Source organism: Rhipicephalus microplus, chromosome 7 (genome assembly GCF_043290135.1).
Source record: "Rhipicephalus microplus isolate Deutch F79 chromosome 7, USDA_Rmic, whole genome shotgun sequence".
Lineage (NCBI taxonomy): Eukaryota > Metazoa > Arthropoda > Arachnida > Ixodida > Ixodidae > Rhipicephalus > Rhipicephalus microplus.
The window spans coordinates 98437315-98725672 of NC_134706.1; the positions used below are offsets into that span (position 1 = coordinate 98437315).

The following is a 288358-nucleotide window of genomic DNA, read 5'->3' on the forward strand; positions in this document are numbered from 1 at the left end:
CTATCACGCGAGCGGCCCCTGTCGAAACGAGTGCTCGTCCATTGGTTTCTGGCCGAAGTAGTTTGTCTCGACGCGTGCGTGAATGAAGTGTAGATTGAGGGCAATCGGTATTTTCACAGCCCAGTTTAAGGAATGCCGAAAGCCCTTCGTGCTTTCCAGCTACCTTGGACGCAGAGTTCCCGTTCTCGGCAAGTAGGGCATTGCGCACCCGCCGCAAGGCAGTCAGCGCATCGAATTCGCTAAGCAGCGTGTTGGCAGTAGCAGCACCTTCTGGTCTATGTTCACTCTTAAAGAATCCGCTCGTCATATGTGATGCTCTGACGAAATCCACGGCAGCGGCTATTTCACAACCACTGTCGCTGCGGGGTTCGGAGTGACTGGGAAGCTCATTCAAGCGCTGGATAAAGTTCAAATCAAAATACCTTATGCACCGATATCGGTCTCAGAAGCTAAGCGAAAAAAAAATCCCCATTTCCTGCGATGCATCAACACAAGTCGCAACTGTGGCATACCTGAAGGTCACCGACAAGACATGAAGGCACCACGTTAGATTCCTAATGGGTAAGGTAAAGTTTGCTCCTCTAGCTGAACTTACCATTCCGATATTGGAACTCTGTGAAGCACTTTTCTCAGTCGAATTGGCCAAACTAATTCTGCGGGAATTCGATTCTGCGGGAACGCTTCGACACACACGTCTTTTATTCGAAACTCACCTAATGATGAGTACTTTATTTATAACAAAACAAAATTGTTAGCTATTGCTCAGTCACACAAACTGAATTTGCATTAGCAGTAGTATGTGTGAATCTATCAAAGGAACTAAGTCGTAAACAAAGCCCACTCGGCGGTGCATAAACACTTCAACGGCGCGCAGTCCGCTGTGCTGAGGAAAACCCAGGACACACCCGGTACCGCATTTGACCACTAAACCTCATTCTCGAATACGGCACGGCTATACAATGAATGGTAGGTGGCGATGAAAAAATGCATCCTGAAGTTTTCGTCGTCATTTTTCACACCCGAAGAAATCGGTGTCCGCTATTCCCACAGTTTAAGCAACGGAGTCATCGACACAAACAAACTACATGGTTCGCAATCGCGGTTTCTATTGCTCGCAATGCATGGGCATGCCGTACGCCTTTTCTGCGTGCCTCTGCCTTATTCGACGCTAACCTTCGCGTCAGTCGCTTGACAGCTGCGGTCGAATGGCAAAAAAAGACAATTTAAACTGTCATTTCTACAAGCTGTCTTTATTTTCAGTAAAACTTTTTGTTTGCTTCGCCGGTGGCTCGTAGAGCTCGGCATGGCGGCCGGTGCGGCAATGTGTGCTCGTGACGACGTCGGGTTGATACCAACGACATAGCGAAGCCTTTTACCGTCTAGAAGTAGCTGTTGGTTAAATAGCAGTGACACTCCAAGAAACGACCGTTTCCGGCGGTCGGGCGAACGCTTCGCCGGCAGCAGGGACAAGCGCTTCGCTGCCGCTGGGACCGTCCCAGGTTGCCCGGCCACGCTGCCGCAGAGGAGACACCGCCGCCGCTAAGCGACTGATGATGGGAGGGGGTGCCCGCAGTAGCTTGTAAGCTCCCAAGGTCGTGCGAAGCCTAATGCAGATCGCTTTGAAGTTTTAGACGGTGAAACTCTAGAAGCAGCCGCTGAAGATCGCAACAGCGGCGGTCGGGGCGTGCGTGTCACTGGCAGTCGGAGCATGTGCGTCGTTGCACATGGGGCAAGCGTGTCACGGGCACATCTCCCACATGGTCACACCAGCCGCCAGCCAGCTTGCAAGCTCCCGAGATCACGCGAAGCCTACTTCGGATAACTTCTAAAATTTTGGTGGTGAAACTACAGAAGCAGCTGCTTAGAATCAGAAGAGCTTACTTTTGTTACCATTGAAACTATTTCTCGCAATGCTTCGTAACTCGGAACTTTGAAGCGAACACTTCACGACGTTTAGTTGAGGAGTCGGGCCGGTCTCCAGCGTGGTCCAACGGTGCGAAATACCTTGAAACATTCACACTAAACACCAATCGGCCGTTGTGAATCGAAGAAAGCTTTGTAAAACAACAACGCCTGAAACTCCGTGGGGAGTTTAACAAGGTCATGTCGTTCAGAAACTCTGTCATTAAGCAAGAGAAGTCTTACAATGACATGTGCCGAGTTCACTCCGATACCACGGAGAAAGCAATTGGGGCAGGGGATATAAGTTGGCTGATATTTGTTTAGAGTGTATTACACTCTAAGTGACAAGAAGAGAGCAGAGTGGATTAGGGAAAAAACCGGGGTAAAAGATTTCATAGTGGAAATCAAGAAGAGGAAACGCACATGAGTCCGGCATGTAGCACGTAGACAGGATAACCGCTGGTCCTTAAGGGTAACCTAATGGATACCTAGAGAAGGCAAGTGGGTAGGAGAGGGACAGATGGTTAGGTGGGCCGATGTGATGGAGAATATTGCCGGTGAAAATTAGCAGCAACAAGCACAGGGCCGAGTTGACTAGTGGAATATGAGAAAGGCCTCTGTCCTGCAGTGGACGTATTCAGGCTGATGATGATGATGGTGATGATGATGTTTACTATTGGAATTACAACGGTTTCAGTTTACTCACAGAATTGTACCGTGCAAGTTTTGCCTGCCTCTGGAAACAAAGTAGCCCATTATATAGAATTCCACTTTCGGGTGCGGAAGACTTTAGATGGATCTGTTTTTAATAAACAGTCACTTATAATAGCCAGAAAAAGAACTAACCGTGCAAACCACAGAGTGGTTTTGCGAATTCTGAGAAGTGGGTGTACTCGGGTCTTATGAACAGACTTCTTCTCAACAGTCGTCAGCTTCCCTTGTAAAAATTGCTATTGATTCTCTATTGTCAGACTGTGATCGAATTATTGACTCCATTGATCATCAATGGTTCCGCAATGCTCATTGACGTGCTTCAATTCTTTGTCGACTATATTTCTGTTGAGCATTTGGAAAAAATATTTTATTGACTCATTTTCATTTAAATACTATTGAGGAAGTATTTCGTAAACAATGTTTTGAACGAGCACTTTGCAATAAAATGTTCATTGACTCATTTCTATAAAAAAACCTTGGACGAAATGTTTCGTAAACAATACTTCTGTTGAGCACGTTGCAATAAAATTTTAGGGGTGAAGCTCTTTTAAGCGGCATCCGTACATACCTCGTAGTCATAGTCGTAGGGTAAAACAAGTGTTACATTTTGACTTCCAAGGTGGTGCCGGTGAGAGATATCTTCTGTGCGTTGTTGAACAATAAAAAATTCGCAGCTTGCGCGTTAACTAAAAGCCGAATTCTCCTGCCTCTCATTCCTTATAAGCAGTCATTGGCATGCACATTCAGCACTATCTGACAAGAAAGGATTGCTACGTTATACTCGGTGGGCGTAACCTCCTTGGTTTTAGAAAGGTTTAGCGACCGTTGGGTCGCAGTGCCATGAATAGAGTGAACTAGTATATACCACGAACTCCAGGCGGTGAAATGTGGAAGTAGACAAGAAGCGCAAGCCGTACGAAAGTGTGGGTGTGCCATCTCTAGTTTAGTCCTTGGAATGTCTGCTGGATTTCGGTGCTTCTATATGAGGAATAATTGATGAAAAGATGGGAGATGGTGGTACTTGGAGTGTTGAATAGGTGGACGAACGGACACACAGACAGATGCATGGACGGACGCACGGATGACTTCACGGACGAATGGACGCATGGACGGACGCAGGAGCGGATACATGGACGAAAGCAGGGACGGACGTGCAGATGAACGTGCGGACGCACGATTAGACGCACGCATGGACGGGCGGTTGGACGCACGGGTGGCCACACAGACGCACGCATAGACGGACGGAAGCAAGAACGGATGGGCGGACGAATGCTTCGCCCCACTCTCCATCAATCACTCCGTGCATATGCTGCCAATTTTTTATTGTCTCAATTTCATAAAAACTCATGGACGAAATATTTGACGGTGCTAAGTTGAGCACCGTCAACTTTTACTTGGATAATGTGGCGAAGCTGTGATACACAAAGCACGCATACGAGTTCGCAAACTGGACCACTTTCAAGCAGGCAATATCCTCGGTTTTCGGTCGCCCGGCCATGCGGAAGTTTTGTGCCGAACAACGCCTGCATACACGGGCACAAGAGCCTGGCGAAACGTTTACCACCTATATCGAAGACATACTCGATATCTGCAGGCGCGTCGATACCGCAATAAGCGAAAGTGCCAAGATCCAGCACAGTATCAAAGGTGTCGAAAACGACGTATTTCAAATGCTCCTTGCGAAGTCTCCTGGTACGGTGTCTGATGTTGTAGCTCTGTGCCAGAGCTACAATGAATTGTGACGGTAACGAGCTCTCACCCGTCGTCCATTTCAGCCTAACCAATTTCTCACTGCACTGGGCGCCGTGCCTGACCAAGCCCACCTTCTAGCACAAATGAAAGGCTTTGTGCGTGAGGAGGTTGCACGTCGGCTTTCCCTCCTGCCATTTTGTCAGCGCCAAGAGCTCCGCAGCCCCAGCAAGAGCAACCACCGACCCCGTTAGCTCCCATGCTCCGACATGTGCTTCAGGACCAGATTGCCGAGGCTATGCCATTACCCTTTCAGCAGCAAGTTGACGCCCCACCTCTTATGCTGACGCAATAAAGAGGCAGCAGCCACACCAGCCCTCCCCGTTCAATGGACTGCCGCATGTCACCGCTCCTACTCAGTCTTCCGTCGCATGGGCTCCTCCCCTCGCTACCACAGCCTCGACTCAGCGGTGTGTCACGTGCGCGACGCCCCTCGCTGCGAATGCCTTGCGAACGCGTGATAACCGGCCGATCTGTTTTGCATGCGGCGGCGCTGGCCATATTTCTTGGTACAGCCATCGTCGCGTGCCCGGCTACACAGACGCCCGATCACGGAGCAACTACATGGACCGACCTTCTTTTGGTTATAAAAGTTAGGATCATCAGTCAAGCATGTCTTCCCGTGACTATCCGGCAACTTCTTCTCGTCGTTCACCTTCACCCAGTCGTCGCTCCTTGTCACTAATGCGTCCACGACCACCCACTCAAAGTCAGGGAAACTAGCCGTCGCAGTTCAGAAGGCAATAGCTGCGCTATCGAAACGTTCAAGTCCTCGCACTCAGCCGTCAAATATTGTCGAAGGTTTTGTAGACGGTGCCCATGCATACGCTCTAGTAATTACCGGTGCGGCTGTGTCTGTTATAGACGCCAAATTTTCCCGCAAGCTCCGAAGGTTGACCACACCGCTTGATATGATGTCCCTACGTGCAGCAAATGGCGAACCTGTTCAACCTGTAGCAGCCTGCACTGCCCGACTCACAATTGCGGAGGACCACTACATTGTTGAGTTTATCGTCCTTTCCTCCTGCTCCCAAGATATAATATTTGGCTGGGATTTCCTATCGCATAATGCAGCCGTTATAGATTGTGCCCGTTCCGAACTTGAACTGATTTTGTTCTTCGACCAGCCCTACGACCACACGAATTGAGCCACGCACAAGCTTGTTGTCAAAGAAGATACTGACATTCCACCGACAACAGCTGTTTTGCTCCCTGTGGTCTCCGACGGCATGCGTGATGAAGCAGCATTTTTTGAGCCATCAAGCCTCTTTCTAAGACGGAAACCACTTATGCTCCCTTATTCAGCCCTCTCAATTCATAACCAAGCCAGTGCTATCTGCCTTACCAATCCCTTTCCGCATACCATCGAAATGTTTAGAGGCGAATCACTTGGATGTATACAGCCCATTGATAATGGAGAAATTTTTACCGTGCTGCACGAATCATCGCCGCAAAGTAACCTCGCCGCCGTTAGTGCTGTTAACCACTCTGACCTACAGTCTTTGAAAATGTTCAATTCGGCGATTGCAGACGGACTGTCACCATCTGAACGATCTGAACTCCTCCAACTGCTGTACCAGTAACTCGAATCTTTCGATGTTGTTCAACCTTCACTTGGCCGCCCTTCTACCTCTCTACATTACATCGATACCGGCTTCCATGCGCCAATACGGCAACGACCATACCGTGTATGTCACAGAACGAGCGCTCAAAAAAGCGCGCCGCCAACTCCTCGCGACGAAACGCCGGAGTGACGCCGCGAGGTCAACGATAAAAGAAAAAGAGAAAAGAAAACAAGCTCCCCGGGCACGCTCCCTCTCCCCGCGGAAGCGTGGTTTCGTCGACGAACTTCCACACCCCACAACGGTGGCCGAGCAAGCACTGGAAATTTCTAGATGGAAAGGGGCGTGTTATGCCGGGTTGTGTCATCTGTCGGGGACGGCGCTCGTACAGTCTCGCACCTTCCCCCAGCCTTCGCTGCGTATCGCGCAGACGAAATGACGAGAACCTTCTGGAATCTCGTGCGGAAGGTATTTAATCGAGCAGCCGAGATCAGAGAGCAGGAGAAGACGGAAGTTAGCGCCAGAGCGCGTAGGGATTCCGCCGTGTAGTCGGCGAAGGTTTTGTCCATAGAGACAAAGCAGGAGAAGAAGATGATTTCCACCTGAGGGGTGACGACTCGAGCTACAGGCAAGAGTGTGTGTTTACCGCTATCGAGCGAAGCTGCGTGTGTGAAGCTGACGTGTTTCCGGCGAAGAAGTTTGAAGTTTGAAGAGTGGCCAATTGAAGACGCGAGTATTCCTGGAAGAGAAACTTCGGTGAGGTTTCCTGGAAGAGAAACTTCGAGGGCTGCGGAACGACAACAACGCTGGACTTTGAGTGAGTGATCCTCGGAAAAGTATCATCCAGACTTTTGTTCCAAGAACTTTGGACTGGATAGGTTTTCTATCTCTTTAGTCTTTAAGTGTCTTGGTTGTTCAATGCATGCGACTGCATTGTAGTGCGTATTGTTGTCTGCGTCCGTTGTTTTGAGTGTGGCTGATTGTACTGTGTAGTACGTTGTTTGGTTGGTGACATATTGTATGGAACTATCATGGAGAGTGCGTACTTGTGTGTTGTTTTGATCTGCAATTATTGAGAATATAATTTCGTTTGTTTATCGACTCTCGGCTCTGACTTGTTCTTTGGGCCACAGCCGGCGTCCACTGGCGCACCAAAAGGAACAACTTCTAAAATGTCCACGCTTTCGTGGTGCGATTCGGAGGGCTGATACCTCGACCCTTGGAATAGCCCGGCGATCGCCTCCCTAGTTAACGGGACCTGTGTGTGACAATTATTCGGCGTCCGCGACAGGACCTTTTGGTGTACAGTGTGTCCAAAGTAGTGAGAAAGAGCCTCGAGTGTTGATAGTGCAGTCGGAACGATTTTCTGTGTTGTTCAGTGTTCTCGTTACCGAGTGCAGGAGAGTGTTCCGATATACCAATTTAGGCAGATATTTTTTGCACGCGGCAAGGTTTTATTTGCGAGTTACGAGACACAATGGATCTCGAAAAGTTAGTAGCTCTTGGTGAGAAGATGGTTCTTTCTGGCGCCGAACTACGGAAGTGGGTCACCCAGAAGGAAAAAGAAGAAAAAGAGGGAGCCAAGGAAGAAAAAGCAGCTGAGTTGGAACAAGAGAGGTTGGCAGCTGAGAGAGCCAAGGAAGAAAAAGCAGCTGAGTTGGAGAGAGAGAGGTTGGAAGCTTAAAGGGCGACAGAAGAAAGAGAAGCGAGGGAGCGACAGCTGAAGGAAGAAAGAGAAGCGGAGATGGCTGAAAGGGAACGGCAGCGGCAGCACGAGATGCAACTCGAGTGGCTCCGTTTGCAACAGCGAAGTGAAACTCCCGTCCAAGTTAGAGTTGAAAGCAGCGAACGGGAAGATCATGGCTTCCACTTGAACCCGAGCAAGCTGCTCGTAGCGTTTTATGAAAGGAAGGACGACCTTGACGCGTACCTTCACCGATTTGAGACGATTGCAAGGAGCCAGAATTGGCCGGAACATCAATGGGCAACTGCTTTGAGTAGTTGCTTGAGTGGTGAAGCACTCAGTGTGCACGGTAGGCTGACGCCGACCGATGCAGCCAACTATGCCAAGGTGAAACTGCTTTGCTGAAGCGATTTAGATTTACGGTGGAAGGATTCCGGGACAGATTTCGGACAGGAAAGCCAGCTGATGGTGAGACGGCTACGCAGTATGCCGCCCGACTTTGTCAATATTCCGACAGATGGATTGAACTTTCAGGGACAGCGCAGTAGTACGATGAGCTTAGAGAGCTCCTAATTAGAGAACAATTTCTTACTAGTTGCCACCCAAGTCTGTCACTGTACTTGAAAGAGAGGAAGGGAGAGTCACTTGAAGGAATGCTTGAATAGGCTAATCAATTCCTGGAAGCGCAAGGTGGCACTAATTTGGCCAAGGTCAAGAAGGAGTGTCCCGAAGACTCGAAAAATTCGGCACCCGAACAAAAGAAGCGTGCACCGGAGAGCATTCCGCGATGTTTTCTGTGTAACCGAGTGGGTCACCATGCTAAAAACTGCCGAACTAACTTCACGAGCCCTACGGTTGTAAAATGTTTAAAGTGTGGTCAGACTGGGCACAAAGCAGACGCATGTCAAAACGGAGCGTGTCAAACTCACCAGGTATTTTGTGTGCAAGCTGCACCGAAATCCGGTAATAATGCCGTCACAAATGGATTCGTAGAGTTGAAAAATGGGGAGAAAATTCCTATAGTGGGTGCTCTAATGGCAAAACAGCCAACCGGTGTTACGAAGGGAATGCCTAAGCTGCCTGGAAAAGTTGCAGACAAAAAGATTACGGTGTTAAGTGATACCGGCAGCTCCACTGTTATCGTGTGGAGAAATCTGGTACGGGAAAGTGAGTTAACAGGCAAAATGAAACCAGTTTGCCTAATTGACCGTACAGTTCGGATGCTTCCCGAAGCAGAAATTGAGGTTAAAACCCCGTACTTCAGCGGAAAGGCTACTGCTTTATGCATGACGACCCCCCTGTACGACCTTGTCATCGGAAACATCGACGGGGCGCGAGGACCGAATGATCCGGAATGCTTGGGAGAAGACCCTAAGATAGAGCCCTCGCCAACCCAGCGACCGCGAGATACAGTGGAGGAGCAGCCCGTGACAGATCTCACTAGAGCCCAAAGTGAAGCCGCGGCGCAAGAGACAGTGAATGAGAAGATGATCGTGTTGAATGAGTTCACGGGCCGAGCAACTGGTCTTACGTCGGCACGACCTCAAACGACCGACAGTGTAAAGGAGATGGAGTTGGCCAGCCGGGCAAAATGTAGAGACATGATCAAGCTGGTAAATAAACAGACAGGACCCGTCGAATGTTATGACCCGTTAACGGTGTCGGAAGTGACAACGACGGCTGAGACGCCGCCTCAGACACCGTCGTTGGAAGGGGCTCGCCGGAACAAAACGAGCAAAAACATTAAGAAGAGATCGAGCGAGCACCGCAAGAAAGGGCGCAAGCGCCGTTCGAAATGCACAGAATAGGTGTCGAAGTCGATTCGGAATGTGTTTGACAGTGCTATATGTTAAGTTAATGTGATTGTTTTCCTGTGCCACAACTGCATGTCGAGTGAGTCAAAATGTTTGTTACGGTGATGTGAGGTATAGTAATGACGTGAGTATAGTAATTGTTGTAATGAGAGAACTTTGTACATTTGTATTGTTTGGAATGTGTGATGAAGTGTTGTAGTCATGTACCTGTGGCTATATTTCATCTGTTGTGGAATTGAATTACAATGTACAGTTATTTTGAGTGTTCTATTGTGAATGTGAAGTGTCATGAGCGACGGATTGTGTTACAGTCTGTGAGAGTGTGTGGTGACTGTTCGCGCTCGTTTGTGTGGTTTTGAATATTATGAGATAATATTCTTAAAGTGGGGGGCAGTGTCACAGAACGAGCGCTCAAAAAGAGCGCGCCGCAAACTCCTCGCGACGAAACGCCGGAGTGACGTAGCGAGGTCAAGGATAAAAGAAAAAGAAAAAAAAGAAAACAAGCTCCCCGGGCACGCTCCCTCTCCCCGTGGAAGCGTGGCTTCGCCGACAAACCTCCTCACCCCACAACGGCGGCCGAGCAAGCAGAGAGCAGAAGACGGAAGTTAGCGCCAGAGCGCGTAGGGATTCCGCCGTGTAGTCCGCGAAGGTTTTGTTCATAGAGACAAAGCAGGAGAAGAAGATGATTTCCACCTGAGGGGTGACGACTCGAGGTACAGGCAAGAGTGTGTGTTTACCGCTATCGAGCCAAGACGCGTGGCAACAGCTGCGTGTGTAAAGCTGACGTGTTTCCGGCGAAGAAGTTTGAAGCTTCAAGAGTGGCCAATTGAAGACGCGAGGATTCCTGGAAGAGAAACTTTGGCGAGGTTTGCTGGAAGAGAAACTTCGAGGGCTGCGGAACGACAACAACGCTGGACTTTGAGTGAGTGATCCTCGGAAGAGTATCATCCAGACTTTTGTTCCAAGAACTTTGGACTGGATAGGTTTTCTATCTCTTTAGTCTTTGAGTGTCTTGGTTGTTCAATGCATGCGACTGCATTGTAGTGCGTATTGTTGTCTGTGCCCGTTGTTTTGAGTGTGGCTGATTGTACTGTGTAGTACGTTGTTTGGTTGGTGACATATTGTATGGAACTATCATGGAGAGTGCGTACTTGTGTGTTGTTTTAATCTGCAATTATTGAGAATATAATTTCGTTTGTTTATCAACTCTCGGCTCTGACTTGTTCTTTGGGCCACAGCCGGCGTCCGCTGGCGCGCCAAAAGGGACCACTTCTAAATTGTCCACGCTTTCATGGTGCGATTTGGAGGGCCGATACCTCGACCCTTGGAATAGCCCGGCGATCGCCTCCTTAATTAACGGGACCTGTGTGTGACAGCGTATCTGCGGCGGAACGCCAAGTTATTACCGAACATGTGGACGATATGCTGCAACGCGGCGTCATTGAACCTTCACAAAGTCCAGGGGCCTCACCTGTAGTGCTCGTTAAAAAAGAATGGTTCTGTTCGCTTCTGCGTGGATTACCGGCGCCTAAATAAGATCACTCGAAAAGACGTGTATCCTTTACCCAGGATTGACGATGCCTTTGATACTTTACAAGGTGCCGAGTTTTTTTTCATCTTAAAATTTGTGCTCAGGGTACAAGCAGGTCCCTTTCCCAGACGCCAATCGACCAAAAACAGCCTTCGTGACATTCAATGGTCTATATGAGTTTAATGTCATGCCCTTCGGTCTCTGCAATGCGCCTGCAACTTTCGAGCGCATGATGGACTCAATTTTGTGGGGTTTGAAGTGGCAAATATGTCACTCCTATCTCGACTATATTGTCGTCTTTGAGCTAGACTTTGCAACATATCTCGAGCGTCTGAAACACGTCCTCACGTGCCTGAAAAACTGTCAGCTCCAACTTTACCTCAAAAAGTGCCACTTTGCTGCTCGGGAACTTACGATTCTCGGGCACGTCGTATCAAAGGATGGTATACTTCCAGACCCAGCTAAATACGTGCCGTCGCCGACTTCCCCAAACCAACGACCATGAAGCAGTTACGAAGCTTCGTGGGTTTATGCTCATACTTTCGCCGCTTCATGCACAACGTCGCCTCTAGCATTGCGAACTTCTTGGCAGGGCCACTGATCTTTCATCATGGTCTTCTGTGTGTGAGCAATCCTTCTGTACCCTTCGTCGTCTCCTCACTTCACGAACAATACTGCGTCACTACGATCCTACGGCGGCAACTGATGTCCACACTGACGTCAGTGGTGTCGGCCTCGGTGCGGTTCTCGCAAAACGCAAGCCTGGATTCGCTTAGTATGTCGTCACTTACACCAGCAGAACTCTCACGAAGGCTGAATCGAACTACAGCGTCACCGAGAAGGAATGCCTGGCAATCGTTTGGGCACTTGTCAAGTTCCGCCCCTACCTTTATGGCCATACTTTTGATGTAGTAGCGGACCACCACGCAATATGCTGGTTGTCTTCGCTCAAGGATCCATCGGGTCATCTTGCCCATTGGGCTCTTCGGCTTCAAGATTATGACATCTGCGTTGTATATCGTTCCGACCACAAGCATACCGATGTTGATACGATCTCGCGATCTCCCCTATCCCCGGACATTGCAAATGTTTCCTCTGACAACACGTTGTCAGCTCTTGGTGAGAACACCATCTCTTCTGCGCAACGCAATGACCCGTGGATCGCTTGGCTTCTCAACGCGTTATCCGAGGCACCGACACTTCCAACCACTCGAACCCTACGCCGCCAGCCTCCGCACTTCGGTATTCGGGATGGCCTTTCGTACCAGCGCAACTATTCAGCAGACGGTAGGAAATGGCTACTTGTCATTCCCCGAACGCTGCGCTCTACTATCAGCGTGTCATTTTATTTCGACCCGCAATGTGCTCACGCCGGAGTTTTCAAGACCTACGAGCGCCTACGAAAAAGGTATTACTGGCGTAGAATGTTTACCTTCATCCGCCAGTTCATTCATGGCTGCCACGAATGTCAGTGGCAGAAAAACCCGTCACATCCTCAAACAGGTTCATTGCAGCCCCTTCCATGCCCAGACTGCCCACTCGACCGTGTAGGAATTGACCTCTACGGATCACTACCATTGGCAACAGCAGGCAACCGATGGGCTATCGTGGCTGTGGATCATCTTACACGGTACGCGAAAACTGCTGCTCTCCCCACAGCTGCAGCACAAGACGTCGCAACTTTCATACTCAATCGTTTTGTGCTTCGTCATGTTCCTTCTCGCGAACTCCTCAATGACCGATGGCATGTTTTCCTCTCTGATGTAGTCTAAGCACTTCTTCAACAGTGCCATATTGTACACCGGACGAGTTCAGCCCACCACCCACAAACGAACGGTTTGACTGAGCGGTTTATTCGTACTCTGGGGGACATGCTCGCGACGCATGTCACTTCTGATCAAACAAACTGGGACCGTGTTCTTCCATTTGTGACATACGCGTATAACTCCACTACGCAAGTCATTACCGGGTTTTTCCCATTTTTTCTCCTGTACGGTCACCAACCATCACACACTTTCGACACTTTACTGCCATACTCGCCAGATCCCTCTGAATGCACGCCTGTCTCGGAAGCCACTCGTTACGCAGAAGACGGCCGCAAGCTAGCCAAGCGGCTTACTACAACCGACCAAAAGCGCCATAAGGAGACCCGTGACGATGACCATCGTTCTGCCCGAACTTTTGTTCCTGGAGCACTTGTATGCCTGCATGTACCGCCCTGCGCCCCTGGTGCATAACCCAAGCTACTCTATAATTACCACGGTCCCTACCGCGTACCTTTCCCGTGAACTACGCCATTGAACCCCTCAAGCCACTGAGCGACCGTCGTCGGCATGGACGTGATATCGTTCACGTAAACCGTCTCACCCTACTTCGATCCGCTTGTCCCCAGGTGTTAGATTGCCAGGATATCTTCAAATTTTTCGCCGGGGGTAATTATAGTGAATAAGACATTGATACCATCAGCTCAACTATCATCAACACAAGAAAAAGGCACGAGATCGGCGATCAACCTCTGTCATCTGGGTCCGCCTGCGTTCCTTTCGAGCCACCACCCACTTGCTCAGTTCCTTCAATAAACCCCCTTTACAGATGTAGCATAATCAATTTATGCGCCCAATTTATCATCGCAAGAACGATCGTGGTGCTTTGAACTCGCGATACCATGAAAAGTCCAGCTGTTCTTTAAGACAAGTTTGCGTGAAAAAATCGGTGACCCGGTCACCGCGTCAAGTGGTCAAATAATGCAAAATAGACACACACAACTTGTTCTGTCTATGTGTAAGCTTTTATCTTCATCCACTGTATGGTGTTAGGGCTGCATGATACTGCCTCAACGACGCTGTAACGTGTGGGAATGGGAATGGTCTATTAAACACAGCCTGAAGCAAGGACCATACGTTCGACCAGATATCTGTCTTGCACAACGTGGTGAATGAATTTCATGCCTTTTGCTTTGAACCATATGCACACAATAAGTAAGTATGTGTAGCTATGCGTGCTTTCATTACACAAGTGGAACGAAGCGCACAAGTAAATCAAAATCTCTTTGTTCACCTCTTGTTATTTCTTCGCGCTAGTCGAATACCATATTATACTGGTACAATATTGTTAGAAATGTATACACATTTATTATATGAAACAAGAAACATGGAACAAAATGTGCATAACGCACACTGCTGAGACTTTCAATAAGAATCCTAATAAATAATTTTCATAGATATTTCAGAGTGGCACGACGTTTGAAAACATTTATAGAAAAAAATTGTATGGTATACCGCTTCTGAACAAATGTTACTTGTACCCTGTATGTCTGCTCAACTATTTCCAACTCTTCATGCAAAGAATGATAGATTTTTTTGAGCAGAGCATGCACCAACAAAATCTAAGTTGTTTCTATACTTCAAATGCTTTATTCTCGATTTCACGTTTGAGCAACACCGTTTTATTTACTGGCTCAGGCCTCAGAATGGCTTGATTCGAACGGGTAGCAGAATTTTTTTTAATTCAGGATTGGCCCTGGTTTTCACTTTTTTCACCTAGCCAGGTTCAAAGGTGTGAACATTTATATTTCGCTGGGCTGGTTCTGTACTGAGACTCATGCTCTGTGAAGTAGTGTAGAGTTTAGACTCAATCTATATAGTAGCGTCTTATGAAATGCACTGCAAAGAAAATTTTTTCTGCTTGCAAGGAATGCCAAGAAATTTTAAAAGAGAACCGACTTCAAACATATATATTTGAAGCCTAGAAATGAATGAGGCTTCTTTTTCATTACTGAAAAGTAGTATATATTAGTGAAAAATTCAAATTATAGTAGCAACAGGTCTTACTTAGAGATATGTGTGGCAAATACGATGACTTCAACAACTCTTAGGCATCCATTGCGGAGATATCAAACACAGTGGTGTGCGGCATTCACTCTCTTACATCGGGATTCTTTTTAACCAAACGATAGCATCAAAGATCTGGGCATTCGGGTAGAACTATATCTGCACAGTATATCTCCTTCTGGTTATTGTATGAAAGAAAATTTCAGTTTGCTAAAACCACCCTTTGAGTACTGTACATGATTCTGCTGTTATATGCAACCTATTTATATCATCGCATGGGTTTGAAAATTTTCGTATGTTTTTATGTTCGCAGTTTCAAGTTTGAATTTTAACGAATCGTCTGAAGCAATTAGAGCTAAATTTCAGAAATAATCAAGAATTGCGCCAGTTTGTATTCCTTTCTTTGTCCTTGTTCGCCTGCGCATACATTTTCAGGATGGATAGATTCCAACTAGGCCGAATCGCAGTTTTGCTTAAGAAAAAGAGAGCACACGTGGTTTTGAAAAAGCAGGTGAAGCACTGTACACGCCCCGCCCGTGGTGGTCTAGTGGCTAAGGTACGCGGCTGCTGACCGGCAGGTTGCGATATGGAATCCCGGCTGCGGCGGCTGCATTTCCGATGGCGGCGGAAAAGTTGTAAGCCCGTCTGCGCAGATTTGGGTGCAAGTTACAGAACCCCAGGTGATGGAAAGTTCCGCAGCCCTCCACTACAGCGTCTCTCATAATCATATGGTGGTTTTGGAACGTTACACCCCAAATATCAATCAATGCTATAGTGTACACTCCTGTTGAACGGAACTTGACAGGACTCGAAAAGTGTGTTCCACTTGACTGACATCTATTTGCAGAGTTAAAAATGTGATTAAAGTTCAAATACGAAATCAATCATTATAGGCAGTTAAGCAATAGTTCCATTTATTGATATACCTTTGTGTTGAAATAATATTTTAAATTGGACTCAATAACAACATGCATGCTTTATTAGCAAGGACAGCCTTGTATTACATCGGCCCATATATACATGGCTGCCATTACATTAACCGAAATTCATAATTTAGTAACACACAGCCCAACATTTTACCGGAATTCATGGATCTTTCGTCCATTATGGTAGGGTTGTGAGACGCCTCTGACCTTTAAACTGGCTCAGCAGTACATTTCAAAGTATTGAATAACTTCATCAGAAAAGTTTGCTGTCTCAAAAACTGACTGGCACAAAAATGATCATAAAAGTATCAGTACGACTGGAGTTACAAAGATTTGTCGATGCTGAAATTTTTTTCGCTCATCTTCAGTGTGCTGGAAGCTAAGAAGAAAGGAAAGCCAGGCGGAAAGGGCATTTGCTGGGCAAACACAATAACGGTTTGCTTCAGTTGTACATACGATGGTTATGGTGCTTGAGTACTCACCTGAGATGAAATTCTGGTCACAGTGGGCACATTTCTAGAGGCTAGTTAGATTAAATTTAAATGCGCATTTATTTAACCCACGAAATTTTCAGAGCCCTCAACTGTGGCGTTTCTCCTAATCATATAGTAGTTTTTTGGAATAAAACCTTGACAATTATGATATATTATTTGTAATATACATGAAAGCAACATTGGATACAAAGAATGGGCAAGTAGTGTGAGGCGCTTGCAGCTGTAATATTTTAATGACTATATATAACAACAGGAGTAATGTCAAAAGGTAGCGTCACATTCATGATGATCATGTTTCAAATTTTATTGCTATGAAATTCCCCACCAGGTTGAAAAAACGCGGGGCCTGAGCGAAACGCACATCACTGTTAGAGCGAAAGCTAGAAGAGTGGCCTTTGAGAGCCTTTTCTTAACACTCTTTGAGTAAGTTCTACAAGTAATCTTGCTGAGTGCCCACTACGCCATAAATCATAACATTGGTGTAGTAGGCTGGCATTCACTTTGTTGTTGTTGATCATTATTCGGAGAAGGGTGGTACCCGCTACCCACTTGCTAGGAATATTGTGCAATACTTTTATGCAGTGGCTGACGACGATCAACAAATATGCCCTAAAGGGCCAGTAAACCACTTTCAATAATTTTTTCAAACAATTCAAGTAAACATGCGCAACATGTGCAGAGTGCCGTTGCGATCATAAATTCTACGCGTGTCAGCGCTACAAGTCGCCAACAAGCCACAAATTCCAAAAGAATTCATCCTTCTTTCTTGGCCTTCGCGTAACACGCGGTTCCATAACTTTGACGCGCGGAGCCAAATATGCTGTGACTGGTGGAGCGAAAGCCTACTACATCCGGTCAGTAGCAAGCAGCGGACCGCACTGTTTGTTGTTGTTTGTTGTGTTGCCTGCGTGCGTACACCTCATATCCTGCTGAGGTTGTCTGGAACGGTGTGTTCCTGTAAGGATTCATCGCATTGGTGATCCTTCGAAGACATGCGCGCAAGGCAGGGTCCAAACCGGCTCCATTACGGCAGCCACAGTTCGTCAACAAACACGCAGCAACAACGCAACTGCCTGATTCAACGATTAAAGTCGTGCCAACCGGAAGTAGACAGTGTTTCAAGCGGAGCGTCAGCGATGACGTATGCCATGCGAGCTAGGAGGTGCATGGGAGGGGAGCTCGGCGAGAGTGCAAAGCGGCTTGGGAGACCACACCAGCTGAAGGAAGCAAAGGACAGCAAAAGGAGGTATATGGTATACCGCTTCTGAACAAACGGTAATTGTGTCCTTTTTGTCTGCTCAATTATTTTCAACTTTTCAGGCAAAGGATGATAGCTTTTTTTGAAGTAGAGCATGATTAGTCACGGCTTCGATAATCAAAGGCGTCTAATTCCGCTATTACTGCACCGTTTGGAACAATGCTCACGGCTCCGTGTTTGTCGTACACTGGTACACAACTTTCCTACCACAACGGAATTGCGACCTGCATGGGTGGGCTACGGGGCCTTTTTAGATGGGTGTGCGCCACAGATATTGAGGAAGTAAGTACAAGCTTTTTTCTAATAGGTTGTATCATAGGGTTACCCACTCTTTATGCAATTTGCTTTTTGTGACTCCTGCTGGTCCTTTTGATGTTCTAAAACGCTTAATAATCATAATAATGAGATTCCTACTTCGACATAGCCTGATTAAGGCTACTTTTCAAATGCGTTTAAATTGCCATTGTGGCTGAGTGGTAGAATACTAGGCTCACGCACAGTGGACCGGATTTCAAATCCCATCGTGTCCTTTGTGTTATTTATTTACATATTTTTTTCTTATCTTGCGATATTGGTTACGGACACTAGCAGCGGGTTGACAACTACGGCGCTGAACGTGACCTGTGTTCTGATCTCATGACAGCTTTCGCTGTAAAAATTTCCGTGCTTTGATGGATCTGCATAAAGAGCCCTGCAATGTGGCCTCACACTGGTAACCTGACAATGTGTGTGTTTTACGTGGTTGTTACTTCAGAGTTTACCACTTTCAAGTGCAGAAGGTTTCAATCAAGGAAAAAAAGACGTGGGCGCTCGCGTGCACTAAGCAGTGCGACTGTCAAAGCAACTCCAATGTGAAACATGAGGGTAGTACATGCGTCGGTATGGTCTTTCAATCTTTGACCAGGAAGGAGTCAGCTTTCTTGAAGGAGCACTTAATATAGGCCATTCGCTGTGGGTCGGGACCAACTCTACATTCTTCAAATAATTCGTTCGATGCTCTACCATACAGTAGCCATGACGTCAAGTGTTCAACACTTGATGCCATGTCTTCTGTAGTGTACGGTCACGGCACGAGTCTGGACTGAGTAAACTCAACTGATAGCCGGGCTAATTGTTCTTGAGTCATCCCAAATTGACTTGTATCTCAAGTCAAACACAGCTAAGACGACAAATAAGCACACGCATGCAGCATTATTTTTCTCTCTCAGCAAAAGTCAGTTCAAAAAGTTATACGAAAGCAGAATTACCCCAACGTTGTTATGCTAACACTGAATACACTTATCATACTTATATGAATCCATCTCACCAGCTGCTACAAGTAGTCAAGGCCAATGTGGTTGGTTGGTAGGCTTTATGAATTGCATTCAGAATGAGACACTGTCCAGCTGCTCTAAAATTGCTTAGATAATGTTCAGCATAGTAATGCACGGCTTAGTCAGCTTAAGATCATTTTAACATCGAGGGATTTGACAGGTTTGTGACGGCACGTAACAAGTGTGTGATTTTAAACGCATTGAAAATTTTTATGAATGGTGAAGAACCAGTGACCAAAACTGAATTCTATCGAAAATAATGCTTGTTATTTTTTTATGTATTAGTGCATGAGTACTCAATAAAAATGTGTCATTTCTTGCATCGAGTTATGAATAGGTGCTGTGTGTAGGAGCCAGAAAATTCGGAACAATCATAAACAGTTTGCGACCAATGCAGAAAGAAACGATGCAGGCTAATGTACAATTAGAATAATCCACAGTCTTTTTAAGTAGTGCTTACACTATAGGCAATGTTAATTGGAAGGGCCAGAGGGTCTTCCTAGCAAAAGAGAAACAGTTTAATACAATGAAGACAGCAAAGACCGAATAGCACCAGCTGGTAAAAAAAGCTTCAGTCACTGTTACCTACATTGTAACGTGCGATTAATAATGAGTAGCTTCTAGAAGTTCACGAAATCTCATTGAATGACTCAAATCCATACTATTGGGAAGGCCTCCATTGACATAAGTGTATTGTTGGAGAAAGCCATGCGCGTGCTCCATAAAATTAGGGATGGTAAAATTGATAAATGAATAATTGATTGATGGTACATCCTAATTCATATACAATTTTCACATTTCGATTAGTTGAGTTAGTCAATTAAAACTTTTCGTTTGATTAATAACGGCAATCGCCACCCTAACCCCCAACACCAAAACCTCTGGACCGGTGCGCATGTGCGCGAGGCGAGCGTTGCCGATATGCAGAAGTTGAGCTAATCTAATATGTTTCACTACAGCGCATAATAGTACGCTTAGAACGACCCCAAAGCTGTCTGCGGCCCTACCTCATGGAGGCAAAAATGAACGCACCTTTGTCTGCGTCCTCTATGGCATCCATTTCCAAGCCACCCCTATAATTTCTAGAGCGTGTAGGAGTATGCGCGGGCATCACTTTATTGGAAGAAAGCAGCAATACAATGCTTCAAAGTTCGACAGAGATATTTGTTGTTTTCTGTACATTTCAGACGTACAAGTGTATCGTTTAGTTGCTTATATTGTCTGCTTTCATTTTCGCCTCCGCACTGTTTCATCGAATTTCATTGCGCAAACTTAGCTCACCCTGCCTTTGATAACAAGCAATCTTCTTTGCTTGATGTGTCTATGGCATCTTTTTAGGTATTTTATTTAAATCTCAGGCCGGCAATTGCGCTGAGCTGCTAACACGGAGGTCGCGGGAAAAGGGGTTTCAACCATATGTATAATGTATGCTCGTGCATACCCAAAATATCTTCATTGAATTTATGTGCAGTGGAACCAATGATTTAAAACCACTCATATATGCTTAAATTAGGGCTGTGCATACCAATAGCAAATCCGCCAAAAATATTTGCGGAGCGTATTGCTCCTGCTATAGTTTACGCCGAGCTAAAATGATTGCTGAATATTCTCTTTGAAAGGTTGGCACGAACTTCGGAAGGCGGCCAGAAAACGACCATTCTGAAGCAGGAGGAAAAATTCTAATTCCAAGTCTTTCTTCGCTTTGTGAAACATCCATTGCTGACTGTCTTTATTGGTATGTGTTGCTGGTAATCGTTAATATAGCATTTATTAAGCAAAGCAACATTAGTTTTGCAATATTTAAATAGAACATCATCAAACATTCTTTTCATAACGTTGTTGCCTTGCTAGCTAAGATTCTAGCGTTAAACGCTGTCAAATTCAGGTAGCAATGCTGCCTGTCCGGAACCAGAGATTCATTGTACCCTCTGCTGCAATGCAGATCTGAATGCTGCCATGGTCAGCTGCTTCGCAGCCGCTGAAGACTGAAGGCCGTGTCTTAACTCTTTCGTTACCACGCCTAATGAAATCGATCATCGGTGATCTACACTTTTGCATCACCGATTTTGGCATGTTGAATTTTATTCTCGTGAATTCAGCACTTTCTAGTAGTTATCCCAGTTATTCAGCTTTCAGAATCAATTTGAATTTGCCCGCTCTGGCAACACGGTGATTTTCGACAGACCTTTGCGCTAACCATTGTGCGCTGAAAGGTTAAGAACTGCTTGTTTACTGCCTACGAGAATGTGTAGTTGGGCTAGCTGGTTCATTCTGAAGAACGGTTGCCGCCAATCATGAAGATAAAGAAAGTAGGAGAATGAATAGAGCGTTATCCTGTTTCATTCTTTCTGCCATGTGGGTTGTGTCCTCAAGCTTTTTTCAAGCATGTCTACGGCAGCAGCTGGGATCTGGGATATTTCAGCCACAGCGTGGCATGAATGATCCCTGTTTTTGGCTTTCTTTCAATCAAAATATACCTTGCCTTGACATAATTTCTATTAGGAGGGAATCGTCACATACTAATCCCAGGTGCAAAAAAAGGAACAAATTTTCAAGGGTTATCAATAAAGTTCTTTCAACAAACAACTAGGCCTGCGCGCAACATGCAATACAGTCACAGCGAAAGCTGTAAACGTGGCCTTTCAGAGCCTTTTCTAAACACTCTTTGGGAAACTGCAGCAGGCACACTTTCTGGGTACCCACTACGCCATAAATAATCATAGTTTATGTGTAGTAGACCAGCTTTCACATCGCTATCCTACTTCTTTTTCTGAGAAGCGTAGTGTCCTGTACACAAATGCAGGAACTTTTGTGCAAATGTTTTATGCTGTGGCTGACGACGATGAATCAGGCTTGAAGTAGGTATGCGCCACAAATATTGACCAAGCTTTTATAATGCGTTGGAGCATTGGACGATTCACTCAATACATGATTCGCATTCTGTGACACCTAGTTGTTACTTTGCGTTTATGAAATGCTTTATGGCCCATAATACTGGGATTCTTTTCCCGACACCATGCCTACCCAAGGCAAATTTGCAAACAAGTTTCAAGAACCAGCATATCTCATTGGTAGTGTACTGTGCTGGCACGCAGGAGAACCGGGTTTTATCCCGGCTGTGTGCTTGATTTTTTTATTTTGCTCAACATTTTTTCTTACTTCGTGGGATAGTGGTTATGGACACCGATAGCGTTGAACAACTACAACGTCACACACGACCTGTGTTATGATCTCATGACAGCTTTCGCTGTAAAAAGCCACCCACATCTTCCCACGGGGGGAACTCAAGTAAAGGCGCTGCCGAGTGGTTAGGGTATCACGTGAATGGTGCTCAACTTGGTATGGTTTGGAATGCCTCATAGTTGTTTCGTCTTTATTATTCTTATTTATTCAATGAAAGAAAGTGTTGCCTTCAACGATAGGCGGGACGCTCATGTTGGGTTGTGGCCCACTAGTGGTAGGAGGTACTGTTGCTTTGGCATCTCCTCGAGTCAAGTGGAAGCCAAGTAAGGACGCCCTAGACTTAATTCCGAACATGCAATCGAGTGTCTACATATAAGGGGTGGCTGGTGAGTGGTTGTGCAGCATGAGCAATTGTGTTTTACAAGAAGACGCTCCCTGCGTCGGCCTTGCGAGGCGAGAGGGGAGAGGAAACGATAGTAGTGACGAGATGCGAGCATGAAACACGATACGCGAAATGTGCCGGAGGGGGGGTGGTGACGCCAATGCGAGATTTTCAAGTAGCTGCAACTATAAAATGCTCCGCATTTCAAACTTTGTCAGCACTTGTGGAAATGCCCGTATGTTGCAAAATACTATTTCCAGGAAGTCTGCTTTTTGGTAACATTTTACTTCTAAAAGTATGACCCCCCCTAGAGAAAATGAGGGCAAAGGTACACCACACCTTCCCCCTATTTGTATATTCATTGCACTGGCAATGGCAGTAAACACAACTGATCTGCTCGAGAGGCACTACATGAAAAAGTTAAGAAGTTGCTTCTTTCGTGTATATTCCAGCATACTTCAGCTATTCGCAAAACAGCTCCTGTGCTTAAATCGTGACAACATCGCAGCCTTAAGGAACATTGATTCTGATGAAATCAGTAGGCTGCACATGTGGGCACTACCCATTCAACAAACAATATAGCCATGAAACTGCTCACAGACTTCAATGGCAAGATCTGGCATACATGTGCTTCTTGTAGGTTTTTGTTCCAGACACTTTAAAGACTTTATTTTACCTCTCAAAAAGTTGCTTTGTCTTGTGATATGCAGTGCTTGTGGTGCTCTACAGTGCATCGACGAACACAACAAAACATAGGAAATGTGGTATCAAGTTGACATGAAAAAAAGAGAGGATAAAAAAATAAGACATTGTAAGCTACGAGAGACGAATTGAAGGAGGCGGTTCCAAGTCGCAGAGCTCCTTTTCCCTACAATAATGTCTACTGGGCGCTGTAGCTATCTCAATAAATAAATCCTGAAGCCCAGCTGCTACCTAGTTAATCAACTTGCCGGGCTCTCTTTCACTTGGCACTTTTATTGTCAGGTCTAATTAACTGTACCTAGATATGGGACAAACGCCAGACCTGTGCTGTCTGGCACTTGTTTGTGTCACAACTTTCCCGACAGTCCATGCCAAGTTTATCACGAGGAGCAATTCACTGACTCCTTGACACCACATCGCAAGCGTAATGTTAGTAGTCATAAACACGTCAGGGGGTAAGGGTTTCAGCTTGTAGGTAAGGCTTCATCAGTGTGGAATAGCGCAGAAAAAAAGGACACAGAAATAAACAGACAGGACCAAGTGCTTGGTCTAGTCTGTTTCTTTTTATGTTCTCGTTTTCTTTCTCTTTTGCACTGTTTCACGCCGATGAATGGAAACTATATGCCTTTCAGTTGTGGCCTATATAATTAGGTTGATTTAATGGATAACGTGTGCCTCACGTAATTCTTGCAGTACCATCTTCAGAAAAAAAACTGCGAAATCGGCAGCGCGTGGCACAGCGGCAGGAAACTGCATTCCTGTGCCCCCTAGTGTACTGCAGAGTGGTGTCGAAGCTATCGTACTTAGCCTCGATGATTAGCAACGGCGAACGCGCCGCTGCTGGATCTAATCTTGGAAGCCGCGGCTGATAAACTCAACACCATGCTGCACGTCACGGTAGATAGCGCAGCAATGCAGTTTGCCGTGAAGTCCTTGGTGTTTAGTTTGCCGCCGCTCCGCTATGCGCTGCAGGTCCTACAAACTTTCACTGTTAATAGTACATAACTGGTGGTCACTCGCATGCCACGGTTCTTTTTAAAATAGTTCTTTCAGATGCAAATGATGCAGTTCGTGTGATTTTGCGAAACTTCCCACACTCCCCGATAGCATCAAGAAGACGACCAAGCACTGCGGCCTGTATATGACAAAAACGGCATCTCAAACTGTTTAGCTGAATACTACCTAGCATTGTACAAACATTGCAGTGTGAATATAGTCAACTACCTGACTTGTGAACAAAGGTGAATAAAGTCAATGTATTGAAGGCAGGTGAACCAAATGAAGCCATAATTTGGGGAGCCCATCTTTCTTAAGCAACACAAAGGGCATGCCATAAACTAGTATAACCAATTTTTCGTAATGAAGGTGCTTACATCCTGCTTACTTCTATAAAAGGCAATTGTTGAATAGCTCTCCTGGGGGTCTGCAAGAATAAAGAACCACAATTCAAGAAGTGAGTCAACTATCTTTCATGGTAAAACAACTCCCTTCAATTGCAGTGGATGAGCTCACTACTTATGAACATCATAATCGCGCTACATTAGTATACCTAAGTGAACACCAGGTCATTCTTTTTCCTTGGGCAGCTCCCGGACCCACACGGAGGCTTCAATACCTTGGTGCTCACATACTGACCAGGGTTGGCTAGAATTTTATCTGCCAACAATAAACTTCGCAGAACGCCATATGAAAATAAGGGACCATCTGAAATTCCTACAAAATGACCGAAGAGAGCCTCCTATAGTGCCTGATGCTTTTTCTTGAAGAGAAACCGTGCTCGTGAAGCAAGCACAAACACATTCCCTGTCTCAATTACTTTATAATACAAGCCCCAAAATGCATCACATTGTGAAGCGCGCAGTTCCATACCGACTCTTTGACACACATACTGGCCCTGCCCCAGGGCCAATATGCTACAACGTCAATCGCTTCGCTCTAACATACTTATATGGGTTGCCTGGGTTGCAAACCTGAGAAAATTATCTCCTCGTGAACAATTCTCCTTAACTATGTACTGGCGATTTTAGGTGAGGTGAGTAAAGCCTCAACCTAGAGCTGAAACTCAGACTTAGGTTTCAAAAATAAATTTTTTTCTCTCTCTCTTCAATGTAATCTCAATGATGCTGACAGTTGACATAGAACCGCCAGGTGTTGCCTATTTTTTCATAGAAGTATCACACAGGTGGCCCAAGAAACCAAAATGGTTCAATGATGTCCTGACCAACATTTTATAAAGTACTACCCTATGCTGCGCTCTTTGGGATCCACACAAGCTGTGTGACATGGAGGCTCTCTGTTTTTTTTTAAACATCAACACTCCCCTATAGTGCAAATGGTTCAGCAGTCTTTGTGTATAAGTACAATACAGGGATCCCAGGCAAAGTCCTTTAGCTTGGTCAGCTTCAAAAATTTTTTTTCCACTTAAGAATACAAAGCAAATATGCAGTCCTAAATGGTGGTGAATTTATCCTTGTGAGTGTAGAACCACACACAGTTCAATAAATTACGCAGTACGTGATGTTAGCCAATATATAGGTTTTGTGACACATGTTAGTTTTCCTACCTTTGGCCACTTAACAATACAAAGCTAATATGCAGTCCTAAATGATGTTTACTTCGTCCTCATGAGCTTTAAACTACACACAGGTCATTACACTCACGTAGTGGGTCATGTTAGCTAATATATAGGTTTGGTGACACCTGTCAGTTTTGCTGCCTTGCTTCTACTCTGCCAGCTGGTCTTTGACAAAATACACATTATCGGTACTGCAGAAAGTGCCAGGATCTCTGAGATTCAAAAGAACAGTCTGGCTTTAATACTCCAAGACAAGCTAGTTGGCATAAATTCCTACTAACTTCAGCTGGTGTCGTTCCCTCTCTTTAGCAAGAAAAAGTTATTAAGGTGTCTGGCTGGGTTGAGCTGTGGCAGCGATGTAAAGCAGGCTTTTCAGCTGACATAATAGAACCACTAACCGACACATGTCAGCCATAAAGTTTTATTATTTGCTGTCGACATACGGAGGTCGTCCATTAAGGCTGTCTCAGGAGAATTCCAGAAAGTAGGTACATTAAGACGGTTTACACAATGACGATGAACTAAGTCACAATAAAATGACAATCCATACAACAGCTCGTCGTAGTCTGCGCAGTGGTGGATGGGGAAACTGAAGGTGAAGGGAAAAAATTGGTGCGATTGTGAGACCAATCACCGGGAAACGTTTGCTGAATGTGGAGTGGTTGCAGTGTATCTCCTCCTCTTGTCTTGTGGCAAGTGCTATATTGGGCAAACTGGACCATACTGAAAAATTCCGTATGAAAACTTACGGAAAACATCTGAACTGCGTACAATTTCTTTGTGAGTTATACAAAAAAATATGGATTTTTACAGAAGCATACGGAATTTGTGAAGCCTATACGAAAAACTTCTTAGGGTAAGTTGATTGATTGATATGTGGGGTTTAACGTCCCAAAACCACTATATGATTATGAGAGACGTCGTAGTGGAGGGCTCCGGAAATTTAGACCTCCTGGTTCTTAGGGTAAGATTGAAGGCTGCGGAAAACATGTAGGACATACGGTATGACAGATATGAAAGGATGCGGTAGTCTGCTTGGTTATTAGCTTTTATGAAAGTTATCAAGTAAACAAATTTAAAATACAGATGCATTAAGCAAAGTTGCCTCTCTGCTCTACTTTACGGTAGGCAGTGAGTCTTCATGCACATGAATTTTGTCTCTGTGAAATACAGAGGAATATGAAATGGTACAGAAAAGGAGAAGAAAAAGACAAAATAAAAGCAGGGAAGCCACCCACGTTAATGATTTGCTGCGCTACAGTGTAGTGGTAGAAGGGAATGGTCAGAAAAAGAATTATGCATGAGAGCACAACTGATATGTATGGATACATGGATACATATTGGTGCTTATTATTGATGCATGGATGGTCGTGTATAGAGCTGTGTTGTTTTGAGATTTTTAGAAGCATTGTTTTAGCCCAACGTGCGGATTACGCTTCAACTGTAGTGCTATATAAAACACAACCTAAATGTTTGTTATAATCATTAGGTAGATTATAGGTGAAACAAATGATTTAAAATATATCATGGCTGCATGGACATACACAAGCAATGTAAAGCACAATAAAGTGAGGACGCATGAGTTTCTCTTGGCCCTCTAGTTCTCAGTGGATGCTTCAACCATGCTGCTAAGAACTTCAACAGGTGTGCGTGCTTGGAATAGTGGCCATTTCAAACTGTCTATATGAATACCTAGAATGCCTATTGCGAGTGAAGTTACGTAGCGCGGCATAACTCTTTCTTCGACTATGGGTTTTTCTTCAAACAATGAACATATTTCACTTTCTGTCTCTTGACTTCGTGACCCCAATCATTGGTTTGACTCAATCACAACTGCACAGCTTTTATTTGGAAGAAATGAAAAAAAGTTCAACCAAAATTGATTTTAGAACCATCTCACGGTGACGTTAGCTTTCCTTAACTGCCGGAGCTTGCGATGAGTCTTGGCAAGTCTCGCGCATACGTCGCGCCTACCCTAGAAAAAAAGATGATCAGGCTTCTAAATGCTCAGTTTTTTTTCTAATAAAGTTTTGTTCAGAGTTTTCTAACTTCTTCAGTTTCATCACAATCAAGCAGACCCAAGGTTCACCTTAGTACTTACAATTGTTATATTTTCAAGTCAATAAACACGTAACAAATAAAATAAAAATAACTGTTGTGCAAGGAACAGATTTCCACATATGTACTCGAACTTAGTATTGCTTTTGTTTTGTTTTTGCATCTCACTCATAATAAAAATACCAGTATATCTACCAAAATAAAAAAAACGAATAAAAGTGTCCCAGCGGGATTTGAGCCTGTGCCACCGAGCCGTCCATGCGTTCATGAACATGCTGCGTTAGCTTGCTAAGCTATGTATTTTTTCTTGGTATTTGATAAAGTATTCGTGTAATAAAGACAAAAGCAAGAAGACAAAAGAACAGTCAAATGGCGACAATAAGCCCAAGCGTTACTCATAAACACTCAATAGCTAACACAGCGTAAGTTCTTCACATCGTGTTGTGCAAACAAGAAAGGGGTGAAGTCAAACAGCTCTCTAAAATGAAGTACCTACTGTCTTAAATCCAGCTCGTCGTAAATAGTTTTGAGGTAAATAGCCATTTGAATGAATTGTGTGCTTGAAGAGATGGTGGGCTCCACATTGCGGTCTTGCATTCGTGTCTTCCCCAAGCTGTTTATACCAAGAAGGAATAGCATATAATATGGCACTTCATCAATCGCTGCTAGTAGATGATAATGTATTGTGTGAGAATTAAGGATGAAACGTTTTTCTAGTGCTTGCAGAAAGACGTCCAAAAACAGCATGACATTTTCGCAGCTAACAAAGCAACGTTCAAAAATCTCCGGCACATCAAACAGACGGCAGTTAACAGAGAGAATAAAAATGTTTTTTTTTTCTTTTCAACCATGTGTTTGCCACCAATGTTGTAGAGTGGACATTAAAGAAGAATGTTTTTTATTTCGTGGAATGTACATTTTGCGCACTCACTTATACACATAATGGTCAGGAAGATAGGAGTACAGTGAGCTGAACAACGAAGGTGGGAAAAGTGTACTCAGTAGATCCTTATACAGCACCTTGCGCGATACTGTGTACAGCTATTCTACAGAAAAGCGAGCTTCAAGGAACTGAACTGTGAGGTAAACTTCCTGCAAGAATCACCACAAGCATGGGCGTTCGGAGAGTTTGATGAAACAAATGAATTTGGTAAGCAATCAACAAGTGTAACCTGTAAGATGGAATGAACTACTGGATTAGAGTTTCCTCAAAAAACGAAAAATCGTGAGATTATTTGCCATAGATAAAGGTGTATTGACCCTAACCCACCCCCGACTGATTGGATTGAATAAATTATCACGACGCATGGGCTAAAAAGACGAAGACCAGAGAAAGTAGCAAAAATACGATGAAAGCGTTGTATATAAAAACTTGCACAATGAATCAGTTGCAATACAAAGTAGAGTTATGTTGCTAACAAAGTATTGCAAGCTTCAGCTCTGCAAAGTTTGAAAGTCGGTAGAAAACAAATGTCTGGGCCTGTCGTTGAAGCTTAGGCACGCATTCCATCCAGTTTTGCGCACTGAATCTATATGCATGCAATGGTACACCGAGGTATGTTGGAGAAATTCTTGTCAAATTAATCCCTAAAAAGTGGTTTGGTGTGCTACCCAACAAGCCAAACCACAGACCTGAACCCTTATAGCCACATAAATGGAGTTTTGGTGCTACGCGAAACTTTTAAATAGCATATACCACATTTTCGACAGTTGGCTTGTCTGTGCAAAACAATGCGACATCGTCTGCATTAGCTAATACATGAACTTCACTGAATACTGAAGCCACAAATGCAACTCGACTGTATTATGCCTAAGCACACTGGTTATAGGTTAAGTGGAAATAAAAGAGGTGACGTCGGGCATCGCTGTTTTACAGAAGAGCGAATAGAAACAGGCTTGAAGAGTTGATCATCAACTATCAGGCGAGTTGAGCATTCACTATTACGTAGTTTGACGCCTTTAAGAACAACTTTGCCAAAATTGGCTTCTTAGAGAAGAGAAAAAAGGGTGGAATGATAAATGCGATCAAAAGCTTTTGCAAGGTCCACCTGTAGCATCGCGAGATATTTTTGGAATTCATGACAGTATTGAAGCACTGTACGAGCGACATGTATATTGGTTTGTATGAATCGACCCCCCATTCCACAGGTCAGATGAGACCCATTGATGATCAACATATCATATTGCAGTCTATTTCATAATACTTTTGCGAAAAGTTTGTAGTCCCCTTATTGGAAAAACCACCGCCACTGGGTACCAGCGTCCAGCGCCATGCCTGATTATGAGCCCAGTATGGCGCTGGTACCAGCGCCTCCCAGCGCAGGTACTGGAACGCTGGAGCGGCAGCGTTCAAGTACTCTGACAAAATGGCTTCCCAGAGATAAAACGGGGGCGCCTATTTGCCATAAATAATTAAATATGTTGGTAAAATAACGCGCATCCACAATAAAAACTTTGAAAAATAAAAAAATGAAAAAAATAATAACTGCTTGCCGGGTTTGAATTCACTACCTTATGAATGCTAACTAAGTGCGCTACCCACTACGCCACGCCAAAACGTGCTTATGGGGTCCTAAAACGACTACTTACCCGAAGAACGCGCCATTCAACTTCATGTTTACAAGTCGCAAAATCAAGACTGACACAACATTCCTTTCAAAGTAACAATTGTGTCTTCATTCTACAGCAACGAATGGCTTCCGGGCAACGAACGACATGCAGATATTAGCAAGAGTGAAAAGTTTCTTGAAGCATCTACATCTTACCTCGGAAAAATCTCGAATTGACCGGAGGAGCAGCCACAGATTGTCAGGTGTTGCTGCCGATAGTCTTTTTTCCTTTGATATTCGTTTCTAGCACTTGCTACTCGTCAACAAGTGCAGATGATTTACATGTCTTGTTTGGTAGATATCCAGGCACACGAGTGAATATTGAGTATTTTTCTTTCGCGTAAGCGACGATGTAGTAGTACACATCTGGCGTGCCAGATTAGATATTTTCAATTATATCGATACCTGCAACTAAATCAACGTCGAAGAAGTGACTGATGCAATCCGCTGAAAACGTATTCCAGAATGTTAATTCACTAGCGCGTACCAAATCGCCAAATCAAAATTGCTTGTTTTTACGTACGAGTCAGAGAAGTAACGGCTCCTGCACTCAGAAGGAAGCTTTCGGTGACAGCATACGTTGCTGAAAGCACGACACATCGAACGTCTCTGATCCTTGTGCGGGCACCGCACACGCGGATAAATGGTTGATTTAGTCATAGGGATGTTTAAACTCTACATTACAGCCATTCTTACACTTTAGAATTGTGCTTACTTAAATAAAGAAGTGCTGGCAGCAGGTACACCGACACGGGCGGCACGAAACACCTCGCTGAGACGGGGTACTGGGTAAGGCTGCTTCCGAAGCAGCTGAGTTTCGATGCTTGAAGTTTCTGCATTTGAGCTTCGCAACGTTTCTAACTGTTACCTAAACTGTACCTGAATTAAGTGGATGGTCAATCATTGCCAGATATGCACTTACGTAGCTGCGATGGCGAGCGGCTGCCGTTTTTCTGGCCTCCGCTGGCAGTAAACAGCGGGCTTGCCAGTGTACCGATATATGCAGTTATATCGATACTGACAATAAAAAAAAAACACCCATCGAAATACCATTGCAATCCGCTGAAAACGTATGCTAGGGAGTCAGTTCACGAAGGCGTACTAAACTACCAACTAAAAATTGCGTGTTCATATAGGTCGGAGAAGTACCGGCTAAGTGCGGCCGGCAGATCGATTGTCAGCACTTCTTCTGCGTACATCGACACAAGACAAAAGAGTTGATTTATTTTTTTGAATGTCTAAAAATACTTTACAGTTATTTTGGCACTTCAAAGTTGTGTGTACACGAAGAAAGAAGCGCCACTAACATATATACCAACACTGCTGGCATGACTGGTTTAATGCTCGCTGGGCCGGGAACTGGGTAAGACCACTTACCTATGCTTGGTATCTGTTAGGGTAGCATCTTTCCCCGCCGTGGAATCAAGCGTTTCATATTGAACGACACCGAAACAAACCACGGCACATGCTACAATAACATGCACGCTGTAGCTGCGCTGGTAGAAACAGTGCGTGCTCCAGTATTCACCAGCGCTTGTCAGTGAAAAATCCAGCGCTTCCAGCGCTTCGCAGTGCGCCTCAGCCTCACAGTGGTTGAGCCAGCACCCCACCAGTGCGACACTGCTTTTTCCCAGTGCGCCCAGCGAAGACCCAGTGATTACAAGCGTGTACCAGCGTCTCCAGCGTACACCAGTGCCAAAAAACGTACTAGTATCACGAAATATGGCCAAGTTTTTGCAATATGGCCACGTTTGACAGCGATATTGGTCTGTAGCCCTCGGTGGAGCGAAGCTTTTCCTTGTCAGTTGTTTTCGGTATTATTACACTCAAGCAGGCTGTGTTTTATTTACATATAAATGTGCTTATACGCTATGTGCTCACATAGTTGTGTATGATATGCGATCGTATTGATTATTGCGCACATATGTTTTGTGATTGTATCTACGCCACCCGCTTTTCGCATATCTTTTAACTATATATTGCCACTCGCTCGTGGATGAAACCAAGCATTTTAACGCTTACAAACGAGCTTGAGCAGTTGAACCTTCTTTCCCAGTACTACCTTGAGATCGTGTCGGCCAGCACACGAAATTAAAGTGATACACCAATATTCCTTCCATATAGCTGTGTTCCGCTTAGTAGCTCTCTCGCTCGATCACAACTCGAGCGTGGTACGCAAAGCTAATGCGCACGATAGTGCCTCGCGTAGCTACGACTTCAGCTGATTGCGCTAGCCACCTTGATTCGATTCGCTTCAGACAAAGAAATAGCATGCCTTGAAAGATCACGTCATGCAATATGTAAAGATGTTACTCTTTTGTAGTCATCCTATGATTCATTGACAACTCGGACATAGTTATTGTAGAGCTTTGGGTCGGCGACACGCACTGAAGTGAAACGCCACTACGTATGTCGTAGAAGCAGTAGAAGGCTGTCGTCTGCCAGAACAAAAACAAAAAAAAATGATGTGCGGAAAAATTTGAACTTTGTTATTTGTTTCTTCGAATAAGCGTTTGTGATTTCTTTTATTTTTTGCCAAATAACGTACACTTTTTCATGCAGTTCATTGCAGCAGCAGATTTTTTTTCCGCAAACAGCTATTCAAGTTAATCACTCCACTGCATCAGCACCATGTTGCTTAACTTATTTGTTCCCGGGGGCATGCTCTTTCCATGCGTCTCTCAAGTGTTCGCGCTGCTGCGTCCGCAAAAAGATTGAAGCCAATAGCATTATATTTACGCAAGAAAGCCCTGTTCCTCGTTCGTGGAATGTGCAAACATTGCGCGCTATTTCCACTGTTTTTCGTGTGCGGATCAAGTGTGAGTCGTCCAAGGAAACGGCGGATTGTGTGGGTGCTCAGGGACCCCGAAGTGACGGCTGACGTCTGCGGTCGCTTCCCTCAGGACAGTGGCGAAGAAAATCAAGGGAAGAGGGACACGTTATCAGGTAGACTATAAGCATGCCACTGAGTGCAAGTGTGTGTTGCCGCCCTCGAGCGAGGCGTCGTGAAACTGCAGCCTCACGTCTTTTTGCGAGTGCGGTTACCAATTCGCTTTGACAGCGCTGACACCAGCAGAACTATGGCGCATTCGCGCGGCCTCACTGGAGCTACTTCGTGACAACTGCGGCAACATGCATGTGTGTGGCGATCGATTTTTACCTATGTGCAAGGTAGTGAGGAGGACGCACACACCGTTTGCTAAGTTTTTGAGTAAACGAAGCCTTCAGCGCCCTTTGATGCAAGGCAGCATTTTTTTTTCACATTCACGGGTGATACAATTTGTAACTTGACTCGATTCACCTAGCAAACCGCGTAATTGAATATGATAGGCAAACGTTCACGGTGTAACGTTAGTATGCCCTTGAACAGTGGCTAGTGCTTGTTAAACATTATAATGTGTGTGACTTGTGTAGAGAGGGAGGTGTTTGTGCTTTCTGTATGTGTGTTTGCAGGACACGTTTGCTTGTAACTAATAATATACCAGACAGCACCTACACTCTACATCTGACCTCGAAGAAAACATACATAGATAGATGAATACTTTATTGGGGCCCGGAAGAATCTTCAGCCCGTTTTTATAGGGTCAAGAGTGCGGGTAGCTTCCACGTTGGGACAGGGAGGCCAAGCCTCACCACCATATCGTGGGCCTTCTGGACAGCCCACAGTTGGTCAAACCAGTCGTGGCTCGTGATGAAAGCAGAGTAGGCTTCCTCCGTCAAGCCGTGGATTGTGTGGTGCTGCAAAAAAGAAGCACGCCAAGAGCCTGTGATTAAAGTCGCTAACTGTCCCATTGCCGGTACACAGATGGGAGACCTCTTTGTATCCACTGAAGATGGAGAGTGTTACGACTTTGCCTGCAGAAGCCTGAGAGCCACGGCCTGGGGCCTCGTGAGATTTTGTTGTGGCAAGGGGAAAGCCCTGCGGCTCATCTTGTAGTGGCTAGTGATCTCGTTAAAGGTGGAGAGAATGTCCCTGAAGCGGAGTACGTCAGCTTCCGAAAGGATCGGACCAAGCCCGTCACCGGTGCACCCCGGCACACCGGCTTCCCAGTGCCCGGCGCTGCCGGCAAGACCTCACGCCTAGGCGTGGGCCAACTCATTGACGTTGGCCAACACCCCTACCTCGGCGCCTTCGTGCGCCGGGAACCATGTAATGACGTGATGAGTCAGCACCTTACTCTCAAGTGCCCTAGCAACTCCTTATAAACAGCCCCAGTTGAGAAAGCTCGAAGGGCTGATCTCCAATCCGTAAATATCTCTTCTCTGTCCGACTTGAGGATTACCAGTGCAAAGGCCAGTTGCTCTGCCTTACAAGCCGACTACGTGCTGATTGACGCGGCTGATAATACGTGTTCCTTTGGTTCACAACGTTCGCAACAAAGCGATTGGAGTAACCATCGTACTGGGCAGTGTCTACAAAATACGACTCTGCCTCATGCGCATGCGCGTACCGCAGAAGCGTTGAGGCGCGAGCCGTCCTCCTGCCAATGTTGAAAGTTGGATGCACGTTCCTTGAAGTAGGGCAGACTGTAATAGCCTGTCACATACTATCCGAAAGCTGAATGGTCCTATCCTTTAAAGTCGTCAGACTGAGCCCGATCTTAGTCAGGATTCCCCTTCCAGCCATCGTAGACGAGAGTTCGGAAATATGTGCAGTCTGCTGAGCTTCAATTACTTTTTCCAATGCGTTGTGTATGCCACGTCTTGCTAGGTTTTCTGTGCGTATGTGGATTGGGAGTCCGAGAACTCTCTCAATACACTTCCGGATTAGAAAATTGAAATTGCTCCAGCCACAGTTCAAATAGAGTCCGACGTTTCGAGACGGACTCGGTCCCTTCCTCAGGGGGTGACTGTCTTGGTCATGGAAGTGTCGTCGCGTCGTGTTCTCTCACCACGGCTCCGGCTTTCCCTTTCCACCACGTTTCGGAGACCGTGAACGTACACCGAAGGCATTGTTCCCAGCGAGCGGTTCACGTTGGCAGGCGTATGCTGAATGTGCCAAGACTCGAGCAAGAGCCTCTTTCCCAAATTCCGTTCTGTTTCAATAACAGAAGCGCCGTCTAAGTCAATTTTATGGTCGTGCTTCTCGCAGTGCTCCGCCAGAGCGCTACGTTGCACTTCCATCTTCCTGACGTCGTTCTTGTGTTGGCGCATTCTTTCCGGAAAACACTTGCTCTCGCCTATGTAGCAGGCTGGACGCCCAGAACACGACACTTTGTAGACAACGCCCGGGTGTAGCTCCTTCGGAGGTCGGTCTTTCGGCCCCGGTAGCAAGCGAGCGAGCGTCAAAACAGGTTTATAGATTACCGTGACCCCGGCTTTTCCTAGGACTCTCGAGAGCTGTTCACTTATGCCCGGCACATATGGAATGGCGACGCGGTTGTTTGGCGCCTTCGTTTTTCTCGTGTGTGGTGGTGTGGCCAGGGCGGAAAGGGGGTCGGGCGGTGTGTCGCTTGCAGGTGTCTTTCCGCGGTGCGGTGGTTGTCGTCTCGACAAACGGCGTGACGCCCGGCGGATGAACGCTTCTGTGTAGCCATTCCTTCGTAGCTCGGCGACAATCCTCTTTTCTTCTTTCTTCCTCTCACCCTCCGACGTGCAGATTACTCGTGCACGTGAAAGGAGTGCCGAAACCACTGAAGCTTTGTGGGCAGTTGGATGACAGGAAGCAAAATGCAAATACCTGCCGGTGTGAGTTGGCTTTCTATACACCGAAAAGCTCATGCGCTCGCCTTGCCGTCTGACTAAAACATCGAGAAACGGAAGCGCCCCGTCTCGCTCTCGTTCCACCGTTAACTGTATTGCTTGGTCGATGGAGTTTAGATGTTCGAGGAAGCTGTCTACTGCTGCCTTCTTTATTATGCAAAAACAGTCATCCACGTACCTCACAAATACTTTCGGCCTGTCAATAAAGGAGCCCATTGCCGTCTCTTCTATGTGTTCCATTGTGAGGTTCGCAGCCGTAACGAAGATCGCCGCTCCCATCGCGGTCCCGCTGGCTTGTCTGTAGAAGCACCCGTTGACGCTGAAATACGTCCCTTTGAGGCAGTATTCCAGTAGGCGACACAGTTCGTCGACGCCCAGGCAGATTCTTTCATCCAAGAGCTCGTCTTGGTTCAACGCTGCTCGTGCGCTAGATACCGCTAGTGCTACGGGCACACTGGTGAACAGGGACACGACGTCGAACGAGACGAAGCACTCATCGCTGCTCACGGTCACATCTCTCATGCGCTCTAAGAAGTGACTGGCGTCGCGTATGTGGGTCGGTGTTTGCCCCACGAGCGGCGCGAGAGTCCGGTGGAGATACTTGGACAGCGCCCGGAGTGGAGATGTTGTAAAATCTACGATAGGACGGAGCGGAACTGTGGGCTTGTGGGTCTTGGGAAGCCCGTAAAATCCTGGTGCAGAGCCGTTCCGGCAGATGAGCTGGAGGTATGTGTTTCTCGCCTTCGGGTGCGCTTTAAAGATATCCGCCAGGAGCTTGTTCATTTCCCTTTGGACACTTGGTGTGGGGTCCTTCGTCAGCTTTTCGTAGGCCGGACTGTCCAGCAGGTCTGAAGAAGTCCTACTGCGAACTGAAGAAGTCCTAGATAGGGATCTTGCCATGGAGGCTGATCGCCCTCTGGATTGTGATCGGTTGCCCTTGGATTGGGAGCGACCGCGCTGTGTGGCAATAGCACCCCCTGGCGTGTCTGTGTGCAGTGTTGGGAAGTCTTCTTCCGCGGCGTAGCCTCGCTGAAATCCCAGGTTGGAGTGTTGCCTCTGTCTTTCCTTTCTCCTATGACGCACAGCATAAGGGATCTGGAAGCACTGCTTGCATTTTCTGTCTGCTGTTACGTGTGCGCCTCCGCAAAGTTTGCACATCGGCTTGCACTTGTATTCCTCCGATGAGGATTTCTCGCCGAATCCCCTGCATATGACTTCATCTGACATAGGACATACGTCAGTGCAATTTTTGACCTTGCCACAGGCGTAGCAAACATCGGTGTACCTTCTGAACAATGTGCAGCAATTATGCTCGCACTGCAAATAACATGATTGGGAACTTTGAGTCCGTCGAACAGAATCACCACCGATTTTGAGTTTTAGATTCGCTTTGCTTCAAGAGCCCTTGGGTTCCTGTTATGAACAATCAGCGCCTGAAGTTTCACCAGGCCGATGTCGAGTTCAACCCCCCGTATGACCTATTTCCAAGTGCCGTCCGGGGCAGCCATATATGCATTGACTTCGTACTCCACACTGCCCAACGCAACACTGGATATGCTGGCATACGCCCTGGCGTTCTTCTTGGTAGGGACAAACTACGTCCTCGGCAATTTCTTCCTCACCCAGATTGGCCACCTTAGAGAGGGCGAATGCAAACTTGATTTGGCTAACATGTCTGATGTCGAGGCCATTGCGTGGATGGACAATGACCCTCGAATGACATTTCGGAAGCTGTGGCGTTTTTGATGCGTCTATGACTTGCTTCTTGACGTTCGTGGGTAACGAACAAGGCTGCGACACCGTCGCCACGCCAGTATTCGCTCTCGGCGCCTCGCCCGTAGCGTCAGGTACGGTTTTGACTTTCCGTCGAATAAAAGCCGTGGTCCAACCAGGATCTTGAAGTTCCTCGGAAAAAACATCCTATCTCTCTACCGCTACTTGCATAGACATGGCGCAAGCGATTACACGACGGCGAATTGTGGGATCGCTACGTGCGTTCCGCAGCTGTCGCGAACGCCTACGCTCAGTTGACGCACACGCCCAGGCTTAGCTCGGTGCCTGCTCGACACTGGCTGACGAATCGTCCCAAAATGATGAAAAAGGGCGCCCACCTCAAAACCCAGGTGTCCACGGGTTCTCGGTGCTCAGGCCGATACGGTGATGATAAAAGGGCAATGGCTGGTGTCTAAAAACGCTGCAGAACATAAAAAACGACGGAGCCAATAGGAGCGCGTCCGCACACCTCGGCGATCGCAGCGCCTTTCAAAACTTATAAGCACAAAAAATTTTGCATTCTGCCAGAGCTAGTTTTTATAAAATAATGAACTGCCAGAATGTTCAAAATATGTTTCGCTGCTGTGAGCAGAGGCTTGATGATCACATTGTTCTGTAGTTGCTGATGCAAACATTTATAGTTTCGATGCATTGATATTTCTCATCTCACTCATCAGGTGTTGGCTAACTCAGCGCATGCAAGGCAACGAGAAATTGAAGACGTGTAATCAGAGGATCAGTGCGAACTTTTGTTTGCAGTAGAGTACCTATGTTGGTATATTTACTATGACAGCCTTCCTGTTGTGATTTTTTGCCCAAATTATGCTACGACATAGTTGTCAGCAGTATGCGAGAGAACAGTGAAATCAGCTTTTGAAGATCATAGTGACTAAATGCCTAGTAATGCAAAGCACAAAGTGAGAACAAGCGACGTCAGTATGACCGATGTGGGACAACTACAGTCTGCCATTCGAAAAATGTAATATGCAAAATGCTGCCTGAGTAAGACAGCTTTGCATGACGTCCCTGCAAAGTGACGTCCCTGTTTGCAAACAGTGTGACGTCACTTCAAGCACCGCGCCCACAATTTCCTCCCTTGGTGCAGCAGCTGTTTGGCAAGAAAGTTCTGCTGGCGGGATCTTTCTGCATAGCAAGGCTGCATGTACCTGCATTTCTCACACAGAAAATTTGGCTAATAGTTGCTTTTCTAAAGACACTAACGGAAAAGGTCCCTGCCTCTAATGCACGATTCATTTAGCTTAAGATTAGGTGATTTGCTCGTTGTAGGTGGCAGTCATTGCAAAAAAAGTTTCCTCTTCGAAAGCGAACGATCTGTATGTTGACAGTGACAGATGTTTTGAGAAATATTGGCATGGCAGCAAGGTTTTAAGCTACTGTACGATAGGTTACGCACAATATTTTCACTCACGTCACAAAATTCTAGTCGAAATAAATGAAAAAAGAAAAAAAACAGGAAAACACTTATGGACGTGTTTTAGGCTGAGGTTAACAAATCTTTATCAAAATCAAAGCAAAATTTTCGTAGACGTTCCTCATAGTCCACTGAAATCTATGCGATTTAAACTCTATAGCTTAATTCTATACATATTATTTTGCGCAGTTTCATCACTGCATCGGACACCTACAACGTGTTCGCATACTAATTGCTCCCTCAAGACCTAACACACAAACTTGTATCGTGCATCGTCACTTCATAAATATTAAGCAGTAATGTTATCAAGTGTATATGAAACAAGAATCGACGCTTATTACACGAAGACAAATTAGGCCTCCGATAAAAAGGATTATATCTTTGTTGGTTTGCGAACTCGTCGGGGTGAGGCATACATGCAGATTCAGCAATGGTGTGTTTCAGCCTGGTCATCATGCAATTTGTTCTGCATGCAGCGCAAACCTTGAGAAGAACCCACTTGCAGATGATCGTGTCAAGTACATATTTACCTTGTCTATAATCCCGAATGAAATTTTTTCGTCAACTGGTCACTTCCACGAGTGCTAACGTCTTCGCAAACAAGACGCACCGTTATTCACACTGCACACACCACGCACAATATTCTCAGTTGATGAACCAATATTCGCGATGCCTTTCAATGGACAATGCATGCCACAATCAACAGTGCACATTTTTTAATGCCATGCCACTGCTCCTCGCACATGCCGCCACGTGTGGTCACCTGTTTAAGGTTAACAGCCAGCTTGGCTAACATTTTATCTCAAAGTTTACCACACAGCTAAATGTTTGCTGGCACATACTACAGCTAATGTCGTCATTGTAACGTGAAGTTTAAGCTTTGAAAAAAAAAAACTCGATCAAACACTGCACGACTACACAACACTCAGCCACAAGCGGGAGTGTTTTGCCAGCCACACCTTTCAGGTGCGCAAATGACATCATGCTGTGACGTACTCAGGTAGAGGGCTATGGATGCATACTTCATGTGAATCAGGGTCAAGTTATAAAAATCAGACGTTGTTGAGTTTGTAACTTGTTCATCTTCAACTGGATCTTCATTTGCACGAGTAGTCTGACTGATATTATTCAGGCAAACTCTTGTGAAATGAATTTCACAGTTGGCAGTCTGTGCTAATCCCATATTGTTCTTAGTGGTGTCTCTAGTTCATACTTTGCACTCTTCAATACTGCTCATTCATAGAAACTAGCCCACCTTGCTGATGATTAAAAAAAATGTAGCTGGCAAGTGCAGTAGTAGTCATAACACTAAATACTCAAGCGAAAAACTAACTTTTCATATTCTGTTACTTGCATTCATATTAGTACATTACAGGTAATCAATAATTAAACATGCTCTGCCACGGTGTTCTAGTGAATAAGGTACTCGACTGTTCACCCACAGGTCGCGGGATCAAATTCCGCATGCAGCGGCTGCATTTCCGATGAAGGCGGAAATGTTGTAGGCCTGTGTGTTCAGATATGGGTGCACGTTAAAGAACCATAGGTGGTCTAAATTTTCCGAGCCCTCCACTACAGCGTCTCTCATAATCATATGGTGGTTTTGGGACGCTAAAACTTACATATGAATCAATCAATGATTAAACCTGAATCTGTCTGCTTTCTGAATGTGCTCACAACTGTAAAAAACAAAATATATGTGTGTATAAAAAACGCGGGTTTTAGAATGACTTCATGCTGTTGTCCTGACCAGTTCACAAAAGGGTAATACATGATTCTTTGCCACTCATCGGAATGTGTTTAAAATACATTCCAACTCCTCTCCGCACTGCCAGTAACACTTCACATTGGGGGCAACATCAACCATGGCTTCATTATCTTTCAGAATGGAGAGAAAAAAGTGGCAGGCGCGGAGGCTTACTTGATATAAGCATCCATTTTGGTAACCATCACAATATGTTGCAAGATCCCTATAGAGTGGTTATGCGTCTTGGACGTACTTGTGTAAACCAAGAACGTTTGGTAGAACGATAATTGTTTTACAAATCGGTTGCAGCACCGTGGAGGCTGCAGGGCTGCTTAGCCAATATGAATGGTGGAATCCCTGTAAATGTGTTCATACTTGCTGCATCAGCTGCTTGGTGTTTTGATGGCATTTTCGCAAATGCGTTGGGGGAGTGAATGAAGCAGGTTGCAACAAAGGGAAAACAATAGTATTGCAGCACCTTCTGGGCGTTCCTTATATGCCAAGTATATCAAATATTTATATTGCACTGTGTGGCCTGTAAGTTTTATGGTGACAATGTTTTTTGCTATATATACGGGTCTTGATGCTTTGACAACAATGTATGTGTGTTTGACAGCAAGTGTTCTTAAAGAAATAACTGATCTCAATAATGAGAAAACAGCCTTCATACTTTGTCCTTAGCATAACCTGGCACATATCAATAGTTGATTCAACCATTGATTTGTGGCTGTAATGGTAATGGCAAGTAGCAAATGCAAGTTCACATTGGAAGGGTCAGTGACGTCGGTTTAAGGTGTGCCATGTTGCTTTGCAACGAGGGTTACTTGTGGCCACATATAAAATAAATCCAGATGACGTGCATTCTAAACGGCATTACTATATCACATATCACTGCGTGTTATGTGATAGCCAAGGGAAAAAAACTTCTCATATGAGCTACACAAGAACTTCGCAAAAGAAACTATGTTTCTGCCCACGAAAACTGATCATCTAGAGCACAAGTTCACCAAAGGTGACGCTTTCGAAGGCACGGATACGGAGCAATTGTCGAAAGCACCACTGGAAAACCAGGCGCAAGAGAAAACTCGGATTGTTCTACATGGGTTTACTTTACTTCAAACTTGCAGTCACGAACTTTGTGTGTTTAGTGTCTACAGCAATTGTGATATGGTCCATTATGAGGGCTCACTGTGGCGGCGTGGATGATTTTGCGACTTGTGGAGAAATTAGGAGTGGAAATCATTATTAGAATTGGAGCAGTGTATCCGGAATAAAAAGGAGGTCAATGGTGGGCTTTTTTATGAGGACAGTGGCTCGTCCCTTTCTCTAGATTTCGTGCAGAGAAAGAATGTAGCGCAATAAATACCCCAGCCCTAGACCAAGCACCCCGTGTTTATTTTAATGCTCGTGTCTAACTTCCTCATATTCTTCTACAACGCTGTGCTTCTTGTTGCCGCCTATCCACAATCATCAGCGAAATGTTCCCCAGGAGCCAACGAAATTGATACTCACTGACTCCCATCAAGAATCCTTCTGAACAGATCGTTTGATTTCCTGTCCAAAGGCCTGTCGCACAGTACAGATGTACGCACTAACACTCTTCGCTGGTGCACTGACATGCTACTGTTCAGCTATCGTGTCACTCCACATGCCCTGTAGTCGCATGCAAGCGCGTAGCCTGTTCACGTACAGGCAGAATCACCGGCACGCAGCCGAGGCATTTCGCGAACAAGCCAATCGCACACGATTTGCTGTAATGGGAGGTAGGACCACTTTTCCCGGACCCGTCGTTTCGCTTGGAGGCGCTCATCATAGCGCGTTGGGTAGGGACAGTTCATTCTTGTAAATGCGTTGCAGTCTCAAAAGATAGTTCATTGCGTGTGTTCCGAACTGGCATTGTAGTAGTTGGAGCGCTTACAAATTTTGAAGACAACTGTCCAGGTACACAAGAGTCCGCTGTTGACGCTCGTGTGAAATCCACAGATCGTAGTGACCAGGCCCTCTGCGTTGAGGCTGTTGCTCCCGAACGAACATCTGAGTGCATCTTTTGTAGATTGGATGACGCTCTAACCAGCCTCCCTCCAAGGAATTTTGGCGCAGACGAACGCCCAGCCGACGCTTGGCTGACATAGAAAGACTGTGAGAATATACGAAACGTTATCGTCGAGCTTTGAGCTCTTCAGCAGGAGATCCTTCTCACAGAGTTCACACAGCGCTCATGGTGAAGTGTGAAACACAGCATATTGCTTGTTAGGCCAGCTCGGTGATTGACTGCTTGAGAAGACACAGGAGATATATCCTCCCTTGGCAATGCTTATTCCTTAACTCAATCTGCATGCTTTTTGCTGACTCGCGCAATCAGTAACGAATCATTCTGCTTAAGTATGTCGGCTTTTTTGGGAAATTTGATTCGAGCTTGCGCATAGCTCTCGGCTGATCTTTGATTGGCGCTTCCTGAAGGTATCTCTGCAACTCGCTAATTCAGCGGCGAGTAGGCCGCCTCACAAAAGTTTATTCTGCTCTCATGGAATGCCTCATGTTCTGGAAAAGCCTTGTACTTTCGCTCGACGGGTGGTTTGACTCTGAAGATGTCACGACACCTAGTCGCAGAAGCATCAAAGACAGGAAGTGAAGTCAGGTTGCCATTCCCGCAAGTGCCATCAATTGTCGGTGCCATTTGTGAACCTCTCAGTGGGGCTGGCCTGAGTTCGACGCTTTTTTTAGGTGGAAATTTGAGAAACCCGATACAGTTTTCCCTGACCTGGCTTCTTCCCTGATCCCAATTTTTATGAGCAAAAAACTAAGCATTTTTGCTGCCTCGCAAGCTCTCTTTTCAGGGGACCCGATGACGGACCTACATGGCGGTGCTTCATTTGCCTTCTGGCGATAGAGTATAGCGAGTTCTTCAGGCAGCCACTTCATTAGCAAATGGTTGAGGAGAGCGTCGTCTGGTCAGGCAATATGCCCAAACCAGTCTATTCAGAACCTCGAAACTGGACCTGGTCGAAGAGCAATTGAAAGTTCTCAACAACGGCTGAAGACGTGACCGGCGCTAAGGCGAGGAGATGGTCAACGTGCTCGTTATTGAGCAAGTCGCGCCAACCAAATCTCTCCATCATGGCCTGAATTGTAGTGCTGTAGTTCTCTATTGCAAGTTGAATGCCTTCTATAGCTATCTTGGCCGCACCGCTCAAAAACAAGTGGAAGTATATGAGCTTCTCAATCTGCGAAAGATCTTCTTTGAGGTGTATTGTAGCAATGAAGTGATCCCAGGAGGACTGCCACTCATGAAGTGCGTCTAAAAACGTAGGAATCAGTAATTCCGGCAGGGCCACTGAGCGATGACGTGGCACGGTTCTTTGACTAGACGTCACATTAGTTACTCGAGATGAAGAGCCACTGACCTCGTTGTGGGCAGAGGTGCTGGCCCTACCAGGGTAGGCATTTGGTGATCTGGCCTCCGACCTTGCATTCCCCGGGGCTGCTGCCTCACTTGCAACCTCTCAGAGAAAGAACCGAACATGGGGCACGGCACAAAAGACCTTTTGGTCGTACTTTTCCGTGTCTTCGAGCTTTTCCTCGTAGAAATCGTCGTCAGTCGCATCTAAGATTGCTTTGTTTAATTTGATAAGTTCGATGTTTTTTGTGTGAGGTTGATAACGTGGGAGTCGACCTGACTGGTGTCAGGAATGATAGTCTGCAGTTCTTCCGTCAGTAGCGTGATACTTTATATGTGGCAGGCCCTGAAAACGTCACGTTTCTTGTGCAGCCACTTCAACGATGCCATCGAACTAGAATTATTAGAAGACGTGATCGAGAGATTCCGGCCCCTGAAATAATGTCGCGTAATGAAACCCGAGCCCTAGCCCACCCACCCTATGCCTATTCGACTGCTCGTGCTTAACTTCATCCTTGTCTCCTACAACGGTCAGCTTGTTGTTGCTGACTATCCGAAATTTTCGGCAACAATGCTCAAGATTTGTTATGTAAATAAAATTAGTTCAATCCAGCACTTGCGTCACCTCTGTTAGCAAAAAATAAGTGGTAATATTTAAGATAACGAAGGTGCAAGCAGACAAACGTGGTCAAATAGTTCGCCGTTGTGCAGCGCGCTTCGCAGAACATGGTCACACCATTTATTAGGGTTTATAATGTGTCACGTCTCTACTGTCGAGTCAACGCACTTGTGAGTACCTTTCTTATCGTCGTGACTCTAGAAAGGTCATGGCCAAGTCCCGAGAAACAGTGAGTTAATTGTGTATAGTGTAAAGTGCCGACAAAAAAACTTTTGTGATCCTCTTTCTTGGCCCCGCCGCGGTGGTCTAGTGGCTAAAGTACTCGGCTGCTGACCCGCGGGGTGCGGGGTTTGAATCCCGGCTGTGGCGGCTGCATTTCCGATGGAGGCGGAAATGTTGTAGGCCCGTGTGCTTATACTTGGGTGCACGTTAAAGAACCCCAGGTGGTCTAAATTTCCGAAGCCCTCCACTACGGCGTCTATCATAATCATATAGTGGTTTTGGGACGTTAAACCCCACATATCAATAAATCGATCCTCTTTCTTGGAGTCGGTATAACACAAAAGTCATATTTGTCTAAATGACAAAATAGCAAAAATACTATCAATACATATAGGCTACAAGTTTATTAATTATGGGTACGCATTCCGCGTAATGAACGTGGCCTAATTTCGCGCAATGAATTCACTATTGTGTAGGAATCTGAACTCAGAAAATGTATATACAACAATTTATTTTTTCAGGATTGTAAAAGCGTTCGACTTAGTCTCATCAAATAGAACAGCGGGTAGCATGATAATTAAATAAGGGACAAACAAGGACCACAATATATTGGAAAGCATGTAACCAGAGTCAATTAAAGTTCGTTCAATTCAATTACACCTCTTCTTTTATATAGCAGTCTAATGAAGATTACACTTTTATCACTGAGATTCCGCAACATATAGTCAAGCGTTGCTCGACTCCGGAAGGGTACGCTAATAAATTTTGTACGTATGATAGTTATCTAATTCGCACCGTAAAGAGAACATAGATTCGATAAGAACAACGTTAGCACTGACTTTGATTTGAGCTCCATCACACCATAGTCACCCGATATTCGCATGTGTAGCGAACGCTCCTGGTAATTATGAATCACGTGGAACCGACTTCCTCAAGGCGAAATATTGGCTAATTTTTATAGCAAACGCATATTGCCATAATTACAACGAGTTAAGTATTATACTACAATAATGACGACGAACGAAAACAATATTTCTTCATTGTATAACACAATAGAGTAAGTTCTGCGGGGATAAAATTCGCAGAAACAGCGGTCGCATGTGCCTGCTGCAGATTTGTGCAGTCGCTACCATGGAATCTATAGGCAGCGTGAGCGTGCTGCATCACTGAATTCCCTTTTCTTTTCAATGTATAGTAAAACTGTTTTGTTGGTCTAAGACTTTCACTTAGGTATACTTTGCGCAGTCATGCATTTTAGTGTGTCATCGGTGAAGTTGTGTACATAGGAGAATAAACTCGCAATGCCGCGGTGGTCTAGTGGCTAAGGTACTCGGTGGCTGACCCGCAGGTTGCGGCATCGAATCTCGGCTGCAGCGGCTGCATTTCCGATGGAGGCGGAAATGTTGTAGGCCCGTGTGCTCAAATTTCGGTGGACGTTAAAGAACCCCAGGTGGACAAAATTTCCGGAGCCCTCCACTATGGCGTCTCTTATAATCATAAGGTGGTTTTGGGACATTAAATCCCACATATCAATTAGCCGAATAAACGTATGTCGAACTGTCATTACTGCATAAAGTAGTGTTCCTACCTGAGAAAAGGCGTATTTCATCAGTATAATCCTACAGCAATAAGCTACACACTAACTTTAATTGACTCTGGTTGCATGCTCTCCAACATATTGTGGTCCTTGTTTGTTTTTAATTTGCCCCGCCGCGGTGGTCTAGTGGCTAAGGTACTCGGCTGCTGACCCGCAGGCCGCGGGTTCAAATCAAGGCGGCGGCGGCTGCATTTCCGATGGAGGCGGAAATGTTGTAGGCCCGTGTGCTCAGATTTGGGTGCACGTTAAACAACCCCAGGTGGTCAGAATTTCCGGAGCCCTCCACTACGGCATCTCTCATAATCATATGGTGGTTTTGGGACGTTAAACCCCACATATCTATCTGTTTGTCCTTAATTTAATTGTCATGGCACCCACTGTTCTATTTGATGAGATCAAGCCGAACACATTTACGATCCTGGAAAAGTTAAAGTGTGATGGATATATTTTCAGAGTTCGAATTCCTACACGATAGTGAATTCACTGCGCGAAATTAGGTCACGGTCATTACGTGGCATGCCTACCCATAAATAATGAGCTTGCAGCTTATATGTAATAATAATACTTTTTCCTCTATTTTACTCCCTATTATAACATGGCCTAAATCCTGATCGATACAATAGCCATGCATATTTCAACATACAATACGCTGCTGATCGTCAGTACGTATTGTAACGGAACCATTCTTTACTTGTTCATGCATGCTTTGCGATTGCGTCAAAGTAACTTGCTGAATCAACTTGATTTTGCTGTAAACATTATTGCACATCAGTGAATTTAGGTTTAGCTCAAAATAATACTTACTCATTTTGATTCATTTTTAGGCGTTATAGGTTTTTATTTTTTTCGTTTTCCTCAGCATTGTGCTCATACAGGTTCAAGGTAAGACCTGCAGAAGCTTGAGCACAAAATATCTTGTGCAAATGCCGAGTTCAGACATTTTCCATGAAAATACAGAATATCTAAAGGTGAAACATCTTTGAAAGTGATCTGTCTGGCTGAGTAAAATATTGGCACGGGGTCCCCAAACTGCAGACTAAAGTGACTGGACAGTTTGTGTCATTTGTGCAGAGACGGATTGTCCTCTGACTGCTCTAGGGACCTAGTGCCATGGGAACGTTTATGTGAGCCGTAGCTTTTCTAAGAAAGAGTATCTGTCTGCGGGTCCGGGGGAGCGCGAAAGGTGACGCATCTTTTGATATGGAGTGGCTAGTCACGCATATTAGTGCCTTTCCTTCCTGAAACTACACATACGAACCAGAAGAAGAACTGTGTTCGCTGGTCACGTACATAGTGCCACAATGGCGCCTGTCAGGATCTTGCGCACTTCGTTGTCGCTTCAGTTTGCGGGACGGCCAGCGCCAAGAAACAACGTGTCGGTCTTGTAAGCGTAGAGACATTGTGATTAGCGTCAACATCTGCTTGAGCAAGCTTACCAAAGAAGACGCTGTTCAACCTAAGTATTTTCGCGCTCTCTGTCACTTAACCTAGTAAGTGTTAGAATATTGAGGCATCAATTACCGCTTTCAAATTAAAACCAAACGCTTTCTCTGTCACAAAAAAAGCCATCTTCCAACCACTCATGATTTCAGTTTTGTTCAGAGACAGCTGTAACATTCACTAGATTTTTGTCTGAAGGGAACATTGATAGTGCCTGAGAATATCGAATCGGGGCACAAGGCTGAACAGCTGCACGGCCAGTCTGTGGCGAAGGTGGTGTCGTACTCATACGAGATAAGGGCGGCTATAGACTGGTAGCTCTTGTCAAGCGCTTTGTAACTTTGTATTGCGCTTTCTTCAAACTTAGCACAGCGCTTGCATAAAATAACTCGAGACTTCACAATTTAAACAAATCACGTACATTTAAGGCCGCACCACGCTGAAGGCATGCCTGTCGTTGCGGCACGCCTTTGTTCGGTGCCGTGAAACGTAGGCTGCGTGAAAGGCGTCCAAAATGCACGGCAATAAAGCTTCGCTGGGGCGGCAGTTACATGGCACGCTGCAGCGTGAAACGCACACACTCGCCATCATAACTTCTATGCGCGCGATGCGAAATTGCCACAACATTAACACCTCACGACACTGTGAACTTGAGCTCAAAGAAAAAAAAAACATCACAACAAAACGAAAACTTTGAGAAGCAGACGACACGGAGGCGGTGCACTACTGAAACGTTCCGTAAGATGCGGAGACCTCAAGTACGGAATTATTGGAATATGGAAGACGTATGATGCGGACTCCGCATAACCCGTATGATGCGGACTCCGCATAAGACATATGATGCGGACTCCGCATCCTATGGAAAGACGTATCATGCGGAAATTACTGAAATGTGTGCATGCTACGTCTGAATCTAGTGCAAAGCAATATAATGTGTAAATTGAATAAACGTCCACATCTTGAGTACATGCAATACTGTGTACAAATCACAATATTTCTTAAATGTGCATGATGAGGGATTGAATCATCGGCATCTTTCTAATTGTCGTGATGCGGAAGCAAAATTACCTTTTAAATAAAATACATTACAAAACTACTAAATTAACATGCTAGCGATCATAAATGGTGGTTACATTGCAACACATTAATGGAGTATTCTATGCAAGACTTAAAGAACTTATAAAGTGATTATTATCAATAGAGAAGCATTAATATACACATCAGCCCTTCCACAATCAATATATTTTTTTATTTGTCTCTATGCTCCAGCTGTGTATAGTGACATTGCAGTGTTGATCGTACACAAATGAGGTGACTGCATCGTAATTTTACAAGCTCCACCTAAGCCATAGGATGCTGGCACAAAACACAATGTAACAGCAATTTTAGAACGAAAAGTTTAAACATAATTAATAATCATAGCACTGTGAAAGTGTGGCGCTGTGTTTATCTCATGAATGCCTTGTGGAGATCGGCGAAATGCTGCTTGAGGCTCCGGCACCACTGTAAATTTCGAAGGTCACTGCCATAGAACTTATGTGTCCTTCATAGGCACCTGGAAATGAAAATAATTGGCACAAATATTGTCAGAGACATATGTTAGCACAATAGTTCACATGCACAAGAAATATAACACACAGAATGAAACTGAAAATGTAAGGCACACAATCCTTCATGTTATGCATATGTGAATAATAGAAGAAATGAGTGTATAAATTAGTTCTGCCACATAAAAAAACAGCATGCTTATCACATTGAAAATAACTAGGTTGTCACGATTTTCATTGGTAGAGATAATCAATTAATATGTCCCTATGAAATTATGATTTAAATGCTTCCTGCACAGTAAAACTTTAGAAACTGCAAGTGAAAGCTCTAAATGTACATTTAATAGTGTGTGCATGTACATCTGCTGCCTTTATACTATACAGTTTGTGCACAAAATTGACATCTTGAACAATTTTGAGAGTTAAACCTATGCAACCTATGAAGGTTAAAATCACCATGAAAGCAAGCAGGACCAGGCAGGTGCCATTAAAAATCTGTGCAAGCCAGATAACTATAACCGAACTGCACACATATAGGGGAGCAAGAGTAACAGAAATTTGGCTGCTGACCCGCAGGTCGCGGTATCAAACCCCGGCTCCATTTCCGATGGAGGCAGAAATGCTGTAGGCACGTGTGCTCAGATTTGAGTGTACGTTAAAGAACCCCAAGTGGTCGAAGTTTCCAGTGCTCTTCACTACGGTATCTCTCATAATCTTATTGAGGTTTAAATATGTGAAACCCCACTTATAAATCAAGAATAACAGAAATAAACTGCAAACAGAAAAGTTGGGTGCATGTGCTATCTGTAAGTGCTTACACCTTACTACATACAGCATGCTCATTCCATTTTAAATACCGATATTGAAAATAACTGCTCTATTAGGAATGTAAAAGTATGGTAGAACTGAATGACTCTACAAAAAGTGACCCTATTATGACATCACGTTTTCTTATAACAAAATTGACTAAGACTCTCAAATATTATTATGCAAGAAAAAATCTTCAAAAGAACAATCGAGTTTGAAGTCATATATTTTTAATATGGCTACTATGACTATAACCAAGAAATCGACCTCAACATGGCTAATGTTAGTTTTCAAGGCCTATGTTCACTAGACAATGAACTATACCACAAAAAGCACAGCGTTCAGGCAAAGCACCACACAAAAAAGCAGTCTTTTTTGTTAATACCTACAATGCCTTTAAAATGGTATTTTTACCTGTACTTTCCGCTTTTTATCTAAGTAACTGGCGTGAAACAAGTTAGCTGAAAATGCACTGTGCCTCCAAAACTTGTTGGTTGAATCAAAATTTTTAAAAAATGGTGAAGCTTGCACTAAATTAGGCTTCAGAAGCCTTGGAACAGCGAGACGACATGACTCTTAGGACTACTTTGGTTACTTGTGTTTTGTTTCTGGGCCTAAGCATAAAGACAAGGGCTTAACTGAATTGCTGCTAACAAACAAATGCTTTCGAAATTGCCCGAGCGTCAAAGGATGCTCAGCTTTTGGTTGTTTTTCGCACTGGGCTATTCTACACCAAACATACAAACCATACTGCCTGGCGAACATCACAGCTGTATAGTTTAAAAAATGATGGTAATTTACTCTTCTGAAAATAGTTATTTGCAGAAATGTTTTGAAGAGAAAAAAGTAGTGGTCACGTGGGTACCTTCAGAATTTCGCAGAATGTCGTGCGGGTGTTATTTGTGAGAAAAATTTCAAAGTACCGCTTTTTCTTGCCATATCAAATTTTATCTACATATTAAGTACAAGTGCTCCTTAAAATATTTGAAGCCGAGTAACATTAGTGCAATATTTCCGCTACATAGGCTTTGAAGAATTCAGCCAAACTGTTTATCGTTTGCATTCCTCGTATGGCAATTATGCATTTTGTATGAATATTTGAGCCACAAATACTCACTACACAGAAGTTATATTTCACGAAAAAAAAATAATGTTAGGTCCAGATTACAAATATCACAATATAATTCTTTTTGTTCACATTGAGATGCGATTTGAGCTGTGTGTTTGTCTAATTGAAAATTACTTTTCTGTGTAAGTTGAAAGCAAATAAACAGTTCTTGTTACATGGCAAGTGTTATCATTACAATTTTTGTTTAAATGAGGAAAATGATTTTTGAAGTCTTCTATTGAGGGTTATGGGGAACTTCGGAACGGAAGCTATCGTATATCAAATGCAGAAAACAGCCATCATAAGAAAACTTCAAAAATTCATTTCTACTTTAAGACAAAGTGTAATCATATAACTAGCCATATAAAGAGAACTGCTTCCTTGTTTTTGATGTGGCAAAAAAATTGCACTAATATTACTGAGCTTCATGCACTGCACACAATTACCTTTACTTAATACCTAGACCGAATTTGGTGTAGAAGAGGCAGTATTTTTGAAACACTTTTTACTTTTTACAAACAACAGCCAGACGACTTCCTGGGAAGTACAGAAGGCACCAACGTGGCCTAATATTTTGTTCTCTGCGATATACTTTAGCATTTTGCTGTTTTCAAAAAAATACAGTAAACGAGCACAATATTTTTTTTCAAAACACATTTAGGATGGTTGGCAAAATGGCTGGGATGTTTGATGCGTAATTGCCTCACTGCCAGCATTTATTCTTCCGAAGCTCAAGCTATCACCTCTCTGTTACTGCCTCCCTCACATACAATGCCTGCATATAGGAAAAAAAAAGAAAAGCAGGTCCGACAAAGTTCACAAGGCAAGATATTTTCATTTTGGATAAATTCATTACCATAAACAGCAGCAAAATAACATTCATTTTGAGTAGTCCAAGACACAAGCTATATACCAGCATACTAAGAGCCAAGGACACACTTTTTTTTGAACATGTGTGGTGATAGACAGGAAGCACTTATTGCAAGACTGATCAGTCTGTAATTAACTGAATGAAGTACAATGCACTGTTCATTCCATTACCACATAGGCATCTTTACTATAGCGAAAACATGTGTCATTGATTCATGCACTAGATGGGACAATGCAAATGTAACAAAAAAGGCGAAAAAAGAAAACAAGGGAAAAAAATAAGAAAAGGGGGGATGCAAAGTAGGAGCAGTGTAGAACTACTTTAACCTTGAATTCCCCTTTTCTTTCTTCTTTTCTATCATTTATCTTTTTTTTGCTTCCCTTACCCCCAACCTCCGACAGGAGAATACTTTGTATCAGCGCAATCTAACGTGAAAAGAAGCAAGGGCTGCACTCTTCTGCGTTATAGGTTTTTTTTTCAGACAAACATTTCCAACAGGCACACACGCCTACACCAAAAGATGATGTCATTACTGACCCCATCTAAACTAACACGCCAAGGATGACAAGGTGACTTCTAAAAAATAGGTCCTCCTATCGCAGCATCGACCAGCCTGTCTGAAGCACTTCTACTGTTCACCCTGATTACCCCACTAGATGTTTCCATCTGTCGACTCACATCTTCATCTTGGATAACACTAAGACGAGCTTACACTGATAAATACGCACGAAAGTTTGGTGATGTATCATGTATCAGATTAAGCAACTCTGTTAAAAAATTATTGATATCTTGCTTCCAGGCTTTTCATACTGTAGCCTAAAACTTCGTAATGTCTTCTATGCACCTGAACCAGATTGACAACGTAATGCACATCATGCTTAAGAATACTGCGAGGAACAAGATAACGACAAAACGACCAGCCACCCAAATTTTTCGCTGTACATGTTTATAAAATGTTCATGTACCCCAAACGAGGTGCTTATATTACAAGCCAAAAAAACCTACAAGTAGGGTCTTGGAGTCTTCTGGAAGTAGACGTGTTGCATTTTTTCTGTAGAGGGCTTTACACCCATAAGTGAGGAACAAAACTCCTGTATAATGAAGAATGTTGGCAGCTATCAGTTATAGAAAAACCTAATGCAGCTAATCTTCCCCGACACATCTGTACAGTTAGAGAGGTGACGTAGCTTCTGTGATTGTGGCAGTAACTCCAACAGGACCAGTGCGAAAATTGGCACTACTTGGCTAGGCAAATGTCCAAACATGCCTGCCCGACTCCCTCTAGCCATCCTGGCTGAATCTGACACATGATTTCTTAATTGCTGGCTGGAGAAAAACAAAACGACTGAAGCACTCACAATACACAGCGTGAAGTTCCTCTTGAGTGGTCAACTTCGTCTTCTGCGATGAAAGAGCAGCAAAGTGTACTGATAAGGCACTCCTTGCAATGGTTTTCAATGCCACACAGTGACCTTGCTGTTCCTGTCGAAGAGAGCTTCGGGAGCTTGGAGGGTGCTTGCTATTTTCTGGGGGCTGCTGCAGCTCCTCGTTTTCTGCTCAAGGTCAACCTGCACAAAGTTGTAGATGAGGCTTTAAGAGTTGTATATAATGATATACAAATTTTCGCTGAACACACATTTCCTCGTGGCACACTGAGGAATGTCTTATAAAACTTAAGGCCTCGCATATGCAAACATTTACAATCGATCCGAAGATGCACTCGACTCTAAAGAAGCAAGTTTGTTATGTAGTATATATAAAGAAAGGTCATTCAGCACAACCACAACTACAGTTGCACACAAAAACGACATTTTACACGATTCTGTTTATTTACATGGTTCATTTTATTTTATTTACAAAGTCCGTTTTACACGGTCCTGTTTTACACGATCTGGTCTGCTTGAACTCTTGAACCGGGCACCATATAGGTTGAAAGACACACACAGAGTTTGAGACAAACCTAAATTCCCGTGGAGCATCCTCTTGCACTATAACAACACATCTCAATCTAGTTAGTTGGTCAGAACGAGGTGAAAACAGCTCGCACTTGAAAAGCACGGGCAGAAGGAATGACGCCTGCACCCTGTGCTCCCTGTACATTCTCGTTGAGGGTGCAGTTTTCACCTTATCCTTATGCAATTTTGCATTTATAACATTGTTCACTGCATAATCTTTGTGGCCTTAAAGTGTGTGATACCGTCATGTGTATCCCATGTAATTTATAAAAATAGAATACAAGATAGCTTGATTCAAAAATAACAAAGTGCATCCAGCGCCATGTCCTGTAGCCATTCCTTAGGCAAGTGGCAGAATGATTTATTCTTCAAAACATATCTTACTTGTAACCACTACAAGAGCTAACTCGTACACTGGTACATTCTGTTTGCCTCTCCAGATTATAAGGTACCTTTTTTACACCAGAAAATCTTCAAGAAAAATTGAAGTGTTTTAATTGTGAAAAATGAAAAGTAGAAGAAAAAAAAGATAACCTGCCCTGTACAGGGACCGAGCCTGCGAACTTCGAATAACATGTGCGATGCTCTATCAACTGAGCTACCATGGCGGCTATCCTTCTTCCATTTTGTACGGTATATATGTGCATTTATACATGGAAGAGTCAGTCAGCGCTGCCTGTTACCATTATGGCGAGTGTGGGACACGTTTTTTTGCCTACTGGCAATTACATTACGATTGCAATTACGTCACGATTACTTCCAATATCCCTATACTTCTTTGGCAGCAATATGCATCTGTCAGTTCTCAGAAAATCTGCTAGTCACAGGAGGAGGCAATAGTTCGCCCTCCCACCTAAATGCTTGTACTTGAACACATGCACAAGTGATAAAAAAAACAAGTCACACACCACTAATATTACTGAAATTCAATGTTTCAGATTCATGAGAAAAGGAAAGAACTATAAATTGAAGGGTTTGTTGTTTTGTTGAACACATTATAATGAGAATCAGCAGAAAATGATGCCAAACAAACTATAGGGAATGTTATCAAAAGTAACTTTAACAAAATTGTGAAAAGAAAAGTGAACAAAAACATAACTTGGCAACGTTTTTTGACAATTGAATTGACATTACTTTTTATAACATCCCTATATTTTACTGGGTAATGTTGTCGGGTAGTTCTCATTATTAGAGTGGTGAGTAGGCTGACAAAGAAAGTATATGGCATTGATACTTCTTTTAAACACCTAATAGTTTGAGGACCTTAAAAGAGCGGAAGGTACTTTGAGTAGACCAGAATACTTAGTTGGAGCGGAAAAAAACGTACACACATTTTTACCAGGCTTTTTAACACATTTTGAGACATAAAAGTGTATGCTGCCAGTAATGTTACGTACCATCACTTTTGTCACACTATGCACTGTAGCAGGTGTAGTTAGAGTGGTGATAGTGAAGGATTAATCAAGCACGCCACCAACTGCGTTCACATCAATGGTCGCGTATTTTAAAAATAAACGTGCTGTATAATAAAAACTTTTTAGAGCATTTATGATTTTATCCAAATCAAGTTGAACCGACTGGGTAAGCAAACCATTTGCATAAAATCAAAAGGCATAAAGTGATTCATGTATTATATCTATGTGAACAGTTTGAGCAACGCAGGGCAAAGTGACAACAGTTCTATTAAAAACCTCTCTCATTATACCATGCATGAAAAACACCACACCAGAATAATTTAGAGTGTATGTAATATCAAGACTACTAGACTGTCTATTGACCTTTTAGAAGAAGGGTATCTCCTTCACGTTCAAGGGGCAACCACTTAGCCTTTTCCAGAGCTTTTTTGTGAATATTTCTTGAATTTCAGATATCATTAGGATTGATTTATAGTGACCGGATTTTGCTTACGCATTGAAACCTAGTTCTGTATGTAACTGAAATTATGGGTGCCAAACCACCGTTAATTAGTTTTTAACATTTAACTTATTTTTTAACTGCAGCAGCACAACTAGCTATGGGTGCCCAAAAAGTAGCTAGAAACAATGCCTTTACCTCTTTGAGCCTTTTGGATGTGTTCAGCTTCTAAGTGCTCACCTTACAACATTTTTTTAAATACGTGTTTGTGTGCCCACTGCTCTTGCTCCTTGTACAGTGAGGAGGAGCACATGGCAAGAAGAGACAAGAAAGAAGCATAGCGAAAAAAAGCGAAATAAGCGAGGACTTCTTTTGTATCGTACAATGTGTGTAACATTACTTTTGCGACAACGTATAGACAAATTATCTCGGCTATGCATCCATTGTAGAGTCATACAGAGCTGCAACACCATGACTAAATTTCAACCTTGTGTTGATTTAGGATACCTTTATACTGGCAAGCTAATGATATCTGCATTTGTTTAGCACATATTAAGGTGCAGTGAAATGTGATATGGTAATCTCATTTAGAATAAACATCATGTGGCTTCATTGTATATGTGGCCACAAGTAACTCTGGTTGCAAAGCAATATGGCAGAGCCTAAACAGACGTCACCGACCACTCCAATCTGAACTTGCCTTTGCTACTTGTCCATTATCATCCCAGCAAAAAATGAATAATTGAATCTGCTACAGATGTGTGCTAGCTTATGCTAAGGACGAAGTATGAAGGGTGTTTTGTCATTATTGAGATCAGTTATTTGTTCAAGAACACTTGCTGTCAAACACAAATACATTGCTGTCGAAGCATCAAGACTCAAATATAAAGCAAAAAGAAGTGTCTCTTTAAAAATTACAAGCCACAAGGTGCAAGATAAATATTTGATATACTTGGGATATAAGGCACGCACAAGAGGTGCTGCCATATTATACTTTTCCTTGTGTTGAAACCTGCTTGCTTTACTCACCCAACACACCTGTAAAGATGCCGTGAAAACGCCAAGGAGCTGATGCAGCAAGGTTGAACACATGTCCAGGGATTCCACCATTCCTAAGCAGACCTACAGCCTCCACAGTCCTGCAACCATTTGTAAGACAAATATAGTTCTACCCAAAGTTCTTGGTTTACAGACACACATGCAAGACGCATAACCACTCTATAGGAAGTTTTCATGATAATGCGCTGGGTAGCAAAACAGATGCCAATATCAAGTATCCCGGCCTGCCGCTTCTTTCTTTCCGTTCTTAATTAATCAATCCATGGTTAATAAATGTTCACCCAATGTGAAGTGTACTGGCAGTCCGGTGAAGAATCGCAATGTATTTCAAAAACAGTCAAATTCATGGCAAGTATGCATGCAATAGCGTTTTGTCAGCTGTTCGAGAAAAGAGCATGAAGTTGAGCTAAAACCCATGTTTTTTATAAACACCATTCCAATTGATATAAAAGTTGTGAGCATTATGTGAAGGAACACGGATTCATGTTTAATCAATGATTTCTTATATTGTACTGATATGAATGCAACTAACTGAATATGAAACGATAATTTTTGCTTAAGAATTTAGAGTTATGAACACTATCGCACTTGCCAGCTGCATCTTGTCCAAAACAGCGGCAAGTTAGGCTAGTTTCCGTAGGTGAGCAGTAATGAGCAGTGCAAAGTAACAACAAGAAACCCCAGTAACAACAATATTGGGCAAGCACAGACTGCCAACTGTATATTTATTGCACAAAAGTTCGCCTGAATATCAGTCAGACAACTCGTGCAAATGAAGGTCCAGTTGGGAATGAACAAGTTACAAAATCAACAATGCCTGCTTTCACTAACAGGACCCTCATTCGCATAAAGTATGCAGCGATAGGCCCCTACCGAGGTACGTCACCGAGGTTCGAGCAGCGATGGCGTAGTGGTTAGAGCATCCGCCTCGCATGCAAGAGGTCCGTGGTTCAAATCCCAGTACCGCGCAGTTCCCTACCGGATTAAAACAAAAACAAAAAAGTCAGCGTGTTGATGGAACTGCATTAGGAGGCCTGGGGTGCGGCCTCACCGGCAAACACCGCCGAGAACGCACTCCCTCACCAGAGAAGGATTGGCCACCCTTGTACAGTATCTGGCCACTACCTCCCACATGCTTACGTCAAATAACTCACGGCCCTCAGTCCCCAGCAGCTGCGAAGCAACTGAATACGGCGGCGGTCAGATCTGCAACGCAGCAGAAGGTGCTAAGAATCTCGGAAATACAGGCCGCCATTGGAGCCTGAACTTCGCAACGTTTAACGCTAGAACCTTATCTAGTGAGGGAAGTCTAGCTGTACTATTCGAGGAGCTAGAGGGTGTTAAATGGGATATAATAGGGCTCAGTGAGGTTAGGAGGACAGATGAGGCCTATACGGTGCTACAGAATGGGCATGTCCTCTGCTATCGGGGCTAGGCAGACAGAAGAGAACTGGGAGTGGGGTTCCTAATTCACAGAAACATAGCTGGCAACATAGAGGAATACTATAGCATTAATGAAAGGGTGGCAGGTATCGTAATTAAACTGGATAAAAGATACAAAATAAAGGTAGTACAGGCTTACGCGCCTACATTTAGCCATGATGACGCTTCAGTTGAAAGCTTCTATGAAGACGTGGAATCGGCAATGAGTAAGGTAAAAACACAGTATACTATAGTGATGGGCGACATTAATGCAAAGGTAGGGAAGAAGCAGGCTGGAGACCAGGCATTAGGAGATTATGGCATCGGTACTAGAAACGCCAGAGGAGAGCTACTAGTAGAATTCGCAGAACGCAATAATTTACGGATTTTGAATACCTTCTACCGAAAACGAGAAAACCGCAAGTGGACATGGAGGAGCCCTAATGGCGAAATTAAGAACGAAATAGACTTTATAATGAGTGCACACCCTGGAATCGTTAAGGATGTGGAAGTGATTGGCAAGGTACGATGCGGTGACCATAGAATGGTACGGTCTCGAATTCGCCTAGACTTGAAGGAACGACAGAAACTGATACGCAAGAACCAATCAATGATCTAGCACTGAGAGGGAAAGTACAAGAATTCAGAGTGTCGATGCAGAACAGGTACTCGGCTCTTAGTGAGGAAACCAACCTTCGCGTAGATACAATGAATGGTAATCTGACGAGTATCATTACGGAGTGTGCAGTGGAAGTTGGAGGCAGGGTAGTTAGACAGGACACTGGCAAGCTTTGCCAGGAAACAAAGAACCTAATTAAGAAGCGTCAAATAATGAAAGTCTCAAGTACAACAGACAAAATAGAAATGGCAGAGCTTTCGAAGTTGATTAATAGGCGTAAGGTATGCGATGTAAGAAGGTATAAGATGGAGAGAATTGAACACGCTCTGAAAAACGGAGGAAGCGTCAAAGCAGTGAAGAGGAAACTTGGGATAGGCAAAAGTCGGATGTATGCACTAAGAGACAAAAAAGGCAAAATAACTACCAATATGAATAGGATAGTTAAAATAGCGGAGGAGTTTACAGAGATCTGTACAGTAGCCGAGACAACCTTGACCTTAATACTATAAGAACTAGCAGTAACCCAGATGACACCCCACCAGTAATGATAGAAGAGGTCAGAAAAGCTTTGGAGAGCATGCAAAGAGGCAAAGCTGCTGGTGGGGATCAGGTAACATCAGACCTGCTGAAAGATGGAGGACAGATTGTGTATAAAAACTAGCCACCCTGTTTACGAGGTGTCTTTTGACGGGAAGGGTACCAGAGTCTTGGAAGAACGCTAAATCATCTTAAAACATAAGAAAGGAGATGACAAGGACTTGAAGAATTACAGGCTGATCAGCTTGCTCTCTGTACTATACAAGCTATTTACAAAGGTAATTGCTAACGGAGTAAAGAAAACATTAGAATTCAATCAACCAAAGAACAAGCAGGATTTAGAACAGGCTACTCAACAATTGACCACATTAATACTATCAATCAGGTAATATAGAAATGCTCAGAGTATAACCAACCACTATACATAGCCTTCATAGATTCATAGAAACATCTGTCGCTGCTATAAACTGAAAAAAATGTATGTTATCTGGCAAAATAACTTTAAAAGTGATAAACGGTTATTCAAAAAACAAGTTACAACTTATGAATATTTTCCAGGTCTTTGTTTTGTTTTTGTTCTAGCAGACGACAGCCTCCTACTGCTTCTACGACAGACGTAGTGCGGTTTCACGTTCGGTGCGTGTCGCCGACCCAAAGCTTTACAGTAGTGATATCAGAGTTATCAATTCTCAATGATTCATAGGATGGCTACAAAGCAGTAACATTTTGACATAGTGCAGTACGCAATCTTTCAAGGTATGGCATTTTTTTGCTCTGAAGCAAATCGACGCAAGCCAGCCGGCGCAATCAGCTGATGTCGCCACTACGCGAGGCATGGTCGTGCGCAATAGCGTCGCGCCCCGCGCTGGATTTGTCATCAAGCGATAGAGCTACTAAGTGGAATACAGCTAGATGCAGGGATTAATGGCGTATCACTCTAATTCCCTGTGGTGGCCGACTCAATCGCAAGAGAGCCCTGGGAAACAACCTTCAACTGCTCAAGCTTGTGTGTGGGTGTAAAAATACTTATTTTCATCCGCGGCGGCGCAGCAATCTATAGTTGAAAGACATGCGAAAAGCATGTGACGTATATACAATCCAAAAACATATGCACACAACAATAGATACGATCGCATATCGTACATAAATATGCCAACACATAGCATGTAAAAAGCAATTTTATATAGATAACTTAAACTCACGCCACTGTTCAGCGCGAGTAGCTTAGCAAGCTAACGCACTCAGTTCACGTACGCGAGCACAACTGAGTGGCGCAGGTTCGAGTCCCGCCAAGTCTAATTTTTTTGTTTTTTTTTTCAAAGTTTTTATTGTACTGCTATCTTTTCTAATGCGTTAGGTTCTAAAACAAAGTAAAGCAATATTGCGTTCAAGTACGTATGTGGGACTGTGTTTTTTGCGCAACAGTTATTAGTATTTTTATTTTCATTATTAATTTTTTATTTATTTCTTATTATAACAAAATTAAGGACTAAGGGGAACATTGGGTCTGCTTGATTGTGAAGGGACTCGAGAAGTGAGAAAACTCAAACCAAAAAATTTATATGAGAAAAAACTGAGCATTTCACAGCCGGACCAGTTTCTTCAAGGGTAGGCCCTAGGTATGCGCGAGACTTGCTATATGACTCATCTCAAGCTGTGGCAGCTGAGGGAAGGCAATATCACCGAGAAGCAGTTACAAAATATATTTTGGTGGATGTTTTTTTATTCCTCCAAAATAAGTGCTGCACAATTGTGATCGAGCCAAACCAAGAATTGCGGGCACGAAGTGAGACAGAAAATCAATATTGTTGATTGTTTGAAAAATTGCCCTTAATAAAAGGAAGAGTTATGGAGTGCTACGTAGCTTAACTCGCAGTAGGAATTTTATATATACATATAGATAGTTAAAAATGGACAATGTTGCACACACGGACATTGGTTAAATTTCTTTGCAGCACAGTTGAAGCATCTATGTAGAACTGAAGCATCAAGAGAAGCTCATGCGTCCTCACTTTATTGCGCTTTACATAGCTTGTATGCGTCCATGCAGCCATGATATGATATATTTTAAAGCATTTGTTTAACCTATAATCTTCTTATTCATTAAAGCTGGCCCGTAAGTTGTGTCTTATGTAGCACCACAATTGAAGCGTAATCTGCATGGTGGTCTGAAACAATGCTTTTGAAAATCTCAAAACGGCCCAGCTCTATACACGACCATCCATGCATCAATGATAACCACCATTATGTGTTTGTACATATCAGTTGTGCTCTCATACTTAATTATTTTTCTGACCACTCCCTCTGCCCCTACCTCGTTTCTGTCGTGAAGCTGTGGCAAGTTGTGTATAGCTGTATAAATATTGTAGAAGTACATACTATCAATAAAAATTATTTTTAGGCTACATGCAATAAGTTTTCATAGATTTTCATTTCTTTTGTCGGTGCTCAGGAGAGCTAAGCTCATGGTCGATATTTTAAAATGACATTTCTCTGTGCCAATGGTAATGAGAACAATTTCATTATTATTGACAAGTTCATTCACATTGAATTTATTTCTCATTATTATTGTTTCTACCAAAAAAACGAGCCCTTGAAGTTATGCATTTTTGCTTGATTTGTTCTCGTGTGACAGCATGCAAGTAAAATGACAGTTATTGTCATTCCTTGTGAATGACACATTTTCCGTGTGACAGACTTTAGCACCTGGTCATCTGCACAAGTTGTATTCATTCTGGAAAAGGGCGAACAGCAGTGACTGACAACACATACTAGCCTGCGTTATTCTTTTGTACTACATATGTCTCTGTGCATTCATTTATAACTTTATAGAGCTCGGATTTCCTGCTGAAAATGTGACAACAACTGTAGAGTTTCCACATTTTTGCAACAATCCACATGCCTTTCATACACTATAGCACATTTTCGTAAGCACCTTACAAAATCTGTATATTTCCGTAAGACCTTACATTCTGCATTTTCCTTATGAAAGCTTCTGTACACTCCATACACTTTCCTTATCCTTCCATATCTTCCATCATGAACTCTCCGTATGCTCCATAAGTTTCCTTATCTTTCCTTATCCTTCCATATACTCCATAAAAAGCTTTTCATATATGCCATACATTTTTCTTATCCTTCCGTATACTATATAAAAAGCATTCCGTATACGAAATAAAATTTCCTTATCCTTCCTTATACCCGTGACACACGGGCAAAAGTAAAGTACTTTGAAGCAAACCCCTTTTGTCGCCTAAGGGGACCATTTGCAGAAAGGAGTGGAACTGATGACACACGGCACCGGACTACTGCTTTAGGCGGTGCCTCAGAAGAACGCTGCAGAAAAAATGGCGCTGTTTGTGGAAGCAGCAAGATTGAAAATATTAAAAAAATCTGCGCATGTACATCCCATTCAGCGACGCCGGAGCATAAAACCGTTTTTTTTTTATTGTCTGGTGGCTTATAATGCGCATACCTGTAATTTTTTTTCGCTTTTTTGCGTTTTTAGCAGCAACTTAAGTTCGTCTGGCAACTATGAGCAGTCGGTGTTTTGCTGTTTTTGTTTTTTGTAGTGCTTTTTACATGGCTGCGTCCAGTGGGGTCAGTGACGGCGTGCCGCGTTTCATTGTGGTCCTGCGATGTCTCAGCGCAGAGACAGAGATAAAGCAATAGTTGAGGTGAGCCTGACTCTTGTTGCCCTCGGCTCCATCGAAGATGAGCTAAACGCTGCGAAGGCAAGAGTGATGAGCCTCAAACAAAGACTCGTCATGAACAGCTTCATTTTGACTGCTTCCGCACTGTCACCCCGAGCCATCAACCGCGAAAGTTGGGCCTATGTGCGCAACGAACGCTGGTTCGAGGACACATTGCCGTTATTAGGCGACGGCCACTTTAAGCAGTGTTTTCGAGTGAGCCCGACACAGCAACTGCCGCTGCCAACCCTAACATAATCGCGCTAGTGACGTAATGCAGGCGTTTGAGAGTATGGACAGACTATAGGCCTTCACTTTTGAACAAATCGCACTGCTGCTGAAAATGAAAACATTTTCTCAGCGCAAAAAAATACTGACAGGGCACCGCAGTGTTGCGACACGTTTTCTTCTATTGATAAATTATGCACACTGTATGCGAGAGTACTCCCTTCCTGCCAAAAAAGTAGATGCGGGATCTGCTTTTGCGAAAAGGATCTTTGCCAGAAAGATGTTACTCCTTCGTCGTGTGTCACTGTGCCCGAACGCCTTTCCGAAAGATGTCCCCTTGTCTAAAGGACTTCAGAATGCCCGTGTGTCAGGGGCATTATACTCCATAGGAAGCTTTCCGTAAATGCCATACAACTTCCGTATATTTCCATAGAACTCCATATTTTTTCCGTATGTAGCATAAGGAAATGTTACGGAGTCCCTATATTTTCCGTAAGATTTCATACGGAACGTTTTAGTAGGGTGGGGACCGCTAATGTAGTCATGACAACCACCACTCTTCCGTCACTGTGTGCGTCTGCGGGATAACGTCACGAGTTGTACGGAGAGACCATAGTGAACGAAGAATTATCTTTCTGACGCCATGGAAAGGACGTACACGCTTCGCAACGTGTTGCTCGAACACAGAAAAAGATGCCCCCAAAGAACATACAAGTATGCGCAAGACGAGCACTCGTCCTACGTAAACACGCGTGTTCTTTTGTGCGTCTTTGTGTTCGATGAGCATGTTGAAAGTGTCGACTACATGCACAACTAACGAGCCCTTAATCCGGCCCTTCTATAGCTATCAATGTAAAATGGTGCGAGGACAACCGCCGTGCCGATAGCGTGGCTGAGTATACGTGAACTTTTCTGGCGAAATTTCACTGCAGCGTAACGAATCGTAAAGGGTTGTTTGATTGCGCTTTTCATATTAGGAAACAAATTTATTATTGTAGTATGGTGTAGTCAGAACGCAGTCAAATTCTCGAGAAAAGAATATTGATGCCTGTGATTAGTCAGACCAATGTTCAAGTAAAGTAGTTGCATTCTTGCAGCAAATTTAACCTAAAGCACAGTGCATACAACTTTTACAACTTTTTTGTATTATCACTGAGTGGCGATCAATTTGTGAAGCACTCTAATGTGTATGTAAGACGGGCATTTATAATAGGAATGTTTGACTCTGGTCATGTAAACGAATGCAAAAGAGCGTCAGATGTCACATTCTCTGTCAGAGCTTCAGGACACCAACTGCCTTTTACAGCAACAGGCAAGATACAATCCAATCTCGTCACTATGCTTCTATAATATTAGAAATATTCAATACCTGTGCAAAAAAATGTGAAAAATTATGCACCTGATGTTTTACTTTAGTGAACAAGCAAACATACCCTGTCAATGCTCGACAGAAACATGAATCAAAGCCAGAGACGAGGCTTATAAGCAGTACCTATCGGATGGATCAATCTTGGTATGTAGACCTAAGGTACAAGCTTGTATATTCATCTTGATGTGCCACTTTAGAAAAAAAGATCAGTTTGAAAAAGATTGATGCTTTAACCAGAGATTAATTCAGACATATACACCAGGTACGAAGTAGTAGTGTGTCAGAGGGTGTTTACAAAGAAACTTCACAAATGTTTCAAAGCGGGACACAGAGTGCCTCACATAATTCATAAAGTACGAAGCCCTGGTAGTTGCCTCTTGGAGGCAGCAGCTCTCTCTCCACACTTACTACTTGTGTCCAGTGGCCTGGCGAAAATATGGCAAAAACAAAACAGTATGCTTTTAGGCACAACACAATAAATCAAGATATTTTTTTCTGAGTTTGTTCTTCCTTGGCGGTGAGCTTCTCAGGCATTTACTAGCGAAGTTCTTCTGTAATGTTCTATTGTTCCACACATAAACCTGCACTACTGAATATTTCGCCCTCGCCTCTATCCTCTATATACGAATGCCATTGCCGTGATTCGAATCTGTATGCAGGTTACAAACGCCACCGTAGTGGTCATGCCGTGCCTGCTTGTAGTTACAGTCTCCTGCTATTGAAAATAAACATTGCACTATCCATTGATATGTGGGCTTCAACGTCCCAAAACCACCAAAATATTACGCTGAAGTGGCAACGTGTGAAGGAAGGAAGAAGAGAACGAAGTGGTCTGTTTTAAAGTAGCTGGGTGTTGACGTGGCTATTCTTCGACATTCGTTCTCGAATAAACACGCGTCATCGTAATAGTTTAATGGTGAAAGGTGCTGGCCAGGATAACGGCTTCCCCGACGCACATGACTCATCGACCGCTGAACGTAATACGTGGAGCTTCACCGAAGTCGACGACTTGCTGGTCTACCACCTGTGATAGCGGCTTACGACGACAATGACAACAAGTATCATCTTCCCGCATTCTGTGGCAGGCCTACATCCAGCAGCCATCTTTCACAGGAGAAGCTGGAGAAGATGTCCACACATGAGCTCCTACCAATGGGCGAGTCGGTTTAATGGCTATGATGCCACCGGCCAGCTCAACAATGTGGGGCTCTTTCTCAAAAGAACCGCATTTGTATGGTTTTGAAACAATTTAAAAAAGCCTGACGACGTGGCAAAAGTTCGTTGATGAAATCAAAATGTGCTTCGGGAATCAGGCAGCGAAGAAAAAGCGTGCCGAGCAAAGTCCTATGCAATGAGCGCAAGTCCGCGGGGAAACCTGAACGACGTATATCGAGGAGGTGCTCAAGTTGTGCAAGGCACTGGACCCCTGGATGACAGAAGAGGACAAGATTGGTCTTCATCTAAAAAGGATTGTGAAGGAAGTTTACCAGTTCCTCATAGCAAAAGGAAGTTTGCAGCGTGTTGTTGACGTCATCAAGCATTGCCGTACGTTTCAAGCACTGTAAGCGAGGTGAATTACACCAAAGTTCGGCCGCCTGCAGAACGTCACTAATGTCATTAGCTTCAAGGTGCACCCAGCCCCATCAGATCTTGCGTCCATGATTCGCCAAGTAGTGTGAGAAGAGCTCTACCTACGTGAGGCGGCTTCTCGGCCGGCACCTAATGTCCGAGAGACCTTTTGTCCGTGCGACTTCAGCTCGACGACTTTCAACGCCACCTCCCTAGATACCTACAACTATACGCCTCCTCCTCAGGGGCCAAGCTAAACAACGTGTCCGCACTACCCATTATGTGACAACTAAGCACGCAGACCACCTTCCGCTTATCAGGCATGGAACGGCCGGCCATTCATCCTTCTACTAACATCAGCGCACCTCTGGAACGTCTCATTTGCTTTCACTGTGGAATCCGCGGTCATGTCGCCCGATTCTGCCCCGTTCGCAATCGCACGGCAGACCCATGCACTTCGCAACCACGGCAGAACCACGCACTTTTCACGGGCGCAGAAATCAGCACATTTACGAGACAACCTAGCCTTTAAACTTTGACAGCATGTAAAACCATTGGGCGAATCGTCGAGGTGACTCACCAGCATCTGTGCAGAGCTTGACGCCACCACCTTCACGCTACCGAAGATCCCCATCTCCTTGACGGCGTCACATTTCACCACCACCGGGAAACTAGGCGGCGCGACTGATGGAGGTGAGGTCGCCAGTCATCCTCAGCTGCACGCTGCTACGCCTCAACCAGTTACCTTGTGTCATAATAAGTTTTTTTGTTTCTGTGGACAGTGTTACAACAACACCTAAGTGGACACGGGAGCAAATGTCTCCGTTATCAGCATGGAATTCAAAACCCAATTAGGCCGTAACGTGATCTTCAAGTGGGATAATGAGGGCACACTTCGTGCTGTGAGTTGGAAAGTGCGACGAACTTTTGGTGTGTGTACCACAAACGTCTATTTCTCTAATAATGTCTATCAAGCCGAATTCGCCGTGCAAGCTCAATCAACGCATATTGCGATTCTTGGTCCAGAGTTCCTGCAACAGTGCGGTTCCACTCTTGATTGCTGTATCAGCAAGCTTTTTGTCTCTCCTTTCGTTGCCGACCAACCTACTACTTGTTCGCACACCCTCGCGGTCGGTGAAGATTCTGTCGTACCGCCCCGTTCGTTATCCAGCGTTCAGGTCACTGTTGCTAGTGCCGACAACGATGTATTCGATGCTATTGTTGAGCCGATGCCTCCAATCGTTGCGAAGAGTACGCTCGTGCCTCGCTCTATTGTCTCTCTGGTCAGTGGCACAAGTACAAATTGGGTGTCAAATTTATCTAATCTGTCTGTTTTGCTTTCAAGCGGTATGCGAGTTGCCTCGTTTTAAGTGGATACAAGCCCTTATTTCGACGCCTTAAGCAACGACGCCTCGAACGAATCCCGTGGGCATGAGACTAGCCCTCATGTCTCTGAATACTCTCTGTTGTTTTTGAACAGGAATAACAAGGCACTACCCTCCGAGAAGCGTAAAGGCCTGGGCAGTGTCCTTAGCAGGCAAGCTTCCGAGTTTGATTTCAACCAGGACGCTAACAAAGTTCGTGTTCCCGATTCACGGGCTCGCCACAAAACTGACGCGGGGTCCATGCATCCCATAACACATAAACTATATCGTGTGTCTGCATCGGAGCACAAGGTGATCGTCGAACAGGGGGAAGACATGTTGGCTAAGCGTGTCATCCAAGAGTCTTCATGCCTCTGGCCTGCGTCGGTCAATCTATTGAAGAAAATGCACGAGTCCTGGAGGTTTTGCGTCAACTACTGGCGTCTGAATTTGGTGACAAAGTAATGTGTATCCGCTTCTCCATTTAGACGACGTTATCGATTGTCGTCTTTGGCATCTTACTTGTCATGTGTTGACTTCCGATCGGGCTATAGGAAGGTACCTATGCATTTTTGCGACAAAGATAAAACTGCTTTTCTCACACCAGATGGCTTGTTTGACCTCAATGTCATGCCATTTGGTTTGTGCGACGCCCCTGTGGCATTTCTATGGTGTATGTACACGGTACTGCGTGGCCTCAAACGGGAGAATCGTTTATGTTACCTCGATAACATTGCCAATTTTGGCCACACTTTTGCTGAACACAACCATTGACTTAGCATTGTTTCAGCATGCCTTGAAGAAGCTTCCCATACACTGAACTCTAAGAAATCTCACTTCGGTCTGCTAGAAGCACTTGTGCTTGTTCATCTTGATTGATTTGATATGTGGGGTTTATACTTGGTCATCTTGTAGACAAACATGTTGTGCGCCCAGATCCTCAGAAAGTTGCTACAGTTAGCTGTTTCAAACAACCGCAGTCACAACGCTAACTAAGGAGTTTTCTATGTCTCTGTTCAAACTTCAGCTGATTAGTGCCCAAGTTTTCTTATACTGCCTACCCATTGACTTCGCTGCTGTGCAAAGATAAGAATTTTATCGGTACCGTGGAGTGCGATTTCTCGTTTCCCAAACCTAAATTCCTTCTCCCGTCTGGACTAATGCTGCACCTTTTCGACTCATCTACCGTGGCAGAAGTAAGCACCAACGCGAGTGGATTCGTTTTAGGCAGCGTGCTCATACAGCGCTTCTATGACGCCAAGCATGTCATCGCCTACGCCAGTCGTTCATTGAGAAAGGCCGAAAAAAAACTGCACCCTTACTGCACAAGAGTACCTCGCTGTGGTTTTCTCTGTGCATACGTTCTGTCCATATCTCTACGGGCGGCACTTCATGATCGTGACTGAACACCATTCATTATGTTAATTGGCTGGTCTCCGTGACCCTTCTGGTTGGTTCGCGTGATGGACGTTACGTTTGCAGGAATTTAACTTTACAAGATGTTACAAGAGTGCCCACCATCATGCAGGCACAAACTGCCTCTTGAAGCTTCCCCTACCAACCCCTATATGTGAAACCGTCAGTTTTGACGATTTTCTAGCATTCATCGACAATATTGCTTTTCCTTAACTCACCGGCGTCAGAAAAGAACAGCGCAACGACCGTAGCTTGGATGATCTCTTCCACTCAGCCGCTCAACCAATAGGTAGCCATGGCTTTATTGCTCGAGGTGCTTTGCTTTACAAAAAAATTATGGGGCTGAAGGTGCCCGAATTTTTTAGTGGCCTTCAAGATTTTGAGAGCGCATGCACTTTACGCTAGGCACGACGACGCATCAGCAGGTTACCTGATTTTGCGAAAACGTACCACCGCTTGTTAGCTCGATTCTACTTGCCTACCATGCGACGCAATAGAGAAAAGTTTGTGGCCAGTTGCGATAAATGCCAGCCAAGTGACCAGGTTGGTCTCCTTCATCCCTTGACGACACCCTCAATCTCCTTTTGAAATGGTTAGAGCGGGTTTTATTTCTTCCTTTCCGCACTCAATGAACAACAAACATTGAAATATAGTCTGCGTCAACCACATGACACGTTATGTTAAAACAAAAGCGCTACCAACAGCCACGGCCAACGATGCATTGTGGTTCCTCCACTCCTATGTGATATTGCGCCGTGGACATCCTCGAATTTTTCTGAGTTATCGCGGTCGACAATTTGTTGCCGATTTTAAAGAAGAACTCTTGCGTCTCTGTGCTTTCCAGTTTCGCCACTCGACACCATATCAGCCGCAGACAAATGGTCTCATCGAGCGCACCCACAAAACATTTACCAACATGCTTTCGATATCCGTTGACCCCAGGCACAAGAACTTGGATGACATAATGCCATTTATCACTTGCACCTACAACACGGCAAAGCATGAAACCTCTGGCTACAGTCCATTTTGTCTTCTTTATGTCAGATGATTCCGCCAATTTCTTGCCTCTATTCTGCCTTTTCATGCTCGTGAACACTCTTCCGTTGCGCACACTCTCTGCCGAGCAGAGGAAGCACATTGTCTAGCTCAGCTCCATACGTTGGCGTCCCAAGACCGCTGTTAGTTGACCTATGATTCACGGCACAAGAACTGGTCGTACGAAAAAGGAGAAAAAGTATGGCTGTGGACACCCTTTCGCAAGCGTGGCCTGTACCAGAAGTTTCTGGCTCGTTACACCAGTCCTTCTTTCATCGTCGATCGCCTAAGTTAGGTGACATATTCAATCACTCGTCTCGTATCTGGCGGCTACCGTTCCAGGCAGACGCGGCTTGTTCAAGTCACCCGTCTAAAGGGCTTTCATCCTCGTGACTGATGCTCACCTACGGGGCTTCATCTGGGACAGGGGGGAATGTTACGCTGAAGGGGCAGCGTGTGACGGAAGAAAAAAGAGAACGAAGTGGTCTGTTGGGAAGCAGCTCGGTGTCGGCACGGCTACCCTTCGTCATTCGTTCTTGAATAAACACACCCCATCGTAAGAATATATTTATGAGGGACGTGTAGTGGAGGGTTACGGTAATCTCGGCCACTTGGGGTTCTTTGAAGGGTACCCGAATTTCGCGACTGCAGCATTTTGCCTGTATCAAAAGTGCAGCTGTAGCAGCCGGGACTCAATCCCGCGAACTGCGGGTCAGCAGCAGAGAACTTTTGCTACTATATCACTGTGGCGGGACAAAATTATTCTATCTACTGAAGCAGACTTATGATAGGTTTTTTCAACATTATCTGTTGGCAATAGCTAATACTTTTTCATCAAAATCAAACCAAGGCAGAATACGTTTAATGATTTCGTGCAGTGCGGGTAACACAGACTTGCACTGACTGCTTCAATGACATACAAAAGAGGAGGATTGTGTATGGTGAATGCCAGTCTTTTTGCAGTTGAATTGGGGCATTTCAATCTGTGTCAGTACGGAGAGAGTAGCTAGATTTTCAGGAAAAAAAACTTTCAATAAGACTTTGAGCACGTGGAAGCCACCATAGAGGCAAAGGAGGGTGCTGCAGCATACGTCTCTGATAGAATAGGAAGTAAAAGAACGTGGCACTTGGTGTTAAAATACCTGCGATAACTGAAAAGGAGGAAACTCTTTTGAAAATATGTCTTGCATTTACATAAAGTGCAATGGAAGGAAAACAAACGTGACATAGCAGTGCCTTGTGCCTCCCGTCAGGTTTGCTTGAAAGGAGTGAACCATTTTGAAGGATACGTCTTGCACTCACAAAAAGTTAGCACAAGCACACAGGGACACATAATAGACACACAAACAGGTCTGTCTTGTGTTTATTTTATGTGCGTCTCTGCGTACCTGGGGAAATATTTCAGGATTAATGTGTTCCGACTAGGATGATTCAAAGTTTTCCACGGTAAGTTTGCAGCTAGAAAATGCAACTTGACATAGCACTGCTCTCAGTCTTCCGTCATTTTCATATTCCTTTTGACTGCATAATGTATCGAGAATTTAGCCTACCATCTGAAATATCCCTGCCTTGATACATGAGAAATATTTATGCCAATCATGTGAACTCACGTTCACTCGCTCATAAGCAAGATATTCTAGCAATGTTTCTTGCCGAGTTTACTTATTCATTTGATGTTATGTTCTCTGAAACACGGTATCAAGAACACAGTGAAATGCTTACCATTAGTGGGTATAGCCACTTCTTTGTTCATCGTGCAGGAAAGCGTGGTGGTGGCATTGCACTGCATGTTAAGCGCGGCATACATTGCGATGTGCTTGAGGAATTCACCTGCACCACGCTCCATTAAGCTGTGCTCAGCGTTAAATCGGACAACATTCTATTTGTCGTGATTCACCGACCACCTACTGGCAACATGTCTAATTTCTTATAACTCCCTGAAAAACTTTTAGAGCAGGCTTCTTTTCACAAGTACAAAGTTCTTCTTGGTGCGACTTCAACATTAACATGCTCGATGATGGCACTTCTACCCGTGAAACTGTTAACTTTATGGATTCACTCGGTTTCGGTAGCGTTATCACAGTGCCTACTCGTGTGATGGCATCTTGTCAATCGGCTCTCGATAATTTCATAGTTAACGCTGGTACACACATTTATACAGCTGGGACCATCAGCTATGATATCAGCGACCACTGCCCAATATGCGTAGTATGCTCATTTTAAGTTATTGAAAAATACCTGCCTGATAGCACGTTCAGTTATAGATGTATATCTAAGGAAAAATGCAACAATTTCGCGCACTTGCACTGCGCGCAGACTGGTCCTCTTTATATAACAAAAAAGATGCTAGTGAGGCATACGGCGATTTCCTGTCAATTTTAACTCATCTTTACAATTTATCTTTTCCACTCGAATAAGGCAAAGCAAAAAAAAACGTGGTAGAAAGCCTTGGGTGTAGCCTCAACACGTTAAGATGATAAGTAAGAAAAAAAGGTTATTCAATAGATTTTTACGAACGCGTGATGAAAGCGATATTATTGGATTAAGGAAGTTACGAAATGCCATAAAGAAAGAACTGCGAAAGGCTAAAGACCACTATTATGAAATCCTTTTTGATTCGGTACAGAGGAAAAATCCAGAAAAAAACGTGGCAAATTGTCAACAGTGCCATAAGAAAAAAATGTGAAACAGCCTTTCCATGAAGTCACCCTGAACAATGAAAAGGTGACAGGCGTCGCTTTAACTGAACGCTTCAATAATGACTTCGTGAACATGATGACGTCATCAGATAGCGCGGTCACTGGCTCAGCTGTTAACAGATGTGTGCATAGGAGTTTTTTCGAGTGAACTGAGGACACATAGATTTCTCGTACTTTTTTGGGCCTGAAAACAGCAATGCTGTTGATGCAAACGGCATTCAAATCACGCCAATAAAACTTGTAATTTACGTCATTGCAATCCACCTTGCATTTGTATTTATTCTTGTTCTAGAAACTGGCCATTTTTCAAGTGCTATGAAGAAAGCCAGGGTTTCAGTGATTTTTAAAGCGGTAATCGAAATGACCTAAAAAATTATAGGCCTATTTCTATTCTGTCCACCTTCTCCAAGTGTTTAGAGAATGTGATCTCAGCTAGAATTATAGACTTTTTTAAAGAATTACATTGTCTGACTGCAAGCCCGGATTCCGCCCAGGCAGGTCGACAGAGACGGCATTGTTATGTGTAAAGGAGCTAATAATTGATAACATTGATGCTGGAAAACTAACTATAGGTATATTTATTGATTATACCAAGGCATTCGATCGCCTAAATGATAAGATTGTAATTGGAAGGGTAGACAGCTACGGTATTCGGGGTGTGGCAAACTTGTTGTTTTGATCATATCTCTCCGGGCGGACTAGTGCGTTGCTACTGAAAATTACTGCTCTTCGTATCGCAAGATTAAATCGTAAGTGCCGCAGGGTAGCGTATTGGGACCGACCTTATTTATTGTCTGTGTAAATGACATTGCTCAAGTTGTTACTGATGCATCCATTGTGCTGTACGCTGATGATACAAGTTTGTTTTGTCTCTGGCTATGAACTTGATAAACTGTCGCAGAAGTCTCGCAATATGTTTTCTGATCTATCAGCGTGGTCTCGTAATAATGCTCCTACAATTAACAGCTCAAATTCAAAGGCCATATTATTCGAGGCGAGAAGCAGCTAATCTTGTTTCAATCAGGAATTATTCTTGGACGGTGCTCCTATTGAAGTTTTGACGAAATACAAAGTATTAGGCGTTCAGTTATCAAAACACATGAATTGGACCGATCACGTTGAACTAATCCCTAAATCGTTGTCATCTGCCGCTGATGTGCTGTCTCACTGTCGGCATATTTTTCCTTAGATGGTAACGTTGCAAATATACTAGGCCTTGTTTGAATCGCATCTTCACTATTTTGCGCTTGTATAGGCCACCACCACGAAAGGTAATATTCGTACACTTCTTCAAATTCAAAAAGGCGCGCTTTGACAAATAGCCAATCTACCCTATTTTCATCCCAGCGCACAACTTTTTCAAAAACATACTATATTACGTGCAACAAGTTTTTACAAATACCCACTTTATATTTATTTTGTGACAGCTCCAACAATGTCAAATTTTTCTTAAAGCATACTTCGCGACTCGAATACAAAAAAAAGTGACTAGCGCACTCGTAGCCAAGACAGGTGGTTAGTACCATTCAGACGCACAAATTATCTTATGCAGTCTTTACGACATAGCTTACCTTCGTTAGTAAATAAAGTGAAAGGGGAAAGATTTAATCCAAATACTTTGACTCGCAAACAAATTAGAGAACACTTTTGTAAATCAGAATGAACATATAAAGACATCGTTATTACATATTCGTATCTTCTGTTGTATTATCTACTTCGCGCTCAGTGTTTCAATATATAAAGTATCATCATATTGTGCATCATAGTCATATTTATAGCAGTGCTTTTCTTAGTGTTGTACCTACTAATGTTTCTGATGTATCACAATATATTTTCCCATTTCTTCTCACATATGTATTACAATTATATGTTATTTTTAAGTACCATGTGTTCGTAGGAAATCACCAGTGTTATTCAACATGTTGCAAATTTTTAGTTTCAATCAAAATGGTGTAGTATATTTCGATATAGGCTAAACATCTGTATGTATGCTGTTTTTAGTGTTACCGCTGCCATGTGAGGGCCTTCAGGCACATTTAAGCTGTACTGTGCAGCTTTTTGCCAGAAGGACCCCCAACAATGTTTTGAAAAATAAAAGCATTTCTGATTTGGATTCATGCTTGAAACGGGTAAAATAATAAAATCTGGCCAAGCGTGAGACTATAATACTAGAAAAACAAACGAAAATTTCAGTACCTTTAAGTTTTCATTGCTGATCACTATCTAAACCAACACTTCAAAAACAATTTAAACCACTTTTTTGGAAAAAAACTTTATAGAAGGTTATAACTATTCACAAAAGTGAAGTGGAAGCGATTATAAATGACTAATCTTCATGAGTACAAGTGTAAGCGAAAAATAGTCAACCAATTCTCACTTAAAATTAACACTGAAAACAAACATGTCAACTGTAACAAGCTTGTATGGAGCAGTACTTTTATGACAGTGAAAGAATATTAAGAAAGACGGTATTTTATATAAACAGATAAGCTCCTATTCAAGTATGCCCAGAAATGGAATGGACTGACACTGCTTAGTCGTCTTTTTGTCCCTGAAGTGCTGTGTTCTGTCAATTTCTAAAATGCTTAATTACACTTGAGCGATCACAAAATAATCATTATTAGCTAGTAAAAACCTCTGCCTACTGCTATGTACATAATACAGGATTTTAGCTTAGTGCACGTCCGCAACGTGCTGTGGCAGCTTGCACGAAGCCCGAGTCTGTCTTCTATAGAATTACTGTGCGCAACAAGCGAAACATGTTCTTCAACCAAGGGTCACCAGGCTTGCCTAGATGATAGATGTTATGAGCATACCCATTATAATGCGGCGGCGACAAGTCTGTCACCAAGCTTGACAAACAAATTGAAAAGATAGTTTTTTTTGTGAAGTTGACCTAATGGGTAATTGACTATTTGAATTAAACCTATATACTGCATAGTAACAAAACGCAAATCCATCGCCCAGTTCTCTGCCCTTTAGGACAGAATATCCTTAGCTTCGGCACTACTTAGTTTTGTCCTTTCTTTCCAGTTTTCTGCAGCCGATACTCTAGCCACCCCTTACTTCCATCGCGAGCATATTCTGCTTTCCATTTACAACTCTAAAACCAAAGACCACTTTTCGTCTCCTGCCCAAGCATACACCTGGGTGTATATCTACACATTTATTAGGAACACTCTCCACTGTTTCCTTATTTTGAGGACAACATATACATTGTTCTTTTTCTTTACTAAATTTTGGTCTCTAAGGCAACTAAGTCTCACTTGAAACAGTAAGTGTTTTCCCTTGAAATATATTTAAAATGTTCCCTCCTTATTTCAATTTTGCACTTTAGGTACAGTTAATCAGAGCTGTTTTTTTTTCTGTTGCAGTTCTCCAGTAAATCTTTTCAGTCTCTTTATTTTTTTAATTGATAGCTCTTTCTAGACGTACCGCTTAGATGGCCAGCGGTACAGTCACTGGTGAGCCTCCTAGTTTATTTTCTTCTGTGTTTCAGTGCTCTTTCTATACAAATAAAGGAACACCATCTCTGCCCATCTACTCTTTTTATTATTCTTCGGCGTCTCTTCAAACCTTAATTTTCTCTCACCTCAAAACTTTCCACCTAGGAGTGTTGCTTTGCGCCACCTAATAGAGAAGCATAAGCTGTAAGAAGTGATGTTACGTGACGCAGCACATAGGTCAAGGCATGAAACAACCCAATCTGTTTCATCGAAGAGTAGTTGCTTGGGTGTTTTAGCTAGCCGTATTGAACCAGATCACAGAGACGACGAAGACCAGCGCTTACTGCAAATCTAAAATATGTTGTTTTGGAACGGTAATTTTGTAAGACAAAGAGAGAACCAAAATGTATTGCTAAGCGCTAACAACAGAAATGCCTTTTTGGCACTGGCGTGCTTATGTGTAATGAAAGCTGCTTTTATGATGATGAAGAGGCCGAGAGGGCACAGGCGTGCGCACAGTTCTCCTTAAGGAGGGCGAAGGTGTGTCACAGTGTCCTTACCCGTTGTCAAGGCATGGAGCTCACTTTGCACCCCATCCCTTTGAGTCGCAGCGGCCCCATGCCATTATGTTATTCTGTTGTGCTGGCTTTACGCAACCTCCCCCCCCCCCTTTAATGACTGAAGAGTGAGGCTGCCTCACTGCCCACCACTCCTACGCGAATGCCGATGCGTTCTGTACGTTTGCGAGAAAAATCACCTGAGCTTGGTAGAACACAGACACGCATCCACATGCGCCACACATGCATGGATAGAACTATACTTTCAATTCGTACTGCAGGTCGTGCTTTTGCAGGCAATAATCGATGTATACTGCGTGGTAGAAAACACGGAGAAAAAGACAAAACAAGTGGAGACCTTGTCTTCCTCCTGTTCATTCTTTTTTACCGCGCAGTAAACATCAATCATGAATAACCAACTGGCCCAAGCGTTCACGTTGATTTTCAGGCGATCATTCGGACATCTGCAGGTTATACACACGTAAAATTCACCGGGGTTCCCAAGGATCACGCACACGACCACCCGTACACAATCTACAAATCTGTCTCGGTGCTTAGCATCAACATGTTTTTACTACTTTGACACTCACGTTGTTGAATTGTCCTACGTTGTGCTCTGACTTAGAAACGATGGCCATTCACAATACGTGTTCACCGATTGGCTGTAGGTTACTTAGGCTCACAATGGAGGGCAATGCTGGAATTCACACGGACTTTATTCACTGCCTCGACCATCGTATACCGCTGTCAGTTGCGGCCATCTTCTCTGTTTTTTCCGCGTCTACACCTCGCGAAAGATCGAGAGCCGAAGGGCGCGTAATGTAAGCACCGAGAAGTGTGCCAGCTTGGCCTAGTTGCTATGGCATCACAATAGTTATAGCGTGAGAACAAACGACGACACAGAGATAAGAATACAAGGGACAAGAAGTGTTTTGTGTCCTTCTTGTCTCTGTGTCGTCGTTTCGTTCTCGAACTATAACTATTGTCATTGTAAGCACCGAAATTGCGCATCTCTTGCGTGCAAACGCACGCGTCCCTCTTACATTCAGCAGACTCACAGTCTTCCGCCCTCTCACCTGTTGCGTGCCCACAGCCGTTGCGCACGATAAGCTGGATTTCTCTAATAAATTATGCGCTGGCATACGTAATTGCAGTGAGACCTTCTCTTCTAATAAATTTCGCAAATATTCAGCGCTGTATTTACATTTTCATTGTCACTATGTTCTCACACTGGTATCAGTGGCTGATTGAATTATCCTCCCTCCAGTTTCCTTATGTGAACTGTGGCATTTACTGGCTTATTTTCTTTCTGAACTACATGAGGCCACATTTTATAACATGCTTCATTAGTTTTTATCAATTCTTGCATGCAAAGATAAAGGTAAAGTCACTGCTAAAATTCAAAAATGAAATGAATATTCGATACTGAATGCATTTTTTCTTTCTTATACCCAAAGTCCCACAAAAAACCCTTCGTCGCTGGGCTATTTCAATATCTGACGCATTCTCCACTAGAACAGCTGATGCAGCTCTGGGTGCCACATCACCAAACCATGCCTCTGAGTTGAAGGAATTGTCATCTTGGACCACAGCATCAGATGTCTAGGTATACATGCTGACGTTTTCAGACTCCGTCAGAAAAAGTGGACCGTCTACCTGCTCAACTTTCTTGAAAGAATGGAATCCTAAATGAGAAAAAAGTTTATGAAGGCAGCAGTTTTTGTAATGTTAAGTCTTCTCGTGTTCTTTTTATGCTTTTCTTCAAGTTTCGCCTCAAAAGAGAGTGCTTAAGGCAAATATTGTCAGCCGTCTCGCCATTCTTGCCGTCATGAAACACACTCCTCTACAAGACGCACAAACTTTTCTAGCTTCTGTCAAACTTCTAGAGGGGAACTAGGGTACACAGTCATAGTTTTTGTTTCAGTTGTCGCTGGTACATAGAAGAAGTGGTAACTACGTGTCCGAACTGTGGTCAGGGCTGTCAAAAAAGGGTATTTTTTGCAGATGAAGCTCACAGATACATTGCGGTTATTTAAAGAAGACGATTAGATTTAATAGTTTTTTTCCAAAGCATCTAACGAACAAGGAGAGTGACCGTTGAAGGATATATCAGACGGTGCAAAATACCTGGAATATGCCAGTCGTTGTAGGTACAATTTTTATGTTTTTGGAATACTGATGGTGTCCAGGTATTCAAGAGTGCAGCGAAATTTCTCTGGCCACATTACTGCATCATACCAGTACTGCCATGCCTCACGCCCAAGAAATTCCAGATTCCAACTATGTTGTGGTTCAGAACAATACTCATCAAAAATACATTTCTAAACACATTTTTAATCACAGTATCCGATGGCACTGTGTTTCATGGACAACCTTGCCAAAGAAATGCAGCAGTGAAAGCAGCCCTTACACGTTTTTTACTGCTGTAGACCCATGTGCTCAGATTTGGGTGCACGTTAAAGAACCCCAGGTAGCCGAAATTTTAGGAGCCCTCCACTACGGCGTCTGTAAATGGTGCTTTTGGGAGGTTGAATCCCACATATTGATCAATTGCCCGTTTTTTACAAAGTACCGACAACGTAACCGCCTACAAAAAGTCACCGTGGCCTCCGAAACATTATCTTAGAGTTCTGCGCCAACCAGCTTCGAAGGAACAATTTTACACTAATGTGGATTCTTGGAGAGCAACAAATGTTTGTTTCAGTTTACGCTTTTTCAAATGGGAAGGTCAGTTGCTTTTTGTGGTCAACAGGCTTTATGAGCATGGTGTTGAGCAGGCAGAAATTGCATCACGGCACATTATACGAGTTCGCACGAGTGAGCACCTAGATGTAGTCCCAGCTCCATTCGAAGTGGTGCAAGGGCGTAAAAGTTCTGGACTTTGTGAGAATTTCTTCTAATTCTTTTGAGATGAATTTGTAAAAGCTAGAGCCTACGTCTGTTATCTTTTAACCAATTTTATGTGTATAGCATAGAAAAAGACTCCGAATGCTTTTTTATCTATGCAATCTTGTGGAAACTGGTTTCACTCTACGCCTGTGACTTCCTGATTTTCAGACCTTTGCCCTTCTCAGCTATGTTTTTCATGGTATTTGTTCTGTCACTAACAGACTTTAAGTTATCTGTGCTTTGTGTTAAGTGACCTGCCCAAGTGCATTTGTTTCTTTTCATATTGAAGTCAAGTGGAGGCTACTCCTGTTCATTCTCCAGTAAACGCTGTCTTTCTTATAAATTATATTGTTATGCCTATCAATTTTCTTTAAATTGCATGACATGCGATTTCTGGCTTGTTAAGTGACTTTTTTCGTATTCGTATGGGCTTAAGTGCCACCACGGGCAGTACACATTCACTGCGCACCAATGTGTCACTTTAGGGACAGAGATAAACTGTTTGTCACAAATAGGGTATATCTGCCATAAGCAAACCAGCCCATCAATATTCTCTGAACTGTTTCTCATTAGGGGGCCCTTGTTAGTAATTTACTTAAACATCAGAGGTTGACAGCCTGTCACCAAATCTTTCACTCCAGTGTTCAGCATTATCTTTGTCTTCTGCACATTCATATTTATTTCTACCTTAATACGTTAACTGTTTGGGTCTTTGATTAGTTTTTCCAATTCATAACCGCGATTGGTTAGGCCATTCATAATCCTTGTGCCTGGGAGAGTAGAGAGAGAATGACGCCACTCGCAATGCAGCCACATGCTACCCCTGTTTTTAATTTGCATTACCTTCATTCATACTGGGGCCTTCACCTGTCTTCTAGCTCCTGTAAGGTTGAAACCAATTTGTTAAACTAGTGCTGGTTTTCCCATCGTTTGTCCCACTGGCTGTGCGAGAGTCTATTTCCCTCTGGTCAATAAAAAGAATATGGTTGATCGACTGGGAAAAGTGCAGACTCTTGCCTTCCAAATAGAATTTGGTAGTTATCATCACATGTCTTCTCTGACATTTCCCTTGCTGTATTCGCAATGAGAGACCTTGGGCATCTTCTTGGACAAGGCATACTGAGACTGTTAACCCTTTTTCACTGTCAAGCAGTCAGACAATGAATCGTTTCTTGAATTCAAAAGCTAGTTCTGCATGAATATCTGCTTATGCCCTTTGCTTCCGGCTTGCACAGACCACGGGCCGCGGCATCCGCCTCCTCGTTGCGGTTCGGAGATCCTGGTATCAGGTCCCTACCCATGGAGGCGGGCGCGGCCGGACCGCGGCCGCGCCCGCCTCCGAAGACACGACGGCGACCAAAGAAGAAGGCGAGGAGCAGCTGCTCGATTACGGCGACATCCTCGCGTGGTACAGGGAGCAACGGCGTGGCTTCCCGCCTCCGCACAGGGATCTTACCCGGTGGGAGGCGGTGAGGTTGCGCCAGCTCCAAACCGAGACTGTGCTGACCCCATCGCTAGCGCGACACGTGTGCCCCGAACTCTACGTGAGTGAAATGTGCAGTGTGTGCGCGAGCGCGAGAGCCACCCTGGCTCACATACTCTGGGGATGTGACGCAGACAGCGCGGACGGTCCGGTGTTACCGCCGCAAGTAGAACAGCGTGTGGGGTCTACGGACCCAGAAGACCAGCGAAGGGCCGTCCGGCAGCTCGAGGTCGCACTGGCGCTGCAAAGGCGAAAGGGGGACACCCTCAGTAACCCGAGCGGCGACGGGGCACGAAGGCCTTGAGGTCTAGGCCCGCGTGACATTAGGACTTCTAGTGTAACGTGAGATAGGGTGAACCCCACGCCCTGCGCGGCCGGAGGGAATCCCGCATGCTGGAACCCAATAAAGTTTATTCTCTCTCTCTCTCTCCGGCTTGCACAGCCCTTTTAGCTTTCATCTTACATTGTTAAAGATTACAGTTTCAGAAGTTCTGCACTGACTGGCAGCATTGTGTTGGTTCAATAAATAAACGCCTTTATGCTGGTGATCTGATCTTCTTCTTTTCTGGCACTATGTGCATGTTTCAAATTTCTTATTTCTGCTCTGTCACTCTCTTTTTGTGCACTGTTTTGTAACACTTTTACTGCTCTTTGAGCTAGGCCACTCAACTATGGGCAAATGGGACTCAATTTTTGGTGTTTTATTCCTATTTATTTAACTGTTTGAATTCCTTTGCTGAAAACAAAGGTACATTGTTGAATTTGTGGAGCCTAATACACGATGTTTTTAAATGTGTGTCAGTGTGTTTCTGACGTTAGCTGAAGTTCCCCTTGTTAATGTTTCGGTGTTGTGAACTAAAGGCTCTCTCGGAGTGATAATATGTTTTTTATTGCACCTGATGTACTACTAGCTTTGTGGTTGCTGAAGACCGCATTGTATATGGCACACAGATTTGAAACTTCTCTTAGAGGAATACTATATGTTTTTCTTATTTTTGGTTTTGATACATTAGGATTGTATTTACACAAGGTATTGTGTTAACAATTTTACCGACATTTCGTAGTGACCACAAAGACGTACCAACAGCGTTGTGAGTGCCAAAACGTGCGTTTGGGTCATATCTCTCCTTTTGAAACTGTCTTTTTTTATTTTATTAGCAACTTTCTCTTATGCTATGATTGCTGTTTTCGGAAGCGCTGCATTTAGTAAATATTCTGCATAATGTTTGTTTTTCAGAGAGTGAGCTACGAGTTCCTTAAGCTGGTCTGAAATATTACCGCAGTCACAAGAATGAAATTTTAGCGGCATAATAGATGCTTTTGACACATTTAAAACCTAAGTTATAGTTTTCATAAACTGACGAATATATTGTTTCATGCATGCGTCAGTGATTTTGTGCTTATTTTATGCCATCCGAATTCCAGCAGTCTTACAAGTTTTAAAATGAACGTCGTATTAAAAAAAACTCCAAGGTCAACAACACGCTTGATTGTTATATGTAGGATTTGTGCATTGGCTGGTAGCATATTGTCTTGGTTCAAAAACTAAAAAACCTTTAAGCTCGTGACATGAGCTCCCTTTTCTCGGCACGATGTGCTTGTTTCATAATGTTTTATTTATGTGAGCTCTATATGTCACTCACTTTTTCTTGCACTGTATTGTGACACTTGAACTGCTCTTTAAGCGAAATAATTATTTCAGATATATGATGCATTCATTATGTGCCTACACAATGCGCGAATATATCTAGTCAATGTAGGATTTTATTACTGAATAAAACTGTTATGTCCCCCATGCATACACAGTTTATTGTAATAGAACACATTACATTCACCCATTATTTGTGTCATGTTGGCAAGAGACAAGCTATAAATTAAGTGATTACCCTCTCAGTTTTATACACATATTTATTGGTATGGAACTGTAATATTGCGTTAATTTAAATCTCTCGCTCGAACACGCCAATTTGCACGTCTGATTGCCTTTATATGGATAACACATTATTAGTAAAGATTTCCATAGCTCTGATGATTAGGATCCATTTATGCGAAATTCGCAATTGCCAATGGTTTCATATCTAGCTGAGTGAGCTCTGCATATATCTACCTATAACTTTTGCAATTTTGGTTCTAGGAGGGTCAGTGTGGTGTCTATTTGTTTGTGAAGGTACAATGAGTTCAACCGCTACAAATACTGCTAGTACAAACAAAAAATTTAAATTTTAGGAGCGGAAAACAGTGTGAATCTGTGAAAACAACAACAGTTGGACAACGTGTGTTTTTTTGTTTACGATCGCTTGTAGTTTTCTTAATATTCTACCGGGAAACTTCTTACTTATAAAGTGAAAGTCCTTAGGGTAGATCTGACGCTACTGAAGTTTGATCAGGCTAGGTTTAATAGTTCCAGAGTTATTCCGCAATCAAAATTAAGCCTAATCACTAAAAGGAATAAATTGGTAATATCACCTCGCAAACGCATTTAAATTTTGTCCGCTTAATATATTAATAAACCGCACCCCATAGGCTACCAGGAAGCTCAACTCTGTACACTCTAGGTCCTTAATTAAGGTGGTAATCAGCAAAAGCTCCTTTCATTAAAACTAATTTTCAAAAGGAGCTACAAACGCCACCGAAAAGTAGCTAATATCTTCTTTTAGAACACAACAGTCCGGTTTTTTTCCGTGTAAGGATAATATCGATAGCTTGAGGTAACCGGAAGATACAGAGTTAAAAAGAATATAACGAGAACCGCTAATAAACGTGTGGCGCCGGCGTCTTCCCTCGCTCAGAGGAGAAGGGTGGCTTACTGCTCGGGAGAAAGGTACGCCCGTCAGATCAAAGTCTTGAACCACGTGTTTTTTTTCCCTTACGATTGTTTTTAACTTTGCTAATAACCTACCGGGAAACTTCCAACTCATACAGTGTAAAGACCTAGTTGTAGACCTGTCGCCGCTCAGGTTTCATCTGGGCAGGAGTAATAGTGCCGGAACTATTTCATGACCAAAATAAACCTAATCACTAAAAAGATTAATTTGGTAACATCACCACACAAACGAATTTAAATTTTGTCCGCTTAATATATTAATAAACAGCACCCCATAGGCTAATTGGAGGTCCAACTCCATACTCTCTTTAGACCCTTAATTAAGGGGGTAATCAGCAGAAATCTCATTTCATTAAAACATTTTATAAAATAACCACAAACTTGACTGATACACCGCTGAAACCTACATTTAGAACATAACAATCCGGATGCGGCGATGGCGTAGTGGTTAGAACGTCCGCCTCGCATGCAAGAAGTCCGTGGTTTAAATCCCGGTGCCACGCAGTTCCCAACCGGAAAGAAAAAAAAATCCGCGTGTTGATGGAAATGCATTAAGAGGCCTGGGGTGCGGCCTCACCGGTAACCACCGCCGGGAACGCACTCCCTCACCAGAGAAGGATTGGCCACCCTGGTGCAGTATCTGCCCACTACCTCCCACATGCATACGTCAAATAACTCACGGCCCTCAGTCCCCAGCAGCTGCGAAGCAACTGACTACGGCGGCGGTCAGATCTGCAACGCAGCAGAAGGTGCTAAGAATCTCTGGAATACAGGCCGCCATTGGAACCTGAACTTCGCAACGTTTAACGCTAGAACCTTATCTAGTGAGGGAAGTCTAGCTGTACTATTCGAGGAGCTAGAGGGTGTTAAATGGGATATAATAGGGCTCAGTGAGGTTAGGAGGACAGATGAGGCCTATACGGTGCTACAGAATGGGCATGTCCTTTGCTATCGGGGCTTGGCAGACAGAAGAGAACTTGGAGTGGGGTTCCTAATTCACAGAAACATAGCTGGCAACATAGAAGAATATTATACCATTAATGAAAGGGTGGTAGGTATTGTAATTAAACTGAATAAAAGATACAAGATGAAGGTAGTACAGGCTTACGCGCCTACATCCAGCCATGAAGACGCTTCAGTTGAAAGCTTCTATGAAGACGTGGAATCGGCAATGAGTAAGGTAAAAACACAGTATACTATAGTATTGGGCGACTTTAATGCAAAGGTAGGGAAGAAGCAGGCTGGAGACCAGGCCGTAGGAGATCATGGCATCGGCACTAGAAACGCCAGAGGAGAGCTACAAGTAGAATTCGCAGAACGCAATAATTTGCGGATTTTCAATACCTTCTACCGAAAACGAGAAAACCGGAAGTGGACATGTAGGAGCCCTAATGGCGAAAATAAGAACAAAATAGACTTTATAATGACTGCAGACCCAGGAATCGTGCAGGATGTGGAAGTGGTTGGCAAGGTACGATGCAGTGACCATAGAATGGTACGGTCTCGAATTCGCCTAGACTTGAAGGAACGACAGAAACTGATACGCAAGAACCAATCAATGATCTAGCACTGAGAGCGAAAGTACAGGAATTCAGAGTGCCGCTGCAGAACAGGTACTCGGCTCTTAGTGAGGAAACCAACCTTAGCGTAGATACAATGAATGATAATCTGACGAGTATCATTACGGAGTGTGCAGTGGAAGTTGGAGGCAGGGTAGTTAGACAGGACACTGGCAAGCTTTCCCAGGAAACGAAGAACCAAATGAAGAAGCGTCAAATCATGAAAGTGTCAAGTACAACAGACGAAATAGAACTGGCAGAGCTTTCGAAGTTGATTATTAGACGTAAAGTATGCGATGTAAGAAGATATAACATGGAGAGAATTGAACACGCTCTGAAAAACGGAGGAAGCTTCAAAGCAGTGAAGAGGAAACTTGGGATAGGCAAAAGTCGGATGTATGCACTAAGAGACAAAGAAGGCTAAATAACTACCAATATGGATAGGATAGTTAATTTAGCAGAGGAGTTTTACAGAGATCTGTACAGTAGCCCAGACAGCCACGACCCTAATACTATAAGAACTAGCAGTAACCCAGATGATACCCCACCAGTAATGATAGAAGAAGTCAGAAAAGCTTTGGAGCGCATGCAAAGCGGCGAAGCTGCTGGTTAGAACCAGGTAACATCAGATCTGCTGAAAGATGGAGGACAGATTGTGTTAGAAAAACTAGCCACCCTGTTTACGAGGTGTCTCCTGACGGGAAGGGTACCAGAGTCTTGGAAGAACGCTAACATCATCTTAATACATAAGAAATGAGATGACAAGGACTTGAAGAATTACAGGCCGATCACCTTGCTCTCTGTAGTGTACAATTTATTTACAAAGGTAATTGCTAACAGAGTAAATAAAACATTAGAATTCAATCAACCAAAGGAACAAGCAGTATTTCGAACAGGCTATTCAACAATTGACCACATTTATACTATCAATCAGGTAGTAGAGAAATGCTCAGAGTATAAACAACCACTATACATAGCCTTCATAGATTACGAGAAGGCGTTTGGTTCAGTAGAAATATCAGCCGTCATGCAGACACTGCGGAATCAGGGCGTAGATGAAGTCTATATAAACATTCTGGAAGAAATCTACAGGGCATTAACTGCTGCCACAGTGCTTTATGAAGAAAGCAACAGAATACCAATCAAGAAGGGTGTAAGGCAGGGGGACACAATCTCCCCATTGCTATTTACCGCGTGCTTGCAGGAGGTTTTCAGAAGCCTAGAATGGGAACAGATAGGGATAAGAGTTAGTGGAGAATACCTTTGTAACCTGCGCTTCGCCGATGACAATGCATTGCTGAGTAACTTAGGGGACGAATTGCAACTCATGATTACGGAGTTACACAAAAGGAGAAAAAAGGCGTGCCTTAAAATTAATCTGTAGAAAACGAAAGTAATGTAAAACAACCTCGGAAAGGAGCAGCGCTTCGAGATAGGTAATAGTGCATTTGAAATTGTAAAAGACTATGTCTACTTAGGGCAGGTAATAACCGCAGAGCCTAACCACGAGATTAAAGTAACTAGAAGAATAAGAATGGGGTGGAGCACATTCGGCAAGCACTCTCAAATTATGACAGTTAGATTGCCAATATCCCTTAAGAGGAAGGTATATAACAGCTGTATCTTGCCGGTACTTAGCTACGGAGCAGAAACCTGGAGACTCACAAAGAGGGTTCAGCTTAAATTGAGAACGACGCAGCGAGCAATGGAAAGAAAAATGGTAGGTGTAACCTTAAGAGACAAGAAGAGAGCGGAGTGGATTAGGGGACAAACGGGGGTTAAGGATATCATAGTTGAAATAAAGAAGAGGAAATGGACATGGGCCGGGCATGTAGCGCGTAGACAGGATAACCGCTGGTCATTAGGTGTAACTGACTGGATTCCCAGAGAAGGAAAGCGGGATAGGGGGAGACACTAGGTTAGGTGGGCAGATGATATTAAGAAGTTTGCGGGTATAAATTAGCAGCAGCAAGCATAGGACCGTGTTAACTGGCGGAACATGGGAGAGGCCTTTGTCCTGTGGACGTAGTCAAGCTGATGATGATGATGATGATGAATATATCTAGCCATACCAAGCGTACAAAAAGGTGCTCGATTATGCTCCTATTAGTTAATATGTATACATGAAGCAGAATATCAAAAATGAATATTACTTTGAACAATAATTGATATTAGAGAGTAAGCTTCTCACATTCTGGTATTGAAAGTATGCAGCGTGCACCTACAGTAATATCTTAGCAGCTGACAGATGAGTCGGGACCTCGGTATAGACATACCTAATGATACGCCGAAGCTCTTGCTGATATTGTAACTATGCCCGGGTTACCTAAGCTTCTGACGCCTGTCGTTATGCCCACCTATTTTATCACGAGGCTTATTGTAAAGAGTTCGGTAGCGAATATAATGACCGACGAAAGTATCCCGCAGCTGATTCCTTACGTTAGCAAGCAAATGCTTATTGGAATTTTGTTTGTCATCAACTGTGCAGACATAGATCGAGAAAACTCGCATATGAATATCGTTGATAACAATAAAATGTATCTTTAACCGATTTATGTAACGACTTTGTATTGAATGACGTTCCCAAACTAGCCAGCGACATTTATACCAAATAACCTCAATGAACGTACCTGTTGTCTGTAGGAACTCCGAAGAAGTGGTTCGGGCCCTTCTTTCCGAAGCTGCTGCACATTGTGTGCAGCAACATGCAGAAAATTTGATGCCATCACAAACAGCTGCAGCTTGATGCGACTGCACACGCTGATGCCGCTGATGCTTCCACAAACGGGTCGTCTGCTGCTGTCGTCAACACCCGAGCAAAGCAACTCCTGTTTCGCGGACAGCTTTTTAAACATTTTGTTTGGATCGTATTAAGTTTGCATAAAAATTACGAGGAACTTTTTTGTTTTCTTGTGTCAAGTTCATTTGATTTACAAAACGATTGCCTGAAAAGAGCTTTCTTCGATTTTGTTCACTTGCGCCAGTGATGCGCTGTTATCACTTCCATGGAGGCGACGCCTCAAAGAGGGGTCGCGAATCTCTTAACTTGCCTTTGGCTTGGCGAATCTCTTTAAGGTGTAGGCTCACATTCCGTCGTCATCACAGCCACCTCTAGTACTCGTAGGGCTTACTGAATAGCGCTGTGGCCCTCGCTCCACTTCAATGCGTAGTGGACAGATGCTTTAGTGTTATACAAGCTGGTGGGAACAACATACGGACGCATAGACAGACACAAAGACGCATGGGCAGGCAGCCAGACAGACAGCCAGACAGGCAGACAAACACACAGACAGGCAGAAATACGGACGCGTGGTCGCACAGACTGACGCCCAGACAGACGCACGAATTGGCGGACGGATGAACAGATGGATGAACGGGCGGACCGACGGGGGAAGCTCCTTTGTCTTCATTCACTTCGCGAATATGCCTTATCGACTGCATGGTTTCCCGATGTAAACCCGGGTCTTCGCCCACTCATCATTCACTACGGAGATATGCCGGATTGTTTTCCTTTCATTCGTACCCCTCCTCATCAAGTGTTCTCTAGTTTTTGACGCCTTGCGCAAGAATACGCTTTTATCAAGTAGTAACAAATGCGTTAAACAGACTCCTTCCAATACATCTTCCTGAGACCCATTGTAAATTTAGGGTCACAGTTTCTTCCTAAATTTTCAAAACATGTTGTTTCCAGGGCGAAGGTGAAAAGCATCACATAGTATTTTGAAGTATGAGGTTACTTGGCCTCCGCACGTCGTTTATTATATTGGGCATTGGGACTCAAAGGGGACCTTTTTGGAGAACAGGAAGTAGGGCGCAGTTGAGGCCAGTGACTTAAAATTAACATCTTGCATTGCAAGTGTTCTTTCATTTGCTTCTTCCAAATCAAGAGTACAAATATTATTTTCTCAGCCACCGCATCACTCACAGAGGACCTATTACCTACAAAAGAAAAGGCGTGAAGCTTGTACTTAATAATTAAAACTGCAGCCAAAAACGTATTACTCCCTCTAGAGCGCAAAAAGAGCATGCTAGCGTACTGCCATCTTTTTGTCCTCAATGGGACTCAATGCCCAATATATTGAACATTGAAAAAATAATTGACGTACGCGAAAAAACAACCAAAGGTTGTTGCTCAAATATAAAGTTTGGTGAGTTTGAACCTCTTGCGAACAAAAATAAATGCTTCGAGACAATTTGAGACAACCAACAATCAATATAAATTCGTTTACATATTAGACGGAAGCTGTGACCGTTGTTCGTGCTCGATCCCCTCCCGCAATTTGAGTGCTCCTGAGAAGTAGGGCGCAGTTGAGGCCAGTGACTTAAAATTAACATCTTGCATTGCAAGTGTTCTTTCATTTGCAATGCAAGTGTTGATAGGGATTGCCACTATCCCTCAAGAGGAAGGTATATAACAGCTGTATCTTGCCGGTACTTAGCTACGGAGCAGAAACCTGGAGACTTACAAAGAGGGTTCAGCTTAAATTGAGGACGACGCAGCGAGCAATGGAAAGAAAAATTGTAGGTGTAACCTTAAGAGACAAGAAGAGAGCAGAGTGGATTAGGGGACAAACGGGGGTTAAGGTTATCATAGTTGAAATAAAGAAGAGGAAATGGACATGGGCCGGGCATGTAGCGCGTAGACAAGATAACCGCTGGTCATTAAGGGTAACTAACTGGATTCCCAGAGAAGGGAAGCGGGTTATGGGGAGACAGAAGGTTAGGTGGGCAGATGAGATTAAGAAGTTTGCGGGTATAAATTGGCAGCAGCAAGCACAGGGCCGGGTTAACTGGCGGAACATGGGAGAGGCCTTTGTCCTGCAGTGGACGTAGTCAGGCTGATGATGATAATGATGATGACGAGAAGAGGGAAACACACCAACATTTACCATATTCCCTATATGGCACGAAGTGTCCCACAGAGCAGACGAGAAAATCCTTTCAGGAAATGGGAAGCACTTTGTAAGCCATAGTGCATTGTGTTGAAAAGCCAAATATATTGGACATGTTTCCCATTGCCGGTCTCAGGAGAACATGGCATAACAACTTTTAGATGCTTAGCATCTCTTGCTGGCAGATATGTGACACGTTCATAGTCTGCCTCACAGTACACATGCACGGTTCTCCTCCTTCCCAATATACAAAAGCTGCACGTTAATCCCGCCACTTCACTCCTACTCGGCGCGCGCGCTCACTCCCCACTGGGCATGAACGTTCACTTCCCTCTCTCTGTTTTCTACTACACTCTCCTCTCGATATCTCGCATCCCCGACGCAGCAGGCGTCTCCTAGCCAGTGCTCCCTCTCACTATCTTCTAGGCATTCCACCCCGCGGTGTCGCGCAAAGACGATGGCAGCAGCGTCTGTTAGCGAGTTTTCTGAATGAAAAAAAAAAATCGACTGCTCGCGCTAAAGAAACCGCGATGCTCCGCATTACCCCAGGGTCGTTTTCGGGGATGGTGCCTTTGTTTTGCTCGTGCAGTTTATATGGATGCGTGGCTCTTTGGTAGAAAACTAGCTTACTATAAAGATCTGCTAACTATAGATAATTGCTTACGACGTAGTTTATATCACGAAACACTGTAGTGGTACAAACCCGCTTCTACACTAGGTGGGAGGTCTCCTCAATCCAGAAACGCTGTTACGTTCACTGCCTTCTTGGTCCCGGCGATGAGACATGGGTGGTGGTCTAGGTTTTCTGAAGTGAATCTTGCCTGGCCATGCACGTTTCACTAATGAGGTTTCGCTCTCAAGAACTAAACAACGACACTGGCATTTTTGTGGAATGCTTTCTTCACTGCTGTCATCTAAAGTTGTACGTTTTTTAGCCTAATACCATACTCGTAATTTAACAATTGGCTTGTAAAATACAAGGTTAGCATATACAGTATTCCGTTTCTGAGAAATATGGGTCTATGTGAACGATTTTAACTTTTGCATAGTACTACCGGCACGTGCGCGTCAGCCCGTAGACTGACCATTTTGTTTTCTATTTACCTTCTTTTCCATCTTTTATCTTTACACTCCTCTATCCCATTCCCGCAGCCTAAGGTAGCAAACTCGGTATGTGCCTAGTTTACCTCAGTGCCTTCTCTCCTGTTGTTTTCCTTCTTTCTGATTCTTAATGCACAGAGACGCTCATATCATGTTCAGTTGTTTGAGCGCGTCGACCAGCTGAAATGTAATTTTGAGTAGTAGAAAAGTTCTTGATCACATTTTGCCAGCAAGTTTTTCGTTAATTACGGCAAACTTTTACAGTTCACACTCATGCTAACTTTGCTTCAGCAGCGAAAACTGGGAACATTCAAACGGTATTTCCCTAAACACCACTGTATTGTCATGGGTCGGTAGTCTCTTAGCTATCTCTTACTTGAAATGCGTTCAGCAAGTTGTCGATGGGGATGGTAATGAGGGCACCCACAACAACCAAGAGCCTCTAACAACCACTCCAGATAATATTTCGCACGAGTGTGGAATAAAGATGCCACTTTTTTATGAATAACGCCCATTTTTATTTTTCAGCAGAAAGTTTGGCTTCCCGTATGACTCAAAAAATCTCATCAGCTACTAATTTGCAAATGGTCTTCATTCACTGTCGCATTTTTTGTGGAGGTACTGGTATTCGGTGCCTAAAATACGTTTTCGTGCTAACAGTTATGTTGCTCACATGTGATAATTCGTCTCCGTGAAGACTAGAGACATTATGAGGGGTTTACTATTTGCATTTTCAATGTCTTTTTCTTAGCAAGGAGGTTGCCTAATAATACGTTCGTTTTATTTTTTTAGAGATTCTACTATTCATGCATATTTTATGTATTGCATGCTCGCTGTATTCACGAGCTAAGCAGTTTAGAGCGACTTGCTCGTGCGCAAACATGTCTACACAATAGTTGAACTTTGGCAAGAATAACAACGAATCAACGCTTTCTTTCACCAACGTTTATTTTGAGATATTACAGGCAATTTAGAAATTTTCTCAACGGCAATTTTTGATTCCAAATAGCTGTAGAAAACCGGCAGGGCATTCACAGCCCTTTTCGTAGCATTGGTTTGTACTGCAGTCCTGAAAATCAGTTTGCGATCAGGTTAGTACATAATCAGCTAATAGAACAAAACAAATATTCATTATTGCCTGTAAACACTGTTCTATGTGTGAGCAAAGAATAAGAAAGAAGTAATTTAAACGTAGACAAACCACATATAGGTTTTTGCGCTGGATATATATAAATAAATAAATATGCACGCAGACGCCTCCCCCCACACACACACATTGGAAAGAAGTGTATACGTAAAAGCTCGTTCTTCCGTGTTTACTATATTATTGAAGAGAGCTAACAGACAATAACATCAAGGAGAAAATAGCGGAAGCTATAAGACCAAATTTTAATGCAACTGTGAAGAAAGAAAAGCGGATGAAAAGATAACTTGCCGTGGGCAGAAACTGAATCTGTGACCTTCGACTATCGCATTCGATACTCTACCAACTAAGCTACCACAGAAGGCCGAAGGTTCAATTCCTAGCCAAGGCAAGTTATTTTTTCGTCCACTTTTCTTTACTCACATTTACATTACAATTCCTTCCTATAGCTTCGTCTACACTTGCCTTGGCATTATTGACGGTTAAACTTTGCCATATACATCAATTGATTGATTGATATGTGGGGTTTAATTCTCTCTCTCTCCATATACATATATATATATATATATATATATATATATATATATATATATATATATATATATATCAGAATATACCATGCAAAACCAACGTGCGTCGTGCTCTATTTTTTGTATATATATATATATATATATATATATATATATTTGTGTAAGCAGTGTGGTTGTCCAGTATGTCAAGTAACGTTTATGGAAATGCCATATATGGCACCATGCAAGGTATTTGTGGCCACATATAAGGAATATTGTCAGCATATGTGGCTTTTGTTTACCTTATATATATTTTTAATAGGTGGGCTTGGTTGACGATGATGAATAAACTTTATTTTCGTATCCGGCATGTTTGTGGTCCGGGCTAGACCGCACAAGGCGGTACCGGGAGACCTTGTCTCTGTACAGCCTCCCTCGCCTGCTGGATAGCCCATTTTTGGTCTTGAACCTCTGAGCTTAGCAGCACAAGTAGCCACTGCTCCCGGAGGACCTCAGGAGAACTTGTTGATAAGCTGGGGTATTTCCATAATATATGTTTGTAAGACGGCTTTTCTCTTACACATAGCATACATTTATTGTTCGGGTATAAGTTTGGGTAGCTCCTGTGGAGGTGCACAGGGTTCGGGTAGCAGGTTGTCTGAAGCTGTCGGTATTCCGATGCTTCTTGCCTGTTTAGACTGGGATGAGGGGGGGGGGGAAAGACGCGCCTTGCTTCTCTGTAGTGTTGAATGTATTCTGTGTAGCTTTTAAATCGGTCTTTGTGTGGTACGTCGGCGGCGCCGGGGATGATCATCGAGTGGTGTGGTCGGGTTGCGCGGTGGGTTAATTCTCGCGACAACTCAAGAGCCAGCTCGTTAGGATTGGGTGTATCAGTCTCTGTGTGCGCCGGGAACCATACGAGGTATTTCGGTTCATCTACTTTGTGTAGTTCTTGGTTATTAACGAGGATTCTGAGGGCTTGCTGTGAAATCCGCCCTTGCGTAAAATTTCTGAATGCTACTTGCGAATCGCTCAGTATGAATGATTGGTTGTTGGAGGTGAAAGCCATGGATATGGCTACCTCCTCAGCCTCCTCTATATAATTTGTTATGACAGAGCACGCATTAATACAAATGCCGGACGTGTCGATCACGACAGCAGTGTGAGATTTTCATTCAGGGTATGGGCTAGCTTCTACAAAAAGAGATTTACTGTTCCTGCTGTGTGCTTTGAGCGGTGCTTTTGCTCGGTGTTTTCTGCGGTCCGTGTTGATGATGGGGTTCATGTTTTTTTGTATCGGGTTAGAAATGATCTTAGCTCTGATTGTATTAGGGATGTCATTTTTGACACCATGCTGTACATGCTACATGATCCCTAATCTACTCATTATATTTCTTCCCGTTTTAGTTTTACTGAGCCCATCAAGCTGGGCTATCCGCTGAGCTTCTACAATCTCTTCAAGCGTATTGTGTAGTCCTAGCTGAAGAAAAAGGTCTGTGCTAGCATACTCAGGTATTCCTATCGCTTGTTTGTAGACCTTCCGGATGAGTGCATTTATTTTGTTAGTTTCAGCTTTTTGCTAGTTGTGGTATGCTTCTACATACGTTATGTGACTTATGACGAAGGCCTGAATTAGACGAAATATGTGGATTTCTTTCATACCTCGGTGTTTATTCGTAACCCTGCGAATCATTCTCATCGCTTTCTTGACTTTGGTGTTTAGTCTGCGTATAGTCTCGCTGTTGGCACCGTTAGCCTCGATGACTAATCCCAGTACCCGTATTTTTGGAACTGTCCGTATAGCTGTGCCTTCCAGTGTGTGAATTCTCATTTCCTCATATTGTCGCTTGTTTTGCTCTTACTTGCGTGGTCTGCCTCTAATTGCTGGCCTATAGAGAAGAAGTTCTGATTTCTCCGGAGAGCATGTAAGTCCTGTGCCTTCCAAGTATCGCTCAACTGTTCCTATTGCTTCTTGGAGTCTCTGTTCTATGTAGCCGTCATTGCCATCTTTCACCCATATTGTGATGTCATCCGCGTAGATGGAGTAATATAATCCCGGGAATTTATTTAACTCTTTCGGTATTCCAATCATGATTAGATTAAAGAGCGTTGGCGATATTACGGAGCCCTGTGGAGTGCCTCTGCAGCCCAGTTCTTGAAGATCATATGTAAGGCCTCCTAAGCTGAGCCTTGCTTTCCTGTTGGTCAAGAAGTTTCTGACGTAATTATAAGCTCGCTCGCCCATGTTTAAGCTCGATATGCGGCTGATAATTGTTTCATGAGCTGCATTGTCAAATGCTTTCTCGAGATCCAGACCGAATATGGCTCATGTACATCTTGTGGGGTAGTCTATGATTTGGTCTTTAATCTGTAGCGTGGCGTCTTGGGTGGCTAGGTTACGACGGAAGCCTATCATCGTGTGTGGGTAGTACTCACCATCCTTAAGATAGTTGTTGGCTCTATTTAAAAATGCATGTTCCATTACTTTTGCTACGCATGACGTTAATTAGATGGGCCGGAGATTTACTTTGTTGATTGGCTTTCCAGGTTTTTGTATAAGGATTGTTCTAGCCTCTTTCCACGCGTCGGGTATTTCCACTTCTGTGCAGAATTTGTTTATATATCCAGTTAAAAATTCTACGGATTCACTGTCCGGGTTACGTAATGCTCGGTTGGCGACTCCATCGGGCCCCGGTGCTGATTTTACATTTATTTGTGGAGCACTGCTCTAATCTCTGCTACCTCAAAGTTTTTGTCCATGTTGGGGTCGGCTTCGCCAGTATAGTTTTTATGTTGTAGTGGCGGCGATTTCGGCATGTAGATGTTTTGCAGATTTGTCATTAGCTGTTCCTTGTTTCCTTCGTATTTGCATGTGAGACGACGGATAGTGTGCCTCTGTTCAGTTTTGGTGTTGGTGGGATCTAAAAGAAACCTTAACAATTTCCACGTTTGTGATGTTCCATTTTGGGTGCCCATGTCCTTACATATCTCCGCCCATTGTTGCTCACACAGCTGCTTGCAGTGACACTCAATGTCTTTATTGAGCTGTGCTATCTTTTTCCGGGTTGTTCTGTTGTGTCTTTGCCTCCGCCATTTGTGTTGTAACGCTTCTTTAGTTCACCACATGTGGAATAATCTGTTATCGATGCGCTCAAATGGGATATCTGTTTCTACTTCATGTGTTTCTTTCCTGACGGTGTCTATTATGCTCTCGCACTATTGCTGGATATCGTCCGGATATTCGGGAATCGTTTTTCTGATATCCCAAAATTTATCCCAGTCAACTAGACGTCTCGTGTTACATATGGTCGTATTCCTGTCGCTATCAGTAAATGGTACGTGTGTTTCGAGTATGCGATGGTTACTTCCTAAATCATCAAATGTGTTGGGCCATGTAGCCCCCGGGGTATTCTTGGTTATTGTAAGATCTGGTGTTGTGTCTTGCTGGGTGCTTGTACGTATGCGTGCGTGTGCATGCGGGTCTGTAATCAGAGTAAGCTGTTCATCTTGTATGCTCTGCCATAACCGTGTTCCTTTGGGGGTGGTGTAACCATACCCCCAAGCCTCGTGTGCGGCGTTGAAGTGCCCTGCTATGATGAGCGGGCTGTCGCCAGCTACTATCACGGCCTGCCTAAATAGATTGTGGAATTGCTGTCTGTGTTTTGACGGACTGCTATATACGGTAAGAATAAATGTGCAGCTCCATTTGTTTTCCTAGATAGAAGTTCTGTCATTATATGGTTGTAGCCACATTCTAGATTATGGTTTCTGACCGTAATCTCTCTCCTTACTAGTGTATTGAAAGCTATATTTCCTTCTTCACGCTCGCGACTTACTGACTGGTCTCCTGGTAGTGTAGCAAGGCCATGCGTTTCTTGAAGTAAAATACCATCTGGCTTGTTATCTTGTCGGATGTACTGCTGAATGATTTATATCTTAGCCCTGAGCCCTGTACAGTTCCATTGCAATATGCGGAGTTGTCCTTTACCACGCCTCACCATCGCTGTTCGTTATTTGTGTGGAAGGCGTGATTATAAATAAATGGTGGATGAGAGGGGTTGGTGGTTTTGTGGGAGTTGCCTGCAGGGGATATGGTGCTTACAGTTGTTGGTGAACGTTCGTGACTACACCCTGAAGGTCTCCGGATGTTTTTGCGTTGCGTTCTCGTTTCAGCATTTCTACCCTGGCTGGTAGTGCCGTCACATCAACAGACGTCTTAGTGGTGGTTTCCAGGATAGATTGGAACGCGGTTAATAGCTGGTCTTCTTGTTTCTCAATGTTATCCAGCCTTGTTTGTTGCGAGATGCTTTCTTGTTTAGTACTTGGGGGATCTGTTGTTTTCTGTGTTTTGGCCTATCGTTTTAACGGAGGGGTAGTTTTCTCCATGCGATCGTCGGCTATGGGTGTTTCCTCCTGCATTACAGTATTAGTTATATTAGGGCTTCTGGGTTTGCCGCATTCGCATTCATTAGTGAGGAAATCTATTTGAGCTTGCATTTGTTCTATCATTTCTTTCATTCGCCTGTTTTCATTTTTAAGCCGCTCCAACTCTTGACTGTTGTAGTTGTTGCTACCATTATTAATTTTAAACTCCTGAGGTCCCTCCGGTCGCAAGCCGCATACTCTATCTGCCCAGATCATCTTGTTTGTTGGTCCCTTAGACGCCGATCCCGACCTGGAACTTGGGTGGGAGCTTGCAGGGCTGCGGTTCTTTGAACCCGAGCGGGATCTTGTTTGCTGTCGTTTTCCGGGTCTCGATGTCGAGTGCTCTCGTGGACGTCCTCTTGGTGGAGATGAGCTTTGCCTTTGATGTTCTCGTAGTCTGGCCCATTGTCTCTGTTTTACAACGTAAGGTTTGTTGAACCTGGCCATGCAGCTTTTATCGGCTGTAACGTGGTCTTTTCCACAGATTTGACAACTAGCGTCGCATCTGTGGTCGTCTTTGGGGTTGTGAATGCCGCAAGCAGCACAAAGTTTATCTTGGGGGTTCTTCTATGTCCGTCACTTCTACGTCACTTCTATGTCCCAGTCTGTTGCACTGCTTGCAGTAGTCAATTTGCTTACGGTATAGCGTGCACGGTAGTATTAATCTATCATAGCACACACTGGAGGGTACCTTGTATCCACTGAAGAGCACAATGACCGTTGTAGTATTCCCCAGTCGTTTCGCTGTGATGATGCTGGGGTTTCTTTCAGTGAGAAGGGCCGCCCTAGGTCTACCGGGCGTTTCTTCCAGTGTGATTCCTTTAATGATACCCTTGACTGTATCTTCTGGCGTTGTTTCATACGCTGCCACTTCATATTTTTTGCCTCGTATAAGTATTTTCTTGATTTTTCTGTACTGGTCAGCTCGATCGGGGTCTGGTGTGCTCACTATCATGACGTTCTCTGTCTTGTTGGGGCATATCACGTCGAAGTGCCGGACGTCTGGTGGTGTAGCCGCGGCTACATGTATGCCTCTGGTTATATCGGTTGGGCCGAGTGCGGCTACGCGTAGGCCTCCTCTGGGTCGGATGACAATTTTGTAGTCTCCCGCTGGCAGCTAGGGCATTCTGCTCGCTTTTTCGATGTGACTCATCCGTCTTTCCTGCATTTTGGCTTGCGTGTTCCGAAAACCAGGTTCTACCTTGTTGTTAGCACCATGGACGCCATCATCGTCTCTGACTGATTCATGTCCGGGATTTCGACGACGTCCGTAGTAGATAGTGTGCCAGCCTTCTTCACTCTCGGTAGTGGCTGGCGATTCATCATCATCGTCTTGTACGGCCATTGTCCTCGAATCAGCAGCATTGTCTTGCGCGTCGCCTGCCGACTCGGTGGATTCCATTGGGTTGACAGCGCCAGCTCCCTGAGGAAACCGGCCTGTTTCGCGAGGCTTAACAGTGTCTCGTGTGGTGTGCACCGAGGAAAAGACGTAAAAAGACAAAAAACAGTTGGCCCACATTGTCTTTGGTATCCTGAGAATCTGGATGACGAGGGGAATTTTCTGTTATCACTCTGAGGATTGGACATGGTGATTTTTACTGGGAATTTGTTCATGAAATCAGGAGCCGACGTGAAGCGCGTCTGCACTCGTCGGCGCTCGCAGCGTCTTCCTCCCCGCGGGCTTGGTTCATATGTGAGTTAAGATAAAGCCAAATATGGCATGGTTGGTCTATATACGGAGTCAAATGTGGCATTAAAAGGCACGGCCACACTATATATACATATTAAGTAGATTCCTATATGTCGTAGTGCTCCGTTAAATGGAAGAAGCCACAGGTATACGTAGCACCATGATCACAAACTCTTATGCTGCTTGTCATATATAACAATGTGTACACAAAGGTGACCTGCTTTTTTTCTTCAACAAGAGTAATAAAATTATATATTTGGTAATTTGCAGTGAAATGAAAAAATTTTAGGTCAGCTTTGTGTACGTAATAGTTGTCTCTATTCTATACATGCACTCACGTAATTTGTACAAGTTTTTCAAGGAATTTAGGTTTGCAACAATAGTTTGCAAATATTACAACGTAAGTATTGTATGGGAGAGCACGTTTGTTTCAAAAATGTATTGTGTCAGGTCACAAAATTTATTGAAGCTCCCACACCTATCTGTTATGATCAAGTAATCCTATATAGTAATATGGTAAAACGACATGCATGCTACCTATATTGTTCACAATATGTATTGTTTAATGTGGTACCAAAAATGATAATTTCAGTGCAATTTTACTTGCTCATTGGTGGACGAAATTGTTGATTATTCAAAGGTTTTGATGCCTATGTGCTCCCTTCATTGAACAAGATTTCATGTTCCCTTTTTTACACCAGTCTGCGATTGCTTTCGGCGGCCACATACAATATTAGCATGGGGAATGCAATGTTTAAGGGAGTATTTAAAGAAACGAGCTTGTATGAATGCAACTCACAAACATTGTTTTGCCTAAATTCAAGAAGGAAGTTGTACTAATTTATTGCAAAAATGGATGTTGCATTTTCTTTAGCTACTTGTAACAATATTGGCCGTGCAGATAGTAAATGTATCGAGAATTTCAAGAGTGCACTAGTAAACAATTTATTCGGTGTAGTGGAACCGGCAGTGCAATGGCAGTGCCGTTCACGCATGTTCTGCTTCTTGTGCAGGTTGCATATAGTTCCGGGGTGCTTTCAACGGACCACGCTGTCAACTACGGCATTATCGTCGACGTCGCCGAAGGATTCACAGGCAACAGCGAGAAAATCTGCGAAGCGCTCAATGGGGAACCGCTGACGCCCACTGCAGCTGAATCCGACATGTGTCCAGCAACAGTCTACGAACCTTGGTTCACCGCTATCACCGCCCTACAAAAGACGATCGACTGCAGTGCATCTTTGGGGCGTGGAACCGGCACGGCAATGGCAGTGCCGTTCACGCATGTTCTGCTTCTTGTGCAGGTTGCATATAGTTCCGGGGTGCTTTCAACGGACCACGCTGTCAACTACGGCATTATCGTCGACGTCGCCGAAGGATTCACAGGCAACAGCGAGAAAATCTGCGAAGCGCTCAATGGGGAACCGCTGACGCCCACTGCAGCTGAATCCGACATGTGTCCAGCAACAGTCTACGAACCTTGGTTCACCGCTATCACCGCCCTACAAAAGACGATCGACTGCAGTGCATCTTTGGGGCGTGGAACCGGCAGTGCAATGGCAGTGCCGTTCACGCATGTTCTGCTTCTTGTGCAGGTTAGTGAATGTTCCCTTTGTAGACAATTTGCTCTTGTTATCCAGCCGGTTCCACCCCATATGTTGTATAACTGTGTGCGCGTGCATTCCGATGCTGGAAACCACTCAAAGCGTCGGATTTTGCTGCTGCACAAAAAAGAAGTTAACTTCTTTGGCGCAAACAATACGGAAAAAAGGAAAAAAGAAGGCGAGGAAAGAAACAGATTGACGCCAAACTAACAACTACTTTATTCTTCTTTTTTTGCTGCTGCGTCGTTTTTGCTTTTATTTTTTGTTATTAATTCTCTGCGGGGATATCGAAACGAATCCTGGCCCTGTCATTGATGCGACGCTACAGAAAATTTTGGATGGGCAAAACGCGATTGTTCGAAAGCTTAATACCATTGAAGCAAACCAAGCGGAACATAAGGCTGCTATAAATGACTTGAGTGAACGAGTGTCGTCAATGGAAGGAAAAATGTCAGTGCTGTCAAAATTAGAAGCCGCTATCACTGAGTGTACTGCGCGCTGTAATACCCAGCACGGGGTGATACAGTTGCTTCAAAATAAGATTGATGATCTTGAAAATTGTAGTAGACAGCATAACTTGGTATTCTACGGCATACCTGATACAAGTGTCCGCGAATCTTGGTCACAATCTGAATCGCTTGTGAAAGAAGTATGCTCGACAAAATTACAAGTTAACCCCGAAACGATAGAAAAAGCTCATCGGCTCGGGAAATTTCGAGAGGGAAAAACGCGGCCCGTGATCGCAAGGTTCGGGTCATTGAAAGAAAAGCACCTGATTTTAGGAAAGGCCAAGAATTTGAAAGATACAGGTATCGGTATGTCGGAAGACTTTTCTGAACCAGTGCGAAAGAAAAGGCGAATTTTGTGGCAGTTTGCTAGAGAAAATAGAAGCGGGGACGCACGAGTACAGCTAAAACACGATACCCTTCACATGGACGGCATCAGGTACACTTACGATGATACCTCAGGCAAGGTTGTGCAGTGCAAATGACCGACTAAGTTCTTATGCTCTTCACTTTCTTTTTTGTTAGTAAACTGTAGGAGCATTAAAAATAAAGTTGACATATTCGATGACTTAGTGCGCATGACCAAACCAAGTGTAGTTATCGGTACTGAATCATGGCTGAATGAAGACGTGGCAAACACCGAGGTATTTCCAGATAACTTTACTTGTTACAGCTAAGACAGGAACTATCATGGAGGTGGTGTATTTATCTTGGTAGATCAGCGCATTCCGTCTATAGGCATAAGCACTACAGACGATACGAGTGAAGCTGTTTGGTGTCAACTTAAGCTCTCGAATGGCAAATCACTATCAGTCTGCTCTTTTTATCGACCGCCAACTGGTTCAACTAAGGAATTTAGTGAATTCACTGCTACAGCTACAAAAATCGCCTCTGATTACGTCGTTGTAGGTGGGGATTTTAACCTGCCTGATCTTGACTGGAATGAGCAACCAATAGCTTCTGGAAGTTCTCTTAGTTTTAAATCTGAAATGGCTGATTTCATGAACCTCTTGTCTTTAACACAGACAGTGTTGAAACCAACTCGAGGAGGTCATATCCTTGATCTATTTTTCACAAATATGCCAGAAATGGTAGAAAACACTGAAGTATTACCAGGGATAAGTGACCACGAGGTTGTGCTAAGTGAGATAAATATGAAACATACGAGTGCTTACAGTGAAAGGAGTCGGTGCATGTACAATTACGCGAAGGCTAATGTCCAAGGAATCAACACTGCATTGGAGGCATATTTCATTGTTTTCGAAACACTTGCCGATGATTATTCAGTAGAAGAGCTGTGTAATTTGTTTAAAGACAAGATTCTAGAGCTGAGAAACCGATTTGTTCCGACATGGGTGCTAACTAGAAGGCGTAATAAAAGTAAACCATGGTTTTGTAGAGAACTCGACGTTTTGGTCAAGCGTAGGCAGAGAATTTACCGTTCATTTAAAAGAAATCCCTCGGAAGAGAACTCTTGCAAACTGAAGCTGGCAACGCGTGAAGTAAATAATGCTACAGTCGAAATGAAAGTAGTCTACTTTAAAACAATTGAACGTAAAATAACGCAAAACCCGAAAGAACTTTGGAGGTATATCAAACGAAACAAGAAAGACAACATTTCAATTCCCGCTTTGACCAGCGGTGATATTACCGTGAGCGATACGACAGAAAAGGCTAAGTTGTTCAATTTATATTTTACGTCAGTGTTCTGAGCCGCTACTGACCCCCAAAAAGACTTGAAATTGTTGGTACACGAATCCACATCCATGCCTGATGTAGTACTTGACGCTCGTGGCATTGAATTACTACTTAGAGATCTAGATTGTGCGAAAGCAGTGGGTCCTGATTGCTTGCCTAATTTTATGTTGAAGTCTTCTTCCCATGCAGTGTCTATGTACTTGAAAGTTATTTTTGAAAAATCGTTAAAACAGAGTTCTCTCCCAACTGATTGGAAAATGGCGTCTGTTGCTCCTATACATAAATCTGGCCCGCGCAATGCTGTGAATAATTACCGCCCTATCTCACTCACTTCTGTGTGCAGTAAAATTCTTGAACATATTTTATATACTGCGATTGTAAAGCACATAGATAGTAATTCCCTATTCAACTCTAACCAGCATGGATTTAGGCAGGGGCTATCATGCGTCACACAACTGGTAGAGTTCACCCATGTTTTAGCAGCAGCACTGGACGACAAATTTTCGGTCGACTGTATTTTCCTCGACTTTCAAAAAGCGTTCGACACTGTATCACACTTCTTATTGCTGAAAAAACTAACCAGCTTTAATATTAATCACCAAGTTATTGCATGGATTGCTGAATATCTACATGAGAGGCGACAATATGTAGTTGTAAACGGCGAACAGTCTGAAATAACTAGTGTTACGTCAGGGGTACCTCAGGGATCAGTTCTGGGACCATTACTTTTCTTATTATATATAAATGACATTAACGAAAACGTACAATCCCATATTAGGCTATTTGCAGACGACTGCATTTTATATCGTCAGATTACCTCCGAAACTGACTGTTCCGTAATCCAAAACGACCTATGTGCAATATACGCGTGGTGCCAGCGATGGGAAATGAAACTGAACCTTAAGAAAACTGTATGCATGAGGTTTTCCAGGAAAAGAAACCCAGGTGAATTTGAATACACAATAAACAGCTCTCCGGTAAAAATGGTGCGCGAATACAAATACCTAGGTGTTTTCTTTTGCCCCTCTCTATCATGGAATCGGCATGTGGATTACACTGTAAATAAAGCTTGTCGGAGCTTAGGATTCTTAAAAAGAAACACACGTGCTTTTCCACAGCAAACCCGAGAGGTACTATACAAAACATACGTGAGATCAGTACTGGAGTACGCATGTTGTGTGTGGGACCCTGCAACATCATCAAATAAAGAAAGATTAGAAAAAGTTCAGTCTATGGCGGCGAGATATGTGTTTAATGCACCTATGTACGACAGACAATTCAGTGCGACGGAAGCTAAGCTGAAGTTAAAATGGAAGTCTCTGCAGCACCGAAGGGCATCGTTTCGACTGAAGCTATTGCACAGCATATTTTATTCTCATACTCGAATTCCCTGTGACGTATACATAAGCCGGCCTCACTACATTTCAGCCCGCAAAGATCATGAACACAAGATAAGAGAATATAAATGTAATACATCGTCCTTCAGCAACTCTTTTTTTCCGAGAACTATCAGTCAGTGGAATCGACTTCCTCCCACAATTGTAGAAATTTCTTCAACGGATGCGTTCTTTTCTGCAATAAAAATGATTGAATCTTTGGACCGCTAAGCCCTGTAGACTACGTGTGTGCGCCTGGCAGTCGCCATGATCTGTACGGTATCTTGGTTGTAAGCTATGTTGTTTTGTTTTGGTGTTAATTTGCCCTTGTGCTAGACGAATGCTGCACTTTGTTTTAATTATCATGAGATTTTCATCATTTTTTTTTCTCTAATACATATGACTTTTCTGACGCATCTGTGCTCGGTGCAACTGTGTATGTTTTTGTATTTTGGAAATCTACTTCTTTTCTCTTTTTTACTTATGTGAATGCAAGTATGTGAACTTATGTGAGCCTGCAATTTTCATGTTCTTTTCTGTACCCCCCCCCACTATAATGCCTGTATGGGCGCTGTGGGTACTAATTAAATAAATAATAAATAGTGTTTGCAAGTTCCGAATAAATCCTACGTCATACACACTACGGACATACATTAAAAAGGTGCAACTGATTCAGACATGATACACATTTATTGGACCATGTATTTAAATGCGAAAGCTTTATAGCGACTTCTAACTTGAGCTGCCGAAATCACAAAACTTCTCATTTTTGTGGCTGTGTCATTACTTTGTCGAGGTCGGTAATGCGCACGTGCGTCATCAGGATTAGCTAAAACATTACGTTGTGAATACAATTAGTATGACACAAAGTGGAGGAAGCAACAAAAGGGAGAAGGCAGGGTGAATAGCCAGAAAGACATCCGATTGGCTACCATACACTGGGTGATTAGGAAAGGGGACAAGAAAGACGAGGGAGAGGTAAGAGAGATAAAAGAAAAAAAAGGGTGGGGGAGAGACTGACAGTCATTTCACTGCAGCGTTTAGAACTCTACCGAATGTCAGAGACGTTCACAGAAGCCTGTCTTTCTCAGGAAACACAGCAGGGCTTTTACTGCCATGTGGGCTGACGAGGCATGTGAACGTTGCTGTAATAGCAGCGGCACAGAAAAAGGCCGATGATACAGACGCCACATTGCGTTGGCAAATACTTGTCTGTCTGAGGCAAATCGAGGACAATGGCACAGCAGGTGTTCGATATTTTCGTCGGTGCCGCAAACATCGCACGCTGCACTCTCAGTAATTCCGATTAACGTGGTATAAGCTTTCGTGAAAGCAACTCCCAGCCAAAGGCGATAGAGAAGCTAAGCTGCACGTCGATGTAGGCCAGGTGGAGGCGGGAGTTGTAGCGAAGGGTCGAGCTTGTGCAGTCTTGTACGTCGTATGCTTGGTGTGTTCCACTCAGTTAGTGTGAGACTGCGGGCCAGTTGACGAATCTGCCTCGCCGTATCCGCTTTAGAAAGCGGAATCGGAACGCTGTTCGCTGCTTTATGTGACGTGCGAGCAGCATGATTTGCAGAATCATTGCCACCTATATCACAAAGCCCAGGTAACCACTGAAAGACGATGTCGTGGCCTTTTTGTATTAAAGACTGCAAAGTTTCACGGTTTGGTAGGACAACTGGTCGTGGCATCCGCGTCGGAGAACTGATTTCAGGCACTCTAACACTGGTTTTGAGTCAGAAAACAGCCCATTTACCTGGTCTTTCTTCTGAATTGATGAGTTCCAGTGCATCGCGCAGAGCCTCGAGTTCTGCCGTCGTTGACGTTGTCCCATGTGAAGTCTTAAAACACTGAGTTACCTCTTGTGATGGTATAACCACTGCTCCACCTGAACTAGACGGCGTAGTAGAGCCATCCGTGTGAATGTGCACGTGGTTACTGTAGTTTTCTTCCAGAAGGAATAGACTCAGTTGTTTCAGGCCATGTGTCGGTAAGTCCGATTTTCTCCTAATTCCTGGAATCATTAAGTGAACTCGCGGCCGGCTCAAGCTCCAAGGAGAAAGCATTGGCTTTGATGCAGGTGCGTACGTCTCAGTAAACGATGAACGATGCTTGTAGACAGTAGTGCCGTATGTCGTGCGTGACCTTTTAGCAGCTAGGTTCGCCACGTGGTAAGAAGGGGTTCTGGCATAATGCCGGAGGTGCATGCACATTGTTTCGGTAATAATACCCTCTTTATTGAGTGATCTTGAGCGATGGCAATGGTTTCAACCGTTGAAGCACTGCGGGGTGATCCAAGGCGTATCTTAAGTGCCGGGGCCTGAATGTTCTGAATTGCGCGTAGGTTGGTCTTGCAGGTGTCAGATATTGCAGATAAGCTGTACCATAAGAATCCGATAAACAGAACTCTGTACAGTTGTAGCATGGATGGTATGGGCACTCCTCAATTCTTTCCTACAAGTAATTTGAACATATGGCATGTTGCGATCAGCCGCTTCTTCACATAGTTCAAATGTGGAGTCCACTACAGGTTTCTGTCTAGTATGACTCCCAAAGTCCTGTGGTTTCTGCTGAACGATATGTATTCTTCATTAATCGATATGTTGTAAGCAGACATTGGTTTTCGCGTTAACGCTACCACTGCACATTTTCCGCAGGACACCTCGAGGCCTTGTTTACGAAGGTAGCATGACGTCGTTGTAGCAGCCTTCTGAAGGCGGGCGCGAAGCTGAGGCCTTGTCACACCTGATGTCCAAACGCAGATATCATCAGCGTAGACAGAAAGTTCTACAGTGCTAGGCAGCTGCTCGAGTAGACCAACGAGAGTTAGGTTGAAACGTGTTGGGCTTAGCACTCCTCCCTGAGGAACTCCTCGGCTGCTGTAATAATCAGGTGTGGGGCCATTCGGTGTTATTACATAAAATGATCTCAGCTGTAAGCAGCTGTACACCCACATATATATCTTGCCTCCAAGACCTACTGTTTCCAAAGCAATAAGGATGGCTTCATGGGTGACATTGTCGTAAGCCCCCTTAAGGTTTAGCAACAGGGCGGCGCACAGTCTCTTACAGGCTTACTGGTGTTGAACATATGTCACCGGATCAACAACGTTTTCGATTGACGAATGGCCGCTCCTTAATCCGGTCATGAATACTGGATAGATTTCGTAGTGCTCTAGATACCACTCCATTCGTGTTAGAATCATTCGTTCCATCGTTTTTCCCACACAACTTGCAAGTGCGATAGGACGGTATGAGGCAATACCCAAAGGAGATTTACCAGGCTTTAGAAGTGGAGTGAGGCGACTTGACTTCCATGCCTGTGGAACCGTACCAGCCTACCAGGAGTCATTGTATAGGCGTAAGAGTGCCTTCCGAGCTTCGTCTTCAAGATTACAAAGGGCACGGTAGGTAATGCCTTCTTGTCCGGGTGCTGAAGAACGTCTGCACAGTGCCAGTGCCGCCTTAGCTCATCCATAGAAAACTGGCATTCCATACGGGGATCATGTGAGGGTGGTGGGTTGTCAAATGTTTCCATTCTTGATACTGTGAAATCGGAATCACCGGCCATTCTTCGACAGAAAAGTTCTGCGACGTCAATCTCTCTGCATTGAAGGTGAAGTGCCAGAGTTGTCCCATGGTTGTGCGAAGACCCCGGACAGTTCGCCATATCAGTGATTGGAGCTTTCGTGGATCCAACGACTCGCAAACGGATGTCCAACGTCGCCTAGCCAGTTTATTCTTATGCCACTGCATCCTCTTTTGAATGCGTCTAGCCAGCCTCAAATCATCTATTCACTTTGTTCGTTGGTGTCTTCGTTCTGCACGACGGCGTATTGCGCGAAGTTTCTCAAGCTCGATGTCAAAATTGGTGCGCTTGTGACTAGTCAACAGTGAATGCGTGGTATTCTGCAGGACATCCTTTATCGAGTCATCTAGGTTATACGATGAGCCATCGGTACAGCAGTCTTCCATTAACATTTTGAATTTCGGCCAATCGGTGTATTTGGAGCCTCTTGAGGACTTGGAGCTGGTGAAACCTTCTATACACCGCTTTGACACAATTTTTACAAAACAGTATTACACAACTTTGCGAATAAAGGCTGGGGGTGAAGCCTAAGTCGGACTCTACATTATGTAAACAGCCCTTCGTGGTGCAGCCGCGTAATATTTGAAACTGCTTGCGAACATATCCTTCCAACACTAACAATGTGGTGCGTTTACTTATAAAATATGCAGGCTGGTACATATGCATCAGAACGCACTATTACACACTCGCTTATAGAGGTTGATGAACACCCAGACACTAGCGTTTGCTGCAATGTGTCCGAATATTTTCGGCCACGTGAGAATGATATGAGTGTATTATTATATTATACTATTTATTATTATTATTATCATTATTATTATTAATATTGTTGTTGTTGTTGTTTTGTTGTTTTATCTCGCGAAACCTACAAATGTGTCGATTGCCTTCTCAGTCAATACTGTATCATTATGCAAGGTTTATAAGGTCAGTAATCTTGCTGTTCTATTTGATAAAATAATAAATTTTTTTCTACTCCCACTAAATGTGCTGTCATGCGAGGCTTTCGTTCTCTCCCCGTTGGCAAAGTATTTCTTCATAATCCAGTTCTCCTATAGCCCTCTACAAATGTCACACCAACATATGTCTTGCTCCACTTAGGTATATATGCATATCTGATCTGGAATGACCTCGCTGAGTCCAGCAGTAACGCCACTGAGTGATTCCAGAGAAAATATCAGCATTGACATCCATTGTTTCACTAGACTTTGTACAACAGTGCTAGATAATGGCCTTGCCATCACTTAACCTTCGAGGAAAGCATTCTGAGGTGTCACTTCTTTACAAGCTACTTTAGAGTAAGATATTCTGCCCTTCTCGGCAGTACTAATTTTCAAATACCGCGTACGTATCCAGAGAGAATTTACCGTTTTGTGTACCTGTAGCTTCTTCCAACAGTCCATTCTTTAGAGAATACCAAGTCTCTCTAACGGCAACTATGTTGATTTGTTAGGTTTTTGATGGTCCACCGTTCTTTCTTAATCAGTGAGGTTTGCCCTGTCCTAAAGTAAGTTTGCACAAGTACAATTTCTTCCCTTTTTTGTCTTCCGGGAAGCCTTCCACACAATTGTGTATGTTCCACATCATTTTCAGTCCCATTCCAAGAATTCATTCTATTTTATTTACGTTTCTCATTGTGCGTCGATTCTTTTTGTCTGTGCGTTTGTGCTCTTTTTATTGATTTGCTTTTTTGTAGACAGCCTGTTATGCATTGTTTGTTATTACTGTTTTATTTTAGCGCGCGCGAGCACGAATTAATTATTAGATGTTTTCGCATAGGGTAAATAAATGATTTTTAAATGATTGGTTGATTGCATATTATTGGTAATATTATATACTTGCTTGAGAGATAAGATGAAAATCTGGCTTGAACGCGTCTTCGTACCCAACGTACACGACGCAGTGACTGCCACTTCGCTGAATGGCTGTCTCAAAAAGTCATGCGCCTGCAGATTTCTCGGTCCGTGGGGAGAAGTTGAGCTTCACTGTCCCAAAATACTCGCCTGACCACACTGCAGCCGTTTGCATGTTTGCAAGGGATGCAAACAATAAATAATGTAAAAGGGCGCCATTAGAAGGGGTGAAAAATTCGTGGAACGTTTTTTTTCTGACAGTAGTCAGTCATCATAGATGACAAGAAACTGCCATGGCCCACTTTAACGACGAAGAAAATAGTTTGCGCAAACATTCAGTCGTATGGTAGCATTATTGCGTCATTGTTTTTGAGCAACTGAAACTTCGTTCACCAGTAAGTTTAGAAAAATTTAATTTCAGTGAAAAGCACGTAAATCACTGATCTAAAGGGTAATGTAGTCACACTCTCAAGCCTGCAGTGTATCCATCCACGCCATTGTTGCTTCTTCACTCACCGGAGTCGTGGGTGTGGCATGGATCAAGTTCGTCACTTTTCATTTTTCTTGCTCTTATTTAGCGTTCACCTACTGCTGTAATTTACACACGATCATTACGCAGCTCTCAGGGGTCTACGTGGTGAAATCGTGGACGGAGGTGGAAGTGTTTTGTGTGCGTGTGCATGCGTGCGCCACTGGATTGGCGATCGTCAGCTATTTGTGTGAAACAATTGGACACCCATGCCTCTGGGCAAGCTTTCTTTTAACACTTCTCCCAAAAGCAGTAGGAATTGACGTCGTTGCCTGAAGGTGTGAATAGGTTATCTGGACTTACAGGCTCCGAAAAAGATAAGTCTCGATCAAATGTTGAGGATAGTTCACCATTTTCATTACCTTTGCACGTTGTTCGTGTTCGCAAGTATTATAACTCAGAAAAACATAGCGCATTGTATGCTTCGCGAACAAATCACTTCATAGTAATCGTGGTTACGTCATTAGGCTGTTTTGTTTAAGGGATATGACAACACAATTTAATTCTCCCAGGCAGGACTCAATTCAATCGAAAACTCTACTTCAGCACAATATGGATGTCGCGCTATTGTAATTTTCATAAAACAACTTCTGTAAATAGACTTGTTTTGTATTTTTCTCGTTCTAACGCATGAGGAAGTACCAAGAATAAGTTACAACTGGTGGAATTACAAATGAAAAACAGTTCAATATCTCAATCTCCAAGGGTGTCATGAATTGATAAGCCTGCGTTTCAAATTGTATATCTTTGTGTACTTCCCTTTTTTTATAATTACGCGTTTGTTGATAAAGACACGCAGCCAAAACTTTTTCCCAAAATGGTTTTTCAAAGCATTTCAAAACTTAGCAATAGCCCATAATTTTGTGGCCGCCATGTACAGCTCGGGTGATATACATGCAATTTGGACAGGAATGCGTACATTACGGCCAACTTTATCGTTTAAGATGTAACATCGCGTGGTTATCTTGATGAACTGCAGACACTCATATACATAGTTACACAAACTAATGGGACGTCATGTTTTAATTCGTGAGCACTGTACACAAGCCAACACATTTTACGCAAGCTAACGCAAGCCAAGATTTTACACAAGCCAACAAATAAACTTGTCTGATGCATTAGGGCTTGCTGTGTAAAAAAAGTGGCACACCAAGAAGATCCGTTTTTCAGAGTTGAACGCGATAGCAATATCCTCTCTTTTATGCGTGATTCAATTATTTAGTGTGGATTTTTTATTGTATGATGCTACATGAACTATTTTAATTGTGGACTAGTGCTGGGTAGTTGAGAAAGTTGAAAGTGTCTTGTCTCAATGAAGGTTTCGCACATGGCTGCATTCCGTGTAAAAAAAGGCAGCATAATTTGAACCACGAGCAATATTATGTTATCTTAACTGAGTTGCGCGAAGAAATTTAAGCATAAATGAAAGACATATGGATGCAACGCACACTAACAATTGAAGCTTTATTGCAGAAAACAGACATGTTTATATACGTTGTTGCGAAAATATGTGCAGTGCAAAAAATTATTAGGTGAGCAGGTAGATTGAATTATTGATGCGCGTCAAAAAAAAACAACCTCAGTGGCAAGCAACATAACCGAGGGTTGTGCGGCACATGAATCACCAGCTTTGTTGATCAGATAAGCCTCCTCAATTTCCCGTGATACTTTGTCGCTGAATCTAGCTTTACCTATCTCATCATCAAACAGGGGTGCGCAACCCTAATGTTTACAATGTGATCCTAAGTAAGAGCATGGTTATTCATTTAGAGAAGCTTTGTAATCGACAAATATAATATTGAATCCAAAATAATACTTCCCACATGATAGCGCAGTGCCGTACACTGCACGATGTCCGCACGCTGAAACTGATTAGATGTCTGCTCATCTATTCAATTTAGAGTGAAAGCTGTTATGAGATCACAACTTGGGTCACGCGCAGTGGTCCGCCGCCGCCACCGGTGTCCGTAACCACATGGCACGAAATAAGAAAAAAATGGCAGATCCCATTTACAGTAGAAATTGATGATATGCGTAGCACGAATGAGGAAGGTATATTATGCCAGTTTCAAATCAAAACAACGATACGAGGCCGAGGTAAATTATGTCGTACATAACTTCCATGTCATCTTTATTATGTATGGGCGCGTCATTTACTTTCATCTTCTATTCACGCCATCTGATACCAAATTTGGTTTATGTGGAGCTAGTAAAACGGCCATGAGCGCGCTATGAGCGTAGCGTGTAGTCATGTTTTACATGACACGCATATTATAATGATCATGTTCGGACGTGTCATTTAACTTCACCGTGAATACATCATGCAATACCAATTTGGTATTTGTGAAGCTAAAGAAACGACCACGAGTGCATCATGAGCGTGTCATGCCGTCGTGACATGACACGCATCACACGATTATTATGTTTGCACCAGTCACATACTTTCGTCTTCCATTCACGTCCCCTAATACTGAACTTGAAATATGTGAAGCTAGTGAAAGGGCGGAGAGACCATTATGAAGGGCCCAATATACTGCGTTGCGACGTTGACGAGCGCCCGCTGGACGCAGCGACGCTACGCTAGCAAAACATGAACACTCTATAGTCTCACCCGAGACGCGACGAGTGTCTGTCGGCGCAGCCCGGCGGCAACCGGTGCGAAATGCAACATGCTGCATTTCACACCAACCACGTTACGCGGAATTCACGGCATCTGCCTAGCTTCATGACGAAGGGACGCCGGGTGTGCTTAAACGCGCATGCATCAAAGCAACGTTGGCAGCGCGTGCCTGCGAGTATATACCAGGCATATTGGTGTCTGGCGTGGCATCGCCAGCATGACGAGATGAAACGAACGCTGGAGCACACGCGCACCAGGTCACGCCTAAGTGTATATTGGCGCTTTGAGAGTGGCATGTCATCTTGCAACACACAATAAGTGTGGCGCGCACCTCATAAATGACATGACACGATTCTCATAATTATTATGTTTGCACCAGTCACATACCTTTGTCATCCTTTGATGTGACGTAATACCAAATTTGGCATATATGAATCTAGCGAAACGGCCCCGAGCCCATCATGAGTGCGGCATGTAGAGACGTTATGAAATGACACGTATGTCATGATTATCGTGTTTGGACATGTCATTTGCATGTAGTCCGTTCGCGTGACGTAATACTGAATTCGGAACATGTGAAGCTAGCAAGACAGCCGCGAGCGCATCACGAGCGTCGCATGTAGTCATGTTGTTACATGACACACATTACAAGATTATCATGCTTGCACTAGTGACATCCCTTTGTCGTCCGCTCACGTCCCGTAATACCAAATTTGGTGTATGTGAAGCTCACAAAACGGCTCCGAGGGCATCATGAGTGCGGCATTTAGGCACAATGTCACATGGCACGCATCTCACGATTATCATGTTTGCACCAGTCACATACACTCGTCATCTATTCGCATCACGTAACGCCGAATTTGGCATATGTGAAGCTAGCGAGACAGCCGCGAGCGCATCACGAGCGTCGCATGTAGTCATGTTGTTACATGACACACATTACAAGATTATCATGCTTGCACTAGTCACATCCCTTTGTCGTCCGCTCACGTCCCGTAATACCAAATTTGGTGTATGTGAAGCTCACAAAACGGCTCCGCGGGCATCATGAGTGCGGTATTTAGTCATAATGTCACATGGCACGCATCTCACGATTATCATGTTTGCACCAGTCACATACACTCGTCATCTATTCGCATCACGTAACGCCGAATTTGGCATATGTGAAGCTAGCGAGACGGCTGCGAGCACATCATGAGGATGACATGTAGTCTTGACTCATGACTTACATAACATGCATGTCATGATTTTCACGTTAGGGTCTGTCACTTGTGTTCGCCATGCAATCATGTCATACCATACCAGTTTTGCAACATGTCATGTGAACGAGACCATCGCAAGAGCAGCAAGACCAACCAAAGTGAATCATGACCTTCATGACATTCATATCATGAGTTTCACGCTATGACTAAACAAATACGCTCGTCATACAGTCATCTTATGCTATACCAAGTTTGGTATTGATACCATTATCCAAACAGCCAGGAGAGCTAAAAGTCGTAGGCGGCTAGATAGATAGATAGATAGATAGATAGATAGATAGATAGATAGATAGATAGATAGATAGATAGATAGATAGATAGGTAGATAGATAGATAGATAAATAGATAGGCTCAATGTCGCCGAAGTTCGCTAAGAAATGCTTCGCATGTAAAAAACTTACCACCGATGATGACACAGTGCGGCTCGAACGTGGGCCCGCTGGGTGCCAGCCCAGTATTCCACCACTTGGGTACGCCGGGGCCCCTAAATTGTTGTCAAACTTGCCTTAGGCAGGCTTAACTTAGCACCAATGACACAGTGTTGCTCGAACTTGCCACCAGTGGCTGTCAGCCCAGTATTCTAACAATGAGCTACACCGGTGTTTGTGACTTGTCAAACTTGAATAGCTTAACGATCAGGCTGTCTAATGCTCCAAGCCATCAGAAATAGTTGTTCTTGTTCCTCTATTCAATGTTGCGCATCCCATCTCAGTCACAATTCCTCATAATCGTCAGCCACTGCTTCCGTAATTGGCTAAATTTCCTTGCAAGTGTTTAGCGGATACCACGCTTCTCAGAAGAATGACGAAAAATGGCATAGCGAATGCCAGCCTGCTACTCAAATACATTTATAAATATTAACCTAGTGGGTATCAAGATAGCGTGCTTGCAGTGGTTAACAAATAAGCGTGTAGAAAATGCTCTCAAATGCCACTGTTCTAGCTTTCGATGTGACTGTGTTGCGCATTCCGCGCAGGCCTGGCGTTTTTTCTTTCACCTTAGGCGTTCTCATAACCACCTGCATATGCCTGTTTTCTCGAATAAAATTTCAGTTGTTAGTGTGCGCTCTGTCCAAATGTATTTCATTTGTAATTTAGCTTTTTCGCTCAACTCAGTTAACTTAGCCAGCAGAACGTGCTTCTCAATATTAAAGTTGATAGTCTTTCTTGGGGACCTACGACGCAAATATCTTGGTCTGTCTCTGTGTCTGTACATTTGTCTGTTTGTCCACTCTTGCCAATACCTTAAAAGGCACCAGAATGACCAAACAATACCTCAAACCGCCGACCCCATCCGCAGCGTCCACCAATGTTGCCCAAGCTTCAGCGTTCAACTTGTGTGATTGTGAAATAAAAAGCAAATATTTCGCATATCTGAGGCACCGTAACAACACTTATATATTCTGTATATGCGTATTTTACTAGAAAAGGCACACATAAGTAATTCTAAAGACCGTAGCGTTCATCACGCAGCGCTGACCATGCAACGCTTCCACGAAAAGCTGTTTCCAACGCTTTCCTAAGACGACACGGTAGTGGCACCTATCCGTGGCCTTGGACTCTACACCTTATCACCTCTCATACGAGTGTTCAAGCCCATCTCAGAGACACGCGCTTCGTTATCCAAGAAAACTGCCAGGTAGCGCTGATGTTTCACGTGTGACGTGACTTGATGCACTCGTTTGCCTCCGCAGCACGCTCGAGGCACTCTAACGCAGCGTCTCCTGAATGCTATTTACTGATTTTTTGCGGAGAACGTCCCATGCTTTGTTCACTCTCTCCACAAGCAACGCTATTGTCTTTCGACATTTGCAGATGAACATGGAGATACGGGGTAAATTTTTATGTCGATATAATGTTTTAGAACTTCCTATGCGCCCCCTACGCAGTCTTGAGGGAATGCGCGCAGTAACGTGTGTGCGTTTTACAATGTTTGGTTGTCTTTAAACCGCGAATTCGCGTTGGTAATAACGCGTTGTGATGACCAACGGCAATGTACACTTGTATCATGCAATATTTGTGCAATATTACATGTTTTGCTGTGAGGCCTGTGTACAAGATGCGAATGTTTGTTAAGCATTACAATGATCCTTCTTGAATTTCCAAGCAGAGGGAGTTATTCATACTTTATTTACAATAGGACGTATAGCTGTGTGGTAGGGCACTTGCTTGTTGTGTAAATGTTCTGCATGGTTTCGATGAAAATTTAGACCCGAAAATTACTATTATTCGTTTTATTTACATTTTTCTCAGTTTTCGGTCACCGGCAAGATGATATTTCATGCAGCGCCACCGATGCCTACGCCGGAATTTCTGCGGAATTAGCTCTTTACCACTGTTGCGTTGATGATGCATTAGTAGTAGAACGGATAGTAAGTTATCTTTGTAAACTAGATTTTTTAGTGTCCAGTTGGCAAGAAATAGCCTCCATATTCACGCGCACAGAGACCTACTGACACTAGTTTTAACAGTCGTGCTATAGGACATTCCTAGTCAAAATACTTATACAATACAACTTGCATACCAATCGCTTTTGATTTAACTCCACAAAAGTTAATTATCAAGTCCTTCCAAATATTCCATGCACATGCAGTTTATACGACAAACATCAAGTTAATATTCCTTTTTGACTCACTGTGAACGCTCACTTGGCACGCCAGAAAAGTTTTGAATAGAAACACTGGAGAAAATATGTTTGCAAAACTCAAATCGCAATTCAAGTTCTTCAATGCTATTTATAATTGTCAAGTCGGAATCGATAAAGCTAAATATTTACTTCCACCGTATATGTCTTCGACCACATTGACCAAAAGCTAGAGATAAGAGAAATCGCATGCAAGTTTGACGTATTCCAAAATAATTTTCAACAAAACAATAAGAGATTGAAACCGACTCCCTTCTAGCACTCCCTCTACCATCAACAATGATTTCTTTTATTCTATGCTAGAATGAGTGTGTTGCCTTCTTCTTGAGTGTGTTGCAGTTTTCATTGATATATGTATTTGGGATGGATTGTGATTGAGGCGACATTGATTATTTCTTTGGCTGACTATGTATCTTTCTCGTATTATACTTTTTGTATACGATCGTCCACTGCAATGCCAATTTGCGCTTTGGATAATGAAATTGTGAAGAAGAAGATGTGCCTGCAGCAAGCAGCATCGCCAACGCCCGACTCTCTCGGCTCGTGCTTCGGTCCGTTGTTGTGCCGATCGCTGGACGCTTCTTCACGCTGTCTCGTCGCTGTCTTTAACGGCTAATAAACCTCCTCACATTTGGTAGAAGGTGGTGTTAATACCCGTTGCTCAACCCTGGAGCTTCGAAGCCGCGCGCTACCACCTGTCATGACTGCCAATGCCAATACATCGACGCCTTCGCTCCAGTTCAACTGCCCTGGCCATCCTACGCTACGGGAGCCGAAGGTCTTCAGCGGTGCGGATGGTACCGACGTCGAAGACTGGCTCGAGCACTACGAACTGGTGAGCGCCAACAATAAGTGGGATGAAGCTGACAAGCTGGGCCACGTGATATTTTATCTCACTGGCGTCACCGAATTGTGGTTTAAAAACCACAAAGACAACATTCCCACATGGAGCGTCTTCAAGACGTCGTGTGCTGAAGTGTTCGGTCGGCCGGCTGTCTGCAAGCAGAGGGCAGAACAGCGCTTGCGCGTCCGCTCTCAGCAGACTGGCGAAACCTTTACCAGCTATATTGAGGACGTCGTCGACCTTTGTCGACGTGTGAATGACACCATGCCCGAACCTGACAAGGTCAAAAACATCCTGAAGGGCATCGACGACGGCGCATTTCAAATGCTCTTGGCAAGGAATCCAAGCACAGTTTCTGAAGTCGTCAGCTTGTGTCAGAGCTACGACGAGTTGAAAAAGCAACGCACTCTGACTAGGCAGCCTCAGCCTGGTGGTGAGTCGCTGTCCAGTTTTGACTCCATGCCCGACAATTCACCATTGCTTCAGCAAGTCCGAGCCTTCGTCCGTGAGGAAGTCGCCCGCCAACTTTCCCTAGTGCCCTCTACTCACGAGACCACCACCCGTCTACCTGCCCCGCTTCGCACTGCTATATCGGAAGAGGTTGCACAAGCTGTTCCTCTTGCGCACTACGAGCCACCTCTATCTAGCCGTGGTCACTGCCCGGGTGTCGCACAGCCGGTAAGCGCTCCTGTCACCTATCCGCCAGCCGTTCAGCCTGTGGCCGCACCCCTAACCTATGCAACGCAGCCTGTGGCTCCTCCTGTCGCCTTTTCGCAAGAGATGCAGCCCGTAGCCGCGCCGCTCACATATGCAGACGCTGTACGTAGGCTCCCGCAACCACCCTACACCACGCGCTCACAGCCCGCACACCCGGCTGTTTATCCTGCACCTTGGGCGGCAGCACCAGTCTCCAATCCCTGGAGGACGCCCGATAACCGACCGATTTGCTACGCTTGCTTCACTCCCGGACACGTTGCTTGCTACTGCCGCCGTCGACCTCAGACGTTCGGCAACTATGCCCGGTCATCGCATCCCGGCAGCCAACCCTTCGTCCAATACGGGCTGGTCTCGCCACCTTGCTATGCGCCTACTGACCACCTTGACTTCCAGCCGCAACGCGCACCCTCTCCTCATCGGCGATCGCCCTCCCCCATGCGTCGCCGGCCCGGACCCTCCAACCAGGAAAACTAAGCAACGCAGTTCAAGAGGCAAGAACTGCGCCGTTTTCGAACTGTCTAAGCCCTCGCTCCTCTCCTGCTAACGTGGTCGCAGTAACTGTTGAAGGTTATTGTACTTTCGCCCTTGTGGACACTGGCGCCGCTGTTTCTGTTATTGCCGCTAATCTCTGCCGTTTATTACGCAAAGTAACGACGCCGCTTTCTGGACTGTTGCTTCACACCGCAAGCGCACAGCAAGTAACGCCTCTCGCAGCCTGCACTGCAAGAGTCTCCATCGAAGGCATTCTTTACATCGTGGAGTTTATTGTTCTTCCTTCTGTTCCCACGATGTCATCCTCGGGTGGGACTTCCTATCCCGCCATAATGCCGTCATAAACTGCACACGCGCCGAAGTTGAGTTTTCACCCTTGTGTGATGTCCCATTACTGGACGCTCCTCATCAGCCGCCGAAGTTGCTCGTTGATGAAGATACCGATATTCCGCCTGGAATTTGCGCCCTTGATCCCGTTTTATGCAAAGCCTACACTGACGCTACAGTTCTTTTTATGCCTTCCGATATCTTCAAATGTCGTCGAGCTTTGCCGCTGCCTTTCGCAACAATTGACCTTGCCGCCGGAAGAAGCAACATGTTCGTAAGCAATCCGCTTTCCACACCTGTCACATTGCTTGCGGGGGAATGTCTCGGCCGTGTGCAGGATCTCGACCCTTCGTTTTTGTTTGATGTCCCGGACGACTACTGCGACCACCCAAAAGCACTGTCGGCACTCGGGGAGTCGTCCAATGATACGTTTTCCAGCGCCATCGCCGACACTCTCACTCCCACCGAACATGCCGACCTGCTGGATCTTCTGCATGAGTTCAGGAGTTCGTTCGATGTGTCGCAACCTCAACTGTGCTGCACATCCCAAGTCAAACATCATGTTGACACCGGACTACACCAGCCACTGCGTCAAAGACCATACCAAGTCTCCGCTGAAGAGCGCCGCGTCATCAACCATCAATTCGAAGATATGCTTCGTAGAGACGTCATTCGACCATCTCACAGTCCCTGGGCGTCTCCCGTCGTCCTGGTGCGCAAGAAAGACGGATCTATCCGATTTTGCGTGGACTATCGTCGTTTGAATAAGATAACCCGCAAGGACGTCTATCCTTTGCCGCGCATTGATGACGCAATTGACACCCTTCACGGAGCGGAATTTTTCTCGTCGCTAGATTTGCGGTCTGGCTACTGGCAGGTCCCAATGGCAGAAGCCGATCGCCAAAAAACGGCATTCATTACACCAGACGGACTATATGAATTTAACGTCATGCCCTTTGGGCTTTGTAACGCGCCTGCCACGTTTGAACGTCTTATGGATAATACGCTACGTGGCCTCAAATGGAATATGCGCCTCTGTTACCTCGACGATGTCGTGGTTTTTTCCCATGACTTTTCTACGCACCTCCTTCGCCTCAGGCACGTTTTGAATTGTCTGAACAACGCTGGTCTGCAGCTTAACCTGAAAAAATGCCGCTTCGCTGCACGCGAGCTCGTCATTTTAGGCCACATCGTGTCCAAGCACGGCGTATTACCAGACCCAGCAAAACTCCGAGCAGTCGCAGAATTTCCCAAGCCGACGACCATGAAAGAACTTCGCAGTTTTGTAGGCCTATTCTCCTATTTCCGGCGCTTTGTTCGCAATTTTGCATCTATCATGTCACCGTTAACCCAGCTTCTTCGTGGTGACGTGAACCTCACCTCCTGGTCCCCTGCGTGTGACGTTGCCTTCACTACTCTGCGTCGTCTGCTCACTTCCCCACCTATTCTTCGCCACTTCGACCCGACGGCTCCTACCGAAGTGCACACCGACGCCAGCGGCGTCGGGCTAGGCGCGGTCCTCGCTCAACGAAAGCCTGGCTATTCAGAATACGTTGTAGCCTACGCTAGCCGCACTCTGACGAAAGCCGAAACTAATTACAGCGTGACAGTAAAAGAGTGTTTGGCTCTGGTGTGGGCACTTGGAAAGTTCCCGCCGTACTTATACGGCCGCCCGTTTGATCTAGTAACTGATCACCACGCGCTTTGCTGGCTCTCCACGTTGAAAGACCCTTCTGGTCGCCTTGCGCGATGGGCACTTCGCATCCAAGAGTACGACATTCGCGTCGTATACCGCTGCGGACGCAAACACTCTGCGGCTGATGCCCTGTCCCGATAACCTTTACCACCAGATCAGACGTGCGGAAACTCTTGCCTCCAGACCTTGTCATCGCTAAATCTCGACTAGATCGCCACCGAACAACGTCGTGACCCGTGGATCGCCTCTCTTATCGAATATTTATCTGGAACGCCCCACCTTCCAGTATCTCGATCCCTCCGACGTCAAGCTTTCCATTTCGCCATCCGCGATCAGCTTCTTCATCGACGCAACTACGCTCCCGATGGCCGCCGGTGGTTGCTGGTCATTCCACGCACTTTACGATCGCAAGTAAGCGCCTCCCTTCACGACGATCCGCAATGTGGCCACGCCGGAGTGTTCAAAACATATGAACGCCTTCGCCACCGCTATTACTGGCGCGGCATGTACAATTTTGTACGTAAATTCGTGCAGTGCTGTCCTGACTGCCAGCGACGTAAATCAACACTGCCACGTGCGACTGGCGCATTGCAGCCACTTCCATGCCCTGCCAAGCCATTTGATCGCGTCGGCGTTGACCTCTACGGTCCCCTTCCATTGACACCAGATGGTAATCGGTGGATTATAGTGGCGGTTGACCACCTGACACGCTACGCCGAAACAGCCGCTTTGCGAGCGCTACAGCTCAGGATGTCGCCTCTTTCATTTTGCAACGCTTTATCCTTCGACATAGTGCACCTCGAGAGCTCCTTAGTGACAGAGGCCGCGCTTTCCTTTCCGAGGTCGTCGAAACTCTGCTTTTGGAATGCCACATCATTCATCGGAAAACGACAGCATACCACCCGCAGACTAACGGACTAACGGAACGGTTTAACCGCACGCTAGGTGATATGCTCTCAATGTACGTGGCATCTGATCATAGCAACTGGGACCGTGTTCTCCCATACGTCACGTTTGCATATAACACCGCAATACAAACCACCACGGGATTCTCACCTTTCTTTCTTTTTTACGGACGTGAGCCTTCCCATACAATTGATACCCTACTTCCTTACCGTCCTGATGCTTCCGAGTGTCCACCTATCTCCGATGCTGCTCGACAAGCCGAAGAGTGCCGCCAGCTCGCCCGTGCGTTCACCTCGGAAGAGCAACGACGCCAGAAAGAAACCCGTAGCACCTCTCTTCCGGATCCCAGCTATGCCCCAGGGTCTCTTGTGTGGCTTGCCATCCGATACCAAACACCGGGACTCTCCTCGAAACTTGTCCCGCGGTACGAGGGGCCTTACACCGTTTTGGAGAAAACCTCTTCGGTTAATTTCCTAATTGAACCAGTTTCCTGATGGGATGACATGCGCCGGCGTGCACGTGACATCGTTCATGTTTCCCGACTGAAACCGTACCATGAGGCTTTGCCTGAAACTTTTTAAGTCGCCAGAATGGCTCCTTTTTCAGCGGGAGCGATTGTGAAGAAGATGTGCCTGCAGCAAGCATCATCGCCAACGCCCGACTCTCTCGGCTCGTGCTTCGGTGCGTTGCTGTGCTGATCGCTGGACGCTTCTTCACGCTGTCTCGTCGCTGTTTTTAACGGCTAATAAACCTCCTCACAAAATAAATAAATGAATAAAGTGTCACTAAATAAGCTTTATATTTAGGCACAGACAATGTACCTTTTCACGGAAAGATGTCTAGCAGTGACATATGCCCACCATAAACTTTAAACAAGTTGCCAAGTGACATTTTAGCAATATTTTTTAGAATAACTCAAGATATATTTATGATACCTTGAACAAGATTGTAGAGAGGATACGTACAGCCCTTGTTTTAGAGACTACGGTGAATGCATGCACACCTTTCAAGAGCAATATTTCTAACTGTAAAATGATTTGTGAGGTTACAATTTATGTCAGCGACACAAGCTGAATTCATATGAATAAGTCCTTTGAATAATAATAAGAAGAAGGTGTTTAATGAGAAGAAAGAGGAGAGGTTGGCCTTGAAAGCGGATTTCTGGCCTGCTACTCTTCACTGAAGTAAGGGGAAAAGGGAAGGAGAGAAGAGGGTATTATGAGGGTGATTGTGGTATAGCACAATGAATCACTGCACAAAATATCTCGTTGGGTGCAGTACACGCACAGCAGTATCTATATTATTAGATTCTCTAAAAGCGGAAATATAATCTTGTGTTGCTTAGAAATGCGAGAAGGCCCTTTAAACTGCATTGGGCGTGATCCACACGTTCCCAAGCACCCAAAAGTTTCTCTTCCGAAAAGGGTCGGCAGTCCAGGTTATCTCTGAGGCACTTAAGAGACTGTCTTTCAAATGCGTATAAAGGGCATACACACAGGATGTCATTAATAGTTCCTGCCGTGTTACACAAAGTGCAGTTAGGATTTTGCTCTTGTCAAGGTTTGCATAAGTATCCTCGCGTGTATGCAACACTCAGCCGCAGTCTATGTAGTTGCGTTTGTTGTTCTCTCCTTAGATGGAACGGGAGGCGAAAAACATGACAAGAGTCAAGCCTGTAAATGTGCTTGTGGCGATTATTCGGATCATTCCATAGTCCTTGCATAGATGTCTTCATACCTTTAGACAACAAGGCGTTGATGTCATATCGGGAAAGGTGAATGGATATCACTTCGCCACTAGTGTGCGCCTCTTACGCTTCTGCATCGGCTTGTTCATTTCCAGATATTGCAAAATCACCAGGAATCCATTGCAACGCAACGATATCTCCAGATTGAAATGCTTCAATGAACATATTCATTATGTCACACACCAGAGGACTGTATGCAGTGTCCTGTTTCATATAGTTTCTATTTAGCTGAAGTGCCACCTTGAACCCGCAAAACAATGTCCATTTTGCTGGACTCTGCTGTGAAATTCAGAACACAGCTTGTCGGATGCTGGTCAGCTCGGTGGCAGTAGGTGATGTTCGGTGTGCTATTTTGGAGCGTTTAGTAACTCCATTTGAGGCACAGTGAAAGCCGCTGCTAAAGAGGTCTGCGTGACAGAGCCATCTGCAAAAATGTGCGCTCTATATTTGTACATATAGCCAATATACAACATGGTGAAAGGCTTAAGACTAGCAGTTGGTATTTTTTGCTTCTTTGTTATTCCTGGGATCGAAAGTCGCACGATCAGCTTAGGAATTTTCCAGAGTGGTAGGTCGGAGATAACATGTGGTGCATATTTTGAAGGCAGCAGATCACGGTGCGATATAACAGCTTCTGAGTATGTAGTATTGGGTCATATGTTAAAAGTGTCTGCAGTGGATGGTCTTGATGCCTCGTCAGTAGCCTCAGATGTACTCGAAGTGGTTCGTGTTGAACGTAAACACGAGCTTGACAAGTGCGTGCGTGCTTCTGCAATGGTGCCCCATGTAGAAGTGCAGCGAGGTACTCCTTAGCAAATTTTTAGGGCACGCACCTGAGCTTTCTCGAGTGTACATACAGCCGATGGTCTAGCATGGGAGAAGACAGGAGCATTGTAGCGAAGGTATCCAATAAAAAGTGCCTGGTATAGCTGCAGAGGAGATGGTTTCGATGGTCCCCATGATTTTCAAGACATATGGCAAATGACCTGGACAAAGCTGTCAAGTTTTTTCTTAGCAATGAGATGTGCTTCGACCAAGAAAAATCACGATCGAGGATAACTCAGAGGAACATGTGATGAGGTACTGAAGGTATTTGGTTACTATCGATTACTATGGGGTAGCAAGCCATGGATTTTTTCGTTAATGGGAATGTTGCACTGTTAGTTGGCGACAGTTGCAGTCCGCAGGTATTGAAGTAGTATGCAGACGTTTTCGATACCGTGCGTTGTAGTGTCTTTTGTACTTGCAAGTGTGTTAGACTCGTGGTCCAAATGCAAATGTCATCTGCGTACACGGACACCGAGATTTCGCCTCGTAGTTTAATGAGCTTGTTAACGAGGAAAAGCAGGTTAATAAATAATGTTGAGCTCAGGACTCCACCTTGAGGCACGCCACAATATACGGGATGCTTATTTGTGTCACGATCAGCAGTAGGCATGATTATAGTTCGTTCTTGTAGATAAAGCTAGCTATTTAATAATGCATGCGGCCACTAATGCCATAGTCTTCAAGAGCATTTGGAATGGCGTCATTCAGAACATTGTCGAATGCACCGTTGATATCAAGAAATACTGCAGCCGTTATTTGGTGGCACCGTTTCTGATTTTCAATGGTAGTTACCAAATCAATCACAGTCAATTCATGACATTCGCTTCCGGAAGCCAGTCATGGCGTCTGGATATACTCTTTGCTTCTCTAGGAACCATGCCGAGTGCATCAGAATCATTCGTTTCATGACCTTTTCTACAGATTTTCCTAGCGCCACATGTCAGTAGGATAGCATGTCATGGGGATTCTTGCCAGGTTTCAGCAGTGCCACGATCTTTCTAGTTTTCCACTTTCTGGTACAGTTCCAGATGCTCAAGAAAGGTTGTACAAAACACCAGTTCTTCAGTTGCCTGAGGACCAAGGTGGTGCAGGGTAGTATAGGTGATTCCTTCAGGCCTAGGTGCACTAGAATGTTGCGAAGTGGACATAGCCGCACGAAGCTCTTGCAGCGTGAATTGATGATCGAGACGGACGTCTGCCGTTGGGAGTGCGCACCGATGCAGTGAGCCATTCGTTGTTGCAGAGCCAGAGAGGTGCATACAAAATGCTTGTGTGATCTGTTTCTCACTGCATGTTCTTAAGATGGCTAATGCACGAAAAGGACGCAGTTGCTGAGGAGAAGATGGTAGAGCTCGTACGACGTGCCTTATCTTAGGGGTTTTCGTCGGTCCGAGGTGCTGCAAATTGACTTCCAGTTTTGGCGGCCAAGCTTTTCAAAGTACCTCTGAGTTTTTTTGCACGTTACGAGAGGTCCTCATGTCGGTGATCAATTTCGTTCGCCTCTATTTTCGTTCAGCTCGATGACGAACTGCCCGCAGCTCTTCGTATACCACAACCAGCTTTCAGGAATTAGATGTTGTGACAACTCGTGTAGTAGTCTGCAGTGCTGTGGCAATTCTTTCTTCAATTTCTGTCGGAAAAACCATAAAGCTACAAGACTTTTTAGCTCTTCTTGAAAAGCCTCCCAATCTGTGCATCGCCTTCGAATGCTTGCAACGCCGGTATACCATCGTAGTTGTAAGTAGGAATGTACACACTACCATATGTTTCAACGTCTGCGCACCAGGGGGTGATGGTTGAAAGGCACCGAGGAGTGATAGCTAAGTCGAGACAGCCGCTGTACGTTGAGCTATGGCGATATGTCGGTGGTACGTCATATAGAATATGGAGGTCATTGTTCCTTGTGAAGTCTGGGATTTGTCTTATCCGAGTACTTGTGACGCTGCTGCCCCAAAGATGGTTATGTGCATTGAAGTCACCTACGATGACGTAAGGTTCTTGACTCGAAGCGATGAAGTTTCAGGTGTTCAGCGTCAAATCTACCGCTCGGTGAAATGTAACCACCAATGATCGATACTCTACGTCTTTTTAGCTTCAACGTGATGGAAACGTACTCAATGCTGCTATGCATAGGTATTTGGTTATGGGAATACGTGAGGTCACAACGCACGAATAGTATAACTTTGCTAGGGTTTCAATTTGTCTGGGAAGTTAATTGTTCATATTCAGACAGTCCAAATGGTGATGTCACATTCGGTTCGCCTAACACAGCAACAGAGAATTGGTATTTCAGCATTCTCTGTTTAAAATCTCCAAGGGGACAACGTAGCCATTCAGCGCTCCGTAGAAATATAACAGAACGACTAATTCTTTCACGCAGTTATGACGATGAGGGTGCTGAAGCCATGATTTTTGTTGGTTTTAGATAGCACCAAGCACCGGTTCTAGTCCGTCTAGAATTTGGACTGCAGCCTTGGCAGAAAACGTCTTCACACCAACAAGGAGCGCTCGCAATGCACGGATCAATTGCGTAAGCATTGCTTTGATTTGCACATCCGATGACGAAGTCCCATGTTCATGCCAGTTTCCTGGTCCTTCCACTTCAGCAATCCGAGGCGGCAGAGAAGATCATGACGTGTTATACGTCACGTTCTTTAATGAAGCTGCGACTTTATGTTAAAATACCGCTTTAGATATAAGAGGATCTCTTGCTGTCTCATCAGGCAATACAGGCCCTTGTGCATTTGTAAATGCTGATCTCCTCCTGCGGTTACAAAGGCGCCTCAGACGATCGTGCAGCTTAGAAGCCACTTCTCCATGCGTAGAGTGATCTTGTACCATCTTCATAAGCGCGGTCATTTCAGTCTTTCTTTACTTTAGGGCAATCTTGCAACTTCAACGCATGCGGGCCATCGCAGTTAGAGCATTTCAGTGTAGATATTTCGCATGACGACTCTTCTTGATCTCCGCTGCAGCCAGGACAAGTCAACCTATTCACGCACACAGCGCTAACGTGACCAAGTTTTTGACATTTGCGGCACTCTAATGACGTAGGTACGTACGGACGGACGGAATGCCTCACATAGCCCACATTTACATGCGATGGCAATGTGTCCCCATAAAAAACTATCTTCACGCATTTCGACTGTCCAAAACGTTGTACGTCTGCGATATTGACAGTTGAATATCAGCGTTAACAAATCACTCCTATCGATATCCTTATCCACATCAGAAATCACGCCAGGAATGGTGCAGCCTCCATTTATAATCAAGTAGCGCACAGGTATGTTGCCCATCTGAGTCCCAGCCTTCGATTCATTGAAGTTCGCTCGTGTAGAAACATCAACAGCGAGTATGTTTCTTCTGGCAATAATGCTGACCTCTTTTCTTTGTCTTGAAGCTATCCTTCCAAGATACGCCGTGAGAGCTTGTCTATTCAGAGAATTCAGGTTGCCCGTAGTAGTGATAGGGACGTAAGCAATCGTGTACGTCTGCGGAGAGAACGATGCATTGTGATTGAGGTCCCTCGCGCTTGAAGTCCTGCGAAGCTTCCTCTTCAAGCGGCAGTTCGTGGCCTCAGCATATCCACCGTGAGATTGCATGTCACCCCCATCAAAGCAGCTCGATGACTTTGGTAGCGCCATATTAAGATGATCAAGCGTACCAGTTCTTTTTGACGCTTGCAGCTCACATCCCGGTCTTGGCAGAAGAGGGGGCGGTGCATCCGTCCTTGTTGTCGCCATCGCACCCACCAAGAAGGCGTCAGTACGGGGAAATGTGAATAAAAACTACAGACGACGAGTAACAGCAGAACCTCTAGATAGCTATATATAAAAGTATCCCAATAATGCCATGTTTACCTTATATGGATGCTTCTATATGTAGCCACATATAGATGATTGCCATTTATGGGTATGTACAGCAACATCGATTTAGTGGTATTTAGCGATTTGGCATAAGAGGCTTTATAGGGCCCGTATATGGCTATATAAATAAATAAATGACTAAATATCAGGAATTGGGCATATAACGTTATATAGGGCTCATTTAAGGGAATTCCATATAGAGCCTGATATGCCCGATTTCTGATGCAGCCATACATGGGGAGTCTTGTTTAGCGTCATATGAGTTTCGCAAGAGAACGCCCGACGTGTCGAGAAGCCACCGCAAACATAAATAAAACCCCCAAACGCGGAATCTCCAAAGAAAATAGGATTCATAATAAACACCCATTCCCGTCTTTTGGGAAAAATGCCTGGTACACTTCGAATGGAAACAGCTCCTTAAAAAACCTTTTTTTTGGTGCCGCCTCGTTGGAGCTCAGAGAGGTCACCTCACGCAGTAGGAAGACGACAACTCACCACAGCTGCCCATGCTATCAATGGCTGCTTAGTCACGTGTGGTCAAAAAATAAAGCGAGACGGCTTCCATGACAGACGAGCTCACACTTTAGCCAACCACCGCCTACATTAAAGGAACCACTACCCAAACTACACTTATGCACTCACGACACCACTCACTTAGCACGCTGAAACCTGGAAGTTTATCTTTTTCTCCCCTTTTTTCAATATTTTTTTTCTTTTTTCTGACAGCCATTCTTTCATTCTCACTTTTTTTTGCTGAAAATACTCTAACTCTGAGCGCGAACAAACTGAATTGTCATTCCTGACAAAGGCCTGACTCTCACCGAGAGAGAGTGAATCAACTTTTATTTTAGCAAACGCGTTGTGCGCCCAAGATTGGCGGCTTCTTTATTCCAAGTTGCTGTGGGGTTTCGCCCTCTCCCATGCCCGTTGAACCATGTTGCGCTGACTCTCAGGCCTGGGTCTTATAGCTTGGCCTCCCACTGCTCTTCGGTTAGTGTAGTGGCTCCCGTGCTTTGTATGCATTGCCATAACATATGGAATAAGGTTTTTGGGACATCACAGTGCTTGCATTTGTACGAGTACTGGGTTGGTGAGGTGAGGTGAAACAGCGTACCGTGAACGTAGGTGTTAGTTTGCAGCTTCCTGTTGTTTAGTGCCTCTTTATCATTCGAACTGGGGTGAGCTGGTAGATAAATTGTTCTGTTTAACCTGTAGTGCTGTAGTATGTTGTACTTTTTACATACATCTTTACTTCTTAGCGCGTACTGTGGGACGGCCCGGTGAACATGAGCTTGGGCGAAAGCATTGTCTGCCTCTATTCCTATCAGGGACTCGTGGTCTGGAGTGTACACGATTTACGTGTCTGGTAGATTCTTCATCGTGGCAGTGGTGAGAATTTCTAATGCCTGCTAGAAAATTCTTTCTTTTCAGGAAATTGCAACATGCTGCTTGCAAATCGGTTAGTATTACTGCTGTGTCAGTACAGGTTGAGACTGCTAGTGCTATCGCTGTTTTTTCTGCCGTGTCAATTTCTGTAGACCAGACGTTATCTCCCGTTCTCTCTTTTCATTCGTTGTCGACTACACTGACAGCATGTACGGAGATTCTTCGATATTTTGCTGCATCAGTGCATCTTATATGCGAAATGCGACCGTAATCTTGAAGGAGCATCTTTATTCTGGCTTTCTTCTCTTCAGATGAAAGGTAGGATGCACATTTCGTGGAATGCGGGCTGCTAAGATGTTTTGTGAAATCATTATTGGGATATACATTTTTTCTTAACATTGTTGCAATAAATCAGAATAACCCAATCTTCAAAGTGTCACTCGCAAAGCTTCAGTTAGTCTAAGCCACTCAAATTGAGTTACATTTTGTGCTTCGATGAACTCCTCCCAGGTGTTGTCGGGACCCACGCATAGCAGTCGCTGCGTGGAAGAACGTTCAGGGATTCTTGTGGCAGTTTTGACGGTCCTTCGTGTATATGTTTTCAGTTTTTTGAACTTCAGAATTCTCTAGGTCAACGTAGGGGTTCCATAAGTAATTCTGCTGATGATGAGTGTTTCAATCAATTTGATGGTGTCGTGTTTCTTTGAGCTGTGCGTTTTGCTTGATCCCCGTCATATCATGTGCGCAACTTGCGTTATGGTTGCTTGAAGCTTCGGTAATGTGCCTGCGCCCGATCCGTCTTCGCGGAGGTCCACACCCATGTCTCGAAACGATTTAACTTTAGGGACTTGCACCCCATTACACCGAAGCTTTGGTTTTGGGATTTAACCTGTTAGCGGCCTCGCCCTTGTTCTGGCTTTCAACAAAAGAAGCTCCGACGTTTGTTGCACACATGTGAGGCCACAAACATTGAGGTAAGTTTCTGTTTGGTCCACTGCCTGTTGAAGTGCATCCTGCTGAGCTTCTTAAGAGCCACTGGTTGTCCAGGTGGTGGGACCATCTGCATAAAGGGCTCGGTAATCGCATGTGGTGTTTCAATATATTTAGCAGTTTCATCATGGCAGCATTAAAAAAGTGGCAAGATGACAGAGCCTTGAGGGGTTACTTTTTTTGGCCTCTTGCAACTGATCTGATTTTAGAGCACCAAGGCGCACTGTTGCTGTTTAGCTGGTAAGAAAATTTCAGAGAAAATCAATCAAATAGTTTTGTCGAACACTGGTATCAATTTTTCTAAATCCAATATATATATATATATATATATATATATATATATATATATATATATATATATATATATATATATATATATATATATATATATATATATATATATATATACAAAAACGCACGTGTAGGTGTAAAACATACGAGAAGTGCTCGCAATAAAAAATAAAAGCAAATGACTACTCTACACAATATTTTCACAGTAAAATTTGCAATCAAAATCTACAAAGATGGCAGGAAAGCAGCATGCTTAATGGATGTAGCATTAACTGCTTTAAAAACTGCACGCATGCATGGTATAGACACGAAGCGAGAAGCCAACAAATCCCCTCATCCTCAAAGAAGAATGGTTTCAGTACCATTGTAAATGGCGGCAAGCACTCCTACGCACTAAGCAATGTGTGGATTCACTGTGCAGCCTGTAGTAAAATTTAGCGATTAAATCCAAACTTCGCTTGAGTTATAATTACCCTTAAATTCGGAGTCAAAACCTGTTGTCAAACTTTCGTTGATTAGACAGAACGTGAATAGAAACACAATGCGTGCTGCACAATCATAATGACAATCAGATTAGTAAGCTTACGTTATCGCGAATTTTTTCCGCAACAAGCTGAAGTACCCTGCGGGAGCTGCATTATGATAGAAGTTACTTCGGTGCGTGGGCGTAGAGAATTCGACCCGCCTGAGAGATGTCTTCTGTTTTACGAGAATCCGTCAAAGACCATATCAACGGCTGTTCATCGTGCATTGATACTTAATGCTAAGCGAGTGTGCCGTCCAGCAGCTTCAACACGCCGGAATTTCGTGGTGACGTTGAGACTTTCTTCGTATGTGTTGTTCAGCAGCGTGGTGTCATGGGACATTCGGAGGTTGCTTTCTTAGTAGCAACGCAAAACTATCGGTATAAGGACTATCAATATTTGGTGCGTTTTATAAACTAACACTAGGTTCAATGAACCATCGATAGTGCTACTATCGAGAAACATCTGACATTATTATCAATACTGCAACGAAAAGTATCATTAGGAATATGGGTGCCGAAGTTTATTTATTAGTCTTATGAATTATTATGCTCTTCTATGCTTCTTTTATTGCCTGAATATTTGTCCCTAGCTACTATCAGTACTACTATATTCGCTGTTTTATTAGAAATCTTTTCTTGAAAGAAATAAATAATTGCCGCACTGGCAACGTCTCAATATGTTCCCCGATGGTGGACTGACTGATATGTGGTGTTTATCTTCCCAAAAACACCATATGATTTTGAGAGGCGCCGTATTAGTGGACCCCGGGAAGTTACCTGAATCTGAGCACAAGGGCCTAAGCAAGTTTGCCTGTATCGAAATCGCAGCTGCCGCAGCTCATATTTGATGCCGTCCATGAAGTCCTTAGCTGAGATTTCATGAAGTCCTTAGCTGAGTACTTCAGCCACCAGACAACCACGGCGGGACATGTTCGCTGATTAGTTCATATTCGAACGTAGTTAGTAGACTTTTACAGTTTAAAAGAATGTAGGTTTCAATGTTTTATTTTCAAATTACGAAACGCATAAAAAGTTTGAAAACTTGTACATGTTGCTGTATCTAACTGCTGACCCACGTGTCGGGTTCTGCCCCGGCCGCAGCTGTCGCGTTTTCATGGCAACAAATTGGTATAGACTCAGATACTGTGTGCAGTAAATGCACGTTAAAGCACTCTTAATAGTCAACGTTTTCAGCGCCGTCAAGTACGGGGTCTATCGTAATATACCAAAGTCTTGGGATGTAAAACATTGTACATTATTAAAAATTGTCATAGCCGCGTTGTTTGGCCCCATCTCAGAGCTTTCTTTCTAATGGTAAACATTTTTTTTGTTTTTGTTATTGAGGATAGGCCAATTATTCTGGTGGGAAAACGCAAGAATACCTGCTTTATAGCTTACTTCTCTTACAGCCTTGCCGTAGGGTAGATTAATAAAAACAATTGAGAAATCAAGCTAAACGTACCCAGAGTAGTCTATCCCTTTTTTCTGAGCACCCAAACTACAACTATAACGAGTTTTTCTCATTGAGCTACAAGTAATACTATTTTGAATACAGAATGGAGTAGAAATAGGAGCACAATTTACTTTAGCCTCTTTTTTTGTATTCAATTCATAAGCAGTATCACGCGCTGAAGGTATCAAGTGTTAGCTGCAAACCGTTTTCGTAATTGATCTCATATATCTATAGCACAATAAAAGTTACATTCAGTAGTGATATTGATGTTTCTTGTACTATCGATAGTTAGTCAACTATCAATAGTGTCAATAGTAGCGTCGATAGTTCTACATGACTTTTTTGTTGATCGATATGTGTGGCACGTGTGCGAAAATTTTTCCACTGCCGTGTTCTATGCGAAAGTTATTTAGGGAAGCAACACATACCAACCCTTGTGCTCTGGCTGCCGCACAACGCCACCTTGCTGCTGATGATTTTATACAGACGTTCGAAAAGCCCGTTGGTCTATTAGCCGTATGCTATGGTGTCTCTGGCTGTATTTCATGATTGAACTCTTAGGCCTACTGGAAATGCCATTTACTGCGGTCACTTCATTTCCTGCCAGGCTGACCTAGGCATGGAACTTTCAACTTTACTGGCCTGAACGCGAGAAAGACCGCGGCTAATTCTCGAAGTCAATAATAGCGAGTGGGCAAAGCAGTGAGATTGTATGGTGTTACAGTAAATCACTCATGAAATTGCCCACTCGCGCAAGTAAATGGGTCGCAAAGCGGTGTATAGTCCTACACAATGCTTATTAGTGATCAATATATAGTTGTGTACATTTCGTTTTGCCTTCATTATTACTGCTTTGTGGTGTTTATTCTAGCCTGAAGTTGGGCAATACGAGGTGTGTGCATATTTTTCTGGGGGTTTCCTGTAGTTTCTGTTTCCTGCTGTAGGGAACCCGTCATAAACCATATCGAGTCATCTCATACTGCACAAAGCAGTCGTTCTTCATGATCATCAGTGTCATCATCTTTATCGTCATAAGCGTGATCGTCGTGCGGTATAGTGCATGTGCGTATTGCGGCACCTTGCGTGTTCTGTGCCTTGATTACAGTAAAAGAAGGCGTGGCCTGGAATGCGTTTCTTAATCTTCATCATCACCACCACCAGCATCATAGGTGACTATGGCGCGATGGAAGGCAAATTCATAAGCGCACTCATCGATGGATTCATTAGCTGCTTCGCATATAAACAAAATTTTCCTGACTATCCAGACCACTATACTAAGAGAAATTTAAACTCTGGAATCAGAAGGCGGACATCAAACACATCATTTGGGCTTGTAGCGGCATCGTGAAGGGGCCGAACACCAAATAACTGAATGCACCACAGTGGGAGACCACACCACTCTGTTCAAACGTCCTTGACCAGCAACAAGTGCTCAGGAAATCCGAAGATGACGCTAAGGTAAATGGACTCTGAGCTGACATCTAAACGAGAGGATATAACTCATATTGCTTTTGTGGTTTCAATTAGAGTTGTTTCTCTTTCTCCTCTCCGGTGCGAGCAGGCTTCACCAAAGATGGGTCCTGACTGGAGTCCAAACAATTTAGGCGGTGTTGTCCAAACGTGCAATCTAGGGAGAACTGCTTTATATGGCCATTATTTCTGCTCTGTTTGTCCATTTTTTCTAACAAATATGAAATTATCTAGTAAGATGTCTTGTGAAAATAGGCTCGTGATTGATAGTGTTCAGAAGATATGCTTGATACGATGAGCGTATGTTCAGCAGAGATATACTTAAGCCATATTTTCAATGAGTAACATTGATACTCAGGAGTTTTTTGAAGGACTAATTGCAGTAAGGAACGTGGTTCAAAGCAGGAGTTCAATATTGGTCAGACAAGCAGAAAAAGAAGGCACAGCACAAAAAAAATTCTTTACTTTCATTTGTTGCACTCTCTACTGCAGAATAACGCAAACCATTATGACAAAGCCAGTCTTTTTACCCTAACTTCACTTTGTTGGGCGTATTGGTGTATGTTCATAAATATTCAGGCGCATCAATAAAAAACTACTCTAAAACAGCAAACTGTGACAGGCGCTAAGTGCCGTGTCCTTCATTGTAGTGGTGTTATTTGCGCCTTTATATGAATAACCTGTATAACCTCCTCGCTTTATTGCGGTATACATGGCTACGCTGAGCGCCACACTCTCCTGTTTTGCTTTTTCTCAACCTTCTTCCCACCCTCATTATTCTTCCCTACCCGTTGCTATACTATACTATTCCACAATATGTTGGGCTTTGCCATCCTCTATGCAAACAGTTTTCTTCGGCACATTTAGCTGTCCAACAACAGGAAAGCGTACAATAAGCTTCACCCTCGTCCTTGCTCATTTTTATTCTCTAGACCCTCATACCACTCGTCGTCATCTTCAATACTCATTCGCAATTCCTGGTATGCTCAAATACCTGTGGAAAATTTAAACTTGAAGAAGTTAGTGCGAATTCATCTTGACTTCAGCAGCACACTGGGGGACGAGGACTAAGAAGAAAAAAACGCGGGCAGCATGGGTGCTGTGATGTGCACTATAGCTTTGCCTTAGTCCTCGTTCCCCAGGTCGCTGATAAAATCAAGACGTACATGTCTTGTGCTATGTCATGTGGTTCCTAAGCAACGCGCCCTGATGTCATAACTTGGCGAAGTTCTATGCGAACGGCTCTCCACCAACCGCCCGCTTAGTAGCTCTGCGGTTTAAAATGAACGATAAATAGGACATTTGTATTTGTCGTGACTATTCGTCCCGTGCAAGATGGGAAGACTTCGGCCAGCCTAATGGCGCATAGCTGTTTTTTGAGGCACGTGTCTGTCAGTGGTGGCGGCAGGCAATTTTAATTGTGGGTTTTGTGGTGTGTTTCACGGTGGGAATAGGTGCGGAACAGTCCCGTAAAACATAGACGAATTAGGCGCAAGGCGTTGCACATGCCTTGTATTGTGTTGGGTTGTCTGCCGGATAAATACGGCTGTTCACAGAGGGACACAGAAGGGAGTAAGTAAAAAACGCCACGCGTTGTATTTTTGCCTATTTGGGGAGTCTTCTGGTGATGGGCCAGTCATGTCACTAATAATAAGGATGATAGTAGTAATAATAGTAATAACTAAAATTATAACAGTAACAATATTACCAATAATTGTTGGGGTTATGATTATCAACCACAAATTGCGCATGAGAGACGCCGTAGTGAAGGGCTCCACAAGCTTTCAGCACTGGTAACGGGGGCAGTAGTAGTACTTTACGATTTCCGCGACGGTCACCATTTTTACACATGATTGCGAAACGACGAGACCGTTATCTCGCTCTCGGCTGCATTAGGTGATGAGGTATGGTACTCCGTAGATGACACATCTGGTGGAAAAGAGATCGGGCTCCAATCAAGAGTGTTTTTATTCTCAGCAAATATCGAGGGGGCAGGAGCTCAGACGTTGTCAACACGGAGACGGCGCAACAGACCCTTACAAGAAGAAATGTGTGGCAGGGGTTGTGAAAAGAATCCTTGGTTGAAGTTGGAGATGTCGAAGTCACTAACAATGCAAAATGGCAGAGTTATGGCGCATGCCAGAGCTATCGCTGTTAGCGAGGCCACCTACATAAAGACCGGGTGCAATAATTTTTGTACTTACCCAGCGCCAGCAGTCTCCTTTGCCCACAATTATTCGTCCCGCTTCTACCAATACGTTGCTTGAAGGCGGCCAATGAGAGCTGAAAAATTCAAACGTACAAGCCTAAGGTAGACATTTTCTTTTCCGAGATGCATCGTTATTTATTAAAAGCGAGAGAGTTGATCTTGACTGCCCAGAAATAAATAAATTGACTCATGTTCACTTGAATACTAAAGAAAACAAAGGTGCATATTTAAACCTCTGACATTCTTTTCTACATCTATCGGTTCGCGCGTACAGATGATTGGGTCATCATTTAAGCAAAATAACCTAACCTGTTCGCTGATTATATTGAAAGAAAATCACATACTTGTTACACAGTGGGAAAATAATGGGAATAATTAGGGTGAACAGTGTAAGCGCCTCAGACAGGCTGGCTGACGTTTTGATAGGAGGATCTATCTTTGTCAAAGGCCCCTTGTCATTTTTGGCGTGTTAGTTTTAGGAAGGCTAGTAGTGACGTCATCTCCTGGTGGTTGCGCGTGTTCCTGTTGGTAATCAGCGTCTGAAAAAATACTAATAAGCAGAGAAGTCCTCGATTCATTTCAAAAAGTTGTAATGATTCAAAACGGTCTCGGAAGATGGAAAAAATAAAAGTAGAAAAAAAGAAAAAAAGAACACACACCATGTAGGAATGGTGCGCTGCGATGTGGTAGCCGTTACACACACCAATAGCGGAAAGAGCATGTAACTTTGAAGCCGACAAACAATTTCCACATTCAGCCACCACAAAGGCTCGGACAATAGCAAACTACACGTCTTCCCATGCACTCATGATTGGAACGCGCAACAATAAAGCAGTTACACAAAGGTGGAGAAGACGGTGGCATACTTTTAAATGCCAAGATGTTAACATAAGGAACATCAGATGAGGTCTTGACTCTAAAAAGCACGTGTTGAATGAGGAAGGCTATTGGCAAAATTATGGGCTTAGTGTCCCGGTACGGTGGCCCTTTATGCAGAATCGCTTCAAGAATTTCGGGGCATGCTGGCTAAGAAAAAGAAGAATGAAAATGCAAAGGGAATGAGCGACAACAATAGAAACATCAAACAAAGAAAAGGAGAAAAAAGTAAAGCAAAAAAGGGGGGGGGGCGGAGAGGCAGGTGGGTCGTTTGGGTGAAGAGACGAAAAAGGAAATAAAAGGTGCACAGAACTTTCTGGGTTGGAAATGACTTTGGCGATGCGCGGTAGGAGTGCTTTTAGAAGCGGGAAAGAGTAACGGACCAAGTGGTTTAAAGGTTTTAGAAAAAAAACTTCGTAGTTTCTTATAGACAAATGGTGAGTTATAATTAAAATGTAAAAATTAAAATAGAACAGGAATAGTACGATATGTAGGCTAGGAGCAATTCCATGTAACACCGGCTATGTCTATTTGCAGGTTGAACGTATCTTCTCTGTGTTAGGATACGTTAGCATAATTTCTGTCTGATAGTGTTCATTTTAGGCCGGGAAGTACGTTAACGTATTACTCGTTTTCTATGCATATGCGCTGTAACCTTGTTGCCTAACTTTGGAAAATGCCCTCTTCACAGTGTCTCAGTCGGTGGATTGTATGATAAAAGTATTTTTGCTTGTCAAATGATTTCTATACATAGTCGTATTTAAAACGGCATTTTCAAGATATAGGGCCGCGTTCAGGAAGATGATGCGCTGAGCCAACGTATTGGAGCTGAACATTAGTGCTGTATCAAACGAGTTTAGGAATTAAGAGAACTTGTCTAGGTTTTCCCGTTCATGTGCCCATATTAAAACATGCCAGCTACAAAGAGAAGGTATGTGTGAGATTTTTTCTCACAAAGAGCAAGCAATTTAGTCTCCAAAGTTGCCATGAATATATTTGCGTAAATGGGAGTAAATGGAGTATCAATGCTTGGTCCCTGTATTTGAAGGTAGTCGTTTTTCTCGAATACAAAGTAGTTATGTGAGAGCACTATTTGCAGTGGTGTTAAATAGACTTCAGTAGAATGCTGTGTGTTCTGTCGGGATAAGGTAAGCTCAGCTTAAATTAGGCCTTGGGGGATAGGAATATTCGTATATAAAGCGAAAACATCTAGTGTGACGAGAATGGCGGGTTGCTAGAGTACCGTTTTCATCGATTTCCTCTAATCTTCTCCGTAATTAAGGTGTATCTTGCCCAAGTGACGGTATTGAATTTGAAATTACACCTAGAAAGTGGTTTAGGATTATGGAGAGATTGTCGGTTAGGGTGTTGTTGTTTCAAACTATAACGCACCCTGGTATCAGGCTTACAGTCGAAAAAGGACTGGGTTTTGATGAGAATGTGCATTCAGCTGTCGAAATGAAACTGCGTGCCTTTTAATAAATGCGAAGCATTTTTTGGTGAAATTCCGAGACTTCGAGCGTATCTATCTATCTATCTATCTATCTATCTATCTATCTATCTATCTATCTATCTATCTATCTATCTATCTATCTACCTATCTATCTATCTACTAGCCTCCTACAACTCCTAGCTCTCTTGGCCGTTTCGATAATGGTATGAATACCGAAATTGGTATGGCATAATATGAGTGTATGACGAGCGCAATTGATTAGTCATAACACAAAAATCAAGACATGTATGTTAAGAGTGCCATAATTTACATTTCATAGTCTTGCTGCTCTTCCGATAGTTTCGTTCACATGACATATTGAAAAACTGGTATGGTATGGCATGACTGCATGGCGAACATATGTGGCAGACTCAAACGTGGAAATCATGACATGCATGTCATGTAAGTCATGACTACATGGCATAGCCATAGCGGGCTCGCGGTCGTCTGAGTCGCCTTGTATGTACAAAGTTACGTGACGTGAATGAATGACGAAGGTATATGAGTGGTGCAAACTTGATAATCATAAGACGCGTGTCATTCAGGAACATGACTACATGCTACGCTCATAAAGTGCTTGCGGCCGTTTCGCTAGCTCCTTATATACCAAATTGGGTATCGCGTGACGTGAAGAGACAACGAAAGCAAATGGCATGTCCAAACACGATGTTGATGACATTGAAGTCATGTAGGGCGTAGTTTACGTCTTCCTCAGAACGTTGCGCTGATTTTAAAGTAACATATCAGCCTTCGCGTCTCTCATAATCATATGGTGGTTTTGGGACGTTAAACCCCACATATCATCATCATCAACATATCAGGCTTTGTTACTCATGTTTCGCCTATCATCGATTCCTACTGCACGTGGAATCTGGCAATTTTTATCTGTTTTTTGGCGGTGGGTATCTCGCACCTTCAGAGCTTGTAATGCCATGTTGTATGTTTCAAGGCACCTGGTCATGCGTTCCTCCTAATCTCTTTCCTCCCCACGTAAAGCTTCGGTCGAGATGGTGTCGCCATTCGCAATGGCTTGGCTCGTGAGCTTTCAAGCCGCCATGTGCACCGCCTTTTCTCCAGCAACCGGTGTTTGTGTGTGCGTGTGGGTTCCATTTAATGAAAAGGCATATTTATTCAGAATTTTCTTGTCGGTATTCGTAAAGGATTCGCTGCGCCTCTCATGATACGTGGCCGTTGAAATAGCTATCGCCAATTTCGAGTCACTAATTACTACTTCGGCTTCGCTGTTCGGCCGCTAATTTGTAATGAACGCGCGACGGTTCACCACCAAGTTGACAAGCACCGTTCATGAAGCACATCCTCGAAAATAAAGAAATCCAGTGGGTGCGTGCGAGCGAAATACTTTTCCAGAATTAGGACACCATCCCCGCTCCTGCTCGACTCCGTTCTTGCCATCCTTCTTGTAGGGGCGGAGCTGTATGTATCTACCTCTATATGATAACTTGCTTGATAGATGGCGTTGTGTGTATGCGTCCTTGGGAAGATTTAACAAAATGATTTTAGCGGTTTTCACAGCATATCCACGAATTGAATCCTGATGAGTGGGGTGAAGTATCAATCCGTGCGTCCGCCCGTTTGCTCATCCGTCCCTGCTTCAGTCCGTCCTTCCGTACTTCCGTGCTTCTGTCCGTCCATCGCGAGTCCACTCGTCTGTTTGTCCGTGCACGCTTCTGGCCATCCGTCTGTCCGTCGGCACGTGCGTGCTTCTGGGCATCTATCCGTTCGTCCATGCTTCTGTTTGTCTGTGCTTCCGTTCTTCCATGCAAGTTTTCGGCCATCCGTAAGGCCATCTGTCCGTATTTCTGTGAGTGCGTCTGTCTGTCCTACCTTTCGTCTGTCCTTGTGTCCGTCAGTGCGTTCATGCTTCCGTCCATTCGTCCGTGCCTCTGTCGGTCATCCGGGCGCACAAAAATATGGCCACACGGAAGGACAGATCGTTGTTTCGCCCCACACATCATCATTCACTCCGTGGATACGCTGTGATTTTTTTACTTTCTGGGCGTGGGCAAAATTTTGATAATGCTAAGCTTAGTAATTTATTATTCTGGTTAATATAATAACAATTGGCAGCCCACGGTTTCACTACAAGTGACCCTGGATTTGTTCTAATAGTGTTGTATCAATCTCACTGCCATCACTTTACTGCTGACGTAATCGCGTTAACCTGTTATTGTTTCACAAGCTAATTCGTAGTTCGGTACCATGCCTCTTACTACTGAGATGTATAATTTTTGAATCCTGCGTATGTTATTCTGGCGTAATAAATCGTCTCTTGTATCTGCCAACTTCTTGCAACACTCTACCTTTCGCAGAACAACACATCCACACTGTTTATTTTGTTCATTTTGATGTTTTATAATCCATAGTCATTGTTTTATTCTCAGCTTGACGCTTGCCTTGACAAAGTCTTGCAGGACGTACAGATCGAGGTTTGGCCTGAGCCGGCTGGCACAGAAAACTTTATGCTCCTGCCTGCCCTAGCTCGGCCCGGTGTTTTGAAATAGAGCTCGTACCAGCCCGGGCCTGAAAGGATTGGGCCTGGCCCGGCCCAGCCCACTTCAGCCAGTTATGTCTTGAAAATAAACGAGACACTGTGTTCTCTTCGATTATTGTGAAGATACAGGTCTCACACAAGATATATCCTAGTGAGTGTTTTATAACTGCTTTCAATGCCATGAGTTGCACTGGTATGCTCCGTTAACTATTGGTTAATTATGCACATAAAATTTTTTTGGAGTAATGGCAGGGTAATATAAAATATGTTTGTATTTACAGCTGGCTGCCTTTTCTGCGCAGCGGTAACAACACAATCCTATCTTAGCGGCGAAGCTCCTTGTGGTAGTGGCTCCTTGTAATAGTGTCTTTGTAGTAGTGGCATTCCGTTCTCATAGTAGTGGCAACCTCTTATCTATTCATTACATTGTCTGGTGGATGGCGGTACTTGTATATGTTGAATATCGAAAGTAAACAAAAGAGGATAGAAAGGCAGCTGCAAAGTTTTGGAACCATCTCAATTCTCTGAGTAATGAGATAAGCATTAAACATAGGTTTATACCTACTGCTCAAGGGGTCTGACTAAAAGGGGTTGAGGCATTGGAATATATAAAAACAATGATGAGAGAAAAACCTAAACACCAAGAAAACGCTGCATGCGCCATACCAGATGAGCATAGACCCATCAGCTGAGTGGCTCTACTGGGACGATGAGGGTGAGTAAAATGACAGAAAAAAGGGTTCGTAATAGCACATCAACAGGCCCTGATGGCATCCCGATGATGGTAGTAAAGAAACTTGAAGCAAACTCTAAATAACATTGAAAAGGCAGCGAGCAAAAGAATACTTGTGCTCTAGTAAAAAAAAAGACCTATATTATGATGTATTAATTGCGCTATTTCCTGCACAACTTCACAGCTTACTATATGTTAGATTGTCTGGTCATGGCGTGCAATTATGCGTAACAAAAATTCCAACTTTTTCTTAAATAACCAAGACGTTTTTCGCCAAGTGCATAGAGAAATTATGCATGTTTACAAGCCTGGTTAAACACCAAAGGCATACTTGTATCCTCAAACTGGCACCTCTTTGATGTTTCAGACACAATAAATTACTCATTTATTAGTTGTAAGGACGCCACTCTTTTCTTGGACGCCCTGCAGAGAGCTTCGAAAAATGAACAGATTTCAATTTGCATAATATTCACTATTTACTATCACCCAAATGCAATGATATGGCAGCTGACTTGCTGTTGTTTATAGGGCATGTACTGTTATTGGAAAACTCGCATGTTAGACACGCACATGGAATCGATGGTGTCTTCGCCGTGCCACTTTGTACAAATGACTGTGCAGCAAAGAGATGTTTATGACCAACTGCAATTTCAGCCGTACTGGTACACCTAGTTCATGAAGTGCTCTGCTCGAATACCAGTTTATACATTGGTTCTCTGACATTTGCTTTATCAAGTTCATTGTACAATTGTCGGATTGAATTTATGTATGTACATAGGACGTATATGTACTAAAGGCCATGTAAAAAGGACATCAAGCACTTCCGTGGCTCTCTAGTGAAATAATGGGCTTGAACGCAGCGTATCCAGGTGCTTCTATTTTATTTTTTCAGTTCCAAGGACTAACATGGCTCAGTGGTAGGGCGCTAATAGACCCGGGCGTCTTTGGTGCTTTTTATTCACGGATTATTTTTTGTTCAATACTGCTAACGGACAGCAATGGTTGCAGCGCTGGCAGCGGCGGTGGACAACTACTACGCCACGCCTGACCCGTATTCTGATCTCGTAACGATCGCTCTAAAAACCGAGAAAACTTGCATCAATTGGCGTGCCTGTGATAAGCGTCACTCCACAGTTAAAGTGCACCAACAACAGCTCCGGAGATATTCACGAATCACGAATCGCATTGACGAGCTTACAGAGCATGCAGGCGGAAAAAGGCATGGCGGGCTTCCAAGCGCATCAGCATATTTGAATGTATTTTTTTTTCTCGACACAAGCGCGCACGTCATATACACACTGTACAACGTTAGCAGTGTACCGTTTCTGTTGCAGCAGTACCAGCTGGCAAACCTTTCCTTACGATATGCAAGAGCGTCTTTCACTCAATGTAATGGTCGTAACTGATATTACAAGTTTCTTGAATTTACGGGCGGCATACCGATGAAGCGAAATACTAGACGTCTTGTTTTTTCCGTTTTCAGACAGTCTAAATTAGCTGAAGCCCTCAACTACGGTATCTTACGTAACCTGGGCCACTTCGGAATGTTATCCTCCACAGAACAACAAAAACAAACAGCGTAGTCACAGGGTTTGTTCGAGAAAGGTGTTCCATATTTAAAAACTACAGGAAGGAAGCACTTACGTTCTACCTGCACCATTTTCTTTACTATGGCAGAAGGCATCTTCAGATGTGTGGAAGTATTATTTACAGCAGTAATTAGAGAAATTAAAACAATATTCTTTGTAACCTACTGGAATAGCCAGTGGAATTGTTTGAGGAATTAAAGTTTTTTTTCCGAATACTCTCTGTCAACATAGAAATTTTGAAAAAGCGGCCACTTGTAATCACCATCCAGCAACGAAACCTGCAAAACTAGGCTCGCAGAACCGCAACAGCCACAACAAGTAGCGCAACTACCGTTGACTTCGAAAGCGCTCTAAATGAAAGTTCACTTATATATATCGTGTAAATATGTATTTGTTTCAACTCAGTATAAATTTGCCAGAAATATTGTCTGTACACATCTGAAGGTGCCTCCTATCTAATGGCACGCATATGCCTCCTTTCTGTAATGTTTAGGCAATATTTGACACGTTTTTTTGGAACACGTTGTACATTAGAGCTGTCTTAATACGGGTCTGCCTCAGGCCCGCGCCTAATCCAAGTTGAAAGCTCATGCCCCGGAACCCATCCCAGCCGGAATTCAACAATGGCTTCCTTACTCGGCTGGGCGCGATCTTTAGGACCATCCCAGGCCCGTGCAGTGCTCTAGTGCAGATTTTACCATTTTCCGTCTCTCAGGAAGCCTTCCGCATGGTTGTGTATCTTCCACAATAGTTTTTATTTTCATTTTAATATACTTGTTTTTTACTTCAGTTTTTTCCCCTCTTGCGATGATTTCGTTTTGCCTGCGCATTTTCGCTTTTTGTTATCTTTTTCTAATGACTCTCTGTATTGTGCTGATATTTTTATTGTTTTATGCTTGCGTCTACCAACTCAAATACCTTATCACTGTTCTTGGACGCACTAAATGCTGTTGATTTATTTTTGGTAATATTATCAATAGTATTAATAATAAACAGTGTGTTTTAAGTGATGCCAAAGCAAAGTAGTACAGTTTCTTAAGAAAGGTGTATTCAGGAATAAAGAACAGCGATGAGAAGCGAGCTTCACATGATACACCAAGCTGTTCTTCTGTAGTGATTTTGGCATTTTCCTGGGGCTAAAAACTTTCATCTGCCACCCTTATTGAAACGTTCCGTATGTATCGTGTCCGCACATACGAAATTATTGGACTGCGGAGTACCATATGATGCGGAAAGCTCCGCAGGTGAGGGAAGCTGCAATAATTTTCGGAAATGAAACGACCAATCAAATACGGTGCAAAGCAATATAATGTGTAGATTGAATGGACGTCTACATATTTTGTATATGCAATGGTGTGTACAAATCACCATATCTCTTAAAGATGCATAATGATGGAATGAATCATCGGTATCTTTCGAAAAGTCGTGATGCGAAAGCAAAATTATCTTCAAATAAATTATGTTAAGGAGCTAGTGAACTAACATGCTAGTGACATAAGTGTTGGTTACATTTCAACAAACTAATGCAGTGTTCTTTGCAATACACAAAAAAGTTAAAGTTAATAATTACAATAGAAAGCATAATTTTGCACAAGAAAGCAGCGCTGCTGAAATGAATATTCTTTTTTTATGCTCCAGCTGAGAATAGCCACATTGCAGCGTTGATGGTACGCGAATGAAGTGACTTTGCACCGTCATTTCACGAGCTACACCTAAGCCACAATATTATGGCACAAAACATAATGCAACAACACAACAGCAATTTTCGAACGAAATCTTCAGGCCTAAATAATAGGCATAGCATAGTGAAAGTGTGGTGCTGTGTTTATCTATTGAACGTCTCGTGGAGATCAGCAAAATTCTGTTTGAGGCTCCGGCACCTTTGGGGATATGGGAGATTACTTCTATGCACCTCGACGTGTCTTTCATACGCACCCGAAAATGTAAATGACTGAAATAATAGATGTCAGACACGCATCTAAGCACGTGAGTTCACATGAACAAGAAATATAACACAGAATAAAACTGAAAAAGAACGGCACACGATTCTTTATGTTATGCACATGTTAATCTTCGAAGAAACAAATGCACAAATGAGTTCTGCCAGATGCTAGAAAACAGCATGCTTATCACAGCGAAAATAACTGAGTTGTTGTTACTACTTCCAACGGTAGATAGAATCCAGTAAAATATCATTGTAAAATCAGGAAATAATGGTTCCCACACAATAAACTTTAGGAACTGCCAGTAAAAGCCCTCTATGTATATTTAACAGTGCGCACATATGTATTTGCTGCCTTTAAACTATACAGCTTGTGTGCAATATTGGCATCTTCAACAGTTTTTTACGTGAAACTATGTAACATATGACGAATAAAAATCAGGATGAAACCAAGCAGGATCGCATACCTGCCATCACAAATTTGTGCAATCACTGATATAGCCCACCTGCACTGTAATAGGGGAGCAAGAATAACAGAAATTACCTGCCAATAGAAGAGTTTTGTGCATGTGCTATCTGTAAGTGCTTACACCTTAGTGCATACAGCGTGCTCATCGCATTTAATACCGATATAGAAAATAACTGCTCTATTAGGAATGTAGAAGGGGCGGTAAAACTGAACGCCTCTATAAAAAAACACCTGTCGCGACATCACCTTTTTAACTGAGAAAATTGACTAAGACGCTAAATTATCACTATGCAAGAGAAAAACTTCAAGAGAAAATTCAATTTTAATATCATAATTTTTAATATAGCTACCTTGATTATAACCGAAAAGTCGGGCTCAACATGGCTAATGTTAGTTGTAAGGCCTATGTTCACTGCACTAACAAACTACACCACAAAAAGCACAGCGTTCGAGCAAAACACCACAAAAATTATACCTCTTTGTTAATATCTACAATGCCTTTGTAATGGTATTTTTACTTCTATTTTCCATCTTTCAACTAGGTAACTGGTGTGAAACAATTTAGCTTAAAATGCACTCTGCCTTCATAATTGTTTGGTTGAGTCTGAATGAAAAAAGAGGTAAAGCTTGCACTAAACTAGGCTGCACAAGCCTAGAAAGAGCGAAAGTCGACGACTCTTAAGACTACTTTGACTGTTTCTGGTTAATTCGTAGGCCTAAGAGTGGAAATAAGAACCTAATTCAATTGCTCCAAACAATGAAATGCTTTCCAAATTGCCCGTAAATAAAAGTGTGTTCACGTTTTTGTTGCTTTTTGCCTGGGCGATTCTACACGAGACATCCAAACCACAGTGCCTGGCTACCATCGCAAATATGTAGCTTAAAAATAGTGCTAATTTACTTCATTGAAACAGTGAATCACTAGAGTGTTTTGGAGAGACATCTATTTTGGTCACGTGAGTGCCTTCAGAACATCGCAGAATGTGTGGATTTTGTTGGTAAGAAAATGTGAAAAGTAGCACAATTTCTTGGCATACCAAAATTGGTTTACATACTAGGTAAAGGCGCCTGTGTAGAGTATCTGAAGCTGAATAATATTAGTGCCATAATTTCGACACATAGGCTTTAAAGAATTCAGCCAAACTCTTTATTGTTTGCATTTTGCATGGCAATACTGCACATTGTATGATTTTTTGAGCAATAAATACTTCCTTCACAGAAGGTATAATTTGCGAAAAAATGTTCTTATGTCCAAGTCACATATCACACTCCATCAACATTTTATTCATAATGAGATGAAATTCGTACTATGTGGTCAACCAATTGAAAATTACTTCATGCGTAAGTTGAAAGCAAATGTACAGTTCTTGTTATATGGCAGGTTTTATTATTACAATTTTGGTTTCAATTAGGAAAATACTTTTTGAAGTTTCCCACTGACGGCCATAGGAAATTTCGAGACAGAAGCCGCCGTATACCAAATGAGAAAACAGCCATCAATGGGCAAACTTCAAAATTATTTTCTTCCTTAAAAGAAACAGTGTAATGACATAACTTGTCATATAAAGAGAACTGCGTTATTGCTTTTGATGTGGCAAAAAATTCTGACTAATGTTACCAAGCCTCAAAAACTATACACAAACACCTTTACTTAATACCTAGACCAAATTTGGTGAAGAAGACGCAGTAATTTAAATATTTTTTTCACAAACACCCAGACGACATCCTGGGAAGTACAAAAGGCAACCAGGAGACCTGAAATTTTGTTATTTTTGATATATTTTAGCAATTCTCAGTTTTCAATGCAGTAATTTAGTGCAGTTTCTTTTCAAGTCCATTTAGGATGGTCATTAAAATTGATAGCATCTTTTGTGCGGAATGACCTCACTAATATTATTTATTGTTCCAATCCTCAAACTATCAACATTTTGACACTTCCATTCTTACATACAATGGCTGCATACGAAAATAAAACACAAAGCACGTCTTACAAGGTTCAGATGGTTAGATATTTTCATACTGCATAAAATCATTACCGTTAAGAGCAGAAAACCAACCTTCATTTTGACTATTCTAGAAAAGAAGCCATGTAGCAGTAAAAAAAAGCAAAAACTTTTCATTTGATCGTGTGCGGTGATAGACAGGAAGCACTTATCACAAAATTGATGAGCCTTTAATCCTACTGAATGGAGTTCAATGAACTGTTCAGTCCAACATATCAGAATATTTGCTATAGCAAAGCCATGCATCATTGATTCATGCACTACATGAGACAATAGAAATGTTGAGCAGGTGAGAGCATGGACTATCGTCTGTGCTTGTTTGCGTGCTTCTACACTTGAACACGTTTTGTTTGTTTTTTGTTCTAAGGTACAGCAGAACTTAGCAGTTATGTTCTTTACTTCCCCACTATGACGTCATTTCCTGCTGGTCCCAGCAAAGCTCGCACAGGATTCAGTGTATTGTAGAACCAAGCCATATTATATGCCACGAAGTGTACTCTAAGCCAACGGAGCAACCGAAAAAGCAAGCGGTCACTTTGTCTTTGCACACCAGTTGACTTGGCTCGACTGATTAGCTGCAGAGCGGTGCAAATGACATGCATAGCACATTTGGTTGCCGCGAGAAAAAATGTAGCTTTCACAGTCAGAACGAAAAGATGATATGTGGGATGTAAATGCTCCCTCACACATTTTCGCACTTACGTAAATAAGACCATTTCCAGCCGCTTTCGTGTTTGTGTGGATTCAGCATCATAATTTATCAGGTTTTCCAGCTAGGGGTCACGATTGCAGTCCAATTCCTTATGCTGGTAGTGTTGCACTCAGTTCTGCGATACCTACAACTGTTCGTGGCAAAATATTCACAAACGTTGACTGGACTTCTGTGGATTACGCTTTTAGCTCTGTGGGTTTATTCATTACGAGAACATTGATGAGTGCACACAAATGCTTGTACCAGTGATCAAGCATGAAGTTCATAAAGCAGGGGTAATATATTTCAGCTATTGGTTTTAGGTGTACTTTCACTTTCGTTAGGCATTTGATTGGCGGGCGAGCCATTCAATCCATTTAAAGCATATGACATTGCAGAGCTCGGAGTTTTCGAGAAGCTTTTCTTTTGCTAGGGCATGAGCACAAGGCAATTTCACACATTTCTTTTCAGGAAGATTGAGGTAAATTTAGGCTTATTTTTTGTTAGTTTTGCAGCTTTTATACTCCTGCTATTCCTGACTGTCATGTTTATTATTCACAGCCCATTCAAAAATGTATCAGTGGGTACGCCTGTACAGCTCATCCATAGTTACAATTAATGAAACAATGCCCTGCTCAAGCACACTCAGACTAATATGCAAACTGGACAAATGGTCGAAAAATCTCTTAGTAAAACCAAGCAATTTACATCTCACATCGTGCATGTCATTGCAAGATGGAAAGTTTACAGATGCAATACAAGGGCGGAACAGACATAAATTTTGGCTGGCAGAATGAGTGGTGCAGTCTTTCTTTGTGTAAGCACATGATGTGCAAAATCTGGTTCACTACAAACCAGCGTAAGAAGAAAAACTACAACACAGAATTTAGTAGCCTCAGATATAAGAACATTACCACCTCGTTAACTCAAACTCGCATATCTCGAAAAATCAAAATGAGCTAAGCCGATTTTTTTTGGCATGGAACATTTTTCTAAACCTCCTGTGTATATTTTAGCCTTTATCTCGAAGTATTTTTAGAATGCACTGTGAGGTAGTTGTGAAGAATTTGAATGGCTAGCGAGCCAAGCAACTCCATTCATTCAAAAGATATGACACTGCAGGGCTCAGAATTTTCGAGAAGCTCTTGTGTTGCTAAAGTATGAACACAAGACCATTTCGCACATGTATTTTGAGTAAGCATTGAATAAAATTCAGCCTAAATATTTTTTCACCTCTCCATCTTTTTTACTCCAAAATTTCCTGAACCTCTTGTTTATTTGTCACAGCCCATTTAAAAATGTGTCTGCAGGTTGCCACTGTACAGCTAATATAACGTTACAATAACATAAACTACAAGGGTGCAATGCCTTGCTCGAGGACAATGAGGCTCTAATTTCCAAACCGGACAAAGGGCAAGAAAATCTCCAAGTGAAGTCAAGCAATTGTCATCTCACAATTTGGCTGTCATTGCAATATGGAAAATTTTGAGGTGCATTACAAGGGCCGAATAGAAATAAAATTTGGCTTACAGAATCAGTGGCGCAGTCGAAGTTTGTGTAAGCACATGATGTGCAAAATCTGGTTGACTCCGAACCATCATAAGAAGAAAAACTTCAACACTCAATACAGTACCTCAGATCTCATACCATATTATGTAGAAAGGAATTTTTGCAAACAAGAACACATAGTAATACCTCGTTAACTCAAATTCGCATATCTCGAAAAGTCAACTAGTCGAAAATTTTTGCCAGTGAAGATTTTCCCATGCGTCTTATATAAATTTTTGCAGTTATATAGAAGTATTTTGGGGCAGAGTGTGGGTAACTTTAAAGCTCGACTGGGAGTGGAATGAAAATTATCCGCTGGACCATTTCACAAAATTCGTGCGACTACCATGCCTGAAACCGTAGTATTTGTTTTCTTATTTAGCCACAACTATCACTACGTCGATGATAACCACAAACGCACTATGCACAAAGTCTCAGCCGAGCTACATATCAACTTTGCCAACAGCCCTGCGGCACGTCATGTGACCCATGCGCTGAGCAGAGATGCCACCTACGGTGGCTTTCCTTGTCTCATTCCATTTGTGTAGTGCAAATAATTTGCCCTGAGGTGTGATTTACGCTCATCTACGTAAACTACACAATATGAAAGCATGGCCTCAAAGCAGTGCGAGTAGCTAACACTAGAAAACAAGCTTGTTCCAAATAAAAACGTAAAAAATAAAGGCCGACCGAAATCGAGCATCGCGAAAGAATTCGGCATCGCTTTGCTTATGCTTTCATCAGTGCTGACAAAGAAGCAGAAAGTGCTAGATGGATTCCTGCAGAGCTTCTCCAGCCAATGAAAGCGGGTTCGAGGGTCGAAGCTTCCAGATATTGAAGCGACATTGATGGTGTGTCTGCAAAACGCCAGGGCAGCCAAAGTTGTCGTCGCCACAGCAATAATGATAGAGAAGGCAGACACCCTTGCAAATGGCCTTGAAACTGGGCTCATTGGCTTCAGTTGTAGTAGCGGCTGGTTTGACTGCTTCAAAAAAGGAAAAGTGTGGTGTGCAAGTCAGTGCACGGCGACAGCGGCACTATCAACGCACCCACTGCAGACAATTGGTGAAGCCATTTGCTTGAAGAGTTGCGGGAGAGTTTTGCTGAAAACAACATTTTCAACCTTGACGATGCGGCACTTTTTTAAATGTTACCAAGGCACACATTCCCACCGAAGGTTGGAGCATGCTCGGGAATGAAACAATGGATGAACAGGGTCACTGTCCTTTTCGAGGCAAATGCCACAGATGAGGAGAAGTTGCCAGTTTTCCAGAAGCAGAGATGGCAGCGACAGATGACTTCACAGACTGTGAGGAACTTTGTCTAGAGGTTATCAAGCAAATAGGTAATGGTGGCGCCGAAAGTGTAGTGACTTTGGTAAAGTAGACACTGTGTCAGCTGGATGTGACGGTGACCGGAAAAATGACATGGCGAAATGTTTAGAATGGCTACTAACGTAGGGGTTGGCAAATATGACGATGACGAACCACCTCTAGAGGTGCCAACATCTTTCTAGACGACAAATGTGCTGCGCTTGCTGCGAAAAGGTCAAGTGGAGTGGTGGGGAAGATGATGAGATATGTCAAACTTACTGATGAGATATGTCAAACAGTTGGAGGACAATTTGCTAGGCCCGGATGCAACCACAAAGCAGATAAGCTTTAGCTAGTTTTTCTCTGCTAAATAGAATGTGAGTGCGGCAAAACCCAGGTAGTTAAAGTCCCTTGTATGTTATTTTTACTCTTTTGAACGTACACCAGATAAAAACTGCTGCTGGACAGCTGGTAAGTAATGTTTTTTTTACAAAGCGCTCATATTTTCAGGTGATTAGCGTAAACTTTGGTAATGTTTAAAGTTGTTTATCTTGAAATTTTCCTGGTTCTTACTACTTCGAGTTAACGAAGTATTACTGTACTTTTGAAATGGCTCCGATAGAAAAATTGTTTGCTTCTATATTTTGTTCGCTAGTATCTGCCATGGCACTAAGATGAGCTTACATCGATGAACACCGGCGAAAGTTACAATGATGTATCGTGTATATCAGATTAAGCAACTGTGTTTGTAAAAGTTATTTATACGTCCCTTCCTCGCTCCTTACACTACAATACGAAACTTAAAATCCTCTAAAACAGCTTAACTATCTTCTATATACATGAACCAGATAGCAACTCAAGGCAGAACACGCTTTCAGAATGTTGTGAGAAACATGTTGACCAAAAGTAACCGGCCACCCTAATTTTTCACTGTACAAGTTTACAATTGTTATGTTCACCCAACTGAGGTGCCTGTGATAACAAACCAAAAAAAAAACCTACATGTGGGGTCTTGGGGCCGCCTGCAAGTGATTTTGTAGCATTTTTTATATGAAGGGCGCAACACTCTCAAGTGAAGAACTAAACTGCAGGACAACAGAGAATGTTGGCAGCTGTCAGCTACTAAAATAACTAGTGCACTTTATCGTCCCTGACATATCTAAACTTTTACAGTTGTAACGAAGCTACTGTTAACTGCTGCGGTAGCTGCAACAGGACCAGTGCAAAATGGACACTACTTGGCTTGAGGAATTCCCACACATGTCAGCCCAACTTTTGGCCTCCCTGTCTGAATCTTACAGATTACTTTTTTCCTTTGCGGTGGCACAAAAAGAGAACCACTGAGGTACTCACAATGCACAGCATCAGGTTTCTCTGAAGTGGTCACCTTCATCCTCCGTGATGAAACAGCAGCAAAGTGTACTGCTAAGGCACCCTTGGCAGTGCTTTTCAATGCCACACACTGACTGTCCTGCTCGTGGCAAAGAGAGATTGGGGGTCCTGAGCTTTTTCTGGACATAGATGCCGCTTCTCGTTTCCTGCTTGAGATAAACCTGGCAAAGTTGTAGACGAGGCCTTCATAATTGTAATAACGATATTTAAGTTTCCACAGAATGCACGTTTTCTTGTGGCACACCGAGGAAATCGTTATAAAATTCTGAATGGGCCCTGCAACGCTGTTTGAGCATGGTCAGAAAACGCTGCCGATCGGTATTAGAGGCTGCCGACCACACGCAAGCCAAACATAATGCAGCACGTGGCCTGGAATTCGCAATAAATTATCAAAGTTAACTAAAAGTAGGTTTTTTTTCTCTCAACAAATCACGAAAAATAAGCCCAGTAAGCCCGTCTATCGGCCATTGGCTGATTTGATCATGGCGCGCTCGGTTGTTACAGAGGTCGCCGCGAGAGGCCATTCCTTCTCTACGCGTGCGCGCGCCATATCACTGAAAAAGCCACGTTTGTGACGAAAAGGAAAAAAATACTGAAGGTCACAAGGCGTGAGTGATTTTTTTGTTTGCCCCCCTCTTGCCTCACTGCCCTGCTTCCAGCGCTTTCGTCGGGGCGGTAGAAGAGATAGGGTGATTGCAGGGTGTGACAAATCTATGTGACTCCGCTCGTACTGGACGAATTTTTGAAATTTTTTTGGTGTTCGATTGGTGAAGTAATACGCTTTTCCAGTGAATTATTTCCATGCTTATCTAAAAAAGTGTTTCAGGGCCTCTTTAAAGCCTTGCATATGCAAACATATACAACCGATCCGAAGTTTCACTTTACTCTAAAGGAGGAAGTTTGTCATATCATCACCATCATCAACCTGACTACGTCCACTGCAGGACAAAGGCCTCTCCCATGTTCCGCCAGTTAACCCGGTCCTGTGCTTGCTGCGGCCAATTTATACCCGCAAACGTCTTATTCTCATCTGCCCTTCTAATCTTCTGTCTCCCTCTAACCCGTTTCCCTTCTCTGGGGATCCAGTTAGTTACCCTTAATGACCAGCGGTTATCCTGTCTACGCGCTACATGCCCAGCCTATGCCCATTTCCTCTTTTTTATTTCAACTATGATATCCTTAACCGCCGTTTGTCCCCTAATCCACTGTGCTCTCTTGTTGTCTTTTAAAGTTGCACCTACCATTTTTTTTCAATGCTCACTGCGTCGTCCTCAATTTAAGCTCAACCCTCTTAGTAAGTCTCCAGGTTTCTGCTCCGTAGCTATGTACCAGCAAGATACAGCTGTTATATACCTTCCTTTTGAGGGATAGTGGCAATCTACCTATCATAATAAAGAGTGCTTGCCGAATGTGCTCCATCCCATTCTTATTCTTCTAGTTACTTCAATCTCGTGGTTCGGCTCTGCGGTTATTACCTGCCTTAAGTAGACATAGTCTTTTACAACTTCAAGCGCACTATTATCTATCTCGAAGCGCTGCTCTTTTCCGAGGTAGTTGTACATTACTTTCGTTTTCTGCAGAATAATTTTAAGACCCACCTTTCTGCTCTCTTTGTTTAACTCCGTAATCATGAGTTGCAATTCGTCCCCTGAGTTACTCAGCAATGCAATCTCATCGGCGAAGCACAGGTTACTAAGGTATTCTCTATTAACTCTTATTCCTAACTGTTCCCATTCTATGCTTCTAAAAACCTCCTGTAAGCACGCGGTAAATAGTATTGGGGAGATTGTGTCCCCCTGCTTTACACCCTTCTTGATTGGTATTCTGTTGCTTTCTTTATGAAGCATTATGGTAGCATTTGATCCCCTGTAGATATCTTCCAGAATGTTTATATATACTTCATCTACGCCCTGATTCCGCAGTGTCTGCATGACGGCTGATATTTCTACTGAATAAAACGCCTTCTCGTAATCTATAAAGGCTATGTATAGTGGGTGCTTATACTCTGAGCATTTCTTTATTACCTGATTGATAGTATGATTGTGGTCAATTGTTGAGAAGCCTGTTCGAAATCCTGCTTGTTCCTTTGGTTGATTGAATTATAATGTTTTCTTTACTCTGCTAGCAATTAACTTTGTAAATAGCTTGTATACTACAGAGAGCAAGCTGATCGGCCTGTAATTCTTCAAGACCTTGTCAACTCCTTTCTTATGTATTAAGATGATGTTAGCCTTCTTCAAAGACTCTAGTACTCTTCCCGTCAGGAGACACCTCGTAAACAGGGTGGCTAGTTTTTCTAACACAAACTGTCCTCCATCTTTTAGCAGATCTAATGTTACCTGATCCTCACCAGCAGCTTTGCCTCTTTGCATGCTCTCCAAAGCTTTTCTGACTTCTTCTATCATTACTGGTGGGGTGTCATCTAGGTTACTGCTAGTTCTTATAGTATTAAGGTCGTGGTTGTCTCACCTACTGTACAGATATCTGTAAAACTCCTCCACGATTTTAACTATCCTATCCATATTGGTAGTTATTTTGCCTTCTTTGTTCCTTAGTGCATACATCCGACTTTTGCCTATCCCAAGTTTTCTCTTCATTGCTTTGACGCTTCCTCCGTTGTTCAGAAGGTGTTCAATTCTCACCATGTTATACCTTCTTACATCGCATACTTTACGTCTGTTAATCAACTGTGAAAGCTCTGCTAGTTCTATTTTGTCTCTTGTACTTGACACTTTCATGATTTGTCGCTTATCAATTAGGTTCTTCGTTTTTTGGGAAAGCTTGCCAGTGTCCTGTCTAACTACCCTGCCTCCAACTTCCACTGCACACTCCGTAATGATACTCGTCAGATTATCATTCATTGTATCTACGCTAAGGTTGGTTTCCTCACTAAGAGCAGAGTACCTGTTCTGCAGTGACACTCTGAATTCCTGTACTTTCCCTCTGAGTGCTAACTCATTGATTGGCTTCTTGCGTATCAGTTTCTGTCGTTCCTTTCTTAAGTCTAGGCGAATTCGAGACCGTACCCTTCTATGGTCACTGCATCGTACCTTGCCAACCACTTCCACATCCTGCACGATTCCTGGGTGCGCACTTATTATAAAGTCTATTTCGTTCTTATTTTCGCCATTAGGGCTCCTGTATGTCCACTTGCGGTTTTCTCGTTTTTGGTAGAAGGTATACAAAATCCGTAAATTATTGCGTTCTGCGAATTCTACTAGTAGCTCTCCTCTGGCGTTTCTAGTACCGATGCCATAATCTCCTACTCTCTGGTCTCCAGCCTGCTTCTTCCCTAACTTTGTATTAAAGTCGCCCATCACTATAGTATACTGTGTTTTTACGTTGCTCATTGCTGATTCCACGTCTTCATAGAAGCTTTCAACTGAAGCGTCATCATGGCTGGATGTAGGCGCGTATGCGTGTACCACCTTCATGTTGTATCTCTTATTCAGTTTATTTACAGTACCTGCCACCCTTTCATTATTGCTATAGTATTCCTCTATGTTGCCAGCTATGTTTCTGTGAATTAGAAACCCCACTTCCAGTTCTCTTCTGTCAGCCAAGCCCCGATAGCAAAGGACGTGCCCATTCTGTAGCATCATATAGGCCTCATCTGTCCTCCTAACCTCACTGAGCCCTATTATATCCCATTTAACACCCTCTAGCTCCTCGAATATTACAGATAGACTTCCCTCACTAGATAAGGTTCTAGCGTTAAACGCCGCCAAGTTCAGGTTCCTATGGTGCCCTGTTCGGATCCAGAGATTCTTAGCACCCCCTGCTGCGTTGCAGATCTGACCGCCGCCGTGGTCAGTTGCTTCGCAGCTGCTGGGGACTGAGGGCCGTGAGTTGTTTGACGTATGCATGTGAGAGGTAGTGGCCAGATACTGCACCAGGGTGGCCAATCCTTCTCTGGTGAGGGAGTGTGTTTCCGGCGGTGGTTACCGGTGAGGCCGCACCCCAGGCCTCTTAATGCAGTTCTATCAACACGCGGAATTTTTTATTCCGGTTGGGAACTGCGCGGCACCGGGATTTGAACCACGGACCTCTTGCATGCGAGGCGGATGCTTTAACCACTACGCCATCGCCGCACCTCTAAGTGTAATGAAATTACACTTAGTCAAATCAGTGGTAGCTTATGTAAGCATTTTGTGTAGTCGTATGCAAGGATGCAGCAGGCACTAGGTTTATAGACGCTTGTGCATTGGCAAGCGCCCATGTGGTGTAAGCTTTAGCATATGCACAGATTACACATGATAAGCTCACCAAATAATGTGTTTTATATACAAATCATCTCACACAGTATGGAGCATCAGCAAGAAAGGTGTAATTTCTTTAAGTAATTTATTTGTAGGAGTTCATCTAAATGTCAGTACTGTCTATTCATGGAAAGGCGGTAAGTGTGATCACTGATACCAAACGGGCATTCTAGCACCTTCTTTACACTTGTAAGAGTGGGAACTACATGAAGTAACTGCAGTGAAATATAAATTGAAAAGACTGATGCTGGAGCAAGTTGGTGGGGATTCATTTCAAAATGTTAACCGCACATAGAACGATTAGGAGTGGTTTACATTTTAAAATCATGCGGACTGTTAACATAATGAAATGTAATCAAATATTGTGGACGTAGCCTCGACCCACTGGTATGGCATGAAAACTTTATTTAGGTCCATCGGGGTGTGAACTAGCACGTATGGGGCTGCTCGCACGTCGATACAGATAAGCCTAACTTCTCCGCAACCTCGAGGGCCCATTGGACAAAATAAATTATCTTGGTATTTACCAAGTGTCACACTCGCAAGGAGCCATATCTGTAGACAATTAACTACAATGAAATAGTTCACTTCTATAAGCTCAGTACCCTTATGACGTACATATCGTGGCGCACCTATAGGTATGCTACACATCATGAAATATGTGAACTGATTTCCTAAACAACATAAAAAGATATGTAGTCATAGTGCACACACTGACAGTTTCAGTTTATAAAAAGATGTGTTGTTACAGTGCACAAGTTTTCTGCCGAAGTTAGGTGTATCAATAAAAATCCTTGCAACATCAAGGGTCGTTCGAGCCAATATTTCGACAAGCGGACTTGTCCTCTTCAGGGCTGTAATTTGGAATCCCTTTTAGCCTTGAAGATGACAAGTCCACTTACCCAAATGATGGCTCCAGCAACACCACGAGTTTGAAGGATTTTTCATTGTTTCAAGCTTTGATCATCTGCTGAACTTTAACCATAAAATAGTGCATTGGTATAGTGTATTAGTTGAAAAAACTGCCATAGAAACCTCTTTTTTTAATAATGTGTTGGCCGATAATAATTATATTCCCAAAACCACTAACATCATATACTCTATAAAAAAAAGTAATCATTCAGCACAACCACAACTCCAGTTGCACACGAAAACAACATTAGCTGGGTTCTGTGGGCATCTTTCTTAGCATAGCTTAAGCTGACACTGATGGTAGAACTATACCAAAAATATTCAAACATTGCCTGATCAATTTGAAGCGGTACTCACAAGTAGGGCACGAATAGAAAACGCCCACAAGGAGTCGTCTGACACACAGGTCTGTTGCTTTACTCATGGACAATGCTCGAAATGCAACATCTGTACCAACCCGCTCAGGTAAATATTTTAATTAGGTTTTCTTTATTAAAGAGACTTACAAGTGGCTAGAGCGTGTGATTGAAGGTGCAAACAAAAATCCGTGAATCGCACTGCATTACTTTTGCAACTTGAGCAGCATTACCTTGTTAATTTCCATTCAAAGGTCCTAAAAACCAGTATATCACACATCCTGTCTGTTTTCTGCAAATAGTCTGATGCTTTAAAGTGCAAAAGATCATTGGTCAATGCTACAGTATATATCGATATCACCTGTGCCAACATCACTGTGTTCTGCCTACGCGGAGGAGTCAACCCTCAAAAAGCAGTGCTGCCGTCATAACAAACTGTGAGAAATACGTGCATTTCACATGCACGTGAAATGCATGCTTTAGCCGCAAACTTCACTGCACAAACATATAAAGCTGTCATGCTGACCCTCACTCTTTGATTATAGCACTTTCTGCGTTACCAATGAATATACTCATGAAATCATGTTAAACAGAAAGGAATAATCCCCTAAAAATGTTCGTCATTCAATTCTTCATTAGACACTGACCAATGAGCTTTCTATTGCAAAAAACAGCTCCTATAAAAATTGGTATTCGGTTCTTTTAACTGCTTTATGTTTTAGGCCATGTTATTATTATAAATGGGTGTCCTGTTTGGCACAATCTGCTCTGCACGAAATCTTGAACTGGGCACCATATATGCTGAACAACACAAGCAGAACTTGAGCTAAACCTAGTTTCCCATTGAGCATCTCTATGCACTAAAACAACATATCTAGATTTAGTTATTTGATCATAACGAATCGATAACAGCTAACTTTTGACAACGACAAGCAGAAGAAAAATCTCCTGCACCATGGGCTCCTTGTCAATTTTCGTTGAGGGCGTGTTGTTTCCACATTCTCCTTATGGAATTTTTGTATTTATTACATTGCTCACTGCATCTTTTTCGTGGCATTAAAGTTTGTAATATTGTCATATGTAGCCCATGTAATGCATGAAAATAGAATTTCATATATTTTATTCATTACAAAAGCCAACTATGACACTGGCACATTCTGTCAGCCTCTTAAGATAATAAGGTACCTTTTGTAACAAACACCACAAAATGTACGAGAAGAATAGAAGTGTACGCCCAAAGGCGTCTTTTTCTTTATTAGACACACTATTATTTAGAACTAACAGACAATGCAGTTAAAGAAAGTATAGGGGCTAAGTTTGGAAGTATTTTTATTGTAATTGTGAAAAAAAGAAGTAGGTGGAAAGATAAAATGCCCTGGGCAGGAACCAACCAGCGACCTTCGGACAACGCGTCCGATGCTCTATCTACTGAGCTACCACGGCAGCTATCCCCCCTTTCAATGTGTATGGTATATATGTTTATTTTATCGTGGAAAAGTCAGTAAACGCTGCCTGTTGCCATAATGGCAAGCATGAAACATTTTTTTTGCCTGCAGGCGTCACGCAGTACGTGATCTTATGAGCTAACAGCTGACCAATTATCCCCCGTATACAAGCTCACGGCACTAAGCCTGTGCGAACAAGTTTCTCATTAGGAATGAAGGAAAGAAGTGTACGTTTGACCGTGCACGTAGCCAGAAATATAACCATTTTTTTCGCTCTCTATGCTATGGCGAAAAACATTTCGGGGGAAGGCGCTTGCCCGGTGTGCCAATATCTTGAAAGCCCCTGCGTATAAGGCCTCCTTTTACTTGGTTAGAAAAAAAAACTATTACTAAGAACTAAGAGATAATGCTGCCAGAATAAGTACAGGAGATAATATTGGAAGCAATTTTGTAATTATGAAGAAAAAATATGGAAGTAAAGGTAACTTGCCGTGAGAAACACCAAACCTGTGACCTTTGAAAAACGCTTCTAATGCTCTACCAACTAAGCTACCATGGAGGCTATCCCCCCGTCCACTTTAGCGGGTATATATGTTCATTAAACGAAGAAGCGTCAGTCAGGCTGCCAGTTGTAATGAAATGACGGGCTTCGTTGTGCCAATAGAAAAAAATGAGTCCCACACAAGCGATAATGGCAGCCAGTGGCACTGACTGACTCTCCTACGATTAGGTGCACATATATACCGTACTAAGTGGAAGGGGAGATAGCTGCTGTGGTAGCTCAGTTGGTAGAGTACCGTAGGTTTTATTCGTAGGTCGCAAGTTGAGTTCCTTCCCACGGCAAGTTATCTTTCATTCCAGTTTCTTTCTTCTCACTTATACTACAAGTAATTCCAGTAGTATCCCCTATACTTCCTTTGAAACATTATGCATATGTTAACTCTCAGAAAATTTGTAAGTCACATGAGGTGGCAATGGTGTGCCCTTTCACCTAAATACACTTACCCGAACACACGCAAAACTAATTAAAAGAAGTCACACACTGTAAAGTTGAATGGAACTCACTGTTTAAGATTATTGAGAAAAATGAAGAACTCTAAATCTAAGGGCTCGGTGTCCTTGCTGAACAAATTATAAAGAGAGCTAACAAGCAATGATGTCAAGCAAACTACAGGTGATGCTAGCAAAAGTGATTTTAACTAAATTGCCAAAAAAGCAAACAAAAAAGATTTCTTAGTGACAAGTTACTAGTACGTTAAGTTTTTTTTTTTGACAAGCCCTGCTGTGGTAGTCTAGTGGCTAAGGTACTCGGTTGCTGACATCCAGGTCCCGGGATCAAATCCTGGCTGCGGCGGCTGCATTTCTGATGGAGGCGGAAATGTTGTAGGCCCATGAATTCGGATTTGGGTGCACGTTAAAGAACATCAGGCAGACGAAATTTCCGGAGCACTCCACTACGGCGTCTGTTATAATCATATGGTGGTTTTGGGAGGTTCAACCCCACATATGTTCGAAAGTTTTTTTTGACAATTGCAATAAAATTTTTTTCTTAGAAAATTTCTATTGTTTTCCGGGAAGTGTCGTCTGTTAATTCTCAATAATAGAGTGGTGAGTAGGCCGACAAAGAAAGGATATGGTGTTGATGCTTCTTTTGACTACCAAATATTGTGAGGGCCTTTGAAACAGAAAGCTGTTTCAAGCACGGTCAGAATATTTAGTTTGGGTGAAACAAACAGTACATAAATTTTACCCGGGCTTTCTAATACAATTTGAGACATGTCAGTGTATGCAGCTAGTAATGATAGGGACTATCACTTTTTTCACACTATGTTTTGCAGCAGGTGTAGTTAGGATGGTGATAAAAATGCATTAATCAAGAACGTCGCCGAGTGCACTAACATCTACTGTGTCAAAAATTAAAGATACAGCTGCTGAAATAAAAAAGTTTGAACATTTTTTATTTTATATAAACAAGATATAACGACTGGGTAAGTGCACCATTTGCATGAAACCAAAAGGCATAAACCGATTCATGCACTACACCTATGTTAAGAAATTTCAGCAATACAGTGCAGAATGACAACCGTTTGATTAAAACTACTTTCATTGAAACATGCATGAAAAGCAACATACCAAAATATTTAAGAGTGCACGTAATGTCGAGGGTCAAGGGGCAACCGCTTAGCATTTTGCGTAGCTTTAATGTGAATCTTTTCTGAATTTCACTTATCATGACTAATATTGAGTTAACAAACTTCGCTTACTAATTGAAACCGAGTTCTGTATGTAACTGCAATAAAGGGTGCCAAACCACCAACAAATATTTTTTAACATTTCAAGCAAACATGTGTAACGCGTTCAGAATAGGGTCCTGAAGAACAATGACAACTCCAGATTCACAACTAGCCAAGGGTGCTCAAAAATTTATTGAAAATATTGCCTTCTCCTCTTTGAGCCTTTTAATTGTGTTCAGCCTCTCAGTGCTCATAATACGTCAGCATTTTCAAAATACGTGTTTGTCTTCCCATTGCTCTTGCTTTTGGACATTGAAGCACGGCAGGGAGAAAAGACAAGTCAGTAATTGAAGCATAGTGTAAAAAAGCGAAATAAGGAAGGGCCTCTTTTGTATCATCCAATATGTGTAATATTACTATTGCGACAAAACATAAAAATTATCATGGCTATGTGTCCATTGTAGACTCTTGCTTGTCTGCAACATGATTAATTTTTAACCTTGTGTTTGTTTAGGATCCCTTAATAGGGGTAAGCTGGAGATATCTGCAATTCTTGGACACATAAAAAGACGCAGTGGTATGCGATATAGCAATCTGATTTAGAATGCACGTCATACGGCTTTATTGTATATGTGGCAATAAGGAACTCTGGTTGCGAAGAAACAAGCACAGCCTAAATAAATGTCACTGACTGCTCCAATCTTAACTTGCATTTGCTACTTGCCCATTATCATTGCAGCCACAAACAGTCGAATAAGCTATAGCTATCTGCCAGTCTATGCTAAGGACTAAGTAAGAAGGGTGTTTTGTTATTATTGAGATCAGTTATTTGTTCAGCAACACTTGATGTCAAACAAAAATACATTGCTGTCAAAGCATCAAGACCCAAATATAAAGCAAAGAGAACTGTCAGTTTAAAAATTTCAGGCCACACAGTGAAATATACATTTTGGTATACTTTGAGAAAAAGGCACACACAAGAGGTATTGCAACAATATTTTTTTCCTGTGTTACAACCTGCTTGCTTTACTCACCCAACGCATCTGCAAAGTTGCCATGAAAACACCAAGCAGTTGATGCAGCATGGATGGACACATGTCCAGGGATTTCCAACATTCTTATTGGCTAAGCAGCCTTTCAGGCTCCACAGTACTACAACCGATTTGTAAGACAAATACAGTGTTACCCAACGTTTTTGGTTTACAGATCTACATACAAGACGCATAACCACTCTATAAGAAATTTGCATGACGTTGCTGGGTAGCAAAACGGATGTCAATATCAAGTAAGCCTTCCGACCTGCCGCTTTTTTTTCACCGTTTTTGAAATTAAATCAGTCCATGGTTATAGTTGCCCCCAATGTGATGATTACTGGCAGTGTGGTGAGGAATTAGAATGTATTTCAAACACATTCCAATGAGTGGCAAGTAAGCATGTAGTAGCGATTTGTCCACTGTTTAGTAAAACAGCATAGAAGTTGTTTAGATAAAACCTATGTTTTTATATGCACAATCTATTTCAATACACACAGTCGCGAGCACTAGGGGAAAGAACACGGATTCAAGCCTAATTATTGATTACTTGTAATATATTGACATGAATACAAATTACTGAATATCAAAAGATACTTTTTTTTAGCTTTTAGTGATATGAACACTATCGCACTTGCCAACTGCCGTTTGCACTAAACAGCGGCAAGCTATGCTAGTTTCTATGGATGCGCAGTTATCACCAGTGCATAGTAAGAACTAGAGAGATCAGTAACAACAATGTGGGACAAGCACATTCTGCCAACTGTAACACTCATTGTGCAAAAATTTTCCTGAATAATATCAGTCACACAACTTGTGCAATGAAGGTCCAGCTGGAAATGAACAAGTTATAAGATCAACAACGCCTCCTTTTTCTAACTGGACCCAAATTCACATGAGATGTGCACCGATAGGCCTCTACCGAGGTACGTCAAATTTTGACCTCACTGGCGCACGTGCAAGGTGTGGCTGGCAAAACACTCCCACTGGTGGCTCACCGCGGGACAGCTTTTCTTTTATTTTTCAAAGCTTAAACTTCATGTTACAATTACGACACTAGCTGCAGTATGTGTCAGCAAACATCTAGCAGTGTGGTAAACTGCTCGATGAAATACTTGCCATGCTGGCTATTTATCTTGAAGTGAACACACGTGGCAGCCTGTGCGAGGAACAGTGGCATCGTCTTCAAAACTGTGCACCGTTTATTGTGGCGTGTAGTGCGCATTGAAAGGGCTCGACATTATTTGTTCACCAACTGAGAATTAGTGTGCGTGGTGTATGACGTGTAAATAACAATGCGTGTAATTCGCGAAGACACTAGCACTCGATGTTGCAGTGGTCGTCTGTCGACAAAACTTGGTTCGGCAGTTTAGTGTAAGTAAATAGGCATTTGGCGCAACCGTTTGCGAGTGGGTATATCTCAGCTTTGCGCTGCGTGCCCAAAAAAATTACATGACCAGCGAACTAAAAGGCACCATCGCTGTAGCTGCATATACGCCTCACCCAGACGACTACGCAAACCCAATAAAAATATAACTCGTTTTATCGGAGGCCTCATGTATTCATGTTAAGAGCAGAGATTATTGTTTCACATATACTTAGTATACCTTTGCCACTTGATATTATTTAGGTGACGATGCACACTAAATGTATTTGTGTTAGATCTTAAGGGAGCATTGTAAATATGCAAATTCGTTGTAAGAGTCAGAGGCAGCTATGTAACTGCACAAAAGGTTTCGTATTTAATTAAGGTATAGAGTTTACGATAGCATGAATTTGCTGCGGACTATGGGGAACGGTGCCCATAGCTTCGCTTTAACTTTCCAGAAAACTTGTGAACCTGAGCCTAACGCCGACAAAAACTGTTTCTTGTTTCTTTTTTCCATTCCTCTACAATCAGAACTTTGCAAAGTGAGTGAGAATTTTGTCCAAAACCTATCACACGACAGCTCGAAAACTCGCTGCAGCTAATGCTGCGCCTCATCTCAAGAAATTTAGGTACGTTCACGTCCATACCATGCAAACAATTTTCAAAACATCTGTCACAGTCAATGTGCATAACATTCGCTTTCGAGGAGGAAATGTTTTTATCTAATGGCTGGCATCTACGACGAGTAATTTGCCGCATGTCAACCTAACACAATTTTGCAATATAGGCAAGCACCCTTCCTCGTAGTGGCTTAAATAAAGCAATTCATCAAAATTTTGTCTGAATAGTGCAGACACACGCGGCCATGTGCAAAAAGATGTCACGGTGGAACTTACTTGTAAACCAGCCTCTGCACCGAGGAAGGAAATCGTGGGTTATGCGCTCGCAGTGACATCACAGCGTTTGCAAAAATGGTTAGGTTTAAAAGGCAACATTTCGCGCCAATGCATTTTCAGAAGGCGCATTGTACTCGTCTAACGTTGTTTTTACTGTCGTCTCTTGCTCTTACTTTGTGCTGCGCATTACTAGGCTTTTAGTCACTAAGATCTTTAAAAATTGAATTTCCGTGTTCCCCCTTGTGTTGCTGACAACTGTGCCGTAGGAATGAATGGGCAAAAAGTGAAACAGAAAGGCAGTTCCAATAAATATACCAACATACCTTTCTTCCCTCTTTGCCTTGTTTGTGCTGAAACAGTCAAACACCTGATGAGTTAGTCAGATGATAAATAATATTGCATCGAAACTATAAATACTTGCATCAGCAACTAAACAACGTGATAATCACGCTAATCACACACAGCATCAAAACCCACTTTAGAAATGTTGGCAGTAGATTATTGTATAAAAAGCAGCTCTTGCAGATTACAAAATCTCACAATGTGCGAGCAAGTTTTTTTTCACAGTGAGACTTACAATGTAGGTGCTGGCTAGTACAATATTAGTTAAAAGCAAAAGCACCATGCAGGCATATTTAGATTTCACGAACGCCTCTCTCTCTCTACTATAGGCACGAACATTATGACGGATAACAAGCAAAAGCCACTGTTCAAGGGCGTAATAACGCTCCACCGTGAATATATGCTTATAATACCCACTTGGCGGCTGGCTGGGTGAATCAAGCAAGTTACAAATTGTCACACCAGCTAACGTGACAAAATGCTGCCTGGCATGAAATGGCACTGCAGGCTTTCTTTTATCAACAACGTAGCAAGCACCATGTGCGTTCTGCTCACTACATTGCACATATGATATAATCGATATCCACTTATATGCACGTTGCCGCAGCTCTCACGAACTGGCTCCGGCGAGGCCGTGCCGATGAACCATTGCTCCGCTAATGTAAGCGTTGTAAAAAGAATTGGGAAGCGCACTCGCAAGGGCGCGTAAGGTTGTCCTTTCACGACGCCTCTTTCGAGTGCGGCAACACAGTTGCACGCAGTGGCAAACTTGATTTACATGATAACGTGTCCCACTTACCATTAGTTCCTTTCACACTGTCCTGACGCTTGCGACCACAGGCTTCAGCCATCACCTCGGAGTCCTTCGAGCACCCACACATTCCTCCAATTGGTTGGACGACTCGCACTTTATCCGCTCTCAAAAAACCGCGGGAATATTGTGCAATCTTTGCGCATTGTACAAAGAAGGAAAGGTGCTTACTTGCCTAATTTTTAGTGATTTTACCTTCAGTTTTCTTGTGGACGTAACGCGCACACACGAGAAACGCACGAAAACAGCATGCCCATGGAAACAAAGAAGGTAACCAACATATGGCATTAGCTGTAGGTGGCTTTGGCCTAAAGGGAAACTTTGGTGCATTTTTATTCATACTGAAATAATGCTGTTTTCTACTAGTATTGACAGTCCTGAAAAAGCTAGAGTAGTTCACAACCTAGACACTCGTCATTAATTTTAATTAGGCAAAAAATGACGAGTCGGAACAGAAACCAAAACAGGGAGCGGATCTGTCGTCCATGGTGCGTATCCGAGGACGTCACGAGATCCGTTACACCCCGCCACGGCAGGCCAGGGTGTAAACATAGCTAAGCTGACATGCCTCTATCTTTTGATGCGCGAAAAGCAAATGTGCGATGTCATCCGAGGCAGATTGAAGCTGTGCCGCTCACCTGAACTTACCAGTGACAAGATCAGGGATCATTGCAGCACGGAGGAAGGAGAGATAGGAGAGGGCTTGCCCAGCCGGTGCGTTAAGCGAAAAGTTTGGAGAAAACAACATCATTGCGGCCATATTCACTGGGCACAATGGCGGCGTGTATTGGTTACGTGTTGCGCAGTGGAGCAGCTCTAGCAGTGAGCGGCCGCGAATGGTGCCGGCTTGTGTGCCTCCCAAGGTCTCGTGTTGAGCCATGGCGGACAATATCCATGTTCTGCGCCACGTAATTGGTTACGCAGTGTTCTTTTGGTAGTTACTCTACTCTTAGCAACGTTTGCAAATCCTTTTGTTTATCACGAGGTTTCGAAAGTACGTAGAACGAATACATATTTTTGTGTCGTGCGGTGGATAACGTAGATGATGCAATTAGTGTTCAGCGAAATTACGTTGGGCACCATGACGACGCAGAACGACGACGAGCGCCTTGCAGATCTGTAACGGTTGGGCCGTGCTTCTGCTTGTGACAACGAACGACGCTGTTGAGCTTAGCAAGATGCAATGAGGACCATGTGCACATACGTAGTTTCGTGTTGTGTGTGTACAGTAACAAATAGCATGTGCGTAATAAAACGCATTTTCTGTTACACTTAGTATACTCTCCCCCAGCATTGCATGCAATCTCAACGTAACCGCAACCACGTTCAAGTCTCACTTGCACCATGCTCAAAGTCACCACGGTCGCAGATTGTTTAATGATGGTGAGTTTCACGCGGAACACGGGCATAGTGGCCGCAGTCTGCGTTGGCCTCGTGCCGGAATGCAACCGTATAAGGCGCATGAGTAATCATGTGGTCTGTACAGTTGCTGAAATAATTACGTGAAAACACTCACCGTCGTCAGTGCATCTAGCGCGCGTTCTCTTGTACTTGCTTCGTTGTCCGTAAGCTGTTACTCGCTGTTAATACTCGGACAAAATGATTTTGTCGAAGGTGTCACGCTGGCTTAGAGTGTTGAGCTCCGTTTCATTAGTTTTAGATCGTCACGACACGCACGCTGCGCAGCTCGCGTGCTTTCCAAGCTGGAGAGAGAGTCGTGCCTTCTGCTTCTTCATTCGGATGTAAGCAAAAGAGGATAATTGGCCCCGTAAATATGGCCGACTTCCGGCTTCATGGCGGCTTCACAACTAGTGACGTCAGGGCCTCTCTTACTTTCCTTCCCCCGTCTTGCAGCCACCATCTGAGCGCGGAAGCATCGTTTTTTTTTGGCGAACTATTTCTTAGGGTACTTCTGCGACTTTGAACGTATCTATCTATCTACATATTTATCTAGCCGCCTACGACTTTTAGCTCTGTTGGCCATTTCGATAACGTTATCGATACCAAACTTGGTATGGCATAACATCAATGTATAAAAAACCTATTTGACTAGTCTTAACTTGAAAATTATGGGATGTATGTCAATATTGTCATAATTATTTTTTATGGTCCTGCAGCTCTTGCGGAGGTTTCGTTCACATGGTTTGTTGCAAAACTGGTATCGTATGGCATGATTGCATGGCGAACACCAGCGAGAGACACTAACATGAAAATCATGACATGCGTGTAATGTAACAATATGACTACATGCCACTCTCATGATGCGCTTGCGGCTGTTTCACTAGCGCCACATATGCCTAATTTGGTATTACGAGATGCCAATGAATGACGAAGGTATGTGACGGGTGCAAAATTGATAGACATGAGCTGTGTGTCATGTAAAAACATGACTACATGCTAGGCTCATGATGCACTCGCGACCATTTCACAAGCTTCACATGTACCAAACTCGGTATTACGCGACGCGAACGGAGAACATAGGTAATTGACACATAAAAACAAGGTAATTACAACATGCGTGTCACGTAACAACATCACTACATGCCACGCTGACGATGCACTTGCGGCTGTTTCGCTAGCTTCACCTATACCAAATTTGGTTTTACGTGACGCCAATGGACTATGAAGGTATGTGACTGGTGCAAACAAGATAATCATAAGATGCATGCCATGTGAGAACATGGCTACATGCCACAGTCAAGGCGCCAATACATTTTGACGTGACGCAGTGCGCGTGCTCGCCGGCGTTCATTTCGTCGCGTTACACCGGCGTTGGCAAGCCAGGCGCTGGTCCTGCCGCATACTCGGAGGCGCGTGCAACGCTGCATTGCTTTCAATCATGCGCGTTTGTGCGCGTCCCGCGTTCCTCCGTCACGAAAACAGAGAGACGCAGTGTTCTCTGGAAGACGCATTGGCGCGAAATGCACCATCTTGCATTTCGCGCTGGTTTTTGAATATTTTATGATGGAGCATTTTTGGATATCAATGGGGCATACAATGGCGTGGTTCAAGAGGATGTTTGGGGAACACTGGGCACATCAGGTGTAGAAGATGGAGTCACTAATCTTTTAAAGGATATATGTAAAGGTAACAAGGCATTTATAAGGTGCAAAAACAGGTATCCAAGCCTGCAGAGGTTAAACTGGGGCACAGGCAGAGGTGTCCTCAGTCACCCTTGTTATTCATGATGTACCTACAAGGATTAGAGGCCAAACTGGAGGGAAGTGGTCTGGGCTTCAACCTTTCTTTCGTCAAACAAGAAAAACTCATATAACAGGCACTACCCGCATTGATGTATGAAGGTGATATAGTGCTAATGGCCGACAACAAGGAAAATTTGCAGAGATTGATGGACATATGTGGTAATGGGGAAGATGGGTTAGATTTCTGATTCAGTAAGCAAAAATCACCAGTCAGGATTTTTAATGATATTGAAGGTAGTGACCTTAGTATACAAGAGATCACTCTAGAGATAACAGATAAATACAAATATCTGGTCGTATGGATAAGCGAGGAGGCTGAGTACCTAAGGCAACACGAAATATACGTGACGACTAAAGGTAACAGGAACGCAACAGGAAAAATAGGGCAATGTGGACATACAATAGGTATGATGTTCTGAGAAGAATATGGAAAGGGATTATGGTTCCAAGTCTGATGTTCGGCAATGCGGTCTTGTGCATGAGATCAGAAGTTTGAGCAAAAGTAGAAATTAAGCAACGTGGAATAGGTAGGCTTGCCTTAGGAGCTCATGGAAATACACCAAATTATGAAGTACAAGGTGATATGAGAAGGACATCATTTGAGGGCAGGGAAGCTAGCAGCAAGGTAAAATTTGAGAAGCGTTTGAGAGAAATGGGGTAGGAGCGTTGGGCTAGGAAGGTATTCAGCTACTTGTACACGAACATTGTCGATACAAAATGGAGGAAAACCAGAAAATTGAATCGTGAATAGTTAGAAAACAGCAGGGGGCCAAAGCAAAAAGAATTATTGGTTAAGAAGGTGAAGTGAGCTGAGATCAATATGTAGAGAATTGGCAGGATTAGGAAGTCCGCACTAGAGATCTACTGAACTTTTAAGAAGGAAATTTCGAAGGAAAGGATCTATGATAATACTCGCTGTAGTTCACTACTGTTTGAGTCTCGGACGGAAGTATTGCGAACCAAGGCATATCGAGCCAAATACGAAGGGGTAGACATGGTATGCAGTGCTCGTGGAGAGGAAGAGAAAACTGCGGAACACTTAATGTAGTTCTGTAAAGGGCTTCACACTACAGTTCAGGATGATGGTGCAGAGTTTATCAAAGCACTGGGGTTTAGGGACAGAGAGGGCAAAATAGACTCCAAGCTAGTAAAAAAACAGGAAGAAGGTTATCTGATTGAAAGCAAAAGTCAACGCGTGAGTGAAAATTAAACCCTTCACTGCAAAGTACGAGTCCTCGACATCAATTTTTGAAGGAAATAAAATAAATGTAGTTTTTCGTTCACTTAGCAATAGGGCTTGGTGGCGGCAGCCACCGCCCGATCTAAAAGGTACAGCCATACAGCCGTACAGCCGTACAGCCACCTCTCGTTTAGTTCTTGCAGTGTTCACTAGATGGCGGTGCTTTTAACTGATCATGAAAACATGCAAGATGTTATAAACTTATGGCGGTACTTGTAGTTGATGATGAAAGATGCGAGATGTTATAAAATAAGAAAGATGTCACACATGGTGCGTGTCATTGGTAGAAGGCAATCGTTCGATTTAGTGCGGCAACGTACGCTAGAAGGAGCGTTGTAATAAAATATAGTGGGCAAATTGTACAGATAATTGATGGTTCACCAGGTTTACCTCCGGAGCGTCACCAACTCATCATTATTCACTTCGTGGATTTGGCAGCACTTTTTTTGCCCTTTTTTGTTTCATTTCATTTTCTTGTGTACTCAGTGTTCTTCACAGTGGCATTAATCATTCGCATGAAGACTCACTTCGTATCGTAATGTGAAGCAGAGAGCAACTTTCCTTCATACATCTGTATTTTCAATTTAGTTATTTATTTATTTATATTACCCTCAGGGCCAAAAAGGCATTAAAGAGGGGAGTGGGTAAATACATGAAAAATACAGACAAAACTGTGCAATATATACAAATATAAACTACAATAAAAACAAAAAAGAATACAATAAAATACAGATAATAATAACATTTCTGCAATGTACAAAAATAGTTATTTCTAAATATAAAAAAAACAGAAGCAATAAGCATAGGTTACAGATTTTCTTGGTTATAAAATGTTAGCCATTGTTTCTTGAAAAAGTTTGAAGTCAGTGATGGTTGGGACATTCGAGGGAAGGCGGTTTCAATCATGAGATGTGCGGGGAATAAATAACTGAAACAAAGACCTAGTGTGACGTGATGCGATTCCTACCTTATTGCGATGATCAACATGGTTTGAGATGTACAGAGGCTGGAGTATCAGGTCATTATGAAGTGTAGGGTGATAGAAAATTTTATGAAACAGTAAAAGACGGGCGATTTTTTGTCGGTTAGCCAATGAAATAACTGATAAATTATTTTTCATTGAAGTCATACTTGCAGTGTGGTTGTAGTTGGAGAAGATGAACCTAGCAGAGTTATTTTGTACTAGTTCAAGAGAGATTATGAGATTAGCATGACTGGGATCCCATATGGCGGATGCATATTTTAGTTTGGGGCGTATGAGAGATTTATAGAGTACTAGTTTCAAGGAATAGGGTGCTTTGGAGAAGTTACTTCGTAAGTAGCCGAGCATGCGATTAGCATTGTTGATCACGTACTCTACATGAGTTGTCCAACTTAAGTTATTTGTGATGTGCACGCCAAGATATTTATAAAACAAGACGGAATCCAAAGGAACGTTGTTTAAGTGGTAGGTGTTATGATTCGAGTTATTTCTTGATACGTGCATTATTTTACATTTCTTAATATTAGGTTCCATTAACCAGATATTACATGAAATAGCTATATTATTTAGGTCAGTTTGAAGTGTTTTAGTATCATCAGCATTGGTAATTTCACAGTAAATAACACAGTCATCTGCGAACAGATGTATGTTAGAATTTATTGAAGAAGTTAGATCATTATTATATACAAGAAATAATAAAGGTCCCAACACTGAACCTTGAGGCACACCGGAATGTATTTCAGTGAGTGGTGAATGATGGTCGTTAGCAGTAACGAATTGAAAACGATTAGAGAGAAAATGTTCTATCCATTTAAGAAGGTTAGTGTCAATATTTAGCAAGCTTACTTTTAAGAGCAGTAATTTATGGCAAACCTTGTCAAATGCTTTGCTAAAATTCAAAAAAATACTGTCAGCGCAAGATGATCGATCCAGGATTTGATGCAGATTATGAGTAAACGAAGCTAGCTTTTTCTCGCAGGAGTACTGTTTTTAAAACCATGTTGCGCTTTATCAAAGTGTGTGTTTGGCTCTAGAAAGTTAGCAATGTTCGAGAAGATTACATGTTCTAATAATTTGCAACAATTACTTGTTAGTTATACGGGTCGGTAATTAAGAGGCGAGTTTCTTGGGCCAGATTTATAGATCGGAACCACCTTCCCTATTTTTAATTCCTTTGGAATTAAAATAGGGAAGGTGGTGCGCATAAGGGAGTATGATGTTGGCGGATTCAAAGTACTGGCTTGAAAATGAATCATTAACAGCTGATGCGCACATGTTATCGGGGATAATATTTTCAGATAAATCTTCTAGGGATAAAGTGTTAGTGGTTGGGTTCATCATTTGCCAAAACTTTCTAGGGTTATTTTTCAGTGTGTCAGGTAGTGTTCTAGTTAGGTAGTTGTTTTTTGCAGTTTTTAGTGCTCTTAAGTAGGCGTTTGCAGCAGATTTGTAAGTTGTCCAGCGTGAAGGTGAAGGCGAGCTTTTAAACGAAAGAAACGCTTTTTCTGATTAGATAGGCGTTTTAGATGACTGGAATACCACGGCACTTGAGGATTGGAAAATAGGGTGCGATTAGGGATGTACTTCTCTATGAATTTATGGACTGTACATGAGAACAGATCTCAGATTGAGCGGAACGAGATTCAAAATCTCTAACAAAATCATCGTAAAGGTGAGTTAGCTTATTATTTATTGCTTCGAAGTTAGCTTTCGGGTAATATCGTATGCGTTTCTGCTCTTCAGTCTTTTTACTAGGGCTAATATTGATGACAAAGTTTAGCGAGACGTGGTCGCTGATTCCTGGTAAGTATGTAATGTCGGAGACAAGGTCAGGATGCGTTGCCAGTATTAGGTCGAGAGTGCTTGCTGTATTACTTGTAATTCTTGTGGCTTGAGTTCCTAACCAATTCAAGCAATAAACAGAGCATGTATTCAGAAAATCTTCACTCTGCTTGGAAAAGGGGGGAATACGTATCGGCACTGTGTTCCACGTTATGTTGGGAAAGTTAAAATTTCCGAGTAAAAACATAGGTAAAGAAGGGAAACGAGATCTTACTATGTTCATGAAGTCATGCAGTTCGTTAACAAATGTGCATGGTGATGAAGGTGATCTTTAGCAGGTACCTAGAACCAGTTTACAGCTACCCAAAGTTAGTAAAGCCCAGGTTATTTCTAGTAAACTGTTGACTTGGATTGGTGATGATGGTATGTCCTTCGAGACTACAAGTAGTACGCCTCCTCCTCTGTGCTCGGTGCGGCCGCAGCGATATACCATAAAGTTGTTTTGCCTCGTGAAATACTTCTGAGTCTGTTGTTTGTGCGGAAAGCCACGTTTCAGTTAAAGCGACTATTTTCGCATCGCATGTATCTATGATGGATGAGAGGGCACTACGTTTATTCAGAACACTTCTGGCGTTAGCAAAGAATACTGATACCGGATGCGATTGACGATGCGATGATATGCCACTACCCCTCCTTTCTCCCTACTGTGAGGCATTTCGTGCAGTTGAGTCTCCGCGACCTGATTAGTTGCCACGCGATCGTATTTCTTCAACGCGATCAAGTTCAAAGTTGTAGTAGAAACGTTTATTATTCACGAGCAATTTGTTATAGCGCAGTTTAGACTGCGGGCGCCCAGGATAGCTCTTTGCAAATTCAATTAGTTTTTGGCGAGAAGTGCGGGTACGTTGACAAAAATCTTCCATCACTGGAATGTTCTTTTGTTTCAGCTGGTTACGAAGTGACAAAACTTTTTCTCTGGTCTTGTAGTTGGAAAATTAGGCTATTGTGGGGCGGCATTTGGCAGGTGCAGACAGGCCAAGTCAGTGTGAGCGATCAATTGACTCTGTGCCGAAAGATTCAAGTACTTCACTTATCGCTGCTGATAGCTTAGCTTCAGTTTTGTTCCAGGTTTTCTTAGCGTCAGCTATACCATGAAAGATTAGGTTGTCACGCCTAGATCTGTCCTCACTCTCATCAAAGCGTGTTTGATAGTTATTACTTCGGTGCGTTAGAGCAGATATCGACGCGTGTATTTCTGATAAATCTTTGCCAAGTTGATCAAAGTCCTTCAATTTTTCTTCGAGTTTGTCCAGTCTTTTTTGTATTGCGGTTATTTTTGTTTCTATGTTTTTTGCCTGTTTTTAATTGCTTTAAAGTCAGCAGCTAGTTCGGTTTGCACTTTCGAACTTTAGAGAGAACGGCTGTGTATATTTTTGAGTATTTAAACATCGCTTTCATCTGCTCGGTAGGATTTTCTGGTAACGAATCAATATCAAGTAGGTTTTCAGAGCGCGTGTTAGGTCCCGGGTTAATTTCAACATCTTCAGATCGTAGGAGCAAAAATATCATCATGGAAAAACAGTCGCATACAACATCGTACACACTTTTAAGCACGGAAACCGTAGCAAGAACGGGTCGTCCGATTTTTTAGCGTATAGAGAAAACTTTGTACAAATCTGCATGATGAAAAATTGGTGGTTAGAAGCCATGCAAAGCGCACTGTTTCCGTGCCCACTGAAAGACAAATCGATGCGCCGTATGCTTTAATACGCCACGGGAGATGTTGGCGACGTCGATGCGGCTGGGAACCCGAAGTAGAGTCCATCTGTCGCAGTGAAATTGTAGAAAATGTCATCGCCAACCCTGTTGTCCGGTCCGTACGAGAGTGGCAACTTCATCACTATCTCTCACGAACACGCGTGTGCCGCCGATGACCACGATTTCAGGAGCGTCAGCAGATTCTGCATGATGAAAAACTGGTGGTTAGAAGCCATGCAAAGCGCACTGTTTCCGTGCCCACTTGATAACTTGCATGAAAACTACAAGCTAAGCAGCTCGACATCTGCTTACTGATTTTCAATGAGGAGCTTGTGTGTAGTGATGCACATTTGTTATTGATCACCAGTGATTTGAGCAAAGCCCATCTCGTAGAAGTACACGTAATTTAGTGAGGCACATGTTCAGCTATGTGAGGTGGGGGCAGAGGTATAACGACAGTAGGATCCGAATGGCAATATGGTCAATATTGGTAATGGAGTTTTCACGAACAGATGTAAATACAACAATATTAGCTCTATGGCCGTACTGTCTAAATATATGTGTGCACATCGACAACATTTTAACAACTAATTGAGACCTAATGAAACTCTTTAGCCAAAGTTGATTATGCTTGTTCCCAAGTTTTGTGGCACAAGGCACTGTGCACATGCCTTGCACATCACTAAGGAAAACGTTTTTCACCAAACTAGTCCTCGAAATTTAAAACGGCATCATATACTGAACACGCATGTAGCACTACTAGTTTATCAAGTACGTAGGCTTTCTTCGAATTTTCATTTCTGAGGATTTCATCTGCCTTTTAGGCAGATGTTTATAGTGAGTGCAAGTGACCTACTAAAGTTACTTAGTATGCTCTCATGATGCACATATAATGGAAGAGGTAGCTGCCTAATACTTTTTAAGGAAAAGCGCTCCTTTAAGCGAATCTTTTCAATTACAGAGCCCAGAAGGCACGCGGTCTTTTTGCTAGAAGCCTTTGTTCTGTTCATGGTACAGAGAATACCAGTAGTTCATTAAAATATACCTAAAACAAATGTAAAGCTGCTTTCTATTTGTTAATTTCAAGGCAAAAAAATTTTGCCTTCGTTTCCAGTGCCAACAGGCTGCTACTAGGGTTACACCAGTAATTAGCCCTGTGCTTAACCGTATGTAGGTAATTTAGTTTTTGTAGGATTTGTTTACAAACACAGACAAATACATTTTTTTCAATAAAAAACTTATTTCTTTTAACTGAATCATTTGCAACGAATCTTCTGTATATAGCTCACTCACTTACAGAAGGTTCGACTGTTACAGCTTGGCGTACACTCACTCATAGGTCAGTAGTAAGCACACTCATTTCAAAGACGCAAATATATTGAGGGGCACGAAGAAAGTCGAGTATGAAAGTGAGTGAGTAGGAGTATGAATGCGAGTGAGAATCGATAATTGGGAGAAGGTACGAGTAGTTATGAGTGCCGTAAATAATAATAGTACGGCCATTTGTGCATAAAGATCAGCTGTGCATTGATGTGTAATTCCTTTTCTGACCACCTTCACTAATCAGCTCAATGTGTTGAACCTACCTGCCTCACACTCCCCTTTCTTTTTTTTCTGTCCTTATTATGTACCTTTGAAGTTTACATTGGTATTATTCGTGTGCATCAAGCTTCTTAGTCTAAAGGAAACTAAAGGATACAGGGCGAAATTGCTTGATATGTACATATCTTAAAGTTGGCTACTTGATAACTTGCATGAACACAGATAACCAAGCAGCTCAGCATGTGATTTGAGATCTTCAACAGCGAACTTCAGTATGACATTGAGTATTTAATACTGATTACCAGAGACAAATGCTACATGTGAAAAAATGAGGCACTTATTCAGCTGTTCAACCTGATATGTCACTCCTACTTAAAGCATGGAGCTTTCTCTTGAACAGACTTCAGTAAATGAGCACCTTTCAGTAAATTTCAGCAAATGAGTACTTGGAAAAAATGTGGAAACCGGCTTGGCATACTCACTCATAAGGGCACACACTCAATCATTTTAAAGGCGTAGGCACGAATATGAGTTAGTGAGAAGCGGCAGGAGCGATTATATACATGAGCAGGCAAGTTCTCATGTAGCATGTACGTCAGTGAGTGTCAATGAGTGTGAGTCAGTGTGAGTTTTTATTTCGAGTGACTACTCATGACATGAGTGAGAGATTGTGAGTATAAATGAGGGACGAGTGAAGCGAGTACACTCGAGCATGAACATGAGTGAACACTCATTGATGTGAGTAGGAATGAGGGGCGAATGGGTGAGTACTTAATGGAGGAGTAGAGGGAATAATTTTCAGTGTAAGTATATGTGCATGTGATTGAAGTGTGGGTGTGAGTCACATGAATATTTACCAGTGCAAGTACCGTAAAATTTTGAACTAGCCCTCTTTCCCCTCATACGGGGAAAGATAATCTGATCAGTTTCAGGAGGGGGGGGGGGCACTTGCTCGGTCTTCGACTAGTCACTGCCACTTATTTAAGACATTCTGCTAAAAGGGGAGGGGGCACTTGCTTGGTGGGGGTGCTTGCTCGGCACTTTATGGTAAGTGCCACTCTGATTATGGGTGAAAAAGAAGTGGTTTGAGCAGGGGTATTATGACAAATATATTGTATAGGCAACTATGAATCGAAGTTGGGGGTTACGCTAATAAGCAACATATTTGTGCTAAAACTTCTGTGTGCGTTTTTATAGTTCTATATATGCAGCACTGTCCTTCCATTGATACGATAACCTCTGCTTACCTAAGTCTGTATTTTTTTTCATCTACACATCACCCTAATAATCGTGATCCTATGAAATTGCAGTATATCTCGGTGTATCAACAATTCTTCATCGGGGGGGGGGGGGGGCGGTGAGGGCTCAACGCAGCTCGCTTTACCTTCCAAAGGGTAAGCATGAAGCATATTCTGCACAATCCCCTCTTAAGGTGACAGCTGTGTTTTAGGTGAAATCTGAAACCTGTTTCAACCCTTAGGTGAAACCTGTGACCATATATTCATGCGCCTCCCGTGCACTTAAGGCCATTTACTGTGTGGGCCTTACAAAATTTGTTAGTTTCCAAACAGTTTGTGTAATACCCCTGTCACACAAGACATTTTAACGTAATTGGAATGAAATAAGATTTGCATCTGAAAAGATTATGCGGCTGTTACAAAGAGATATATCATCACATTAAAACCGAATGAATTAGGCAATTGAATGAGTTCGAAAAACACATTCACCGTCCCAGTCAAACAAAATGCATACCTTCTACTCCATAGACATAAAAGTGGCATTCAGCATCATCTACATGACCTACATGCATGCAAACACGCTAATAATGTAGCTTTCTTAGGGCATGCATCTATCGTTTAAAATAGAACACTGTCCCAAATGTCTTTACTCTTCACGTCAGTGGCTCTTGGCTGCCGGCGCTGATGTGAACAAGCAGACAGCTCTAGGCACGTGCATGCATTTATCTGCAGTGATGACATCAGGTGCGCGAGCGCAATTAACCCAGACATAGACGCTTGCTCTCATAAAGCTTTGCTATTTCTTTGCAAGCTGCTCGCCCGCGTGGGTGCATGCGAGGCCGTGTTTTAAAGCCACGAAATGCGAAACACTCAGGGTTTTCGTTATGTGTGTGGTTGCACAGCAAGCTATACCAGGCGTGCGTTATAAACTTTCTGTTCTAGAAAATCTAAATAGACGCTAGACGTTCGTTTTGCCGTTCAATTTTTCTCACGCTGCGTACGGCGTGTTGCTTTGTGAATGTTGTGGTGGTTGTTTTATCGGTTCTGTCTACTGGTTAAGCGGGTCGTTTTGGCTCAAAGTGGCCATCTTTCTTGAGTTATAAAATGTCTATGGACACTTATTTAGTAAAGTGACTTTCTGCGTTCCTTTTAAAAGGAATAACATAAAGAATAAACAGCCCGTCCTGTCTTTGTGCTTTCTTTGTTTTTGTGATTATCATTTTTGCGCAAAATGAACTATTCAACTCAACATAACTGTGTCTATTGTCCGCGCTTTTATGCGTTTGTCGGTCCGCGCGTTTATCCATGCATCCATTGGTGCGTCCTTCCGTCCATGCGTTCTTCGGTCCGTCCAGCCATCTGTCTGCCTGCCTGCCTGCGTGCCTGCCTGCCTGCCTGCCTGCCTGCCTGCCTGCCTGCCTGCCTGCCTGCCTGCCTGTCTGTCTGTCTGTCTGTGTGTCTGTCTGTCTGTCTGTATGTCTGTCTGTCTGTCGTTCTGTCTGTTCGTCTGTCCATGTGTCCACTCGTCCATGTGTGCGTCCATGCATCTGATCGAGTTCAAGAATTTAGACTGCACGCGGGTAACACCAGCCATAGGCGAGCCAAGGAAGCCGAGCCCAAGCGTCTTCAACGCGCCCACTGCTCTTTTTTTGTCCATGCCCGACGACCAATCCGCCACGTACGGTGGCTATCCAAGAGGCTAAGGGAGGCACTACTTCTTCGCGCACCCAGACAGAACCCATGAAGCAACCGGTTGGAGAGTAACAGTACAGCACCATCTAGAATATTCTCACCCAACTGCAGTTTGTATGTGCTTCAATGAGACAGTGCCCTATATTGAGCTGTTCCAGATATACTGCCTTTGCAAGGGAGTTCAATAGCGACGCCAGCTAGTAAGCAGGCAGCCGGTACGGGCAGAAATGCTCGAGCAGTTCAGCGTCTGCAGCTCGTGCACACACTCGCGCTTCGCACTCCGAAAGAGATGGTCCCACTAGTCAGTGCCTTGCGAATTCTACACTACAAAACCCCGGTGACGAAGACGAGCCATCCTAGTGACTCAAGGTGACGAGAGAACAGGAGGGTCGTAGCAGGGCTTGAGGCGACTGACGTGGACCGTCTCACGACCAAGGTGGCGCTTGTCCGTGGATAGCTTGAGTGGTTTAATCACATAGGTGACAGAAGAAGGGTGCTGTATGACGCGGTAAGGGCAAATTTGGGAGTCAGTCCAGGAGACTGGAAAGGCAGTCGGAGCCACACAAGAGAACTGACAGGGAAAGTGTCGTGAACAAGAACACAGTCGTGGCGATCTTTTTGGAGGGCTTGATTTTCAGCTGTGAAGAACCATGCAAGCTGACGACACTCTTCGGCATGTTCTGCCATTTCAGAAACTGGGCTGAACTCAGAGCCATCAGGATTGTATAGCAGAATTGTGTCAAATTTTCTGCATGGGTCACGACCATATAAAAGAAAAAAATGGAGATAAGCCTGTTGTTGATTGAATCGCTGTATTGTAGGCATACGTCACAAAAGGAAGGACAACGTCCCAATTGGAGTGGTCGGAATCAATATACATAGCGAGCATGTCTCCGAGGGTTCTATTGAAACGTTCCGTTAGGCCATTCGTCTGAGGGTGGTAGGCTGTTGATGTGCGGTGTACCGTACGGCACAAATGTAAGAGCTGCTGCAGAACTTCGGACAAAAGTACACGGCCCCTATCACTCAGGAGCTCCCGTGGTGCACCATGACGTAGAACAAACCGATGCAAGATGAAGGTTGCAACGTCACGAGCACCAGCCGAAGGTAGCGCTGCCGTTTCGGCGTACTTTGTCAGATGGTCGGCAGCCGCAATTACCCATCGATTACCACCAACAGAGCACGGTAGCGGGCAGTGTAGGTCAATCCCAACACAGTCAAATGGGCGTGCAGGACATGGTAAAGGCTGCAGTTGACCGGTGAATGAGGGAATGTCTTGCGCTGCTGACACAGGGAACATGAGCGAATGTGTTTGCGTACAAACGTGTACATACCCCGCCAGTAGTAACGTTGGCGGATCCGTTCATACGTCTTTAGCGCACCGGCGTGTGCGTGTTGCGGCTCAGCATGAAAATATTCGCAGATATCAGAGTGCATATGGCTGGGTAAGACTAGCAGCCATTTACGACCCACCACTTGATAGTTGAGACTGTACAACATGCCATCTCCTATGGCGAAATGCGTTGTTTGGCGGCGAAGAGCACGTGGGTAACCGGAAGTTGATGCATCAGAAAGCATATTCAAGAGCGAGACAATCCAAGGGTCTTTCCGCTGTTCGGATGACATGTCTGTGACGCTGACGGCAGAGAGGGGAAGGGCAAGGGCTGATATTTCCGTATCATCAGATTTCGCGGGTGATAGTGAAAGCGCATCTGCGTCAGAGTGCTTTCGCCCCGATCAGTAGACGACGCGTATGTCGAAGTCCTGGAGGCGTAGTGCCCAACGTCCGAGGCGACCAGGAGAATCTTTCAGTGAAGCCAACCAACAGAGTGCGTGATGGTCTGTTACCACGTCAAAAGTTTGGCCGTACAAATAGGGGCGAAACTTGTTCAATGCCCACACAATCGCCAGGTACTCTTTTTCCATAACAAAATAGTTGGGTTCTGCCTTAGTGTGGGCGCGGCTGGCATAGGCAACCACATACTCCGTAAAACCTGGTTTGCGTTGCGCGAGTACTGCACCAAGGCTGACGCCACTTGCATTCGTGTGTACTTCGGTCGGCGCAGTAGGGTCGTAATGACGCAGTACGGGTGGGGAGGTAAGGAGTTGGCGCAGTGTTGTGAAGAATTTCTCACAGGCTTCTGTCCAATTCGAAAGATTTTCTGGGCCAGCAAGAAGTTTGGTGAGCGGAGAGTTGATGGAAGCAAAGTTCCGCACAAACCGACGAAAATAGGAGCACAGGCCCACAAAGCTCCGTAGCTCTGTAATAGGCTTAGGAAATTCGGCAGCAGCACGAAGCTTGTCAGGGTCGGGAAGGATGCCGGCTTTCGAGACGACATGACCAAGTATGGTGAGTTTTTTAGCGCCGAATTGAGATTTCTTCAGGTTAAGCTGAAGCCTGGCGTATGTAAGGCACTGTAGAATTTTACACAGACGAGTGAGATGCGAAGTGAAATCAGGTGAAACGACCACAACGTCATCAAAATAGCACAAGCAGATGTTCCAATTGAGACCGCGTAAAGTGTTGTCCATCATTCGCTCGAATGTGGCAGGCGCATTGCAGAGTCCGAATGGCATTACGGTGAATTCATAGAGACCATCTGGTGTGACGAACGCCGTTTTTGGACGATCAGACTCAGACATCACGACCTGCCAACAACCTGAGTGAAGGTCAAGCGAGGAAAAGAATTCTGTACCTTGGAGACAATCGAGAGCGTCGTCTATACGGGGAAGAGGGTAAACATCTTTCGTCGTGATGCTGTTTAGGAGCCTGTAGTCTACGCAGAACCAGATTGAACCATCCTTTTTTTTGACGAGTACAACTGGTGAAGACCAAGGACTACAAGAAGGCTTGATGACTCCACGCTGTATCATGTCGTCTACTTGTTCTGCAATTACGCTACGCTCCGCCGGAGACACACAATAGGGGCGCTGGTGCAAAGGAGTACTCTTTTTTGTGTCAACTGTGTGCACAACGGCGTTCGTTCTTCCTAGAACCGCTTGGGGAATGTCGAACGAACGCCTGAATTCGTGTAACAGGGTAACAAGTTGCTCTCGTTGAGCAGGTGCTAGATGGCAGTCAATAGAACAATGAAATGCATCGGACAACACGCTGTTTGAGGCATAGTGAGGAACCAACGCGTTCAGCTCCATATTCGGCTTGGTGTCAAAGAAATTGGCAGGCACGATAGTACCTTCATCGATAAGCTGAATGTGGCCAAGCGTCTTGTTGTGGCGCAAACAGAGGGGGCACGAGTTCGGATTGGAAATAAATATTCCGGTAGTGTTTGACAAAGCGCAAGAACGGCGAATGGCAGCGATGTGTGATGGCGGCTACTGAAGATTTGAGATGGCGTGAATAGGACGGTTGCGTCAAAAAGTGAAGTGCAGCAGGCAGGGACAAACTTGACGCTGAAAGGAGGAAGGTCTGTGTCCGTCGCGACGACACCAATAGCCACACTAGATACGGCCGCATCAACAGAAGGCGCATCACGAAACGGTAACAGCTCCACTTCGGCCCGAGCGCGGTCCACGACGGCGTGATGACGTGATAGGAAATCCCATCTTAGGATGACATATTGGAAACATGAAGCCAACATGGGAAATTCAATGATGTACAACACGTCTCGAATAACCACTTTTGCCGTACATGCCGCGACGGGCTCAATTTGTTGGGCGCTTGCAGTGCTATGAGAAACTACGGGAGAAAGCATTGTCACTTTACGAAAAGAGTGGCAGAGTCTTTGACTAATCACAGATATCGCGGCACCGGTACCGATGAGTGCAAGTGTTTGTACACCTTCGACGATTACATCGATAAGACTTGCGGGAGACAGGCGAGGATTTAAACGATTAGACGATGACGCAGCTCGTGCCTCCGGAGCTGCGGCAGTTAGTTTTCCGTCTAAAAAGAGGAGGGTCGTCGACGCATAGGCGACACGGAACGACGACTTGGTGAAGGGGAAGGCGAGCGGAAAGTAGAAAGTCGAGAAGCAGAGGTTCGGGTTCCGGAAGCAGCTTGCGCATCGCGTTCGTGAACTTCAGGTGGCACGTGAGGCGCTTGGCATGGAGGCCGAAACGAGTAGTCAGGGTATCTTGGTGTAATAGCTTCGAAGCGTTGACGACATAGATGCGCAACGTGCCTGGAATTCCGCAAAAGTAACATATTGTCCGGTTGTCAGCACTGCGCCAAGGATTTCCAGCGTGCTGCTGTGTAGCTGGAAACGGCGCGGTAGAAGGTCGCACAGGTTGTGGCGTATACAATGGCAGACGAGGCGGAAGCATCGCCGCGACGGCCGCATAAGTCAGTGGCGCGGCAAAAGGTGTTGATGGAAAGGCAGCTGTAGGTAATGGCAACGCCTCGGAGACCTGCTCCTGAATAGCCTGTCCGATTGTCTGCGTTAGACGGTTCGTTGGTGCTTCGGTGGTCGGCAGATACGAGAGACAGGAAAGCTGTCGTACGACCTCTTCACGTACATATACACAGTAAAAAATGTTACACCCTTATGGGTGTAAAAAGGGTGTTTTCAAGATTTACACCCTTTTTGAATGAATGTAACACCCTTTTCTTTGCTGGTACACCCTCAGAGAAGGGTGTAACTGGCAAAAGGGTGTTATTATGCCGTTCGTGAGGGTGTTGAACAACAGAAGGGTGTACACCTATAATTGTTGGAATAAAAATTGTTCCGTTTAACGTCCCAAAGTTGTCATATAATCATTAGAGACGCTGTACCGAAGGGCTCCGAAAATTTAAACCACCTGGGGTTACTTGGGGTGCACCTAAGTCTAACTACACAGGTCTCGCATCTCTTTCTCGTCCATTAAAAATGTGGTTGCCGTGGACTGCCGGGATTCAATCTTGCGACTTGCGGGTCAACAGTTCAGCACCATAAGCACCATACCACCGGCGCGGGAGTGCACGTGCAAGAATCGAGCTGCATCCATGCTTGCAAATCAAATACCACGCATAGCGCAAGGAATGCATGCCTTTCCTAAGATAACAATGTCGTAGGGATGAAAAAAATCAAGGAAATGATTGAGGCATTGACAAATTTTACAGAACACTAAGAATAATTGAGAAAATGTAAAAGAGACGAACTTCTTCTCGCACTGTATGATTCGACATGCTTTGCCGCTTTATATCGTCCACATTATATGTGAATAAATTAATGGGCTACTGTCACGATCTACGGACTGCACATATTCATGTGTAGCATCAATTGAGAAAAAAAAGCTTGAATTTATTACAAAAAACCCTTGCTCAGTCAAAAGCCATTCGAGTGCAAGTTGTTTTCACAAGATTATCGAAGACGAGACGTGCTTGGTCGAAAAAGAAAACAATGCACTACCTTCTGCAACCATGCGGCAGCACGGGAAGTGGTTCTTTAGGGGAAGAAATAAAGGTCAGAGAATGGCACGGTCAGTGCTCGCAGCGCCTTTCCGAAGCGAAGGGGAGAAGGGTACGAGAGGAGGGAGAGACACGCCTCTCGCCCCCCCTCATATATATATATATATATATATATATATATATATATATATATATATATATATATATATATATATATATATATATATATATGTATATATATATATATATATATATATATATATATATATATAAGTAAAATTTGTATTTGCTATCTATTCTATTTGACATCCCCTCGGGGGGGGGGGGTATGAGGTGATCAGCAGGGGGCACTGCAACCCCCGTCGAGTTAAAAAACTTACGTCGAGTTACAGTGCCCCCTGTCTATTTCTCTGTTTACCTATAGATTTACATTGCCCCCTAAGGGACCATGGGCCGCCCCCGCCCCCTTCCACCGTGGTAGGCACGCCTATGCATAGGCACCATCAATCATTGCAATAAAATTTTGTGTGTAAATGTGTGCGTCAACAATAGTACATTTCGAATTCAAGAACATGAGTGTTTTAAGTGATTATTACCGCTGTTCTTCATTTGTTAAAAATGCATTGTACCTGCAAGCGTTTCAAACTTCGCGCGCTAAAGTCATGTGTTAATTTCTAATTTTGTTTTTTCGTGAAGATAAAATTATTTTGCCCCCTTCATTTTTATGCTATATATACTTCCGTTTACTCTCTATACTTAACCGCATTACTGAAGCATTTTATTGCGCCATTGTACGTCTGCGGAGCTGTAACCCCGAACTTGTTTTGGCGTGCCGCTGGTCAGGCGCTGCAGCTTGTCGGTTCTGCATCGTTTTTTCTCGTTTTTTGAGGTGTGCTTGCGCGCTGCGTTCGTGTTTTGTGTTCTGCTGGTGCTGTGCTATTACGAAGATGAACTCTACTCAAGCGAGGACGTGTGGCGTCGCATTTTGGAACACTCGCCAGGTACGTACCACATTCCTGCTGTCGGCACTTTGTCAACAACGAGAGCGTGATAACGACGCCATGCTATGCTTTTCGTTACATGTGGGTGATAAGTGAAGTTTTTTAACGTAGCGAACCTGTTTGTGTGTGTCATTTCATTACGATTAAGGCGTTTTTGTAGGAAGTCAAGCGTGGGCGAGCTTTTTCTTTCGATTCAAGCATGCTTCGGTGTGTGAAGCACATGGCGCGTGCGTGCGCAGTGGGAATTCGGCGGCGGATTTGTGCGAGTTGTGACGGCGCTCGCCTCTGTCGGCAGTGGTGTTGGCAGGGAGCCCTGCTCGCGATGGACCAATATTTTGGTTAAATAATTGTTGGGCGAAGACGGCGTTTGTTAGCTGTAAGCGTTGATTACGCCTAGGGCGCGTATGTTTGGATCTCTTAACTTGAGGATTTTTTTTTGCATGCCTGTTCATATTGTGTGCTACAGGAGTCAACGGGTTCATATGTTGTACGTTTCATATGTTGTACGTCCAAAGCAGTTTGAAAAGTTTCATATGTTGTACGCCCTTTTTTTAAACTGCTGTCAGAAATTGCTGCGGGTAGCCGAACGTATGCCGGTGTATGCATCCACGCCGGCACGCATCTTTGAACTACCGTGTTACTCAAGTTCGCGTGCAGCATGCTGCCTCGTCTTAGGTACGGCTCGCAAGGCTTGCACGTATGTACGCTTAGGTGTTTATGCAGCCCGTTTAGTCAAATCTGGTTATGCACCCGCAACATAGGTTGTCTGATGCGTTCGGAACCCATGAATTTTGAGCCGTTCGTTAAACTTGAACTGTATTTCCGAACAAAATTTTCATGGCTTATTGGGGCCGAATAACTGTAGCTTAACTGTGCGAGCTTTGATTCGATCAGTAGTTCATGCGGTAGAGCACATTTTATTTTATTCAGCTTGTTTTCGCTATGCTTAGATCTCATTATTTTGTGGCGGTTTATTAAATGTTGTATGTGCCTCGCCCAAACTTTGTGTTCAAACTTTGCTAAGCAATTTTACTTGTACGAACAGTAAGAACAGTTTAGACCATCACCTCCAATGGCATTTAATAACAGATTACAAGCTTATGCCGATCTGGTCAGAAACACACATGAAAACATTGAAAAACCACACACTGGCCACGAATAAAGGCACAGTCTTTGTCACTTGTGAATAGGGCTTTTGTGTGGGGGCCGAAACGTCATGCTTTCAATTAGGGTCAGCATGTTGTTTTGTCTTCGCATCAGATGACAAGCTTCAGTAAATTCTATAGCCATGCGCTACAGTTATAGAAGGGATCTGTGGTGTTTGGAGAAACGAATATATCATTTAACGCTCAAAACTTGCAATAATGTTATACATCATTGTATGCATACATAAGGCATGCACGTGTTGCTGTGAAAATGGAAAATTGGACAGTATGTTCATCTGACAATCATGAATATAGACTGCATGTTTCCAAGCTGTTGGCATTGACGCAATTACACAACTTCAGAAATCAGTCTAATCAAACGTTTATTGTGTATTGCTAAATCGTGACCAACGCCTTCCTGTATTCTTGTTACTAGAGATCGTTGCAGAACCTTGCATGCTTTATTGGGATGGTATTTAGCTCAAGATGGGTGCGTTGTATTAGCATTTCCACATTTTTTTCATTATTTATTAGGCAGCCTGTAATGAGGGGTATGTTAGGGATGAGTGAGGGGCACTGCCTTCCTAGCCACCTGGAATCATTGAATTAACAGCCATAATTTAGCAGTTGACAATAGTAATTTAGTGAAACCAATTTTCTATGTTATCGGCATAATCGTCCTAATGTAGGCAGCCGAAAGAAAGTTACATTAGTTGTGTTCAAACTAAAATTCGTAATATAACTTTATGTGTTACCTCCAATGGATACTTGATCAAAGCGCATACCGTCATGTACGCGCTGCCCTATTAAAGAATTGGCATGTATACGCACTATGCCAGAGCGCTATTCAAGTAAAATTTGTGACACATCTGTTATGTGAAAAATGCATATTCTTTCGTAAGGTTGCAGCTATGTTCGCCAAAAACATTGAGGATGTTTTTGTTGTAGCATGTCTGGTTTTCGTACATCATACTCTTTTAAAACACAACTTTCCAGATCATTCTAAATTGAGTTCCAAATTCTGCTTCGCTAACAGACACATCAGTAAATTGTTTTTTTTGTTTCTCTCGCAGTCTATACATGCTCGTCGTAGGAAGAGAGTGTGGGAGACGTCTGGACTAGCCCATCATCAAGGCTGGCTCGTGGAAAATTCGACTGCTGGTGCACATCAGCGGCGCATGGCTTCTGTTTCTTCTGAAAAGCGAGCTGCAGAGAGCCACCTGGTAGTTGTATTCAAGGAGCACAAAGGTTCATGGTGTTCAAAGTTAACCCTTTTGTTTTTTTCTTAAAAGAGAAGTCAGCGCTGTAAGTTATGTATGTAAAGCCATTTCTGCTGATAGCTATGTATCCAGGAGGATGCAATGTGAGACAATAATTATCACTGTCAGCGGTGCCATTAGGTTTTATAAATCAACTTAATAGTGACCACAGCAGGAGATCGTGTATGTGTTAAATATTTGAGCCAGTCACATTTCTACATATTATCACTTGTAAGAATTCTAGCATGCCTGTGCTCAGATATCCTGCTGGAAATTTAGTTGCGGCTTGCATTATTATGTGTGCAGGACAGCGAGCACTAGCACAGACTCTGATTTCATGCATTTAATCTGACCGTCGGTGGAAGGCATGGGCAAAAATTAAAATGGTTACTCTTGCTATTCGCTGGCGATAGCAAGAACCGACTGCTCGTTCAGCTATGGAGTGATATTTTGCTGAACCTCACTGCCTTGCATGCGTAATCATGAAAAGCAAAATTAAACTTTCAAACGGGATATCTAGGAGCATACACATAATCAAAAAAGTTTTCCAAATGGGACTGTGTAGAAACACGACTGCCTCCAACTTTTTAATGCAAACATACCTGCTTATTTGCGTTACTAAAATTTCAATATTTTTGGTTGATAGGGCAGATGACAGCATTGTTTTATTACTTTGTGTCCCCCTGGACACAATCTGCCAAGGTGTTTTTCTGTTCTTAAGGCTAAAATTCAATGTAACTAGGCAGTGCATTTAGGAATGTGTCAGTGCTGCTTACTGAGCTCTTTATTGGATATTTTGTTTTTTCCAAGATCTACTGAGTGTGTTGCTCGCCAGACTTGCATGTCATGGTAATTGATGCCTTATGTGCAATTGGCCATTTAAAAACACTTTTTGTGTTGTGATAAAAAGTAGCACATTAATGATTTTATTTTCAGTGTAACCTTCACTGAATATTCTATTTTAATATATTTTTGTCACTGTAGTTATTTCAATGCCTTTGGGAAGTTCAATTAATAAGTACAATCAAGTGTTTTCCCACTGTCATACTTCATCGTACCTAACTTTGCCAATTCCGAACCATGTCGGATATTTTACAGTGATACATACTCATGTTTAACATTGTTAATGATAACTGATAGAAGGCATACTAGAATATTGTAACGTGAGTCCTTGGATCAGGGGGTTGAATGGTGAATTTTTTCAACTACATAATAATATCTGCTTGCTTTATTTCATGTCAAGTGTAATGAGAATAATATTTACCGAGGTTAACATGTTAAAACCACGATATAATTATCAGGGACACTGGAGTAGAGGGTTTAAGATATTTTGACCACCTGGGGTTCTTTAAATGCATCCACGTCTAAGCAGACAGGTGTCATGCATTTCCTCCTTAATCGAAATTGCAGCCACCGCAGCCATGGTTTGATTTTGTGACCTTCAGTTTAGCAGTCAAGGGTTACTTGAATCGTATATTAGTTGTGGGCTGTGGTCTTGCTTCCATGATGCATCTTAAGTACAGCAGTTTGGTGCAAACCAGGCATCTCTACTAGTGCACTGGTGTTTGTTTTTGCATTCAAAATTTACTGCAATATTTAACTAATTTATCAAGATGCATTTCTGAGCAGCTCTGCGAAGTGTGTGCTGGTGCTTACTACATTCCTAATTTTTTGCAAGAGGTAATGATTGTTGCACGTATTCTGATTTAGATATGAAGTTACAAATTTCCTTCTTTTATACTCTGTAAGAGTGTAAAGCCGAACAAGTCACTCTGATATACTTTGCATATTGTACATCAGATGGCTAAATTGTGTGTGCAGAGCTTATATAAACAGCCCATAGTGTTTCGAATGCCTTGAAAACTGCCTTAGGATCAGAAAAAACTGTTGTGAAGAGTGGGATAGTCTGGGTGAACAGTGGAAGTTCCTCAGATAGGCTGGTTGATGTTTCGATAGGAGGACTTATGGTCGTCAAAAGTGCCTTTTCTTCTCATCCTTGGCATGTTAGCTTTAAGGGGGTTAGTAGAGACGTCATCTCCTGGTGGTGGTGCTTGTCTTTGTTGGCAAATGCCGCCGGAAAAGAAAAAAAAACTAGAAAGCAAACAAGTGCAGTCCTCACTTCATTTCAAGTTGGCTGGTAGCAATTCACAATGTTCTCGGAGGGTAGAGAAAAAAATGGAAGCAAAAAAGAGGAAACACGCAAAGTAGGAGCGGTGTGCTGCCGCTACAGACACGAAAAAGCAAAGAGCTTGTAAGTTCGAAGCCAGCAGACGGTCCCTGCGTTTGGCCATCACAAAGGGTTGCCGACGATAAAGGCCTATGCTGTTCTCGAACATGTATGAATGGGACTCATAAGAAAGCGGTTACAAAAAAGCGCGAGAGAGAAGCAGGCGGCTACCTTTAAATGCTAAGATGTCAAAGGTAAGCGACACCAGATGTGTTCGGAAGAGAATGTGTTTAATTGGGAAAGTCATTGGTTAAAATATGCTTTCGCTATCCCCGTAGGTGGCCCGCTCAACAGAATTGCCTCAAGAATTTGGCGGCATGTTGGCAGAGAAATAGGGAAATTCAGAATGCAAAGGAATTGAGCATCAACAAAACACAGAAAGAGAGGAAAAAATGAAAAAAGGCGGGTTGGAGGTAGGTGACACGCTAGCGTTAACAGACGAGGAAAGGAAAAAAGAGACGCAGAGAAATTTGTGGCTTGGCAGTGACTTAATGGTGCACGGTAGGAGTGTTTTTTGAAGCGACAAAAGAGGAAAGATAGCTGTGGTCGAAGGGTTCTGGAAAATAAAAACTTCGTAGTTGTGTGTATATAGGCACATGTATATCTATATTTAAAATTTAAAACATTTTGATAGAACATCAATAGTACAACTTGTAGTCTAGGAGCGATTCCATTTAATACCGGTTATGTCTATTTGAAGGTTGAACCTTTCTCATTTCTAAATGCTGTCGTAATTATGTTATGGCTTTCAGCGATTCCGAATTGCGACGTGCTACATTGATTCGTGATCGGTGTAGGTGCTTACATTTGTGTATCAAATATCACTCCATGTATTTCCTCTCTCATAGTGAGCAGAAATTTGTAGAACATAAAGCTTTGCTTGGTTGAAATTGTGGCCCTGTTGGTTGTAGTGACTGGCTGCTGCTTTTGGTAAATTGTGTTTTGTGTCTGCACAGTGGCCGTTCAGTTTTACGTGAATTGGCTGCCCAGTTTTGCCTATATAATGTCTGCAGGTGGCACACTTAAGACAGTATATTAGGTTGTTCGAAGTGCAGATGAATATCGATGGGACCTTGTGAATGTAGTCTGATTCTGCGCTTTTTAAGTTGTTAGCCAGCTATATATTTTTACAGGTGAAGCATCTGGGCCGGCCACAGGGACGAAACGTCCTAGTGTTTGCTTTAAGTTTTGCGGCAATTTGCAATGCGTGGCAAGTGGCATTTGCAACGCTAAATTAAAGACATGATTGTTCACGCAAACTTAGACTGGGACGTCTGATCCCTGTGGCCGGCCCAGGTGCTCAGCCTGCATACATATGCAGCCGGCTACCAACATAAAAAACACAGCATCTGACTACATTCACAAGGTCACATAGAGCTTCACCTGCACTTTTAAACAACTTAATATACTTTTCTGAATGTGCCAGCTGTAGAAAACAATATGTAGGCGAAACTGGGCCGCCAATTCACGTAAGACTGAACGGCCACCGTGCAGACACAAAGCACAATTTACCGAAAATAGTATCGGTCACTTAGACCAACAGGGCGACAATTTCGAAAAAGCAAAGCTTTACGTTCTACAAAATAATTTCCAGTCATCACGACAGAAGAAATACATGAAATCATACTATATACACAAATTTACGTCCCTACACCCATCAGGAATCAATGTTGCATGTGGTAATTTGGAATCGCTGAAAGCCATTGCATAATTGCGGCCGTATTTAGGGACTAGAAACGTTCAACCTTCAAATAGACATAACTGGTATTACATGGAATCACTCCTAACCTACATATTGTAATAATTATGTTCACTCTAAATTTTTAAAATTTTAATTATAGATTTACATGTGTCTATATACACACTACTACAAAGTTTTTATTTTCCAGAACCTTTCAACAACAACTTCCTTTCCTCTTTTGTCGCTTCAAAAACACTCCTACCGTGGACAATTAAGTCATTGCCAAGCCACAAATTTCTCTGCGTCTCTTTTTTCCTTTCCTCGTCTGTTAACGCTAGCGTGTCACCTACCACCAATCCGCATTTGTTTTTCATTTTTCTTTTCTTTTGTGTTTCTCTCGTCGTTGCTTATTCCCTTTGCATTCCGAACTCGCCTATTTCTCTGCCAACATGCCGCCAAATTCTTGAGGCGATTCCGTTGAGCGGGACACCTACGGGGATAGTGAAAGCGTATTTTAACCAATGACCTTCCCCAATAAACACGTGGTCTTCCGAACACATCTGGTGTCGCTTACCTTTGACATCTTGGCATTTAAAAGTAGCCGCCTGCTTCTCTCTTGCGCCTTTTTGTAACTTCTTTCTTATGAGTCCCATTCATAGATGTTCGTGAACAGCATAGGCCGTTATCGCCGGCAACCCTTTGTGATGGCCAAACGCAGGGACCGTCTGTTTCTTCGAACTTTCAAGCTCTTTGCTTTTTTCGTGTCTGTAGCGGCCACCCATTGGCAGCACACCGCTTCTACTTTGGGTGTTTCCTTTTTTTCCTTTCTTTTTTTCTCCACCCACTGACAACATTCTGAATCACTACCACCCAACTTGAAATGAAGCAAGGACTGCACTCCTCTGCTTTATAGTTTTTTTTTTTCAGGCTACGATTGCCAACAGAGACACATGCCACTACCAGGACATGACATCCTTACTAACCCCCTTTAAACTAATATGCCAAGGATGAGAAGGCTAGGCACCTTTAACGAAGATAGGTTCTCCTATCGAAACTTTGGTAAGCCTATCTGAGGCATTTCCACCTGTCGGCTCTCATTTTGATTTTGTTGTGAAGAGTGTGTTTTTGAGAAATGGATGCTGATGCTGTCTCTATTACCTAGAAAGATGCTGAAAAATAAAACTTGAAATTTTAATAAGTGGTGAAGCTTCATGGGGTGAGGGCTGATCTGTTAATCATCTTTCTTCAGCCGCTGCCCTTACCTGTTCGAATATTGGCGGTAAAATGCTGTAACCGTAGTATGTATGAAATATCTTAATAAATGTGTTTGCTTTCAGTTGAGAGAAAACCTGTGTTGTGGTGCATGTACTTGACATTTATCTTGCGCCAATATATGTCTACTTTTAGGAATTGGGAAAAGATATTTATCGATAAGTGGAAACGATGTCTACCAAAGCAGCTCTGTTATTTTTGTATAATCAGAAAGTTTGAAATGAACTACATGAGGCTGAACTCGCATGGTTTCGCGATACCAAGTGAAACTGCAAATTAAGTTGCTGAAATATGTATATGTCTACATCCTGCATGAGACGAGTGCACTGTTACGGGTAATATAATTCAATATATTGTGTTTCTGTGTCTACACAAACGTATGCATACCAAGCACTCTTGCTGTATCAACTCACTGAGCCACCAATTGATATACTCGAGACGCTTATGCTATTCAACACTAAATATTTGTATTTAATTTTTAACCATAAGAGGCAGTCCAAATTTCTATAGTTGGCTTTACAAAGAAGGCTTTGAGGAATATCATTGCATTTCAGTAAGCTTGCTTATACACACACACACACACACACACACATATATATATATATATATATATATATATATATATATACATATATATATATATTGAGATCAAACAGACAATATTGCCAAGGAAAGTATAGGGGAAGTTATTAGACCGAATTGTAATGTAAATGTGAAGAAAGAAATGTGGGTGAAAAGATAACTTGCCATGGACAGGATTCGAACCTGCGACCTTCGAATAATGCCTTACTCAAAGGTCGCACACCCTTTCAACACCCTCTTAGAAAGGTGTTGAAGTATAAGAACACCTTAACATTTTGCTGAACACCCTTCGTGTAGGGTGTTCAGCTAACACCCTTTCAGTAGGGTGTATCTGAAAACACCCATGGGGTGTTCCTCTGGCAACAAGCCAGTTTACACCCTTAAGCGTGTAAAAAATTTACTGTGTACTGTTTTCTGCTCCAGTAATGTGCTGTCACCACCGACGGCCAGGGAAACGAGAGAGTCGTCTGCTGTCGTTGACCTTCGAACTAATGCACGTTGCTTGCGAATCTCTTCCAAGTTCTGGCACAAGGTCACAAGTTCGAATACGGTACTTGGGCCCTTTGCCAGCAACATTTCAAAGGCATCATCGTCTATTCCTTTCAAGATATGCCTGATCTTGTCTTGTTTGGTCAACTCAGGGTTAACGCGCCGGCATAAATCGATTACATCTTCAATGTAGCTAGTGAAGTTTTTGCCCTGCCTTTGCGCTCGTCCACGTAGGCGCTGTTCAGCACACAGCTTGCGCACTGCGGGGCGATCAAACACAGCTGCAAGGCTGCAAATAAGCAGGCAGCTGGTACGGACAGAAATGCTCGAGCAGTTCAGCGTCTACAGCTCGTGCACACACTCGCGCTTCACACTACGAGAGAGATGGTCCCACTAGTCAGTGCCTTGCTAATTCCCCACTACACCTTCTTTTTTTTCTTGTCCATGTTTCTCTTGGTAACACCACACAGAGGAGTAGGCTAGAATAAGAGGAGCTTCGCTCCTAAAAACTGGGTGGGAGTACAATACTATTCGTGGTCGAATGTAACGCATCATATGGTCACGGGGAATGGTTAAGGCACAGCACAACAATGATGTTTACAAAGAGGAGCGCTGACAGGAACGCTATGACAGAGACGGCCGCCCACAATCAACGTGCCGACCCTGCATGCGCACGATCTTTACCGAGCGGCCAATGCACGTGAAGAAAACGAAGGCGTTCAAAGTAGAGGCTTTCGTGAGCTATGAACATGCGTTTTTTTTCTTAACTGCTGTGGTTCGTTGGCTTTGGGAACAAGTTCGCTCTTTTAAACAGTGAAAATAGCTCAACCTTGTTGCGAGGTATTTAAATTTGTTACACCATGTTGCAGTAATAGTGCCAGTAGAAGTAAACGCACTGGCTGCCTGTCACAAAGCTGACGATTTGAGGTCCTTAACACTAGAAGACCTAGCGTGTGCTTGCGAGTACTCTTGCGTAATAACAAACCATCCTAGTATAAGACTTACAAAAACAGAAAACGAACAAATAAACACCCAAATTGGTCGAGAAATACCGGTGCACACTGCTCATGGACATATGAAATACCGGTTAAATAAAGCAAATGCTCACCTCAAGAGGAAAAAGGCACAAGAGATAAAGCATGCGCTGAATTGGTCCATTTATACGGTCAGTGTACAGGAGCTTGCTTGCCAGGGAATTGTTCCAGCAAACTGTTTTAAGAAAAAATAGTCGTTGGCGTATACTTCAGTGACTGCACTGCGGAAGCCAACCCTACGAAATGTTGCATGTGCATCATAGGTGTGAAACAGCTGTCCAGATTTTTCATTAAAGAATAGCGAAAACCATCAATTATTTTTATTATTATTATTATTTAGGAATACTGCAGGCCTTAATAGGCCCAGGCAGGAGGGGAAAAGTACGAACAAAAGTACAAAGTCTGCAAATATCAAGAATATATACAAGTAGGATCTATACAAAGCAACAACAAAGTGAATCTACTAACAAGTAAATGAGCACTAAAAGAAATGTGATACAAAGAAAAATAATATACAATATGAGAAGATAAACAATACAGAACTATCTAATCAATGTACAAAGGAGTTAGTAAAATACTGGATCACTGTATTGAAAGAGGAAGGGCTAGATCTAAGATGAAATGGATGCGATAGAGTCGGTGTTGCTGAGTGTACTAAGAGGTAGGCTGTTCCAGTCGGCTACTGTTCGAGGAAAAAAGGAATACTTAAAGATGTTGGTTCTGGTATTGTAAGGCGTTAATGTGGCAGAGTGGCGATGTCTTGTTCGGCGAGCAGTGAGAGGCTTTATGTAAGGTTCAGGAGAAAGAGACAATTTATTTTTATACAGTAAGAATAGAAATTTAAGCCTGTGAATTTTTCTTCTTAGTTGCAAGGACTGAATGTTGTGTTGGGCCATTAGGTCACTTGGAGAGTCACTGGTGCGATATTTGGAGAAGATGAATCTTACTGCTTTACGTTGGATCCTTTCTAGCGCATCCATGTTAGTTTTAGTGTAAGGATCCCATACGATAGCTGCATATTCAAGCTTAGGACGGACAAGAGAGGTATAAGCGGTTAGACGGGTCTCGGGAGGAGCATGTTTTAATTTGTGTCTGAGGTAGCAGAGTTTTTTGAAGGCTGAGTCGCAAAGGTGAGAGATGTGGGAGTTCCAACTGAGATTATTAGTTATGATGACACCCAGGTACTTATATTCATCAACCTCTGTAAGAGGCATGGATGCAAGATTATACGTAAACGAAAGTTTATTAATTTTTTTGGTGATTTTCATAAATACTGTTTTATCAATATTAAGCTGCATGTCCCAGCGTTCGCACCATGTTAAAATTTTTTGAAGGTTAGAGTTTAGGGTGATTTGGTCTTGCTGGCAGGTAATTTCATTAAAGAGTAAGCAGTCATCAGCGAATAATTTTATCTGTACAGGTTCAGTAATAGAGTCAACTATGTCATTAATGTATATATTAAACAATAAAGGTCCAAGAACACTTCCTTGGGGAACTCCAGAAGTAACAGCAAGGTCACTCGAACAGCAATTATCAATTGCAACAAATTGCCTACGGTTAGTGAGGTAAGCAGAAATCCAATTTACTAGGTATGAGGGAACGTCCAGATGAACAAGTTTTTCGATTAGTTTCGCGTGTGACACGAGATCAAACGCCTTCCTAAAACCCAGAAATATGATGTCAGTTTGTCCCGATTTGTCGACAACGCTAGCGAGACTGTGAATTACAGTAGTTAATTGGGTTACAGTGGAGAGGCCCTTCCTAAATCCATGCTGCATAGGAGTTAAAATAGCTCGATCATCAAGAAACCTAGTGATTTCGTTAGCAATAATGTGTTCTAAAAGTTTACAACAAGAGGAGGTTAGTGATATGGGGCGGTAGTTTTGAACTAATGATGGATCGCCTTTCTTTAGGATAGGAATGACACGAGCAGATAGCCAGTCGTTCGGAAGCACTGCTGAAGATAGTGATGCACGAAAGATGATAACAAGAAAACGCGATAGCATTTCGGCGTATCTGTGAAGAAACACGTTTGGTAAGTTGTCAGGCCCGGGTGATGATTTTGTTTTTATATTCAACAGCATAGAAAAGACGCCAGGCAAAGAAACAAAACTAAAGTCATCCTTCACCAATGTGTGATTCAGGCAACGGGGAACAGGCGAGTTTGAAAATATACTATTAAAATAAGCATTGAAGTGAACAGCGATCTCTTGTTTAGCGACGACAGGATTGCCCTCGTGCATAATATGGTCAACTGTTTTACTTTTTTTGCTGAGAAAGCTCCAAAACTTGCTGGGAGCAGTTCAGATGAAGTTAGGCAGGGTAAATTGAAAGTAACGAAGTTTAGCTGCCCTAACAGCCTCGTTTAATTTAGCTTGGCATGGTACGATTTCGTCACGAGAAATACCCCGTCGTCTCAGACGTTTGACTTTTCTCTTCGCATGCACTATCTCACGCGTCATCCAGGGAGTAGGTTTGGGTGTTTTTTTAGTTCTGCTTGGAATAAAGTTGTCGATACAGTGCATACAAATATTCTTAAATTCGTCCCAAAGTTTAGCAGCGTCATGTCCCCCAAAAGCACTCAGACTATCATCAAGGTAATCTAGTACGCTCTCATCATTGGCACGTGAATAATGCTTTACAGAAACAGTTTTACAACTAGTAGACTTGGGAAGATCGATGGTACAGGAAAAAGCCACAAGTTCGTGATCAGAAATGCCTTGTTCAACAGAAACAGAAAACTCTTGAAAAGTCTGGCTAATAAATATGAGGTCAAGTATTGAATCAGAAGCAGCGCTAATTCGTGTAGGCTCAGTAACCACTTGCTGTAAGTTATGCATCAAAATAATGTCACGCATATGTTCATTGTTTACGCTCACATCAGCGCTATATGTACCGCGAATCCAGTCAATGCCCGGTAGATTGAAATCACCTATTAAAAAATATTATTGTGTACAAAAGATGCCATGTGTTCATGCAGATCTTGAAGAAATAGCGGAGGGGAATCAGGGGCTCGATAAACAGCAAATAGTAGAAAAGATGTATTACGGCATAAAATTTTTAAAGAAAGCGTTTCAAGATTAGCTGTCTGACGTAGGAGAACTGCGGTGATATCTTGCCTCACCAAGACAGCAACACCACCACCCCTTGTATGCCTATCGCGACGGAAAGCACGGTAATCAGAGGGAAAAACGTCCGTATCATCTATTTCGTCATGCAACCTAGTTTCCGTGATGACGACCACGTGTGGGTTATGCCCAAGAATAACCGCTTCAAGCTTATCAGTTTTATTAAGAACACTTCGTGCATTAATGTTCAAAATTCGGAAATCATATCCCAAGGTACAGAGACACGTGAAAATGGGGTCTTAGGAAAACAAATTTTCAAGACAGCTTCCCAAGTTTGATTCGAAGCCGCAAGAAAATGCGGAGCTGGGCAAACTTCCTCGCTTATCTTCACATTCTTGTAAAACTTGATCCTTGGTCTTCTGTATAATATAGAAGTGTATAAATCTATTTTTCCTGTTCTATTTTACAGTTTTTATATTTTTTGCCTCCAAATTTTATCTTTCTCCATAATTCTTCGTCTTGTTTATTCAATTTCTGTCGCTTTTTATTTCTCGCTTGCATCCTCTTTCAATATTTTGGCGTGCTATGCGTTGTCGTGTCGCAGCCATACAAGCAAAGTCCGCACTCTATAATATCATTTGAGTGGTTGATTAATATGTGGGTTTAACTTCCCAAAACCACCATATGTATTTAAGACGCCGTTTTAGAAGGTTCCGGAAATTTCGACCACCTGGTGTTCGTAAACGTGCACCCCAATCTGAGCGCATGGGCGCACAGCATTTTCGCCTCCATCGAACACGTAGCCGCCGTAGCCTGGATTCAATACCGCGACCTTTGGGCCTTTCTGCTATTATGAAGAACTTCTGAGAGGAACAGAAAAAGCATTACTGTTCAGGGTGAACATTCGCATAGTATACTAAAGTTCAACATAAACTCTTTTGCGCAAATAAAGACAGAGATGCAAGGACCGCATAGAGACAGATACTTTAATTGGCGAGAATTTATGAACTTTTGGCTGCGTTAAAAAATTATCGAAACGCTAGGAGACAAAAGAAGTCTTCCCTTTGGCGCCAGAGGGTGCAGGATATACTACAGCTTGCTATGCTAAACGTGCTTTTGCCTGGACCGCACCAAGGGTTAACGATAAGACACGACCGACTGGCTCTATCAGAGGCTCCTTACTTTAAAATAGACATACGTTCTTAAACTAACATGTCCCAAATTATTGCACCTACATATTGCAAAGGTTTCCTAGTATAAGTACAGTTACATTAGTTCTTAGTGGAAAAGTTGAAATACTCTACCTGATGCGAAGCATGACAAAAATAGGAAAACACAAACCCAGCTGAATGCACTGCAAATAAAACTTGATGAGATTGATATTTAGTGATCTCGAATCAACCAATTGCGCAGCGCGAAAAAACAAGTAGTTACGGCGTAACTGCAGAAGGAACAGACATGGACAGAAAAAACTTCTTTCCTGTTCATTTCTTTTCGTAGTTACGCTGTAACTACTCGTTTTCTTGCACTTTGCAAATATGTTGTTAGGGAAGCACGCACACGGATGATCAAAGTATAGCGCCGCCTGTTGCAGAATAGCGGTGTGCGCGGCCCACTTGCGCTCTTCAAACGGGCCAGCCTGCGCGCTGCCCGGGCTACCACGAAGAATGAGTGCTATCAACCAAGCAGGCTGATTGCACCTGCCGGAGGATAACGGTCACCACACCCCGGTCTTGTTCCCTGCGCAACCCTGCCACGTGGTGCGTTTAGATATTTAAATTATTGTTCATTTTCACGTGGAGCCTCCGTTGTCCTTGCTTTAACTGCGAACAGGGCGCACTCAGCCCGATACCCACAGTTAGCGCCAAACGTGATTTTCTCTACAACCTGTAGGAATGGCATGGCGGACGTAGGTTCCGACTTTAGTTTTGTTTGGCGAGGTTTCGTCTGCCGGAAGATTTTTAGCGAACTTTGGTGACTCTGAGCGTATCTGACTAGCTATATATCTATCTAGGCGCCTGCGACCACTAGCTCTCCTGGCCATTCCGATAATCGTATCAGTAACAAGATTGGTAAGACATATTATGACTATAAGCTAAACGTCTCTTTTATTTCGATGCCAGTGCAAAGGCGTGCTCATGAACAGCAGCCTTCGGTCCACCTTCGTTCAGGGAATGGTCGTGATGCCACGCTGTATGAGGGTTTGCGCTTCATGCATCACACATGCTACCGAGCGCTTCACCACAGAGATGTGAATGACTTGTTCTCCACCACAATACTGTTCGTCTGTGAGATTTGTTTAGTGCTCAACTCGCATGTCTAAAATGATACAGCATAGCCCGCGGAACAGCGCGGGCGACATCTGCAGTCGCAAATATGCCGAATCTGAGCATGCGCGGCGCCTGTAAGATGCCTGCGTTGCAGTTTTTACCCTTCTTTATCTCCCCGGCCGCGATGGCGGCTTTGGCTGTTGAAGCGCTGTGGAGATTACAGAACCGAAACGAAAAATAAAAGAAACCAGCGATTGCCCAAATAGGCGCCTTTTTGCTCTAAACTTTTTCTCATTTCATGTTTTGATATCACAGCGACAATGATTCACTTTGTTTTTTTGCTCCTTTTTGATTGTTCACTGAATTTTTAAAAGCACCTTCGATGCCCAAAGCGGTTGTTGCATCCGCGGTGATAAACAGGGGGCAGTTTTGCAAAGCACGCACGTCACTAGCGCAGCGAATGTTCAGACGTGGCGTATTTGCGACTGCAGATATCACCCGTGCAGTTCTGCCCGCGACGCTCTGTCGTTATAGACATGTGAGTTTAGCACAGTTCATTCGTGCTCCTTTGAAATGCGAAGCATGTCTTAGACATGTTCAGTGACTTTACGCGTATCTATCTATCTATCTATCTATCTATCTATCTATCTATCTATCTATCTATCTATCTATCTATCTATCTATCTATCTATCTATCTGTCTGTCTATCTATTTAGCTGCGTACGACTTCTAGCTCTCCTGGCCGCCTCGCTAATGGTATTGATAACGAAATTGGTATGGCATAACATGACGGTATGACGAGCATAACCGACTAGTCATAACATGAAAATCTTGGCATGTATGTCATTTATTTTATCAATTACATTGAATGGTCTTGTTGCTCTTCCGGTGGCTTCGTTCACAATTCATTTTGCAAAACCGGTATATGTAACGACTGCATAGCGAACAGTGACAGAGCTTGACGTGGATAATGACATGATTGTCATAATTTTCATGTTAAGACTAGTCATGACTACACGCCACGCTTATTGTGCGCTCGTGGTAGTTTCTCTAGCTTCACATATACAAAAATTGGTATTACAGGACATAAATGAATGACGTTGGTACATAATTGGTGCAAACCTGAGTATCATGAGATGCGTATCATGTAAGAACTTGACTACGTCCCACGCTCGTGATACGTTCGCGGCCGTTTTTCTAACTTAGCGTGTACCAAATTTGTTATCAGGTGACGTGAAGAGGCGACAAAGTTTAATAAAACGTCTAAACATAATAAACATGACGTGAGTATCATGTAAAACATGAATACATGCTACGCTGATGGCGTGCTTACGACCATTTCGCAAGTCCCTCGTATACTAAATTTGATATTACGAGACGTGAATAGACGAAAAAGGTAAATGACAGGCTCAAACGTGATAATCATGATATACATGTCATATACAACACTACAACATGCTACGCTCATAGCGCACTCCTGGCCGCTTCGCTAGCTCCACACATACTAAATCAGGTATCAGGTGACATGAATAGATAGCGAAGGTATATCACACGTCTAGACATGATAGTAATGATATGTTTGTCAGGTGAAACATGATTACATGTTACGCTCATAGCGTGGTAGCGGCCGTTTCACTAGCTCCACATATACCAAATTTGGTTTCAGGGGACATGAAAACATGAAGGTAACTTTATGCCCAAACATAATAATCGTGATAGCGTATTATGTAAAATATGATTACATCTATGCTCATAGCGTTCTCGCAGCCGTTCCGCTAGCTCCACATATGCTGAATTTGGCATTACGTGACGTGAACAGATGACGCATGTGAATGACACGTCCAAACATGGCCATCATAGCACGAAGTGATGCGCAGCATCAATTACGTCCACATCACACCGCTGTGCTAATTTAAATAGACATGTTTGCCTTCATTATTCGCGTTTCGCCTATCATTGATTTCTACAAACTGACGGATGTGCCAATTTTTTGTGACGCTGCCACCACACCAGCAACGCCGCCACCACACCACGGCGCAGTGCATGTATTAGAATTGCAGTGACACTTCCTCATTGGTGGCCCGCATAGCGCCACGAGCTGCGACACGTTATCTCAAAACGCCGTATTATTTGAGAGCCAGCGTGACCACCAGAATAGTGAACGAGAGGAATGCAAGATGCCGCCCCACGGATCTGCACATAACTGAACAAAAAATTACTTCGCATTAATTTCGTCGTAAGGCACGTTGTAAGGGGTCTGCCTCCCCCATGACGGCAAAGCACACATGAAGGCTAGGCCATTGGTGAGATCAGAGAAGGGAATAGAGGAGAGGGAGGTGAATGGCTGGATTGGGCGCATTTGCCTGGCGATGATAAAATATTGACTGCGTTTGTATGACGAGCATAAGTGAATAGTCATAAGAATAAAATCAGGATACCTATGTCATGAATGTTATGATTTCATGTTATGAATTTCAAGGTCTTCCTGCTCTTGCGGTGGTTTAGTTCACATGCATAATGCAAAACTGGTATAGCCTAGCATAACAAATGGCGAACATAAGTGACAGCCCCCACTCCCCCCCGTGTAAGTCGTGACATTCATGTCTTGCAAGTGATGACTAAACGCCACACTCATGGTGCGCTCGAGGTCTTTTCGCTAGCTTCATATATGTTAAATTTGGTGTTACGCTACATCAACGAATGGTGAATCTATGAGACCCGTGCAAACATGATAATCATGACATGCGCATTACGTAAGAACATGACTACGTGCCACGCTTATGGCGCGCTCGCAGTCGTTTCTCTACCTTGACATACGCCGAATTTGCTATCACTTGACGCGAATGGATCACGAAGGTATATGGCCGGTGCAAACGTTATATATATTGCACGTGTGCCATGAAAGTATACGAACACATACAATGCTCACTATACGCTTGGAGCCAATTTGCAAGCTTCACATACTCCAAATCTGGTATTACTTTGTGTGAATGAACGACGGAGGTAGTTGACACGTTCAATTATGATAATCAAGACATGCGCGTCATGTAAAACATGACTACATGCAACAGTCATAGCGCGCTTGTGGCTGTTCCTGTAGCTCCACATATACCGAATTTAGTATGATGTGAGGTGAATAGATGACAAAGGTAATTGACGCGTCCAAACCTGATAATCATGCCAGGCGTGTCATGTAAAAGATGACTACAAGGTACATTTCTAGCGTGCTCGTGGCACTTTCGCTAGCTCCACAAGTACGAAATTTGGTATCACGTTGCATAAATAGAGGACGAAGGTGAACGACAATTCCAAAACATGTTAATCATGAAGTTGAAGTGATGTACGCAAAAATTTATGTCCGCCTTGTGAAATTTTGCTTATTTTAATGTGGCGTGTCAACATTCTTCATTCGTGCTTCGCGTATAATCGATGCCCATTGTACGAGGAATCTGGCAATATTATGGCGATAGGAATTTATAAACACTCTCAGCTGGATTTTACCGCCGGCGTTGGCATTGACGTTGCCGTCAATCAGCTTGTACGTGTACGTATCTATATGTACATGAAACGTAAGAAAGAAAGAAATCCGGGAAAAAGACTCCAGCACACCGAATCGAACGTGGGACCCGTTAAAGATAAGTGCTAGGCGTGAACCACTAAGTCATGGAGAAGCATGTCTTTGAACGTTCAAACGGCAAGCAATTTATATCTACAACTTACCACTGGTGACGGACATCTTGACAGGGGAGGGCTATCGTGTATTCGACATTACCAGCAAGTAGGCGCCATGAGCGCGCGTTGTCACTTCGTCACGACGCGGCGGCACACCCTCTTATCTCCCACGCGTTCTTTGTTCAGCGGATAGAAGGAGTGGAAACTCACTCGCTACCCTTGTCTCATAGTGGGGAGGATCGTACACTTTGTCTGGCCTTTGGCTAGCACTGGGAGGATTAGGTTGTAGTTACCGGGCACATAAAGGTGACTGCATTTGTTGCAATACCTCTACATGCGAAGGAAACGTGCTTTTCAGACAATGTGAAATAAGAAATGACACAATAATTCACGTTCATCTTTACCCGTGAGTACGTTTCGTGCGTTATTTGGGCGTGAGAAATGCGGAGCACGTTTCTATCTGCTTGCCATTCTAGAAGTGACCTTCCGATTTGTTGCTATCGCATTCATTGCTTAGCATTTGCGGCAAAGCTGTGAAAAATTTGTTGCGCGCTATTTCATTCCCCTGAGGCAGGCAGATGGAAAGTAGCTTTATTCCGGGATGATCTTACCTAATGGGCAACAAAGAGCATTGATCTCTCAAGCCGACAGAACAACTGCTGAAACAACAGCTGGACAAGTTTGAGCGTGTTGGTGAGTTGTGCAGCACGATCATGGATTGCGTGAGCAGTCTGGCAATGGAGCCACTTAGGGTAAGTGAGCCACAGCTCCGGCCACAGGTTGAGCTAGCCAAGTATATGGGCTACTTAGACACGAAATCAATAGCTAACTTTATAGACGAAGCAGACAACTATGCCAGAGCTACTGGTGCCTCAGAAGCGTACGTAATCGCTCGAATCTAGCCGTTGCCCCACCGTGGTAGTCTAGTGGCTAAGCTATGCAGCTGCTGACCCACAGGTCCCGGGATCAAGTCCCGGCTGGGGCGGCTGCATTTTCGATGGAAGCGGAAATTGCGTAGGCCCATATGCTCATATTTGTGTGCACGTTAAATAACCGCAGGGGGTCGAAATTTCCACAGCCCTCCACTACGGCGCCTCTCATAATCGTACGGTGGTTTTGCGACGTTAAACACCACATATCAATCAATCAAATCATTTAATCTAGCCATTGGCTTCACGGGATCCCGCAGGACGATGGTGAAGGCTGCCTTGGTTTTCCCGACATGGGCTGATTTTAAAAAGCGCTTACGAGAGGAAGTTGTGTCCGCTGAAGACAAGCAGTGAGTCCAGCGTGAGTTCGAATTGATAACGTAACGTACAGACAAAAACCTACTTGAGTACGTTCTGACGATGAGGAATTGCATGGTTGAGCCGCACCGACTGCTTCGGAAAGTGGCAAAGTCGTTCGGGTCATTCAACAGTCTTCTTAAATTGTGGCCATCTCTTCATGGGCACACATTCAAAACTTTTCAACGTTCCGCACGGGCAGGCAATGGTGTACAAGATTGAGAGCTGAAAGCAATTACGTGCCACTGCCATCGCCTTTATGTGCGCTTTAGCCGTCACTGAATTAGCCTGCCCACGTTGCCAGTTCCCCATGCGACTTGACGAGCCCAGACGCAGTCACGGTTGTCTCCTCTCGCGTCCAGGACACCTTCACTTATAAACAAGAGTGGCCCGGATCCCATTTAATACATTATATGGGGACAGCTGTTCTTGGGAGCAAGTGTCTGTTGAGCAGCGTTATGGTGCAGAGCACTCACTCCTTACTCGATCCAAAAAGCATAGGCGTCCGTACCGACCGTCTTGATATGCCGGGTTCACAAATCCGGCGCAAGCAGACTGAGACAGGTGCTGGGTACTCGGGGCATGATTTGATTGTTAGGCTAACTGGCCAACGCACACATGCGCAAGTTATATGCTGTCACAAAACGAGCGCTGAAAAAAGGGCGCGCCGTCGAATTCTCGCGAGGAAACGCCGAAGTGACGCCGCGAGGTCAACAATAAAAAAAAGAAAACAAGCATCCAAAGACTCCCCGGGCACACGTCCTTCTCCCCTCGGAAGCGTATGTTCGCCGGCTAACCTCCTCACTCCACATCGGCGGCCGAGCAGGCCCTAAAAGATTTTCGATGGAAAGTGGCGTGGTGATGCCGGGTTGCGTCATCCGTCGCGGACGGCCTTCGAACCGTCTCGCCTTTCCCCCAGCCTTCGCTGCGTATCGCGCCGACGAAATGATGAAAACTTTCTGGAATCTCGCGCCGAAGGTATTTAATCGATCAGCCGAGATGAGAGGTCAGGAGACCAAAGTTAGCGCCAGAGCGCGCAGGGTATTCCGCCGTGTAGTCGTCGAAGGTTTTGTCCGTAGGGACAAAGCAGAAGAAGAAGAGGATTTCCACCTGATGGGTGAAGGCTCGAGCTACAGGCAAGAGCATGTGTCTACCCCTATCGAGCGAAGACCCGTGGCAACAGCTGCATGTGTGAAGCCGACGTGTTTCCGGCGAAGAAGTTTGAAGCTTGGAGAGTGGCCAATTGAAGACGCGAGGTTTCCTGGAAGGGAAACTTCGGGGGCAGCGGAACGACAATAACGCTGGACTTTCAGTTAGTGATTCTCGGAAGAGTATTATCCAGACTTTTGTTCCAAGAACATTGGACTGAATAGGTTTTCTATCTCTTTAGTCTTTCACAGTCTTGGTTGTTCAATGCATGCGACTGCATTGTAGTGCGTAACGTTGTCTGTGTCCGTTGTTTCGAGTGTGGCTGATTGTACTGTGTAGTACGTTGTTTGATTGGTGACATATTGTACTCAACTATTGTGGAGTGTGCATACTTGTGTATTGTTTTGATCTGCCATTATTGAGAATATAATTTTGTTTTGTTTATCAACTCTCGGCTCTGACTTGTTCTTTGGGCCACAGCCGGTGTCCGCTGGTGCGCCAAAAAGGACCACTTCTAAATTGTCCACGCTTTCGTGGTGTGGTTCGGAGGGCCGATACTTCGGCACGTGGAATTAGCCCGGCGATCGCCTCCCGAATTAACGGGACCTGTGACAATTAATGTGGCGTCTGCGACAGGACCTTTTGGTGCACAGTGTGTCCAAAGTAGTGAGAAAGAGCCTCGAGTGTTGACAGTGCTATCGGAACGATTTTGTGTGTTGCTCAGTGTTCTCGTTAACGAGTGCAGGGGAGTGTTCCGATAGACTGATTTAGGCAGATACTTTTTGCACACGGCAAGACTTTATTTGCGAAACACCTTGGATCTCGAAAAGTTAGTAGCTCTTGGTGAGAAGATGGGTCTTTCTGGCGCCTAACTAAGTAAGTGGGTAAGCCAGAAGGAGAAAGAGGCAGTGGAAAGAGAGAGGTTGGCAGCTGAGAGCCAAGGAAGAAAAAGCGGCTGAGTTGAAGAGAGAGAGGTTGGCGGCTGAGAGAGCGAAAGAAGAAGGAGAGCAGCTATTGAAGTTGGAGCTGAGAGAGAAAAGTTGGCAGCTGAAAGGGCGAGTGAAGAAAGAGAAGCAAAGGAGCGAAAGCTGAAAGAAGAAAGAGAGCAGCAATTGAAGTTGGAGCTGGAGAGAGAAAAGCTGGCCGCTGAAAGGGCGAGAGAAGAAAGAGAAGCAAAGGAGCGACAGCTGAAAGAAGAAAGAGAAGCGGAGATGGCTGAAAGGGAACGTCAGCGACAGCACGAGATGGAACTCGAGCGGCTCCGTTTGCAACAGCGAAGTGAAACTCCGGTCCAAGCTAGATTTGGAAGCAGCGAACGGGAGGACCACGGCTTCCGCTTGAACCCAAGTGAGCTGCTCGTAGCGTTTGATGAAAGAAGGACGACTTTGACGCGTACCTTCACAGATTTGAGACAATTGCAAGAAGCCAGAATTGGCCGAAACATCAATGGGCAACTGCTCTGAGTACTTGCTTGAGTGGTGAAGCGCTCAGTGTGTACGGCAGGCTGACGCCGACAGATGCAGCCAACTATGCAAAGGTGAAAGCTGCTTTGCTGAAGCGATTCAGATTTACTGTGGAAGGTTTCCGGGACAGACTTCGGACAGGAAATCCAGCTGATGGTAAGACGGCTACGAAGTACGCCGCCCGACTTAGCCATTATTTCGACAGATGGATTGAATTTTTAGGGACCGCGCAGGAGTACGATGAGCTTAGAGAGCTCCTTATTAGAGAGCAATTTCTTACTAGTTGCCACCCAAGCCTGTCACTGTACTTGAAAGAGAGGAAAGCTGAGTCATTTGAAGGAATGCTTGAATTGGCTGATCAATTCTTGGAAGTGCAAGGTGGCACAAATGTGGCCAGAGTCAAGAAGGAGTGTCCCGAAGATTCGAAAAAATCGGCACCCGAACAAAGGAAGCGTGCACCGGAAAGTGTTCCGCGATGTTTTCTGTGTAACCGAGTGGGTAATCGCGCGAACAACTGTCGTACTAACTTTACGAGCCCTACGTTAGTAAAATGTTTCAAGTGTGGTCAGACTGGGCATAAAGCAGACGCATGTCGTAACGGAGCGAGTCAAACTCACCAGGTATCATGTGTGCTAGCAGCACCAAAATCCGGTGATAATGCCGTCACCGACGGATTCGTAGAGTTGAAAAATGGGGAGAAACTTCCTATTGTGGGCGCTGTATTGACAAAACAGCCAACCGGTGCTACGAAGGGAATGCCAACGCTGCCTGGAAAAGTTGCGGGCAAGAAGATTACGGTTTTAAGAGACACCGGTAGCTCCACGGTTATCGTGCGGAGAAATTTGGTACGGGAAGGTGAGTTGACAGGAAAACCGAAACCGGTTTGCCTAATTGACAGTACGGTTCGGATGCTTCCCGAAGCAGAGATTTAAGTTGATTCCCCGAACTTCAGCGGGAAGGTTACCGCTCTTTGCAAGACGACCCCCCTGTACGACCTCGTCATCAGAAACATCGATGGGGCGCGAGGGCCAAACGAACCAGAACGTTTGGAAGAAGACCCGAAGATGGAGCCTCCGCCGACACAGGGACCGCGAGATACAGTAGAGAATAATCGCGTGAAGGATTTCACTCGAGCCCAAGGTGAAGCCTGGACGCAAGAGACAGTGAATGAGAACGTCATCTCATATTGAATTACTTTATGTGCTGGGCAGCTGGACTTACGTCGGCTCGACCTCAACCGACCGACAGTGTAAAAGTGACGGAGTCAGCCAGCCAAGCCCAATGACGTGACATGAACAAGCAGGTGACAGGATCGGTTGAGCGTTATAACCCGCTAACAATGTCGGAAGGGACAACGATGGCTGAGACGCCGCCTCAGATACCAACGAAAGAAGAAGCTCGCCGGAACAAAACGAGAGAAAACAGAAAAATATCGAGCGAACACCGCAAGAAAGGGCGCAAGCGAAGCTCGAAGTAATTAGGGAAGGTGCCAAGGTCAAATCGGAATGCGTTTGGATGTGTTGTTATTGTGTTATCCTGTGTCACAGGTTTCCTAGTGTTTGTGCTGTGACGTGATGTATAGTATTGTACAATTGTTGTAATGGGAGAACTTTGTACATTTGTATTGTTTGGAATATGTGGTGGAGTGTTGTACTCATGGACCTGGGGTTATATTTCATGTGTTGTGAGATTGAATTACATTGTGCAATTGTATTGAGTGATATACTTTGAATGTGGCGTGTCATTAGCGACAGACTGTGTTACAGTCTCTGAGAATGTGGGGACTGTTCGCGCACGTTTGTGTGGTTTCGAATATTATGAGATAATATTCTAAAAGGCGGGGCATTGTCACAAAACTAGCGCTCAATTTTCACGACGAAACGCCGGAGTGACGCCGCGCGGTCAACGATAAAAAAAAGAAAACAAGCATCCAAAGACTCCCCGGGCACGCGTCCCTCTCCCCTCGGAAGCGTAGGTTCGCCGACGAACCTCCTCACTCCACATGGGTGGCCGAGCAGGCCCTAGAAGATTCTCGATGGAAAGGGGCGTGGTGATGCCGGGTTGCGTCATTCGTCGCGGACGGCCTTCGAACCGTCTCGCCCTTTCCCCCAGCCTTCGCTGCGTATCGCGCCGACGAAATGATGAGAACTTTCTGGAATCTAGCGCGGAAGGTATTTAATCGAGCAGCCGAGATGAGAGATCAGGAGAAGACTGAAGTTAGCGCCAGAGCGCGCAGGGTATTCCGCCGTGTAGTCGGCGAAGGTTTTGTCGGTAGGGACAAAGCAGGAGAAGAAGAGGATTTCCCCCAGAGGGGTGAAGGCTCGAGCTACAGGCAAGAGCGTGTGTCTACCGCTATCGAGCGAATACGCGTGGCAACAGCTGCGTGTGTGAAGCCGACGTGTTTCCGGCGAAGAAGTTTGAAGCTTGGAGAGTGACCAATTGAAGACGCGAGGTTTCTTAAAAGAGAAACTTCGGGTGCAGCGGAACGACAACAACGCTGGACTTTGAGTGAGTGCTTCTCGGAAGAGTATCATCCAGTCTTATGTTCCAAGAACTTTGGACTGAATAGGTTTTCTATCTCTTCAGTCTTTAAGTGTCTTGGTTGTTCAATGCATGCGACTGCATTGTAGTGCGTATTGTTGTCTCTGTCCGTTGTTTTGAGTGTGGCTGATTGTACTGAGTAGTACGTTGTTTGATTGGTGACATTGTGGAGTGTGCACCCTTGTGTAATGTTTTGATCTGCCATTATTAAGAATATAATTTTGTTTTGTTCATCAAATGTCAGCTCTGACTTGTTCTTTGGGCCGAAGCCGGCGTCCGCTGGCGCATCAAAAAGGACTACTTCTAAATTGCCCACGCTTTCGTTGCGGTTCGGGGGGCCGATACTTCGGCCCTTGGAATTAGCCCAGCGATCGCCTCCCGAATTAACAGGACCTGTGACATATGCTACCAGTTCGGTCAAGCTAGTCACGTGAGGTGGCAAGGTTTTCCGGGCCGTAGCGCGAATACAGGCCTTTCGGGAAGCTTCTGCGACTGGTGATACTGAACAATGGCAGTGTGTCGCAGCCCACGGCCATCAATGCCAGGAGCCTGAAACGCTGCTCGGTATGTTCAGACGAGGAACAACAAGCTGGTGAGTCAGTCATAGGCCCCTCTGTTTGCCTCATAGCACAGGCGCTGTCACCTGAAACCACAATGAACGTGAAAGCAGTGGGAATTATTGTATCAGCCCTTCTTCATACTAGCTAGAAAATCTCTCTAATTAGTGACACGTTGCTGGAACAGCGTTAATATAAAAAGCTGAAGCTTCTTGACACAAATGTTAGTTTGAGAAAGACATCAAACCGCGAATGAAATGCTCAAGCTTGTGTTCATTTGCTTATATGGTTCACTCTAAGCCTAAATCGGGCAACGTTGAACTGCGGTCCTAAAACCAATAGATGAATGGTTTTTCCAACAGGGACGAAATGTGTGACAGTGCGTGTCGTGCGCAAACACCCGGAAATGAATCGCCTACTGCGAATATTTCACTCCAATACTCGGCACGGTCAGTATCACGAAAACAAGTTATATCGGCTATGCACCACGGTGAAATTGGAGCACTATGTAACGAATAGAAGATGTTATGAGGGGTAAGTACATCGCACATTCAGTGCACACAGCAAGCGCCTTCACGTTTTCACCATGCCAACACGGGTGGGCCGAAACCAAGTGAAAGCCTCCGCGAACAGAGTCAATGTGAATAAATCGCTTCAATGTGATGTACTAGTTAAAACTACGAAGAAGACTGGAAACGCCAATAAAAGGAAGCTGTTTGTCAGTGGTCGTATACCTACACAGTCACTGGCCACACCTTCAAAGCGATTTATAGAAAAAGTAGGCGTTCTACGTCATCGAAATCAAACTGGCTGCCGGTGTGAGTGACTTGCCGGCACACGGAATGAAAACGTCGCATACAATTTCTTTCGCAGAAAGTAAGGTCGCCTGCACTATAGCTCAGATAAAAGTGTGTCTTTTTCTTCATGTGGCAGTGCACAGCCAGTGACTTACCAGTACGATGAAAGAACCGTGCCTGCGAACGGTCTCATCGCTGTAAGTATACAGATATCCACCTCACTTCGTAAGACTTCACGGACATTGGACACCAACCTATTGTTCATTTGTGACTATAAAATAACAACGACAAAAATTACACGCGAGCCGCATGTTGCGACTGCCGGTGGCCGTTTAGTTGTACTCTTCGTAAGGCTATCAACGCCATCGGCAAGCTCACACGGTGCACAAAATAATTTTTACACCATCAAGGGTGTAACCAGGTTTGTCGCCGGAGGGACACCGCATAGGTGTTTTCGGGTGCACCTTCTGAAAGGGTGTTAGCTGAACACTCTACATGAACGGTGTATAGCGAAATAAAACGTATGGTGTTATGGTGTACTTTTACTTCAACACCTTTCTGAGAGGGCGTTAGATGGGCGTGTGCCACCCGCTAAATCGGCTCTCACAGAACCTCGAATAGATAGGCACGGGACAGGCTATCAACAACTAAAGAGGGTAATAACAGAAAAGGTTCTCTGTTAAGTACGCGTCACACAGAGGGCTAGTGTCTTATTTATATAAGCAAGCTTACTGGAATTCAATGATATTACTAAACGCTTTCTTTGTAAAACTGACTATTTAGGTTTAGACAGTATTTTATGGTTATATGAACAAATACAAATATTCAGAGTAATAAATAGCATAAGCATCTCATGTATATCTATTGAAGGCTCAGTGAGTCAATACAGGAAGGGTGCTTGCTATGTATACGTGTGTGTAGACACACAAACACAATATATTGAATACAATGGTGCTCGTAGTAGTCCACACGTCTCATGTAGGATGCAGACATATACATACTTCAGCAATTTGATTTGTAGTCAAACTTGGCATCGCGAAATCATGTCAGTTTAGGCTCACTTAGTTCATTTCAAACTTTCTGATTGTACACAAATAATAAAGCTGCTTTGATATACATCATTTCCACCTATTCAGAAATCTTTTTTCACACCTCCTGAAAGTAAATACATGTTTGCGTAGGATAAATGTAAAAAAACATGTACCCCAGCACATGTTTTCTCTCAACTGAAAACAGATATGTATCATTGTATTTCATATATGTTATCATCATTACTACAGTTTAGAGCGTTTACAGACAACAATCAAGAAGGTAATGTACATTTGTCATTCGCTGAAAAAAAAAACAAGAATAAATGACCAGCCCTATAACCTAACCACATAATGGTTCACCACATCATGAAAATTTTAAGCTTTAATTTTGCAGCATTTTCCTAGGTTTAGACACTGTTTTCTTTTCTCAAAAACACGCTCTCTACAAAAAATCAAAATGGAGCCGGCAGGTGGAAACACGATGTAGAATCGTCAAGGAGGAAGTGCCTCAGATAGGCCGGACACGCTCGCTGGCTTTTGTGCCGACTGGTTGTGCCCTCGCCACCTTCGATGACAGTGAAGCTCTGGCCGACTGGGCTGGTCCTACGCGATCTACTGACGCTGATCTCCGAAGAGGACGACAGCGAAGCTCTGGTTGACTGGACTCGCCCTATGCCACCTCCTGTCGCCGACAAGAGCTCTGGCCATTGATGCCCCGTTCTCGGCCTCCTGCGACCGTCTTCATCTTTCCTATGTTCCCCTTACTTCTGTCGTACGCTGTCCCTGCGCCTCACTCACTTCTTCATCCCTCTCTCTCTTTATATCTTTACCTTTTAATCATATATTTTAACTTCATCCTTCACCCCCACCCTTCACGAGCTACTGTTGAGGTGTCCTCGCCCTGAGAGACAGTTACAGGGCAAAATTGTTTTTATTTTTTTCATGTAAAATTACTTTCCTCCTCTGATAGACCAGCTGAGGTATCGATAGGAGGACCAATCTTCGTCGAAGATGCCTTGTCATTTTTCGCGTGTTAGTTTTAAGGAGGCTAGTAGGGACGTCATCTCCCGGTGGTGACACTTGTCCTTGTTGACAGTCGCCATCAGAAACAAAAAAACTTTAAAGCAGATTAGGACAGTCCTCGCTTCACTTCAAGTTGTGATGTACTGGTTCAAGATGCTTTCGCTGGGTGGAAAAAAAAGGAAAAAAAAAAACAAGACGGACCACGCAGAGACGAAGCAGTGTGCTGCCAAGCGGTGGCCGCTGCCGACATCAAAAAAGAAATCTTGGAAGTTGGAAGCCGGCAGATAGTTTCCGCGTCCGGCCAACACAAAAGGTTGTTGACGATAGCGGCTTACGCCTGTATTTGATCACCTATGAATGGGACGAATAACAAACGTTGGTTACAAAAAGAAAGGAAAGAGAAGCAGGGGGCATACATTTACATGCCAAGATGTCGAGATTAAGCGATACCAGTACACTGTCTAGAAATATACTGCCTAGTGTCGTGAGCGTGGGCTTGGAGATGGCCCCGCAGTGGATGACTGCTGGCGGCACCCGCCTGGTGCGCTGCTGTGCGAGTGGGTGCATTTGCGTCCAATCCGTGCGCTCCAAAAGCACTGCAAAGCTTTTAGCAGGCCGAGCCATGCGGACCAAGTTTTATTTTCCTGAATTTTAGGAGTGTTTTTACATACTTCTTTATCATATAAAAACTACTCGATTGCTTTCACATTACTGATTGTTTCAATACTAAACAAAGATCATTTCGTGCCATAATTTTCGCAATCCACTACTGCTCGCAAAAAAAGGCGCAGATCCCGCGTAACTTGGGAATCAATGTTATGCAAGGAGACTGTTGTAATTTTTATTAGATGAAACTTTATGAAGTGGCACTAAATATTATGCGAGAAATTGGATAGTCAACACTGAAACTAGCCGTGGCGTTTGACGAACATTTGGCTCTTCTTGCAAAGTATTTCGAAGACCCAAAGTTAAGGGGCGATCGTGAGGGCACCCAGACGTAGGTGAATTAATGGATATATAGATAAATAGGTAGATAGATTGATTATAGATAGATAGAGAGAGAGAGAGATAGATAGATAGATAAATAGATAGATAGAAATATAGATAGATAGATAGATAGGTAGATAGGTAGATAGATAGATAGATAGATAGATAGATAGATAGATAGATAGATAGATAGATAGATAGATAGACAGACAGACAGACAGACAGACAGACAGACAGAACGATAGACAGATGGACATCAATCTCATTCTATTCATTGTACGTGGAATGTAGCGCAGGCTCGTGATTGGCATCTCTAAACCATAGCCTAGGCTGCGCCGCTTGTTTTTACGTTCGGTGAAAGATTGCAGCACACTACGTTTAATTCCTTTTCTGCTGGAAATCGGAGCGAAATGATCTTCGCATCCTCAAATAAACGTGGTGACTGACACCGTGTGTGTAGTGTGCGTGGTGAATGACGCGTTGTTGGTGCAATTGAAGTCGTTTGGTGGAGAGCCTTCCTCAGATTAATTTCAGCAGTGATGTTCGAAAAAACTGTCTGGATATCGAGGATTTTTCTCTGAGTGTAGATGGCTGTCAATCGCTGAGAGTTACAGCGACGATGAACGATCGTCTGCTAGCTCTGGAGTGGAGAGTTGCACTTCACATCCCTCCGTGCGTTAATGCTTTTTCACGTCGTAAGTAACTTTGTATTTATTGTATAGTATCCTTCAGTTGGTCATCTACTCACGTGATATAATACCGAATCTGGTATATGCGAAGTTGGCAAAACGGCCGCGAGCGAATCATGAGTGTGGCATGTAGTGATGTTACATGACACGGATGTAATGATTTTCAAGTTAGGGTCTGTCGCCTGTGTTCATGCCATACCATACCAGTTCTGCAACATCTCATGTGACTCATGTGAACGAAAGCACCACAAGAGAAGCAAGACCATGAAATGTATATCATGACATTCATGACACGCATGTAATGATTTTCATGTTATGATTAGTAACTTATGCTTATCATACAGTGATGTTATGTCATAACAATTTTGGGATTCATACCGTTATCCAAACGGCCAGGAGAGTTTAATGTTGAAGCCCCGCCATGGTGGTCTTGTGGCAAAGGCCCTCGGCTGCTGACTCGCAGGTCGCGAGTTCAAATCCCAGCTGCGACAGCTGCGTTTCCGATGGAGGCGGAAATGTTGTAGGCCCATGGGCTCAAATTTGTGCATAGTAAAGAACCCCAAATGGTCGAAATTTCCGGAGCCTCTACTACGGCATCTCTCATAATCCTATGGTGCTTTTAAAACGTTAAACCCCACATATCAATCAATCAATCAAGCTAAATGTTGAAAGCAGATAGATAGATACGCTCAAAGTCCACGAAGCTCGCTAAAAATACTTCGCACATAAAAGGTCAAACTACTTGGGTTTGTTCTTGACAATGGTGAACTAAAGCCAAACCCAGATATCCCGCGCAATTGCAGATTTGTTGCCACCCAGAAACACTAAGAGTTCGAAAAAGTTTCTGGGAATGACTCCTTTTTATTGTGATTTATTTGCACAATACACAGACATCAATCGACCACAATCACAGCTGCTGAAGAAAGACGTTTAATGGCTCTGGAGCAGTGACAAACAAGCATCTTCCGACACACTTTCGAAATTCAGCTGCCAGATGTAAACAAAACTTTTTTTGCAGACCAATTGAAGAGATTATGGCCATGATGCAGAACGTTTACAGGAGTGCGCCGGCGCGAAGAGGCCCGTAGCTTTCACACGCCTCACTTTAACCGGTGTGACGTGAAACTTCTCGGTAACAGAGCAGGAATGTCCAGCCATCATTTTTTTATTAAAGAAGTTGGAAATGTTTTTTGATAGGATACAATGTATTATTCAAACTCCTCATCAAGCACTGTCTTGACTTAAATGACTACCTTAACCCTCCGAACGATTGGCGCGAGGGGCGCTTACGTTTCAGCGCTACAATTATGTCATTGCGTACCGAAAGAGTTGCGCTAACACAGTTGCTGATGCACTTTCACGTGCGCTCTTGTCTAAGGAACCCCAGGTAGAGCCCGAAAGAGTGTGTGGTCACGACACCACCCGAACTGACACAAGAAATTCCCGTTGGGGTACTCTGGTGAATAAACATAAGCTTTTTGCAGCACATCATAGTAATGGCTTCTGTCGTAAAGTGTCAGAAAAGCTTGGGACTCAAAATTCAGCTGAGCCAGGAAGGGATAGGGAGGCACACTGCTATCTTCTTGGAGAAAAAGGCATCTTGGTACGGTATTTTCCCCAGGATGACTATGGTAATGGAGAATCCCCGTTTCGCGTTGTTATTTCTCGCAAACTTCGCACATTCTTCATGGCGTACAATCACTGCCGTGCCTTAGCTTGCCACTTCTCAGGGCAGAAACTTACGAGAAGCTGTGTCGTATAGTAACTTGACGAGGCGTTAAAAAGGAAGTGTTGCGCTACGCGTGTTGTTGTTCAGTTTGTCAAAGGGCGAAAGCACAAGATGGTCTACTGCTAGGACCCCGGGAATAAATTTAGAATACGTCGCTTTGGCACTTAGTAACATGTGACGTCATGGATTCATTTTCCATGAGTTGGGGGTGAAACGAAAACCTGCTTCTGTGACTGATCATTGCATGCAATAGATCAAATTGTTTCTTTTACGCAAGCTCACTTAGCAAAAAGTATGGAACTGCCTTCTCAAAACTTTCACCACGCTTAGATTCCCTGCCCAGTTGATCACGAACAATACAACGTACTTCACCAGCAAGGTGTTCACAAATTCCTGTGATGCCCTGAAAATTTGTCATAAGCGTACATCTGGAAATCACATGCAACCTAACATCACCGAAGAGCAAACCAAAGTCTTGAATCTCTGCTTGTCATGCATACCGAGGGTCACAAGTACTGGGATCTGACGCTAGAAGGCGTAGCATTTGCGACGGGAAAAACAATGAATCGGTCAACAGGTTTCACTCCTGTGCAACTTAACCTAGAAAAAGAATTAAGTTCTCCACAGGACAACGCTCTGGCAACTGCCACCACTAGTGGGAGACCTTATGCAAAAGTGCTGCTGATCTGAGGCACCGGCTACAGCACCTCGGTGTATTTCGCATGAACAACTATACAATATGATAAGCGTCAAAAGAATATTGATTTTCGGCTCGGGGACTTTGGGTCAAAACACACACACGCACTCAGTGATGCTCCGAAAACTTTAAACTTCTCTAGCAAAGAGGTGGGACGGGCTTTATAAAATAACTCAGAAATCTAAGCTTTTGTACATAATAACAGATTCTATGACTAATCAAGTGCATGGCCCTACTCACTTCTCCAATATTGAATCATTTTTGGCATGCAAAAATTCCGCCACAGGAGATGCAGACATTCCTCATCGGACCCTGGCCACCCAGTAACCAACACCAGTGAGCAAGTGCTACCATCTTCGTCAGTGGTAACGTAGCAAAGAGGGGTTTGGTAAGATGGCGCGTTTCGTTCCTTGGTGCTTGCTTTTTTTCCCTCTCCTTGGGCTGTTATGGCTGCAAGACGAAAATACTGTCATAGACAGCGATATGGAAATATTTGTTGGTTTTTCTTTATCCTCGACACAGGGTCCCTGCAGCCGGACATAACCTGCAGACCTCCAGTCTACATCCCGCCTTCTTGAGGTGAGGAGGGGGGAGGAGAGCTGGGATGCGTGGGAAGCACGCGCACTGACTACCGAGAGATTGCGCCACGTGTTGCGCAGTAGCGGCCCGCGCGGCCCACTTGCAATCTTCAAAAGGACCAGCCTTTGCGCTGCCCGGGGGAGAAGTGCGGAGGCTGCCACTAAGAATTGGCGCTATCAGCCAAGCTGGCTCATTGCAGCTGCCCGTGGATTACGGTCACTGCACCGCCATCTCATCCTTGGGCCAACCCTTTCGTTTGACGCATTTAGATAAATAAACTGTTCTTGCTTGTTTTGACGTAGAGCCTACGTTTTTCATGGTTTAAATACTAACTTGACACAATAAGCCCGATACCCACGGTTGGTACGATACTGCTACACTGTTTCACTCTCGAAAGAGGTGATGAACAGTGTCGGCCGGGAATAGTTCACTTGTGCGAGTGAACTTGTCGGCATACAAGCAACGTTGCCAAGTGCCATTCTTCTTTTATTTCTGATGTATTCGGATTGCACTTGAATACATCAAAAGAAAGCAATATATAATTACGAAAGCAACGCTCGGCGCAGTCCACGTGGAAATATTCTGTAATCTTCTTGAGCGTTTCATATTACTACCGCGAGAGTGTTAAAATGGCTCGTTTTGCAGAAATATTGTCAGCTTTGGGGTGATCATCGTTGGTTGTGAAAGAAGAATAATCTTGGTCATGAGCAAAAGACGCGAAAATACGCAAAGTAAAAATGAAAGTTATTTGGTTCGACTAAAAATCAGAGCCCTTTGCTGGGTCGTTGTGGCAAGCAGGTCGGAACACCGTGTACTGCTATGTAACCGGAAAAAGAACAAAAAAAGACACACGCTCAGTTTTCCTGCATGTGTGACAAACTATTGGCTTTGTGGTTTCACAAGCACAAAACAACAAAAAAAATGAACATGATAATAAGCGTTTCTATTGTTTTCCTTATTTTAAGTATCCCTGCTTGTTACTCGTATCTCTTTACTCCCCTATATTGACTCTCCGTTACACTTTTCGATGCGCAAGTCTATAGCGACGCTGCACACGTGGAGGCTCACTTTCTATATTCCCAAAATTAAGATGGGATTACGCCACTCCTCTTATTTCTTGAATATACTGGCTGTGGCTTCAATATCTTCAGAAGCTCGTACCTCACCATGAATTGAACGTATTTTTGTAGCGCTGAATCAAGCGATTATTAGGTTACAGCGTTTTCTGTGACAAAATGCCTGTGCATTAACGTACCTTTTCTTCTTCCGATCCCCTACCTGACGTACAGTAAAGCTGGTAAATGTGAATTCTGACTTACGCCATCCTTGTTAGGTTATTTTATACCCTCCTCTGAGATATCGTGTAAAAGCCTCACTCGGGTACAGTGTATGGTTCACGCAAGCATTACATATAATTAATATACAACAAAGCTGTCACATATTGTTTTCCAGAAAACCGCTCCTTACCTCATGCTGTGATGTCTTTTCAATGTCTTTAGTTCTATTTTTGTGATATTATTGACAAAGACTCACAGGGAATATTCACCCATAAATCTGACCCTCGCATGACGTCTCAGCGGGAACAAAATCTTCATTTAATCTTTTTGAACAATGACATGAAACGCTAAAACAGAAAATATTTCTGGTTCAGCTTCTTTGTTATGACGACGAATTTATTTCTTAATGTTAATGATGGCTAGTATCAATATACTTTTCCAACTTTCAGTTAATGACCTCAAGCAGAATGGGTTCAGTATCGGACTCCTTCTTTTCGTTTTGCCTAAGTGAGGGCTCTCGTACGCCTCGGATCATTTTGTTGAAGAAGTTCAAAGTTTGAAATTTTTCGAACAAGTTTTTGCCTGATTTTTCGTGGCATGGATTGGACAAAGCAGATAGAACGACTGTACGTAGAGTGCGGACGACTTTTCGGTTGGCTCATCACTAATGTGAGATTTGCTTACTGTAGCAATGAGCAAGCCAAGGTTCAGCTAACGCGTTTTCAATGTAGAACTACTGCTTGTTTATGAAGTGACACACTTATGTCTTAGAAACTGTTTGTAGAAAGCTATCACATAAAAAGTTAGTTTGAGAGGCAGTTATACTGAAAGAACATAACGAACGTTCTTTAGAAGTGTTACTTCCTGCTGTTTTATTTTCACAAATCCTAACTCACTCCAAAGGTTATAACGCTCATGAGACATACATACTTCAGAACTATTAATGTGTGGCGACACACTGAGCATGAACTGGCGCATCCTCCTGCTCGTCTCTCCCTAGGCCCGCGTCACACGGCCGCATGCTGCATTATGCCTCCGATAAGGAACAGCGCCATCGCAGAGTCATCAGAAGCTCACGTACCAGTGGCGGCTATAAACCTAACCTTCAGTGCTCGGAAGTGTTTAGGTTTTTTGTTTTTTTTTCAAACCACTTCAGAGCAGCGCTGGTACGCTCGAACGAATGCTGCTTCTACGCTAGTAAACATTCGCTATGTTAATAATGCGATGCATTCTTTCGCCGACCGGTCATCGCACATCTCGCAACCAGAATGCCGAACAAACTGTTGTGTCATGGTCGACCCCGAAGCCCTCTCTGCTATGCACCAGCAAGTGGAACAGCTCCAAGAAGAAGTGAAGATCCAGAAATAGCATCATTCTCGCAACGCCTCCACAACCAAGGCCGTGCCTGCCGGCTACGCTGAGGGCATGATAGCTCCAACAGAATTACTTTACACGTTGGCTCTTGGCGTTTCCCTGCTCAATTTCCACATTTTGCGTGGAATCGCCCAAGGTCGGTTTGCCAAGGTCACGGCCCAGTTCATCCTGGCCTGCAGCCCACCCGAGCATACGTTATGCCAGCGACATCTGGCATAACCTCGCCAACCCACCAACGGCCGATCTCTATGAACAAATGAAGACTGCACTCAACTACTGCAGGTAACTCTCGGAACAACCCATGACATGGTAACTTAGTAATGTAGCAACTACAAAGCCCCGTAATTTTAATTTTAATGGTGATACAAAATTCTTTGGACATGCAAATCTGGAACCACCAACAGGCGCTATGAGGAGCAATCCCTATGCCATACTCTGCAAAGAAAACTAAGAGAAGCCCTCGCTGGATTATTTATGTAGAAATGGGCAATATTTGAAGTTCGCGCCAGGTAATTTCCTAATTCAAGTTCAAGAGCTAGCAGTCCACATGTTTTATTGATTAGTCAGTGGTACAAAAGTAAGAAGCAGCCACTTGCACTTACGTGAACAGTAAGCCTTATGCCAAAACATACAAAGTGATTTGTATTCTTCCCCATTATCAATTTGATGGCATAGGTGACGCCATCAAAATTTGAAGTGTTTGGTTCTTAGTGTACTTAAAGACAAATGAAATTGTCTAAAAACGTAGTTAAAGACCGAGATTGCTTCACTGCGTCATGTCACCCGTACATCAATATCAGAAGACAGAGGACCACGACAACCACAAAAGCAAAATAAAGATAGGCCAGTACGCTTGTTCTACACCAAACAAACTAATGAAAAGTTTGGGTGATCATTCTGGCTTACCTTTGAACAGTCTGGGCCAGTTTCAGCGAAGAGGTACGAAAGCTAAGGCCACCCGTTTTGAAGCTGCCATTGTAGATACTAAGGCATGTCATCTATCAGGTGCTTTTCCTTATAGAATGACATGCAGCTTGGCCGGGGGCACCACGTTTTTTGAATACCTGGATGTTTAACTTATGCGAGTTCCAATTACGACATTTCACTGCATTATTGTTAATAATATAATAATAATAATAATAATAATAATAATAATAATAATAATCCGCAGTGAATTAATTGGTGTACGAGAGCACCCCATGTCGGTAGAAAGATGTTTCTTCTCTACTGCATAACCGTGAAATACGACATCGATTAAAAAAACACAGCTGAAATGCATTGGTGTTGACCAATTTGGCACTGAAGAAGTGAGTGATGACGTTGAAACTGCGTTGTGTCACGCAGAGTTTTCGCTGTGCTTGCCCAGTTTTCTTGAGAGCTTTGGTAACATACGGTTTGCGTTATACGCGCAATAGACTAAGATACGTGAACCTCGTCAGTCAATTTGATCTCTATCTCCTCATGAATATTGCTCTTGAGCTTCCCGTTGTGACTCTCAGTAGTGTCATAATTATCAAGCAGCGCACTTGCCTGCTGAACGAGCATCGTGTTCGCGGCTACTCACGTGGATCTATTTATCTTGAGTTTATCCATGGCGGCCAGCTGTTCAGTAGGCCTATTTTGTTAGTGGTTGTTGTTCAAGTCGATCGCCACCAGCAATTTCCCATGATGGTAGCATCCGGCTATGGCGACTCGGGCACAAAGGTACCTACTCTAAAATATCTGGCCAGCAAAACAGCCACCATGTACATAAAAATTGAGGTGCTTATTAGCGTCTTCATAAGTGCGAAATTGTAAAGGCGGCTTTTTATTTTCTTCCTCGTACAGCCTCATGCCCTTTCTCGCATGGTGGCGCATTATTTTTTGTCATTTCATAGACTGCGCGCAGAAAAATTGGCAGCATTCTAGCTGGTGCAGCTGATATAACGTGTATTCGCAAGTTTCCCCATGAATTTTTTCTGGACTTACAAAAATGTGCTGTGGCACCAGCGAAGAAGCTGTGCTTTTTATTTTTCTAAGACCAAGGTTTTCAAACATCTTTCATCAACATTGAGATATAGGATGTCCCTAATTTTTACGGCACACAAGCATTATAAGAAAGGGAACGCCTAACGGTATATGGAATGCAAGGGGTGGGGAAGAGACCACCGAGAGAAAAAAAAGCTTGGCTAAACCATGACACTTTTGGTGCCCTGCAACTACTGTGTTATATAACATTGCGCGACTTGTTAGAGGCTTCAATGATTTCTTAAAAGTGTGTTTTGATGCAAAAACGTCATCTTTCCTTATTTCAAAACATTTCATTGCTGGCTATCATCACAAGTTGTTTTGTATCCGCCACGCAAACAGCACTTAGACTGGTTCTCTTTAAGGATATTTTGGGCTAAATTTTGTTGCAATAAACCGGTCACTCTTTTTGCTCACACGGTCTTCAGGAACGAATATATTCTCAGCTTTGTTCATTGAAGACAATCTTAAGTATACCAAACCGCTAAAGCCCTCTTTATCGAGGCAACTAGTAAACCCCCTCAAATGTCAGCAAAAGGGTACGTCGCCTTAAACTTCGCTTAAGGATCATATACATAGGATTTGGAATTTTTATATAGTACGTTGACGACACCACATTTCATTAAATATCGATAGTGTTAATTACCAACGCATGTGCTACCTTTTGCATGTGCTACCGGTGGCGCCTAACGAAGACTTGGAGACAGTCGTTGAAGACATTGCTAAGTGCCTTGAAGTCGAAGTTAGCAAAGACGACATTGACGTCGTTCATCGGGTGCCAACGAAAAAAAAGGATCAGTTCAATGTAATAGTCAAATTTCGAACAAGACGTGCACGAGATAGTTTGCTCGAAGCCACTAGAAGAAAGAAACTGCAGACGGGTCTTCTCGGTTTTGACCGTGACCTCCCGCTCTACTTAAATGAGCACCTTAGTGTTGAAAACTAAATACTGCTGGGAAAGGCTCGTCAGGCGAAGCGCGATAAAGACTGGAAGTTTGTTTGGGTATCCCAGGGCTGAATTCTCATGCGGAAGGCAGAAAAGTCACCTGTACTGCACATCACCTGCGATGCCGACCTTGCCAAAGTGGTTTAAATTGATCCTGAAATATGTTAGATGGCTTGCCCTTTTCCCATCGCATCAGAGCTTGTAGAGAAAAACTGCATTTGTCAAACCTGCCTTTGCTGCTCTTGTGACGTGTGAAAACTGTAACATCACCCCGGTGAAATACGCAAAAATTGAATCTGTTCTTTGTATGCAGATAATTTCTGAACATGTGAAGGGCGCTGTAATACTGTCGGTTTCTTCGTTATCCCAATTATTCTGTGAATCATGCCACACCTTTGCTTTAGAATTGAGCTCTGTTTTTCGTGTTCCTTTTCGGTTTTTTGCACTTATACGCCCCCTAATATTCCTGCTTATGGTGTGTAGCCTGGTCTGTGTGTCAAGTGCATATGATAAAGCACGACAACCAGTCGCTGTTCAAGAGCAAGTAAGACAAAGAATGCTTGGGCTAACGGAAACTCTCAACAATAATGGCCACAGTTAAGTACGACACCTTTGATCAATTGAAAAATCAACCAATCCTGGGCGACACATTTTTTCGCTGTCTCCACCTCAACGTGTAATCGGCCGTTAATAAGTCGGCAACCCTCGAACAACTGTTTAGTGAGCTAGACATGATGGATGTTTTTATGTTAACTGAATCTTGGTATACCTGTCCGGAACAAGTTATTTATCTTCCAAATTATAACTCTTATTTTTTAAATAGAACAGTTGGTGCCGGTGGTGGAGTTTGTGTCCTGGTTAAAAAATCAATTGTTTGTGACCCCTTGCTTGAATTTTGTGAACTTACACCTGATTATGAATTTTGTTGTACACTATCGGGCTGCATGGTTATTGCGGTTTGTTACCGTCCTCCTGCTGCTCGTATCATGTATTTTCTTTCATTTTTAGATAAACTTTTGAATTATGTAAATCTCAAAAAATATCACGTGGTGTTAGGAGGTGTTTTTAATATAAATTTGCTTTCTGATAGTAACGTCACCAGAGATTTTCTTGCAGTTATTTCAGCCAATGGCTGCGCCAATTCCGTTACTAAACCAACAAAAATTAAACCTACAACCGAATCTCTTATTGACGTTTTCATTACAAACTTTGATGAGAATCGTTATTTAAGTTCCGTGGTTGGCTACGGTATTAGCGACCACTTTCCAGTTCTATTCGCAGTTAAAACACAAGTAAACAAGATGGCGCCGAGGCGGCGTCTAGTACAACGCGTTACCGGAAATGGACTCGAGGCCTTTAGGGAGGCCGTTGCTTGTGTGAATTGGGCTCACGTCGTCGCCATGACGGATGCAAACGTCGCATACAACACTTTTTTTGGAAAATTTGTAGAAATATACAATACTTATTTTCCAACCCGCGCCTGTTTCCCATCTAAAAAAGCAAAAAAGGGTGGATTACGTCGAGCTTATTGAAAAAAATTCGAAAGAAAAATCAAATGTACAAAAAATTTGTTGAACAGCGTAATCAAGAACTTTTTTCGCAGTTTAAGCTATACAGATATAAACTCAACAAAGAATTAAAACAGGCAAGAGATGCGTATTATTACGCTCTGTTTGAATCCTGTCAAGATGACGTGAAAAAAATATGGACACAAATAAATACGGTAGTTTTGCAGTCGAACAATTTCATAGCTCCCGTTGAGATCACTGTTGATGGAGCTAGCGTCACGGCCAAAGACATGTGTGATGCCTTTAACGATCATTTTGTTAGCCGCAGAACTGAATGTGCTGCACCACCAAATAAAAATTCCTATTTTTATAACAGTAATTGCATGTTTATGAACCCAGTGACATGCTCAGAAGTTTATTCTGTTTTTATGAATATGAAAAATTCTCAAAGCCGGGATGCAGATGACGTCCAGATAAAGCCGGTGAAATACGTCCTTGATATATTAACCCCAATACTTACAGACATCTTTAACCTCTGCCTTAATTCAGGCGTTTTTCCCACCGAAATGCAAAAGGCAAAAGTGTCCGCCCTCTTTAAAAAGGGAGACAGGAGAAGTGCGTCAAACTATCGGCCCGTGTCAATATTGCCAGTATTTTCTAAAGGGCTTGCAAAAATAATTCAGATTCAGATGTCATCATTTTGTAAAACTGATAAATTAGTTTCTGACGATCAATACGGCTTTGTAACACACAAATCTACGGAATTAGCACTACTTCAACAAAAAGAATACGTATTACGCTCCTTTGAAGAAAAGAAAGTTGTTCTAGGCGTGTTCATAGATTTTTCTCAGGCATTCGATTGCTATAATCACAACATACTTTTATCGAAACTTGATTCCGCGGTTGTGTTCACTCTTTACTCGCCTCTTACTTAGCCAGTCGCACACATTATGTTTGTAATGATACCCACAAAACATCTGTTAAGCGCATAATAGCTGGAGTTCCAAAGGGGAGTATATTAGGACCTTTGTTCTTCAATTTATATATTAATGATATTTTAAGCTTATGTCAACAAGCTAAGTGCGGTTTGTATGCCGATGATATGACCATACTTTTTTCGTTGGACTCCTCTGACCAGATCGGAAGGGAAACTAACGCTGTCTTGCAGTCCATTCAATGCTGGTCAATGACTAATCGATTAAAAATAAACGCAAACAAGTCTAAAGCTATACTGTTTCGACCCCGAAATAAACAAATCATTGTTCCGCAGTATGTTAAATTTGGTTCTGACTCAATAGAAATCGTGGAATGCCTCAAGGTATTAGGAGTGCACTTCAGTAGTCACCTTACTTGGGATGACCACGTTAATTCTGTAATGATAAAATTGTCTCGCATTGCAGGAAATCTTAGCAAACACCGCCACTTATTTCCACTTAAAGTTAAGTTACTGCTTTATAAATCTTTGTTTGAATCTTATCTAAATTACGCTCACCTAGTTTGGGGAACTACTACGCTTGCTAACAAAAATACTCAATTTACTGCAAAAAAAATCCTTGCGTTCCATTTGGAATTTGAGCTTCTCGGCCCACACTGGTCATTTATTTCAGAAATACTGCATTACCAAAATTTTCGATCTTTATAATGTAAGATTAGCTCTTAGCTTCAAGAAAGAACTAGCGAAAAATTGCAAAAATTTATCTGAGCTGGCCTGCCTTTGCCCGAATGCGCCTGTATACACTTGCAGAAACACTGAACGATGGCACGTGCCCACCTTTCGTACATCATATGGTCTGCAAACATTATCTAATACTTTGCCGCGCTTACTGAACAAACTGGAAGCAAGAAACATAGATATGACGCGTACTTCCAAAAAGGAAGTGCGTAGATTGATAGCGTCATCCTGGTAAAGTCTTTTTCTTTTTTTTACGTCGCCCATTTTGTTATCGCCAAGCGTCTATCGATTCTGCCTTGCGGACCTTCGTTACAGACCTTCTTTTAGATGCGGAAGCATCTTATACTCGCGCCTTGTAGTGCGCCGTCCGCACCGCTTCTCGAACATTCGACAGCTGACGCGCGTGCATGCGCCGTCGCGCCGTCGCCCACTCTTCCACCATCTGTGCATCCCTTCCTCCTCTACACACCGCGCGTGCTTCACTCCTCCACCATCTGTGCACCCTTCCTCCTCTACACACCGCGTTCGACATCTACAATTCTCCTGATTCTCCAGTGGACGCGCATGTGGCGTCGCGCTTCGAGAACATTCAACAGCTGACAGTGCATGCGCCGTCGAGCTGTATATATACTCAAGGTCGGCGCTCACTCGCTCAGTTGCCGCTCGTCGGTTGGTTTGTACGGCGCGTCGACGTCCAAGGTCGCGGTGAAATGAATTCGAACGAATCCACAAACACAATGATCGACGTCCCTTCGACCAGCGCCGCCCTTTCGCATACGTGTGTACGTGTTCACTCATTTAACACCCCCTCCTACAACCACGTTAACCAATTTAGCCATCGACCCAAGTAAGTCGCAATTTAACACCCCATTTCACAACCACGTTAACCAATTTAGCCATCGACCCAAGTAAGTCGCACTTTAACACCCTGTTAACCAATTATATGCTCCGCATCCTCCTCAGTGTTCCCCCGAGGGAAGCTGCGGGCAATTTTTTTACTCCTTCTCTTTGCTACTCAAATTTTTCGCGCCTTCAACAACAAACATAGCTTTTTTTTCCTGTGTGTACCGTTTTAATTTATTATACATCCAATTTTTCGGGCCTTCAATTACTAGCCGTTGGTTTTCCTATGTGTAACGCTTTAGTGCATATGCATATCAGTGTGGGTGATACCCTGATTGGTGTAACCATTTTTTTTGAAGCGCTTATTCCTGTTCCGTTGTGTGCAGTTGCTCATATGTATACTTTTTATTATCAGTCTTTCTTTTACCGGTGCATCTTTTTTTGTAAATTGACACTATTTGCACTTTTGTATGTTTCAGTATTGCCTCGTCGTTTCTCTTTTTCTTGCTTGTAGCGTTCCCATGTTTTTCGAATACAATATCATTTCTTTGTTTAGTTGTTAGCGTGCATATAGTTTTACTTGCATATTTTTGTTATCGCAATAGAATTGCGATACTTCGGTGTGTTGTGATTATTACTGTAAATTTCTACAGCATGCATATCTGCTGTCTGCTGCTGACGTTTGAATTGGGCTGACGGGCCTGTCAAGCTGCTTGTATGCAGCTTTTGTCGTCAGCCTTTCAATGAATTCACGATAAATAAATAAAGAATACCTTACCTCAAAAAAAGCTTCCCTGACTGAATGGGTAATAAGTTAAAAGAACAGAACATCGTCTACAAACACACACACGACACAAGCGAACCAATAAAACAACTAAGCTATTGGTCTTCCCATTTATGGAATGCTCCAAAATCAAAAACTAATACAAATGAACATTGTTACAACAAATAAGCCACTTGCCTTTAGGTTACGTTGGCGTTTAGATGTACGCAACGTTTATCCGTGCTCGAGCTAGTCGCGCTCTTGGGGGAGCCGTTCGAAGCAACCAGGGCAGACAAAACAGTGGACGGCCGCTACACGGACGCCTTTTTCCCGTTAGTTTGCCCCGTAGTTGCAAGCCATCGTGCTCTCTTTTAAGAAGTCTGCTCTCATGACATCTCGAGCAGGACTAGTCTGGTCGAACTGAGTTTATGCACTGCGTACACAGCCGGAATTATTTCCTCTTGAATCAATGCTACCCTCACTTGAGGACACCTTATCCAGCTCATGAAAAATACAAATGGATTCCTAAGGGCTGCGCCGCTCACACCTGAAAAAAACTACCTGTCGCTACGTAGCCTAGCGCACAGTGTGCGCCAGCACACGTCTATGACACACACTCACTGCAAGGGTTCTTGCCTGTCGGGCCGGTAGCACTGCGAATTTTATAACTGTTAGCTACCATGGCGGCAAACAAACACGGGGACTGTGTCAAGTCATTATCAGATGGCCATTCTTTGTCATCAAGACCCTCCCGGCGCAGCCTCTCTTTGCCATCACCACCTTCAGGGGCCTTTGTGGCCACAACGGGTCTTTCGGCAGCTAACACATTTGTTTCACTTATGAAAATGCCGTCCGCCTCATAAGTAATATCAATCTGCCTGACCTTCGACTGCTCGACGCATTTGGGCTTTTTGCATTTTTCGTGCATAGAATCCACTGCCGCGAACTCACGCCACCTGCTTTAAATCTTCAGGCGCAATTTTTCGACGTAGTAATGGTACGACTGTACCAACTTGTTCGGCGCACGAACGGTCACGCTATTGGAAATTTCGAAGCCTGAGCAGGGATCCGACTGCGTAGTGAGCGGTCCCGATTTCAAGCGCTTTTTCGCTTCTCGTATTCTCAGTCTGGACCGCTCTATTTCTCGTTCGATCTTGAGTTGCATATTCTGCATGTACAACTTTCGTTCAGCATCGCGTTCCTGTTTCCGTCTTATTCGTTCTCGTTTAATGAAATTAAAGAACTCATCGCCTACAAAACCAAAGGTTTTGCCCCGTTCATTCAGCTTATCAAACTCAACGCCGTCCATTGTTACAACAGTTGACTACCAACAAAACAATGTTCGGACGTTTACATACGAAACGCTCAGAGTTATGTCAGTCTCCCAGTCATCATCACGCGGTCGACCTGTCCTGTCGTCCGCGCCAGATAATGTCACACACTTCTGGTGAGAACCTGCCGATCAAACATCGACGTATGGCAGACTGGCAGGCTTGCACTTTACACTTCGGCCTGCGACGCCTAAAAGGCCTTGAAGTGGCACATCTCAAATTTATTTGCAGGTCGGTCGACCCGTGCGGGGTTGCACGTGTGGTGATGTGTGTGTCTGACCGACGTACTCATAGAGCAGACACGAACATTTCATTAAACACAAACAAAATTTAATTAAAACAAAAGCAAAGGCAGGAGTTAACAAAAAGAACAGAGGAAAAAAACTGATACGTGATGGAAAAGAACAGCTAGAAAAAAAAAGAATGCTCTAAAAGAATACTACAAGAGGTAGAAAGCAGGACTGATAACTGGGATAATTGGTGATACATTATGAGCAGTACCAGAGCACACACTCACGGGACGAACAAAAGAGGCACAAACCATTGCTGACTCTCAACTGAAGAATTTATTGAAATAAACAAGTTATCTGAACACATAAGATAAAAACGCACAGAACAGACGCAGAGGGCCAGCGAAGGGTCGTGCCGACGTCATTAACAAGTTCGCGCTACGGGTAACTGCGCAGGCGCGGCCTATTCTATTCAAACCAATATGCTACTGATTAAGATTTCTTCTTGTTCATGTAAAGATATTGATGTCTGACTGACACAGGACTCCCCTTCTTTTTTGATATAGAATGCTTCCACTAGTTGTCTTGTGATCTGATTGCTGTGTATCAGTCAGACATCAATATTATTGCATGAAAAAGAAAAAATCTTAATCAGTGGCATGTTTGTTTCAATCGAATAGGCCGCGCCTGCGCGCTTACCCTTAGCGCAAAGTTGTTAATGACGTCCACACAACTTATCACTGGCCCTCGGCGCATGTTCTGTGCGTTTTTATCTTGTGTGTTCAGTTAACTTGTTTATTTTAATAAATACTTTAGTTGAGAGTCAGCGCTTGTTTGTGCCTCTTTTCATCGTCCCGTGAGTTTGTGTGCCGGTACTGCCCATAAAGAGGTACAAACAAAAGGCAAATACGCGGAATGTCAAGAACTTAACAACAATATGGGAATAAAAAAAGAGGGATACAAAGAAATATTTACGTAATGATCATGATTGCGCTTCTAAATTTCTAAGTGCGGTGCACAGCACACTACAATTATTGAAAGCTGGTTATAATAAAATAACAATAAGAAATCCCAACAAAATTTTCATACGGACCAGGCCAGCTCTTGGTACACGCAGGGGAGTTGACGAGGGGTCGCTGAAGATCTCGTCAGCTTAGTTGACCACGATAGTGCCCGGTATTGCAGCCGTCTTAATACGTTGCGCGGGTCACTCCATGCTCGCCACCTACGTGAGACTCGCGACACCAACGACCGCACTTCTTGCTGGCTGCTCGTTAACTGCCCATTCTCATGCGGTCCAAGCTCTTTCGGGGCGTGGCAGCTTGTGCTGGTTTGTATGACATGACGATAGTTATAGCGCGAGTACAAAATGACGACACAGAGACAAGAAGGACACGAAGGACACGAGCGCTCGTATTCTTCGCACTCTTCTTGTCTCTGTGTCGTCGTATTGTTCTCGCGCTATAACTATCGCCTTGCGGGGCATACTGTCCCCTCTCTTGGTAATTTTTTTCCTCCTTGCATATTTCTCTTTTCGGTACAGGTATAGGAAAGATGCGGTGGCACGGCCGCTTTGTCGCCAGTCGCTCGATGTCATCTTCTCAACACAAAAGGGCCCTTCTTTGGACGATGGGGCGTGCGGGCGAAGCGTGAATTGCAGACATTTGTGACACTCTTGCATCATAACCATGTACCAATAGGCACCCGAACGCCTTCTGAGAACGTAACAGAGTGTTGTAGATGCTGGGTATAACAAGCAATGACGGGACCGCTGCCATTAGGACTTCGCCGGAGTCGTCACCTCGGCGGCATGTCTTGTTTCTTTGCCATCATGCCTGACGAAGCAGAGCCCGGGAGCTTGCCTCCAGCAGTTCTTCGACGTACCACAAAAAGGCACGAACCTTCTACTAAAAAGTGAACGACGACGTGGACGCATGGCTTAAGCATTACATACGAGTAAGCAACCACGACGAATGGAATGTTGCCTTCCAACTATCATGCGTGCTTTTCTACCTCTCAGACGTTGCCCTTCTTTCATATGAGATCCATGAAGATATTGTGGCAATATCGGACCACTTTGTTGAGGAGATCAAGAAGTGTTTCGGAAACTCAGCTGCAAAAAAAAGAAGCATGTTGACCAGAGTCTTGCAGAGAGCCCCGCTACCCAGTGAGACTTGCACTGACTATACCGAAGAGATTTTGAGGGTGTGTCAAGAAGCCGATTCCAGCAGGTCCGAAGAGGTCAAGGTGAGTGTTTCGCTGAAGAGAAAAGCAGCAGATGTGTATAACTTGCTTACTAGCGGGAAAGCCTAACCTCTGTGTCTGACTTTGTACGGCACTGCCTAGCGCTCGACAACCTGAAGCAGCGCCAAATCGCGCCGAAATTGGATCGTCTGGCAAAGGTCCCGTCGCAGGCCAGCATAGAAGTGGAACCAACTGTTGACCTTTCGGCAAGCATTCACTACATTGTTCGGGTAGAGTGGCTCAGACATGAAGAAGTGACACGTGAATGGGCAGCTGCCACGTCTCCATCTTATTTTCTGCAGGACACTACTTCCCCACAACTTACAGTTTGTAAACATCAATCCGTCAACGCGCTGTAGGTGTGCGTAAGAAGGCTTTATTGGACACTGGTGCTACTGTTTTAATTATGAGTGCTGCTTTCAAAAACAGTTTAAGGCAGAAGGTGATGTTTTTGTGAGAAAAGGCGACAACATTCTGCAGCGTTGGCGGTAACTGACTTTGTCAAATTGGTGTCTGTACTGCAAAAGTGTCCCTGTGTGATCAAGTGTGTGCAATAAACTTTACTCTTCTTCCAAGAAGCACAGATGACATAATCTTGGCGATCGATTTCCTTCAAATATGTGGCACCACTGTTGATTGTAGAAGGGGAGAGCTGGGCACATGTGATGCTGTCCTTGGAGAACTCTTGGAGAACTTGGACAGAGAGGATGGCACGCTCCCGGTCAGTGAGGATGGTGCTGTCCCGGCATTCCCTACAGCATGTGCTCCTGTAAGTTCTTCCCACATCGAGGACAGTGACAGCACGTTCGACGCATTAGTAGAGCATTTTCACCCAAGTTGCGTTAAGAAGAACACATTGGTGCCCCATCGCAATATGTCACTCGTTCAAAGACGCACCGGACTGTGGGCGGTATACTGTTCAGATGAGTCGGTGGTTCTACAAGAGGACTAAAGCTGGCAGTGTTCAACACATACTTACCGACAGCAGCGGCTGCCCTCAGTAATGCTCCAGATGAAGCCGCAATCAATACTTTTCAGATGATTCCAAATTTTACCTATGAGCGACAAGTCACTTACTATCGATATACGCTGCATGTTTCTGGATGTCCTGCTAAAATAAAGGGTCGTTTTCAATTTTGTTTATGATCATGCACCCTCAATTCCCGCGTCTCGGACACTACAAAGGATAAACACAACAACAGTACAGCCCATCCGTCAAAAACCCTACCAAGTATAACCGTCTGAGGCAAGATAATTGTCAAACAAGTGCGTGATACGCTACAGAACAATGCCATTCGAGAATCACCGAGTCCTTGGGCGTCTCCAGTGATTATAGTCAAAAAGAATGACGGTAGCTGTAGATTCTGTGTGGACTATTGTCGTCTGAACTCCGTCACAAAGGGAGATGACTACCTTCTCCCATGCATTGATGACGCTCTAGAATACCTCCATTCAGCATCACACGTTTTGTCCACAGACTTACGCTCAGGCGGATGCACTGGCAAAAGCCTGTGCATCCGATGGACCGAGAAAGGACGGCTTTCGTCCCCCCTGATTTACTATATGAATTTAAGGTGATGTCCTTTGGTCTATATAACGTGCCTGCTACAATTGAAAGGTTCGTGGACAATGTTCTGGGTGGCCTAATGTGGAACATCTGTATGTGTTATCTTGACGATGTTGTCATCTTCAGGCGTTTATTAAGCGAGCATAACGAAATGGGTAGAAATTGTTTCAGAATGTACTCGAAATGCTGGCTGGGCTCTTAATGAGAGGAAGTAACGGTTTGGCACTCGATAAACACTGGTGCTGGGACACCTCGCCAACAAGAATAGCATCAGGTCTGACCCTAATAAACAGCGGCTGTTAGAGCTTTTAAACTAAATAGCTCAGTGAAGGAGCCTCGGAGATTCTTGGGATTCTTCTCACACTTTATCAAATTTATTTCCGCATTTGCTGTAGTTGCCTTTTTCCTGGCCTGTCTGCTTCACCAAGGTGCTAGTTTTGAATGGATTCCTGATTGTCAAAATTCTTCAACAAACTGAAGTCCTTGCTCACGTAGCAGCCCATCCTTCAGAACTTCAATTCATCTGTGGCGACTGAAGTTCACATCGACACAAGCGCCATCGACATAAGTGCGGTGCTTGCACAGCAATTTAATTAAATAAAACACGTAATCCCATGCACCAGTCGCACAATAATTAAGCTGGAACCGAGTTACACGGCGACCAAGCAAGAATGCCTGGCACTTGTCCTCGCTGTGCAGCCACTCCCCTCATATCTCTACGGTCGTCCTTTCCAAGCAGTTAAGAATTATCATTCTTTGTGCTGGCTTATCAACATTCGGGATTCGTCAGGCCATCTTGCGTGCTGGGTCCTCCAGCTGCAAGAGTACAACTTCACGATATCGTACAAGAGCGGCAGGAGACACGCGGACGAACGCTGCCTTTTGAGGACTCTGACGATTTTGATCACCTAAATGAGTTCGTGGCGCAAACGTTCCCGGATAAAGCCACCATTGAAACTGAGCAGTGAAAGGACGTGAGTATGAATCCATTATTCGTGATTTCACAAGCATCCACTACGGAAGGTTGCTTTTGCGTTCGTGATGGTTCACTGTACAAGAAAACCATTTAGGGTATCAGTCCCGCTTCCTGCTCGCGGTTCCAGAGGAACCACGTTAATGTTTTTTCCACTCCAAGCATGATGGCGCCACTTCAGGTCACCTGGAAACGACGCGCCTTCTTCATCGTACCCAGGAACGCATGTACTGGCCCCGCATGTGCCAGTCAGTTGAGCTCTACGTGGCCAGTTGTATACGCAAGGCAGCCGCACAAATCTCTCTTAGCAGCACCGGCCGGACATCTACAGCCTGTGACGGCTTCCAGTTCTCTGTTTAAACAAACTGGCTTTGGCCTAGTGGGTTCTTTTCCGCTTTCCTCAAAAGGCAGCAGAGAAATTATGATATGTGCTGACCATGTTACTCGCTACCGTGAGGGGGCTGCCCTGCCAACCATGGCTGCATGTAGTGTCGTTCTTTGTACTCCATTTTCTAATACTGCGTCATGGACCTCTCCGCGTCATCATAAGTGACCGTGGACATCAATTCACGTCAGACGTTGTGGAAAAACTTCTACGTATGTAAAGCTCGGAACTCAGACACTCGGTGTGTAATCACCCACAGGTGAATGATCTCGCCAAGTGAACAATGTGAACACTGGTGAATATGGCTTCTATGTACATTGTTTCAAATCGAAAAAACTTGAACAATGTCTTACTATTCGTCACACACGCATTAATTATTGCCGCACAAGAGACCACCGAATACAGCCCGTTCTTTTTGCTTTATGTAACAAGGACATGCAAGAAGAAAGACAAGGAGATTAATATTTAGGATTTAAATTTCACATTTTTATTCTTCTTGAATTCAGTCTTACTTCCAAATTCTATCGCGAAAACCAATGGCACTGGCCCAGCGTTATACCTGAATACTAGACCAGTGTGGCGCTGACACTGGGACAGTGCGACTCTGCACGCGGCACGCTGGCGCTGCACACTAAGACACCTAGTAACGGCGAAAATCTGGCTTTTAAATGGTATATAACAATTTCGCTCAAGCGCACATCGTAATTAAATCTGAAACACGCCCGCAGTGAAAAAAAAGAAAATTGATTGGTCCGGAGGGAAACCTTCTACCTCTACACGTCACTCATCTTCAGCCTGACGCGCTACCTACCACACCACACCTGAAAGACGAGAATGCGTGTATTTTTCTTCATCTTAGAATAATTCAGGAATCCAATATTTTGATTTTCTTGCTTAATTACGCAGTGTATTGTCCCTTCTTGCTCGCGGCAAAGGAACAGATGATTGTTAGCTTATTTTTCGCAGGTTGTCTTGGATCACATTCATGTGGCACGTTCTACCGCAAAGCTTTTTAGCGTAGCTGCAGATATGTTACGACAATCGTAGTTACTCGCTATGAGGTTAGTCATACCTATGTAGAACGATGCGTTCATATGAACTGCTCACTGAACAATGTAGGTTTTATCCCTCGATAGCTTGGAAGTGTACTCTGTCCTTTTTGTTTACATTCTGTGTACGACAGCCGCAGCAGTTCACTCTAGCCGAAACGACCACTAGGCTTCGGGTCGTACTCCTTGTGTACGATTGCTGTGAAGATCGTAGATAATCAGTTAGAAACAATCTAGTAACCGTTAAACAGTAGTTTAAATCATAACTGGTTCATAAGTGGTCATATCTTCATCATCTACTACATAAATCAGGAGCTAAAAACACCGAGATGGGCATTTCAGTGCATGACTGCTGCCAGGACCGTGCGGTTTCTTATGGTACGGGCCGCAACGATTCACTGTTAGAGTGCGTTGGTCTTGATTATCAGACTGGTACTACTGTCTTACTGTGTTGCAAATTATCGGTTATATCACTGTCGTTTACAGAATGCATTGACAGAACTCGATCAAACGTAAAAAAAGCGCACCCGCGCCAGGGGGGGGGGGGAGAATCTATGGGTGGGCTGGAGCCTTTTTTCCCAAAATTTTCGCATGCCCCCCTTTGCCCCCCACCCCACTAAAGAGGAAGCGTAGTTGAAACACGACGCATAAGTTCTGTGCCTCCCTACCCCCTTGCAGGAACCCAATTGTCATTGGTCAGCCAAGCAAAATCCTGGCGGCGCCCTTGACCCATGCACATGACATATTAATGGTTTGGCGTGCTCGCATTTATCGCCGAACTGAAACTGAAGCTATAATTGTGTAGCGCATAGAAGGGAACTCCATCATATTCGGCGAAATTTATGCTTGACATTTTGCGATTCTATATGAAGTCTTACACAATGTGTGCTCATCGCACCTAGTTTCTTACAATGTGCCGCAAACGGTGTCAGTGTGCGGTAGAGACTGTACAGCGTAACCAGTGCCTCTCAGCGCGTTTTAAGACACTGGGCGACGCTGTAAAGTATGACCGAGTGCGTTTTAGCAAACTGGACGACACTGGTCACGCTGTACAGTGTGTACCAGTGCCTCGCAGAGCGCTGTAGTACACTGGGACATTTTGTACAGCGTTTCCAGTGTCAGCCAACGCGCTGAAATGCACTAGCATATACTGGAAACGCTGTTTTTTTTTTCAATAGGGAACTTCTTACTATATTTTTTTTGCTCCGAAATTTTAATAAACAACCAGTGTGCTTTTTGCTTGATACGCTCTACGGTGATAGCTGGTGGTATACTCTTATTAATCCTTTCTCACTCTATCCCTATCGCTTACTTCCTTTTCCTAGCTCTTTGAGAACCTTTCAATTTTCAAACTGCTTTAATTCAAACCTGCAATACATTAGTGGTGAAGGTGGGCACTCAAACTTTTCTCTCGTCTTGAGATAGAAATCGGTTCAAACAGGTGATTGACTCAAGATTGAGCTGAACCAGACAGCGGCAGTGGCTCACTGTTGGCGCGGGTTTGAAAAACCTCACTCAGGAAGATGGTCATACAGAGCGGAGAAACACTCCGGAAGCCTCCATTGTACGCAGAGTGCACACTTGCGAGCTCAGCTTGTGTATGGCAGCGGCAGCTAAACATAACAATTAGAACCTAATTCAGGTGTGCATTCGTGTGGAGTGCGCTTTTCGATCGGTGACCCAGATATGTTTCCGACAGCCCTCTGAGAGTGCAGGTAGAACACACTCTGCTTTGTTGGTTGAAAACGAAGATGCCCTGGAGAGCTCTGCAAACGAGATCCCCTGCACATTGTGATAAAAAATACGTAGTATGCTGAATCATCTTAGCGTACACTCTGTAAACGTGTAACATCATGCGGGCAAGAGTATTTCTAAATGGCGTAGAGCTTCGCGTCATTGGCGTATCAGCCATGCACTCAGTTTTTGTATCATCACTGCTTTCACGTGGTTTACCCATACTACAGCGTGAAAACACGTTGCACCCATCGTTGTTCCTGGCATGATGTAGTCACTATGATTCTTTACTATACACCCATCGCTAAATATGCATGTTGGCTGAAAAAAAAGGCACTTCGAGTCGAAGCGTGGTAGTAATTGATCTCCAAAGATGGCACCGATGAAGGTACCGCTACCACTGCAGCTGACCGGCGATATCCCCGACCAGCATAAGCTCTTCAAACGTACGTTTCAGCGTTTGACTGTAAGTTTCAGGGTGCTTTTTAGGCCGTGACTGGTTACGGAGCACTCGACGTCTTCACCAAGTTCAAGTTATAACCACATAAGTAATGGAATACTATGTGAAAATAACCTCGATACTTACTTTTCTCAGCTATGGTATGAAATGCATGAACGATAACAGTTTTGCTAGCGCAAGCCGACAGAAGAGAGGCTGCTCCAAAAAGTAAGTCGAATCCTCAAAAACGCAGACGAGCCCAAAATAAGGGGAATGCCGCTCGAGGCCGCAGTTTGAGGTTCATCGTAGAAAGTACACCAGTGCGTTGTTGTAAAATATTTTCTCCTAACCAGGAAAGCACTTTCCTTTAAAGAAAGGTCTCTCATTACGCTGTCGGTACATCTGTGAGTCCACGCAGTCAACATCTGTATCCAGACAACAGATATCTGGTATCTATAGATGCGAACCAGGCTTCAAATAGTGTCGACGCTCACATCAAGCTACAATAAAAGACGGGTACTGGAGTTGTCTTGTGAAAAATATTCACTGGTTTAATTTACGTGCAAGAAACCGACGCGATATATTGTCAGAATGAATAAATGGACTATATATGATAAAAGGCCCGTGTCTTGTAACTTGCTTTTCATGGGTACGAACGGAATGAAACCAACACACAATGTATGAGGACTACTTTGTTCTGTTGGGCCCCACTAAAGTGTTCTAGCGGCTAACGTACTCGGCTGCTGACCCGGTGGTCGCGGGATCAAATCCAGGCATCGGCAGCTACAATTTTAGTGGAGGCGAAATGCCGTAGGTTCGTGTGCTCAAAGTTGGATGCACGTTAAAGAAGCAGAGGTGGTCGAAATTTCCGAAGCGCTCCACTTCAGCGTCTGTTATATTTATGTTGTTACGGCAAAGAAGAGACGCCGTATTGACGAGGCTAGGGATTAGATGTACTCAAAACCAGTGGTAATGGCTTCACCGGTTAACCAGCGATCAACTGGAGACAACCCTTCGTCTTCCTCGTCAAGCACACACACGCGTTGCCCTCTAGATTATCAGTATATATGCATGTAGCATAACCCTCGGCGGCACAAGCGCCATCTCGGCGCATCTAAATGTCAACGTCACTAGGAGAATTCTAGGACCCCGAGTGCGCAACATGTACGATATCGGTAGACTGTTGGTCACATAAAAGCGATAGGGTGGCAAGACTAATTTCATATGTTACAGGACTAAGCACACAAACGACTCGGTATAGACCTGTGTAGGGAGTAAGCAGTTTTTCTGACAAGCCAACTTGACGGATCGGAGACCAGAGCAGGACTAAAAAACCGGGCGGAAAGTGTACGTCCCGATGTCGTTGGCCCTACAAGCACCGTTGCTTCTCTTGAGAAGTCAGAAGGCGAGTACGGTGATTTCGCGTGCGTGAGCTGCCCCAGTGATATCGTCCATGACATATTCACTCCTCAGTACTCCAGGGGACGGTATGACGGTGTGTAGAGGCAGTATTGGTTCTCGGCCAAACAGCAGAAAAAAATGGAGAGTAACCGACTCTGTCATGGCGCGAAGAATTGTTGGCAAATGTGACGTACGGCAACGCGAGATCCCAGTCGGTGTAGTTGGTAGAAATATACTTAGCGAGAATGTCTCTAAGAGTTCGATTTACACGCTCAGTGAGTCCATTAGTTTGTGGGTGGTATGACGTAGCCAACTTGTGTCTCGTTTTACAGGACGGCAAGATGTTGGCTATGACCTTCGACAAAAAGGTGGGGCCACGGTCTGCAAGCAACTGCCGTGGGGCTCCGTGTTGCAAAATCACGTCCTTGAGGAAAAAGTCGGCCTGATCTGCGGTGCAGCTTGTTTAAAAAGCTCGTGTGATGGCATAACGCGTGGCGTAGTCGGTGGCCACGGCTATCTACTTGTTACCCGAGGAAGACAATGGGAAAGGGCCAAGTAGGTCTAAGCCAAGGCGTACGAACGGTTCTGACGGAACATCAAGTGATTGAAAGCGTCCAGCGGGAAGTGTCGATGCTGTTTTGCGGCGCTGACATTTCTCACAAGCCGCAACGTATCTTCTCACTGAACGTGCAAGCCTTGGCCAAAAGAAGCGTCGGCGTATTCGGTCAAAAGTGCGGGACACACCAAGGTGACCAGCACTCGAAGGTCATTAAGTTCATGCAGAACTTCCGAGCGAAGGTGTTTCGGAATGACAAGCAGCAGAGCTGCCGGCTCAAACGTTTGGCAATATATTACACCAGCGTCCGCCACGAATGAGCGATGGAACTCATTGGAAGATGGTGATTTGAGGTGCTTAATGATAAAACGCAAGGACGCATCACGGCGCTGCTCGTCATCAATGTTTGACATTTGTGAAAGGGAAAAGACGCAAGGCTCGTGAGGCATAGTGCTTGACTCAGCAACCGGTTAGCGGGACAGGCACTCTGCGTCCTGATGTGGGTCGTCACCGTGTAGCTCTATTTTTGCAGTCGCAGAGTCCAGTGCCCGAGCCGACCAGTAGGATCCTTCAGTGACGTAAGCCAACATAGCGCATGATGGTCAGTTATCACAGAGAAATTAGTGCCACATAGAAATTAGTGCCATGGGTGGAACATTCACACTGCACAAACAAGAACAAGGCATTCACGCTCAGTGATGAAATAGTTGTGCTCAGCAGCTGTGAGGAGGCGGCTAGCACAGGCGACAACTCGGTCATGTCCTCGTTGGCGTTGGGCTAAGACGGCTCTGATTCCGCGACCACTTGCATCGGTTCGGACTTCTATCGGAGTGAATTGGTCAAAGTGAGCCAATATAGGTGGAGTTGTCAGTAGCGTAATTAGGTGAAAAAAAGCAGCAGCTTGGTCGGCACCCCACGTAAATGTGACGTCTTTCTTCAGAAGCTCTTGAGGGGTCGAGCAATGATTGCGAAATCTTTCACAAACCTTCTAAAATAGGAGCAAAGTCCTACAAAACTCCGGACGTCTTTGGCTGACTGGGGTACAGGAAAACTGGTGACTGCACGAATTTTCTCGAGGTCCGGCTGTACACCAGAGGCGTCCACAAGGTGGCCCAACACTGTCATTTGCCGGCGTTCAAAGTGGCACTTCGATGAGTTTAATTGAAGGCCTGCGGTGCAGAATATGTCGAGAATAGCTGAAAAACGTTAAACGTGGGTCTCAAATTTCGGGGAATATACAACGACATCGTCAAGTAACAAAGACATGTTAACTATTTGAACCATTGCAGCAGAGAGTTCATCAAGCGCTCAGACGTAGCTAGGGCGTTGCATAGCCCAAAAGCATAACCTTGAACTGATATAAGCCATCTGAATTTACAAATGCAGTCTTCTCTTGGTCTTTTTCATCGACAGCAGTCTGATAGTAGCCGGAACGTAGGTTTATTGTAGAAAAGTATCGGGCGCCGTGGAGACAATCGAGAGCGTCATCGATGCGAGGTAAAGGGTAAACGTCCTTTTTTGTTATTCTATTCAGATGATGGTAATCCACTCAGAAGCGCCACGTGCCATCTTTCTTTTTAACGAACACAACGGGGGACACCCAAGGCTCCAAGAGCGTTCAATAATTCTTTTGGCTAACATCTTGGTGACTTCTTGTTGAATTACTTTACGCTCGGTGGCAGACACCCAGTATGGTCGCCGAATATTGGAATGTGAATCACCTGTGTTAATGCGGCGCTTGACGAGTGAAGACTGGCCGAGTGGACGACTACTGATGTCGAATATGTCACGGTATGAAGCCAGAAGGCGGCATAGCGTGGCTTACTTCTCAGGTTTGAGGTGTGGGGCAATCATGGAGCGTAACGTCGCGTCGAGGCACGTGGAATCCGGCGAGTGATATTGGTGCTTGGAACATTCGTGTGCTGTAAAACAGGTGACGTGGTTGTCAATTAAGGGTCTTAGCGCGGTGACCAAAATTTGTTGGGGTAGCACTTGTTTTATGAAACCGAAATTGATAACAGATAAATATGTTAGAGGCCACGGTTAGAGGCCTTGGTTACGACGGAGTGTCGGTCAGTAATGTCACGCGCCAGGAGAACATCAGTAATCAGCGTCACGATATAATCACCGTCGAGCACGGGAGAGGGTGTTGCCAACTCAACGAATGTGAAAGCTTTAGGCAGCATCCGGAAGAAGTCAGTGGAGCACAGGCTGTTCAGAGTTCAGGGTGAGAATCCGGGAGAAGAGGAAGTTTTTGGCAGAGAGTACCAGCGGCACAATCTATCAGGACAGAATGCGTCGATAGGAAGTTCATGCCGAAGATTAAGTTGTGAGGGCAATTGTCAAGCCCCGTAAATAAAAGGGGGACATGGCGGCCGGAAATATTACAAGCGGTACACATTCCAGTGCTGGCCACAGTTCCACTATTATCGACACAGAGGGCTTTAGTTCCTTTAGGTGTGAGGACGTTTTTGAGCAGGCGACACAGATGCACACTCATTAAGGACCCTTCAGCTCCGGTATAACTAACGCCGTCAAAGAAATATCGTTCACATACACCTCAATGAAGTTCCTATTAGTGGGGAGCGGCAACGGTGGATTTGGATCAGTCGCAAGTGATGCAGCACTACCTCCCGGAGCTGCATGATCTAGTTTTCCGTCTGAGTTGATCCATAAATGACCAGCGAAGGATAGCGGTTTGGTTAGGGCGATGGGGAACGGCGACGTAGAGGTGACGGCGAATGAGCGGTGGAGCGGCTGTTAGAGACGTTGGAAGAAGGGTACGCACGACTGGGCGAATATCGGAGGGAGCCTCGTATGGGCGAGAAGAGAAAAATGGGCTTCACTTTGTGGGCGTCCAAGTGCTTCTGCAAATGCGGGAGATATGGCCAACTCGCTGGCAGTGGAAGCAGATCGGTTTGTCGTCTGCAGTTCTCTATTCCGTTGGATTGCGGGATCGTGGAAGAAAATGTGAGTCATGACGAGGTGTATTTGTTGTCATTGGTGTGGAGACAGGTTGGGAGACAGAGCAGGCCACAGGTAAATTGAGCTTTGCAATTTACTGCCCCACGACGGCTTGAATAACAGAGACCGCCGGAGGCGCTTGTGTGGCGGCATGGTCGAGTGAATGTGGAGGGAATGGTGCCGGACTTGACGCCTCAAGCTCCTGTCGAACTATTCCTGTCACGCTGTCCTGCATGAGTGGTGGGACACTGTGATCGGTGCAGGTGAATATAACAGCCTTGTTTGGTAGCCGCGTAAATTAGGGCAGAACACGGCTGCTTCTGGCCATTTCGAAGTAGCAGCATTCCTTGATAATCATATCTACGGTCGTGATGTTGATGTAGACGAGCAAGTTGAAGGCGTCACCCGCGATGCTCTTGAGTATGTGGCCCACCTTGTCACTTTCTGTCATTTGCTCGTCCACTTTTCGCCACAACGCGAGCACGGCCTGTATGTACGAGACATACGACTCAGTTGGGGACTGCACACGAGTGGCGAGTTGTTTTCGCGCTTCCATTTGGCAACCAAATGGGTCCTCAAAGATCTCACGGAGTCTCTCCTTGGTGGTACCTCAGCTGGTGAGCTCGGTCGCATGCGTGTCAAACCACACCCATGGCGTGCCATCCAAGTAAAATATTACGTTGGCGAGCATCATGATAGAGTCCCATCGGTGTGTCTGGCAAACACGCTCGTACATATGGAGACAGTAGTCAACGCAAAGCCGATGTTGTGCGGAGATTGTACTGGGATCATTGGGGGTAGGCATCGTCAGTTATGTAGTGGCTGGAGCTAGAGATGGAGGCACTGACGTGTTGTCGTAATTGGTAGCCATGGCCGGAGACTGAAGAGTTTTGCCACTAAGAAGCTTCGTGGTGAAGATGGGGAACGTTCCTCCTTCACCAAATATGTTAAGGAAAAGAAGAGACGCCGTATCGACGAGGCTGTGGATTAGACGTATTCAAAGCAAACGGTGATTTCGTGACCGGTTCACCAGCGATCAAGTTTGGTTTGTTTCCTTGGGCTGATGGCTCATACCCAGTCAGGGAGATCGAACAAGAAATTGTAGTGCAGTTTTTCTGCGATCATGTTAACTATGTGTAATAAATTTGTATTATATTATGACTAATTATGGAAAACCACATAAAAAGAGAGCAAACTAGAAAAAAATAGAAAAATCAAGTTGAGCAATTTTGAGATTTCAGGTGTTGTGATTACCACTAAGCTGCGTTTACTTCACTTTGCCATGGGGAGTAATAAATAGGAATTATTTGATTGAAGATCACAAAAGTATACGCTTGGTTGTCTGAATATAATCGCAAATGGCATAGAAAGCATCCCTGTTGCAATATTCCGAAACTGAGGCACCAAAGCTTAGCACAGTATCCGCCGTCAATCTAACGCCTATTTTCAGAAATGGAATAACTAGTAACCTTTTTCGAAGTATCGCGTAGCGGCGACAATACAAAAAATAATGTTCTAGTGATTCCATTTCTCCGCAGAGTGCGCAGAAGGGTGATGTTGTCTGACCAGGTCTGTGTAGATACAGGTTTAGGGGGGGGGGAGCATGACATCAAAATTTAATAACTAAAACTTCGAGCTTTCTGGGCTGGCTCCATTGGGGTCGCCATTGAAACTTGAGGTGGTTGTATTTTGCCCATGTAGTACTTTTTCTATCGTATCAGTGGTGATTGCTAATTTTTATTATCTTATTGCTGTAATATATTCAACATCTGGCAGTATGGATAAAACTGACACATCAAGTGCGGCTCCTGCTAAGAAATCGGCCAATTCATTTATTCCTAATTCACAGTGTCCAGGAACCCATAGTCTCAGGAACCTCAGCAGTCTCAACTGAGGAGTACTAATGTTTTCAGTGTCCTTGGAATTCAACAGTTCTCTGAAGCTGTCAGAGATGCACAAACTGAAACAGAATCCACCATTATGACTGCATTGTTTTGATTTGACGGAAGTTATCGAAGAAATAAAATTATTGCCACGAGCTCCGCTTCAAAAACTGGAGTAAAATTAGGCAGTCTCACTGAAAAGGATCAGTCAAGCGAATCAAAGGCAATGCCTACACATGCCTTTTCATTATTTACTGAAGCATCTGTGGCTATTACATTTTTAGTTTCTACATGCTCCAAGTAATCTAATTTTATGTTATTTAAAAATTTAGAGATGGTAACTTGGCCTTCTGTGGGAATATATTATTATACTTAATTATAACACGACAATGTGAGTCATTAGTCTCAATGTTCACATTTACACTTTGTAGACTCTTTTGCCTGATTACCTCAGATTACCTGAGGTGTGTGAAACCATGGCCAATGAGCAAGAAAGAAGGCGTCTGGGTTTGCGATAAAACCATATTGAGATCATTTTGCTGGTAAGCTATAAAATTTTAAAAGTGCCTGTACGGTCAAAATTCGAAATCGACAAAGTAGTGCAGCCAGGTGCGCTTCCTGGTACAGTACAATGATAGTCATAAACCTAGAAAGTCCCAGACACATTTGCAGTGCTTCTCACTCCAAGACAACTAGAGGTTTTGTTTTATAAGAAGGGCCCGCCGAGAATAATATGCATCCAAACTCCTTGATGGGGCGCATGTACATCTTGTACAAAGCGATCGAGTGGAGACAACCCTTCGGCTTCTTTGTCAGGCACACGCGTGCGTCACCCCCTATAATATCAATATGTATGCATGTAGCAATGTGATGGTTTTCAGACCTTGAACTGCACAAATCAATCAATTCTTTCCATTACCCTTCTTATGAGCACCCCACGCCATCTCTTTATCAAAGCACTCAATCCTTGGATCCCCCTTTAACTTTATCCACACGGGATAGAGATTCACTTTAGGCCCCTGACGAGTTTAAAAGAGCGTCACCCATATCTCGAGATGCTTGCTACTTCCCCGAGGTAGGCGGAAGCCATTTCCTCGTCATCTTTTGCTTTTATCACTTCTGCACGCGTTCCTTGCTGTTGGTAGTAGGGGGGAGTACTTTTGCTTGTTCACATACTTATATATTCTTGATCGCATAATTGTTTTGGAAGTCGAAATTGAAATTTGATGCTATATTTTCCGAACAATTTGACTTTAAGTAGTGTAGATGGCCCAAAATGCTTGTACTGTTGGTTTTCATAAGGCGCCCGTTGTGGAAGGTATAGTCACCCATACTTGACTGCGTGCGGTCATTTTACCTCTATCTTTGGCGTTATGCCTCCAGATGTACCTTTGAGCTTTGTTCCGCTTTACGTTGTCGGCAGGATCCCACATGGTTCGGCAACTCGAAGGTTAACTGAGATGGTAGAGTAGGTGAAGTTATGCTGAGCGGCCCACGATCCTACCCTTAGAAAACGTGAGTGGAATTGGTCAGGATGCCAATAAAGTTTTTCACCCATCCATCCATTCATGCCTTTTAGGGATAAGTTGGTTGGTATCCATTCTTTCTATGAGTAGTTCCGCGCATGAGTATTCTTATATTTGGGTTTTCAAGTTTTACGAGGTTGTGAATGGCAGTAGTTTTCTGCTTCTTCTTTGCTTTTGGCGGAGTACGGACATGCTTTGTTTGTAATTCTAACTTCATGAACTAATTTACTAACTTCTTTCCGGTGAACTGTGTGAAAAGTGTGAGCGTACTATGGGCACGTTAATGCCATGTGTATGATGTTGGCTGATTGTGAGCAGTATTTACAGTCGGGTGTCACGAGGTGTGGGTATGCCTTACTAATAAGCCAGGGGTTGGGAAAGACACCAATCGGTAGCTTGTGCCACAGGACGGCATCACGTCGAGAGAGGTCTTTATGAGCTGGAGTGTAGTGGAGACGGCCTAGTCTGTAGTGCTGTAGATTGTCAGTGTAAGTGACCAAACGAGTTAGTTATTCACAGGCCAAGGAGGGTGAAGAATGGTAAGTGTAAGGCGTACCACTGACTCGGCATACCACCAATTCGGCAAAGCAACACCGGGTAATCTCATGCGCATTGGAAACCGCGGTGTCCCAAGGGATCCCCGCTGACCTCCTCCAAGCAGCGTGAGTAACCTCTGGGTTTGTCCCCTCCTTTGGGATTATTAAAGTTTTGATCACCATCATCATCAGATGAAGTGATTTTCGTTGACTGACCTGAAGGTCTCTCGTATTCCGTGGCATGCAAACAACAATTTTGGCACAGCTGTCATCGCGTCCGTAATCGTGTGTCACATATAATATACTTTTGTATAACGCGAAAAGTAGGGTACGAGATGTAAACAACGCTTGCCTTACGGATCATGCAGGTCAGCTACAACTTTCTGCCATGAAGAATTAGGTAGATTTGTCTCAATCGTGGGCTCCGCTGTTGGGGTCGGTTATTGTGTATAGCCAGTTCAGTTTCAAGAATGTTGTAGCGTATTGCAAGAGGGGTCACAAAAAGAATGGTTTCAATTAAGGGCCACCTTGTGCCCAGAAAAGTAGTTGTAACTTTCAGGAGTACGCTAACGCGTTCCACACAACATGTCTCTTTTGAGCACCTCTCTGACAACCCGCAGCTCAGGTCACTGCCACAATTCATAGCATGAAGAGTATGTCTCACGGTACTGTAGAAAGCGTGCCCACAGGCGCGTGGCATTGTAGACACTGGTATACCAGCTCAATGCTTATCCTGCAACAGACCTCATTGGACGTAGCCTTTGCGGCATTATTCCCCCTCCGCAATGCACATCGTTTTGATGCATAGTTGAGGGAAGTAAGCGAAGACAATGCCTATTCAGTATCTCTTGAAGTAGGGCTTCATGTGAGCTACATGTACGACCTCCGAGGAGCTCCGCTGGGTTGAAAATTCTTGTCCTTAAGGAATTATCTAATAAATTATGTCACTCAGTTGCTGAAGAACCTTATATAGCACTAAAGCATTGTCGAAGGAGTTTCTTTAACAGCTCAGAGTACCGTATCAGAGCACTCATCTGTAGTGGCGGCGCTTGCCGTCGGTGAATAAACGACTAGACAACTTGAGTGCCCATCAGAGCAAAAGCCCCTTTATTTCAACTCGCGCATGCTTATATACATAAACAACACTGGCGTCACCAGCGGCAGTGATTGTGGAACCGAAACCAAACAGACCAATATACAACACATTTCCTTTCTTGAAAACAGCTATATGGATTAGTGATTTAGTAGTTTAGTGTGTTAGGACATATGCAAAAAACACTATACAAAAATACAACCTGTACAATGAAAGTAACTATTTAGTACTACAAAATCACACAGTTTACAAAAGGAATCCACCGCACTTGATACGTCCGTTTCATTCACTTTAGCACTTCTCTTGCTACACCTAGTAGCCATAACGCTCTCGTGGTAGTCTTTTTCTTGGTGGTTGCACCCTGCGTTGTTGTGCGACTGCTCTTGGAGACTTGGCTGACTGTGTCGCAGCAGGTGACCCGTGTGCCTGCGCAGCCGAAGGAGACGTAGGTGCCTGCGCAGCGTACGCAGAAGACGTGGGTGCCCGCGCAGGCGAAGAAGCAGAAGCTGAAGTCCTGGTAGTTATCTCTGGGGTGGGGCCTCCGCAGATAGGCAAAAATCCTTCCCCCCCCCTAGCTGTACAGTTTCCTCCCCACGTATAAAGGGCGGTAGAGGCTCGTGGCACCTTTCAGAACTTGGATGCATTCCAGTTTTGCCGTCAGCCAGGCGAAACGAAGATTGTCCGTTCCTGCTGATCACTTCTTTTGAGTGGCTGAATTTCCAGGTCGCCCTTAAATCTATTTGTGGGTTTCTTCACTCTGACGAAGTCACCAACGTTAACTCTGGTTTCTCTTGCAGCCCTCCAAGCGTCCGTATACCGTTTGCTGCTCTGTTGCTTTTGCTCTACCCGCTCACGTAAGCGCCGGAGTTCCGAATTAGGGTCATCAAAGAAGGTTACCGACGGATGGCCGACGACATCTAACCGAGTTCTTGGCAGCCACCCGTGTAGCAGAAAAGCTGGAGCCCTTGCCGTTGTAGCATGCGTTGTGCATCGGTAAACACCCAGATACTCTGTTATCGTCTGGCGCAAAGGTCACTGCTCAAGAACCGCCACTTGAATGAAGCTTTTTAATACTCTGTTAAAGCGCTCCACTTGGCCGTTTGCTTGTGGATAGTATATGGAGGAATGTTTGACCTGGATGCCAAGATCTTGAAAAAATATCTCCAACTCCCGAGATGCAAACTGTGGACCGTTATTGCAAATAACCTCGTCTGGGTAGCCTTCGCGTGCGAACACAGCAACTAAGAAGCGTATTACTGTGCTGGTTGTTGTCTCGCTACAGAAATGCACTTCGGGTCATTTGGAATAATAATCTACAAGCGTGATTGCATATCTGCAATCTTAGGGCGCCCTCTCAAATGGGCCTACAATATTCATGCAGAGTTTGAGCCATCGCTGCTCTGGAAAGGGGACCGGTTGCAATGTTGTAGCTCGCATCTTAACGCTCTTGTCTGCTTCCAGGCATATACTACACACCTGGATAACTAGCTCGACTTGGAGGTCCATGCCCAGCCGCCAATACTTTTCTCGCAGCCGTGCTTTTGTTCGAACCACTCCGGGATGCGACTAGTGTGCTGCAGCGATTACTTGCTGCAAAATTAACGTGGGAGCCACAAGCCGTTTGCCACGCAAGATAAGATTGTCTACCACAAAAAGCTCGTCACGTACTTTGAAGAATGGCTGAAGCTCGGCCGATAACGATTTGTGTGCAGGCCACGACGATTGCACATCGATTTTGCTTTGTTGCAGTGCGCTATCTGGCCATTGGGACTGCTCAAACTGTTCTCTGGTAATGCAGGAAAAAATTTCGAGAACTGATGCAACCTCGTCAAACAGCGTTTCTTCTTCCTGGAAAGAGGACGCGGGCAGGCGTGAGAGTGCGTCCGCCACTTGGTTTTGCGACCCCTTGCGGTACTCGACTGTATAGTTGTACCGTAGTAGGCGCTCTGTCCATCGCGCTGCCCGCAAGGGGCGCCTTCCTGTTCTTTGGGTTGAAAGCAATGCCACCAAGGCTTGATGATCAGTGAGCAATGTGAAGTGGCATCCCCATAAGTACACGTGCCACCACTCGCACGCCCAAACACAGGCCAACATTTCCCGTTCTCCTACCGAATATTTCCTTTCAGCTGCCGAAAGGACTCGAGACGCGAAAGCAACAGTGTGCAGTTTAAGCCCGTCCGCCTGCTGTAGGAACACTCCAACTCCACACTCTGATGCGTCCGTCGACACTTAGACTGGAATGGATTCATTGAACATTCTCAGTATAGAGCTAGATGCCAGTGCGTATTTGGTATTTCTGAAACTAGCGTCTACCTCGTCAGACCAAATGAATTGCTGCCCCTTTCTTAGCAGGACACGCATTGGTTCAACCATGTCCAGGAAATCGGTAATAAACCTAGAACAATATTCTACCAATCCCAGAAATGATCGAAGGCCTGCTAGATCCGTATGCGTTGAAGTGTCTCGGATGGAAGCAACCTTTTCTTTCAACGGCACAATACCGTTTGTGGTGATCCTGTGGCCCAAGAACGCAAACTCGGCGTATCGATGACGCATTTCGTGTTCAATTTGAGTCCTGCCTCTTTTATGCACCTCAGTACTGCGGTAAGATTCGCCATATGCTCCTCTCTGCCCTTCCCAAACACAATGATGTCATCGATATAGAACAGGATGCCGCTGCAGCCCTGCAGAATTTTCGACATCATACTCTGAAAAGCAGATGGTGTGGACGCGAGCCCCAAACACACGAGCTTAAAACAAAAGAGGCCGTCGTGTGTTATAAAAGCCGTTAAATCGCGCGCTCTCGGGGTGAAGCATGACTTGATGGTATGCTGATGCAAGGTCAAGCTTGGAAAAGTGGGTTGCCCCCACTAGACTATGCAATAGCTCTTCTGTATTGGGGAGGGGAAATCTATCTGCTACGACGGCTTTGTTTACCTGTCGAAGATCTACACAAAGGCGGAAACCTCCATCTTCCTTTTCAACCACAATGATGGGAAACACCCACTCGGATGCCTCTATTCGCTCTATCACATTCATTTTTTCTAAGCGGCGCAGTTCTTCCGAGACTCGTGGCCGCAGTGAGAGGGGAAGGCGCCTGTGTATTGAATCAACTGGCTGAACTGTCGACCGTGTTTTGACGCATTGAACAAAACCCTTTGTGATGCCAAGTCCTGCATTGAAAAGAGCGCCAAACTCTTTGATTTATTCTGATGGAAGGTGAATGGACTCCTTCGCCCCTGTCATGACTGCGGTGTGCTCCGTTCGAGCGCTTGTACGCACCGCTGTCATTTCAAGGCACTGTAATGAGGACCCATCAATCTGCAGACTGAGCGTCCTAATTGCATCAATACCCAAAATCGAGGTGCCTTGTTCAACAACATAAAAATGAAGCTTTGTTGTGCAGTTATTGTACGTGACATCAGCAAAGAAGCAACCGCACACTGGAATGGGTTTCTTCGAATAGTTCTGTAGTCTAATTCGAGCAGCTCAAAGCTGCTAACCTTCTAAATGCTGCCTAAATAGGTCATGTGTCAAAATCGATACTGATGACCCTGAATCCACGAGGAAAGTTAACTTCATTTCTCCAACTGCTTCCGATACGTAGATTACGAGACGAGAGGATGTCGTCACGACAAGAATGCTCAATACTTCTGTTATCGAACTTTCGTCGTCTACTTCATGAACAAGAGCGGCGTTTCTCTTGCAGACTGAGTGGAAATGACCCATAATACCGCAACCATGACACCGCTTGTTTTTGGCGGCGCAGCGGAATGAAGATGCGTTGGGCCGAGGTGAACCGCAGCGGTAACACGGGCCCTCTTGTCTGCGCGACAGCTTCGAGGGATCACTGGCAGAAGATGCGGGCGGAGGGGTGTTTCCACGAGCATTTATGCTCTGAACCTCTTCAGTAGCAAATTCTTTGCAATCATTGGTTGCCTGCTCAAACTGCGTCGCTATTAGTACAGCTCGAGTGAACGAAAGAGACGACCCTTCAAGCAGTAAGCACTCGCGCAAGTTCCGAGATGATACGCCCGCAACGAACTGGTCACGCAAGGAATCTTCCTGAGAGGGAGAAAAGCACGTAGCAGAAAGCTCACGTAACGCGGTAGTGTACTCATTGATTGTTTCACCGACTTGCTGCACGTGCCTACCAAACCGGTGCCGTTTGACCACACAATTGTTGTTGTCGTGAAGTGCGCATGCAGCGCTGCGACAGTGGTATCGTACGACGACGCTTCGTGCTGTGTCTGAGAAGTGTACTTGACATTTCCCGAATCCATATCAGAAGGTGGCTCATCGGGCTTTGCGTTTGCCGAAGACTGAAGCGGTAGTGCGTGAAACATGCGCTGGCCTTCTACGCCGAGGCTGTGGATCAGGACAGCCTTGCGACGGTCCGGCGCACAGTCCGAAACACCAGATGCCTGCAGAAAATTCTCGAAGATGCGGATCCATTGTGGCCAGGCAGCAGCAATGCGGCCAGGCGTGGGCAGGAACGGGGGCGGTGGTGCCAGTTCGGAGACATTCATGGTGCGGGAAACAGTCGGCGAAATTGACGAAAATCAGACCCCCCCCCCCTAAACGAGCATTCTCATCGCCAATGTAATGGCGGCGTGTACCGGCGGTGAATGAACGACTAGACAACTTGAGTGCCCATCGGAACAAAAGCCCCTTTATTCCAACTTGCGCATGCTTATATACATAAACAACTCTGGCGCCACCAGCAGCAGTGATCGTGGAACCGAAACCAAACAGACCAATGAACAACAACATCCTCACTTGATCACGTGGCTGGTACTTGACTCCCTACATTGCTGACTATTTCAGTGTCGCGCCGGCTGGCGCATTTCTTCGGCTCCTTATAGAAAGTCGTTAACGTACGATCGCTCGTAATTGTCGTTGTCGACTAAGAGCGTGGTGTCGATTGTAACAGTAACCATGTGGGCATAAACCAGCTCAAATGCAGGAATGCGACCTAACAAAGCGGCTGACCCGGCTCGTTGGTTTAACATACTTGAGGTTTATCAGCACGAAAAACTTCCTGTGTGCCGTGTATTTTTTCACGTTGTTAAGCCTCAATCAGGGATGCGGGGGGTCTCTTGTACTGTCTTAGTGGAGGCTAACGTTTATTAAGGTATAATTTTGTCCCATGTCTTATGCTCCTTGTTCACATACATCGACAAGATAGACGCAATGGGGCTGTTGAGCGTTCCGTCAAGCGGTTCATTTGGGGATGCTACGCATTGCTTCTGTTCCACAGGTGGTAATCGTCAAGATCATCAAGCACTGCATGCTCCAATGTAAAGGTTGTTCCACGCTCGGTGATGACTACCATTAGGTCACCAAGTCACAGAGCTGTATTGTGAATAAAAAAATTGGAAACTTCCTCAGCCGTTCCTCGCTCAAGGCAGCCAGTTTTAGCATACCGTGTTAAAAATTCGGTTACGACGACAATTCACATCTTCCTTGAAGATAACATTGAAAACGGTTTGATAAGATCTATTCCAATTTGCCTAAATGCAGTATCAGATGAATCAATGGGCTTGAGACGGCCGGCAGTTCTCGGAGGTGGTGTTTGGCACTTTTGACAATCGCGGCATGATTTCACACGCTGCTACACCAATACTAACACCTTGGCACAGATATATTTGAGATGGATTCTAGCAAATGTCCGGCTGACGTCCAAGTGGCACAAACATCATTATCAAGACAAGCTTTTGATATTTTATGCTGAAGGACTAGCGGAACATTGAGTAGAAATTTTTCCTTCATATTTCCGAAGTTCTTTCTGTAAAGTGCCTTACCACAGATGTATAACGAGGATAATGCTTTCTTAAATACACATAGAACATGGAAGTCGGCCCATCGAGGTATTTTATAATTGGAGCAGTTCTGTGTCAGCTCATTGGTGCTGAGCGATATCCGAAGCTCTGACAACGCAAAAGAATGGTATTTCTTTCTCTTCAGAAGACGTAGAGTCGAACAGAGGACGTGATAAGTAATCAGCATAGTTGGGTTTTCTTGCAGAGGTATACACAACTTCAATCTTCGAGTCTCCAAGCCGGAGGCTTCGTCTTGCAAGTTGTAACGACGGGTCTTTTGCGCTTGTGAGGCGGCAAATTGAATTGTGGTGAATGACGGTACTGAATGGTCTTCTGTATAGGCATGACAAGAACTTGCTGGTGGCCCATAAAGGCACTCTTTTTTTTATTCGTCGCTGAATAGTTATTTCCAGCCTTTCAGAGGGTGCGATTGACATAGACTATGACTTTCTCTAATTTATTTACCCAATGAACTGATACCGCACCAGGATTAAGATTGCTTACATCTGTATGCGCATCCATGTCCACAGTGTCATCGAAACTTGCGACGATTGGTGGAGCTTGTAATCATTTTTTTCAATTGATATGTGGAGTTTATCGTCTCAAACCACCATATGAATATGAGAGATGCCGTAGTGGAGGGCCCGGAAATAACAACTACCTGGGGTTCTTTACCGTGCACCCAAGTCAGAGCATAAGGGCCTACAGCATTTCCGCCTCCATAGGAAATGCAGCCGCCGCAGCCGGGATTTGATCTCATGACCTGCGGGTCAGCAGCCGAGTACCTTAGCCATTAGACCACGGCAGCGGAGCTAAAAGTTTTTTTTTCAATTCCTTGAAATAAAGCTTTTTCATTGCATTCCATTCAATTTCTTGAAAGCTAACCGTGATTTCTTATGCCATACGTATATTTCATACCTTTTTGTGAGTATGGTTAGATGTTCGACAATTTTCAATGAGATATTATCAAATCACCCATAGAAAGTGCACAAGCTCTGAAATCAAGGCACCTTTTTTCTTGTCTCTCGGCTTGGGGAATAGCGCGGCAGCTGCAGTCTTGTCTGAGACAGAGATAAAACCTTTCAGCGCTGATTTGAAGATCAAGAACACGTAGGTTTTCATGTCGAAACTGAGACTTTTTTGGTAAATAATGAATTCAGCCAACTGGACGCAGCACTGATTGTAGTCATTCCATTTGCTGTTCAAAAGTTTCAGTTAATACCTAATTTTACCCAAGTAGACTAAGCATGGCCGCGATTTGAGGCCTGAAAGAACGCTCGTCATGCGCGGCAATGCTACTGGCGCTCAACAAATGTGAAATGGAAGTTCTGCACAATAATACAAGCCATCTTTGGTTATGAAAGCAGTGTTTTTCGCGGTCTATTTCACCCGCTTCAATTTTCAATACCCGCTTTTTAATATCGCTAAATATCTGGCAGGCAGTAGTCCCTCTGAAGTATCATCGATACGTTATACGGGGTATACGCGCTTGGCCATGCTGTTTCCTTTCCGTTAGTCAACACAAGATCTCAAAATGTGGTCATTTTTCCTTGCAAGAGCTAATTGCTATGTCAACAACCTTTTGGATGGTTGATTGACTTCGTACTTCAGCAACTCTTGCACTTGACTCTTTGTGACCTATCATTCTTTGGGTGAAACTCTGTACTTGTGTTGATGAGGAGGGTTTTACCTATTAATATTCATATTATTATTAGTGTTCATATCTACACCTACTTCAGTGCCAATTGAACTATGGCAGGAGTGGGCAAACAAAGAGGCACAAAAATATAAGTCAGAACAATTATAGTAACGTCTTGCAACTTTAAAGCAGAAATAACAGAAAATGAAAAAAAAGCGAACAAATATCATTTCCAAACAGATAAGCGTATTCCAGACAAATGTGTTAAGAGTTTTCATCTACAAGACTGTGAGATGGGCATAAACCAGCAGAACGAGAAATGGGTGTGAGTATTTGATGGAACGGGAAAAAACTGAACTTGAACTTTCTATAGTTAGAGTGTAAAAATACTCCAAACTTAGGTTGCGATAGCTTCTGATCGTTGATTGTGGGGGAGAACTTTAGAGATTTCTTGTAATGAATCTTTAACTGTGCAGGAAGCAATGTCTAGCAAAAGTTTCAATGAGTCTATTTGGTACCGCGAATAGACTGGACTCTATTGCAATGCAGATATAATAGAAGAGCGGAGGAATCGTGGTCACAACGATGACTTATGAAGCGTACCGCCTTTTTAGACTGCTGGCACACCTTGGATCTCGCACTGCTTATACGGGTTCCTGACAATGGACGCGTAGTCAAGTTGAGGATCAATTAGCACTTCATATAAGAGGACCATTGCGTCTTTTGGGTATTTAGACAAAGTGTAAGGTAGATAGCTGAGGTTTGTCAATGCGTTGTTAGATACGTATTCGATGTGCTTGGAAAATGACATATTGTGTGTACCAAGAACATCGCAATATTTGTGTTCAAAAACCCTACTTACAGAACCATTATTAAAGAGTTGGAAAGAACAGAGGGTGATTCTTTGCAAATATACATAAACACAGTTTTCTTAAACGTCATGTTCATCTGCAAAAAATTGCACAAATTGTAAATTAGGAAACTATTTCTGCAAGTACTGCTAACTGGGCATGTTGGCGCAAGCGGTAGTGGTCGCTATGTGTTTTGACCACTTGATACAAAATGCAATCTTCGCAAAAAAAACGTACTGGAGTGGAAGTATGGATACACTAGTAGTTTATGTATACTGAAAAATGGTAAAGGTCCAAGAACGAACCCTTGTGCCACTCCAATCGTTGCATTAGAATGGCAGAGTTGGTTCACCCGTAAAAACAATCTGAGATTGAGATGACAAAAAGCTAAATCCAGGTGCCAAATTAAGGATTCTTCCGCTTAACGTCGCATTTACTCGGGAGCTGAGAATGTAATACTGTGTTGAAGGCCTTTGCGAAAATAGCATCCACCTGGTAGCAAAAATTAAGGTTTACCAACGTATCATGCGTGAATTAAACTAATTGCGTTTTTCTGCTGAAACTACGTCTAAACCCGTGTAGTCTGTGAGATAATAATAGCTTTGATTTCAAGAAGAGCGCAAAATGTTTAGGATTGATATACTCTAACATTTTGCATGACTTGAAGGTTGCTTATATTGATCTATACTAGAATAAAGACTGCTTATCGCCAGATTTAAAGAGTGGAAGAATCCTAGTTCTATTCCATAAAAAGAGAGCAGGGTCAGAAGACAAAGATTTAGTTATGATTGGTAAATATCTGGATAACCACAAAAGGTAGTAAACTAGAAATGTAATATGTATCCCGCCCGGCCCGATGCACCTTTTTTACGTCGAAATTCAACATAAAGTTTAAAATGTTTTCACTATTTACTTATACATCACTGATTGGCTCTGAACGAGGAACACCTGTGGGAGAAAAATAGTGTTGTGAATAAATTGGCCACGTATCTGCATGTAACTCTTCAAATTACGTCGAAACCCGATAGTCGCGTGTGGAGAGAGTGAACAAGACATTTATTTGATAATCTGCGCAAGAAAATTGGGGAATATTATTTTGGAGACGCTGCCTCGAGCGTGCAGCGGAGGCGAACGAGCGCAAGAAGTCACGTCACACGGGAGACATGAGCGCCACCTGGCAGTTTTCTTGGAAAACGAAGCGCGTTGTTATGAGACGGGTAAGCCCGTCCGTCTCAAAGGTGATAAGGTGTAGAACGCAAGGTTACAGGTAAGTGCCACCACTGTCTCACCTCTCCCGTTTGCAAAGCGTGTGAAACACTCGCCTTTTCGTGCAAGCGTTGCTTGGTCAGCGCAGCGTCATAAGCGCTACTGTGCCTAAAATTACTTATGTATGCCTTTTCTGGTAAACGACGCATATGCAGATTATATACGTGTTCTTAAGGTGTTCCAAAAATGTGCAATATGTGCTTTTTAATTGACAATTTCACAAGTAGGAATGCTAAATCTTGAGCAACATTGATGGGCGCTGCGGACGGGGTCAGCCGTTGCAAGTAACCAGTGCCGTTAGAGTGGATAAAAAAACAAATGGACAGACAGACCAAAATTTTTTCTTCCTAGGTTCCCAAGAAAGAATATTACCTTGAATAAGCACACGCAAAGTGTAGATATTAAAAGCATTATTATAATTAGGGAGTTAGCAAAGTGTCACCGTCTATTTTGAACGAAGAAGGCGAGCCGGCATAAGGCAAAATCAAACACCAAAATTTGCGTGTACTCATCGTTTACAGAGCCAGAAATTGAACGCGACAAATCTTTCGCTGTTTTCATCATTGAGCTTGATTCACACGTAGCCTTCTGAAAGCTCTCTAGTGCCTCGGCGTGAATAGACCTTCTGGAGCGTGTAATGAAAGTTAGCATTGCTTTTATTTGTCATAAATGGCACAAATCTTCGGATACACGACATTAGAAGCTCCTCGAAATAATAGAACAAGATATATCTTCGCTGTCACAAAGCGCACAAAACTCATCAAACTAAGCACCGTGAATATAAATTATGAAAGTTTCATTATCGCGAAGGCAATAGGACATGGGACATGGGGGGGGGACAATAGGACATGGGTTAGAAAAGTGTAAACAAGACACCATTATGGTCCGATGATCATTCAACTGTCTCGCAAGAGAAGTTACCTTAGCTATATCGGGACCTAAACCAACACTTGAGCAATTACTCCTGTTTAATGATGTGCGGTCGGCGTTTTTTTAATGAGGTGGAGAAACACTCTAAGAAGTCTCCTACAAGGTCTTGTACGACTTGCCTTTCAGCTGACTATAGATTTATATCGATTGAAACTGCAGCTCCGACATCAGGCACAGTTTCCGGAGCAGGTGGCGCTGAGGAGAGTTCACACAAATCTGTCGCGGAATTGAAACTGTGCAGAAAGGCAATTGCAGTGTCTTTCGCAAATGCTGGTGTGCATTCGCGAAATATCTGAGCAACACAATGGCACACTCCCCACGTAAGTAAATAATTTCCTGAGCTACACTATTGAAAAAAAACGTCCACCATAGGATTGGTGGATTCCACCACCCACCATTTTGGTGGATTATTGTGCTGGAAATGGTGGTGGCATATAGTGTATGATTGCGTATAGTGAAGCGGACGGTGGATGGCGTGCTCCAGCTGGCAATGCCTGAGCGCGAAGCAGCGTCAGAACCACCGGGACGACCTGCCACTAAAGAAATAGTAACAGTATTTGCATAAAAACAGTGTATAAATCACCCGTAAAAAATGCGACAGCGTGTAATCGAACCTGCCACCTTCGGATTTTCAACTGAACTCACTAAACAATGCGCCACGAAGTCGACTTTTTTTATTGCAGCATGTAACATTCAAACAAAACCAAACACACTCCGACATAGCTTCTAGCGTAATGCCATGGCTTCACGACAGGCGAGCCAATTTCGACACATAGTTAAGATGGTTTCAAATAACATAATTCATCCATAACATTTAGCAGTTCATCATAGTGCCAAAGTTTGGCAAGAACTTCTTGCAAATTGCACACGTGTTCAATAATATAAAATTGGGCAGATCACACGTACCACAGGATTATAAGTGAAACACAAATGAGAAATGTGGATATGTCACTTTAAAATCAGCACAGCATCACGAGGTCGAGGTAAATGAGGCTGTACATGACTTCCGTGTCATGATTATCATGTCTCGATGTGCCGTTTACCTTGTTGATCCATTAACGCCACGTCATACCAAATTTAATATATGCGGAGCTAGCGAAACAGCCGCGTGCACGCTATAAGGGTGGTATGTTGTCATGTTCTTACATGACATGCGTGCCAGGATTATTATTTTTGTAGCAGTCATAAGTTTCGTCATCTAGGGACGTCACGTAAGTCCGAATTCGGTATATGTGGAGCTAGCAAAACGGCCACGAACGCATCATAAAGGGCCCACTATGCTCCTATGTAGCGTTGATATGAGCGCACGCTGGGCACAGTGATGCTACGTTAGCAAAACGCGAGCACTCCATAGTCAAAGGCCAGGTGCGACCGGTACCAACAGCGTACGTCGGCGTGGCCCGACGGCGACCGGCGCGAAATTCGCACCGATGCGTTGCCCAGACAACACTACGTCTCCCTCTTTTCGTTACGGAGGGCCGCCGGACGTGCTGAAACGCGCATGCGTCAAACAAATGCAGCGCGGCGCGCCTGCGAGCATATGGCAGGACCAGTGCCTGAGATGGTAACGCCGGCGTTTTTGTGTGCAACTTATGAAAGAATGTTTTCACTCCAGCAGGTACGATCATCTTTTTAACTCCGTTCAAAGCGTCTTCTTCTTGGCTTCCACTATACATAGAATGATGCAAAGAAACAGAAAAACAGTTACAATCAAATCTCTAGACAAATGCTTCCGAGTGACATTAAATAATACTGCAAATTAAATCTAGACTAAGAAATCGAAAAGCCTCAACAACTTCTCGAAGAAAGCTACTGACACCAAAACTAACTTCATCATTCGAGGTAACAATAATGTTCGGCTACGCCGATGCTAGCCTGATTTCAAGAATTGTCTGTAAAAAACAAATATTGTTGATCTCGTAGGCAGAGAAACCTTGATGCAATCTGCCACAAAAATAGGCTGGGCACGTCAAAACCACCTGTTTTTTGTCTTAAGTAGAGGTTGTTGCGGCTTGTTCATTCGTACTGGGATTGCCACACGAAAACAGCGAGAAGCCTGTGAATCCTCTAAATATTGATCCTGGAACGCGACAGTACTTGCAGTAAACCAGCCGTTATAATAAGAAGACGCTGCATATTGTCGCGCGGACGATGATGTACAGATCACGGCCTCCCCCTTTTTGTGCCAGAACAGGTAGCCTTTCGTTTTTTTTTTTGGCCTACAGATCATTGTTGTTATTGTATTGGTCAATCGGAACACCGAAGTATGTGTTTAACGTGCTTGACCATTTAGGCCGTTCATACACCGTTGAGAACACTTTCCAACTTCCATGCCCCAGCCTAGCACATTTGTCTATGTTTACAATGCTGCTAGTAGCATCGCGAAACCTTCGTACAAAGCTCATGGAGGGGGATATGCTCTCCTGATTGGGACAAAATATTGCAACATCATCAACATATGCCAATATCTTCACCTCACATATGCCTAAATGAAAACCCTGTATACTTGAGTTTTATGTAATGGCCCTATACAGAGGTTCTACATACAAAGCAAATAATAAAGGCGAAAGTGGGCATTCTTTTTTACAGATGAACGTACAATAATTATTCTAGTTAACTCAAGGTCCACAATCAGCTTACTTGAACAATTATCTTTAGCCATCTGGACACTCTGCACTATCACAGGGTCAACGCCAACATGTTATAACAATTTAAACGCAATGCTATGAAAAACTAGATCAAAAGCTTTCGCTAGACCAATTAGCAACATTGCAACTCTTCTGAAGTCAGTGTCACAGCACTTCAACGTGCTTCGTGTTACATGTATGTTCGTAAAATGTGATCTTCCTCTTATTTCACAGGTTTGGTGTGGGCCAACCAGTGTACATATGATTGTTTGCAACCTCATCGCCGGAACTTTCATTAATATTTTGTAGTCCAGATTCGTCCATGTTATCGGCCTATAGCAAGACACATAATTTGGTTTCACAGGCTCTTTCTTTTCAGAATCAGAACAATGCGTGCTTTTTTAATGAAGGTGGTAGACTACCCTTACTAAAAGAATCAGCGAAAAGCTTTTGTAGCGCAGTGGCTAACTCTGCCTTGGAAGTCTTGTCGAATACTGCCGTTATCCCGTCTGGGCCAAGAGATTTCCCGTTATGCAGTTGTTTTATATCTATTGCTATCTCTCCCGCTGTTATATCAACTGATAAACCTTCTGTTGTGGGCCTGGCGTCAGCAAAACGCATAGAGAGTCTTTTTCAAAAGCGACTTCTGTAGGTATACGATTAGAAAATAATTCGCGATAATACTCTGTAAGTGCATTCTTTATATAAATCTTCTGGTTTAGTCGTTAACTGATCATGATATTCAACTTCTGTGATGTCTTTAGCACGCGCATACCTTTTCTCCAATGTAAGAAATCACTTATTAGACATTTCATCAGCAAGTAACCTGTCTGTTCGAGCTTTTACAGTCGCGCGTTGGAATTTACTGACGTCAATGACCTAAGTTTGTTTTTACCATTTATAATACCTTCGTCGTAAAATCCAGGGTTTTCTGTTTCTGCATTGCTGTATTCCACATGTAACTTCTTTTAACTATTCTCCTTCACACGTTATTTGTATCGTAATTCTGCAGCCCTTTCTATGACGCACATTTTCACAGTAGATTTAAAGAATTCCCTATTTTCCAACTAGTTACTAATTTCGAGGGTGTCAAGTTTGTGTTATTATTTTTAATACAAATTAAAAACTTGCCATCACTAAGTAGTTTAGCATTTAACCTCCAGAGGTCTCATATAAATGCACGTTTAAAGATTCTTTTTGGCCCAAGGAAAACATAACAGGTGAGTGATCACTGAATAGGACTTGTTCAACACCATAACCATCACAAACATTCGCCAGCTCTAATATCACGTAAACTGAGTCCAATCTTGCGTGGGTAGATCCCTGAAAGTGGTTATAATGACACTGCGATCCGTCTTCAGCAAGGAAAGCACCATCTTGAAGGGAATACTTGTCAATACTTTCTTTTAAGTAATTAGCACTGTAATCTTTTCTATCTAAGCAGCTAGATTGATTATCTCCACTGCAGACACAGTTAAAATTGCCGAGAACAACAATTAGCCTATTAGTTTCGAAATAAGAACACAGTTTCTGGAAAACTGGATAGGCGATCACGAGGGTCTGTTGGTGCACACACACACAAATTATTCTGATTTTTGCCTCTTCATAGGTAAAATCACACAACACAAACCTTCTATACAAAGAGGTAACCACTGTGTCTTCAACAATGCCTAAATATTTCTAAACAAATCTTGCACGCCCTGCAGAAGCACCTATTGCATGGCTAACACACACATTAAAACGCGTGCTGAAAGGAGCAACCATTGGTACAGTTCCAATCTTGCTTTCAATACTGCGTCACGCCGATAGATGGTAATGTAGGTGTTAAAGAAGTTACCAGCATTGATGTACGCAGATGATATAGTGCTGGCCGACAACAAGGAAGATTTGCAGAGATTGATGGACATCTGCTGTTATGAGGGAGGTAGGCTAGATTTCAGATTCAGTAAGAAAAAATCAGCAGTCATGATTTTTATTGACAATGAAGGTAGTGAGTTTAGAATACAGGAGGTTACGCTAGAGGTAACAGATAAATACAAATATCTTGGCCTATGAATAAGCAATGGGGCCGAGTACCTAAGGGAACACGAAATATACGTGAAGACTAAAGGTAACATAAATGCAGCGGCGAGGGAAAACAGGGCACTGTGGAATTGCAATAGGTATGATGTTGTGAGAGGAATATTGAAAGGGGTCATGGTTCCTGGTCTGACGTTCGGCAATGCGGTCTTGTGCATGAGATCAGAAGTTCAAGCAAAAGTAGAAATTAAGCAACGTGGAATAGGTAGGCTTGCCTTAGGAGCTCAGTAGAATACACCAAATCAAGGAGAAGAAGGTGATATGGGATTGACATAATTTGAGGGCAAGGAAGCTAGCAGAAAAATAAAGGTTGAGAAGCGATTGAGAGAAACGGGGAGGAGCGTTGGGCTAGGAAGGTATTCAGCTACTCTTCCATGAAGAATGTCAATGCAAAATGGAGGAAGCGAACCAGAAAATTGACTGGTAAATACCTAGAAAACAGCAGGGGGCCAAACCAAGATGAATTATCGGTTAAGAAGGTGAAGGAAGCTGAGACCAATACGTGTAAAATTGGCATGATTAAGAAGTCCGCACTAGAGATCTATCAATCTTTTAAGCAGGAAATTGCCAAGGAAAGATCTCTGATAGTACTCGGGGTAGTTCTGTGCTGCTTGAGGCCAGGACGGGAGTATTGCAAACCGAAATATCTCGGGCCAAATACGAAGGGGTAGACACGGTATGCTGAGCGTGTGGAGCACAAGACGAAAGTGCCGAACACCTCATAATGTTCTGTAAAGCGCTTCACCCTACAGGATGATGGCGCAGAGTTTTTCAAAGCACTAGGGTTTAGGGAGGAGGGAGGGCAAAACAGACATTAAGCGGGTAGAATTAACTAGAAGGAGGTTATCCGATTGGTGGCTAAAGTCAAGGCACGAGTAAAACATGAACCCTTCACTGGAAAGTACAAAACCTCAACCTCACTAATGAAAGAAAAAAATGAATCTAGTTTTTAGTTCAATAAGTATAACGGCTTGGTGGCGCGAGCCACAGCCCGATATAAACGTTATAGCCATATCCATCTATCGTTCCATCCATCCATCCATCCATCCATCCATCCATCCAAGTGGTCAAATCACAAACTGACAACTTTACTTCAGTTCTGTTTGTCGCTTACTCAAGATTGACGGAATCTGCACCTGCTACTAAAATCGGCACATTTGATAAACACGAACAACTGCAGCCTGCAACGTTTGCCACTGCGGTAAAGGCAGCAGCACTATGTCTTTATTACTATTTGCAACCGTAAGAGAAAAAACTGCTCAGTGAAATGAGGACCAGGTAGAGTTACTCAGCGAATACTGCCAACTTTAATATTCGTTTCTCGCTCCTTCCAAACAGCGATATCTGATCAGATTTTATGGCGCTTCTGTGCTCCTTCAATAGATACGCCCACAAATTATTTCGTATTTGATTGATTGATATGTGGTGTTTATGTCCCAAAACCAGCATCTGATTATGAGAGACGCCGTAGTGAAGGGCTCCAGAAATTTAGAACCACCGGGATTCATTACGTGCACCCAAATCTGAGCACACGATCCTACAACATTCCCCCTTCCATCGAATTTGATTGATTGGTTGATTGATTCGTGGGGTTTATTTATCGTCCCAAAAGCACCATATCATTATGAGAGACGCTGTAGTTGAGGGCTCCGGATATTTGCACCACCTGGGGTTCTTTAACGTGCACCTGAATCTGAGCGCAAGAGCCTACAACATCTCCGCTTTCATCGGAAATGCAACTGCTGCAGCTGGGATTCAATCCAGCGATCTGCGGATCAGCAGCCTAGTACCTTAACTACAACACCAAGACAGTGGGGCAATTGATTGATTGTGATGTTTTCGTCCAACGCACAGCGCAGTCGTGCCAGAGCATCGCTGTTACTGTGTCGTTAGGAACGACTAAATACCGGCTTGGCCAAAACGAATATAGTGCACGAGAAACAATATGCTATCATATTGGTTCACTAAGCATACAAATTGACGAGTACGTGTTGTCGCATAAGAGATAGCGAAGTGCCGGCGAGTGCCACCGGTGGCTGTCGGTGAGGGGACGCGTACCCTTGGTGGAAGTGCTGCAAGCGTGTCGCATCGATGTTTATCGCTTCTTGCGCGGACAACGTACACAACAAAAAAGCTTCACTTAGGTGAAATGATGCCACAGCTGTGCTTTATTTCCATATTTACTTGTCGAAATGGTGTATTCTGAAACCCAGAAGCGCAAATAACACTTCTACGGGCTCGGTAAGTAAGACTAAACTTCGGTGAAAATTTTGGTGGTAGAACAAAAGAGTGAAGGTATATTTTGCTGGTAATCGTCTCGACACATGTCGAAAGGGAAAAATTATGCGTATTCGCACAAACTTGTTAACCTTAAAGTATGGCTCAAGCTATAGATTGATTGGCGACATCAAGTGACCGCTGTGTTCTGCTCTCCATTTCGCAATTGCCTTTTGAAAGGGGCAAGTGCGAACTGGAGCTCATTTATTTCTCAACATCTGGGTGCTGATGTAAAACATTTATTGTCACTGTGTACAGTGACAACTCTAGTCTTCTATATATCACAACAAACAAACACATTGTGGATGTCAAACTGACGTAAGTACGTTCGCGAAATTAAAAGATACTCACGGCCGCATATTCTACGCTGCAAAAAAAGTTGAAGCATTGTTGACACCACAGGATTCAAAAAACAAACGTGCTAGAAAGCGTAATGAGCAGCGTTGTTTTCTTTTGACAGTAAACATATATCACTGCCAATTCAAGATTGAAACACTACAAATAAGTGATTTCACATATTGTCATGTGCTTTTAAATGCGAAGCATTCTTAGCGAACCTTGGTGACTTTGAGAGTATCTATCTATCTATCTATCTATCTATCTATCTATCTATCTATCTATCTATCTATCTATCTATCTATCTATCTTACTATCTATCTATCTATCTATCTATCTATCTAGCCACCTACGACTTTTAGCCCTCCTGCCCGTGTCGCAATGGTATCAATACCAGACTTAGTATGGCATAACAATACTGTAAGAAGAACATATTTGCCTAGCCATCACATGAAACTTATGACATTCATGTCATCAATGTCATAATTTATAATTTGTTGTTCTGCAGCTCTTGTGGTAGTTTCGTTCACATGGCATGTTGCAGAACTGGTATGGTACGACGTGACTGCATCGCGAACACACGCTACAGACCCTACAAATAAGATCATGACATGCCTGTCATGTAACAACATGATTACATGCCACGCTTATGATGCACTTGCAGCCGTTTTAATAGCGCTAGGCATACAAAATTTGGTATAACGGTACGTGAAAGGATGACGAACGTATCTGATTAGTGCAAACATGATAATCACGAGATGCCTGTCATGTAACAACCTGACTACATGCCATGCTCAGTATGTGCTGACGGCCGTTTAGCTAGCTTCACATATGCAAAAAATGGTATTATGTGACGCCAATAGATGTCGAATCTATGTGACTGGTGCAAACACGATAATCATGAAATGCGTGTCATGTGAAAACTTGACTACATGCCACAGTCAGTGCGCCAATACACTTCGACGTGACGCCGTGCGCGTACTCGCCGGCGTTCGTTTCGTCGCAATCACACCAGCGTTCCCACACCAGGCACTGGTCCTGCCGTATGCTCGAAGGTGGGTGCCACGCTGCGTTGCTTTGGCGCATGCGCGTTTTAGCGCGTCCGGCGTCCCTACGTCAAGAAAAGGACACACAGTGTTGTCCGGATAACGCATCGGCCCGAAATCTGGCATGTCGCATTTCGCGCCAGTCTGTCAGGCCGTGCCGATGAACACTGGTGGTGCCTGGTGTCAGGCAATAGAGTGCTCGCGTTTTGCTAACATAGCGTCGGTCTTCCCAGCGTCCGCGTGCATCAACGCTACATTGGAGTATATTGGGCCCTTAATGATGCGCTCGTGGCCATTTCGCTTGCTCCACACATACCCAGTTTGGTGTTACGTGGCGCCAAATAATGACGAAATCTATGACTGATAGATACATGATAATCTTGACACGCGTGGCATGCAAATATATGACAAAATATCACCTCACAACAATTTCGTGGCAGTTTCGCTGGTTCCACATATACTAAACTTAGTTATCTTGTGACGAGAATAAATTAGGAAGGTAAGCAACACATTCAAATATGATAATCATGACACGAAAGTCATGTACGGCTTCATTTACCTCCACCTTGTAACGTTGTGCTGATTTTAAAGTGACATATCAACATTTTTCATTCGTGCTTCGCATGTCATCGATTCCAACTGCACGTGGAATCTGCTAATTTTTTTATCATGCCACCATCATCCACTAAGCTTCCATCACGCTATCGTCATCCACCTTGCTCACCAAGCCTTCCACCAAACACATTTTTCCTCGCCACCATCAACCGACATTTTCAACCGTCGCCACCAATGGCTCGCTACAACCTCCACCATCTGCCAGAATCTTTCCACTCAAGCCATCGCCAGCCGGCATTTTCCACCGTCACTATTATTGGCTCACCCCCAACACCACCTTCTGCCATGATTTTTTCCACTCTCGCCGTCATCAGTCGTTTTGCCCACTACAGTTTCCGTCATATCTACTATTGTCGCCACCATATTGAGGTAATAGAAGGAATATCCGACCACAATATTACGATGTGTATTTTCCCTCTAGGTTATAAAATATCAGTGCAAGCTGCTGCCCAAAGCATAAACAATTTCAACAAAGCTGACGACGACCACATACAAACATATCAAGCTAATGAATACCAAGAGTTTTGGCACTGGTCTCAGAGTCTTTTACTGAAGCAAATGCATTCTGGTTGCGCTTTAAAGACATAGTGTCACACTGTGTAACAAATTTATTCCCGTCAATTTAAACAACACCGTGGGTTTTTTGTGAAGTAATACACGCAAAGCGCCAACTCAAAAATTACAAAAAGTTAACAAGGCTGCCGGAAGTGAGTTAGTTACCACTGCCAGACTTGCATTTGCTGCAAAATACTCTAAACAAAAATCGAAGGAAGCCAAACAACACAATTTTGATACTGTACCCCCTAGCTTTCTCAAAAGTAATCCACAAAGATTATGGAACCATTTTCGCCGAAAAAACACGCTCAGCACTCAACTATCGTTGCTTGGAAAATTTGATAAAGCAAACAGATATAACCAGTTCGTTCATTCAATTTTTACAAGAGATAATGGCGTCATGCCGAAATCGGTTCAACGTGCGGTGTCTGTAGTGGACCCTATCGTTGTCACAGAGACTGGTGTTCCTAATATTCTGCTTCATCTAGATACTAAAAAGAGAGAGAGAGAGAGAGAGAGAAAGAATGTAGCAAAGGTAGGGAGGCAAAACTAGACTATGCGTCCAGTTTGCTACCCTACACATCGGGAGGGGGTGGGGGGAGTAAAAAAGAGAGAGAAGGATAGACACTTGTCACATCACACACACAATGCCGAGTTTCACAGGCGGTCCCTCCTCAATGAAGTTGCTGACATGTATCTCAGGAGGGCTCGTGTAGCTTTCTGTGCTGATGTGCTGCGCGACCAGGCTCCTAAGATCTTTGCCTCATTAAATGGCCGATCATCGAGTCTTTTCAAGGCACACTGGAGAGTCCGGCGATCTTCATCAAATTGGGCACAATGGCACAAGAGATGTTCAATAGTCTCTGTACAGTTGCAGCTTTCACACATGGATGAATCCGCCATGCCAATGCGATGTCTTAATGACTAAGTAAACGCTACCCCAGTCCACAACCGGCACAGCATTGTAGCGTCACGTCGAGAAGTCTTAAATGGCAGTTGTTTCTGACGTATTGACTAAAGATTTGTAGGGTGATGATTGGAGTTAGGTGGAGAATGCCAGTGCGCAAGCGTGGCATTATGCGCAATGTGACGAAGTTCTCTAGCTGCGTCTACTCTTGACAAGGGTATTAACAATGTGGGCGCTCCATTGTGGGCACATCGGGCAGCATCGTCAGCGAGGTGGTTACCACTGATGCCACAATGGCCCGGCAACCATTGTAAAATAAGGTCATGCCCTTGATCAGCAGCGCGATGACTAATTTCATTATTACGATACAACATCTGGTGGTAGTTTTCACGTCGTAGACTTCGCACGCATTGAAGGGCTGCCTTGGAGTCGCAGAAAATGGCCCGTCTATTAGGGGATTCTAGCGTAACAAACTCCACAGTGGCTTGAAGAGCGGCGATCTCGGATCCCGTAGATGTCGTGACGTGTGATGTCTTGAATTTGACGGTGATTGATCGAGATGGTATGACAAAGACACCTGTCGAACTTCCCGAGACCGAACCGTCCATGTAAACATGAATTCGGTTAGCACACGACAAATGCAAGAGGTCCAGTGAGATCTGCTCGAGGACTGCAGATGACAGGCTTGCTTTTTTAGATATCCCCGGCCCTTCAAGGTGCACAGTCGGTCTTTTCATGCACCACTCTGGAGATTGTGGTATGGTTGCGGGTGAGAATCTCCACGAGATGCAATTCTGGTTAGCCGCAACAACTTTGGAAAACGCTGCCTTTGGTCTTTTTAGTGGCAAGCTAGCGAGGTGGTGGTTAGGCACTCTGGATATGTGACGGATACGTGTCCGGAGTGTGTCGACAGTTATATATGTCATGATCGGATGGTGTTTAGCAATACCAATTGTTGCTAACGTATTGGCGCATCGAGATAGCCCCAAGCATGTGCGGAGGACTTGGCCTTGAATGCTTTGCAGGAACCTGATGTTAGTTTTTCCGGCGTTGGAAAGCACGGGCGTGCTATACCGCAAATATCCCAAGAAGAGCACTCTGTACAGCTGAAGCATTGATGACACTGATGTGCCCCACGTTTTACCAGCAAGAAGTCTCATCAAGTGTGTGATAAAGCTGAGCTTCTTCTTCAAGTGCGAAATGTGAGCACTCCACGAGAGATCTCTATCGATAGTGACGCACAGGAATCGGTGACGTCTCATACACGAAAGGTTCACGTTGTCGTTAGAGACAGGATAACAGATCATGGGCTTGCGGGTAAAAGGGACTAAGGCGCACTTCTCGGCGGAAATTGTGAGGCCTCGAGCATGGAGGTACGTCGACGTTATTCTCGCTGCTTTCTGGAGCCGTGCGCGAACCTGGAGTCATGTAACTGCTGAAGCCCAGATACATATATCATCAGCGTATGTAGAGATATTGACTGAACGAGGCAGGCTTTGTACAAGGCAAATGATCGTGAGGTTAAACAGCGTAGGGCTCAGAACCCCGCCTTGTGGAACGCCGCGAGCGGTGTAATGATCAACGGTGCGGATACTAAAAAAGCGTGTGGTCGGGATAATATACCCAACCAATTTCTGGAAAGGTACGCAGAATGGTGTAGCAGATATCTCGCCAGTATTTTCCGTAAATCACTCTCAACATCAAGACTACCAGAAGATTGCAAAATAGCTAAAATTATTTCAATATATAAATTGGGAGAAGATTCAATTGAATCCATTTTCAGACCAATAACTTTAACGAGCATGGTGTGCAAACTACTCGAGCATGTAGTCTTAAAACATATAGAAATTTTTTTTCCAAAACGGGGGCATCATGTCCCCCAACGAGCATGGATTTCGTAGGGATTTATCGACCACGACACAGCTGACTGAGGTCATACACGGTCTTGCGCTAGGTATTGACAATCACAACCAAACGGACATCGTTTCACTTGACTTTTCAAAAAGATTTGATTGCATTTCTCGCCCCGCTATGGTGGTCTAGTGGCTAAGGTACTCGGCTGCTGACCCGCAAGTCGCGGGATCGCATTCCGGCTGTGGTGGCTGCATTTCCGATGGAGGCGGAAATGTTGTAGGTTCGTGTTCTCAGATCTGGGTGCACGGTAAAGAAACCCAGGTGGTCGAAATTTCTAGAGCCCTCCACTACGATGTCTCTCATAGTCATGTGAGAGTTTTGGGCGATAATTCCCACATATAAATCAATTGATTGCGTTCATTATACCAAGGTTTTCGCTAAACTACAAAACACAATCGTGACGGAGAAATTGTTGCTTGCGTGCGTGAGTTTTTGTATAATAGGTCTCACTTTGTTGTAGAAAACATTGCATCGAATAATGTACTGGTTAAGTTAGGAGTGCCCTTGGGTTTTGTGCTCAGGCCCTTGTTATTTCTCGTGTATATCAATGACATATCTACTAATATTGACTGTATATTAAGGTTATTCGTGGATGACTGCATTATTTATAGAGAAAAAATAAACGACCAAGATCACTATTCGCCTAACAAATCACTCTCTGCTATTTCTGAAGGATGTTTAAACTGGCAGATGACAATCAATGTAAAAAAATCAGCTTGCATGACCATAACGAAAAAGAAAGAGGCATCAAACTTTTGCTACACTATAAATGGCACTGCTCTTAGCAGAGTACACAAACATAAATACCCAGGTTTAACAATTACGTCCGACTTAAGGTGGGACGAGTACATTAAAATCATTACTTCATCTGCCCTGCAAAAATTATTTTTTCTTCACAGATCACTTCAAATAGCAACATTGCCAACAAAGCTCCTAGCCTATAAAACATTCGTCTGGCCTATTTTCGAATAAGGAAGTACAGTGTAATTTCCTCTCAACCACACAAACATAAAGAAAATAGAAGCAGTACAGAGAAAAGCCATTGGATTCATCCACAACAAAGATAAACGTGAACACTCGCCCACTTGTCTGCTAACTCTTTCTGAACTTCCTACGCAAGACGTACGAGCAAAACAGGCACATCTAAAATTTTTTTACCCACGCCTGCACACTTATTTAAAATAGACATTTCAAATTACGTGTCTTATTCTAAAATACGAGCCACAAGACACAAACATACACATACATTAGTACACTACAAATGCAACACTGATGTGTTTAAATATTCTTTTTATCAATTGCTATTCACGAATGGAACATGTTGGCCCCTCACATCAACAACACTGAGTCACTGTCTCAGTTTGAATTAGAAATCGAAAACAATTCTTAGCTTCTTTAAATACCCAGTGACAATGGTAATGAAACCGGTATGTACTACTTGTATGCTCTGTACACAGCAATGTAAGCGGCCTTAATGTTAAACTTGCCATTTTTTAATGCGCTTGTATTTGTTTACTAGGTTTTTAAATATTGCTAATGTACAAATTGTCAGGTTGATGTTGCTTTTACGTTCTGTACTACAGTGATTTTACTATGATGAGCAATAATAGCATCTGTACAGAGTGCGCACTTGCTATGGTCTCAGTAAAGACTGGCAGTATTACAAATAAATAAATAAATAAATATCAACCAACAATTTCAGCATCCACCAACCCAGCATTTTCAATATGGTACACAAATGCATTTTATTAGTAGCAGCTTGACGTCGCTATCTGCTATGCTTTTGGAAAAAAAGAATGCGCCATTTTTACGCCAACTTATGCATTGCATCGTGGTGGCATGGCTACGTCCCCATTTATAAGCCGGAATGCAATGCTCTCTACCTCTTCCTCGTCTACGTTCTGCCATGCGTCCGTTCTTTCATGCGCTCGTCTGTTTGCTCGTCCGTGCCTTTGTGCGTGCGTCAAGACGTCCATCCTTGTGTCCATTCGTCCGCGCCTCTGCTCTTGTGTCCGTCTTTCCATACATCTATCCCTGCGTCCATACTTGCGTTCGTCTTTCCGTCCCTCCGTGGGTTCATCTCTCTATCTGTCCAACATTCCTGGCGTCCATTCAGGTGTTTTTCCATGCGCCTGCCGTTCGTCAGTGCATCCGTGACTCCATGCATTCAACTGTGGGTTCATCCGTGCGTTCGCTCGTGTCCGTTTGAGCGTTCGTCTGTGCGTCCATTCATGCATCCGTCCGGTCGACTGTCCATTGCTGCGTCTGTCCATGCATCTGCTCATCCGTTAGTGCGTCCATTTGTGCGTTTATCTGTCCATCCATGCATCTGTCTTTTGGGCTATCGGTCCGTTCATGAGTTCATTTCTGTGCTCCTCTGTCCATCTCTCCACTCATACTTCCTTGTGTTCGTTCGTCCATGTGTCTGTACTTCTGTCTGTCTGTCTGATCAATAGCCTGTGCGTCCGGCCGTCCATTGATTGATTTGTGGGGTTTAACGTCCCAAAACCACCATATGATTATGACAGACGCCGTAGTGGAGGGCTCCGGAAATTTTTATCACCTGAGGTTCTTTAACGTGCACCCAAATCTGAGCACACGGGCCTACAACACTTCCGCCTCCACCGGAAATGCAGCCGCCGCAGCCGGGATTTGAACCCGCGACCTGCGGGTCAGCAGTCGAGTACCTTAGCCACTAGACCACCGCGGCGGGGCGTCCGACCGTCTATATAGTAAACACTCCAAGTACTGCCATCTCGGATCTTTTCATGATATATACTTCGTATAGAAGTACCATCATCTAGCAGACCTTTCGAGGACTAAACGAAAAGTGGCTACCTACTACTATGGTGACCGCTACTCCTCCTTCTCTTCCTACTAATACTACGACTACTACGACTACTACTACTGCATACGTTACGGATGTACGAGCCATGGTAGAAGAAGCTTCGCCCCACAAAACGCCAGGCCCACGCAGATCACGCAGCACGGTCACAGCAAAAGCCAGAAGAGCGGATTTTTAGAAACTTTTAAAACAATTTTTAGGTAACACGCACAAACCCACTGCTGGGTACCCACTACGCTATAAATATTCAAAATGTTTGCGCAGTTGACCAGCACTTTTTTCTCTTTCGTCATACCTGAGGGCAGCAGGGTATCCGCTACACCCTTGTTAGAAGTTTTGTGCATTTTTCATGCAGTGGAAGGCGACGATGAAGAATTATTTCTGAAGTGGTTTTGCACCACAGTTGAAAAGTGATAAAGAACAAGTTTTGAACGAGTTGGAGCATCGAATGACCCAATTGTTACGCTATTCGCATTATGTGACGCCTCGCTGTTCCTTTCATATTCTAAATTGTGTTAGCCTCATTAACGCACTTTCTTTCCCGACATGAAGCTGGCCTATGACTACTTTAGTAACGACTTCCAAGCTCTGACGTAGTTCAATGGTCATTCTGCTTCTGGTCACCGACGCGTGCGGACGTAGGATGGCTGGCTCCAAGAGAGCTGCGACAGCGGCCGTCTGGGGCCGTGGTACCCCGTCTGTTACTGTGCCTTAGGACTAAAGGATTGTTTTTCTCACTCTCTGAAGACGTGATGCTATGAACTGTGCTGTTGTACTGCACTGCGATATTTTAGGAAGACCATATTGCATCGAGCATTTTCGAAAGCATCAGAAAGAACAATTGGGCGAGTTGGTGCACTCCCAATCTAATGAAATAATAGTGCGACAAAAAGAGGGACGGCAAAAAAGACAAACTACAGCACTGACTCGCAACAAAAGTTTATTTTTAAAAGAAACGGAATATACGACATCTGAAAAAAAACAAGGCAAGCACAGGAAAAGAACCATCGCGCAAGCTCAAACTGACAAATTTCTATAAATTGCTATGTGGCCAATGACACGTGCAAGCTATCTGTGAATAATGAAACTTCTGCACCCGATAATGTTATGGAAGGCTGGCTGATGCAATTATCACCTTCAAGTAATCAATAAAAAGCTTCCAAGATTTTGCATCGCCCAGCCTTCCATAACACTATCAGGTGCAGAAGTTTCATATCTCACAGATAGCTTGCATGTTTCATTAGCCACATAGCAATTTAGAGATTTTTGTCACTTTGAGCTCGTGCGATAGTTCTTTTCTTGTCTTGGCTTTGCTTTTTTCAGACATCATATATTCCGTTTCTTTCAGATAAACTTCAGTTGCAAGTCAGCGCTTTAGGTTGTCTTCACTTCCCCGTTCCTGTTTACGTCGCGATATTACTAGTTCAAGATGAATTTTCGAAAGCATTTGCTATCGACTGTGCCATCAAGGATGTGGCGGTTCTCAGCGCCTACCAGATGTCACACGTATGGCTCGTGAACCTACAGATAGAAGAATCGAAAAAGAAGCTTCTGAAAACTGGACGCTTAATTGTCAAGGAACAACTTCGCATCGTTATTGACCCTCACAGACAAGAGGTGAGTCTCAACCCAGGCAGCCCACCGGCATTGGACCAATCTTGGACCCGTATCGGCAATGGCGGCCGCAATACTGGCCCAAGATTGGCACCTCGGTCAAGTGCAACTTCCTCCTATGTAAGACCATTGTTCAAGCCAACCTGTGGCCGACATTTTTCTGTTACATTTGCCAATATCCAGCCGACGCCGGCCTACTCTACACATGCCAAAGAAGACCCGTTCTTTCATCGATGTAGTTGCCAACATACATACAGCATAGGATCATTCTCAGCCCACGTTGTTGCCAATGAAATGCCATCATTACGCCAACATTCGCTTTACGACGACTATTGGGTACCACTGGCTTGCCAATATTCCACCGTTATAAATATGGGCTTTTTACTACTGGCATTCCTTAGCCGGTAGACTTTCCATTACGCCCCCGAAATTCCCCTAGCAGCTTATAGCAGCCCCGGGCGAGCTTCCCGGTTTAGTATACTTCAAGGCGACCAACAACTGGATGACTTAGTGTAAAAATACTACACGATTTTACTGAATCGTCCATTTTCGCCTTTTTTTCTTGCATTGCCTATTACCCATCATCATGTAGGACATAAGACAGCACAAGTCTAGTTACTGTCTAGTTTTCTCCACACATTCATTATCAGTTTTGCAAGACATTGTAACATTGGCTGTTCAATCAAGTATTACCTAAAGAACTTAGGTAAAATAACTGCTTGGCGCAAATATTCCGCACAGAAGCAGTCTAATATTAGGAATATCGAAACACAGGTTTTGTAGCTTTATTTCTGATTAGATTAGGTCAAATCATTTATGTTTTAGTTCAGCTTTTCAAGTTATTGCTTTTCAGTATGCAGCCCCAACTAGGAGGCGAGTTCAGCAAGGCTTTTTGCGCATAGGGCTGGCCAGGGCAACAGAAGTGGGGTGATGATTCAGAGGCTGAAGCAAGAGACGAGGCAATGACAGTGGGCTGGCCAGGGTCCTGCAAGCAGTGATTAAGCAAGAAACCAACCATCACAGGCTGTCGCAGATCCCTGCTCTGAAGGGCAGGAGCGATCGGGCTGGAAATGTTTGAACACATCTGCTAAGTGCCTTTGCTAACCTCCAACGAGGCCAACAAACTTCAATAACCACGTGTTGATGAAACGCTGAGCTTTTTCAAACACCTGCCTAAGTAAATACAAATAAACACCTCAAAATAAGTTCTAAGCACTGCATTAAAACATATATGCTAGCTAAAACAATGAAAAACAATGAAAGCAGACATCATATTGTACTATACAGATCAAATGCCTTGTGGCCATTATGAAAAGAATTGAACAAATACTTCAACAGTGATTGTGCAAAAAACATTCGCCACAGACCAGAATATCTAGGAGTGAATTGCAATCAAAGTTGACTAAAACAAGCCTATTTGACTAAATTCAAATAATAACAAGGTCTTTCATGATTTCGAAACATGATATACAGGGTTGTAAGCCAGGTGAACTAGTCTGCAGCTATAGCCTATGGCTGTGTAAATTTAGAGCAGGACAAAAAGACACACGACCACACGAACTTTGAGTGATTGATTGAATTGTGGGGCTTGGAGTCCCAAAAACACCATAGGAAATTGAGAGACGCCGTAGTGAAAGGCCCTGAAAATTTCGACCACCTGGGGTTCCTCACCATGCACCCAAATCTAAGCACACGGGCCTACAACATTTCCGCCTCCAGCGAAAATGCAGCCACTGCAGCCGCGATTCGAATACGCGACCTGCAGGTCAGCAGCCGAGTACCTTAGCCACTAGACTACCGTGGTGGGACACCGCACGAACTTTCAAATCTGGATTAGTTTTCGGCACACGTCACCTAATGCTACACAAGAGGATCACTGATGACGAGACAGACAACACAAGATGAAAGAATGTGTGCAAACTCAACTTAAGTACTGACACTTGTAAATTATTGCAAGGCTCCTGTAATAATTTTAAATTGGTATCCCCAAATGCTATGCAAGATGTGCTGATGTGGTTTCCTATGTTGTTCTTTTCGGATTAAGTGCTTTTTGGGACTTGCATCGATCCGAAGTCTTTGTTTCATAGGAGACCAGGACTAGATTGGTGGCTCGCCAGAAACAGCACTTAGCAGAGAGTCACTACACAACTCAGCCAATCCCGCCCAGACGACCGGCTGCAGGGAGAGCACGCACGTGTAGTGCTGCCGTGCTTCATTTTGAACGAACAGCTCTAAAAGCCATTGCAACAGTACTACTGCACTGTGATTCAAAAAAACTGTCCGAAGGCTACTCTCACATAAAAGTCACTTCAAAACGGAGAGAAGCCCTGCAAAGCGCACTGCATCGATGCATGTGGCATCGAAAAGACAGTTTTATGCAGTGATAGCAACTCTCTTTTCATCATTTTCTGGTTAGGATTTTATGCTATCGTAGTATCGGCTTATATTCCCGTGCAGCGACTATACTGCACACTTCTGTAATAAAAAACAACAAATCAGTAGTAGCTGCAGCATGACTTTTCTTCTGGTGGCATATGTATGCCCTGTCTGCGGTATGTGTGTACGTGGACGTTGATCAAGCAAACCACCGTGACAGCATAACACGGGTAGTGTTACGGTCTTCTGCATGATAGCGCGGGATAGATCCCCGACCACAACGGCTGCATTTAGATGGGCACCGAATATAAAAAGAACACCCGTGAACCGTGAGATATGTGCGCATTGGAGAACCCCAAGCGGTCACAATCTTGGTACGCACATTACAGCGTAGCTCAGAAGGATATCTTGCTGGCACATTACAGCATAGCAATAGTCAATGTTGAACAAACATGTTTATTTCAGTGTGGCACAGGCAAGCAGAAAAAAACCTAAACTGCATGTCAGGTGAAGTAAACAACAAGTGAACATCGAAGACATTTGATACTTCTTTAATGCATAAACTCCGATGTTACTTAGCCACGGCAGCAAGTGAGAAAAACGCTTACCGAATTGGCTGGCTCCATAAAGCTAACCATTGAGTAGTCCGCTGCTTTTTTCGTAACGAGAACCACGTATTTTGCACAAATTAAGGTAAACAGAGCACTTAGGCATCCAATTTTCACCGCGAGAGTATCTTTTATAAAAGCTGGGCGTATGAACGCGGCCCCGCACAAGTGTTGGGGGCAACGCAGCTTTACACGCAACTGTTTATAAAAAAAGAAAGGTATCTGCCTATCGTGTCGTGCCCTACACGCGGTGGCATCAGATTGAGTTTGGTTGTGATGGTCAAATGGACGGACGCATGAAAACTTTTCCAATCTTGAAGTTCACTACTCAACGCTAAGCGCGCCAAATAAAAAAAGTTTACAATGCCGTATGTTGCATAGTATACTCGTTTCATTTCTGGCAAAACACAACTATCTTTAAACTCGACTGTTTGGCACTGGTTTCCATTAGTGACTGTCTTCACTATCAAATAATTATAGCAGACACGTGCTATTCGGTTTAGAAACGGGCCTAACAGCACTAGAAAGAACAGCGATAGCAGACTTTCGCTCGGCTGACCACTTAGATGCAACGCTGCCTCTTATTTCTATGTTCTTCATTTCCTCTATACATCCTCCTTTTTACATATTGTTGCACTTGAATACCAGCAGTGCCGCCAGCGCCCTTTGGTTCTTTTTTGAATGAAATATACTTTCTTGGTGCGCAGGGAACGTTTAAGAAGGAAGATATAGCAGAGAGATAGGCCAGGGCACACGCGTACAGCCAATGTTATTGCACAACTGGCGGGAATATATGTACGGTCAAGAGGGCGAGGCGATCACACACAGAAGAAAGGACAAATGATGACGCATGCGCCACATCACCTTATTCCAGTCCTAAAATCACAACGTAACTAAAAAGATTACTGTATTCATTATCCGACAGATTGACAGGTATCTTTTCAGTTAAATTGTCAATTTAAGATTGGAATAAGGTGGTCTGGCACATGTGCCATAATTTGTCCTTGCAATGAAGTAGTAGCTTTACCCCACCTAACCTCCACACCTCAATAGAGCCATTTCTTTTAAAAATGCGGATCATTAGAACACTCCGTCATGCGCGGGATGGTTTTATACACAATCCGCCATTATTATCTGCTTTTATATTGAGAATTTTCCAGCAATAAAAGGAACAAATGAAATTTCTGTCATAAAGAAACCCCATTTTACGGCAGTATAGGTCTTCAACATCTAAGCTAATATTACTGTGTGTCTTCGGATCATTCTGCCGTAGAAATATCACAATAGCCCTGAATAGGGCCCAAGAAAGGGATCATTATAACGCTACGCCATGCCCCGAAAAGAAGTCATGAGCGCTATTAAGTCGCAAGAACACGAGGTCAATGACAAGGCCAAGTTCAATGAAGTGATAAGACCAAAATGTCTGTGAACCTCTGATGTTTTACTTGAACTCTATTTCTGTAGGCATTTAAAATGAAATATTGCTGCAAAGCAGTTTTTTTAGTGACTCGCGTTGCACTAGCAGTTGGCAATATTTTCCTAAAGGTACACTAAAGGGAACCAATGTCTCAGTTTAGATTGACACGCTGCACACCAAGACCTCTCATGCCAGAAGTTCATTACCAGTGGAGAAAATTAGGGTGGAAGTTTATTTTCGAATTTTGTGATGCTCAAAGTTTGAAAATGTATTGTATTTTCTCAACATTAGCCTGATGAATATTTATAAAACTTCATATGTTAGGCCTATCACACCGAAAGATCACAGTGTACTTAACCTTTATGAATTAATATCTACGTAAGACCTAGTACATGCAGTTGACTTTTATGATGTCGCGTGCTTTCGTGCGAGAAAATTAAGGCGGCATCTCCACCCACAATTTCTTTTCGTGCGTTTTCTCTCTTACCAAGCGTCGTTTCGCGGTAAAAGTGGTATTTTCTTGATTGAGAAATCGTACTTGACTACTATTTGAAAAATATTTGTGGATTTAGTGTCTTTTAATGGTGTACCGAGAAAATTTTGAGACATTGCAAAAGAGACATTTTCAGTTTCCTCGGTATGCAAGTAGTATTAACACTCACCACAATATAGTCAGCCAGCATGCGCAAGATAGTTGGATTATAAAAATTTCGATGCAAAGTATTGGTAAAAATTGAAGTGTACATTATAGTGACAAGTAAACAAGGCTCCTCCAAGTTGGCAAACGGGGTTTCCCTGCAGCCTAAATCACAGACATCACTGTGATGGTCAATAGGGACAATGCATTCATCGTTTATATGTACCACGAGCAGATCGCTTCTCTGCCATTAGTACGTAGCGAATTCCCAAGTTCCTGCAAAGTCACACTGCCTTGTCATGTCACGGAGAAGGCACCCAGTTGATATCGGATCTGAAACTGTCTTTTAAAGGTAGAGGTATTAAAAATATATGCGATGCTTTCCCATGCATCACAGAATTCTCTTCTCGAAATCAATCGTCCTATGTAAAACATAAATTTTCAAATATTTAAAATTAGTCTCAGTACTTTTTTAAGTGAAGCAAACAATATGATTAGGGACAACAATATTAGATGGCTTGGCAGAATGTCTTCCGGTACATATGCACGATTACCTGATTAATTGTGAAGAGGGCAATATTAACGAATGCATGATAAATCATGGCCAGTCTATAGGCGCTCGCTCGCTCCTTGCTTTTATGGCCAAAGCAGCCGCCGCGAGTAAAATAGAATTTTTTTCATACAGTGACAGCGCACTGCACATGAGGGCGTCGAGAGCCATCTCTTCAAAACGCTTTTTGCCACAAACGCATTGCATTGTAAATCAGCTGTCTCCAGCCACTTTCTCGTGCTAATTACTTTTCTATTTGTTGGAAGCAGTGAGTGTGTGAGTGAGTGAGAATTTATTAGAAGGCAGAGAGGTCGGCCTGAGCTAGTTCGCTCTAGTCTGCTACTCTACACAGGGGATAAGGGAAAGGGGAAAGAAAGAGGGATGAAGGGTGATGATGGGGACAAGAAGAGGTGGTGCGTATGTACAGTAACCACTTACTATAGTACCCTACAGTCTAGTTTCTAGTCCAGTGCTTTTTATAAAGTCTAGAACAGCCTTTGTAGCAGTTTTTGACACTGTTTGGTCGTTCATTGCTGACAATATGTGGCTTTCACTTAATGGTGTTCGTCTAATGCTTGCCAACGTTGCAGTTAGCATTTCTCTTTGTGCCACATATAATGCACAGTCACAAAATATGTGAGCTATCGTTTCGCGCACTTGGCAGAGTTCACAATTTGGGCTGTCCGCACGGCCGATTAGGTGGGTGTAGTGACGAGTGAAGGCGACGCCCAGGCGAATTCGGTGCAGTATGTTAGCATGTCTTCGGCTGATTTTATCTGGAAGACGAAAAGTCATACTGGGGTCTGTTTCCCGCAGGCGCTTGTTCCGGTGATCTGGTAGCAACCAGTAAGTGGCAGCGCATTCGCGCATGAGTGATCTCAACAATGTGTTGGCGTCACCTCGCGAGTAGGGTACTTTGACGTACATAGGAGCGTTGTATATTGCCGCTCTTGCTTTGCTATCGGCTGTTTCGTTGCCAACCAGGCCGCAGTGTCCAGGAATCCATTGAAGTGAAGCAGTGAGAGTAGTGGAGGTGTGTGTGTGCACAGCCTGCATTTTCGGCACTTATGCATTTGGTATTGAATACGCACACGCAACGGCACCAAAATCTTTTTTAGGGCTCTAACACAATCTATTCGCTCAACTCGGAAATGCTCGGGGCTCGTGGTGTTGTATTTATCATTTAGGTGCACGTTAAAGAACTTCACAAGGGAAAAATTCCCAAAGTCTGTCACTAGCCAGTGCTTCATAAACATATGAGTGAAATAACTTCTTCAAAAGAAAATACTTGGCAATCGCAGTTGATTCTTGAGCCATACATAGAGATTCACTGCTACTGGCCTGTCCGGAAAGAGTGGACATCAGTCACGCATAAAGGTAGGCGCTAACTACTTCTGAAAAGTTTCTGTTGATTCTTCTAGTTAATTCCATAAAGTTGTTAACGAATCAAAATGACATGCGGTCTAGATTTGATTACGAGCCCACACAAAAGCATTTCTGGTTAGAAATAATGTCGCTACTTGAGCTAAAAGCATCACGACAGAGTTTCGCCAACAGTCCTTTTTTTTCTATTCAGGCGCAAAGGAAATATGTTAGTACTAATAGGAACGTTTTCTGATTCTCTAAAGCTGTATTGTCTCCTGCGTCTCTGGCGGTACTTATTGCATATGAGAATGTATCACATCTTTTCGTGTGCACTGAAGATTGCATCTGGGCTTGTGTGGGCTTCGAATTTTGCAAGTTTGCAAGGGCTCAATGAGGTGTGCTTCTGCTTGGATTTTTTTTCTGTACTGGAACGACTTTTTAAAACTTCATCACCTTATGCTCTTTCATGCTTCTAACTTATGTGTTTTCATTTTTGAACAATTTATATTTAAGTTGAAATTCTTATTATATTGTTATTACTCCTGCTATTGCAATTGCTACTCGCACCTACTTGTAAAACATAGTAGCCATCCTATTACGCTTTTACTTTCACCTTTTTGAAGCTCTTATTTCAATTGACACAAAATGTGAATCCTTGAACAAAAATGTGCAAAATTTATCAATTTCATGGGCACTGACATTCGTCAAGTGGATTCGAAGTAGACTTTCCCAATACCAATTTTCTCAAAAAGAGAGGTTACGTTGTCTGTCATTACGTCTGCCAGTTAATGACGGATCATGTGGCCGAGCCTTGTGAACGCAATGCGCAATGATACATGCACGCAGATTGGAATACTTATCAATAAATTCACTCATTTTTTGAAGAATTAAGAAGTGTTGTCATATGTGCTTCCTGCCATGTTTCTATTGCAATGGTACCACCAGGAAGTGAAACAATAGGATTGAACCTGAGCATTATTTGAGTGCGCTAGCCTTTCTTTGCAATGGACGGCGGCGAGTTTGGAGCGAGCCTGCGGCGATAGGTAGGAGCAGAGCCTACTTCATGTACACAGGCAGTGAAGAAAGCGAGCGTTCGCCTCTAGACCGGCCGCACGTAGATATACTCGAGATAAGAAGCAGAAACAATGATTTAATTCACTAAGTGTTGTCTGAGAACTTTAATGCTACAACTTTCACTGTCATCATTTCTTTATTTATGAATAAAAATCAAGGTCAAAATTTCAATGGTAAATTTCATGCTTAAAAGTTTGTCAGGGGTGTAAGAGCTGAAATAGAATTTTGAACAATTTTCGGAGCAGCAAAGTGTTACTTTAGGAGCACTAAAACCCAAATTTAAAGCAGGTTACACGAGAAAAAAACATTCAGTTTTCATTAGGAAAGACCGATTTTTCAGCAGCTTGAGAAAAAAGGCATATATATATATATATATATATATATATATATATATATATATATATATATATATAAGAAAGCTATTTAACATTCCCTAAATCATGCATGGTGAATATGAGCACTGCTATTTAAGCGAAGAAGCATTTTTTTAATAACCTCCCTCAGCAAACGATGATGAGGTATACATTAGAAGTCACCATTCCTGTCAAAGTGTTTGACAGAGTCTCAGAATTCAAATGTGGATCCCTTAAGATGGCGACCATGATTGATTGATTGATTGATATGTGGTGTTTAACGTCCCAAAACCACTGTATGATTATGAGAGATGCCGTAGTGGAGGGCTCCGGAAATTTAGACCACCTGGGGTTCTTTACCGTGCACCCAAATCTGAGCACACGGGCCTACAACATTTGCGCCTCCATCGGAAATGCAGCCGCCGCAGCCGGGATTCGAACCCGCGCCCTGCGGGTCAGCAGCCGAGTACCTTAGCCACTAGACCACCGCGGCGGGGCAATGATGGTGACGTTGAGACTCGTAAAATTGAAAAAAAACTGACCTTTTACAGCTGCAGGCATATCATATTGTACTTCATATAATTTTGCCAGTAACTTTTTTCAGATAACAGCGAGCTAGCGTATTAGTACTCACAATTATGTGGCGTATCATTGAACAAACTGTGAAATATCTAGAAACTACAACTTTGAGCCCCTTTAAATTCTTATAATACGTTACCACAGTTCCCTTGTGTACTATGGCGAAGGTGGCTTAAGCGGTGTTTCAGCAGCAGAAGAGAACAACGCCAAGAAATTTTTGAACCACAAACCCTCCCCCACCTCAATTTTTTTTCATGAAGCGGTTAGATTTAGGGCACAACTTCTCGGCTTTCTTGCAAGGCGCGTCAGATCAGATAAAGTAATAATGGCACGCACCTGTTGGCCTCGAAACGTTACCGCGACAACACGGACCCGAGCTAACGGGGGAGTTTTGGCTCCCTCCCACGCTTAGCCGTGCGTGGCTTTGCCGTGTCCGGGGAAAAGGGGATCCTGGGGGTTGAGCCGATGCTGGATGATTTGACCTTTAAGGCCCCCCGGCAGAGGCAACACACCCCTTTGGCCCCGGCTTGACGTAGACGGCACTCCTGGGCTGACCCACCCAGGGGAAATCGGCCGTCACCTTTTCCTATGTCTCTCCCCTACAACTTTGTCTTTATTTCTCTCTTTTTTAGTCTGTCCTGTCTACTTCTCTTTTCTGTTTACTTCCAATTTTCCTGGTGGCAAGCGTTATCCTTGTGTAATTACTCAATCTTGAGTAGTTATATTTGGTTATAGTGGCAATGTACGGCTGGCGTCTGCAGCCTTATGCTATTAAGTGCTGCAGCGTCCCCTGGTTGGACTCTATGGTGGGAGGTCGCCATTGCTGCCAAAAAAAAGTACACTACCATGGGAACACTTGCATTTCCCCGTCTCCTAGATCGTCTTCCGCCTAAGAGGGGACGCACCGATGACATATCAATTTTCAACCAACCCAGACAATGCTTTCCAAAATTACATTTTGTGCACAGCGAAAATTCAACAAAACAAGCCAGAGCCATATCTCCATTTCTTGTTGCGAAATCTCTGACTGATGTCTTTGGTCCAGGGTACAAGGTTACAAAGATGGCTAGCGGAGACCTTCTCCTTGAGCTGCCTGAAAAACATCACTATGAAAAACTTGGTAGTCTCGTAGCATTTGGTGATATCCCAGTATCCGCTTCACCTCACAGATCAATGAACACCACACGCGGAGTACTTTCAGCAGCAGACATTCTTGAAATGTCTGAACAGGAACTGCT

General features: G+C 43.8%; 1 protein-coding gene across 9 annotated transcripts; it reads right to left on the bottom strand.

The window, feature by feature from the left end:
• Positions 1-93043: 93043 nt before the first annotated feature.
• Positions 93044-221909, bottom strand: LOC142767569 (uncharacterized). Of its 9 annotated transcripts, none has more exons than XM_075869521.1 (6): positions 221793-221909; positions 197074-197174; positions 166696-166722; positions 153832-154031; positions 137306-137384; positions 93044-93187 (listed from the first exon to the last, which is right to left on the bottom strand). In XM_075869521.1, the coding sequence occupies exons 2-5, from the start codon at positions 197121-197123 to the stop codon at positions 137350-137352; spliced, it is 312 nt and encodes a 103-aa protein (XP_075725636.1). In that variant the 5' UTR covers positions 197124-197174; positions 221793-221909; the 3' UTR covers positions 93044-93187; positions 137306-137349. The 9 variants fall into 9 exon arrangements, 7 of the variants coding, with proteins under 7 accessions (XP_075725636.1, XP_075725639.1, XP_075725642.1 ...); XM_075869523.1 differs by lacking the exon at positions 93044-93187 and adding an exon at positions 104634-104882; XM_075869526.1 differs by lacking the exons at positions 93044-93187; positions 153832-154031 and adding exons at positions 104634-104882; positions 217911-218024 and having other exon boundaries at positions 221793-221841.
• Positions 221910-288358: the final 66449 nt, after the last annotated feature.

Coding starts and splice junctions, on each gene's coding strand:
- LOC142767569 (XM_075869521.1), bottom strand. CDS start 197,123: ATGGACCAATTCAGCGCATGCTTTATCTCTTGTGCCTTTTTCCTCTTG. Junction 166,723..197,073: donor TGTGCCTTTTTCCTCTTGAG/GTGAGCATTTGC, acceptor TGACTGTTTCAG/CACAAACAAGGCAAAGAGGG. Junction 137,385..153,831: donor GAAACCTGATGCTGTGCATT/GTGAGTACCTCA, acceptor TGAATTTTTCAG/CTCTCATTGGCCGCCTTCAA.